This window comes from Crotalus tigris, unplaced genomic scaffold (assembly GCF_016545835.1).
Source record: "Crotalus tigris isolate CLP2741 ecotype Arizona unplaced genomic scaffold, ASM1654583v1 scf7180000024349.2157984, whole genome shotgun sequence".
NCBI classification, from domain to species: Eukaryota; Metazoa; Chordata; class Lepidosauria; order Squamata; family Viperidae; genus Crotalus; species Crotalus tigris.
The window spans coordinates 1-213013 of record NW_024100518.1 but is presented as its reverse complement, the minus strand read 5'-3'; the positions used below and the strand labels follow the sequence as shown (position 1 = coordinate 213013).

The window sequence follows — 213013 nt, the reverse complement described above, 5'->3', positions numbered from 1 at the left end:
CTTGGTTCCTGTATCCCAAATAATAGCTGTAGTTAACAGGGCCTTAGTAACTAAAAAATCATAATACTTTAGAAATGATCATTTCTATGATCCAGCTATTGTCATACCTTGATAATCTCCAATCTATATATTTATTACTGTGGACTCTATTTAAGTCTGCCTTTGTTGAAGATTTCAGCTAGGAAAGCAGTACTCTATTAGCTCTCAATATCCAAAAAGCTTCACGCTCCAAAACACTATTTTTAGTATTCTAAAGACCTACTTGAGGAGACATTGTTTGAGATCTTGGTTTCATCCGTCCCTACTTGGTTAAGGCAAGAAGCAAAGTCTTCCTGCCAACAACTTCCATATTAGATATATTCCCCCCGGCCTTAAGTCTGGCAATGTTTTCAGAAGAATTATTATATCCCAGACTCTGGGCGGTTAAGAGCTGACTGCTTAGTTGCTATTCATTGGTATGTTGTTTTATTTATTCTTGACAAGTTCACATTCTGCTTTTCTATGTTCCTTTTGCTCCACTTTCTACACATTTCTTGACCTTGTTTGACTTTCCTGAGATTGTATACATTTTGGAAAACAGTATCTTCAGAGATTGTTGGGAAAAGGTAACTCTGCCCCTCTGAAATTAAACCAAGAAGAGAATATTTCATCAATAAACGGTGTATGCTTTGTAAGACGTGAAAAGAACTGATGCATAGCTCATGTCTATAATTCCAAGTCAGTTATGAATTCAGACAATTATTCATTTTAAGAATCAGCTACTGAAAATGGACTCTCAGTGTCTACAGTTCAGAGAGAAAATAATAAATGTGCTGTATCTGCTTTCTGGTTAAGCATCACAATCAACATTTATTAAACATTGGTTGTGCCAATGATTTGGCAGATAATGACAAGGTAAATTGTAAAGATGTGAGCATCACTTTATTATGGCACTCCCATTGGTATTGGCAAGCAAACTGTACTTTCTAACAAATGCTAAGCCCTTTAAATATCCAGTGATTTTATCTTATTGACACAGGAAGTTATTTAATTAGACAGTCTTCTTGTGAAATCACATTGGTGAAGTTAGTGCTTTCTCACATGCCTATTTTCTCAACAAAATAGTAGTTTGTTCTGACATATTTTTACTCCAGAAATTGGTTAAAAATGGCATTTGTCCACTTAAGTCAAGACTTGGTGGAAATTAGGATGGGTAACAAAAAAGCAAACATTTAATGCCACTATACATTTATATCTTTTAAACATATTTTGACAGCATATTTCACACCTCATATACCACAAAAGGTAAGAGCCTTTATAAGTCAGCAAACTGTAAACTTTACATTTTAATGGCAAAAGGCTTGACATATTCTATCGATATGCTTGCAGACGATGTCTTTTCCTGCTTCTTTTCCACTCTTGTCCTACTGCTTCCAGTGTTTCTTTCTGGTAAAATAAAGCTGAGCTGTTTTAGGACAATACTGAATTGTGTGTCTGTCTTGTAGTGGAGCTTTTCATGACCGACCCAGTAGAAGCATTTTGCCCAAGGCAAAGGATACTTTCCAACCTTACATGACTTTATTGTATCACTCACTATGAAAAAGAACATTGCCACAGACAGAACGCAATGGACTCAGCAAAAGCACACATTAATGCATAGTATTTAGATAAGCATTTCCAATCATGATGGGTAAATAAATTATAAAATACAAGCAAGTCTATAAAGCAAGAACATCCTGAGTTTACAAATAAATTATGTCCTTCATAATGTCAAATAGATGATGGATGTCAGCAGTTTCAGCAGGGGAAATTGGGGATTAATTAAAATGTAGAAAAAGTAGTATCTATATATGCGCAAAATCTCATGTGTTTTATTCATATATCCATTCACACATATATTATACAATATATAAGGTAACTAAGTCCATATAGAGAGTATATGTAATTTAGATATTGCTGAAACTGCTTTTAAGCACCATTTTTATTACCATCATTTTATAATAAATGCTCTATGAGTAGGACCACTCAAAGTTTTATAGAATACATTTATCTTCCCTTAAGAGAACTTGAAGGGTTAATTTAAATGAGTATCAGAGTTTCATCTGAAAATATTGTATTTTTTTTTTAAACCCATCAGGACTAAGGAATTATTACTTCGTATAGTGAGTCCTTCAATTCTGGAATTTAGTGCTGGTGATACTAACTTGGATGGTTGGATAAACTCTTGGAGGACAAACTTATCAATGATTAGTTTTCACGCATCTACGTTATCATCCCTGTTAATGAATATTTCCTTCATGTCCTTGTGGTGCTATTATAACAGTAGAACAGAGCTTTACTCTGATCTATCATTGCTTTTAGAGTCTAACTCAACAAATTTTTTTGTACTATATCTAACTTTGATCAAACTGGAAACCAAATTTTAATATAATTTCCAACAGATGATGTATAAAATATGCAAATGAATTACCATTTCCCAGTAATATTGTTTCTGGACAGCAACATCCTTTGAGACACCTACAACAAATGTTTACTTCATTTGAGACAACTGATTTGTGATGGAAAAAAATCTCCTGAAAATAATTTAGAATGATCACTCAAACCATTGAGAGTATGATTATCTGATAAAAAGAAAAGACACACAGAATAGAAATTACATAAATGTTAAGCATATGTTGAACATGGAATTGGGTTACTCGCTATGATGGACCAATTAATATTCAGAAATCCTTATATGAGCCAAATACCAGACCGAATGTTTTTGAATTATAGAATGCCATGTGAAGTAAACAGATAAGTTGGGACTTTTTGTGTAGTAATGAATTGCTATCTTGTCTATTTGTCTAATGGTTTACATTTTGGCTAGGACAATAATAAAGGCAACACATACCATTTTAGATGCCAGTTATATTTCCATGTTCCATCAGAAATGATACACACAATGCAGGCATTGTGTTTTCACATATTAATGGCAAGGTATCTGTAATGTTACAGTCTTATCTTCACATAGGCTAATAGTGGGGCAGGAGATAAAAAGATGGATTATAAAACCCCTGGATTCATATTCATACATGACCATCCATTAAAATTGGAGGCCTAGAATGAATGAGATGTTAACTTAGTGATACTCAAATTATTTTCTTATCAATTTATTGATGCTACCTTTTCTAAAAGATGATGTAAAATAAATACACTAGCTTGACTTTGTAATCTGAAGCATAAACATGTTTTTAAGTATGGTTTCTATAAAATGCAGGATAAATAGCCAGCTTATTCAGATAAAAGGTTTTATTGCTGGGCTTTGTGATGAGCTTTGCTAGTTAAGTTCTAATGCTTGTGAATAACTGTGCCAACTCAAATTCATGAATACACTTTGTTATTTTTGACTGTCCAGTTATTTTTAAACATACACACAGGTTATTTATTAGGTACAGCATCCTATCTGTTTTCCCATGATATAGCTTGGAAATACAATTCAGGAAAATAGAAAAGTTGGCTAGAATACACAGCAAGTAAGAAAAACTGTGCTAATGTATACTTTTGTTTCTGAGCCTCATGTAGATCAGTATTTTCACTCTTCCTCATCAAACTGCCACTTAGGAGTATTTTGCCTCCAGGAGAAAATAGGTCATAGGGGGAACAATTCAGATTTGGAAGAATTAAATTCTGCCTCTCCCAGCATCACAGCCTGAAAATAGATTGAAGAGATGAAGAGTTATAGCTTTTTTAAAAAGCACCCGAACTGTACATCTCTTATGTTTAGTTTAACTGTAAGATTCATATTGTAGCGTACTTGTGGATATATGGTCAAGTCACTTTTGTAGGTCCTAATTCATTAAATCACATTCACAGAGGCAACACGAATTGTATTATAGATTAACCTCCACGCTAAATGACAACCAAACTTAACTATTGTGAATGTGGAGTAGCCTTGCAACTGTTTTGTTTCATTTTGTACTAACAATCCATCTGCTTTTTATTTATTTTTCTGGAAATTTAAGGAAACGTGAAAAGAATGCAAAAGTAAAGGCAAGCTTTCAAAGAAAAATAATTCAATTATCTGAAAACATGGACACAGACACTATATATGCTTTTTCCAGCATTTCCCCGAATTATTAATTGATAGCCAATGAAGGAGCTATTCAAACCCTAAACCTGGATTGAATATAAATTTAACCAGATGCTTATCACACTCTTTTACCATTAAGTCAGGAACTAACTTGTTCTTCTACATCAGGAGAATATGGATAACTGAAATCTTGTATGAGTAGAAAAGTGGACAATAGAAGTAGTAGTCAAGTAGAAATACAATGCGGACAGTGAAGTCCAGAGCAAATTATAAAAACCAGCAGTTTCTTGGGGGGGGGGGGGAATAGTCTCTAGAAGACATTCTGTGCAGCTATTTGCTATTCCCAGTAGGTTCAGGGAGAGGATTTTAACATTTTATAAAAAGATTTTGTGATCAAGTAGGACAATAGTATTTCAGATTAATTGGTGCATGTGATCCTCAAAGAATTAAAACTCTACTTTTGGAGATTTCTTCATTGGGCACAGTGGTAGGAGGAGGTATGTATGCAAACAATGCTGTGAAAACAACATTGCACACAGCCATTATTAATTACCTAGCTGCTCTTCTTTTGACTCCTCCCCCTTTTTTCTTTTTTGGATTAATTTATTAAAGAAGTTTTAATTTTGCAAAAATAATACATATTTGAAAGAAAAAAATAAAGAAAAAATGATAGGAAAATAGGAAAGTAATGAAAAAGTACAAAACAAGCAAGAGAGAGAAAAAGAAAACGATATACAGGCAGTCCTTGACTTACAACAGTTGGTTTAGTGACCGTTTGAAGTTACAACACCACTGGAAAAAAGTGACTTCTGACCATTCTTTTCATATTCTACCATTTCCAATGATCACACCCATAAATCAAAAGTTCATTTTTTTTTTAGTTTTCAGCAAAAGGTCCATACGGGGATTCCAGTCATTAAGAAAAGTGTGTGTGTTCCCTTATCAAACAAGTCATCATCTCCTCAAATTCTGCCCTCTTTGCCAACTCTTCCTTCACCAAAGGCTTTCCAAAGTATTTCCATCTTTCTGCATCCAACTTCTCTGAGAACCATTCTGCTCCTTAGAGAGATGGCCATGCAGAACATTAGGAATAAAGCCAAAGGCATGTGCAAATTAAAGCATGAGCCCTCTTAAACAGCAATTTTCTTTTTCCTGTAAAATTTTTACAGATACTTAATTAAATTTGGTAAGCTTATTAAAGACCAGTAAAATTTCTTTACAATACATCATTTGGATATTCATAATATCACTCAAAACCAAATTATTCAACAGTGGCTACAACTGTCTATCCAAGTTTACTTGAAAGCCCAATTGAATACATTGGACTTTAATTTGGAGTGAAATTGGTTAGGATTCCCTGTTCAGTTTTATCCTGCAAGGTTCTAGTTTATTTAGAGTATAGGATTGGTCTTCACAAATCTAACCATTTTTCCTTTTAATTTAGGCAACTGCATACATACCGTACACAGTTTTATGTATGAGCAGATCAATCTGTCCATAGGCAATATGGAATTAACTTTTAATAAAGCAGAAAACAGCAAATTGTGATCTCATCATTTAATACTTCCAGAACTTTCATTTTATTCCTAACATTAATTTATTTAAAAAAGAAGAAAGAAAATCTGAGTTCTCGTTATATTGAAGTAATAGCAAGGGTGATGAGGTGTCTATATTTGAATTTTAGCCTATGAAAAGTATAGTGAAATGTATTACTTTTGCATGGATATGCAGTCAACTGCTGCTACTTAACCATGAGGTGAAATGCTCTGATCCAGATAGGACTTCACATGGTCAGAAGCAATCTTTTCTAGCCATATTCCTAAATAAATGGAGAATCCAACATGCCAGGAGTTGGGTAAACAATTCCCCAAACACTGGTTTCCTTTATTTTAAGAAGTAGAATCTCCCAGATTTAGAAAAAGAGAGAAAGAGATCAGGCTAAGGAGTGTTTTCATTACAATCCCCTTTTGCTGCCTAGAAAAATTCATATTTTCTTTCTAAGGACTATGGATTGAAGCCATGGTGGGTGCCAATTTTATGCTTCTAAACATAAGAAGAACCCTATCAGATGAGATCAAAGCTCTACTTCTCTAGCCTGCTATTTCTCCTGCTGCCCAATCAGAGGTCTCCAGCAAGCCTACAAGCAGGATAGCAAGGCAAGAACACTCTCTATTGTACTGTGGCAATTTATATAACCTACATTAATGTTGACCAAGTACTTTTGTTCTTGACTTTTAATTCATTTGTCATTAACCTTTTTGTACATATTTTACTCTATTTGTGAATGTAGCACATATGAAGATGCATAACATGAAGTGTTTTCTAACTATATGTAGGTTTGGGCTATCAGTCAAATGGTCTTTAACCTTAATAAAAACAATACAAAAAAGAAAAAAAATACTAAATCGAATTAGTTGACTTAGAGGTAACAATGAAACAAACTAAAATGAGAGTTGTAATTTAACTAGATAACTGTAACTTTATCCAGCTGCATTCTGTATTTTACTTTTCATAATACAGTTCTGAATATCTTTTTGTATTCTGACTCAGCTGGATAAATAACTTTAACCAATTCATCATTTCTGTTGTATGGGTAAGCAAAGATCAGCACACAGATAGGTAGAGTTATGGGGACTGGTAGCACAGAATCAATCATTTTAATTCTAATGCAAATAGTTTTAGCCTTTCTATGGAAAGGTTATGAATGCTTGCAGTTTATCAATATTTTTATCTGATTAGACAAAAACTAGAATTATAAAGATTCCTTTGAGTAACAACTTTACAAAGTTTTTTTCCCCCTTTTCTTTCTTATTCAGCAAAAGTGTTCTGTTATTGGGACCATCACTGACTGAGAACAAATTAGCTTTCTGTAAAGTTGGGGAAAAACATTAGGAGATGATGATAATACTTGTAAGCATGCAAAGGTTTCTGAGCTGGCTAAAGAGGTTTACCAATTAAATTCTTGTGCTCATAAAGATGAGTGGAGTCACAAGTTATCTCAACTTGTACTGAGGAAATACTTTGAATAGATTATCTTCCTTAGGTCCTCCCAATCCAACTCTGATGACTCTATGATTGTAATGCTAGCAAAGGTTAGTACTGTATATTCAGTTAAACAGTAATAAAATAGGAGTGTTGACTGAATACGCATAACAATGTATTTATTTCAGTACCCCAAAGGAGAACATATTACAAAACCATGTGATACCCCATTTTTTTAGTGCCAACTGAAATCTTATCATGTAAGAAAATCTACATTTTTGTTTTTACTAAGAGCTGGGAAACCTACTTTCCTTTATTACATCATACATCTGTGGGATTAATCTAGAAGTTTCAACTTCTTTTTTTTTCTTTGAGTGGTCTTACTCTGCTCTTGAACAACAAAAGACAGTTAACATTTATTTATATGCTGTATCAGATAAGAAATATCTCTACAAACACAACTTACGTAGAAACAGCAAGTCAGAAATAGAATAAAACACCAAGTGAAAATAACAAGCTGTAAATACATTTCGAAAAATGTGATTAGATTTTTTTGTCTTTTTCTTTTTGTCAACTAGCACCATCTGTACAAGTATGAACATAAATGTTTGGATAATAAAGATTTGCAAGGCACTTCAGACAGTTTTCCCATGTATTTTTACTATAGTGGGGCTCTCAACAGCTCCCTACACCTGCTTCTTCCTCCCTCTTCAGTTATTGATGGGCTGGGGGTGGGGGTAAATCACTTCTGCAGCGGTTCCTATGTACAAACATGTCTTTAAGATTTCTCAAAGTGCTCTTTCAGGCTTGAAGAATCCACATCCTTATTTTCAATGTCTTCGATTTCCAACATATATTCGGCATAATTAAAAAAAATCCATCTTCTCACACATAGCCAAAACATGACACCAACCTTCATCCTCATTCTGGGTCTTTGGGATATAAGTTCAAAAAGAAGGAAAGGGGTGTCTGGCAGTAGTCCAAAAGAGTATTGAGGTTAATTCTTCATCGACGTCTGGAAGAGATGTCAAAGCAGGTGATCATCATGAGGTGGGCCTTGCAATAATTGACACGATTCTCTAACCGCTCAGTCACACATTCAAGAGCCTCCAAGTACTCCAGGGAATCCGAATCAAAAACATGTTCCAGATCAACTGTAAGAAAGGAAGAAACAAGACTAACCCAATTACTGTCAGAGAGGAAAATGCAAGCGCTATCTTGCAATCTGAATGATTTATATTCATATATGGATCTACAATAGTCAACATTCAATGAATGTACTCAACATTCATGAGTATAAGAATCTATTCAGTGCTACTATTAAAAAGGTATACAAAAATAGCAAAATTAATGTTACTATTTTTATAAGGCAACTTTGAAAACCACTGAATTACCATTTGTTTTTCTAATTTTCACTGGCTGGGTTGAAAACAACTATACCTAGTAAAGTAAAATCATTGCATAAAAAAAGAAAAAAATATGGCCCTTTCAGGCTGTTTACTTAGAATCAGCGTTCATGCATTAGCATTACCATCACCAGATGTTTTCAGTCACTCATCTCTAACCTGGTTTCCTCTAAATGGCACTTGAAATTGAATACATTTGGAAGAAAACAGGCTGAAGAAGGCTATCAAAACTGTTATCCTCAGTTTGTGGAGTAAAAAAGTTGTGGAAGTTAAAAAATAAAAAGTGACATTTGTAGTCAAGGGCACAATGTGTATAAGATTCAAAGAAGCAATACATTCAAAACAATAGTTATTATATTCATGCTTTCTTTTCATCTGCACTGTATATATTAAATCTGTATTTTACATTTTATCCGGAAGCATAAGGCAGCAGATACAGCACTGCTTTTTATTGTTCACAAAATAGCTAGATTGATGAATGATTCCTTATTAAATGAGAGTGAAGAATTAAGTGAGGTGCCACAAAGTTTAGTTCTGAGCTCCCTAATTGTCAACAATTGTATTAATGGATTAAGAGGCAAATGGAAAGCTATCAAATTTTGTGAATGACATAAAACTGGATGGATTTGCTAATAATTTTAGAAGAGAGAAATAAAATTTAAAAAATGACCTTGAGGGGCTAATGACCTGAGCTGAGGGTAATCAAATGCAATTTAATTGTGTCAAATGCAAAGTTCTTCACTTAGGAAACAAAAGATCTAATAGTTAAGCAACCAGACTAGAAACCAGAAGGCTGTGATTTTTAACTCCTCTTTAGGCATGAAAGTTAGCTTGGTGACTTTGGACCAGTCACTATCCATCAGTCTTCCGGGGTTGTTAGTGTGGACAAAATACAGGAGGGAATATTAGGTATGTTTGCTGCCTTGGGTTACTTATAATATAATAATACAGGTTGGATAAAAACAAATATATAAAAAATAAGTAAGTATGGGTTGGATGACTGCAGACAGTTATTCACGCCCTAGTCATCTCACAGCTCAACCATTGTAATGTGCTGCACATGGAGCTACACTTGACAATCACTTTAAAGTTTCCAATGGTCCAAAGTGCAGGGACTGAGCTACACTGTTTGCCAGTATAATTCCAGGTATGATTCACAGTTCTGGTTATTTCCTATAAAGTCCTATGTGGTTAGGGACAGGTTATTTGAGGGATTGCCTACTTCCTATTGCTTTTGCCTAGTCAATGTGGGCCAACAGTGTTGGCATGCTCCAAGATCCCTTTTATTAAACAGTGTTATATTTTGGGACCCAGGAAACATGCCTTCTCCTTCTGGAACATGTCCTCTGGAAAGAGGTCTCCGCAAGATCAGGGTAGCTCCCATCCTCTTGGCATTCTGGAAAGTGACTGGAATGCCTTGTGGATGGATTTTGAATATGGTTTTCTTATGAGTGGCTAGACTTCCATCTTGTGCATTCATTTATATTTTGCTATTTTATTTTTATACTGCTTTGCTATATTATTATATTTGCTATGTTGTTTTGCTTTATTTCCTATATTGTGAAGTGTTCAGAGCCTGGGAGTTGGGTGATGCCAAAATCATCATTATCATCATCATACTACCCATCCCCTTTGTAATATTTGTGAAAAATATCTTGGAATAATAGCTGATTATGAACTGAATGTTAGTTAATGGTGAGTTCTGGATGCAAAAAATCCAAATGTAATTTTAGGATTGATTAGATAACGTCATTGACACAATGAACATTAATTTGGGAGATGGTGGAGGATGGGGGAGGCTGGCATTCTATGGTCCATGAGGTCATGAAGAGTCACACGATTTAGTGACTGAACAACAATTTTAAAATTTATCAATGTATGTACAGTTTTCAAACTTTAGGAAAATTTTATTTTATTTTTTGTTAAGTTTAAAACGTAATAGTTCTCCTTTATTTTGCTTCAATTCACCCCACTTGAAGTACTATGCCTAATTCTAGTTATTACACTTCAGAAGAGATTTGGGAAAACTGGAAAAACTTCTAAAAAGACTGTGAGGATGATAAGAGGACTAGAAACTAAGTTTTATGAAGATTGAAAATGCTCAGTATAATGGCACACTTATTCCAGAATGTAGAACAGTAATGGTGAACCTTTTAGAGACCGAGTGCCCAAACTGCAATCCAAAACCCACTTATGTATTGTCGGGTGTCAGGTGGGCATGGCTCATTGGGTGGGTGTGGCCCATTGGGTGGGCGTGGCCACAGTGGTTAACGACAGACTGGGTGGGACTAAAATGTTCAATCAATCAATTCCAACTTTGCAAGATATTTTTTTTCCCGCGAGAAGTTGAAAATGATTGATTGATTGAACCTTTTTTTTTTTGCACATGGCGGTGGAGGCCTAAAGGGAAAAGATTTTATAAAACCCAGCTGAAGACCTAGGACTGGGGCGACGGCGCGCTTGCCCACAGAGAGGGCTCTGCGTGCCACCTGTGGCACATGTGCCATAGGATTCGCCACCACGGATGTAGAACATAAATAAATGGATTTAAATTACTGGAAGGCAAATTCCAACTCAATGTTTTTTTTAAAATATAACAAATAAAAGTAGTTTAGAGTGGAACCCATTACTTGGAAAAGTTCCAGGCTTCCCTTTCATAGTTACATTCACTCAGAGATAAGATACTTCTCTGTCAAGAATGCTAACATTCAGTTTTCTATGCTAAATAAGGGATTGGACTCAATAGCTGAAGTGGCCATTTACAACTCTATGGTCTCTATTCTTTTCTGACTATATATAAAGAATCAGATTATTTTTTGATTAATAAGACATTTTGAGCAATGGTCAAATTTGCCTTATAGTATTATTTAACAGCGGGAGAGCAGACGTATTATATAACTTGCATGTCTGAGTGAACTGAGGGCCGAAGAAAAGAAATCTCATTTTCAGAAGCTGTGGAGTGAGACACCTATGCGTTAATCTGGTGATGGCAATATTTCTCACTCCTCTGATTCAGCATTTGAACAAATACGCCCACTTGCTTCCAATGTCACAGTTTAATGGAAATTATGTGGGAACCATAACAAAATCACAGACAATCCAAACCTGCTTGAGGTCAAATGTAATTTCAAGACTGAAATTTTACTTGCTTTAAAAGAGTGGCGGCTAAGCTGAAATTCCAGTAAAATTTCTTGGCAATGAACTTAACAGAGGAAGCATAAAACCTTACATTCACTGAGCCATTTATTGGGATCCAACATCAGATACTGTTTGGTCACTTCCAGCTCTCTCATTAACCACTCATATTTGGCCTTGACCTCTGCAATTCGCTGCTGTCGATGCTCCAGGATTTTTAGCTTAGCATTGTAGCAAATCACCTCCTACCCAGTAAGACATATGAGAAGAAAGAAAAAAAAAGAAAAGGATAAAAATGAGACAAAAACATTTCTCCAGTACAATTATTCTCTTTTGGTAGGAATCAGAAACACAATTAAGTTAAATAATGGAGAAACAGTTACACAAATAAACCCTGGACATTTAAGTGATGGTGAGTAATAATGTTATTGTAAACTGATACCATATTAAATCTAAATTTCCTCCCAAACGGAAACAATTTTTAAAAATTTTTTTTATTTTATTTTATTCACATTTTTATTTCACATCCTAAAACAATTACATTTCTGCAAAGAAGAAGGCTCATTATCAAGGTTACAATTCTAAGAGTGAAAGCAGAAGTTAAGATGAAATGTATTATTCTCACTCCCATGGTTCCTGGGAGGGGGCATTTGTAAGAGAAAATTACTGGGGAAAAGACTCAATTTAGACCTGAATGGATCTGAAACTAGGAGTGAGTCACTAGAGCAAAGAACAGTCTTTCCGGACTATTCACCGTAAATAATTGCCCTCCATTCATTATCTTTGACAAGTGATCAGGACTATGGATTTATCACCATACCATGAGCTATAGATTTTGAAATTTTATAGGTGTATTGCAATCTTTGGTTTTAAGAATTAGAAAACAAAACCTTTATCCTTCAATTTACATTACACAGGGATATATCTAGTCTAAAAGAGATGGTATACTGAAAGCTTTTGAACCAGGGTTTCCTCCAATGCAGACACAAAGCTCTCTTCCCTAGCAAGACTTTCACTGAAGATAGCAACTCCATGTATCCATCATTCTTATTCTGATGAATATAAATTTGATTCTGTGGACGTTGTTTCTTTGTGTGTATAGAAGTGAAAATGGACTTGTGGATCAAATGGGGGGTGTGTGAGTACAGGTAGTCCTTGACTTATGAGCATTCATTTAACAACTGTTCAAAGTTATGATGGCCCTGAAAAAAATAACTTATGATTGGTCCTCACTGCAACATCCCCATGGTCACATGATCAAAATTTGGGCTCTTGGCAACCGGCATGTATTTAAAATGGTTGTAGTGTCTGGGGTCTTGTGATTGCCATTAGTGACCTTTGCAATGGGCTTCCGACAAGCAAAATCAATAGAGGAAGCTGGATTCACTTAACTACTGCAACAAAAAAGTCATAAATACAACAATCACATCATTTAGAGATAGAAGTTCCAGTTCCAATCATGATCATAAGTTGACAGCTACCTGTATAGTTGCTGAGGCAAAGTCAAGTCATTATTTCTTGCAACATACTACCTTTATTTTTTTTTTAAAATGTTTCTTACAAGAGGGATCTTTGGTATTTTCTGAGTGGATTTGACTGCAAAGGTTACATAAATACAAATAAGTATCAACACTGCTTCCAGAAAGCTTCATGTACAGCAGTGTTTCCCAAACTTGACAATTTTAAGGCACGTGGACTTCAACTCCCAGAATTCCACAGCCAGCAATGCTGGCTGTGGAATTCTGGGAGTTGAAGTCCACATGCCTTAAAATTGTCAAGTTTGGGAAACACTGATGTACAGCAAAACATCATCGTTCTTAGCAGAATCCCCACATCTCTTTTAGGAATTGTTTTTATTGAGTCTTGTGGGTTCTATTTGAATTTAGGCAGGGATCATGTCTACTTTACTGGATGTATTTTAAAGAGTGATTTGCAAATGTAGCTAAAAGCATCTACAAATAAAAGTACAGCAATTTAAAACCAGTATCTGTGCTTATTAAAAAAAATATATATTAGGATGGCCTCACATTGTTATCCCCCATCCGCCGTCGCTGGAGCCGTTCCACATCATCAATTTCATAGACTTTGATTTCAAAGGGCTCCCCCATCCCTCTCTGGGCACTTCGCAGGGGTCCATCTACCCATCGTATGGCTGGGTTGGTAGGCTTCCTTATAGGAGATGTAGTGTCAAGTGACAAAGCTGGAATGAGTCTCCGTCTCTGAGAACCTAAACAATGTTAAGTTGTAAAGTGTTATAAATGGACAAACCTCTAATACTGTTGTATTATACCCATTCCAACCAATAATTCAATATAACACGACAAATCTACAAGCGCTTGCATATAATCATTGTAACATGACATTTCTCTCTTACAAAATGCAGGTAGTACGACAACAAAGGAGTGCAAAACCTCATATGAAACCTTTATTTAAAGGATAATTGAGAGCAAGGAACCATTGCAGATAACTTTTGTTTGCAAGGTGATTGTTCATTTCATAACACTATAGATGAGATTAAAATTCCATTTCATTCAATCTCTGAATTTTTTTGAAATATCCAGGAAATCAAGAAATGGGTAGCTTTTTATCTCCTGTTTATTCTATGCAAAAGAAAAAAAAATCAAAGTTACAAATCATGTAGTTCTTATTTATTAAACCAAGCTCATTTTACATATATGTTCACATAATGTTATAAGATAAAATCATTAACATTTAAGTGAACTTACTTAAAAATGGGGAAGGGAAATACACATATAGCTCAATTTTCTAAGTAGTTCTCCAGATGGACTCTTAGTAGTAAAATACTTGCCGCTCAGATTTAGAAAAGTGACTTCTTCTGACTATTGTATAATTAATAGACATTGAGCTTCCTTCCAATGTTGCAGTATGCAAGTTTTTGCAACTCTAAAAATATGTGATGTGTATTTCTATTCTACTCCTCCTAGTTTTTCAACCATTCATATATAATTTAAATGCTAAGCAATGAAAAAAGAATATTTCAGAATCAAGTTAATATAAAAATTAACTTCTAGACAGCAGCTGACCAGCTTTGTCTGATCTTGGAAAAAAGTCACCTAGTGACTTTCATGGCAGACTACCAAGAAGTACCAAGAATATAGATTAAACTTGCAACATGAAAAAATATCCCCAAAAAAGTAGTGGAAACCACTTTTTTTTCTCTCATGCCCCCCATGGATCTGCCCATGAAACTGCTAAGAAAAAAAAGCTTGCATTAAAAAAGACTACTTTTTAGTAAGAGAATCTGGACATTATGTTGAACCAATGATGCATTTTGAGCAGCACATCTCCAACAATGAGTACAGAGCATCAACTGTTTCTTTAAAAGTTCCACAGGTTTCCAATACATATGAAATAACTGTTGAAAATCTATTATAATCCAACCCTATGGGAAACTGCAAAAATATCTGTGCTATTGTGGTTAACATTGCAGTCTACAAGCATTCCTCAACCTGGTATCCTTCAAATGTTAATTATAATTACTAGAATTCTTACAGGAAATATTTCCCATCACACACAGAAGAGTTCCAAATACACAAGATTTAAGCATGTGCAGCACAGATGTCAAACTCGTCGCGTCACGTGAGGTGTTGCGACGTATCGTGACTTTTTTTGCATTGCTGGGTGGGTGTGGCCTCCATATGATGCAACCAGCCCACAGGCCGGCAATTTGACACCCCCGATGTACAGTGTGAATCTTCTCCCATGTAACAGGTTTAAATGATTTATCTCGTAGTCCTCACTAAAACTTTTGGTGCCCAATATACTTAAAAAACGGGAAAGGTGAATGTAACAATCTCAATAAAATAATACATACTCCAATGTTAGTATTTATTCTTGACAATAAAGCCAATAAATGGAAAAAAATAAAAATTGGGGGAAATTAGTAATACCCTACATTTGGCCAATTCAAAACGCAGGCATAGACCAAATAAAAATCTAACAATCAGCAAGTTAAGACGGTTTGATCCAGCCATGATGATAGATGAGTTAGTGCCCCTAACACAACTGGAATCTTTAAAGATTACTGTGTATGGCAATTATTCCCCATATCTGAAACTGATTTTTTTTTTCTACTTTTGGAAGGCTTTCATGCTTCAAAGAGAAATCAGGCTTTCTCAGATAAGGAACCCAATGAGTTTGAGTTTGTTTGGAGCATGACAAAATAAAATTCAAGAGCAGGTATCATGCTACACCAGAATAGTTTTTGAAAAAGAGTGAAGTTACGATTATAATTTTAGACCTCCAATTTGTAGATCACACCAGCAGATCATCAAAGAAGAAAAAAGGTTTGTTTCAAAAGTACACTGCTGTTTTGACAAGGGCACTGTGACACAAGAAGTTTCAGGTACGGCATGAATTGAGAAGAGTCTAATCTTTAATACTGTAGGTGACAGAGAAAAGAAAAAGAAGGGAAGCAGTTTGTCTCCTTGTCTTAGGGCAAGTGGCCTGAGAACTATATTTGCTTCTCTAGCTTAACATAGGGAGAAAAAAAATTATAGATGCCTTTAATCTCTAGCTGAAGGCTATTGCACTCACAGTCTGAAGAGAGATTAAGATAATTTTACCAGGGGAGTCTTTAAATTATATCTATTAGTTGTTAAAAGTTACTCTTATACCAGTGAAAAAGAGAACACTGTAAGCACACATATTATTTTTAATTCAAAATAATTTAAGAGCGTTTCAGAATATGCTCACTTAATTTAAGCATAAATTTCTACCAAGCATTGCCAATTTACCATGCAATTCTGAAAAAAAAAACTATTTGTAATCAGTTGACTAAATCAGTTCTTTATCCCTGCATGTATGTAAACAGGCTCATACTGTATATGCATGCAATGCCAAGTAATCATGTTATAGAGTAAATTTAGAAGGATACTTGGGAAAACAGCATATAATAGATAAGAATAGAGATTTTGGAGAAAAACACCTTGTTCTTGTTAAGGTCTTTCGCTTTTTGTGGAGAGGAGTTTATGTACATTTTCTGCTACAAATTGAAGAACAGCTCAAACTGAAATGAAATAAATGTTTTCTCCAGAAGAGAACAATAGATAGAAGGGTAGTTAAGTAGAGGAAGATTATTCTGCTTCATCATTCATCCATTTCAGAATTTTAACAGCTGTAATAAAACTCTGTTCTATTTTCTTCAAAGCCAGTCAACTACCTTTGTGAACTCTGCTGAGCAGAATCCTGTGTATATATATTTGGGTTCCACCTTTTGAACCACATTTGCAAATATTTATTCCTGTGGCTGAAGGCAAAGAGTAACAATTGTGGGAAGCTAAGAAACCATTCCCAACTTCTTATAGTGATAGTGATCTGAAACTCAATCCAATTTAAGTAAGTTGGTTAACAAGCTGATTAGTTAGACACTATGTATACAGTGAGATTTAAGGAAAATCTGCTGCTTCAGAATTTCTCTGCTTAGAAAGGATTAAAAGGAACAAAGCCCTTTAAAATTCAGTAGTGCTTACTCCTAAGTAGACAAAACTCTCATGGCTTATCTGTTTTGCTTAAGATGGATCATTAATATTATTACTCCATGGAAATTCAGAATCAGAATCCACAGAAATTCACAATAATACAAAAAGAGATTTTCTGCATAATTCAAAAAGTGTCCAGTTGAACACATACTGTACATATAAAGAGGCTGAATTGGGATAAAACTACACTACCTTTACTACACCAAACAAGTCTGAAGAATACATAAAGTGATATAGGAAGGTTTGCAAAGACTGTAATGCATTGATAGATAGAACACCAGGAGATGTGAGAAGGTTCTCATCCATCAGTGTGTCTATTCATAAAATAATATGAGCCATACCAGAAATAATATGAGCCATACCAGACAGTTCTCCTACTGCAACTCTAAAAATATAAAAAGGGGCCTGTTTGTTTTCAGTTTCCAAAGTTATATAGCTCCAGTGGGCAAATTGCCCATGAGGAAATTTCATTTAGTGGCCTAACCTGATTGACTGTAATTTCTACCACCTGTTTCTGAGAGGATCAAGTAATTCCTTTAGGTGATCTCTTTTGGTCAAGGTCTAGCCAGGCAAGAAATGTAACAATAAATAATGTGATCATTGCAATGCAGCTATAGGACCATAACTAGAAGCCTGTTACATGGATTAAATATCACGTAGTAAAAGGAGAAGAGGAACATAGTTAAATCTGCATTGGCACGTAAGTTTACAATTCGTGTCTTTCCATACTATGCAAAAATACTGCATAGCAAATCTGATATAGCATGTGTGTATTGTCATGTTAGAAAATTAAAGAATTCAGAAATACATATTTTTCTCTTGGGACAAAATGACATATATTGAAAAACAGAAGGTTCAAGTTACTTCGAACTCTTGTATCTTTTACCTGCCCTGTATGTAATCCGTCTACAAAGAGTGAAGCACTTTGAAATGTTTATAGTTGTATTAATGAACTGTTGAATATTTGTTTCAAAGTGTCGATATATTTTTACTTCAAATAGGGATTTTAAATTCCTATGTGTTCAGCAGAAAATGATACATAGCTGCATTTGTCTTATCTTGGAAAGCTTAAGCAGGGGGCAACTGTCAGTACTTGAATTGGAGACCACTAGGAAATCCCGAGCTCGTTGGAAAGACAGCCCCCCCTGCCTCCCCCAAGAACTCTTCAAATATATCTCAGAAGAAGAGAGGGGCACACTGTTGTCACACTGTTGTCAGGCAAATTCTTATGTTTCATGCCATCTGCATGAATGAAATATGGCATAATATCAGCATTGGTAGAAGGACAGAGCTGCTGCCTTCCAACAGTGTTAGAACTTTATTCCATTTTTCTCCTGTGACTTCACAAGTTACTGAGGAACCAGTAGGAAAAGGATGCTGACCATTGTCTTGAACCTGATATGTTATTGATGACATATATTATTGCTATGGCTATGGCTCAGCCAGGGTAGCAACTTATTATTATACAATAATAAAGAAATAATAGAAAATAAACCTGGTTTTGAATAAGGATGGCTGTTTTTTGATGAATCAACGATAATATTGATATATATAATTCCTTTATTATGGAAGTACTTAGCATGGCAAAAATATATGGTTTGAGTCTGAGTAATAGCATTAGTCCTTTCACTGGGGTGAATTCTGAGTAAAACCCAGAAAATCATCAACGCAGTAATCAACATTTTCATTTCAATCGATTTGCCAAGGGCAAATTTTTTATTTGTGCCAGTTAGTCCATCCAGCCAGGCACATCTCTCTTGCAACTGCTCTGCCTGCCTTCATTAATTTTAAGGCCTGTAAATGAGCCCTACTGTCAGGAAGGAGCCCCTTGCTAAACATGGCAGACTGACAAGTAATTTGGGAGAAGTCCCAGAGAAGGCGGTGGTAACAGCAGGCAGTGCCCAGTACTCCAGCCTCCCAATGGTGGTTCTTTTCCCCAAACATTTCTCTTCAGTGAGGCTGGATTTCAACTCATGATTGCTCTGCCAGCTGTCTGATGTTTATGTATGCAGAAATTAGTTTGAGCTGATGATTGGCCTAAGCACGCTAAATGTTTTCCTTTAGTGAATTAATAATATTCTTCTTTTCTTGTCCTCCGAAAGATAAAGCAATTCTGACATGCTAGTCATAATTATATTCCTTTAAGTAAATCCAAGCAAGCTAAGCCATTAAAATTTGCTTTTAAATGGTCAAGCACTGCCCAACTCAACCAAGTTATATCCCATGTAACTTTCCACATTACTCCATTGTTACTTCCTCTATTAAAACATGACTGTATTCATGAGGTTAAAAAACGTGGTAGTTAAGTGTGTAAAAAGGATTCATCTTTTCAAAACTCTCTATCTTTCCCTCTCTCCCTCTGTGTGTGTGTGTGTGTGTGTGTGTGTGTGTGTGTCTGTCTGTCTGTGAGATAGAGAGAGAACAATACCCCAAGCACAAAGACATGTTTGGATCTCATTTTACCATTTCTGCATCCTGTTCAGCTTTCAAGTTTAAAAAGGTCCCTAAGCACACCGATGCAATATGGTCTTCTACAATATGAATTTCACTAGAAATGTAAACCTATCCCCCTGTATTATGAATTACCACCTCAACTGTCATTGTCATTAGTTGTGATGAAGGAACAGCTTGATGCTGTTTGGTTCAAGAGGATCTTGGTTTTAAAACCAAATACCACATGTTGTCCAGTGCAAAGCCAGTCATCATTCTTTTACTTTCTGATTCATCTTAAACAGGAGTGAAATTCAATTTTTTTTAGAGCTGAGAAGAAATTACATACTTGATTAGTTCAGCATTTGTATTTTTGCATCATCTGTCAAGACTTGGGAACTTAATACTCTGCATAACATATTTCTTCACTCACTATCCTATAGATCTTTTGGATTGCAACTTATTAATTCTAGGTTAGAAATTTTATAGATTCAATTATAAAAATCTCAGAAGAGAAAATATTTCCTATACTGTGGATATCTGAGTTTTTGAACATATTGTATTATTGCTTTTCTGATATCCAAAAATCACAAACCTGTGAAATAAATCATCAAAAAAAGAACAAAGGGGAAAACTCATACAGTCTGGTTTTTAAAATAAATAAATAAATAAAGTATTTCCTCTTAAATAACTAACAAACCTGATTTTCAGAGAGCAATCGAAGAACTTTTTACGCCATTACAAGTGGAGCTGGCGAGTAAATCAGTTCCTTGTAATTTCCTCTGGATAAGAACTTGAGACTGCCCACAAGTGCTCCAGTTATTTGCTCCTTGTGAGGAAATTGCACACAGCAGTCTCTGGTGGGTTTAAAACTTTTGGAGATGAGAAAATCCCATCTTCCTTCAAACCATAATTGGCAACTTCCCAGTCTGGTCATCAGCCTTGGATCCTCCCAACCGAAGACTAACCAGGTACAACCCTGCTTAGATTTTTGAGGTAAGTTCGGATGGCTAAATGTGTTTAGTTCAATAGATTGTTTCCATTGTCTCCTGCACAGTATATTATATAGACTAAGTGCGTTTAGTAGTATAGGCAGGAAATTTAAAAGTTTTGCTTGAAGAGAAAATGTGGCTGGAACCCAGAAGGGCACATAGCAATGGTGGGATTCAGCCGGTTCGCACCACTTCGGCAGAACCGGTAGCTAATTTTTTGTTGCCCAGCCCAGAATGGACTTCTGGAAGCAGCATCCACAAGAGAACTGGTTGTTCACATATCTGAATCCCACCACTGGCACATAGTATAACTTAATTGCGTTCGTGCACCCTCTCCTGCATTTCAGAACCCATTTCAGCTTGAATCAGTTTATGAACACAGTTTTTGTTAAGATTTGTTTAAAAAAAAAAAAGTCATGTTTAACCATACTACTCCAACTGGAAAACTCAGAACTGGAGTCTTTCTGAAAGCAGATATTCCATATAAACGTTCGTATGCTTCTATAGCAATGATCTTGAGCTAATTTTGAGTTTCTCAATTTCACTGGCTAATCACCCCAATGAATCAACCAATCAACCAACCAGCAGGCAGGTCTGAATAACTCTATGGCGTTTTCTCTTTCTGTAATAAGCTGTTTTCTAGACTGGACATAAAAATCCAGGTCTTGAAATATCAAGCACTCCTCTTTTCTGTACTGCCTTGCCCTAAATTAGTTTTATCGTCAATAATGAATTATTATTGAGGCAAACCAAGTCCTTTGATCGGCCTGTAAAAATTGGACATGAGTGCCTAATTTATAAAAAGAAAATAATATCTATGAGAGGGAGGAGATAATGACATTTCTGCATAGTTTTTGAAAGCTGTTTCAAATTATATTTATTGGATGCTCAGGTGCTTGCAAAGAGTTGAAAATATCTTGAGGGACAGGAATTGGAATCCAATAAGTAACATATTGGAAAAATCCAAAGCATATGTGATGGTTGTTAAGAGCTTGAGTGATACCTTGATACATGTGAAAAACTTAATTGTAGGTCTGCTTCAGTTACAGTTTTATCACTTTTTTCTTCCAAAGTTTATGTTTAACAATGACATAACTGAAAACAGAATATGCATAATAAGCAAGTGTACTTTTTGTAAAAAGGCTTATGTTTATATCAGTTTAGATTGAAGGGTACTTCGGCAGATATGTGTTGAAATGTAATAATATGACATCAAAATACTGACACACACACACTCACCATGCTACGCCAGTTACTTTGCAGCTACCCACTGCTTCTTACCACCATATTACTTTCTTGTGGTAAACTGGCTGCTTTGCTTTCTTCTCCAACCTTTGCTGCAATTTACCTCTAGGATCAGAAAGCAGATTCCCTCCCCTCCCCACTTATAATTCTTTGATCAGCAGACACATTTTGTGTAGAAGCAAAGAAGCCTGTAGATGGTTTAATACAATCACTTCCCAAAATTTCTAAAAAAAAAAAAGTAACAAAAAGCATTACATGACATTTTAGTTTTGCACTACAGCAATAATACTATAGTTCAGTGGTGGCAAACCTATGGCACGGGTGCCAGAGGCGGCACTCAGAACCCTCTCTGTGGGCATACGCGCCGTCGCCCCAGTCCTAGGCCTTCAGCTGGGTTTTATAAAACCTTTTCACTTTACGCCTCCACCGCCATGTGCAAAAAAAAAAAGAGGTTCAATCAGTCAATTTCAACTTCTCGTGGAAAAAAAAAGGTCTTGCAAAGTTGGAATTGATTGATTGAACTTTGTAGTCCCACCCAGTCTGTTGTTACCACTGCAGCCACACCCACTCAATGGGCCATGCCCACCCAATGGGCCACGCCCACCCAGCACTCGATGATGCATAAGTGGGTTTTGGGTTGCAGTTTGGGCACTCAATCTCTAAAAGGTTCACCATCACTGCTATAGTTTGACCACATTTCCTCCAGTATTATAAAGGAGCAATGAAGTCACACTCCTGTCTTCCATGATCATCTTCCCCCCCCCCCCAAATGCTCACAATTCATTTAGATATTTTGATTTTCCAAAGTCAGAGTGAGTATATAGCTCCTCTCAATATTATAAAGATCTCCCAAATACCGTATTTTCTGGCATATAAGACGACTTTCTAAAGCGCAGAAATTGGCGCCGAAATCAGGGGTCATCTTATATGCCAGAAATTACGGTAGTTTCCGGCGGATAAGACAACTTTCTAGGCATGGAAATCAGCGCCGAAGTCGGGGGTCGTCTCATACACTGGGTCACCTTATATGCCGGAAAATACGGTAGGTAATCATCCTTTAGCCCCTAGATCACTTTTCCATCTCAAAGGATCTCAGATATTGAATAATGCACTAACCAAAAGAAGAAAAAAAGTTTGAGGAGGAGGCAGTGAAACAAGAATAATTGTTTTCACGAACTGATGGAGCTTCAAAAAGTAATGGTGAAATTTAACAATGTTAGTGATTTGCTTAAAAGTCTTTGTGGCCATTTAGTGGGAACTGATGCCGATTCATATTGATCACGCCTGACAGCTAGCATTTCTGTTAATAATATTCATAAACCAGACAAGGTCACCTGACCTGAAATGAACGTATGTACCACACCATATTCATTATGGCAATGAGTATCCATGACAGCAAATCAGGTATGTTCCAGTGCTTCCTGATTTAAAAAAAACTCATTTTGCCAATCTTTTTATGAATTGATACAAATCAAGGGAAGGAGATCACTCTTGAAGAGGGAAAAAACTGAAGTACTGTACTACACTTCTCATCCAAATTCAGTGTAAACAGGCTCCTTTCCTTTGCAGCTCAGCTTAATCTTAGTCAATTCTGCAGTCATTTTTTGTTTTTATGATCTCATAAATCTGTTGACACAAAAAAGAATGTGCTTTCACCATCTATGCTATTTACTGTAGGGGGAAAAATACAAAGAAAATAGGCTGGGAAGAGATAGATTTTATCACTTCACAAACCAGTTTCAGGGAGGAGGGAAGAGCCTTTACCCTGATTTTTTTTTAAAAAAATATTTAATGCATTAACAATTAAATACAACTTGTTATCTGTAAATTGGAAACCAGTACAGAGAATTCAAAAGACTGGACCAAACAGCTACATTCTAAGGTTCAGGTTTAATCTTGCTTGCCCATTGCACATCATTTTCTTTGCACAATGCAATAGAGATGAACTTTACACATTATGCTGAAGATCAATAGATGCAAACTCTATCAGGGTAACAGGGCAAGTAATTCCCAGGGAGTCTGCTGCAAGGGACCTCAAAGGTCAAGCCATCCAAATTCCTGCATTATGCCTAGATTTGCTAGACCTAAACTGTCCTTGACAGATGCTTATTATGCTCTTCTAAACGTTATTGCCAGGATCTTACTCCATAAGAACAAAAATGTAATTGATCTATGTCAAGCAACAGAAATACATCCAATGTCAGAATAGCTGACACCGAATGCCTTCTTTTTGGTTGAGAATTGAGAACAAGGAGAACAGGGGATTGTGACATCAACATATGATGACCAGCCTTTTTTGTTTTACGAGTAGAATTATTGTAGAAATATGGCACTGTATTTTCTGTCCACCCAACTTTTTGTTCAGGAAAAAAAATATTCATTTACCTTCTAGACCAGACATGTGAAACACAAGCCCGGGGGCCAGATGCAGCACGTGAAGTGGTTTCATGTGGCCTGCGAAGCCATCCTGGAAACAGTAAGGGAACAGCCCCCGTCTGCCTTGGCCCTGGCTGGCCGGGAGCCAATGTACAATTTTATGGTGGCCATCTATGCTGAAATACATTCAGTCTTAGTTCCACAAAGCTGTCTGGAACAGTGAGGAACCAGAAGAACCTTGAGCAGCAGCCTTGAGGAAGTGGGGCTGGGCTTGATGCCATAGGTGCTCAAAGGCCAGGCTGGGCATTTGACCTCTCCTGCCCAGGGCTCCGGGCAGCCCACACCACCATCCAGCCCCCCCACATGGCCTGAGAGGAACAGTGAGGCTCCTCCAGTGGACCAAGCCTTGGCACTTGCCCCGGTCCCACCCTTCTGCCAGAGTCCCTCAGATCTGTCCCACTCCTGCCCAGGCCCACAGGTACCCTTGACGCGAACGATGTAGAGCTGGCCACACCCACCCAGTAGGCCACGCCCACCCTGGCCACACCCACCTGGCCCCAAGGGCAACCGCAATGCTGATGTGGCCCTCAGTGAAATTGAGTTTGACACCCCTGTTCTAGACTGTTATCTTCTAGGATCACGGGAAAGTAGCAAGCTACCCTAGGGATGACATTAATCTTGCCCTCCCCAATGAACTCCCTCCACAAGGGCACAATTACTCTGCATTTTAACATTCATCTTTGTTTGCTAATGTAGTAAACTCTCCTTGTTGAATGGCAGTTTCTTACAGATGATAATGCAACTGCAGCATGAGAGACTACTCAGGCTGATGCAGAGCCCCACCTCACTTCTTCCTACTAAGAAGCAATTACAAGTGGTGCCAATGGAGGATGTGCATTTGATGAGCCTCTCATCAAAGGCGGCTTGAAAACCATTTTCTGGAGGAAGGTGGTACAATGACGACTTAATACAGGAAAGGACTTTCCTCCAACAGAAGAGGAAAGGGCCACATTTCTCACTCCGTTCCATACTCTAAATCAGAGGTCCCCAACCTTTTGGGCACCAGGGACTGGTTCCGTGGAGAGAGGTTTGTCCGCGGACTAGAGGGTGTGTGGTTTTGTGTGCTGCCTGCATCTCGCGGATGGAGCTTTGCTTGTTTGTGCAGACGGTTGCTAGCATGCCACAGACCGGTACTGGTCCACAGACTGGGGGTTGGGGACCCCTGCTCTAAATGACACTGCTCTTTTTGAAAGGGAATTGATTGAAGAGTCTATACTGTACGTATTTAAGAATTTCTGGATTTCAACCAGTATGCTGAACTATGAATGAAATAAAGGTTTGATTTGATGTGAATTTACGCTGCTGGCAGAATACAGGAGCAAGCACGAAGTTTCTTCTTTGACAGAAGCCTCTGCATGTTAATCTACAGGGAGTCTTGTTTTGTGCTTAGGACTATTTGCCTGCAGGAAGCTAATAGCAGAAATGGGTTTTTTAACGTATTGCACAATGCTAATTCTCCATTTAAAAAGCCCACACTTTTGCCCATGTGCTTGGTCAATTATGTGCAGAATTATATTTTACATGCCAAATGTGGGAAAAGGCCCGTCCCTCCATTTGGTTTGAATTTGAACCACAATGGAATAACTAATTTCTCCCTCCCCAGGGCAACATCCTGATATGGAGTGGCGTCTCTATATATGCAGTTTATTTTTAAATCAGGTTCATTGTTGATCGCTGTATTGCTAAGTTTGTCCTCAGAAATAGGATCAGGTAGATCAAGATTTACCTAGTTTCATCCATTCATTCAAGCAGAAATCAAGTCGTCTGGTAGAAATTGACCAATGGATCATTGATGGATGTGATTTGATTGCTCTGGGAATAATTCAATGGTCTCTGAGTCAGTTTGGTGTAGTGGGTTAAGGCATTAGGCTAAAAACTAGGAAACTATGTCTTTGGTCACAAAGCCAGCTGGGTGACCTTGGGCCAGTCACTTTCTGTCAGCCCTAGGAAGAAGATAATGGCAAACCACTTCTGAAATACCTTGCCAAGAAGAAAATTAAAGATATCTAGAGAGGAAAGAATTGGGCACATTTCTTCACTCGACTGTCTTACTAGGAAATGTTTATTTCTTCTTTGCCCTTCTTTTATTAAGAAAGAAAGATCAGTTCTGAGTCACCATCATAATAATGTATGGGCATAATAATGTATGGGAAAACTTAGGCTGCTCTCAGAAATTAGACAATGAATAAAAAGAACATTTGGGGTTTATGTGATGGAATGTCTTTGGAAAATAGAGGAGATATTAAGACAGTTAAGGGAAAAAGCAAAGGCCAGTGCAGGAGATTTTTGACTCCAGGGAAGCAGCAGCAGAAGAAAATTAGAGTAACTTCCCTTAACCACACTAGGATAGGCTTTTTGATAGGCATTTAACATACAGTTGCATTTCTCTACTAGCAATAAAGATCTTTCCAGAAATCCAAGTGGTTCTTATTTCTTGAAAGCTTGACGGTTTATTAACATGTTTGACATCTCAGTCATATATAAACCCTAGCTCTAACCCTAACCCCATCTCTCAAATAAAACCACCCTATTTCCTTTGGTTACTATGAAAGACATTTAATGTGAATTTCATTTACTGAATGTCAACCATATTTTTGAAAGATTCTTGAACTTGTGCTCTTGGGATATGTTATGACAACAGCCCCATAGTAATTCCTAGTCAGCCCTATGATCAGAAATGATCAGAGCTGTTGTCTCAGCATACCTGAAAGGCACAAGGTTGGCAACAGTTGTTTTAGTAGACAATGTTTTGGTCTTCCTCAATGTATCACACAGAGTCTTCCAAGTAGGAAATTCCTTTTTCCCCCTCAGAAGAGACCCTTGCCTTGTTGAACTGCATCCACCCAAAGATGTGGGTGGTCCTGATCTGGGTGGTTCAAAATCTGGGTGGCCTATTAGCATTTTTTAAGTTCTGAAGACTTGCCTGTTTCCTAAGCATTAAGGCCAGCTAGGCAAGCACTGTTATGGATGGGATTTTCGGACTGGAATGTATTATTTACCTCAGGGCATCATGGGCTATTCTTTTTCATTACTGGGGTTTTTAAACCTTCGTATGCTACCCAGAGTCACTTCTGTGAGACAAGCGGCCATATAGATTGTCTTGATTAATTAATGGATTAATTTCTGGAAAAGACATTGTGTCAGAATGCAGCATCAGAGTTCTGTATTTATAATATAGGATCTATATACTCATATTTTGACTTTGTGCACTGCCACCATTAAGCATAATTCATTACTATTTTCTGTCATTGTTGAATGCTTACCTTGCCATGTGGTGCCAGTCTAACTTACTTGTAAGCTCAACTTTTTTTTGAGACACCCATCGAGGACATACCTGTATTTGAACGTTTTTTGGGGGTTTTAAGACTTCGGCACCTGCCGCTGATGGAGCTGCTGTTCTCACTCATAGAGTCTTGTGCAGAAGAAGTGCTTCCTGTGGCTTCACTGTCTCTGATCATGCTTTCATATCCACTGCTTCCTCCACTATGGTAGAACAGAGCTGTTTTCCCCATGGCTGGAGGAAGCTCCCCACTCAGGACACTGCTGTTGTCACTTCCGTGACCACTGCTGCAGCGATGAGGCTTCCTAGGAGGTGTGATCTTGCTGTATGGTGAAGGAAGCAGATGAACAGAGGGCTTCTTGTCTCCATGAATGCTGCTGCGTTCATCTGTGTCTGAGTTCCTGCACAGCTGCATTCCTCGGGTGCCAGCATTTCCTTGCAGCAGTTCTGAAATCCTCCCATTAACAGCTCTGAGCGGTAATTTGGAAGAAAGACCAGAGCCTCGGTTCCGGCTAAGAGACTGAGTTGACCAGGACATGTTCTTTCCATTTGGAGGCAAACTTGAACTCTGTCCCACAGACTGAGGAAGGGACTTGGTTGAAAAGCTAAGGGTTTTGGTGGTGGAAGCAGCCAGGCTTCGAGCCTTTGGACTTGCCAAAAGGAGTTTGCTCACAGCAGAGATCTTTGATTGACTGGCTTTTGGTGAAGCTCCTGCAGACTGGGAAAAGCCGGAGTTTGTTGGAGAGGATATTGCATTGCGGTTGAGGCTTCTGCTGGCTCTGGGCATGGTGGTGTCTTTTCCAATGTTCATCTTGGAGCTGACAGAAGATAGACTTTCTGCCCTTTCCAAAGACAGGCACTCGTAATGACTCCCATTAGACCTTCCAAGAGAATTGGTTCTGCTAGCCAACTGTTCTAGTTTTGCACTAAATAATTTACTGCTGCTATTGCTTCCACTCTCCATACTGGAACCTTTTTGTTTCCCACTTGGTTCGTCAGGAAAGCTAGCCAAAAAAGAGGGTGGTTGGTTGGAAGAGCTGCTGGTGCTACTGCTACAAGCATTGTGCTGGGGACTGGCTCTATTCTTCTGTTCAAGGCTAGATTTCCTCACAGGAGGTAATGGTGGTGTTCCTTTGGGGCGGGTTAGAACACCATGCTTGGGAGAAGCTATCTTTCTTTCCAAGCTAGCTTTCGATGTTTGGGATGACACAGAAGAGCTCATGCCACCACTCTCCTCTACGTAATGATAGGAAATGACATCCAGTTCCTCCAACTTGTTGTTCTTCCGGAATCCTCTGCTAAGGCTGCCATTTTTCAAACTTTCAGTAGAATGAAGGGGGCTGTGGGTTGCAGAGCCTGGCAGTCCCGTTTCACATTCATCTATCACCCTTCTTGGGTTTTCAGTTCCTGGTGAACTTGAAATCTCTCCACTGCTGCTACTGAACCTGTCGGCAGAATTTTGTTTCTTATTTTGGTCAGGTACTGTTTCAGCCTTGAGACCATGTTCATTTTTTGCACAATCTTCCCTCTTTAGCCAAGGATCATCAAATTTTAGGTCTTTTCTTGCATTGGATTCTTTTCCTTCGTGAAGATAGGGAGTTCTGGCTGATGATGATACTGATGCTATGGCTTCATGACCTTCTTGGGCCTTAAAAGAATTGACAGAAATACGTGGGAATACTGTAATGTTAGTCTTCATTGGAAGGAACCCTTCGCAACTGCTTACACTTGTAGTGTTTGATATTGTGACGGTAGTCTTTTCCAGGGCTGATATTTTACAGCTTCTGATGGGAGATAATTTATTAGTATTTCTGTCAACCCCTTCAGGTGACACAAACATATCCTCAGTACAACGGTTTTGCTTGTCATTTATGCAAACTGCTTTTGCAAGTTCAGAAGGAGGAGCTTCTGCCATTGCTTCTCCATGACCATAGCTTGCCTGTGCTATGAAACTGTGGCATGACTGTTCACCATCACTTCCAGTGCTCATTTCACTCAGCCATGAGCTAATAGAGGAACGTCTACTTTCAGCTTCTTCAGCTTTGTCCACCAGCCCCATTTTTGGAAGGGGTAGGAACTGGGTAATGCTTAGTTCAGAAATAGGAGCTGTGCTAGAGTAGCACTCAAGATCTTCACTAATACTGCTGATAATGCTAACCGGTCTAGACCCAGAAGCCAACGCTTGTACAGAACAATCACTGTTAAAACTGATGATACTTGTTGGCCGCCCATTTTCCAAAACTCCACTAATGGTCAGCTCTTCCACTAGGGTAAATACCAGCTCATCCTCCCCATTAAGTTCTAAGGGCTGCTGCACGGTGACCATAGTTGTGCTCAAAATCTCCTGCTTTGACTCTGGAGATAGGGATTCTTGTTGCTGCTCTGCTTTTTCAACCACCTCTGTGTAATCGATGTTGCCAGAAGAAAGTGACTTTTTCAAGATTTGAGGACTCATGCCAATGGGAGGGGTGCGGATCTCAGATTGCATTAGAGATTCACTGGATACCATACCCGAATCTTTGCTTAATGATGATGGTGGAGGGGCTGGGTTTGGCAATACCCCTTTCTGAGTATAAACTTTGCACCTCTGAGAAGGAGAAGCTGGTGGTTTGTAATCGGAGGCCTTTGAAAGGCTTGCAATACCAAGGCGCGGTGATCCCATTGGCCGTGGCTTATTTTCCAGGAAGCCACTGCTATTAAGGCTTTCTCGGCTGCTTTGCAGGTCTGTGCAGTGAGGTTGCTGAGAACTGTTAATCTGACTACTAGGACTACCTGTAACATTCCAATGGGCCTGAGGAGTGGAAATCTCATTAAGCATCCTACTGTGAACAGGGGAGTGACCTCCCTGAATTTGGCTGGCGGTAGCATTTAAGTTTTCCTTGGCATCTTTATCAGGTTCCTGGCAGACCACCAAGTCATCTTCCCTGCTTGGATCTGATGCACTACAGTGCTCTGTCTCTTGGCCTGATAAAGAACATTTAGTCACTGGGTCTGAGTTAAACTGAACTGGCAGTTCTTCAAAAAGAAATCCGTCTGTCTCTTCACTGCCATCAATGCAGTCTAATCTCTCTTGGAGTTCTGCAAATGTATTGCACTTCAAGCAATCTCTTTCAGGGGCTGTCTCATTCATGTCTTCCAACTTGCCTTCATTTTTAGCTTTCTGAAGAGCAGGAACTATAGGGACAAAATCAGGAGGGCCTTCATTATCAGTCAGCTCCTTGTCAGAAAGAGCTGTTCCATTAGGACCGACATAAATGACAGTGTCACATGACTGTTCACTGCTGGAAGAATAATCTGGATCACTTGACAAATGAAGAATTGGGAAGTCTGGATCAACAACATTCCGTGAATGGAAAGGTCTAAGTTGGGTTGGTCTCCTCATTCTCCCTTCTTCACAAGAGCTTTCTCCTCCAGAAGAGCTTGATGTATACTAGAAATCAGAAGAGGGATAAAGAGTTAGAAGTCCAGAAAATGCTTTCCAGAACCAATGCACTCAAGTAAGATGTGATATGTCTTCTAGTACTTGGGATGCCATTGCGTAATGGGGCCTCATTCAGGATAAGCCTTTCCCAATCTGATGCTCTCCAAATGTGTTGGAATAATAATTCTCAAAATACTCAGTTATAATGCTCAATGGGAATTTTGACGGTTCTGGACCCAACACATACGGGGAGGGTACTAGAATGGGAAAGAGTCCAGTAATTTATCACAGTTATTAGGAACTATCTCCACAACAGTCATGCTGTCTGATGTCATGGAGAAAATGGTCAAATCTTTACAACACATAACTGCACAGATTGCTTGTGCATTTTAAGCAGGGGTATACACACACACACACACACACACACACACACACACAAAGTGACCATACTGCTATTTCAGATAGCATCATCATGAGTAAAAAAATAATTTTGAGGTGAAAAGAATACTAACTGATTTCAAGCATTTTAATTTAGTGAATTCTACACATTTCTTATAAAATTTGCAAACATTACAAAATTTGCAAACATTCAGATGCACAGAGAAGCAATGTGATCCTCAGAAATCCATCTAAAGTTATCTTTTCAGCCACTCACTATCCCTCAATACAATGATATTACAGAGTTAAATATTGTGCCGCCTAATTAAAAAAAATAACCCAAATTACACTTACTAGATGGCTTAATGAGTCATATTTTTGATACTGTTGCTTAAGTTTTGATAATGCTGGAAGATGATAGCAGCTGATCTTGCTGTTCTCTGATGCTTTTGAATCTCCCATACTATCTGCTTCTCCAATAGAGAGTTTTCACTGGATCTCAAAATACTGATTGATTTGTTAGGCCTATAATTAGCCAGGTGAAGATGCTTCCACAGGAGAAAAAAAAATGACCTTTCTTCCCTTAAGTTATGGATTTTGTTTTGTTCACTTTCAACAACCACAGAATCCCCAAGAACTACCAGGACATTTGAAAATGAAGTTAATTCACTCTTACAAAAAAACTCTTAAGTGCTTCCAGCTAGCATTTCTAACAGAAACACTAATAGGAACTGTTGGAACTTTTGAAATTAAGGCAAGATCTGAAAGACAAGAAAGATCTCTGCTAGAACTGTCCCCAAACTGGTCAGATCTGAAAAACAGTCTGCAATGGAAATGACCTTTTGAAAAGTTTGAAATACTGGGTCTGCATTTATACACAGATTCACAATATAGCATTTCTTAAACAGCAATAAGTTGCATGGGAGAGTTTCCAGAAGGAAATCTTTAACCATAATTATGAAAGTAATCATTTATTTGTTTACTTGACGTAGCTGCCACCCACCACATTCAATTCTGGGCTAAAGAATTTAAAAGGAAACCTTGATAAACCTGAAAAGTTTTGAAACAAAATGGTCGGATCAATAAAACAAAAACTGAAGTATTTGGGTATGATAACAGAAGACCCATTTGAAGAAAGAGCAGAGCATTTGAAGGAAATAACACATTACTAATTATATGGGGATGGCTCTGTTATGGTTTATGGTTGTGTGGAAGCCAATGATACAGTAAATATTGCGGGTGAAAGGAAGAATGGATTCAATTAAATATCAACACACTCTAGATGTCCCTCAGTCACTGAAGAAATTGAATCTGAAAATAAGCTGGATGTTTCAACAGGACAATGATCTGACTCCACTCTTGAAAATCAGCCATTGCAGGAAAGAAAGATAACCATTTTGGAATGGCCTTCAAAGTCCCCAGAGTTGAACAAGATTAAAAATTTGTAAAAAGACATCAAACCCAGAGTGTGTGCAGAGATAACTAAGAGTGCCTCTGAGCTAAAAGAATTCTATGAGGAGGAAACAAACAAACAAAAAATCTAAAATAAAGAATAGAAAGCCTGTTTGCTGGCTCAGGAAATATTTGTAAGTTGTTATTTTCACTAAAGATGCTAGAAAATATTAACTGAAATAATATCCAAAGTTCTTCACCTGCCATGTAAATTCCTTTCTTATTGTGAAACTGTAAACAACTGCATATAAACAAAAAGTATGTGTTTCCCAATTTTCAATGGGGAACAACAATGTAAAAAGTATTTTATTTATTCATTTATTTATCAGTCAAATAGCTGCCCATCTCAAGGAAGTGACTCTGGGTGACAGACAACAAATGTTAATACATCTGTTTAAATATTTTAAAAATACCAAGCCCAGAGCCCCCATTGAAAACAGCACTGAAAATTCATGCTGTGATCTCTTTCTTGTTTGTCTTTGTGTTACTTCAGCGCCGCTCTAATTTGTTAAAACAACTTTTTAAAAGGTAGCATTGAGAAGTAATATTGAGCTCAATAAACACTACAGCCACAACTTCTCAGTAAATACCTTCATCTTGCAAATGTTTTATTTCTTCAGAAAATTATACAGAGTTCAGACCAGAAATTGAGCTTAATTTCACACGCTAACTGATAACATTGGCTTAAAATGCCCTGACACGCTTGTACTTGGAAAAAGTGATGGAGAAAATTACAGGGAAATGAACACTGATGTCACACTCAACAACCTATTGTTTTGCAGAGGTTTCTTTCCGTGAACAAACTGTTAGGGAGCAATAATTGTGGAATCTGTTCACTGATCTCAAAAAATTGGTTTATAATCCACAGGCTATTAATATGAATTATGATAAAGAAAGCTGAATTTCAAGCAGCTCTCTGTACTAATAATATTCTAAGAAAAGAACACAAGTTCTCTGCCATGTATGTGGCTGTTAAAAGCACTGCATAATTCACTAAGTACAAAACATATGACCCCCCCCTCCTTTCCACACATACTCTTAAATATACTGCCACGCACTCAAAACCATGACTATTGATTTCCGTGGAGGTGGCCTTCCATTTATTTACGACCTTGGGCTGCTTTGCTTTTTCCAATGAATGACAACCAAAGACTGCCCTTACCTTAGTTTTCTTTTTCTTCATTCTTAAAACCCTGGATGCAATCTGGATAGTAGAAAGGGTTTCAGCATAGTTTCCTGCAGCTGCTGAAATGTGAGCTATCATGGTGGTACGGCAGTTCATGTTCCCAAGGGACTCTCGGAGCAACATGGTCAGCTTGCTGTCTCTGCCAAATAAAAAGAATTAAGACTGCATTAGTGAGCGATGTTTCACTAGCACTGTCAGGATCAGACCTGGGGTTTTAGCAGGATTTCATCCTTTTAATGGAATGCTAATTAGTACGGGTTCTTAACGATTCTAGTGTACTATACGTGCAGTTGAACAAGTTAGTAAATGATGGTGAAAAGAGCTTCTCTTTTTGTATATTTTCCTGCTACTGCCTTCAACAGAGGAAAAGTGACTTGTGGAAAACCAGAATTTCAAGGGAAAATTCTACTGCATCAAAACAATAAAACACAAAAGAAGAAGAAGAAGACCTCCAAAAACAGCACTGGCTTCATCTCTGCTGATTTCTTTTTGATGAATGAAGATGAGATTGGTTTCTGCCGTTTATGTTTCTGTCACATTCCGAGTAAACTAAATGGGCTCAGTTTTAAAATTCTAATGTCCTGCCACCTTTTTTCTTGCACACTCTCTGATGGTAATCAGACCTGGAAATGGTGCTGCATAACAATTGCTTTGGCAATGAAGAACCTGGGTAAATGAGAATGCTATCAGTTTATTCCTATGTGCAAATGTGAGCTGTAAAAATTAAGCAAAAGTGAGAAAAGAATGAATGAAACAAAGAAAGAAAGACCTTGCTGTTGTCAGCAGTACCTAAGACAATTCAGAAGTAAAATAGTCCCTATGTGTATTTGCTGGTGATGAGAAGCATTAATTCAGTGCTACTAACATGAGCATCCACTGGGAGCTGCTTCTGTGAAAGCTCTGCTAAAATGGATAGGAATTGAGCAGGAGAAATCTGTGATTCACTTAAAAACTATACCCCGTTATTTCTTAATGAGATTCCTCTCCTCCTGAAATGCCAAACAGCAGCTCTTCAAATGGTAATGACATGTACCTCTGACAGATTAGTCACACTGCCTTGGTTGTCTGCAAAGGAATAGATTATAATATGTATATGTATATATGTATGTCTATATGTGTGTTTGTGTCTGTGTGGAGAGAGATAGAGATATGGTATGTGTGTCTATATATGTATGTCTATGTGTACATGTAGGGGTATGTGTCTGTGTATACATATCATGTATGTTTGTGGATGTGGGTATATACAGAGATTCATTTGTAAGGATTCAGAAGCACTGTTTTTTTCCTCTAAATTTCCTCTAATTCTCCCCTGCCCCAACACACACGTTCTTGAATATGTACACCAGGAATGAAAATAATTTTGTGGGCATAGTGTTTCACTTAGTGACTGTTTTGCTTAATCATTGAGTTAGTGAGTGCTTGGCCAGTCCCTATTGTGGTCGCTAAATAAGGACTACCTATACTGTTAAAAGTAGATTTGGGGAGAAGAAATGGATATGGAAGACAAAGGAAATTTCAGAAAGAAAATAGAGTGAAAGAATGACAACAGGAAGAAAAAAGTACATGTAAATGTAAAACAGTATGAAGTGAATAAAAGGAAATAGGTTGTAGAATTTGTATGAAACAAAGAGAAAGGAACTATGTAAGAGTGTGAAGTTACATTAATAGGAAGTATAAAAAAAAGTTTGATGAAATCTTGAAGTAAAAGTATAAAAAATTTCAGCAGCAATTCATAATTCTATTATTTTGAAGTTACCCTACTGCCGCATGATTTACATGGGGACTGAACAAAATGCAGTGGCCTAACTTTTGATAAAAAGTAGGTTCAACGTGCTACACTTATACTGGGGCTACCGGACTAGTTAACAATAGACTTCCAGGTCAAACTCAAAGTGCTGGTTCATGGCTTAGCATCTGTGTATTTGGAATCAATATACCCTGCGAGTTCCTCCTAAATGGGATTTCTTAAACTCACCACTAAAAGTGAGATTAAAGAGGTGGAAGGCCAGAGGTGAGTCTTCACAGTGGTGGCCCCTATATCATGCAGTCCCCAATGAAAACTGCCATCAAAAGTATGGCAATATAAAAATTTATATATAAAATGTAAATCTTTAAAATGAGGATAAAAATGTAAGATTAAAAACATTCATAAAGTCTACTCTATTATTCTACTGTTATAGAACCAGCAATTCTTTAAAATTATTTATGATATTTGGATGCAATTATATTCATGTAGAAAGTGTTAGTTGGAATAGTCTTATCTCAATAAATTAATAACTTCCTAGAAAAAATGTTATGAAAGCTTCCCAGTATTTCTCCTTTTTATAGGTAACAAACATTCTTCTTATTTCTAAAAAGTCTTTTTAGCACATTAAACTTTTATTTCAAGGATGTGTTTCTACGCTTTTGCACTGAAAAGCTTTTAAGATATTTGTAGCCTTGATTCTAAATATATCATAAGAAATCTATTAAATGCCTGGGAAGTTGTGGAAATATATTACAGCAAGGCTGCAGACATTGCTCTGAATTGCTCTTTATCCTTTAGATACCATTTAAGTTGTTGGCTTTAATCTCTCAAGTACTTGGCTGGCCAGTTTGCACATAATGATAATCTCTCAAGTGCATTTAATGAGGTAGTAAACAATGATCAGTGGTGCCAGTTCTTCTGTCCATGACAGTGACTAAATAATCAGGAAAGTCTGTGGTTTATTTAGCATTATAAGCAATCCATGTTCCCTGATTTATTGTGACACAACTCCAATGCATGAATGAGGTTTCTAACTTTGTTTTGTTTAGCTGCTCCCCCTGGCAGAAAAAAAACATGTAGGAGCAATTAAATTGCATATATTAAAACACTTGCTAAATAATTGTATTTATTAAAACTATATCTAATGGAATATACTCTTTCATAAACATGATTTTTACAATTCCACTAGTTCATTTGTTGTTTCTAAAAAGCATTTCCAGAAACATAGCAGTTTTGCTGTTACTGGTAGAGACTAGGGAAGGGAAGAACACGATGCGGGCAAGAAAGAACCAGTTTATTAATGCAGATGCTTAGAAGCTGATACCTGACTTGAGCACTGATGTATTTACTTAGACAGCATGACGCATCCACATTAAGAAGGGATTAGGAATGCCCTGTTACAAACATAACAATTAAGACTGCTCTTGGTTGCTTATTTGCCTTAGAAGGTAAGTCTGCTGCTTTTTAAGAATGTTTGTTTTTCTAATGGAAAAATGGAATAATATAAGTCCGTTGAAAAAAGAAGATGAATGAGAAATCGTAACACTGCAGGAACTTATGCAGATGAGGAAAGACCATCTGACATGAAACCTAGTTCTGGAGAAAGTTTAATGAAGGACTGTGCTCCCAATATAAGAAAATTGCAGCCAAGCTCCATCCATCCATCCATCCATCCATCCATCCATCCATCCATCCATCCAATTTGTAAAGCCAGTCATCTCAACAGTGACTCTAGATGGCAAATAAAAAGTGAAAACAATTACAATAATACAAAATTTAAAATATATAGCAGCTTAACCGTAAGGAGGGAGGAGTTTTTATGTGCTCTCAGGCTGGGACCAAGTTTTACTTTCCAAGCAGGAGCAACAGTTTACTTAAATACAGTAAAAGCATTGGTCATAAATCAAGTCACATCCACTATAAAAGAAACAGAGGAGGGATCTGATACTGTTTGTTTATCCTTCATAGAAAACTAGCATAAAAAAGAAGGGGGAGAGAGATTATAAGCACACGGAAAATTTCCATAAAATACCTAGCTTCCCTTTGTCAAGTCGACATAAACCAATTTTGAAAATTTTATTTCAGATGTGTGCATTTGTGGGTATATGTACAGTGAATGTAAAATAACCTTCAGTTCATAGGCCATCTGAGGGGGAAAAAACCCTACCTCCTTATTGGATAAATTCAATAACTAAACAAGTTATAGAATTAAAAACAACTGGCTAAAACACGTCTTTCTTTCAGGTAAATACAGTATAGAATTTATATCAGGTACTATATTATTATATGTGAATATAATGAAAAGTTACAAAATTACTTCTTAATTATTTGTTTCTAAAAAGACTGAAGATATTGATGCAACAAACCAAATTGTTAGTTCCAATGGATAAGTTGATAGTCACTTTCTCATCATATTTAAACTAAGTATACAGACTATTACAAAGTTTGGAAGTTTTGCAGATGTGTCCAGTACTCTGTACATGATATTCTGGGACGTAAACAAAAGTCTGTTAAGTCCACAATAAAACAACTGTACTCATTTTGCTGCTGACCCGACTTAGATTTGAACTGAGATACGCAAAAAGTTTGTCATACAGACTTATATATTCTCTGTTCATCAAGAAATATTGTAATATCAAATTCTGTATAATAGTAACCACCATTCCAAGCATAACATGTGTGGAAATTATTAACTTCAGTGCAGAAATCAATATCTAGCCTTTTATTTGCTCACATTTCCCTCAAAGTAAAACATCAAATGTCAGAGCAAAAGGGCAACAACAGATTACATTTAGGTCTCCAGGGAATATGGGGCCATCATCAGAAAAGTAATGTAGTCTCTCTACAGACTACACATGATGGATGTACTTCGTTCATAAACCCTCTTTACATTACACGGAAATCCATCCTGGGTGTTGAAATGTAACAAATTAATCAAATTGCCCTCATAAAGAACAGATGGTTTTATTTTTAGCTATACCATCTCTATTCAAACCAACTCATTTTTCTCTAACTTTATCTTGGTGATTCTTTCTACTTTGCTATAGGCTACAGTCAGCTGACTCCCTCTTATCCTATCTAAATCTGGCTTCCAAGAAGAAGCAAGCAAAGGAAAATGTTGCTAATCACACAATTTGAGTACGCTTTGTTCTTTATATTCAGACCCATTTTCCTACCAATTCTGTACTTTTCTATGAGTTATACTAATGATGGAGGGCTTTGCTATTTTTTTAAATCTCTGAATAAATGGTACCAGTCTCATATAACTGCTTTTATTTTTTTGTAAATCAATGAGCAAAACCACTAGTCACATACTGTATAACTGCTTTTGTGATTTTTCAGGTTGCAATTAATTAATTTAGTTCATTGGATTTTTAATTTCACACTTTACAATCTAAATATAACAGCAGTGTTCCTTCAGAATAAAGCAAGCTGCATTTTTATTATATTAAGGAAAATAATTTAAGTTATGAAGACATTAACTTAATTCGTATAGGGAAGATGATTTGCTGAAAATGTAGTCTAAAAAAGATACAGGTAAGTAATATACTACAAACATTTGGAAGAGGCTGGTTGAATATCCCATCATAGTTCTCTTTTCTTACAATCATCTTACATAGTACTATTTCTGAAAATGCCATTAGAAGTCTCTGACTTTGACGTTTACTTTGTCAGTGACTGACCAGTGACTTTGTGGATGAACTAAGCAATCAATACTCTCAATCAATTGCTCCAGACATCTTTTATTACCAATGAATTGTTCACCAACTCAGATCTTCCAAGCTGATAGAATATTTGGATTGTATACTGTCAGTTACATCTGCTTGTGCCAAATCTAAACAACTGTGGAGTAGAACTGTATCATAATGATGCCTTGTATATTTTGTATATGGATATGCATGTATATGGACATACAATATCGGCAAAATCACAGAACAATTTTTGATGGTGGACAGCTGAGTGAGCTTCTTATGGGTAGAGAGATGAGGAACTGTTGGCTTCCTTTATAGAAAATTTTGACAATTCTTAAAATACCGTAAGCCAATTTTAATCTGCTCAGGATGTCTAGTGTGGATTTTCAAGTATAGATTGGTATGGCTCATTCTGCTTGGTTAAAGGAATCAGCAGCCCTGAAATTGGAAATGAAGTTACTATGTTTTAGGATTATCTTCAAACCAGCTCTAGTCCACACCAATCAAGATTGGTTAAGACCAAATTTCAGTCTGACATTTCTAGTTGGTTCATATTTGGAGTAGATTTAATTTCTGTCTTTTATTTGGAATAAACATTATTTAAAAAAGGACTTAATTTGTAATCTCTGAAAGAGATTACAATCACCATATTAAGTTTATTCCTATCATAGACACAGCTGTATTTTCACTGGAGTTGGAAAATACGTGAGAGATCAGATTGAATTAGAACTACAGCCTTTAGATTAATTGGTTGGTTGAAAGGAACAGGCAGAATCTCCTTAATAAATTAAGAGATAGTACATAATCAAATATCCCCAGCCCTGTGATCATCTGGTCCTTCTTCCCATATACCAGTGGTGGCGAACCTTTTAGAGACCGAGTGCCCAAACTGCAACCCAAAACCCACTTATGTATCTTCGGGTGCCAGGTGGGCGTGGTCATTGGGTGGGCATGTGGGCTGTGGTGGTAACAGCAGACTGGGTGGGACTAAAAAGTTCAATCAATCAATTCCAACTTTGTGAGATCTTTTTTTTTCCCGCGAGAAGTTGAAATTGATTGAGTGAACTTTTTTTTTTTGCACACGGTGGTGGAGGCCTAAAGCGAAAAGGTTTTATAAAACCCAACTGAAGCCTAGGACTGGGGTGAGGGTGCGTGTGCCCACAGAGAGGGCTCTGTGTGCCACCTGTGGCATGCGTGCCATAGGTTCGCCACCATGGCCATATACCATAGTAACTTGGTCTTGATTATTCAACCAATTACTCTTGTAACTTGAACTGACTGTTCTTACTGCACATCATTTTTGCATTTCCAAGAACTGAGCTATTGTCAGTCTGCTGGTTTCAGGACCCTAGACAAATTTAATTCCAGGAAAGAAATCTCTCAGAACCCTGATTAGTAAGATTTGTGGGGGGGGGGAGATTAAAGTAGTAACCCAAGAACTTCAACAAATACTGTACTTTCAAATGAGAAACCTAACTACTGTATAGGCAAATCAGAGTTTTATTTTTCCTCACTCTTTTTTCCATGCGAAGGGTTGAGGAAGCTTGTCTTTTTCATGAAGAGGAATAGACTGCACTACTGTCTATCATTCCTAAAATTTATCTGCTTGATATAATACAGTGATTTCAAATGAAATAAGTACCTTATACTACTTTCTCCTTCTTTATTCCCACTAAACTGTCTGTCCACTAATTGGTTTTAATTATTCTGATGCTATTGGTTTTAATTATCCTGATCCAATTCTTATTGAAGTAATAAATTTGTATCTAGACTAGAAGCATTTCAGACTGCCGATGGACAGGACTTATATTTATTATTGCATTTTCTTATTGCTTTTATTCTGTTTTATTGCCCAGAGTTTTCATGGATTCTCTCCCTTCTAAATGGCTAAGATATATACATAGCTTCCTTCTTGACATTGTTTAAGGCTTAGAAATGCTGTGTGCACACACAAAAGAGGATTCCTTTTCTTTTTCCACCAGGAAACTTTTTTTCTTGAGGTTTGACTGTAATGTTACAGTCTGGTTTGGAAGCATCACTCCTTCAGACAGAAAGGCAGTACAGAGAGTAGTGAGGATGGCAGAAAAGATCATTGGCTGTTCTCTCCTTCCAATCCAGGACATAACATGTAAGCGTTGCTTGAATAGGGGTTGTCTGGGACACTACACATCCTCTTCATGACCTGTTTTCCTTGTCACCTTCTGGGAAGAGGCCTAGCAGTATCCAAAGCAGAGCATCCAGATTCAGTCGCAGTTTTGTTCCATACAGTATTAACTTTGTAAACTCTGAAGCTTCCTCTTTCCACTATGTATTCAAGATGGACAGTGATTAATATTTATATGTTATTTATATGTAAGGATGTAGGTTTATACATACATTGTATATAACATGTTCAAATGTGTGTTATGTATATGTACACTTTTGACAGCAAGCAAAAAAAATCATTTTTAATGTGTGCCAATGTGCTCACAGTAAAAAAATGACAATAAAGGTTGTATTTCATACATGACAGCCCCCTATTTGAAGACTTCTTAAGTCCAGTTCAAGATAACCTTCCAAGAAATCAGGCCTTTGAAATTGGTGTTCAACAGCACCTAACATAGATCAAACAGCTATCTCTAATGCCTGCCATTTATTAAGATTTCTTTCTTGTGATGATGTATATATTCTGTTATAATTATTTCTACTCAGAGATAGTAATCGTTATGGTGCATCTATGCTTCTAACATTAGTATCCGCAAATTTTATGCAAACTCATTTCCTCTTCTGGACTTCTCTCGTGCCCATGCATACAGCCATCTTAATCAAGCACAAATTTATCACCTTGGTGAAAAGTCTTCTCAGTTCTTTTCCTACAGTTAGATGTATTTCTTTGATTGTAATATTAGTGTATGAAATATCAAATATTCAGAACCCATTTAAAAAAAGCAAACTTGGCAAAAGGGAGGTATAAAAGAAATCCAATGTAAAAAATAAAGATTTTCCCCTGCTCATGGAATATTATTTAGTCTATCTTTTATATTTTATTCCAATTGCAAACATATTAAATTTTCACTAAGTTTTTTCTGCTTTCCTTTTTCATCTTTTCCATTACTTTACAGATTCTACCCTCCATTCTCCAAAAGAGAAAGGGATGAAAACTAAAATTAAACCATATGCATTACAAAATGCATGTTGTTATCTCCTGGTGAGAAACAATCCAATGGCTTTTTAAAAAAAATTATATAGGAAATGGAGAAGGAAATGGCAACCCACTCCAGTAACTTTGCCATGAAAACCCCATGGATAGTACCAAAAGGCAAAAAGATATGATGCTGGAAGATGAGCCCCTCAGGTCGGAAGGTGTCCAATATGCTACTGGGGAAGAGCAGAGGGCTAGTACTAGTAGCACCAGAAAGAGTGAAGCTACTGGGCCAAAGCCGAAAGGATGCTCAGCTGTGGATATATCTGGTGGTGAAAGGAAAGTCCGATGCTGTAAAGATCTTTTCTCCATAGGAACCTGGAATGTAAGATCCATGAATCAAGGCAAGCTAGACGTAGTCAAACAAGAGATGACAAGACTGAACATCAATATCTTAGGAATCAGCGAACTAAAATGGACAGGAATGGGTGAATTTAATTCAGATGACCATAAGGTATACTACTGCAGGGAAGAATCCCTCAGAAGAAATGGAGTAGCCTTCATAGTCAATAAAAGAGTAGGAAAAGCAATACTGGAAAACAATCCCCCAAATGACAGAATGATCTCACTTCGAATTCAAGGCAAACCAATATCACAGTAGTCCAAGTCTATGCCCCAACCACTGGTGCTGAAGAGGATGAAATTGACCGGTTCTATGAAGCTCTACAGCACCTTATAGAATCAACACCAAAAAATGATGTCCTTATCATCATGGGGGATTGGAATGCTAAAGTAGGAAGCCAAAAGATAACCGGAATAACAGGCAAATTTGGCCTTCGAGTACAAAATGAAGCAGGGCACAGGCTGATATAATTTTGTCAAGATAATACAATGGTTATAGCAAACACTCTTTTCCAACAACCCAAGAGACGGCTCTACACATGGACATCACCAGACGGTCAACACAGAAATCAGATTGATCATGTGCTCTGCAGCCAAAGATAGAGAAGCTCTATACAGTCAATAAAAATAAGAGCAGGAGCTGACTGTGGCTCAGATCATGAGCTTCTCGTTGCAAAATTTAGACTTAAATTGAAGAAAGTAGGGGAAAACACTAGGCCACTCAGGTATGAACTAAATCATATTCCTAATGAATATACAGTAGAGGTGACAAATAGATTTAAGGAATTAGATCTGATACACAGAGTGCCTGAAGAACTATGGATGGAGGTTCGCAACATTGTACAAGAGGTAACAACTAAAACCATTCCAAAGAAAAAGAAATGCAAGAAAGTAAAATGGCTGTCTGAGGAAGCTTTGCAAATAACTGAGGAAAGAAGGGAAGCGAAAGGCAAGGGAGAAAGAGAAAGATACACCCAATAGAATGCAGAATTCCAGAGAATAGCTAGAAGAGATAAGAATGCCCTCTTAAATGAACAATGCAAAGAAATAGAAGAAAACAATAGAATAGGGAGAACCAGAGATCTCTTGAAGAAAATTGGAGATATGAAGGGAACGTTTCATGCAAAGATGGGCATGATAAGGAACCAAAATGGCAGGGACCTAACAGAGGCAGAAGAGACTAAGAAGAGGTGGCAAAATTACACAGAAGAACTATACAAGAACGAGTTAGCATCCCTGATAACCACAACGGGGTGGTCACTGACCTCAAGCCAGACATCCTAGAATGTGAAGTGAAATGGGCCTTAGGAAAGCTGAGCAACAACAAAGCTAGTGGAGGTGACATTATTCCAGCTGAGCTATTCAAAATCTTAAAAGACAAAGCAGTAAAAGTGCTACACTCAATTTGCCAGCAAATTTGGAAAACTCAACAGTGGTCACAGGATTGGAAAAGGTCAGTTTACATTCCAATTCCAAAGAAAGGCAATGCCAAAGAATGTTCAAACTATCACATCATTGCACTCATTTCACATGCAAGTAAAGTTATGCTTAAAATCCTACAAACTAGACTCCATCAGTATGTGGCTGGAGAACTTCCAGAAGTATAGGCAGGGTTTTGAAGAGGCAGAGGAATTAGAGATCTTATTTGTCTCTTGAGAGACGTATATGCGGGTCAAGAAGCAACAGTAGAACTGGACATGGAACTACTGATTGGTTCAAAATTGGGAAAGGAGTCTGGCAAGGCTGTATTCTTTCGCCCTGCCTATTTAACTTATATGCAGAGCACATCATGAGAAAGGCAGGGCTAGATGAATCAAAAGTTGGAATTAAGATTGCCAGGAGAAATATCAACAACTTTAAGATATGCAGATGATACCACTTTAATGGCAGAAAGTGAAGAGGAACTAAAGAGCCTCTTGATGTGGGTGAAGGAGAGTGCAAAAGTTGGCTTGAAACTCAACATTAAGAAAACCAAGATCATGGCATCCGACCCTCTCAGTTTCTGGCAAATAGATGGGGAAGAAATGGAGGTAGTGACAGATTTTATCTTCCTGGGCTCCAAGATCACTGCAGATGGGGACTACAGAAATTAAAAGACGCTTGCTCCTGGGGAGGAAAGCAATGGCAAATCTAGACAGCATACTAAAAAGCAGAGACATCATCCTGCCAACAAAAGTATGTATAGTCAAGGCCATGGTTTCCCCAGTTGCAATGTATGGCTGTGAAAGTTGGACCATAAGAAATGCTGAACGCCAAAGAATTGAGGCCTTTGAAATGTGGTGCTGGAGAAGACTCCTGTGAGTCTCCTGGGCTGCAAGGCGATCAAACCGGTCAGTCCTAGAGGAGATCAACCATGATTGCTCTTTAGAAGGCCAGATCCTGAAGTTGAAACTCAAGTACTTTGGCCACCTAATGAGAAGTAAGGACTCACTGGAGAAGAGCCTAATGATGGGAAAGATTGAGAGCAACAGAAGAAGGGGACAACAGAGAATGGGGTGGCTGGATGGAGTCACTGAAGGCGTGGACTTAAATGGACTCCAGAAGATGGTAGAGGACAGGAAGGCCTGGAGGAACACTGTCCATGGGGTCGCAATGGGTTGGACATGACTTTGCAACTAACAACAACAAGATTTGTGATTATTCCATGACAATGTAATATTTGCCCTTGAGGCTGGTATAATAAATGACCGGCATAGGGTAACTCAGGATAATTATGTCATGTAGTAAATAAATATAAACTTTGTGTCTGAATGTGTATCTTTCTGTGTAAATAAATAACATCTATATACTAATGAAATTTATACAAAATAAAATATTCACAGAAGCAGAATTGGAAAAACTACGAAGGTCTATTTAGGGCAAAGAAACTGAAACTTTGCCATAAGTAACTAAGACTGTAGAGGCAAACCGATGTGAATGTGCAAAGGATGAGCAAGAATTGATCAGCAATGGGTGAAGATCTGACATCTGACTGGTCTTTACCCACTCACTACCAAGCAGTTTAAAAACATACTGCAAGGAGGTGAACCTGAAGGTTGGTTAACATCTGGCAAAACCTACCTGATAATACGGTAAAAGATCCAACAAAAGGGTCTGCACCAGGCAACTAAAGGTCAATTTCCTACTTAGTTATCTTTCTTCCAAAGAGAATTTTGGCAGTCTGGATCCTGCATCCAGCAGCCTTTGGGGCTGAAATGCTCCTGCAATCTGCACGGAGCAAGAAAATGCAGGTGCTAGCTTGCCTTGCCGCATTAGAAGTTCCTATGTAACTGAAATTTCAAGGATCTTCAGACCCGTTGAGTTAGCAAACTTGTGGCCATTCCAGTGTTGCCATGGTTCAACTGAAGTCACACGATCATGATTTCTGATGCCAGCTTCCCATAAGCATGTCAATGGAGAAGTCGGAAGTTGCTCTCTCCCCCACACCTTTTTTGCCCACCCATGGTCATTCTGTTCTCTATTTAGGTAAAGAAATCTGTCTGAAAGGATGAGCCAGTGGGCTGTCCAGTAAAATAATAAAATCAAGTGCGACATATTGGCAGCACAATAGTTTCTATACATGCTTTGCAGATCCTGTAGGGCAGGGACCAGTTCAACAGAGAGAGTTTTTTCCACAGACAGAGGGGGCGTGGTTTCATGTCTGCCTGCATCCCACGGATGGGGGCTTCGCTTGTTTGCATGGACCGGTTTCTGGCATGGATCGGTGCTGGTCCACGGACTGGGGGTTGGGTACCCCTACTGTAGGGAGATTCAGTTTAGTTTACATTTGTTATGTGCCATTTATGTAGTTTAAGTGTCAAATGCCCTTCTGTCTAATCCTTGGCACACAATTCTAAGTATTTCACAATAAGCAAAGATAGATTAGATTCCTGACCATCCCAAACTAGCATCACCTGATTGTGCACGATAGTGTTTTTACCACTTAAAACTAAAACTACTAAGTCATAGCAGATGATGGGAATTGTAACCCAATGTAAAATTTAAACAGATATTTACATTAACTTTAAGTTTTTCATTTTATTTTTGCAATATTATGCTTAGTTTTGAACAATTAATTGTTCAAAATTGGGTACTGTATGCAGGACAAATACAGGACAATTTTAATTAAAAGATAAACATAATGAAGCAAGAAGAATGAAGTAACAACAAGATGAAAGAACAACAAATAAGACAATGAAGGAATAACAAATAAAACTTTTTGGCTAAAATTATTTGAACGGGTTTGCAAGTCATTATTTCATAATTATTTGCAGGAATTAAGCACTATTATAGACGGAAGATTAATTGGGAATGCCATAAAAAGCCATGTTAAGTTATTAAGACAAGATAGATTTTATAAATGTTACATCAATAGGATGCTTAGTGCTTTACAGGTATATCTATACATTTTGAATTCAAGGCACTGTAAATGCAAAATGCCCTATTTCTAGATTAAAACAACTACTTTGCATTAATTCTTTTCAGTCTTTGCAATGCATTTCACATTTCCCAAACAAGTTTTTTGATCTTGAAACAGAGATATTACGAACTTGAAACCTATCCAAAGTAAACTAAAAAGTTTGTTTTGAATGTGAAACAGCATGTTCCAAATCAAAATAATCTGAGTTTGGGAAATTAAGCATAAGTACTAGAGCTCTGCTACTAAACAAGAGTCATTTTGCTAAATGTGAGAGAAATCAACATTGCAGAGGATCTTTTCACAAGATATTATTTGGATATCATATACAGGTAATCCTTGATTTACAGCCATAATGGAACCTATTTAATATGGCTCTATGTCGGAATGGTCATAAAGCTGACTCAATTTTATGAACTTTTTATAGCAGTCATTAAGTGAACCCAGCAGTTATAAAATGGCTGTGTTGGTTATTAAACAAACAAATGGCTCGCTATAGGCACAGTTTTGCTGAAAATCAAAAGTAAGTGCTGATTTTGGCAAACATTGTAAAACATGATCAACAATCCATTTTAAGGATGCTTGAAATGGCTGTAAATATGTGGCTGTGTTGCCACACACCCAAATTTTGTTATGGGATTGTGGAGGTGGCCCAACATTTGGAACTTCGTAGTAGTTGTCCCTATTTCGAGTTGGTCATAAATTTAGTCATTAAGTAACTTGTCGTAAGTTGAGGACTACCTATAGTTAAAATCTAAAAATTCTTCTTAATAGATGAATGCTTAGGTGTGGCAGGAGAAACATTAGCTTAGGTTAGAGAAAAATATTAATGAATTTTATCTATAGTATCTACAGAGAAAAAGCTCTTTAGGTCAACTCTAACTCAAAATGACAATCTGGAGGAAAAAAATGTCACTGGTCGTCTCTATCGTTCTTTGCTGGGCATTTCACAATACCAGATCATTAGAACAGGACAAGGCAATAAAAATGGAAGATGTGAACACCATAAAATCACAGGTTTTTAGTTAATCCGATCCAGATATGTCAAACTTGCGACGTCATGTGACGTCGCTCAATGTATCGGGATGGTTTTGCCATTGCCGGCAATGGGGTTGGTGCGGCTTCCAGATGATGCATCCGGCCTGCGGGCTGGGAGTTTGACACCCCTGATCTCATCCCTGTAAACACATTGCATTTATTTTCCAAGGGCTGGGTGTATAATTGTCCTTATGAAATGTTATCATAAAAAAATTATAAAGATGCTTAACATGAAATATATTTACGATTTAGAAGCAGAAATTGTGTTACCTAAACATATCTGTTAACAAATTTCTCTCAAACATGAGGGATTAATTACAAAGCAAAGAAGCCAATGAGGAAACTATAAATGCAGAACGTGGGAATATATTATGTCAGCTCTCCTCTTAACCATCTATTATGTCTTTCATGTAGAATTGGTATACAATTCCCATAGGCCCCCTGATATAGAACTGTGTCCGTGATATACCTATGTGATGTCATATTAAACCAACTATATATCTTTTGTTAGTCACAAATCTCATAATCAATTTTTGTTTTAGTCAAATGAAAGAAACAAATGTTTAAGAGAAAATATGGTGCATATAGTATGTCCTCAGGGAACTTGGAAGGTATATTTTTTAAAAAATTCTAGTGGTGTCCTGTAACTGTTAAACTAATGGTTTAACTGAAACAAAAACATTAAAGAGAATTTTGAACAGAAGTAATCACTCTTGTATCAGTGATTGTAACTTAAGAAACAGACTGGCCTGTCATAACACAGTAAACTAGTTGAAGGACAACATCCTAGATATATACAGTAGATACTCAACACACTATTCCCTAAGCAACATAATGCAGAGCACAGAAAGGGCCTAAGAAATATAAGCCAAAGAAATTAAAGGCAGGACATAAGAGAAGAGGAGAACTTACTAAATCTAGTTTGCACCAACTCTATTAATTACACTTTTCAGCAGTTTTTTAATGCTTTCAAACCATCCTCACTTTACTGCTTTGTACATTGCCTTTTGGTCTTTATACTTCCAAATCTGTCCTCAAAACCACAGAACCCCAATTTTATTAATCTTCCTTTCTTCTCAGTCCTTTTTCTTTTCTTTCTTATATTAATTCCTGCACTCTTACTATTCCTCCATTTTTACATTCTTTTCATCATTTTTTCTTGGACCCTGATATCTGGAAGATTTTTATATCTGTTTCATTTTTACCATCTGACTGACACATCATTCCTATATAGATCTCTAAAATTCAAATCTGTAGTTCAAATAATTAAAACACTTTCAATTTTAATTCTATTCACTCTGATGGACTCTCCTTGTTTAACTATTTTACCCACATTCAAAACAGTTTTTATTTCCACCAAATTGTTTTGTTTCTTTAATTGTAACCATTCCTTACTATTTCTTCTCTTAAACACAGTATCTTTCTCTTACCCTCATTTTGGTAGGAAACATTATCTTGCATAGATTTTTGCTCATCTGTAGCCTCTTTGTCATTTCTCCAAGCATGCTTTTTCATTCTTCCTATTAGTATTAGCTCCACATACTTCTATGGCATTTTGTAATTATTTTCATTCCCTTTCTCAACAATCTCCACATTCTGATTCTATTCATTCTATTGACAGATTATTTTCTAATACTTTTTTCATACAGGACCTGTACATTCTCTTCCGGCAGATATGCGCTAGACAATCATCATTCTCATTCATTCTTAAATCTCTGAATGGCACAATCATTTTTTCTTGTATACACTCATTTCCATCCATTCATTTATTACACTTAACAGAATTCTTTTTTCCCCCTTTCCAGATTGGCTTTATTCAGAAAGAGGCACATTTTCCCCCTAAAGCTCATCTGGTTCTTCTATTATCACTTTTTTCATGCAACTGTCACCAACCCATGAATTCCTAATGTCATATTTATAACAACTTAGATGATACCATTTAATGCTTTTGATTATACATTATACAAGTCTTTCATTTCAGACTATCACTCATTTCCTGGTCATCTCATGACTGGACAACTGCAAGGTGCTCTAAATGGGGCTACCCTTGAAGGCTATCTAGAAGCCACAGCTGGTTCAAAAGGCTACAGTGCGAGCAGTAATGGGCACTTCCTAATGTGACCATGTGTCACAACTGCTACATGAGCTGCATTGGCTACCAGTTGGCTTCTGTGTCCAATTCAAGGTGCTGGTTGTTACTTTTAATGGCATAGGTCCCAGTTATCAGAAGAACCAACTCTCTCCTGTTATTTATGTCTGCCTGGTACATTCAGGCAGAGTGAATATGTTCCAGATTCCCTCTATTGAACATTGCCTTCTTGGTCAAAGTCCCTATCTCTGAATAGCATCTCCCCCCCCCCCCGAGATAAGAGTTATGCCTGCTCCACTGGGGTTCTGAAAATCCCATAAAACTTGGCTTTGTTCTCAGGTCTGGGGTTAATGTAGAGGAGGGAAGCTGCCATGTCATGTTTTACTCTGGCTGTTTTTAGTCCAGGCTATCTTGTTTTGTCTGTATTTTTAATTGTTTTAACTATGTATTTTGTTCAGAGGCTGTTGGAATAGCTGCCATAAAAATTTAATGAAATAAATAAAATCTACAGCTTCATTTCCTTCATGTGAAGGAAATTCTGCAAATTCTGTTCATAAAAGTACATCACTTCCATCCAAAGCTATTGCACTTTCCTACTTTCTCTGTAGAGAGTAAGGAAATACCCGTGATGGAGACAGAGAAGTTCTGTTACCAAGGCAACAAGGAGATAAACATTGCAAGTCTTCTCTCTTTCCATCAAGGTCATCTTCTTTACTCTCCACATTCTTTTAAGATGCAGAAAAACACATCTATTTTTCCCTTTTATTTGGGGTGTTTTATCATTTACTATTCTAACATTCGAAGAAGCAACCTTCCATATCCTGTGATCACAACCAGAGGAATCAATAAATATTGACCTCCATCACCCATCCTGGCTTTGGTTAGTCAAGGTCCATACATAATGATTTTCAATAAGATAGAGAAGAAGCAAGTTTTCTCAAGCCTTATTTTATCCACGCCAGGTGTAACATTCCTTGAAAATGGTACAGACAGTTATTAGTTATTAGAGTTGGCATATTTGGAAGAGTATGCCACAAGCATGACCCCAAACCTCGTTTATCATAGGCATAATTATGGCATCCTGTGTAGTCCAGGACCTCTAATCAAGAGTTTACCTTGCCAGTAGTGTGCACCGACACATAACCAGGACATATAAGACACAATACTTTATTACATTCTTATTTATCTCTTATTTTCTTGAAAATTCTTTTTGAAGACATCAAGTTGCTTTGATAAATGTTAACATCTATCTAGAAAAATAAGGACAGGCCTTTTTTATATCCCTTAAAACTGATTACAATTAAAGGTAAAGGTTTCCTAAGAGCTGTGAAGGTGCAGTGGTTGGAATGCAGTACTGCAAGCTAATTCTGCTGACTGCCGATTGCAGTTCAGAAGTTTGATTCTCACTCGATCAAGGCTGACTCAGCCTTCCATTCTTCTGAGATCAGTAAAACGAGGTCCCAGATTGTTGGGGGAGATATGCTGACTCTGTAAACCACTTAGAGAGGGCTATGAAGCAATGTGAAGTGGTATATAAGTCTAAGTGCTATTGCTATTTCCCCTGTCCAGTCATATTTAATTCTAGGGGGCCATGCTCATCTGTGTTTCTTAGCTGAGGGAGCCAGCATTGTCAGAAGACATTTCTGTGATCATGTGGTCAGCATGATTGTACGCTAAGTTGTACAGAACACTGTTATCGTCTCACCAAAGTGGTACCTATTCATCTACTTGCATTTGCATGCTTTTGAACGGCTAGGTGGGAACTCATCCCGTTGTGCAGCCCTCAGGTCTCAAATTGTTAGCTTTCCAGTTGGCAGGCTCAGCATCTTTAACCGGTGAACCATCGTGCCCTTATACAATTATATTCCTGCAATTCTATGGGATCATTTTTGAGTCTTAATGGTTGTTTGATATTTCTTATTGGATTCCTAAAATGTGAATTGCAAGTAATGTAAAGGGATTATTATGTGCTAGCATTTCAATAGACCCTTCTAGTTTAAATGTATTTTGTAATTTATAGAATGTAACTGTTACTTTAGCACAGTGATCCTACAACCTTTAGTTGAGCCCACAGAAAAAGTTCTAAATCTCTTTCTTTGTATCTCTATTTTGAAAACAACCTTTCCTTTGAACAAATCACTTGAGCAGCAGACAAGCTTAGCTGAATTTACTTTTGGTGTGCAAATACGTTATATTATAATATGACATATATATTACATAATTCTGTATCAGAAAAAATACAGAGATCTCTTCATAACAATAGGAAAGGTATTAATGTAGAATTTCTTAGCACTTTCCTCTTTAATATAAGTAATAAAGTCTTCTGCAAAAACAGTAATTTGTTCTGTAATAACCTTCTTTACCACAAACCGTGGAGTAAATATCAAAAACCTTCAAAATCAGGCTTTCTAGGATTGGAACTAGGCCAAGACTGTAGTATTTGAATCAGTGGTGGGATTCAAACCTGTGCACAACTGGTTTTCTGTGTGGATGCTGCTTCCGGAAGTTCATTCTGGGCCTGGGCAACAAAAAATTAGCAACCGGTTCTGCCGAAGTGGTGCAAACTGGCTGAATACCACCACTGATTTGAATGCTTCTACAGTTAAGAAAAGCTGACTGAGGCTGCATGTTGGTATGAAAACTTTGCAATTCTATAATCAAAAGGATGTCCTTAGCCAAATAAAGAATCTGACACTGAAATGGGCACAGTGTCTGAGGTTTTGAAGTGCATACCCAAACAAACACTGATGCCTTCCTTTGGCAGCCAGAAACACCGAGGTGCCTAAGCAGTTCAAGTATAAAAAAAAAATTGGATTCCTCAACTCTGCCGTTAGCAAGGACGAATGACTTCTTTTTTCAAGTGGAATCTGTGTATGCTACTATACCAGTGGTGGCAAACCTATGGCACGGGTGCCAGAGGCGGCACTCGGAGCCCTCTCTGTGGGTACACTCACTGTCTCCCCAGCTCCGCCTCCTCCCACGGCCCCCTCCTCTCCAGCAGCCCCCCTGAAGGAGATTCGCCCTCGGGCGTGGCCCACCAGAAAGCGCAGCCAAGGACATAGCAGCCAGGCAGCATAGACAAGACTTTGCCCTCACACCCCATCATGCAGTTGATGCTGCAGGGCACGGGCAGAGGGTGTGTCTGCCATAGCGCTGCTGGGCTGCCTGGGTGATCTGCGGTGGGCCTGGAGGTGGTGAGTGGTCCTGCGGGCAGGCGGGGCAGGGGATGGGTGGCAGAGTGGGGGCGGGCAGGGGGGGTGGAGCAGGGGCGGGGCCAGTTTTTGGGCACTCAGTCTCTAAAAGGTTCGCCATCACTGTACTATACATTAAAGTACAGTAATGAGATCACAGAAAAAAAATTAGGTGTACAGAGCTTACAGTTGCACATAGTTCTACAGCGTTTAGGACTGAAAAAGGATACTTTTTCAAAAATTGCAAAATCAATTTAGGAAAATATTTTCCCTACTTCTGACGAAACAAAACCACTTTTTGTGAGATTGAAGATTGAGATAAATTCATGAAATGGCATGAAGCCAAAAGTCGTTTTCTTTCTTTCTTTTATTTTTGCAAACTTGGCAAATTTATGTATGCTAACTCTCAAAATAAAGGGAGGGGGCAGTCATGAATGGGTTTTCCTTTCTTGTGGGCATTTATTAGCAACATTGGTTATGCTTCTTTTGCATTAAAAATGCATAGCCATATTATTAGTAAAGAACTTCAACTCTGTTTTAATTCTATTTGTTATTTTGATTATCAAAATGAAGACCCCTTTGAATAACCATTGATTTCTGGTGCTGAGTGCTGAGTGATCTGTTTCACACGTAAGGTTAATCTATGAAGCAGAATTCACACCTCACGGTATAATAGACAAACCATATTAGCTTAGCAGGATATGAAAATCTATTTTAATTAATGGTCAATTAATAATGGTCAAAATAAAATGGTTTATTGTTTTTATTTCTACACAGATTGCAGAATTACTCATATTTATGAATTGTAAAACTCATTTTTTTATTTTAATACTTACAACTGATATAAGCTGTTTAATTAATTATCTCTAGTTTTACTTTTGCCTATTTAAAAGCCATAAACTTTCAGGAATGAATTTTTCCTTTTTCATTTTGTCTGTTTGTTTGTAGAAAGCTTTCAATCTAGGTTCAGTTCATGTTAATTTCAAACATATATGTTCATAAATCTTTATATTCCATTTCAACATTAAGCTATATTTATTTAAAAATGAATGGCCATTCACTTTAAAATAGTTACACATATATTCTAGACTTTTTTTAAAAAATCTGATTTTTAAACACTTCATATTAAAATATACATCATATATTTTGCCCTACAATATTAAATGCACATAATTATTATTCCTAACATCCAGGTAATAGGGGGAAAAAGCTAGCAAACCATTCTACTCATTATTCAGACAGCCAGTTTATATTTCTTTTGTCCAACACTTAGCAAAAAATAAGAAACAAGAACATTTCAGGATAAAATGCAAAGGAGCTTATTTTAAATAAATAGTTTCTAAAGATTCTTATCTGAGGTTATTAGTCTTTCCTGATAGCTTTCCACGATGGCACACAAATCCGCTACTGGGCAACAGAGAGGACCCCAATCATTGGGGCAAGAGAATATGAATTCATATCTTATAAATAAAATTCTTATGGGTAGGAGAATGAGTTTAGCTTTCCTTTCTATGTATGATATTTAACAGCAGTAATAACCAGATTTTTGTTCAAAATTCTCCTTATTCTCAAAGGAATAAGGCATTTCACATTTTCCTCACATATCTATATAAGTGGAAACAGAATATCACCTGAATATGAGCAGCTAGGATTGTGATGGAACTGCCTAACAGACTTTGGGAATATGGAAGAGGCAGCAAGACAATTAGGGAGCAACCAGGGGGAGAGTGTAAGAAAAACACTCAGAGTATCTCTAATGTAACTTATACTTACATTAAATATAAGTTACATTAGAAATACTCTGAGTGTCTATACTTACATTAAGTATAAGTTCTCCATGAGCAATACTTCGGTAGGTTTTCAAGATTCTGTTGTATTACCCTATTAGCAATACAGATCTTTCCACAAATCCAAGCAGTCCTTGTGTCCTGAACATGCCAACCTCACATGGCTTAAAGGAGGAGCTATTCTCTTTTAGAATTTCTTAATTGAAGATTACAGAGAGGTATCTTTGAATAATACATCTGTTAAACAATGTACCCTTCCAATGGTTAAGAAAAAGTATTTCTGCATTAAATTGATATATAATAATAATTTCCCACCCCTTTAAAAAATTAGGTAACGTTACGATTTTTGGAAACACTCTAACAGGAGAAAACATATAATTATAAACAACTGAAACAAATTTTATCTGATTCCAAGTTCATGTCAAGTACTCACACTGTGCTTCAGATAATAATGAAATAGAGAATATTCAAATGAGGTAGAAATAGATATACAGCCTTACTGTAATTGTCCATTCTTCACTAATATTTCTTGTAATATTGTCAAAATCCAAAAAGGGAATTCATTCATCTCTTTGATAACTAGTTTTCTCCAAGGATGACATTGGAAATGCAAACAGGAAATGTTTGACTGCTGATACCTTCTCTTCCAAAACTTACTCAGGAAAGTTATTCTTAGCCTCCTGACCAATTTTACATAAATGAAAAAGAGTGAAGAGAATGTAAAAAAGAAATGTAACAGAGTTAATAGAAGCCAGTTAATGGCAAAAACATTCCTCTTTCCTATCTAACTACACTGGCATATGCCTTAGTCAATGTTGCAATTACTATTTTATGAATAATAGGTTTTAGACATATCATGCTGATAGAAAAGTAGTACATGTGCCTAGCATCTATATTTTCTATTTCTTGACATTTTTTTTTATTATACTGTGCTAAAAAATTTATAGCATGATGTATCATCTTTTACTGAGCTTGCCCAATATGGGACTAACAAAACATTCCTGATGGCCTCAAATTTACATGATTGCTTCCTGTAGCTGATAACAATATTTAATCATCTCAACGAATCTACTCTACAAAAACACATACAAGAGTATGTGTGTATGGATGGATGGATATATACATTCAAGTTGAAATGAACTGCATCAGGGGAGCATCAGGCAGAATTTATTAAACTCTCCTGAAGAATGACACTAGAAGAAGTGGTAGGACTGCACTGTCTTCTCCAATACTTATTTCACGGTGGCTATACAATCCTGTTGGATTTTTAGTGAAATCCAGGATTGTATAGCAACCATAAAATAAGTATTAGAGAAGACAATTCAGTCCCATCATTTCTTCTAGTGTCATTCTTCAGGAAAATTTAATAAATTCCGCCTGATGCTCCCCTGATGCAGTTCATTACAACCTGAATGTTAGAGTTATTTCCTCAAGCAAAATTAACATTAATATTCATGATTATCTCATGCATATTCAAGCACTTTCAAAAAGATTTCATAATAATATGACTGGATAGGTCATGAAAATAGGTGAGATTCCCTTAACCTGAAGAAGCAGCTCTTCCTTGCTTGTATTATCCCCTATTAAGATGCAACAGGCTTTTAGAGATTATACCCATACCCCTCCTATATCTTGTGTCCGACACTTGTTTTAATGCTAATTGCAATTTATAATAATAATAATAATAATAATAATAATAATAATAATAATAATAATAATAATCTTGGAGGTAATAGAGTAGTAAAGTTGGAAGGGACCTTGGAGGTCATCTAGTCCAACCCCCTGCTCAGGCAGGAAACCCTGTTCCATTTCAGACAAATGGATGTCCAGTCTCTTCTTAAAAACTTCCAGCATTGGAGCATTCACCGCTTCTGGAGGCAGGTTGTTCCACTGGTTAATTGTTCTAACTGTCAGGTCATCTAGTCCAACCCCCTGCTCAGGCAGGAAATCCTATTCCAGGGGTGTCAAACTCAATTTCATTGAGGGCTGCATCAGCATTGCGGTTGCCCTTGGGGGGTGGCCAGGGTGGGTGCAGCCTACTGGGTGGGTGTGGATGGAATAGGTGTGGCCTACTGAGTGGGCATGGCCAGCTCTACATCATTCATGTCAAGGGTACCTGTGGGGGCCTGGGCAGGAGTGGGACAGATCTGAGGGTCTCTGGCAGAAGGGGGTGGGACCAGGATAAATGCTAAGGTGTGGTCCACTGGAGGAGCCTCACTGTTCCTCTCAGGCCATGTGGGGGGGGGATGGATGGTGGTGCAGGCTACCTGGAGCCCTGGGCAGCAGAGGTAAAATACCCAGCCTGGCCCTCAAGCACCCACGGCACCAAGCCCAGCCCCACTTCCCCAAGGGGGCGCCCAGCTGCACTTACCTCCTCCTCAAGGCTTCTGCTGCTGTGCTCTCCTTACCCAGGTTGCTCATGATGGGTACGAGGGCAAAGTCAGAGGGAGGCCCATTCCATCTCCATGGGAGGAGACCCGGCTTTGTATCCAAAGCTTCCTTAGCAATAGGATGGGAGACCCCCAGGATAGGCCAGGAGGAGGGGGCAAGGGGATGGTGAAAGGGCAGCAGGGCAGGACTAAGGCAGGAGTTCCCTCAGACTCTCCCTCTTCTTCTTTCCTTCCTTCCTTCCTAAGTACAGAGTGGTAGGAAAATATTTGAGATGAGGGAGGGAGAAAAACAGGCAAGAAACGCAGCTGGGGAGATGTCATCCTTCGTGAGGAATGAAGAAATGCACCATCGCCTGGCCACATGAGGAATGAAGAAATGCACCATCGCCTGAGCACATGGCCCTCACCTACTTCACATATCTGGCTTGGTGGGTTCTGGGAGAGGGGATGCCATGAGTAGCATGAGAGTCAACATTACCTGCACAATGCCGCCCAGCCCCAGCCTGCCTGGCCTTGGCAAGCAGTGGGGCGCTCTCCTCACAGCGCCAAGAGGCTGAGCTGGGCGGTGCAAAGCTCATCAGCTTTGCACCTTGCTCCCTGCTGAAACTGGGCAGGCTGGGGACTAGGCAGCATTGCACTTCTTATCAGATTCGTGCCAGCCGGCTCAGCTTTTGGCGCTGTGAGGAGAGCACCCCGCTGCCTGCCGAAACTGGACAGGCTGGGAGCTCGGCAGCCTCATACTTCTTTTTGGATTTGCACCGCCCAGTTCAGCCTCTTCGCACTGTGTGGAGAGCACCCCGCTGCCTGTCAAAACCCCTCCCCTGGAGCCCATCAAGCCGGATAGATGAAGTACCTGAGGGCCATTTGCAGGCCACTTCCAGGCAATGGTGCATTTCTTCATTCCTCACAAAGGGTGATACCTCCCCAGCATGCACCCAGGGAGCGGGGCCGACGCGGCAGGGGCTGGTTCCTTGCTGTTTCCAGGCGGCCTTGTGGAGCTAAGACTGAATGCGTTTCAGCATAGATGGCCACCACAAAATTGTACATTGGCTCCTGGCTGGCCTGGGCCAGGGCCAAGGCAGAGGGGGCCATTCCCTCACTGTTTCCAGTATGGCTTCATGGGCCACATGAAACCACTTCACGGACTGCATCCGGTCCCTGGGCCTTGTGTTTGACATGTCTGCCCTATACCATTTCAGACAAAAGGCTGTCCAGTCTCGTCTTAAAAACTTCCAGTGTTGAAGCATTCACCACTTCTGGAGGCAGGTTGTTCCACTGGTTAATTGTTCTAACCGTCAGGAAGTTTCTCCTTAGTTCTAGGTAGCCTCTCTCCTTGATTAGTTTCCATCCATTGCTTCTTGTCCTGCCTTCAGGCGCCTTGGAAAATAGCTTGACTCTCTCTTCTTTGTGGCAGCCCCTGAGATATTGGAACACTGCTATCATGTCCCTCCTCATCCTTCTCTTCATTAAACTAGACATACCCAATTCCAGCAGCCTTTCTTTATATTTCAAATGGTATGGTATCTTAAAACAAATTAACTACTGTTCTACATTGGTACTACAATGAGGATAAACAGATCCTGCAATGAGGACAAACTCTCCAGGAACCTGAAGGGTTACTCAGTAAATTATTTGGTATCTGGAGGAAAACATCTTTGTGTGATAGCTGTTACTTTTTAAGTATGTAAGCAATCAAGAAAAGCTAAATTATTTTTACTCAAAATTACTCATCTTCTTCCCTGTACATATGCTTAAGTTCCTTATGGCTATTGAAAAAATGAAAGGAAGAGATCTTTGTTTTCAGGTTAATCAGTGAGGAACACAGTGGCTGGTGCCTCATCAAAGAATAACATAACTCAGTTACAGACTCATTTTTATGGATAGCAGATTAATGACTAAGCCAATTAAGCAACTCTAACGTCTAGTGAAGAATTTTCTGTACATCAATAGATTCAAAAAGTTCTCTCTTAATTCTGGGATTTTCCTCTGGCCAATCCAAATCTAGCTTTTCTTTTCCTACTCTTCCCCATTCACAGAAGTTGTAACATTACTGAAAGGTGTGCAAAGAGGTCAGGACCAGACTGAAGATAATGGTTCCAATAAAGGAGAATATTTGTAGCTCAGGTTTGAAATGAGCGGTTCTTGGTGCTCTCTGAGCTCATTTTTTTGCAGACTTTCGTTACCCAAACTAGGTAACATCATCAGTTCTAGTAAGGGGTGGGGTTTGTTCTCAGTTTATATTCTAGTGGCTTACCCTGTCAGTGTTGGTATGGTCTCAGAGGACCTTTGGTTGGGCTGTTTACTATTGGCTTGTTTGGCAGTTCCTTGGAGTATTGTTTACTTGATTGTTGGTCTGATGTTAATCTATACTCATCGTGGTGCTGATTGCTGGTGGGGAGGTGCTTTTATCTTTTTGTTCCCTTTTTGGCTTGTTGATTGTCTCTTCTGCATAGTATATAGATATTGTTTATGTCTATGTGTCTATTGATGGCTAATTATCAGAGTGCCAGCCTTCTAGAAATTGCCTAGTGTTTTTGGACTTGGCTTGGTCTGGGATGGTTCCAGTTTCCAGAATGGAATGGAATGGAATAGAATAGAATAGAACAGAACAGAACAGAATAGAATAATAATAACTTTATTGTCACTTTGAATGTACACTAATTGGCATACATTAAAATGAAATTTCGTTGCATTCAGCTCTCAAAGGGTCACCACCTCCGATATACACTACATAAATATGACATAAATAAATAAATAAATACAAAATTATGCATATACCCACATATACTATATGACACAGAGAAACAACATTCTAGTTCGGGTTATGTATACATGTGCATGGTGAGAAAAATGAATCTTGTGAGTTTACCAGATGGATGGCATTGAGAACAAAGCTATTACAGAATTGGGTAGTCCTGCTAGAAATACTTCAAAACCTCCTCCCAGACGGGAGCAACAGAAACAGATCGTAAACTGAAATTGTGGTCAAGTCTATCCATATATTGTGAAATGAAAGAGTTTTCATTATGTCTTCTGACTGCTACTTGGTATTCGTGGATGTGTTCTGCCAGTCTTCTGCCTGTTTGTCCTACAAAATAGTTGCAGTCATTACACTGTATATTGTAGATGACTCCTATTTTTTCTCCTTCTGCGGCTGCTAAGTCTTTGCCTTTACTTAGGATGTTTTGAAGGGTTTTAGTTGGCTTGTGTGCTACACTGATTCCATATGGTTGTAGTAGTCAGAGAATGGTTCCACATGATCCACATGATACTAGCAAAACACTTGGACCCACATGAACACGTTGTTTCAGGCTGCCACTATAATGCATAGCCTAGGTTGTCTGCACGCAGTATCTTGAATCAGTATAGAATGGAACACACCACATCCACAGCATAGTACTTTAAACTGTCCTTGGGCTGTCTCAGCTGCAAAAGTTTGCTGAGATACAGATGAAGTGAACATGGACAATTGTTAACGGCCTATCTTTGTGTCAGGATAAAGAGACCGTGTGTACAGATGACATTCCAAAGAAGATAAGGAAAAATACAGTTGTTTCAGAACAACTGTCACAAATGCAGGGAGTGTTAAGCAGTAACCTTAGATCAGTCAATCCACAATTAGAAACTATACTAGTCATATCCTACCTGGTGCAGGAATACAAGTTATAAATCACAGCCATAATATTTATTGAAGAATAATTCTAGAATAATGATAGAAGTCATGTGAAAGATGTCAAAGGAACTCATATAAGTACAAGATCAAAAGCCATGATATCCCAAGAATATGATTACAGGAGACTCAAGGAAAGATGTTCCCAACAAAGCAGAAGTTTGTTAATCAATTGTTTAAAGTAGATCCCACCATAATTCTAGTAAATTCTGGAAATTGGCTAGCAATTTTTCCCAAAAGCACACAAAAATATTTCATTCATTCTTCTTGTACCCTTGTCTTCATACTTGGCACTTTGCCAGGGTCTTTTGGCATCTCATCATTATCAGTGTGATTAGCCACCTGTGCTGGATTCTGCTCATTAGCAGAAGAATCTGTCTATATTGGCTGGAAGCCAGACTGTTGTCCTACGAAAGGCAGACAGTTTCACATCGTTCTCTAACTCCAAGAAGATCATGGTAGCGCAAAGTGATGATACATCTTTTGTTGGAGACAGATTACAATGTGAAAGTCTGTACTGTTAAAATCCATAGATGCTAATCAATCTCTCCAGTGGGACTATCAAACATGAAGCTCATTATTCAGTCATAAAAACATCTAAAACCAACCATATTTCTCCATCTTACTTTTGTATGCAACTTCTGAAGATGAAAAGCTCTTGGCCATTGAACAGAAGGGGACAGATTTAATTGTCCTTTTGTGCAGTATATCCCTTCCAGCTCTGGTCCCAGAAGAAGGGAAGGATAAAAATTGTTCAAGTGCAAGAAGGTCAAGATTTCAAAGGCGTAACTGTTCAGGATTATGGCCAACAACCACATATTTATTGTAAGAGATTCCCATGTCCCAAAATATTATATAAAAGAGGAACCAAATGGAAAGTCAACAATGGAACATGGAAGTTTAGAACCACCATGTGAATCATCAAATATGCATTAATGTGATGGATGAGGTAACAAGTCAGTGATCACTTCTATAACTATCAGATGGATTTCCTCCTACAGGGAATCAAAGTTGGCTGGGAGAGTTGACTACAACCAAAGATAATACAGAGAATATGATTCTGCCTGCAGATTTTATACATATATTATGTGACATCCTTTTTGTCTTGCGTGCATATACCATCAGTCTTAGCATTGACAAGACTGTCAATTAAAAATTGTAATTCTTATATATGGTTATATACTTTCTAGCACAGTCCTGTGATTCATAACTGTCTGCCATCAAAGTCTAACTTCTTCAATAAACAAACTAAAACCTATAAACAGAGAGAATACTCAGGCCTCTTTTCTCTTCCAGTGTGGAAAAAAAATTCCTCTAGCTGATATTGTTTCAGATACACTCAGTTAATTCCAATAGAGAACAGAAGAGCAACAATTAAGAACCATGCCTCATTGCATCGAATTTTTGTCCCTCCTTATTTTTCAGAGATCCAGCATATCCTATAGGTAAGCAATTAGTAAGAGGTTGGGTGAAACAATACCGATATTGAATGAATACCAATCAAGCTTATCTAAACTTCCCATGCATCCCACAATAGCCAACACAGAAGCAGATTTCTGCCAATGATTTCATGCAGTATCTCTGGAAGTGCACGTATAGTATCCAGAATACAGAATAAAAGAGTTGGAAGAGACCTTAGAGGTCTTCTAGCCCAACCCACTGCTCAGGTAGGAAACCCTATACCATTTCAGACAAATGGTTGTCCAATCTCTTCTTAACAACTTTGAGTGTTGGAGCATTCAGTTCTGGAGGCAGATTGTTCCACTGTTTAATTGTTCTAACTGTCAGGAAATTTCTCTTTAGTTCTAGGTTGCTTCTCTCCTTGATTAGTTTCCACCCATTGCTTCTTGTCTTGCCTTCAGGTGCCTTGGAGAATAGCTTGACTCCCTCTTCTTTGTGGCAACCTCTGAGATATTGGAACACTGCTATCATGTCACCCCTAGTCTGCTCTTCATTAAACTAGACATACCTAATTCCAGCAACTATTCTTTATATGTTTTAGCTTCCAGTCCCCTAATCATTTTGCTGCTCTTCTCTGTACTGTTTCTAGAGTCTCAACATCTTTTTTACATCGTGGTGACCAAAACTGGAAGCAGTATTCCAAGTGTGGCCTTACCAAGGTGTTATAAAGTGGTATTAACACTTCACGTGATCTTGATTCTATCCCTCTGTTAATGAAGCCTAGAACTGTGTTGGCTTTTTCGGCAACTGTAGCACACTGCTGGCTCATATCTAAGTGATTGTCCACTAGGACTCCAAGATCCCTCTCACAGTTATTACTATATTATATAGGTATAGTCTATATTACACCTGTGCATTTGGTTTTTCTTGCCTAAATGTAGAACCTTACTTTTTTCACCATTGAACTTCATTTTGTTAAATAGTGCCTAATGTTCAAGTTTGTCAAGATCCTTCTATATCTTAAGCCTATCTTCATGAGTGTTGGCTATTCCTGCCAGCTTGGTGTCATCTGACGAGTTCCCCTTCTATCCCCTCATCAGAAAGAACAATCTAGAAAACAACTTTGGCAACTAGTGATGGTATTTTTGAGAGGTCTTGCCATGTGTAACAATTGCCCCACATATGAATCTTAAAGACTAATACAATTCTCAGCATCATAACCAGATTGACTGGCTGACTAAGAAAGTTCCTCCAAATTCAACTGATGTTTGGAATCAAAAGATGTTGCTTCAAATGGTGAAGTATCAGAAGCTAAAATGTGTATGGACTGCAATAGAGTTGCTGAATTAATGGAACTCAGTTCTCTGTTAAACTACAGACAAAAATGGTCAGCCCATTGGCTGCAGCACATATCATTGTTTTTACATATCTTGAAATGGTGATAAGGTTTTTTTTTTCAGATCATTGCAGAAGAAACTGCACAAGAAATGAAAGGAGCATACGTATGGGGATACATAGGGCAATGATAGGATGAATGGTACTACAGCCTTTATCCAGTCTATATGTTTCCAATTCAGTTGGAAAGCCATCATGAGGAGCAGAAAAGGTATATTAGTATTAACTACCATTGTATTGCGGATAAGAATATATGAGAAATTGGAGTCTGAGATGTCTCTGAGAGTTGGTGACGTTCTGTCTTGTCTATGATTGTCAGGTGAATAGTTATAGTATATGATGGGGTAGGCAACCTTGGCTCTTTTATGACTCGTGGACTTCAAGTCCCAGAATTCCTGAGCCAGCCATGAGTCATAAAGAGCCAAGGTTGCCTCCCCTCGTATATGAATTTCAGAACCAAGAATATCATGTCTCCAAATATTGTAACAGGAGGACATCCCTTACTGCATGGTATAAGTCTAAACCAAAAGGTATGGACTAAGACACTATGTACTCAGCCTTGTGATATGTAAAAAGAGTAGTGGGATGGTGTTGGCATTCCACTACTCTTTTTACATATCACAAGGCTTAGTAAAAAAGGAAGCTGGTGATGGCAATGAAAATGTTAAACATTTCTTCCCCTAACAATGTTTACAATGTCAGTTTCCTTTCTTGTATGGTGAAATGGTAATGCAGCATCCAAGTACAGGCAGGAAAGCCCTCTCTTGGTGACTGCTAAGGAGTCTGATAAGGTGGTATTGAAAATTTGAAGCAATTATTCTGAAAGCAAGGAACCCAATGGGGATTCAGGCACTCTCCTAGCTAACAGTGACATCTTCCAAAACAGCCATGAGATATGAAAACTGACAGTGTCGTGATTTCTTAATGATTTTTCATAATGAATCCATAATTTTATGTGCCTCCCTAAAAGCAAAGAGCAATAATCTACATTTAAAGAATTTACAAAAATAAGTCTTGGATGTCATAGAAATGATATGAGACTGGAACCCATATCTACAACATTCTTACCAACTGTTTTCTCAGTAGAATTTTACACAAGATAATGAGGAAAAGAAATGTTAGAAAAACATTTAGAAAAACAAACCAAAGGAAGAACATAAAAACTATCCTTAGTTCTAAATAGTAACATAACATTCTCTTAAATGTAGCTCTTGCAGCAATTAAAAAACATCTGAAGGGGAAGAGACTTATCTGCAAACATGCACAGTAGGAACAAACATTCCACCCTTATTTGGCATCAAAGGATCTTGAGATAGGTCAGGTCAAGAAACAAACACTGCAGAATCCTAAGAATGTTACATTATTGTTATAGGGTACAAACAGGGTAGGGTTTGAAAACTTTCACTGTCCCTGTTTAAGAATATGATGCTTAAGCCACTCAGTCTTTTTCTCATGCTTCCTATTTCCTATGAGTGAGCAACTGTTTCTTACTTCCTCCTTAAGGCCAGAGCTGTGATGCATAGGGCCCGTACTAAAGAATTACGCTTCACAATTATTATTATTTTTGTATTGGAATCATTGAGGAAAAAAAAATCTACCTTTTCTTGCTGCACTTTTTGTATTTCTTAGCATAATACCAACCAAGCTCAGAGGCAATTTTGTGGACTGGATATTCTGAAATTTATCAGTAAAATACAGTAATTACAAATCTTAATTATTATGCTAATCCTATTATTTAAATCATGTTAAACTCTCTGAATTTTTTTTTTAAATATATACAGACGTACAGTGCATTGGGTGTGCCAGTCCTTGACAACCAGAGAGTGACTTTAGGGAAATCATTTCACAAATATTTACTTAGAGGTAAGTAACAGAGGACTCATTACTTCCACGTAATTACATCTCACCACTGACAAGTCTTAACAAGTGAATTATTCTGAACACAGATTTTTAAGGACTGTTGTAGAGTTCAATTATGTACTTATAGTCTAGAAATGCACTCTGTCTTTGTATCCAATTAATTCTGAAAGATAGAAAGCTTTTCAGTGCACACAAAATAAATATAATCAATAACTAAATGATTGATTGAAGAGTGTGAGAAAGTATGTCTTTGCTAACGTTTTCTAATAGTTCGATTTACTTATTTTTGCCACGTGATATATATCTGTTATGTTACAGCTGCAGCAGTAAAGACTTAATCGTTTTACAGAGGGTTTATGATCATAAACATAGGAAAAAAATTCACCTTGTAGAAAAAATGATTGCGTAAATGTGTCTTTATATCCTACCTAGGTTACATGAATGGAAAATGTTTCTAAGGATTGCTGTCCTAGGACAGCCAGTGACACCACTGCCAGTCTCTATGATGATAATGCTGTATTTATTTGCCTTCTGTTTTTCCTTCAAATCAAGATTATGTTACCAATCATTTAAGCTTGCTCTTCTTCAGTCTCCAAATAAACACATATAACATATATACAGAGCATAAGACAAACAAGAAAACTTGGATTTCTACTTAAGAAAGGGGAATACCTGTATGCTATCTGAAGATGAATTAAAACCACCTGCGTTTCCACATATATTGTACTTTTGAACAATAAGACAAATAGGTTAACAAGAAACCTTTCATTACTATAGACAATATGCAGGTAAGTCATACCTTCCCCTCTTGCTTCCTAGTGCATAACAACACAATTAGTCATGGATCAATACTAACAAAAGCCTCATTCAAAACTGTATTGAACCATGAAGCTCATTGGGTAACCTTGAATTGGTCTCTAGATCGCAGCTATTCTACATCACTAACTATGAGACTAAAATGAGGGGAACTATATAAGCTACCCCAAGTTCCTCGGGAAAAAAGCTGGGATAAAAATGTAATTAATTCTTAATTAAAAACTTACATGGCTATGAAGTAATCATCTTTTCACCTCCCAAGGATGAAATCCTATTATGTCTTTAGCTACAGTGAAGACAAAGGGAAAGCTAAAAAGATGAACCTCATTATTACCAACACCCTTTTCAAAAGTAATTCCATATTCCAAAAAGAGAATTTGTTTTCCCAAGATCCCAGAATTTCTGAATATTTTTTTTTGTGGGTAACAATATCATCCTGCACTAATCTTGAGAAATGTGATAAATAAAAGATAGAGGTAACAGTATTAGAGTAGGTTATCATGTCTCTAGGACATAGGATTACATCAAATGTCACAGGAAAGGACATCAAGGTAGAAGACATTGACATCCACAACTGAAAGATTAAGAAACACTAGGAAGAATCAACCATCTTCATCCCAGTGCTGCCACAGGTCTACCAAGTGTCAGTAAGGCTGTCTTAAGACTGAATCCTAGTCTGAAATTTAACTGAAATGGGTCTAGAGTTCTCCAGACTGTAACTGTAGTATGACCACCTTCTTAACAAACTTTCCCCAAAAGGGAAGATTGGAGACATGATAATAGTTGTCCAAATTCACTGGGCGCAAGGCTGGTCTCTTGTAAAAGGAGCACTTCACTGCCTCCTTCAAGGTTAAAGGCACAAATCCCTCTCTCAACAAGGTTAGCAAAACAGCAATAGATTCAACCACGGATTGCCACCTGGCTAGTTTAACAAATGATTAAAGGGGTGACTAAATTAATAGAACAGAGAATTCTCTCCATTTCTTCAGGCATTATTCCAGATTACCCATCCTACATCACAACACAAGACTGAGCTTCAAAAACCTCAGTTTGGCCTTCCCGGAGTTTATCTTGAGCAGATCTGAGTGGCATTATCTAAATATCTAAATCTATTATCTAAATAATCTGAATATCCTTCACAATGGCCTGTTCTGGTCACTGCTTCTTGGAAATGGATCACCCTAAAAAGAGCCACTGGGTGGCTATCAACAGATGCAGTAACGGCAAGTGACATTTTCCTATTCTTACTGCCATGACGTAATCCCGATATGGGCTCCCATCGTGTCCATTCAGTCACTTTAGGTTAGTGATGGTGAACCTTTTAGAGACCGAGTGCCCAAACTGCAACCCAAAACCCAGTTATGTATCATCGGGTGCTGGGTGGGTGTGGCCCATTGGCTGGGGGTGGCCAATTGGGTGGGCCTGGCCCATTGGGTGGGCGTGGCTGCGGTGGTAATGGCAGACTGGGTGGGACTAAAAAGTTCAATCAATCAATTCCAACTTTGCAAGATCTTTTTTTTTCCCACGAGAAGTTGAAATAGACTGATTGAACCTTTTTTTTTTGCACACAGCGGTGGAGGCCTAAAGCGAAAAGATTTTATAAAACCCAGCTGAAGGCCTAGAACTGGGGTGACGGCGCGCGTGCCCACAGAGAGGGCTCTGAGTGCCGTTTCTGGCACCCGTGCCATAGGTTCGCCACCACTGCTTTAGGTCTTCCTCTAAGATGCTCCAGGAAGATATCTTCTATAGCTTCATCTTTTGGAGCTCCTTAGTAAACTAAAGTATAGTCCTGGATTGGTACACAGGGAGAGAAAGGACACACAGAAGTGATGTGATCCAAGGCCCAAACTACCTCCGAATTTCAGGCAGCAACTTGCCAAACCATCAGATCCTCAGGAAAATTCCTAAGCCTCTCAATCAATTGGAAATAGGCCTTATGTCCCTGCAGTGAGGAATGACTTCAGTGAGCCCAATTCAATCATTATTACATAGATGTCATATGTAGTATAACCATGTAAAATTACAGAGATTTTAATATGCAGAAAATGTTTTTAAGGGATAGCAACTATGGCAATAATCTCTCCTGTGTCTTATTCTGAGAAGTTAAAAGATTTAGAGTATTAGCAGTTTGAGATTGAATTAAAGAACATATTGTTTGCTTCACTGAAGTGTCACTTAATGAATGAAATGTCTGGGAATGAACATTTCTGATTTTTGTTCTGAAAGCTGAGGTGTAAATTAATACTGCAACAATGTATAAATTACTTTAGGTAATAATTAATGAAAATAATCTGTGAATAACAAGTTTAACAGGAGGGAAAGAAAATCTAAGGAAGACTAGCATAAAATTAATGCAATCATCACAAATACAATACAAAAAGCAGATGGTTGTATTTATAGCTCTACTCTTCATATTTTTGGGATTCAGATTTGCCCCTTTAAGAGCTGTGTTTATGCTGGAAATAAACAGAAGCAACAAAATACTATTACTTAACCTTCACTAGTTAAGAAAACAAATATATCCTTGCTCACCCCCCCATAACCATTTTCCTGGAAAGTTTTTTTTTTCTGGATCTACTTCTAAATTAGAAAGCAACGCTGCCCTCCAGTTTACCTTTTCAACATCCCCTTTACTTTCTTTTTCATGATTTGTCTTGGGTTGGCTTCATTAAGGCTGAAGAGGTCCCCTCCTTAGTCTTCATCTCTGCTGGCTAACATGAGATTTTGGGAGATCTGGCAAAGTACATATCATGAAATTCATGATATGTGAGGTTCAGAAGAGAGAACCTTTCAGCCACTGATTCTGTTCTCTGCTGCTGGTATAACCAAGATCCAAAAGAAAGGGAGTAACAGAGCAGAAACAAAAAGAGTAGTACCAGAGGAGGGGATACTCACAGAAATATATTTATAACAATCCAAGCTGAATAAATGTGCATGTCAAAGAAATCTCAAATCCATGTAAAATTCAGCTGTACTGCATAAACAATCTTTAAATAATTTTCAAAGCACGAACAGCTCCACTATACTATACCTGCACACATTAACAGTAACCTTAACTCTATCATTAACAAACAGCCAATATGTTAAAGTATCAGGCTAAAAATTAGGAGATGTGAGTTCTAGTCCTGCCTTAGCCTTCCCTGGGCCAGTCACTGTCTGTCAGCCCAACTCATCTCACAGGTTTACTGTGGGGAAAACAGGAGGTGGAAGTAGTTTTAGGTATGTTCACTAGCTTGAGTTATTTATAAACAATAATAAAGGTGGGATTATGTGTAATCTTCCATTCCCAGGAACTCATTTTGTACTCTGTATTTAGGGGCAAGGATTTCAACAAAACAAGAGTTCTCTGAAAAAAAATAGGTAGCAAGTACAGCATAATACTAATCACACATCAATAGCTAATGTGATGTTAATATTTAGGGTGCAAAGTTAATTTATGTGTATATATAGCCTTCCGTACATAAATGCCTCAACAAGAACTTTTGAATGTGTCTGCCTGGGCTCAATGTGTGTTCGGAATAAAAAGTTCTTGCTAACCACTATTGAGAAACAGAAAACCAGGAAACCAAGTGGAATTGAAATGCCAGAGAAGATAAGAAACAACGGTCAATAAGGAGTATAATTTATCATAAAATGCATTCTTCACAGGATAGAGTCTACATTTTAGTACAGATTCTTCAATTTTGAAGAACTGACTTTTAAAGTAAAAAAATATCCAGTAGACAAAAGTCTTCGTTGGAAATGAAAACATCAGAAAAATCTTGTCTTTCAGTTCTATCAGCATTCACACCTAGTCCTCTAAAGAGTTAGGTTAGCATTCACACAAATTACTCCAAGGGGGAAGGATAAATGTATGGATTGATTTAAATAGTAACATAAGAGACTCATATAAAGGCATTATAAAAGACAGCTTTGCCAAGTTTCAAATTAAGATTCTTTGTTATAGCACTGTTAATCACCATATAAACATCCCAAGTGGTATAAATCTCTCAGTAGGGGTAAATTAAAGGAATGGAAATGTTTCCATTTGAATAGGTTTGATTTGCTTAGTACATGACAAAATGCTCTAACAAATGGATTATAAAAATTATATGAGGAACACACCCAAACTAATCCAGACTATTTATTAAACATAAAAATAGGCATTTCCTTCAAATATATTAGTTTTTTCCAGGAGAATAGAAAATAGAAACAGAAGAGCAGTTCAGGGTTGGCAGGATTTAAAAACTGGCACCTGTTTGGGTTGTTTCATCCAAGGTGATAATCAGGGGATTCACTGCTACAGTTTCCTGAAATCATAATAGGCTCTGACTATATTTGTAACAACCTAATTGAACTATACTAGCATAAATTCTTTTCAGGTTCATGTCAGTTTCTAGATATTCATTATTATATGCGGATAATATACCCATGTTGAATTAACCAGAACCCATTAGCAGTCAAATACATATATTTGATGTTGTTGTATAGACAGTGTAGCTTTCTTATTCCCTTATCCTGGAGCAGGAGCATATTTCAGCTTTCTTCAAAAAATAATAATATTCAGATCTTTCATGTACATGACTGCTAAAGCAAAATTAATTATTGTACTCTATTGTGATTTCATTCATAGTTAAAGATTCCCAAAACAAGAATGCAGAGAATTTTGTTGTTAATTGCGAAGTCGTGTCGGACCCATCGCGACCCCATGGACAATGTTCCTCCAGGTCTTCCTGTTCTCTACCATCTTCTGGAGTCCATTTAAGTTCACACCTACTGCTTCAGTGACTCCATCCAGCCATCTCATTCTCTGTCGTCCCCTTCTTCTATTGCCCTCAATCTTTCCCAGCATTAGGCCCTTCTCCAGTGAGTCCTTCCTTCTCATTAGGTGGCCAAAGTATTTGAGTTTCAACTTCAGGATCTGGCCTTCTAAAGAGCAGTCGGGGTTGATCTCTTCTAGGACTGACCGGTTTGAACGCCTTGCAGTCCAAGGGACTCGCAGGAGTCTTCTCCAGCACCATAGTTCAAAGGCCTCAATTCTTTGGCGCTCAGCCTTTCTTATGGTCCAACTTTCACAGCCATACATTGCAACTGGGAAAACCATGGCCTGGACTATACGCACTTTTGTTGGCAGGGTGATGTCTCTGCTTTTTAGTATGCTGTCTAGATTTGCCATAGCTTTCCTCCCCAGGAGCAAGCGTCTTTTAATTTCTTGGCTGCAGTCCCCACCTGAGGTGATCTTGGAGCCCAGAAAAATAAAATCTGTCACTACCTCCATTTCTTCCCCATCTATTTGCCAGGAATTGAGAGGGCCGGATGCCATGATTTTGGTTTTCTTAATGTTGAGTTTCAAGCCAACTTTTGCACTCTCCTTCTTCACCCGCATCAAGAGGCTCTTTAGTTCCTCTTCACTTTCTGCCATTAGAGTGGTATCATCTGCATATCTTAGGTTGTTGATATTTCTCCCGGCAATCTTAATTCCAACTTTTGATTCATCTAGCCCTGCCTTTCTCATGATGTGCTCTGCATATAAGTTAAATAGGCAGGGCGACAGTATACAGCCTTGCCGGACTCCTTTTCCAATTTTGAACCAATCAGTGGTTCCGTGTCCGGTTCTCACTGTTGCTTCTTGACCCGCATATAGGTTTCTCAAGAGACAAATAAGATGGTCTGGTATTCCCATCTCTTTAAGAACTTGCCACAATTTGTTGTGATCCACACAATCAAAGGCTTTAGCATAGTCAATGAAGCAGAAGTAGATGTTTTTCTGGAACTCCCTAGCTTTCTCCATGATCCAGCGTATGTTGGCAATTTGATCTCTAGTTCCTCTGCCTCTTCGAAATCCTGCCTGTACTTCTGGTAGTTCTCGATCCACATACTGCTGGAGTCTAGCTTGTAGGATTTTAAGCATAACTTTACTAGCATGTGAAATGAGTGCAATGGTGCGATAGTTTGAACATTCTTTGGCATTGCCTTTCTTTGGGATTGGAATGTAAACTGACCTTTTCCAATCCTGTGGCCACTGTTGAGTTTTCCAAATTTGCTGGCAAATTGAGTGTAGCACTTTTACTGCATCGTCTTTTAAGCTTTTGAATAGCTCAGCTGGAATACTGTCACCTCCACTAGCTTTGTTGTAGCTCAGATTTTCTAAGGCCCATTTCACTTCACATTCTAGGATGTCTGGTTCGAGGTCAGTGACCGTCTCATTGTGATTATCTGGGACGTTAAGCTCATTCTTGTATAGTTCTTCTGTGTAGTTTTGCCATCTCTTCTTAATCTCTTCTGCCTCTGTTAGGTCCCTCCATTTTGGTCCTTTATCATGCCCATCTTTGCATGAAACGTTCCCTTCATATCTCCAATTTTCTTGAAGAGATCTCTGATCCTCCCTATTCTGTTGTTTTCTTCTATTTCTTTGCACTGTTCATTTAAGAAGGCATTCTTATCTCTTCTAGCTATTCTCTGGAATTCTGCATTCAATTGGATGTATCTTTCTCTTTCTCCTTTGCCTTTCGCTTCCCTTCTTTCCTCAGCTATTTGCAAAGCTTCCATTTTGCTTTCTTGCATTTCTTTTTCTTTGGGATGGTTTTAGTTGCTACCTCTTGTACAATATTGCGAACTTCCATCCATAGTTCTTCAGGCACTCTGTCTATCAGATCTAATTCCTTAAATCTATTTGTCACCTCTACTGTATATTCATCAGGAATATGAGTTAGTTCATACCTGAGTGGCCTAGTGCTTTTCCCTACTTTTTTCAATTTAAGCCTAAATTTTGCAACAAGAAGCTCATGATCTGAGCCACAGTCAGCTCCTGGTCTTGTTTTTACTGACTGTATAGAGCTTCTCCATCTTTGGCTGCAGAGCACATAGTCAATCTGATTTCTATGTTGACCGTCTGGTGATGTCCATGTGTAGAGCCTTCTCTTGGGTTGTTGGAAAAGAGTGTTTGTTATGACCATCGTATTCTCTTGACAAAATTCTATTAGCCTGTGCCCTGCTTCATTTTGTACTCCAAGCCCAAACTTGCCTGTTATTCCGGTTATCTTTTGGCTTCCTACCTTAGCATTCCAATCCCCCATGATGATAAGGACATCATTTTTGGGTGTTAATTCTATAAGGGCTGTAAGGCTTCATAGAACCGGTCAATTTCATTCTCTTCAGCACCAGTGGTTGGGGCATAGATTTGGACTATTGTGATATTGAATGGTTTGCCTTGGATTCGAATTGAGATCATTCTGTCATTTTGGGGATTGTATCCCAGTATTGCTTTTCCTATTCTTTTATTGACTATGAAGGCTACTCCATTTCTTCTGAAGGATTCTTGCCCACAGTAGTATACCTGATGGTCATCTGAGTTAAATTCACCCTTCCTGTCCATTTTAGTTCGCTGATTCCTAAGATGTCGATGTTCAGTCTTGTCATCTCTTTTTTGACTACGTCTAGCTTGCCTTGATTCATGGATCTTACATTCCAGGTTCCTATGGAGACAAAATCTTTACAGCATCGGACTTTCCTTTCACCACCAGATATATCCACAGCTGAGCGTCCTTTCGGCTTTGGCCCAGTCGCTTCATTCTTTCTGGCGCTACTAGTACTAGCCCTCTGCTCTTCCCCAGTAGCATATTGGACACCTTCCGACCTGAGGGGCTCATCTTCCAACGTCATATCTTTTTTCCTTTTAGTACTGTCCATGGGGTTTTCATGGCAAAGATACTGGAGTGGTTTGCCATTTCCTTCTCCAGTGGATCACATTTTGTCAGAACTCTCTGCTATGACCTGTCCATCTTGGGTGGCCCTGCACGGCATAGCTTATAGCTTCATTGAGTTACACAAGCCCCTTCGCCACGACAAGGCAGTAATCCATAAAGGGGAATATAAACAGAGAATATAAACAGGTAAATGCCACTTACATGCCTTTCTATTTACAGAAAAAAATATAGGGGAAAACAAAATTCAGAAAAGATATAAGTTTAGAGATCAGGCATAATAGACAGAGACTGTGAGCCCATTTGTAATGGCTACCATTCTTGAATTACAAAAAAGATTTAATTACTGTCTTATTGTGTCAAATCTTCAGCCAAATTATGCCTTCCAAGGGGAAACTAACATGCCCTTTGTGAAGGAGAAAACCTATTTTTGCTCAGTTATTGTCAGTGTTGCAATTACTGGAAAGAACAAAGATGTGTTATATTATTCTTTGCTAAAAATTACCAATGCTCATGAGAACGTTTCAATTCATTTATAAATTCAACTGGAATTAATTCCAATCAAGTCATATTTGAGGAAATAGGCAGATTAGTGACTCACATGTGCATTGTCAGCTATCTTTACCTCTTATAGCTGTGTAAAGTAGTTAGAAATTATATATAATTATATTTTAATAATTAATTAACTACATCTATATCGGATTCTGCCTTGCAGTCTCTCTTTATTCTTGTGTCACAGCATTTACTACATTGTGTGCCTGATTTGCTCTAAAACAACAAGTACCAATGGTCTTATTGAAATCAGCAAGGCTAAATCACACCAATAACAAGTAAGACCCTTCTGGTTCCCAACTAAATGGAAATAGTAAGGCAGAATGGATTTTTGTCTTATATTCATTTTATAACAGAGTTTGTTTTCACTGGACTGCACAGTTCAGTTAGTAAAAGGCTGGTATTTTATTCCCATATGGGCATAAGGTAGACCCATAACACTCATTTGCATCCAAATGTCAATAGGAGAAAAAAAGCAATTAAAGTTGTTATAAATATGCTTGGACAAGTACATGAATATGAATTAACAGACTGCAAATATGGTCATAGAGGATTTCATGCATGGGATAATATGTTTCTTATTTATCTTGTCTCACTATCATAGGAATACAAGTGGTTCTTTGTCCAATATTATAGAAACAGTATCACAACAACTATAAACATTAGAATACAGTAGAGTAGAGTAGAGTAGAGTAGAGTAGAGTAGAGTAGAGTAGAGCAGAGCAGAGCAGAGTAGAGTAGAGTAGAGTAGAGAAGAATAGAGGAGAACAGAGCAAAGCAGAGCAGAGCAGAGCAGAACAGAGCAGAACAGAATTCGGGACCCGGCACATTACATCCCAGAGTTCTGAAGGAGCTGGCAGATGTTATCTCCAAACCACTGCACCATATCTTTTAAAAATCCTGGAGCACCGGAAAAATACCTGAAGATTGGAAAAGGGCTGACCAATCAGTTTAACATCAATACCTGGGAAGATCCTAGAAAAAATAATCAAAAAACAGATCTGCGAACAACTAGAAGCAAACAAAATTATAACTAGTAGCCAGCATGGGTTTGTTAAAAGCAGATCATGCCAAACCAATCTTATTTTATTCTTTGATGAAGTGACTAAACTAGTAGATCAGCGAAATGCTGTGGAAGTAGTATACTTAGATTTCAGCATTTGATAAAGTGGACCACAACCTACTACTTGGTAAGCTAAAAAAAAAGGTGGAATAGACAACATCACCACCAGATGGATCTGTAGCTGGCTGCCAAACCATACTCAACAAGTAGCCCTAAATGGCACTACATCCACATGGAGAGAAGTAAGCAGTGGGGTACCACAAGGTTCTATCTTAGGCCCAGTACTCTTCAATATCTTCATAAATGACTTAGATGAGGGAATTGAAGGGGAACTCATCAAATTTGCAGATGACACTAAACTGGTAGGAGTATCCAACACTCAGAAGACCAACTAAGGATCCAAAAAGATCTTGACAAACTTGAACAATGGGCCCTATCCAACAAAATGAGTTTCACTGTGGAGAAAAGCACAGTTTTACCTTTAGGCAGGAAAAATCAAAGGTACAAGTACAGATTAGGCAAGACCTGGCTTAAAAACAGTAACTGTAAGAAGGACCTTGGAGTCCTAATGGACGATCACTTGACTATGAGCCAGTAGTGTGCAGCAGCAGCCAAAAAAGCTAATACAAACCTGGGTTGTGTAAACACAGGCATAGAATCAAGATCACACAAAGTATTAGTACTGCTTTATAAAACCCTAGTAAGACCACACCTGGAATACTGCAGCCAATTTTGGTCACCATATCACAAAAAAGATGTTGAGAGTTTGGAAAAAGTTCAGAGAAGAGCAACTAAGATGATCAAAGGCTTGGAGACTAAAACATACAAAGAACGGCTGCAGGACTTGGGTTTGGCTAGTCTAAAGAAAAGAAGACATAGGGAAAACATGATAGCAGTGTCCCAGTATTTGAGGGGCTACCACAAAGAAGAGGGGGTCAAATTATTCTCCAAAGCACTCAGAGGGCAGGGCAAGAAACAATGGTTGGAAACTGATCAAAGAGAGAAGCAACATAGAATAGAATAGAATAGAATAGAATAGAATAGAATAGAATAGAATAGAATAGAATAGAATAGAATAGAATAGAATAGAATAGAACAGAATCTGGATGGGACCTTGGAGTTCTTCTAGTCCAGCCCCCTGCCCAAGCAGGAGAACCTATACCATCTCAGACAAGTGACTATTCAGTTTCTTCTTAAAAACCTTCAGTGATGGAGCGCCCACAATTTCTGGAGGCAAGCTGTTCCACTGGTTAATTGTCCTCACTGTCAGGAAGTTTCTCCTTAATTTCAGGTTGCTTCTCTCTTTGATCAATTTCCAGCCATTGTTTCTTGTCCTGCCCTCTGGAGCTTTGGAGAATAATTTGACCCTCTCTTCTTTGTGGCAGCCTCTCAAACACTGGAATACTGCTATCATGTCACCCCTATTTCTTCTTTTCTTTAGACTAGCCAAACATTAAATGGCAAACATTAATATTGGGTGGAAAGAAAGGTTTGCTACTGCTGAGTAGGTACCAAGAGGAAAGCATCATCATGTTTTAGTGATTCCAGGATTCACCTGGGATAGAAGCCTATTCCTGGGCTGTATCAACAGAGGGATAACATCAAGATTATAAAAGGGTGATAATACCACTTTATACTGCACTAGTGAGGTCACGCTTAGAATACTGTATACAGTTCTGGTCAGTATAATACTCCCCCAAAATGTTGAGACCCTAGAAAGTGCACAGAGAAGAGCAACAAAGATGATAAAGGGCCTAGAGGTTAAATCGTATGATGAATGCTTGAGACAGAGCAGAATGTCTAGCCTATCAAAAAAGAAGGATTAAGGAAGAACATGATAACTATCTTCTAGTATTTGAGGGGCTGTCATAGAGAAGAATGGGTTAACTTATTCTCCAAAGCACCAGAGGACAGGATAAGAAGTAAAGGGTAGACATTTGTTAAAGAGAGATCTAACCTAGAAGTAAGGAGAAATTTTCTGACAGTGAGAACAATTAATCAATGGAATAGCTTGCTCCCAAAGTTGTAGGTACTCCATCATTGGAAGTTTTCAAAAATATACTGGACAACCATTTAACTGGGAATGAATAAGGTTTCTTGTCTTGAGCAGAGTGTTAGACTAGAAGACCTCTGAGTTCCTTCCAGCCCTATGATTCTTTGTTCTATGTTGTCTTATCGACAACAGCAGGAATTCCTTACAATGTTCCATCCAACCATGTAAGTAGTGCCTAAAATGTCTGTGTGGCTAACAACTTGGACAGATCATAGGGAATTCTAAAAGGCAGGTAGTTTTCCCAATTTTCTCAGAACGTGTCCTTCCCTGGGAGGAAGAAACAAAAAATAATAATTTTAATCAATTTATATCATTGTCTTTCTTGCAATGATGACTCTGGGTGACTAACAAATTTAAAACTCAATAATTCTGTCCAACCCTGTTCAGTTCTGTCTCACTTTCTCCAGAAGAGTAGACAGCAATCAAAGAGAGCTGGCCCCACAAATAATCAAGGCTTTTTAGGTGACAACCAGCACCCTGATTTTTACCCAGAAGCACACTGGAAGCCAATGAAGTTTGCATAGCCATACCCAGGTATACCGTTAATTACTCCTATCATTGCATTCTGAACCAGCTTAAACTTGTGGAAGCTTTCAATGGAGCCCCATAGACAGTTCATTGTAGTAATCTGTTTGGTAGTTGACCATGATCATGGGACGGTAGAGTACATATTAGTAAACAAAATGCTACAGTTTTATATGAGCACTGGAGCAAAAAACCTCACTGTATAGGAACAAAGAGCATTTAACTCATCATACTGCTAAATAAATTTTATTTAGGCCAATTGAATGCTAATTCTACTTATCTCTTTAGAAAAGTTATTTAGCTGCCCATGTAAAATACATAACTTTAGGAAGCAAATTGTATGTACAAAAACAATAAACCCATAAGCAATTTAAATAATATAATACGAAAAAAATAAATAAACAACCAAGGCACTATAAAACAATTCCATAAACAGAACACATATATTGTCTTTCAGACCCTGGGCCTAACACTTGGGGGAGAAGTCAAGTTTTAACACTCTTCTGGAAGGCCAAGAGAAAGGGGCCATCCAAATCTCAAGGAGGAAGCTGTTCCATATGGTAGACATTATGACAAAGAATGCATGCCTTCTTGGTTCTGCAAGGTTATGGGGATTTGAAACCAAACCTCGTGATCTAAGAATAGACAGAACTGGCACACAAGATGAATCTATGTAAAGGCCATCCTGGCCACAACTGTCACCTATTCTTTGATTTCAAAACCACGTGTTGTTTGTATGCCAGCTTCACTCTTAAGTAGTCACTGCAATGGCAGAAAATGATATACAATAATAAATAAGAAAAAAGCCTGCTTATATTTTACTAACATGGATTTTCTGCATTTTTATCATTCACAATGCAATAAATTCACAAGTCTATTTCTATGGTTTTCCTATGTGCTTGAAAAGTGGCAATCCTATGCTGATTTGAATACCATCAATACTTTAAAAGCAATGTCAACAGAAAGGGGAAAATCCCAGTAATTCTACTGTGTAATATACATATACAAGCTAAGATATTCCTAGATGTTCCAATGTAGAAGGCTATATAACGTTTTATAAAATGTATGTCCTAAAGTAAATTAAACTGATATTATTTAATAAGGAATTCATAAATACTGTATAAAATGATTACTTTTGCATTACTATGAATTATTAGCACTGCTGCCTAGCAACCAGCATCATTTTTTTTGAACTATGATCATTATAAAGGAGTATCTGGAATTTGTGCAAATGAGTTTTCATTGGTGGGCCAAAGAGACACATTCATCTTAGAAATCAGACATAGATAATTTAATGCTTTTAGAGAAATAAAGCAGTAGTAATAATTTCTGCAATCATTTTAATAAAACTTTCTCATTATTGCCTTAAGTAAGTCCTGTGAAACTTGATTATGTCAGGCCATAATTCTGTTACCTTCTCTAGAAGACTGTGTGATTTTTTACAGCAAATGGAAAAGAATGAGCTCCTTATTCAAGAAGAATTTTGGCAATATAAAAATGCATACTGAAATCTTCCTTTTACATTTTAATAAAGATAGCTAACATAGTGAAATAGCTGATGTCTGATCTCCCAGAGTGGTGGGTAGACTGGAATTGCCAGCATTCCTCAGATTATCAAGACTGTCACAAATTGGCAGCAGTACCTTGAGAATAATAAAATTGCGACTGAGACCTTTTTTTAACTTCCAGAAAAACTTTAGAAAGGAAAAATGAAGAAGGAAAATCTTAATTTCCACAAGGAATCCTCTGATCCCTGTTCTGAAGTCCATTTATATCCTTGGGAACATCCTGGAGTTCTGGTATTAATAGGCCAAGTAATAGAAATAACTTTATGTGGATGCTCATAAATTACTTCAGCTGAAGTGAGAAATTGATTGATCTTTTAACATAGTGACCAAGATGCAGAACCAATCCCTCTCAGCAATTTATAATTAGTTTGAAGTTTCCTTATTTTCTTCTTATTTGTATGCATAAATATATGGTAAATCTCCACTCAGAACTGATGCTAGGCTGATTCAACCTGTGTATGTTAATTTCAGAAGCACACATGTGCCTAATAGCTTTTAATTACTACAGAATAAGCACATTTAATTAAGAAAGTTAAATAAAATGGTTCTCATTATTAAAAAAAGGTAATGTTTACCATAAATGTAGCTTAAATATGTGTATGAGAAGAAGGGTTGAGATAATACCTTTTTCTTCCCTTTGAGTTCAGATTTTTGCTTTACTTGGTGTTCCATGCAACAAGCAGGACATTCATGTGAATGTCTGACTTCCCTATTGTGCTATCTGAACTTTGCTCATCTTTTTTTAATAGTAGTTTAATTAGCATTGCCCTAATTGGATATAATCTATTATGTTCAAGAATGCATTTATTACGTACAATCCAGTGGCCTCTTTGCTGTCCAGAAAGAAACCTACAAACAGTATTTACAATCTACTTACAGACTTTTTGTTTTGTCAAAACTGGGCACTACCACTTGAACTCTGTGTGTTCTTATATAAATTATATCCTTGGGACTGTTCTTATTTGATGGTTGGCAAATCATCTGAATAGGCTAAATGTTCCTTTTACAAATAGATTCTGTTTGCAGCTTACAAAGAGACAGTTCTGTGTCACTTCTCAAGAGATAGATGCAAACACGAATAAATGTTCTGGCATCTCCATGTGTGCAAGAACCCAAAAGAATTGTAGCTTAATTGCTGTAAACCGCTACAGCATGCGCTTGCCAATATAGTGTATGCAAAGCTTCTTTGGTTTTCTTTCTTTTTTTAAAATATACACTGCCAAGAAAAGCAGCTGCTGGAGTTAGCTAATACCAATGTTTTATGGGAGCTGATATTTTCAAAACCCTTGAAAAAAACATGAATCTACCTGTATTTTATGAAGTCCTACTGTGCTCATTAGTAAACCACATAAAACAACCAAGGTTGTCAGGCTTTAGAGCAGTGGTTCTCAACCTGTGGGTCGGGACCCCATTTGGGGTCGAACGACCATTTCATGGGGGTCGCCAAACAACGCAGTCTGCCATTTTTTCCCCTTTTCCTTAGCTGTGCTATTCCCTTTTATTCTATTGGCTCTTAAATAGAATCAAATTCTATTGGCTTTCAAAAGCCAATAGGAATTGTCCAGGCTGTCTCTGCCCTGCTGAGCCCGCCAAAAGTCCCATTCTGCAAACGGTGCTGGACCAGTTGAGTAGTCCTCGACTTACGACCGGTTGAGTAGTCCTCGACCTACGACCGGTTGGGGGGTCACGGCATTAAAAAGGTTGAGAACCACTGCTTTAGAGACAGACGTTTCTCAGTGGTGACCTCTAACTATGGAATCCCATCAAGGATGTCTCTAGGTGCTTCAAGTAGCTTCTAAATCTAATCTGGCCTTTATAGTCTCAATTAAAATGTTTCATAGTGCTTAGTGTTAGTGAATACTTATAATATTCATTTTACGGTAGGTGGGTTTATTTAGAATTGTTTACATATTATTAGTATGATTTTATTAATGTAAATATAAATGAAAAAGAAACTTAAATCTGATCTGGGAAACTTTCAGGCCAAACAGCAGGATATAATGGCTTTGAATCAATGAAAAAATAAAATATCTTCAAACAACTAACATGAAATACATCCAGTCAAAGAAAGAACAACAAAATAACCTGCTGCTCTACATATACCTGTTTGTCATTTAAATTTTTTCCTTCAAGTATGCCACTAACAATGATATTCATACCATACCTGTTGTGTCCTGAGCCTGCAAAGGCAGGCTCAGGATGTTGCAATAGTCCCGGGCTGTTGCAAGCTGCCCGGGACCAGACTGAGTGGCGCCAGACTGCGCACATGCGCAAGGCGTGAAAGTGTGCCATTCTTTGTTACCTTTTTGCCCGGGGATTCTATTTAGAGGCAGAGAGGCCTGCGAGCCTCTGAGTTGTGTCGGAGAGAGCTGAAGAGAATAAAAGCTGTTATAACCATCAGAATGTGTGCTCTTCTTTCGCCGTTGACTCAAGGACTCAACAATACCGAAAGCAAAGGCATGAACACTAAGAAAATTAGGCCTCTTCCAAATTATAAATGATTCCACTCTTCATCTTCTAAAAGTGATTCTTTCTTTCAAGCCATTTTATAATCCTGAATTATAATCCTGAATTGCCAATAATGCAAATACTCAGTTCAGCAATGAAACTTCTCTGCTGGTTAGGAGGACTGATATGTCATAAATTATTATCTGAGGCCTCAGGACCAAGTGCAGGCCTTGAAAACAATCAATGCACATCCCCAGCGACCTCCAAAAGCTGTTATCAATTATAACTTTTAATGTGATAGAAAGGGAAAACCTTTGTATAGATAACTGCAGACTAAACATATTAACTGTATTTAATTTTAATTAAATGTAAATCAAATCAAAACAAATTCTTATCCTATTCCAGGCCACTACTTTTTGAGGGTAGTTCTGTCCATATGACAGGGAGGCCAAATGCAGCCTTCAGACCAAGAAAAAGTTGCACAACTTTGTAAGGAGCCATCAATGATGCCCACGGAATTAACACACCTGTATTTGGTCCATGAGATTCTTTTATTTTCTCTGCAACTTTCATATGCAGCACTATTACAAGCTTGCAGTTCAATCCATTACCTTTGCACAGGTAAATAAGATAAAGATAACATGAAGAGAGACCAAGAAACTCACTTACTTGAATGGAATGTGTTTGCTGCCATTGACAAGGGCAAGAATGACATTGCCCAATGCAGACAATGAAAGGCAGAGTGCAGAACCCCCTTCGCGGTTTTTGCTGAGCGGTTTAACACAGCTTCCCAGATCAATGAGATGTAAGCGACTACGGCCTCCTGACACTATCATAAAAGAAATAAAAGAGACAAAATAAATGATACCATGTCATTGAAAGTATGATTTGGGCATAACTGATAACTTTATCCCCAACATTCTGTCAGACATCCTGCTGAATTCCATAGGTTTTTGAACATGGTGCTAAAAGTAACCAATTAATACTCTACCTCTTAGAGCAGACTGGGAAAAAGAATAAGCCACATACATGAATGACTATGCAAAATTAGGACTTTAGAAAAGGTGCTTTGGAATGTGCAAAAACGCACCCAAATCACCCCTTTTTGATTCATTAAAGCAGCTGGTTATGTTTTTAGATTCAAAAGGTTGATTTGGAAGTGTCTTCTTACTATTTCCACATGTTTCTGCATACACAACCATTTCATTTCCCTGGCAAAAACATGGTTACATCAAAGTCAGAATGCTGGAGAAAAGGGCAATTTCTGGTATTCAGACATACTTAGGTTCCTAAGGTATTTAGGAACAATATAGTCTGAAGTTTTTATAGAGCAAAATTATTTGCTTTTATTATTTGAGAGATTGCGCTCTCGCTCCCTCTACTTGAGCATATTAGCAAATTGCAGTATTTCCTTATAGCCTTCAGCATTGGTTCCACACAACAAGAACTGAAAACAGGCTGGCACAATCATTTCTAGAAGTGAAAGTAAATCACAAAATTAACTGTCTCCTGTTTCATTCTAAACCAGGGGTGTCAAACTGCCGGCCCGTGGGCCGGTTTCATCATACCGGAGCCGCGCCCACCCCATTGCCGGCAATGGCGAAAAAGCTCCGATACGTTGCGCGACATCACGTAACAGCGCAAGTTTGACATGTCTGTTCTAAACCATCCTTAACATCACAGCATCAATATGTATACAAGGCCAAAAATAACAATAGGCCTGATCAGCATATCACATAAACTCCCCTATTTAGAAATGTCCCATGATATAATATACTTGTTGTATATGTATGAGTCTCTTTAAAGATACAAAGACATCTGAATAATGGCTAATCATAGGAGTGGGTGGGAAAACAATGAGACTTACTTCCCCCTTTGCCACTCTTCTCCATTCGATACTGATAGATGTGCAAAGTGAAGAGCATATGTGAATTCTTCTGTTCTTCCTCCTGACAATCTTGCTGACTGCTTCGACGGGCAGCAATTGCAGCATCAAGAAAAAAAGCAGCTTTTTCTGCAGTGGGAGCTCGGAGTTCACTTTGGTTTTGAAGCTGCAAGGTGTCCAGAGACATACAAAGCTTACTGAGATTCGACACTGTTAAGTAATTTTCAGTTAACAAAGTCAAAATACAATTTTGCTCTGATTAAAGAACATTCTGTTTTACAGAATATCTACAGCTGAAAATGCTTCCAATGGGCATTTGGGCAGCTATATGAAAGTTTTAAATAAATAAATAAATTGAACTAATACTAATTTGATTAGTAATACTATCAATAGTTTCTAATATCCCTATGGAAATGTGTAACAGATGGCAAGTTAACTATTGTCTGAATTACTTTAAAATGTGTATAATAATGATGGATTAAGCAATTTATATGATCTAAAAATGAGACTGATTCACAAGATTTTTTTTTCCATATTTATTGGATTCCTCAGAGAATGTTCCAAGAAATTACAATTTCTGCTATGTTATAATACCATATAATATGGAGAAGGAACCCTTCAATATATTGAGTTGATCAATGGTTATATTTTGGTTTCAGATTCATAGAACTGTTAATATGATTTTATACTGACAACCATTGCTCACAGATGTGACTATGTTCTTAAATTTTATCTAAGAAATTGGAATGTATCATTGTGTAAAAATTATTGATTTATTGTGAAGTGAAGAATAGAAGACAAAATTCACTCTGAATTTACAATCCTGAAATATAGATACGTGTGATTATTTCTGAAATTGCAGTCTTTCAACACAATTGAAATAATCAAATTTTGTGTGGTCAAGGGTTATTTATTTAAAATTTAGGGCCAATGATATATTTTATAATTAATATTATCTGTCTGTATATATATTTTAGGCATTACTACTGCTGAAAATGATAGCTACAAATATATTATATGCATACTTCTGCCACACAGAATCATAGAGTTGGGTGAGGCTATTTAGCTCTTCATGTCCAACCTTGATTAATGCAGGAATCCAATTAAAGCATCTACAAAGGTAGGCTCCTAACATTCTTCTTGAAGTGAAGGCAGGCCCAACACTTCCCTGAATAATGGATTTCTTCTAAGCTTTTGTTTTCCTGATACTATTTTTATGGTATCTCACTGTTATTTTCTTGGCCACCTTTTCCTCTTTCTGTTTCCCCTATGTACCTTTTTAAGTCTTGCTATGTTGTTCTTTTTTGTTCCTCTATTTTTCTGATTAGAATGGTCTCTGTTGTGTTTTTACTATCTTTGTAAAGAACCATTACAAACCTTGAGCTTTTTTTACCCATTAGCTTTCTACTATGGAATCCTCTGAATTTATTAAAAAAAAAATTTTTTTTTGAAGTCAAAAGTACACATCCTTCTACACTCAACTTCAGTTTTCCTTAAAACCACGAATTCTAGCTTTTTTTTTGTAAAAGATTTTTTATTTTCAATTTTTCATTACATTCATAAAGAATACTTCAGATAAAGAATAAAGTAAATTTATACAGACAACTTTCGGTATTGCTCACCCATTTCCCCCCAAACCGCATCCACCCTCTAACCTCTTCTCTCACTTCCCTCTTTCCCTCTTCTTCCTCACTCTCCCCCTCTCCTCCTTCTCCTCAACCTTCCTACTTACTTCTCCCCTTCCTCCTATCTTCTCACTCTGGATGTGGTCCAGGGGAAACGCCCGAGCAATTCCTCTCTCCAAGTTAAAACATCAATATTATATACAAAAAGCACAACTATTTCTACTTATCTGACCTATTTAACCTCCAACCCTCTATTATACTTTATAGTCTAATAGTTTAAATTAATATGGGTAGAAAGTGATAAAAGCTAGAATTAGCATCAAAATCCACAAAAATACCCAAAATAAATAATTGGGGAGTAAACTTAATCTTCCTCTTAAAAACCTTTTGAATGTTCCACCAAATCATAATCCAAAAGGCTTTAATATTTTTACAAGTCCACCAAACATGAAAATAAGTTGCACAGGAAATGTATGGCTTTTTCTGGCAACAAGGCTTCTGCAATTTGACCAAGAATTAGTTTCCCTCCCCCACACCTACCAGTTGGGGTTCCTGTACAAAGAACATGTGAGTTATTCTTGGCTCCTTTCATAACTTGGCAGTAATTAATAAGTAGCTATTAGTATGTCTTACAACAATACTAATCCTATTATTCTAAATTGTGCCATTTCCACAAACTGTAACTCCATCCACAGGCATATATTATTGGTCTCCAGCTTTTGTGCAATATTGTAAATATTTTAATATGCTATAATATATTGTAGAAATTATTATAGGAGAAACGGACATTTAGTATAATCTGAATCCTTTAACATTTTACAGAAAAGAGAGGTTGCTGCTGCACATCAAGTTATACCAAAGGCATAAATGTTTAGGCTAGGAGAGCAGATAATCTGCAGCTGCAGGTCATAAAGTTCCTTGTAAGCCTAATGATTCAAAACCAACCTTATAAAACAGGGCACCATGAGTTAAATTGTGACACAAAAGAGTTTTATATTCACCTGCATGCCACAAATGGGGTCCTCACTAAGGTAGACACCTGGTGACTGACCATCTTGTAAGCTACCTGTTGCCACCTCTGACAGCAAATCTCTCAGATGTTCTTCTTTTCCCCACACTTCTACTGCAGAGATTCGGACTGAGAAACGTGCTCCTGTTTTCTCTTTTCTTTCATGAATCAGCTTGAAAAGCCAGGAGATGGCGCAAGGGATTATGCCAAGGTTTTGCATGGAATCGTCTTTTCCAATCATGGTATATGATTTTCCTGTTGGGAATACAAGAGAAAAGATTAAAATAACACCAAATACATTTTCATACATAAGAAAATGTAAAGAAAAATCAAAACTTCACAGTGATAATTAAATCTTTAATCAAGCTTATTTCTATAGTCCAGACCTCCACTGTATAACTATATGAAATAAAACACAACTAAAATTGTAAAATGTGATTCCTTTTCATGGATAACAGTTTATCAACAGCATCAAGTCAACTGTAAACATGACCTTGAATCAAGGAACAATTTCTCAAAATGTTTCTAAGCATTAGTGTCCAAACATGCTAGTAATTCAGGGAATGTAAGCATAACTACTTCTTTTATTCTAAACATGACATTACCCATTTCCTCTATATTCAGAATCCTTCCAAGCAGTATGACCAACCTTCTACTCTAAAGCTATACTAAAGGCAAATATACACACATGTATTTCCTATTTCAGGGCATTAGAAGGAAAACACATCAATAGGTAAGAAATCGATTAGTATATCATGAGAAATACATATGATACAGTGTAAGATTATCTGAATAAAAAAATATACTAACCGAGTTTGGCATGTCCAAAACAAAATACACACCCATCTGCACCATTCACCACAGACTGGATCACTTCAGCTACAGTTCCTGCACATACTTCAGCCTGTCAAAAAGGAGAAGTAATTTTTTATTTACTGAATGCAAATATTTCTCTTCATGGAGCAAGTGGAGAGCCACTGGATAAGATCACAATACCTTGTTCATGGAGGCTAATAAATCAATTGTGAGATAGTGGTTGCTTGAGTTGCTTTAATTCCTCAAGAATAAGGACACCTGTGATCTTAATAGTGGCATTCCACTATTCACTACTCCACTCATCCATCAGAGAAAGTATGGTGCAATGTCTAGAATACCGAACTAAAAGCACAGAAATATGGGATCAAATCTCCTCTCATTCATGATACTCTTTGTAACTGACCAGTCCCTACTACTTGGTCTAATTTAGCTAATAGGATTATGTAACATTAAAAGAGGAGAAGAGGCAAACTAGATGCCCACTTAAAGCTACTTGGAGAAGGAGTAAGAAATCATCGTAACAGTAGAACGCAATTATTTGCAGAAACCTAAAGATAAAATGCAGTTTGAGTATGGCAGGCAATAAAAGAAAGAGTTGCTGAAGGGCAGAAGGACTTTTATGAAATTTCTGCGGTGCTGATGATAATGGAATGAAATATTGGCACTTGTACATGAGAAGATTCAAGAAGAAATGAAAGAGAAGCGAATTTACAAGCTAATGCAAAAGTATTTGCTAACTACTGTCACCATTTGTCAATTCTATCCCATTTTCATCTTACACTGATATATATATTTATATATTTGCGTTTATTTTGGAATAAAACAGGTTACACATTTTGAACTGATTGCAGTTCACGTTTCAGTGTGTATTTCAGAACAAAATTGTATCATCATTGATTCACTACTTCTAAATAATCAACCCTGAAAATTTTGATGGAATGATGCTTCAGGCTTTGTTAGAGTTGCTGCGTACCTGGGAAGCATCTTGAGGGAAAACTGCATCAAATACAAACATCTTGGGTGGCACTTGGGTGCTCCTTTTTTGGAAAGCATTCTGGCTTCCAGAAGACAATGGGTCATATAAAGTAATTTGTTTCTTGCGGGGATCAACCTTTAAGAAGGAACTGGATTCTGAAGAGTCCCTGGCCAGCGTAGAACAAATGCGCAACATGACCTTCACCTGTTAGCAAAAACATAATAACAACAACATATTTCATTAAATGCTATAAAAATAATGACAAACTTGTGGATATTTAAAATGAATATTCTGGTAATTCCAATTCAATATCCTGCTTTCTATATAAATTTGGCATATCAGAATTAATGAACTGAACCATTTAAGCAAGTGAGATAAGGTTCCACTTTAAGACTATCACCTTCTTTGTCGTGTACGTGTGTGTAGGCACACTACTTTCCATTGGCCAAACTAAAAAAGAGTTAATGTCAGTGCTGCTATACTTCTAAATTAACATGAAATTAACAAAGCAAGAACAATAATAGCTAGAATTGGAACAGACGTTTTCAATAATGTGAGTATGTGTGTGTGTGTGTATACATACACATATGATTTACATTACTGCACAATTTATGTAAAAAGGCTATAACGCTAAAATAACAGATCATGTAAGACTTTATAGAAGAAATCTATCTTCAGAATGTGAGACAGTAATTGCCCTAATAATTTCACACTATTTAGTTTGGAAAATTAAACCATGTCATTTCCCACTTCTCTTTTTTTTTTTAGACTTTCCTTTTGCTCTCAAAATTATTTAGTATAAAACTGGATGGCATAGTTCATAGATGTCAATAATTATCATTTATAATAAGGGCCTCACACCTGAAAGTGCACTTGGACAAGGATGGGATCCAGCAGTTAACACCTTCATCTTCTCCCAGACAGCCACAAGACAAAATATGCTAATTTTACCTTAGCACTTTATTTTTTCATTTTCATCAAATCTAGAATGGTGTTTTAAAATAAAGGCGACTGGCTTTTTAAAAAAAGTTTCAAATTCTATATTGTTTGTTTAGCAACTGATTGGTATTTATTTGAAACCATAATTCTTAAATAACATGGCAGGAATATGATACAGGGGGGCTAAAGCCGTGTGTATTCCTCTTGCCAGTTACTGAGAAAAGGAAACAAGACAGAGAAAGGGAGGAAGGGAATACATAAACTTCATGCTGGTTTCTATTTCATCCTGTGAATATAACCTTAAATGCTGTTACTACTGCTCCATGTGAATACAGTCAGTATTTCTTAAACAATTCAGACACAAGAACAAAAAGATGTTAAACTGAAAGACTCTACTCTGAATTTAAAGTTAAAAGTATATTGTAAAAATCCTATGTTCAGGGTCTAATAGGTTTCGCGATAATTAATTCCCCAATATATTTTTATTAGTAGTAATTAGAAATACATTTGGATTAGCAATATTTTTTTCCTGGCCTATGAAAATAGGAGACTGAATAAGGAGGAATCATTGTAATCCCAAACCTTCAACTATATACTTTAGATCAAGGGTCCCCAATCCCCGGTCTGTGGACCAACACCAGGCCATGGCATGCCAGAAATGGGGCCACACAAACAGGCAAAGCCCCATATACGGGATGCAGGCAGTACATGAAACCACACCCCCTCCGGTCCGCAGAAAAACCTCTATCCACAGAACTGGTCCCTGATGCTCAAAAGATTGGGGACCTCTGCTTTAGATAACCATATTTAACATAACATAAAACTCAAGTAGAAATGACAGTGCTATTAATATACTTCAAAAAAGATCCCATACCCGTACCTTGTTTAGATCATTTTCAGACAAAAAAATTATTTTAACTGAAATAATATTAATCAACTGCTAGATTCTGTTGTTCTGTCAATATTTTAAACAAATTGGGAAAAAAACATTCTATTTAGAGTATTGGTCTGTGGCCTGTTAGGAACCGGGCCAGGCAAACAGCGGGCATGTGAGCAAAGTTTTACCTATGCATGCATGAGATCTAGGTTGCAGGCGAAACCATCTCCTCTCCCCCATCCAGTCAGTGAAAGACATTTTTTTCTTCTGAAATTGGTCCCTGGTTCCAGAAAGGTTGGGGACTGTTGACCGAGAGAACTTTTCAATCATTTCTTTTAAAAAAATACCTACCCATTTACCCAACAATACCTACTTATTTAGACATTTTAGATTGGATAGGGTCACTTTTGTGTCTCAGAAACAGTCTTTATTTTCTGTTACTCTCATTTAATTTTTTACTTTTGTTCAATCTTGTCTGATTCTTAAAAGACTGCCTGCATAAGTCCCTACAGCTTTTTTGGCAAGGTTTTTCAGAAGAGATTTACCATTTCCTCTTTCCTAGGGTTGAGAGAAAGTGACTGGTCCATGGTCATCTAGCTGGCTTTATTCCTACTAGAATAGACTAGAATTCACTGTCTCCTGGTTTCCAGCCTAATGCCTTAATCACCAAACCAAACTAGCTAAATCTGTGATCAAATTTAATGATTAGCAAAGAATGATGTTATTTCATTTATAATGTTATTCTTAATTGGCTGCAATTACCAAGTGCCACAAATAAAAAGAGTAAAAATCACACTGAACAGATGAATATTATTATAATCAAAGATGCAATTTTATACATATCTTCTTCCTAGCAAGTCTTAAGAAGCTAAGTAGACAAACTAAGTAGGCTGCATTATTAAAATAATCTCTGTCCTACTGCAATAGCTATAAATATTGGAGAATATATAATGTAGTTTTAATTTCCCATAACTGATATTTTGTTCGAAACCACTGTTTTCAACCTTTTTTTTTACTCCTGATATTTGTGACAAAGCAGAATATGCTTCTTCAATTTATTTCTAGAGTCTTTGACACTGAAGTTCTGTCAGAAGTTCCCTAATGGTTTTTCTTTTTTTTATCTTCTGGTTATTGTCTCAGTATAGAAACCAATTTATTATCATTATACTTATTGTCAAGCCCCCCCCCCTTTGCTTTTTTCCTTTTCCCCTATCAAATAGCTGCAAATACATATGAAACTATTTCAGAGGACCTTGGACTTTACATGATCCATGAAAACTCATGAAATAATAAATGTGTTGGCTGGTTGCCAAAGGCACTTTTAATGGTGGGCTTTTTTTCAGAAAAAAGATCTTAGGAAGGAGAAATGCATGTCTTTAATTAGAAAGAACTGTATGTATTAAGTTTGGTTTTTCTGCATGTCCCATTTTTACCATCTTTGTTTCACCCTGCTTGCACAAAAATGAAAAAAATCTATACAGAAATCCGTTCAGATTTTGTGCACTTTGTGTAAAATTTTCGTAATACAGATTTGTCTTTTTTTTTTTCAAATAACTGCAGTACAGGATTTAAAAATGCATGAATCCTGAAGAATAACTGTTTCAGGAGAAATATTTATCAAAGTTGGAATTGAAAGAAATTTTCTTTCACCACTAATTAATAATGAAGAGATGTGATGGGTTACTCAAAGACCTTTATCAGTAGTATAAGCAGCTCTATCTAACCCCAAACTGTAAGGTTTCATGTTTGAATTATTTAGCTCTTTGTGTAACACATAAAGCTGGAACTTTCTCTTTGGGCAGGGTATTTTTTATGAGTCACTAATCCCATCAGTCATTCTGGCACCTTTTATTGGACATGTTTTTTACAGCCATGGGTTTGGTTAGAGTGGCACTGTCCATGGAGACAGAGGCAGAGCAGAACTATCAAGTTATATTAGCACTCCATCAACATAATGGCAATTGCTGACTACAGGAACAGACTTATCTGAGGTTAATCAAGAGTAGGCTTTGTAATTCTTCATTGCCACTGCTTGAAATAATGGAAGGAATCATATCATTTCTTACTGTAAGCAGTCGCAGAACTGAACAGTATAATAAAATTTGTATTATCTTGTGACTTATGGCAATTTTCTCACAAGAGAAGTTTTTGTCTAGCAGCAGCAAATAAGAAACAAAAAAAAGGAATTGTATTTCTTTTATCATGACTCTGAAATTATTCAATCAAGTGAGTTCACAGTTAAGATTGGCAGTTATCCAGATTTAAACCAGCACATCTGGGATAGTGAGAAAAATGAACTGCGCAGTGTTTTAATTCTTGCCATTATCTAGGGTATTTTAGTGTTGCAAGAATTGAATCTGATATAAATCCTTTTTTTTAATTCAACATGTCTTCATTAGGTCAACTGAATGAAAATTTCATGAGTGGCTTCAAAGTGAGCAGCTTCTTGGCCCAGGGCAATGACTATTAAATAAATACAGACACAAGATGTGTTGACAGGCTGTTGTTTCAATTTTGCTTTTCTTTTATACAAAAGCAGAAACAATTGCTGCTGATTTTTTTTTTTTTTTTACATCTCCTTGAAAATATTCCAGGTACAATTGAAGGTTCTGGTTCTTATTATGCCCTTCATGACATGGGGCTGGGTTACATGAGGAATCATCTTTCTCCCATCAGATCTGGCAGGAGGGGCATGCTCCAGGCCCACTGATTAGAAAATGCCATCTTGTGGGACTAGAAAGTATGTCTTTTCTCTCACAATGCCTGCCCTCTGAAATACCATATGACCCATAGTTATGTTACTCCTGACTGTCTTGGCCTTTCAGAAAGCTGTTAAGACCTGTTCCCTCCCCCAGGCATATAAGTCAGATAGTTAAAGGAACCCAGTGATTAGTTGTTGATTTTCTCAGATGCCATAGTATGCTAGTTTATTTCTTATATGACTGGGAGTACAATAAAGTTTTTAAATTTGGTTAGCTGCCTAGAGTCACATTTGTGAGATATACAGCCATTTAAATTGATTGAAACTAAATGTAATGATATGTGGGAAAGACAGGCCAAAAAACACTGCCTAGAGCAGGGGTAGGCAACCTTGGCTCTTTTATGACTCGTGGACTTCAACTCCCAGAATTCCTGAGCTGGCTCAGGAATTCTGGGAGTTGAAGTCCACGAGTCATAAAAGAGCCAAGGTTGCCTATCCCCTGGCCTAGAGAATGATCAGATAAGAGACAGCATAACCTAAAGCTGGATATTGGAATGAAATTAGGTGGGTCAAGAGGCTCAGAAGGAACCTTCCCTAGTTTCTTAGACTGTAAAGGAGATGGCAGGAAAATTCTGCTTTCGTATTTGCAAGATTCTGTTAATGTAACTTTACAATAAAGTAGAATTAGCTCATTTGGCCATATTTCCTGCCTGATCTACAGTACCTAGAAGGTTAATGATCATATAATTAACTAGGAACACTGAATTCCAAAAGCCTACCAGCAAGTCTAAATCAAAAGGATTCAGGGAATCTTTTCTACTGACTGAACTGGGATGACACCTTTTTTAACTTTTTCCTTCCTTTTTTTATGGTCCCTTACAAACTCCCACCATTTTTTTTTTAGACTTTGACAGCTTTCCTGCTGCCATAAAACAGGTAGTGTTTTTGCTTGGAGAGGGAAGAAGAGCAGACAAAAACAATCTATTTCACTTTCCAAAAGTATGAGTGGAATAGAACAGTAGATCCAACACCCACTGATTTTTTTTGTTTACAGCAGTGCACCAGAAATAAGAAAGACAGCCATTAATCTTCCTTAGGTTTTCACAGTCAGTTATCTAACTCTCTGTACAGGAAACATGGATAGGTATCAAAATCACAAAAAAAAAAAGACACATAAGCTCCTTTTTTAAATTTAGTAAATATCAAGTTAATCCTACTAAGTCTCTCCTGTAACACAGAATATTGTTGTACAATATGCAACAAATGTACAATGTGTGTATTTAATATAGAGATTTTTCTAATTCATTTTATTTCAACAATTTATTAATGTATTTAATTCATTTGGTAAGGCTGCCCATCTTCCAAAAGTAACTCTAGGAGATATACAAGGGTTAAAAGCACAACCATAGTTTAATTAGCATCATGTTTGTGTAGCTATCTTCTGGCATGAACTCAAAAGATCAGAATAATCCAGTTCTACTCACATTTTAGACATAGTCACATATTTTTTTACAATGTTTTTTTTCCTTGAGAGCATTTACCTCATAAACATCATAGAGCTCTGTGGTATAAAAAAAAAGGTGCAAGAAAGGATTTTCATGATCACAGATCTCCCAAGAGTTGAAGACTAATCTTATAGGGTTTCATTAGCTTTGGTGTTCCAGCACCAAAATCATAAGCTACTCCCACAATGCCTAACTTTTATTGGTAAATCTGAATGGCATCACTTACAGTCCTCTGCTGTCCTTAAAGTAAAATAATAACCATCATCAATGAAGGGAAACAGTGAGCTAATATAGATTGTAAGAGATGCCCTATATTAAAACTAGTAAATTATCTATCCTAGGTTACATACAGTTGTGATTTTGCAGAGACTGGATGGAGATCTTTTTATAAACTGCTATTTAAAAATCTATTTGCTGGAGCACTCCAAACTCAAAACTGGAACCTGTTGCAATAAATCATGAAAGTTTAAATATAGGATATCATCACCAGCAGCAACCCATCATTTTTTAACTTAAAAGCATTATATAAATTAACCGGTCTCTTCTTTGAACTTTGGGCTTCCTAGATCTTGTTTAAGTAGAACCCCATTACCATTTATCATACACCCATAGTAGAAACTGTTTTCAATACAGGTGAGATTACCACTGTTTCCCCAAAATATCTGTTTTTCCTGAACTTTCTTAATTAAAACAGCTTAATTAAAAATAATAAAAATAACCTTTAAATTGTTGATTTTCCTTTACAGACTTAGCTAGAGCCCCTTGTAAAGAGATCATTAGACATCTATCATTTATTGCCACTATAGTGAAATGCTCAGTGTTGTCTTTTAAAAATTGTTAGCTCCAGAGACGTGTACTGAATAGAATATAATTAAGGGAAACTATTAGAAAATTACTCTGGAAGTCCATGGAATGAGAGAACTGTGTAATCTAATTCAGCTCCATAGACTTCAGGTGCCACTATGATTTGCCAGAGAGCTCCAAGAAGCTTTAACAACACTGCCAAACTTTATGGAACTAAATGGTTCCACAGCTACTCAAGCTCTATAGCACCGTTGTGAGTTGAGGGCATAAAATTAAATATTCTTTCTGCCTAGAAAGCCTTTCTTGAAAAGATGATTCTGCTGGTCTCACGTTTGGTCCCACAGCTTTTGAATCTGCTCTAATCTTCCTTTGCCACAATCTGCTTTCCTTTCGGATGCTTTGTGTCTAAAATGATGCCAGTGATGGTGCAAAATGCCACTCTTAGCTGGCATCTTGTGTGAACTGGGATAAATTCTCATCTATGTTCTTCTGTAGCATTTAAGAGGCCTTAGGATCTGCAACCTGCAAAACAAAACATTACTATCTAGTGATTTTTGGTTTACACTACAAGCTTCTAATTTTATCAGGCACTCATTTGTGTCTCCCAAGGAGCAACAGCACAATTTAAAACTTTATAGAACCTTTGATTTTATCTGTAAATACAATAATATTACAACATTTTCAATAACAATCATTTTATAAATGCTGCAATTAGTAAACACAATAGCTAGGTTTTATTCTAAAAAAACATTTAACAGAATAACTATTAGGCCAACAGGATCTTCTCTTTACAGGTTTCAATTTCATCCTTTTAATTTCAGGAATGTAGGATTATCAGATTAAAGAGAAGAAAATTTAAGTACAGCAAGGTAATTCTGTTGTATGATTCCAACAATATTCTTAAATGAGGCTATAGTGAAATACAAATATTCTATAAAATATTTGTATACAAAAGCTAATAAAATCCTGGGTTGTATAAACAGAGGCATGGAATCAAGATCATGCAAACTACTAGTACCGCTTTACAAAACCCTAGTAAGACCACACCTGGAATACTGCAGCCAATTTTGGTCACCATATCACAAAAAAGATGTTAAGAGTTTGGAAAAAAATCAGAAAAGAGCAGCTAAGATGATCAAAGGTCTAGAGCGGGCATGTCAAACTCGCGACGTCACATGACGTCGTACAATGTATCGGGCCGGTTTTGCCATTGCCGGCAATGGGGTGGGCGTGGCTTCCACATGATGCGTCCAGCCCATGGGCCGGCAGTTTGACACCCCTGGCCTAGAGGCTAAAACATAAGGAGAACGGCTGCAGAACTTGGGTTTGGCTAGTCTAAAGAAAAGACGAAATAGGGGAGACATGATTAGCAGTGTTCCAGTATCTGAGGGGCTGCCACAAGGCAGAGGGGGTCAGGTTGTTCACCAGAGCATCAGAGGGAAGGATGAGAAAGAATGGTTGGAAATTGATTAAGGAGAGAAGCAACCTGGAATTAAGGAGAAACTTCCTGATAGTGAGGACAATCAACCAGTGGAACAGCTTACCCCCCAAAATTGTGGGCACTCATCACTGGAAATTTTTAAGAAGAGACAATCACCTGTTTCAGATGGTGTAGGTTGTCCTGCTTGAGCAGGGGGTTGGACTAGAAAACCTCCAACGTCCCTTCATAGCCTATCTTATCTTATCCTATCCTATCCTATCCTATCCTATCCTATCCTATTGATTTTTAATACTAATACTGAAGCAGTCCAGTGCTCTGATGAAACTAAACAATATATTCAATCTCTCAAGATACCTCCAGTATTGTTTACTACCATTCTGATAATATAAAAAGATAAAATCTTATTTGAATTAAGCTCAACCCCTGGACACTTCATAGGCGCATTCATGTAGCTGTCTGGCAAACGAGACAAAAGAAATTATTATGTTACATTTTTATTATGAATGAAATGGGCAATTTCAGTATTTAGAGCATAGCCATAGCCTATTGGCATTTATTGCATACATTATTTCTAACTCCAGCAAATTTATTGGGTTTTTTTTTTTTTAAAAAAATTGATAGGAACTGACAACAAATACTGTTTTGAAAATATTTTGATAAATATTTGATAAGATCTGGTAACACAGCTTCAAGTTTTTGTTATGCAACTTTAATGCTGAATGAATGAAAACCTTCTAAATTCAGTCTACAGAATGTATCTCAGGGTCTGTATGGTTTTTTTTCCTAGCATGTAGCAACCTTTAATGAATAGTACCTGATCAATAATGCAGACCCTGACATATGAGAATAAATACAAAGGCCTTCCATATTAATTCTGGCTGTGGAAAATGTCAGAAGCATTTATCATGAATCCAGATTGATGCCCTGCAGCTGCTATTCACAAAGTCTTTAAATCTAACTTTGTGGAATCCTGCAAATGAGTTCTCGTGTCTTTCATAATTAGCTTTTCTTCAGGACTGAAATACAAAATAAGATTGGATGGAGCGTGCACGTGATGGCAATTAGCAAAGCTTTGTTAAAAAGAAGTTAGCCATCATGGCACTTTGTTTTTCAACTGCTTTTTTTAAAAAAACTTGGGCAGTTTATTTTGATTTCCAGGTGTGCTTTAAAATAATTGCCTTTTGTAACTCTATGTAGCCTAGCAGCATGAACTGAATCAGTTTGCAAACTTCATTTATACTGGTAATTCAAATTCACAGCTTAACAAGTCAATTGAGCAAACAATTGTAAGCCAAAGAAATAGCAAACTTTCTTTTTGTTTTAATGCCCAGGCATACAACTAAAAGGTCCTCCTGTACCTTGGAAACCTACATTAAACGCTTTTTAAGAGCAAGCAAGAGGACAGAAGCCAATTCTTTTTTTGAACCACAAACTGGCTGTTAAGTCTCAACAGAAACTAAAGAAAAAAAAAAAGTTTAAGACAGCATGGAACATTTTAATCCCCAACATATAAATGTGCTGGGGTGGTGAGGGTGGTGGGGAATTTGTTTGTAGTTCTGTTGTAGAAAGAGATTGTGAAGTATGCTGTGAAAAGGCTCTAGACCACATTTGGGTTTAACGATTTTGAACCAGATGGCTGAATTTTCTGTTCACAAATTATTTCTCCATTTTGACCTTCTTTATTCATAGTGGTTGAGCGCCGCTTTTCCCATTCCATATGCATCCATTTTTAAAGTATGTATGCAATCCTATTTCTAACAAATGGTATGAAACAAGAGTCTTGTAACGTTCTGAAATTTCAGTATCCTGCATACTTAGCTTTTCAGTAATTCTGTTTTCAATTGAGTCTTCCTTTAATCTACTTAGAGAATCCTTTGGTTGGAAAGGATTATATCGCCCATACAGTCTAGATCCCTGCTCGGTGCAATAATCAAAATAAAAGCATCCCCAATAAATGGATATCTATCCTCTGCCTGAGAAGAGTTAGTGAAAGGGAATCCACAATTTTCTGTTCTTCTTGCTAATTTTCAAACAGAATCTGGCCAGTGGTACATTGGCACCTGGCTAGTGGTACGCGACCATCCTAGAAAAGTGGTAGCAGGGGAGGGGAATGAGCTGAACTGGTGGCAGCACTGGACAAGCTTGAGCGAGAGATGGCTGGAGTTGCAGGGCTGTCAGGGTTCAGCAGAAGCACCAGGATCAGTGCCAGACTCCAGCTGGAGCTCGGCGCTGATCCTGGCGCTTCTCCTGAGCCGAGAAGGAGCGCCAATCAGCTGGAATGTTGCAGCATCTCCAGGGTCTTGTGATTTACATTCAGATGCTTGGCAACTGATTCATATTTATGACGGTCCCAGGGTCATGTGAAGTGACCAAAACCTGCTGCAACCACCCAGCAGACGGAGGGAATAAAAGCCAACCCCCCCCCCACCCCACCCCTGCTGCCAATCCTCAACAGAAATGCTCACAACAATGAAAACCCTGGACATGAGGAAGAGCGCCACCGGGTGGGAAGGCAGGTGTCTTGCTTGGCTGTGCCTTGGGGGGCACTTTTTTCAGTGCCATTGTAACTTCGAACAGTCACTAAGCGAACTATTGTAAGTCGAGGACTACCTGTACTTTTATCACTCTTTTCCTTTTGGGGGGGGGTCATCAAGTTTTTGACACTTTGCTAGACGATTGGTGGTACTCAGATATTGCCATATCCTAAAAGTGGGTACAACAGGTGAAAAGGTTGAAAAGCCTGGTTCTAGTCTGTTTCCTTCTTAGCTTTTTTATTGTATATATAAGTGATTTATCTTATAGGTCTATTGATGGATGATTTATCTGAATTGCCATGCTTTTGGATTTTACTTGGTCTAGTATGCTTACCATTTCTTAATTGCAACTACAGCTGAGTATGTCCACGTGTGGTCAATTTGCATCACATCTTCTGACTGCTAGTTGGTGATCATGGATGTGCTCTGCTAGTCTTCTGCCTGCCGTCCTACATAGTGGCTGTTACATTTCTTAGATTGTGGGTGGCAGATAACTCCTGATTTTTCTTCTTGAGATTTGATCTTTTGGTTTACTTAGAATGTTTTGGGGTGCTTTATTTGGTTTGTATGCTAAGGTAATGCCATATAGTTGTAATAGGTTATAAAAATCAAGCAGAAAACAATACCCTAATCAAGGAATTACCAAGGAGAAAACCACATCCCCATCAACACTGGCAGAGAAAGCTATTGTACATATACAAGGAGCAAACCCCACAAACATTGATAAAGTTACCTAGTTGGGTAATGAAATGTCTGCAAGCAAACAACCAAGTTCAGAGTTGGACCCCAAAATTAGACCATTATATGGTTACTTTGCCCAATGTTTCTGCTATCCTTTCTTGTCCATCTAATTATTTCTTATTGGCTAATATCACATCAAGATTAGCCGATTGTCTTTTACTCAAGGGGAAAAAACCCCTCAGGCTTACGGCTGGAAAGTATGAAACCAAAGTAAAAAATATGATGGATATGATGAAAAAATAAGTCAGATTTAAAAATATGATGAATATGATGAAAAAAATCAGGTTTAATTCTAAATAGTTCTGCAGATAATATTTGAATTAAATTTAGCTAGCGGACCACTCCCCTGGGGGAAAAAAAGGGCAAAATAGGTAGGATGGAAATAGCAACTGCAGCATGACAAAAAGCAACACAGTTTCTCGCTCTCTCCCATTCTCTCTCTCTCTCTCTCTCTCTCTCTCTCTCTCTCTCTCTCTCTCTCTCTCTCCCATTCTCTCTCTCTCTCTCTCTCTCTGATTAAGCATAGCTGATCTGCTCTGTACTAGGCATGGCATGATAAAAGATGTTTATAAGTTACGTCTCCATTCAGTAGCCACATTGTTAATACATAAGTACAAGGAGGGTAGGAGAAACTCCTAAGATAAAGAAAATAGCCATCTGATAACAATTTTAAAAATGCTTATCTCTTTCATAATATAGTAATACTAAACTATAAATCATTTCCTATATAAGCTACTGTAATATTCCAGAAATGTTCTGGTGTATAATTCCAATTTTACAAAAGTTTTTAGCATCATTCATTGGCATGTACGGTAAGGCAAATGTACTTAATAATCCTCTTAAATAATGCATATCCACAGGCAAACCATCTTCTGAGATTTATGGGTAATTGCAACTGATCAGACAAACCTAGCCAAGGGGAAAAAGTGTGATTTATGTAAAAGCAATTTCCCATTATATATATAAAAAAACTTGGAATCTTTCCTAGTAGTTCATCTGGGATTTAGATTTCTTTTTTAATTTATATCTGATACATGAAACCTCAGAGCAGCTGATCTAAATTTCAATTTCAGGATTTTTTTCAATGGTTACTACAACCTCAACATAAAATATTTCATGGGTTGCATGATCAACATGGTCTTTTCCCACTAGCCCATGCAATTAGAAGTGATCCTATTGTACAAAGTGTACTTAAACAACAGGATTTCTCAGTCAGATACATCATTCCATTGTTTAATATAAGCCAGCTTTCTGAGCAAAGACAGCAAGCTGCTCCTTTCAGATTGTTGAAGTAAAACATCCATAAGGTCTGGCTAGCAACACCAATCACCTGCACCTCTGACATTTGCAACCCTTAATATTGGCAGGACATACAGTATACCTGTTGAGTGAATAGTAATATTATGCAGCAACAAGATATGGTTCAGACTCAAATTCAGAATACAGATCAATTCATCGCTGATGGTTTTGAGATTCTGACTTAATCTGGAGTCCAAATCTGCATCTCAATTCCAAAAGCAAATCTTCCAATGACTATCAGTGAAACCAACAAATAATGGAATGAGGATGAACACTAATAGCAAAATTTCAAACATACGTCCATGGGTCCTCCCTGTCCCTGGCAATTTTCATTATTTTTTTGGAAAAAACACTGCTGATAACTCTTGCATGCCGAGGTAGAGATAGGAAAATCAACCATGTCACATTTCAATTTAAATTAAAAAATTCAGATGATACTGTGCTAGAGAAGCATTTGCATTTTGAAAAATTATGTCAAAAAAAGGGCAGAGGTTCTATATGTTGGGGGGGGGGGAGAGAGACTGGCAATGGAATGGCACACAATATAAACTTGGCCCCAGATAAGAAACCTAGTTGGAGAGGGAAAATCTGACAGTGTGATCATTCTCTTCTATATCACAGGGAGAAAAATTACGTATGCTGTACTTAAATTGTAGAGCCCAAGAATTTTATCAAAACGATGAAACAACATTGCAAAGGCATAACACAAGCTTTGCCCCTTTCATATATGTGTGGAATATCATGATACATGTACAAAAGGAGCAGAATTTGCATCGTGAAAGCATGTCATTCATAATTTTAGAATTACATTCTATATCCTATATTCATGGTCCCCTCTGAATGTTCATCATTAATATATCTCTGAGCTAAAAAATAAGGATTATTTAAATGATTTAAACAGAATGAAAAAAAGTTTACACTTTTTGTGTTTTATATTCAATTGGTGGCAGAAAGGAAACAGGGTAATGATTAATAATATATATTGATAATGTTGATAATGAAAATAATCAGACTCAGAAGTAGCTCAGATTCCAGCATTAACTGAACATACAACAACTTTACATCTTCCTAGAACCTATAGCTTTCCATATAACTCACCAAGAATAACTCATCTTCATTTCATTTCTAAGGTATATCCTTTTTCAAAAGCATCATGATTGGAAAGCTTTTCTGATATAATTTTCTGTAGGTAGGAATTACATGTGATAAATTATAAGGCCATGCTATCATTCCAATATTTCAGGGGCTGCCACAAAGACGAGGGAGTCAAGCTATTCACCAAAGCGCCTGAAGGCAGGACAAGAAGCAACGGATGGAAACTAATCAAGGAGAGAAGCAACCTAGAACTAAGGAGAAACTTCCTGACAGTTAGAACAATTAATCAGTGGAACAACCTGCCTACTACTACTACTACTACTACTACTTATTATTATTATTATTATTATTATTATTATTATTATTATTATTATTATTATTATAGGTGGCAGAGCTTTACTGTACTTCCCAACTCTTCTAGTATCTAATTTTCTGTCTCGTTTTTTTTTTATGATGCATGTTCTCTTGCCTCTATCTAGGACAATAGCAAAAAATGCATTACAAATTATTGTATAATTTACAATGGTCAGTTACCTCAGCATTTTTGGAGGGCAAATTATACAAGTAACAACCAAGCTAATCTATTCAGTAGAGAACCATGATGCATTTTTCCTTATAACTGTTAGACAATTTAATACATTCAGTTTACAAGAGGGTCTTTTTTTGTCCTCATAATATTTGATATTTGACATTTGGAATAATATGATTTGATTTTCTAGCATTCATAAAGCGCCATAATTCTAGCTTATTCAGAGCAAAAAGAAATGCAACAAACTGTTAAAGGTTTGGGTAGTTGGTACTGTGGTCCTACCCCTATCACCAGCTTGAATTCAAACAGTGTATGTGCTCGGTATGTATGTTTGTATGTGTATTCAGCTTGAAATATAAGCCCTTTAGAGCAACACTCTGGCATTTGTTAACTATGAAATAGTAAAAACACTGTCAATGTGAATCAAGTCTTCAAGGACAACAAAGAAAGAGTAATCATTTCCATCTGAAAGCACAGACCTTTTAATATGATTTTTTTAAAAGAGAGAAATATAAAGACAAACTGTTTACTGAATGTTTCTAGCATAACATGAGTTTTGCCCCAAGCTGACAAGTAAATGTATCCAGTTAATTACACTGCTGTAAGTTTTTTTTAAAAAAATACAAAACTCTATTTCATTTTATTTGTGTACTTTTCTATTTTATTAATGGAACTTTATGAAATCTGCTGCTAATTTAAACTGCTAATCTAATCATACTGACTGTTATGGATTAGATTAACCGTAGTGTATTTTAATGATGTAGGATAGGAATGTATGTGTCTGAGAGCACAAGAGAGCACACATCAGCACACATTAAAGGAGAGGGTTCCATGCCAAAAAAATGGACTGCACAGTCAAATTCTTTCTTTCAACAAAGTACAAAGAATTTGCCTGTTAAATTTTCACTGAAATATCCACTCAATAATATATAGAGACTTAAGTCACATTAAATTCCACCTAAGAGGTGCCTGGAAAACATAGGGTTTCGCAGGCATACTGGCTATAAGGAAAGTCAGTATTATCTGCCCTTATGCAGACAGTAATATGCAGCTTGTATATTGAGAGATTCAAAAGGAAAAAGAATATGTTCCATAATAATGACCATGAGGCTGCATATATTATATATAGTAATTGCTGTACAGTGTAAATGACCTTAAGACAACCTATTAATCCAGGATACCCTTAACAACAGTTCTTGTTCCTTCCAATTTCTCAACTATGACAGAATATGCTGGTAACACCACCTAAGATCTATGAGACTTTAATATATTCATCCTCCTAAGACCTAAGGGATACAAAATTAGGGTTTGTGATGAATGCAATCCTTAGTTAACTTGGGAGATGAACTATTCATTAATAGTACTTGGACTTCTGTTTTATTTTAACTGAGCTTCAATTTACTGGTATTCACATGTAGCATTATGTACAATTCTGAATTTATTTCTTGTGAATGTTTAACAGGAGGAAGAATCACAGCCTTGTAGGCCTTCCAGATATAATTTTCAAGGATCAAATATGAATTCCCTATTTCCATCTTCTGGAATTGACCATTAATCAACTCAGTCTTTCTAGAAGTATGCAATAAATGAAGGATAATGAAAAACAGGAACTCTGTTCACAGAAGGCCAACAGAAAGAAGTAATCCTTTTCCCCAGCCTACTGAGTTCAAATATAGTTGCTAATAGCACATGATCCAAAAAGACTGGGTCAATCAGTTGGACATATTTTTTTTCTCTTTCTTTCCAAAGAACTACAAAAAAAATATGATAGCATGATTGTGAAACTATGAAATTAAAGAAACTATGAGGATATATCTCAACTTGTTTCTGCTTCTTTTTCACTCTCTATGTAGCTGTAAGCAATAAAATCTAAAATAGGGAGATTTCTGTAGGATTTCACTTTTAATCACTGACATAAAAATGTATAGTTAACTTTTAGATACATAGTTACCGTGACATAAGGATTGTTCATCAGAAGTTAAGTGAACCTTAAGGTAACTTAAATTAAACTTTGAATTTAAATGGATTTTAAAATTTCATCCAAAAATGTCGTAGGGGTGCCTAGTAATCACTCACTTAAATATCTTACCACAGCATAATTCCTTAATTCAATTTGTGTTCAGTTCAGTATTATGAAACGTGATTCTTCAAATCCTAAAATGCCGACATTAAACTTATATTGCTACTACTCTTTTTCTACTTAGCATAGTATTGGACAAAGGAAGGGTTATATCTTTTATTACCAATCATTGGATTAATAAAGACAATATTGATTTTTTCAAGTAGATATATTTTACCTCTTCTACTCTGAATGAATACCTTGTTGAACATTATGTTGATACAAGGCTGGGAAGTGTAATATATCATAAGGGACCAGTTTATAAGCAGCAGCATATACAATATTGCTTTTATTATTATTTCAAAGACAATCTATCATTCAACATAAGAATTTGTTTAAGAAATAGATGGATCATCCATTTATCTTATAATTACAAATAAAATATGTTAGAATTACAAACAAAATGAATGAAATTCATTTTAGTTAACAGATATGGAAACTTTGTTGGGAAATGTATTCCAAATATTGTTTAACATATAAGGTAAAAAGAAAAACATTGGTGAAAGAAAACCCAGTAGACATGCTGAAAAGAAACCAAGAGAAGGTAAAGTGAAAAAAAGATACGAGTCTGCTGCACATGAAAAAAAAAAAACATATACTATTAAAGGAAAGTCCTGAATAAGATGTGAAAAGTGCTGTTGTTTGTAAATCTGGGAAAAATCTGACAAAAGAGTAATTCAGCAAAATTATTTCTGAAATTCCTGCAACATGGTACATGTATGTAATTGAAAATTACCTACATTACTTATGAAAGTACATTCTTTATGTACTTTTGCTGATATGTGCAAATTACTATTGGGAATTTTGCACCAATCATTTTGTGTGGGGAAATTAAGAGAATAACATCAAGGGCTGCCACACCTTTCTCTCATGGCACAGCGGAGGGGTAAGATGGCACGGTGTGACATCAATGTTAACACAGCTATCAGAAATGTACAAGGTATCAACATTCTGTTCTACTATGGTAAGTACAGCTAGATTTCAATGTATTTATTATCAGCCAAAAGAATGAAATAACTGGTTGAAAAGTTAAAGAAGCTGCTGTTAACTTTAATTAAATTTTCTACCACTTAACTTTTAATTTTGTAAATACCATTATAATAGTTATTTAGTATAAATAATTAGAAACTTTCTCTCCAGCATTTTATTTATTTATTTGGTAAATTTATATACAGGTAGTTCGCGACTTACAACCATTTGTTTAGTGACTGTTCAAAGTTACAACAGTGCTGAAAAAGTGACTTATGATCATTTTTCACACTTGTGGCATATTTGTACAGTTAGAGATGCCAACAGGGGAGCCAATTTGCTGCTGAAGAAAAACAAGCACAAGCAAGCTGGGACCCAGATCCCAAGGAAAATGGAAACCATTTGCAGTTATGTTTACAGAATCTTTCTGAACAGATACATGATACTTGATTGACAACTGTATATATTTATAAGATGGAGTGTGATGGCTCGGCACTTAAAGACGCTGATCTTGTCAGCTGGAAAGCTGACAGCCTGGATTCGAGACCAGAGTGCCACATGAGGGAGTGAGCTTCTGTTACTTGCCTCAGCTCCTGCACACCTAGCATTTCGAAAGCATGCGAATGTGAATAGATAAATAGATACCACTTTGGTGGGAGAGTAACAGTGTAACAGCCTCGGTGCATAGTCATGGTGGCCATATGACCATGGAAATGTCTTCAGACAACGCTGGTTCCCTCAGTTAGGAAATGGAGATAAGCATCACTCCCTAGAGTTGGACATGAGTGAAAAGGGGAAACCTTTTCCTTTCCCTTAGAAGAAATTGTTTTAATGGGAATTATTAACAAAAAGTACATTTAGACTTATGGATACTTCAGAGTAAAATAATTTGTATGGCATCTCTTTGATTCTGTGAGCATCTTTTTCAACATTCCAAACTCAGGACAGGACAAAGGGGAAAATCAAGTATGCCTATCATTCTAAAAAAACTGTCTTTTATACTAGAGGTACAAATTTTGAGAAAAACTTAAGTTTCTCATTTGAATTTGCATTTTCCATATATAATCTAAGACATACAAAAATGCACTACCAACAGCAGCATCCATCAAATGTTTTCCCTGAATTTCAGATAACATAATTAAGCAGTTAGTATCTATAATATCACTCTGATCAAAAACTAAACTTGAAAGAAGATAAAGAAATGAACAACAAGAAAAAAGCACTACAAAATAACAATCTATTTTAGGACTACAATTCTTTTAGATAGCACATCATATTATTTCTTATTTTTTAAAAATAATTTTCCTGATTTAATGCTAGTATTTATTTATTGTTTTTAAGGAGTGCTTGTTTTGTTTTAACTGATTTATTCAAGGTTGTTTATATCCTGACCTCCTCTTATTCTTATTTAACCCCCATTGGTTAATTAGCTCCTCTGCCTAAGTCAGAAACTGTATCAGTTAACGAATGCTAAAACTGTAACAAAAACTGTAAAAACAAATATATATACGCAAAGGAATACAACCCATTGAGGACTTGATGAACATACATAGTTTTATATTGAACAGAATTTCTGGTTTTATACACTGAAATGTGGAAATATCTTAATCATAATTCACTGGTCAAGGTCCAGATTTAAGCCATAAACCACGGTTAGCAGACCACATATCATAGCTCAGTGCAAAGTGTGAATGTAGCCAATTATTCCTTCTAAGAAAACACCACACACACACACACACACACACACACACGGAGATATTGCTATGACTGCAATTCATTCCTTTAAACTTGAATTGTATCACGACTTGTGATTTTAACACAATTCTGAATGATGCACCTGTATATCTTCTCAAAGGCAAAGGAAAACTTTGTGGTAATTTAAAATTTCCACAACATGTTAATTACCATAGTCTTATAGTCATGTTAAACTGTTCCATTGACAATTACCATATTTTCCAGCATATAAGACAACTTTCTAAAGCATGCAAATCGGCTCCGAAGTCGGGGGTCGTCTTATACGCCAAGTTGTCTTATATGCTGGAAATTACAGTAGTTTCTGGCATATAAGACGACTTTCTAAGCATGCAAATCAGCTCTGAAGTCGGGGATCGTCTTATATGCCAAGTCGTCTAATACGCCGGAAAATACGGTATATGAATTTGAGGAGAAAATTTCTAAGAATCTCTACTAATTCAATAGTAGATTCATTCAAATTAAATTAATTTCTTTCCATTTTTAATAGCACTCTATTGCTACAAGAACAAAGACTTATTTGAAGCAATATTCTCTCATTCATTTCTAATTCATTAAAAAAAATCAAAGATCTCTAGGCAGATTACAAAGTTACTAAAACATTAAAAGGATGCAGTGAACTGTCCTCTTGTCAGCAACTTAATGCTAAGTGACAAGGATTTGGCTGATTTTAAATTTGCAACTACAGTGACAAAAAAAAAAGGAGGAAAAAAATTTGATTATTCCTCCCTTGGTACATATTGTTCTTTTAAACCAGCTCCAATTGTAAAAATGCAATCTATTTCCATCAATTTGATTTTGATTATGTGCTATCAAGTCAATGTTGACAGAATAGAATGGAGCAGAGCAGAGCAGAATAGAATATAAAGAATTTGTCTCCTGAGCAAAAGCTCTGTGTACACAAGAAGCATTATCATTATCATCATCATCATCATCATCATCATCTCAATAAAAGGGAGGAATAAAGAAGATAATAATAAGGATAAATAATACTATAGATATACTACATGGGTAAGTATACACAGATATTAGACAGCACTGCGAGAACAAGGTGATGGCATGAAGAAAAAAACTGTCTCTGTGTCTACTTGTTTTGGCATGCAATGCCCTATAGCACCATCCTGAGGGACAGAGTCGAAACAGTTTATGTCCAGGATATATGGGGTTTGTAGGTATTTTCTCAGCCCTCCTTCTAACTTGTGTAATATACAGGTCTTCTACGGAAGGCAGGTTGGTTGCAATTGTTCTTTCTGCAGTCTTGTCTGGAATCTGTACCTCTTCTGTTTGGTTGCTTACCAAACTAGACAGTTATAGAAGTACAAATGACAGACTCAATAATTCCTCTGTAAAACTGTATCAATAGCTCCTGGGGCAGTCTGAACTTCCTGAATTGATGCAGGAAGAACATTCTTTGTTGTGTCTTTTAATGATGGTTTTAATGTTAGGTGTCCATTTCAAGTCCTGGGAGATTATAGAACCCAAAAACTTAAAGGATTACTACTGCTGATATTGTACTGTTGGGCATAGTGAGAGGTGGTAGAGTAGGAGGGCTCCTCCTAAAATCCACTTTCATCTCCACAGTTTTAAGCATGTTCAGTTCCAGATTCTTCACTACAGAACCAGCTGTTCTCCCTCTCATCTATACGCAAACCCATCACTGTCTCAAATGAGGCCAATGATTGTATCATCTGCAAACTTCAGCACTTTAACAGAGGAATCCTTGGAGATGCAGTCATTGGTATAGAGAGAGAAGAGCACACAGCCCTTAGGGGGTGCCTGGATACTAGATGTAATTTTCCCTAACTTCACCTGTTGCTTTCTATCTGCCAAAAAGCTAATGATCCTCCTACAAGTATGGACAGGCACAGTGAGCTGAATCAGTTTAGAGTTTAATTTCTGGAATGATGGTATTGAATGCTGAACTGAAGTCTACAAAAAGGACCTGTGCATAGGTCCCCAAGGATTCAAGATGTTGCAAGGTGTAACGCAGTGCCATATTGACAGCATCATCTGCCAATCTATTTGCTCAGTAGGCAAACTGCAAGGAGTCAAACAGTGGATCCATAATGACTTTCAGGTGGACAGCACTAACCTCTCAAAGATCTTCATAATTACAGATGTCAGCGCAACCAAACAGTAGTCATTCAGCTCCTTGACAGAGGATTTCTTAGGAACCAGGATGATGGTAGGGTGTTTGAAGCAAGAAGAGATACAACACATCTCCAATGATTTATTAAAGATTTGGGTGAAGATGGGGGGGGCAGTTATTCAGGACAGGCTTTCAAACAAGGAGTTACTCAGTCTGGTGCTTTTTTGATCTTTTGTCTATAAAATAGACCTCATACATCTTTTTCTAAAATCGCCAGAGGTGGATGGCCCTGGAGGGATAGAGATAGGTGTAGGAAATCTGGCTACTTTTGGTGTATCGAGACGGGGAAAGTAGAGGTAAATGACAGTGATCTTGTCTCAAACCTAAGTAGAACACATTCAGGCCATCTGACAGTTGACAATTCTCTTCAGTAAGGGAGGAGGTCTGCTATAATCAATGATGTGCTTCAGGCTTCTCCACACAGTTGTTGGTTCATTAACTGAGAACTGATTTCTCAGCTTTTCAGAGTAGCTTCTCTTTGCTACCCTGATCTTAGAGACCACATAAATAGATTTTTTTCACAATGATCTGTTCCTAACCTGATCCTTCAGATCTTCCAATAGTGTACCCATCATCACTGTAATAAAGTCTCTTCCCATTGCCACTATATAAAACTAATTGTGTCTTGTCTACTTAAAAGATGGACAGATATATTGCTAGTATATATAGGTACCACTGCAGGAATACACGGCAGTTTACAAATAGGGGTCAAATCTTTGCCTTAGATAATTAGACAAAAGAGGATGGGAGGCAGTGGTAAAGAAAATGCTATCCTACCAGCTATATCTAGGACTGATCCAAAACATTTTGCTGCTTCTAAATAGATAAATCTAGAGGTCCCCCTCCTAAATTACTAAAACTATTGGATTCACATATATTTAAAACATGCAATTTATCTAATAAGACAACAACAATTGTTCATGAATTTTCCACATGGAATCTCATGTCCCAATCTGTGATGTGAGTCAAAATGTGCCTGCTTTTAGCTTACATGGAAGATTAAGTATTCAGATTTCCCAACTGCAGAATTCAATGCTTAGTGCAAATGGAGTGGAAGGATGGAATCCATGAAAGATAATGGACAGATCCACTGTTCTTTCAACAAATGCAACTCCCTTCATACAGATAACACAAAATGATTACATATATATATATTAACATATTTTATGTCTTTATATATGCACACATGTAGCTTTCCTTTGTTGGATAACAGGCAGGATTGATTAAATACAATAAAAATAAGACATTATTGTTGATTTTCAAAACTGATCTTAGGAAGATCCTAGAAAGTCTTGTTATGGGATAAAATATTGGCAAAAACATTTACTTCCCCTTACAATCCATTAATGATGAAGCATTATTCCACACAATATATAAACTACTGAACCTAATAAAGGCAACTTTAGTATCTTTTTATCCTTCAGCAAAATGAATCCTTCACTGGTTGGGGGTTGGAAATGTTGACACCATACTTAAAGTAAATTACAAAGAAAATGGTAAAACTAATTGTCTATGCAAAATTTGTAAGTATATTTGCCCAATATAATATAAGCCTAATCCCACATCTATAACAATCTACTAGGTAGATACCATGTTGTTTATTAAATACCAAATAATTAACAAGGAAATCCTGAATTTCTCCCTATATTAACTGTCCTATCTGATTGAATTAAAGCTATCTCCAAAGTCTCAAACCTGTTGTTCATCTTCTCTATCTAGTTATTTTTAATTTGTACTTCTATTATTACTACTGCATTATTAATATGCTATGATAACCTAGAAAAGATTTCAGTGAAGTTCAATTTCTGTACCGCCTCATGCCACAGAATTGGCCTCATGACAAATCTTTCTAGCAATCTGAAAAGATTCATGATTCCCACTGTACAAGTCTCTGAGGGAGTTCCCTTTCCTCGTTTATGCTGCTGTTCAACTTTCCCAAATAGGAGCCTGGGCCTCTTTATGTTTATCACATCTGCACATGCTGTTATCAATCAGTGTGCATGCCTCCACCTTCTGTGTGGCCAGACAGCACACACATCCCTCGTGCCGCTGTCAGATCTTGTGCCAGGACATAGCTCAGCATGCTCCAGAGTAATTTAGAGGCAAAATCCAATGTTTAAATTATGTGCATGCATGGCAACGGGTTTGGAGAAGGACAAAAAATTCAGAATGTAAATTTAAAGTATCTTATGAATATGTGCCCAAATCACTCAGGTATACAGCTGGAAAACAAAGCTTCTTACACAGGTGAATTACATCTCACTATATTTTAATTGGTATCTTTCATTTACCCTGGCAGAGAAATAAGGATAGAACAACTATCTGTTCTCCTCCCACATATTTGAGATGTTTGTGATAAAACAAAAATAAATGTCTGTCTGTCTGTCTGTCTGGAAGGAAGGAAGGAAGGATTTCTGATGTTCCCTGCCAGATTCCCACAAGGAAACTCAATGGGAAAGATGGCAAGGAAATCAGAAGTAACCTCTGATCGCACACCTTTTTTTTTCCACCTTTGGCCATTCTGTTTCTCTGCCAAGAAAGGAAATATCTCTGAAATGATGACCCAGTGGGGCATGGCCTGCCTAATACCAGCTAATTTCTAAATGCAGCATTAATGAGATAATACAGTTAGCCTTGTATGAGGTGGGATATATATGTGCGATGGTTAGATATGTTTGCAGTTTACCTCCTGTTCCATTCCTACTTTTAAAATTCCCTTCTGGGCACATTACTATGTCACCAGGTTGCCTCCTTGCACCATTCCAAGAGATCAGGAGGAAAAGTCACAGTCTCAAAACTTCTCAGAAATTTTCATTTTTCTACAAGGTAGAGGATACTTGGGCAGATTGCCATTAAATAAAAGAATGGCATCTCATGCTTATTTGACAATTCTCTAACACAGAGAACACAGGCGGGCTGAAATAAATCTCCTTTTTTGCCCATCAGGCCCAAATGATTTTTTGAAAGGATTATTTTGATTAAAAATTAAAATGGAAACTGTATCTGTAAAGCAAAACAATAATCTCTAGCATCATCTTTATCCGCAACCTTGTTTTGGGTCTCATGCAGGTCCACTGGCATGTCAGAGAACCTTTTTCAGAACTGGTTTGGTTTCTGATAAATCAGCTTTTGTCATGGTTATATGCTCTGTGGCAGCAATTTTGTACACAAGCAAGTTTCTCATAACTTTCATTTTGTTAAAATGCAAATCTAAAACTAAAATTTATAAATTACTATACATTTCAAACACATACTTCAAAACAATTTGCTGCCAAAGAATTTTCAAGGCTTTAACCAACATTTTGAACTAAGGCTAGAAATAAAAAGCAATTTAAGTAGGATCAGAGTCATACACTCTAATTATCAAAATAGACATTGATTCTATCCAGATCTATCATTCTAGAATCTAGACTAATGCCTATTCCCAAGCAAAGTTTTGAGATAACTAAAACTGGTCTGAATTTCCAGTCTGGGAATAACTAATACCTGTGTGACTGAATCTGTATTTATTTTTTCTAAGGAAGGCACAGATGACTTTTCTAACAAAGTTAATATAAGAAAGCATTGAAATCAGATCTTGATCTTTGCAAAAAGACCTAAACTTCATAACTGGAGGATAAATGGCCAAAGTATTGAAAAAATTAAATCCTTTGTGAGGATTTTGTGAAATCCTTGTGCATGGCTTTCTATAGCTCCACCAAAAGCAGTGTACACCAAAATTATGTTATACAAAATGATCGAACACCATTGGCCTCAATTCAATCTTTTCATTTCCCCAGAGAAGCACAGCATAGCCTAGGAACACTGAAGCTATATTCAGCTAAGGCTGAATATACAACCACTTTTCAGTGCCAGCTAGAACTTTACTTTTCTATTACTCCTCGTGACAGCATCCAATCTAAATTTCTAATGCCTATATTTCAGGTAGTTTGTTGTGTTCCAAATGTAGTATTAAAGAGGGAGGCAAGATTATCTAGAGTTGAAACGAGACCATTGACTTGTATCATAGCAGGTTATGATCAATATGGTTCAGGACAATCTTACAAAAATTTCAACATCTTGGCCTTTCCAGGAAGGCGAGATTCCTAATAATGGGTTATGAACCTGTACTCAGTATATTTAATAAGGTGACCAACTGTCCTCCTTTAGGGAGAACAGTCCTCCTTTTTCAAGTTTTGCCTCCCTCGAAAAGTGTCCTCCTACATGTCCTCCTTTTCGATATTTGAAGACTAATCTGCAGGGCTTTTTTTCTCATAGAACGCTCAGAACGGCGTTCCGGCACCTTTTTTTTATGGTTTTTTTCCAACTTTTGCATGAGCTGTGCTACTCCTGCTATTGGCTTTCGAAAGCCAATAGGAATTGCTGCTGAGCGCGCCAAAACACCCGGCCAGCAAACTTTGCACATGCAAGTTGTCTGTATTATTGTTGCAATGGATAAAATGTTTCTTTTATTTACAATATTTTTTCTTCAATTTATTTGTGTCCTCCTTTTCATTGTAAAAACGTTGGTCACCTTATATTTAAGCAATATATCTTGGAAGCCAAACAGTCCATTCTATCCAATAATGTTTTTCTTATTAAGTCCCTTTGTATAAACCAGTGAGATACTTACACCACATGTTCCAAATTTTGAACAACACTAAGGTTAGCATACTTCAACAGTGTCCTCATGTTGAAGTTTTTGAGGGCTGATACAAAAAAGTCTCCTATGAGCTGAGACTGCACCTCTTGTGGGCAAGGGCTGTTGAAACTATAGATCATGGCCTGCTATACTATACTTTCTGTAAGGATCAAGGACCCTATACCTCCTTACCTGGTAAAACACCCAGGAAATTCTGATATTTTCATATACAGTTGTTATCAGATCAATTTGATTCAGTCTCCTTGAATATAGCCAAATTTTGTTATACTGTCTATAAAATTAGGCAGATTTTTATTATCTAATGACAAGTCCACTATTAATTGTAATATTTTATCTTGGTTTGTTTTTACTTTATTTTTATTTTTAATGTGTCTGCTTGTAATTCTGCTCAGTTACCATAATAAATTATATATATATATATATATATATATATATATATATATATATATATATATATATATATATATATGTCAATAAAATATACTTGAAGTCATTGCCATTTCTGAACAGGAAGCAACAATCTGCTCTTTAAATAACCAGAATTAACACAAGGTTCACTATAGGCTGGTATTGCTGAAAACCGGAAGTACATGCTGATTTCAGCAAAAGTGTCATAAATGTGGTCACATGACACTGCAAATGGCCCAGTTGCTGAAGTGCGATAATGTGACTACAGGAAGAGCTTGATAACTGCAACTTTGAATCTGGGTCTTAGGTATCCCCCGGGTATTCCATCGTAATTTTGAATGGTCACTAAGCAATTGGTCATAAGGCAAGGACTACCTGAATTTCAACAGAGGGGTTAAAACAAGTAAGCAGTTATGCTTTGAGAAGAAGTCAATTTGAGCAAACGTCTTTGAGAAGTTTCCCACACGGTCCTTTTATTTCAACAAAATATCATGCTCTTTGAAAAGTCTATATTCAAAGGTCAATACAGAAAAATATATATAAAGAAAAATCCCAGTGAAATTGATTTAGAATACTGACATATCATCAATTTTAAGCCCTTAAAGGATCTGATGAAATGCAGAGTTTACTACAGCTATAGGGAAATTTCAGAAAACACTTGCACATTAATTATTATAATGTTTAGCCATTTATTCCTATGCTAACACAACCAGCCACCAGCTAACTAGCTTGCACAAATTTTTCTTATAGTTACAGTTATTTGTGAGAGTACTTATAGCATTTGTGAATATATATCACAAAAACAGATTACAAATCTCACTTAAGAATAACTTCTAGGCATTTTAATGTATCTTCCACCTAGAGAAACAAAGGAGAAAGCTGTGCATTCTTCTGCATCTATCTTTTGTTATTTATATCCACTGTGAGTACTAAACGGCAAATGTAAATACCAAGAGCAAATGGAATTCACAAATGTAATATTATGAGGAGGACACAGCCAGCACAAAAGAGGCAACTGGAGAAAAGGAAGACTATTTGCTACAAAGTACATGTACTAAGGATGAGATGAAACGTGAAACCCATTTGACATTTTGAAAAGTAAACTGCTTTATTCTATGACTATTTCCATCATAACATGCTTTGCTTCAGATATGAAGCAAATTATGTTACTACCTGTGATCAATACTGGAAAAGAACTTTTTCTTTCTTTTTTGTGGAATTGAATGGACTTGACCAACATCCTGGTATCTTCTAATAAACTTTGGTACCTTCCAGACACAAAGGGGGCAGAGAGTTCCTTGCTCAAGATATATTAAGAATCTGAAATTATTTTTCTTAAAGGAAGCATTAACAACTTTTTATTAGTTTATAGAACTGGATAAAACTTACGAGCATGTTTACTCTTTCAAAGGGGACAGAATCTGTCCTATCTTAGCTAAGGGAAGTCTTTAAACTTTCAGAAATTAAGAGATTTACCCCACAAGAGCTTTTTTTTTGAGCATTTGTATAGAATACCATACATCACGGAGAGACCTCTAGCTATGCCAGTGGTAATTAATCAAACAAAATGAATTACTTCGAATCAAAATTCCAATTACCTTCATGTTTAGGGAAGAGAGAAGAAGATAATTATAGGAAGGTTGGAATTTGTTCCCTAACTGAGTCCATGATTTCTGTCTCAAAGTTTCCTCTGGCAACACTGTTCCTCAATTGTTGCTACTCATATGAGATATTTTTACCCATAGAGGTTAAAAAAATAAGCAGTGGAAAAAATGAGAAATACTTTTAACTTCAATTTTACTACTATGTAAAAATGTATTATGCATTACATGGTCTGCTTATAAGTTGTATTTAGAATATGAAGTGGAAAAGTATCATTTCATCTGACAGCAATTATAAATGTAGTGATTGAGTAACAATGATTTTCATTGTTGCTACAGATGGAGTTATGCAAGTTGTTAAATTCCAATGAATATCATTTCTCTTCATTTTTGCATGTTCAGAAGAAGTAGACAGATGAAAAATTGATGTTCAAAATGTGAATATTATCATAATAGCAATAAAAATATGTGTTCTGCATAGTGTGCCTGGCGGAATCATACCGTTCAGAAAACACTAATTTTCAAACAAAAAAGGGGAACAAAACTTAAAACATATATATTTTGCCACATATAAGAATGTCTAATGAATCTTTTTTTAGAATTTCAATTATCATCAGTTTCTATTTCTAAAATTTTATCTTAATAAATGTCATTACCATCTTGATTGTGCTGATTTTTCTTCCATTTCATATTAAATTTATTTTTTCATGGATGAAACATACATACTTGGAAACAAAAATGCATCAACGTATTTAAAATCTTAACCATTTTATATATCATTTAAAATGAAACTACAAGATATATCTGAGGAACTTTTTTAAAAATTTAAACTAACAAGACTAAAAAAACATCCCCCCCCTACTCTATAAGATAAATATAACCTCAGATTTTCTTTAATGTATCACCAATTACTAAGTTGGTGCAATTCAAAAACAGAGAAGCTGCGTAATCTTGTAGCTGAATCAATAAACTAGATTAGATCATCAGTCTCTGTTATTATAGCACTATTATAGCAAAACCTCTAACATCTTTTTCATCCTGTCCATTGAGCAAGAGAGTTCATAGGCACACATAAAACAACAAAACATTTAAAGTTGTGAAATCAGATGGGCTTCAGAATGAAATATATGAGAGGCTTTATTGAAACACATAGGACCAATTTACCCATCACAATAAATCAGATTTTGTTGACTTTGGGCCTGTTTTAATCTAGCAATATACTGGTAGACACTACCATGTGGATGTTCTTCCTACCAGAAGCATTTAAACAAACCAGGGAATCACTGTTCATTTTCCCTGCTATTCTTCAATGGTGTGTCTTATCTTGTTTTTCCCCCAAACAAAAATCAAAAGATAAAATTTATTCTTATAAGGTTCTGGCTCATAAGAATACCAATCAATGGATTTCTCTATGAACATAAGTTTTAACAGATTGTTACGACAGATTCCATGGATCATTTTAAGGGACACTGAGTAGTATACACCAGACATTTACTTCATCCCAGTGGTAATTAAATGATAATGGATCACAGTGTTTTACTTCTATCACAAATCTATAGCATAAATTCCAAGATATCAAGCGGTTCACTTTACTCAGCATCATGCTAGAATCACAAATAGGCACCCTTATTATTTTCACACTTGGAGAGAACTTTCTCCATTGCAATTACATACCATTGCTCAAAACACCCTTTAAAAATTTGCTTTTTTGTGTTTCTGTGAAAATGATAATACCTCAAACCTTCATGAAAAATCATGATACACCAAGGTCTCTTGCCATATTGTCTCACATGAATAATGCATGAGAGGATCTCATATCTATTCCTTTTGCCACATGGTGGCTCAGTGGTTAGAATGCAGCATTACAGGCAAATTCTAGCCACAGCCTGGAGTTCAATCCTGACGGGGCTCATGGTTGACTCAGCCTTCCTCCTTCCAAGTCGGTAAAATTAGGACCCCAATTGTTGGGGGCAAGATGAAAATAATGCTTACATTGCAAACCATCCAGACAGCAATGTAAAGCGCTATGGGGCAGTATATAAGTTTAAATGCTACTGCTATAGAAGCACATTCACTAGTCTAATTGCAAGTAAATGAAAACAACCATCTAGCTTAAATGTCAGATACTCACTGGCACAATCATCCCATCTTTCCTTCAGAAAGAGAAAATAAATATTCATCAAAAGCATGATTATGGAAAGCTGGGCCAAGGGTTCTAGATAGTCCATGGTTTTTTTCCCCCAGTTTTGACTTTCTGATAGGAGCCTCCCTTCCTTCTTTCTTCCTCAATACAAGATGCTAAACTTTTTTCCCCTCAAAATGTACTATTAGTCCGTCCAGCAAAGATTTCAGTCAATCCATCAAACCTGTTTCCTGAAGAATATCCTTGTAATGGGCCACTCCAACTTGAGGGCTAAAGGCCACCTGGCTTTCATTTCATGTGGAACTATTTAATTTATAGAACAATCTGTTTGACTACAATGATGAACGCACATGTCTTCTTAAAATGCCTCCTGGGGTATTCCTTCTTGTTCCCATTTCTGTAACCATAGTAACTTGGAGGAGAAACAGTTTTTGTTCTTCCTCTCAGAAATTGTTTCCAAGGGATAATGGTTTTAACTCTCATTTGTCCTACAGCAATTAACTTTTGACTTACTCTGGGTCCCAGTGCAGAACTTTCAACAGACAGGATAACTTTTTCTCTTGCTTCATTGTTAATATTCTCTTGATGAATATTGGCAGCACATATTTCAGAAGCTGGCTGGACTTTTCAAAAAATTTAGAATACTAAAAAATGGCCAAGAAAGTCCACCTCTGAATGCAGTGAAAAGAATCTATGAAAGTTCCATCTGCTTTAACCTATTTTTCCTCATTTATTTTTGAACATGGACAGGATATTGTTTTATTTCTATTTCTCCAAATTTCTAAACAAATATACTTGCTATAAATAATCTAAAATGACAAGGAAGGAAACAGTCCTTTCTCCTAAGGACTAATCATATAATGATTTAAATGAACTATAGCTAATACACTAGTGATCCATTATGAATAGCATATATTACAGTTGTCAAAAAGAAATTTCAGTCAATTAATTACCAGAACCTTAGTTAATTACATTTGCATGCATATCTCCACAACCCTCATATTTCATATGACAACTAACTGTCTTCTTTTGGCTTTATTGTTATATATGATGTACTTTAATGTTTGTTAATATTAATGTTTGGTCTAGTGGTTATAGCATCAGGCTAGAAACCAGGAGACTATGAGTTCTTCTCCTGCCTTAGGCACAAAAGCTGGCTAGGTGACCTTAGGCCAGTCATTTTCTCTCAGTGCAACTCTCTTCACAGGGTTGTTGTTGTGGAAAAAATAGGAGGAGGAGGAGGAGGAAATATTAGGTATGTTCGCTGCCTTGAGTTACTTATAACAACAATAAAGGTAGGATAAAAATAATAACTTTTTAAAGCTATTTTTAAATCCTGAATAGGGATTTACAAAGAAGTATATTTCCTCTGAATACGAAAGTTAATACTTTTCATCTGGATCTGAGGGAGAATGGGAGAAAGAGGCAAAGCAAAGTCCAGTGATGATCACAAGACTGGTCTCATGATGAAAAATTGTATTGTTAAATCTGAACCAGTAGGAAATAGACCACCTCACTCATTTTGCTTTTGTGCTAAAAAGCAGTTGAGTTCAAAATACTCTGATCTGAGCTCAGAACACTTTCAACATGTTAGAAACAGAATGCTTTTCATTAAAAAAAGCTCTTTTATACTTAAAATATCAAATCTGAAATGTTTTTCACACTCTTAGACGTTTCTGTATATTCTTCCAATTTTTTTTGGAAAGAAAGGACTCACTTAGTTCCCCTATTATGCCCTCAACTATCAATATATGGAATAAAAATAATTACTTATGGTGGCAACATTCCACATTCAGGTATAGAATTTCAGGCATTTTTAACAAATATACAATAATAAAGTATGTTAGTATTTGGGTTCTACATCTTAAGACCTTGTCCATTGAACCCTTTACTCTTCTGATCGTCTAGGATTCAGTTGGAGATAATCTGAAGAACAGTTAGATTCACATTTGTTTAAAGTTGAGCATATCTCTTTGCCTGATTTGGGATTTTGATAAAGCCGATTACTAGACTATGCAGAAAGCTCATTCATGCAAATACAAAATAAGCTCCAATAAAGATATAGCATATGATTCCTCAACCCTCATACTCCATTCAGGCCAGAATTTAAGAATTACTTCAGAAAGCATTTCAGATCTTGCCCCCACTCCCTTTGATCTTGAATTAAATTTGCATAATTGTAGTCTGCTTTGGTAAGAAAGCCAGAAGAAAGAAGCTTATAGGCCAAAATGTGACTGTTTGTAATTAATGAAGGCTCTAAAATGCCAGTCTGCAATCAGGATCAATAAAACATGGTTAAACTTGGACAGAGGTGAAGAGCAGGTTCATTTAATGCAAATGTGGGAACCGCTTATTATTTTATCTCATATTCTCATAATTGTTTCCTGGCAATGTGAGTGAATAGCTATAGTGATATCAAAATAACGTCTAGTGGTACCAGAACTGTTTGCTACATAAACATAATCCAAGCATGGGTTAGCTAATGTATTAATTATTGTATTGTATTGATTATTATTGTATTAATCTCTGAAATAATGGCTTTGTTTATCAATACTAGTTCAAAATCCTTTTTACATTTGAGAAGCAAATGTCGGAATTCCTCAAACGTAGTCATAAGACCACTAAAATGTCCTATGAAAATCATTCCCATGAACTTGATATATATGTCCAAAGAGATATCAGATTATATGAGTCTTCTAATTCTCTTGCTACATGTAATTATCTGCAATATGCACTTCTTTAATTGATGGGAATTAATCTAGAAGAAAGAGAAGGGTCAGAAATTACATGACATGTTATTTTCTTCTTTCACTGCACTATCCTTAAGAATTTTAGTTCCAGTTCATTTGAGACTGACATTAACGCCATTAAAAAGCAATGTAACTATTATTTTAGAACAGTGTACATGAAATTAAAGTAGAAGAATAGTGAAATACATTTGCCAAGGTGGATTGACATTCTGCCATTTTTACTATTTGTCAAGAATATACAAGAAGCTATTTATTTCTAGTTCCAGTTGGTTTTGGTACTTGATCTGTATTTATAGAGAGGGATGCGAGATAGAAAAAGATAATAAATAATTACTTTTCTCAAATGTTAATGTTATACCATTGATAACTGCCGAAAATCTACACCTATTTTCCTGGGAATAAGCCTGATCAAATCAGAGCAAACGTGCATAGAATTACACTGTAAATAGCCAAATCCTTTTTTTTATATTGCAAACATGTATCAAGTTAATAGGGATACTGTTACAGGAGAATATTTATCTACTGATTACTCTGGAATAGTCTATTTAATACATCTAATACTTAATCTATTATGGTGGAGTATATGATTTAGTGAGCTCTCATTTGAGGTCATTTTTTGAGATTAATTTATTTATACTAATTAAAAATGGCTTCAAAGAAATAGGTACTAAGGAGTCAGCTTTGTCAATACTGCCTTAGTAAGGGTGGAAGAATAAATGCATAGTTGTAGGGGGAAATCTCATATGCAGGCATAATGTTTCCTTGTTTTGAAGCTACTTTTGGGATTAAAGAAACAAGCTATTGCATTTTGCCTCTTTGTTAACCTAACCAGTTATGATAAAACTTTCAGCCAGTGCCAACTGACAGACCCAACTTTAAGAGATGGCATTTTGGGGCTTACAGCTTTTGTTTTGCTGTAACAGCTTAGTAGAAGTATAAAGGTTTAATCTGTACCTTGCCCACTCCTGGAGTATCTTTCACCTTGCTGACTGCCCTTAATAAACAAGGTGGAGCTGGTGGAGGTGAGGTCTGTAAGATCATGCTGAATTTCGTGGCAAATAGATGAGATTCAGAAACGGAGGATGCTGAGGGTCTGTGCTTCTTCTTTTTGGATGACAGATTCAACTTCTGAGCAGCTCTGTAAGAGGAAAAAGAAAGTGAAATGAAGATGCTATAAAATAATTAATGAAATCTCCACCTTGTTGCTAAGTGATGTCAGCTACAAAACTGCCTATAAAAGTGACTGTTTTGTGTTTATTGCATGAATCAATCTTAATTAAAACAGGCAAAAATTTAGAAATGGTTAAATTTGTACATGGTACTTTTTTATTATATAGCTCTTCAGGTAAGAATACAGGCCTTGTTCTAGCCAATCAAAAAAATAAATACAGCATTTAAATAGGAATTAATATTAGAAAATTCTGTTTCAGAATGGATATTTGGTTCACAACATATTTTTGTTGTGGGTGTCATGTAAATACATGTGAAATATTTGGATATAAAGAACAATTATGATTATATTATGTTAATTTCTATTACAGTGCCCAAGGGAAATCAACAACATATAAAGAACTTGCACCAAGATATTTTGAACTCAAAACAACATGTAGTCTGTTTCCTGTTATGCAGGGGGAGAGAAAAAAAGGGAGATGTAGAGATGTATGCATGCAGCTGAGAATCAAACATACAAGCAACAACTCAGAAAGTTAAACAAACTGCACTTTGATTTAAGTACTGAGAACTCAAATTTCTTATACTTCAATATACTGTATATACAGACATTTCCTGTATTCAAATTTAGGACATCACTACAATCCAACTTCCAAATATACGGCTACAATTTTCAATTTGCTGTATCTAGCACATGAGAATGGCTTTAATACGGAAAAAATATTTTAGAAAGTTTTTCTCCTGCAATGTTGTCATTGTAATTACACTATATGCACACAAAGAGCAGATAAAGTTATAAGTTCCTTAGATGTCTCCATGGTTGGACAGACTGGAACTCTGAATTCTCTTTTTTAAAGAGTCTGGTGTACTTTTATTTTATATATATTTTAAAATTCCACAAATTTGACTTGCCATTATACAACTAATGTGTGCGAACAAGTATAGACCAATTACCACATGAATGTCTCCAAAGTGTTCTCTTTAGCAGCTGAAAAAAATGTTTTGAGATGATCTCTCTGGATTACCATTAACTCCTCCTTCTCCTCCTCTATGTTCTCCAGTCCAATTGGAAGATCACAGTGAATCTTAGATCTTGATTGGTTCAAACTTAATATGCATTTAATGGAGCTCCTTGTAATTAGATAGATTCATTTAATATACATTGAACTAATTCCATGGGGAAGCCAATGAGGCCAAGAAAGGACAGCTTGCCAAGGGTAAAGGATCAAAGACTCGCAAAGATAAGAGTGAAGAAAGATAGTGAGAGAAATGCTACTTAGTGATTTAAAAAGAACAATGACGTCAATGGATTTCATCTCACTTCAACAAAGAAACTGTGATCTTAGAGAATTAGAACAAGGCACTGAAGGCATGGTGGTCAAAGATGCTAGGTGTACAGCAGAAGGATGACAAGCTGCTCACATATGTCTTGCTCTGAAAAACCACTTGCTACCAAAATAGAATTTGGGAGGAATGGGTTTGTAAGACTGGGAACTGAATTTAGTATGCATTTAAATGTTATCTCCTGTCGCTTTTGCTGTAGTAGAGTCAGCTGTTGGTATTTTCTCAAGTAACCATTCCTGCCTTACTCTGAGGAATAATCTTCTCACAGACAGATGCATTGGGCCTGGCTAGCCCATGTAATACAAGCTGGACACCAGAAATCATCAAGTGCTGTCCGGTACAAGGAGTGACTTTACAACCAGAGTATTTACGAAGTATGGGTTTGAAAACGAATCAGCTAAGAACTTGAATATTTCTTGGCAAATGCCCATGCTTTCTTTAAACAGCTTTCCTTATCCTGGGCCTACGGAATTTGGTGAAGGCCACAAGAGTATCTTGTTGATGTTCCCTGGGCTATAAAGTATCTTTAGTCCTTGTCTATCTTGCTCCATTGTTTATACACTTTTACTCTCCAAATTGTTATTCAATTGTCCATTTTTCAATTCTGTGGTTTTAATTAATGTTTACCAAAAATAAATGTTCTATATAAAAGATAAACATATAGCTCTTCTGAGTACACTCTGAAAGCCTTTGCTGCATATTTTTAAGCTTTTGTGTCAATTAATTTTTAAGAATGGCAACATCTTAATTTATGTCAACATAAATTAAGGCAGATTCTTTAGCATATCTACAGTTTATACCCAAATTATTTCTGTTATTAAATTTGGTTAGATGCTTTTACAGTGCTTTCTATCCTGTTTATTTTCCCAAATATTCTGACACTTTGTTGTTTTGCTACTTTAATTAATATTTAATTTTTTAAAAAAATACTTATTGAACCAAAATATCCATTGCTGACATTTTTTTCTTAAAGAATTAGAAACATTGTTGGAAAATAAATGGTCTTTTCAAAACCTTAGAATGATATGTCATTTTGACAGTACTAACCTTTCAAACTAGTAATCTGAAATAAAATGCTATTAGAAATAAAATGTTAACATTGACATAAAACTGCTAGGGAAGGTTGTCTGTCAGTTTGGGGCAGATATCGTCAATATGCTAACTATACTCAAATTAATATTATCATGCCAAATTGGGGGTGTAATGAAAGTTCTGACCTGGAATCTGGAGAGCTTATATGGATGAAATTAATGAATTAAATCTGTGCTAGATGGCGCTGCTGTTTGTCAGTAAATGATCTGCCTCAATTCTGGTTCCAATACTAACTTTCCACATAATCATACACCTTCTAAAAGGACACATTCGTATTTTGGGATCCTGGTGGAATCTCAGCTTATGCTAGTGAAGCAAGGGGAAGCTGTGGTCTTTGTCCAGCTTCACCTGATAAAGGAGAATATTTGAGGCTCGGGGTTGAAATGAGAGGTCCTTGGTGCTCTCTGAGCTTGGTTGTTTTCTTGCACATGTTTCATTACCGAATGAAATGTTTTCATCTGCAAGAAAACAACCAAGTTCAGAGGACCCCCTCATTTCAGCTGATGGACCTGACAACAGTAGCCCATGCTCTCTTCCCTTTGCAACTATACTATTGCAACACATTCTTCCTAAAGCTGCCTTTAGATTACCCAGAAACTATGACTAGTCCAAAATCTGGACTAGTAACCCTTCAGCTAACTGGAGTTAGATTTAGACAGGGATTCATCCAATGCTATGGACACTACACTAGTTACTATTTTCATAATGGTACAATTCAAAATGCTTCTGATTATCTTTAAAGCCTACATAGTTTAGTTTCTGGATACTCATAGAATCATCTTTGCCAACAAGATTTGTTCCAGACCATCCATTATTTGAACAGGGACTCCTGAGGGGTCCCATTCTACAGGACGTGACAGGGCAGGAACTCAACAGCATGCCTTTTTAGTGACTTCTCCCATTCTGGGGAACACATTGATTCCTGAAATCCTGGCTTTTAGGAAAGCTCTTAAGGGCTCATTATTCCTTAAGGGTGTTTGAAATTTGATTACCTAGAAAAACCACTAAAACATTCAGTTCTGGATATTCAGTTCTTCTATATTAGAAATCTACTTACTCATGAACTACTTACTTCTCAGATTTCTTTAAAAACCAAAATGGAAATTTCCATTATCTTTAAAAGTAGAATTGTAGAGTTAAATTATGTAGGAAAATTGTGCACATGCACTGAATATTGGTCTGACCAGGTTTAACAGTAAATTCATTATAATACAGAGCTAGATGTGTCATGCATGTATTGTTACCAAAAGAGAACAATGCTATGATTCTTGATATTGAGGAACAATTAAAAAAAATTAATCAAAGTAACAATTTACTCAACTCTGAGTTGACACTTCTGACAAAAATACACATTTGGGGTACATTTTGGTTTTGTGGGGAGGCTGACTCAAATATACCATGTGAGCAGGTTATACAGTTAGTTAAAGCCGCTCTTTTCCAAGATTGCTAGTTAATTCAATGTAATACTATGCATGACTACTCAGAGTTAAGTGCTGCTATGAATTCAGTAGAATTTACTTCCTATAAAATATATTTAGACTGCAATCTTAGCCCAGGCAATCAAAGGAAAGAAAATTAAGAGTTTATGCATAGTGAAGATCCCACTGAGTGAGATTAATCACACCTGAATTCCTCAATTTAATTTGAGAATGTAACTTTCTTCAAACGGCAAAGGATTTGCAGCGCAGTGATCCAAGACACAACTGAATATAATTTTAGTTTCTGCTTGCATCTGTGTTTTTGTCTGTATGTTTATATGCCTCCACATACAGTATCTCCATGAAAACCTATGAGCTTGCCTCTTCAAAGCCAAATAAATCCTTAGTGCTTGCTGTTCTACTTTTAATCATAAACTCAATTTCATTAAAATAATACAGCTATTCAAGTTATACCTTTGGAACTATTTCAGTATATTCCTTGGGTGATTTCAGCCACTCTTTTATAGTACTGTACCTGTTAACTAAACTCAACTGGAAGTAATATAGTCATAAAGCAAATCATTGTAATACCTTTATATACAATTATTACTCACAGTCAGGACCAATTCATAATTTAATACAAAATTTGCCCCAGCATTGCAAATTTTGAAAACCCTTTGTTAAATAACTAATTAAATCAGTGGGGATTTTTCCCTAATTGGAAACACTGATTTATCTTGCAGTCCAATCAGCTTAGTTTCAGTGTAGCTTTCTCCCCACCCTCCCAGCTCTAGTTCATTTTTAAAAAAGCAAGGAATTTTTTTGCATTTTCCCTTTTACATATAACAAGTTGCTATTATGCGCTTTGGAGTTGGAAGAAGAATTCTTGAAAAATATTACTAAAGATACCCCATAAAGTTTCAAAGGATAAAATATAAAGTGAAAAAACTGAACCTTCTATATAAGTTGAAAAGGATAATAAGTATTCATGAAGCACAAGTAAAATGTTCAACAGTTTGATATATGCCTAACTTTTTCCCTTTATTATTAATTTTTTTCAGTCTTTCACCAGGACAATAAATTGAAGAAATTTCTGAAATATAGGAATTGAGTTGCAGCAATTTGGACTAGTTTTATAACAGCAAGCTTAATGCTATGATCTGCATAGCAGTGGGGGCTGATGGCAGAAGTCTTGTTTAGAATTTTTATATGTTGTATACAGAGAACATACTAGCATGCTGTGATCCACAGCTGAATAAGAAGGAAAAATTTGTTTGTGTGTGTTGTGTGTGTGTGTGATTGTGTGTGTGTCAGAGAGAGAGAAGGGGGGAGGGAGGGAGGGAGAGAGGGAGGGAGGAAGAGAGAGAGAGAGAGAAATATTTCATGAATCAGTTTTTAACTGGGAATGTAAAAAAAATCTATTAACTAAATTTTGAGATTATAATGGCTCATCTTCCATACATTAGAAGATAGCTGATAGTTGATAAAAATTTCCACAGATCGCATTAACCATTTAGCAGCAGGTGTAAAAGCACAAAAAATGAATCATATATGGAATGCTATCCAACAGTGTGGTATAATGGTTAAGGCAATTCTCCTGAAATTGCTATAGACTACTTCTTTCCTTTTCACAATTGTGCAGTGGACTATTACAACTTATTTTTAAAAGCCATGAAAGCCTATTGTTATTACATTGGTTTTATGGAGTTTTCAGGATTTGCATTCTTCAACTATCTCCAGGGAGAAAATCTGGCCTACATACAGTAGATACTTTAATCATTTAAATAGTTCTTTGTCTCTCAGAAAATCAACTTATGGTGACAGAAAACATATATGTAATTGTACTGAGGCACAGCAGCTACAAATCTTGTCATTTTGTGGGAGTTGAAACACTTTAGAAGCAGGCAGCTTCTTCATTAATTTGCATATATTATCATTCAAGACCACCACAGCAAGTGGCCTTCTGTATTTAATTACAATTTAAAACTTAATCCAACATTTTATGAGCAGCTTAATATAATTATCGAAGTTATGGACCTACCACATTCTAGTTATTAATGTTCCTTAACTATAATGTGTAGCAATTACTGCAGTATTTACAAACTAGCCTGTTTTGATTTTAACACATTCTCCTGATACCAAATATTCAAATGCATTTTATTTAATCTTAAAAAATGTAATGATAGTGGTTTGAAAATATGTTTTGAAAAATAAATATTTGGAACTCTGGTAGAACCTTGTGTTTTAAAACTGTCTGTATTCTCCTTGGATAACTGAGAGCTTTTCTCCCCCCAAATCAGCTACAGTTCCACTCAATTTGTAAAACTTCTGCTTTACGGTTTGCAGAGCTGGGATTCCATGGGGATGTTTCCCCATTCAAAGAATTTTGAAATGATTCCATCCCTTGAAGGCAGAGCTCTGTAGAAAGGTTCATAGGTGATCTTATCTTTTTTACAGTCCCTGTAAAAAACTGTTCAACTTGATTTTCCCCATTTATGCAACCTCTTTCCCCAACCAAGCTTCTGGATTTAAATGAACTATTATTCTGTCTGCAAAATAAATGTTATGGCTTATAGAAAGTGTCCAGCTATAAAAATGTGTCATGCTATCATCACAGGTTTCACTGGAAATTTATATGCAGGGGGAAAAAAATTAGATGATTTAGTAGATTTCATTCATACATGACATGCAAAGCAGTGTGACAGGACTAGAAATAACATGCTTGCTTCAGCTTTACTGGTTATTGGCTCTGGTGAGGTATAGGACTTAGATCCAGGTATCATGGATTCCCTGATCACTAGGAGCTCTAGGGATAGCTGATCACAAGCTCACTTCAATGGGATTCTGTCTCATGCATATACTGTATTAGTACCGTTGGAAGATTGATTATTAAGCTGAGATAGGTCATGAGGTCTCCCCCCCCAAAAAAAACATATTTGATTTCTTGCTTGGAACCCTGATTCTAGTATAGAAGGTTCTCACTATCTATCTGCCTTCCATGGAATGTCCCCAAAATAAAAACTAAGGCATAAACCCGCAACTAAAGTTCTTGAGAAACAAGTAGTATGCGTTAACATCTGTTTTATAGCAATGGGAGGCTACTTGTTTCAACTGTCTAAGCTCTGTGATTCAAGTCTACTTGGCATATCTGTCCCTTCTAGATGATTTCCTGAATTTGCTTGCCAGAGATAAATGAGAAAAATGAAAGTCATGTGGCTTGAATCAGGACACTTCCTTATTTCTTTCCCCTTTGCTTGTTACTGGCCTTAGCAGGCAATTATAACCCTTCAACAGATTATGCCTGAGGTTCTCTTCCTTGTCCCCTTTTAACTCTTCTTTTTAAATTTAACAATCAAAATATCCCCACCATTTATTACCTGCACCCAATTAATATTAATATGCTAATTACTTATTAATAACATTTGTATCTACATTGTCATTTTCAAACATTTTTTATTGTTTAATAGCCTTTTTTTAGCCAAAATTTTCTTAATTCCATAGTTCTTTACATAGGTACAATGATTTTTGTTCTTTTCATTTAGACAAATTTTCCATTTTCTGATGCAGCCTCTTTCATATCCATTAAACAACGTTGCTGATCACATAAATACAGGTAATCCTCGATTTATGACCATAATTGCACCCATATTTCAGTTGTAAGTCGTGCTGGTCATTAAGTGGATCACCAGGTCACCCAATTTTTCTTTTTTGCAATGCTTGTTAAACAAACACAACAGTCACTAAGCAAACATGTTGGTTGTGAGGAAAGCAGTTGGGTATTTTAGCCAGAAATTGGAAATAACCATGTTTTCGGCTAAAAAAGTTGCAAATTGTGTTCATGCCACCCTGTGATGCTGCATATGGTCGAAAATGCAGGCGGGTTGCCAAACACTCAAAATGCAACTACGTCAGTGCAGATGGGGGGGTGTGGAGCCATCAGAACTTCGAAACTGGGTTGGGAGTCGCTCTGAGGAGGTCCATCATAATTTTGAATGGTTGCTAAGCAACGAATTGTAACTTTGGGGCTACCTGTATCCTCTTGGAATTGATGTATACATGCCAAATGTACTTTTATTTTTAGAGGTTAAATAATGTAGGGATAGTCCACTGTTTCAGGCAGTGAACATTTTTGGAATGTGACACCATGGACTGGTATTCTTAACATTAAGGTGACCAATTGTCCTCCTTTAGGGAGGACAGTCCTCGTTTTGTAGGTTCTGTCCTCCCTCAAAAAGTGTCCTCCTACATGTCCTCCTTTTCGATATTTGAAGACTAATCTGCAGAGCTTTTTTTTCCTCATAGAACGCTCAGAACGGCATTCCAGCACCTTTTTTTAATGGGTTTTTTCCAACTTTTGCATGAGTTGTGCTACTCCTGCTATTGGCTTTCGAAAGCCAATAGGAATTGCTGCTGAGCGCGCCAAAACACCCAGCTGGCAAACTTTGCACATGCAAGTTGTCTGTATTATTGTTGCAATGAATAAAATGGTATTTACAATTTTTTTTCTTCAATTTATTTGTGTCCTCCTTTTCATTGTAAAAAAGTTGGTCACCTTATTATCATATAATGTCATGGAGGAGTTGACAATTAAATAAATGGCTGCCACAGTAAATACAGCCATTCACAAAATACGCATTTACCAGCAGAAAATTTAGAGAAGCAATGCCTTCTCTGGCTTGCTTTAATCTTTTTCTGGGCAACTAGGACAGCTTCCAAAGAAATCCTGAGCTGCAGCTATCCACTAATTTTATTCTCTAAAAATAAATATGAGAACTACATAGGGCTCAGGGGAGTTTTTTTAAAGTGAAGAAAAGGCTTGAGAATAATGCTTTGCTTTGCAATTTATCAGGTTTCCCTTAATTATTATTATTATTTAATTAAGATAATATAAAAATAACAGGCAGGACAGAAAGTCTGAAGTGTGCTAAGGGAAATGTCTACAGCTTGTTGCAGAGATCAGACCTCTTGACATTTCCTTTCCAATTTCTCCTGCACAGCTCCCTTCATTTTCGAGACATTTTCTCATCAGAAGTCTAATGGGTCTCTGTTGAATATATTCATACAGCTCTGCTCATGATTTGTTTCTATGAGGAGGAAGGGCAGAGAGCCAGAGCATAGAGCGTGCAATGGCACTTAAGTGTACCATCTCCCCCAGAACACACGTGCACACGTTTCTTTTACTTAGTGCTACATTCTATGACAGGAAAACAGCTCAGCAGCTTTGCAAAAGAGTAGATAGTTGTGGCAATATAGGCAATCCTTGCTGAATACGCACACTTTCAGTGACCAAAGTTACAACGTGCTGAACAAGGAGTACTTACAACAGCTCCTCACAGTTGGAACCACTGCAGCATCCCTGTGCTCACATGATCGTGATTCAAGTATGCCCGGGCTGGCTTGCAATTATAACATTGCAGTATCCTGTAGTCATGTCGTCATCATTTGCAAACTTCACTGTCCGCTTCCAACAAGCAAAATCAATGGGGAAGCCAGCAGGAGGTTGCAAATAGCAATCACGTGTTCAGGTGATGTTTCAACCATGCAATCATGCCTAACGATGGCAACTAGGACTGCTGGAACTGCTGTCATATGTCAGTGGGGTCATGTGATGTGCCTTATGATGCATCATTTAGAGCAGTGTTTCCCAAACTTGACAATTTTAAGGCATGAGGACTTCAACTCCCAGAATTCCACAGCCAGCGTGGAATTCATGTGAGGAATTCCATTGCTGGCTGTGGAATTCTGGGAGTTGAAGTCCACATGCCTTAAAATTGTCAAGTTTGGGAAACACTGATTTAGAGACAGAGTTCTTTGTACTCTATTTTGGGTAATTTCTCAAGGAATTGGTACCTATTTTAAATGAAGGTCAAACATTTGCCATCTCCCTTGGGCACTCTTTTGAGGGAAATATAAGCTTAAAATTTAATAAGATACTTTCCTTGACTTCTTTTAACAAGGTAAATGTCACTTGTCTAACCTACAGTCCATTTCTATGTTTCTCTCTAGATAGCATCTAAGAGACTTATGTATCGTTACAATACAAGTTAAATTCTGCTGGTATTCTGTAATGTTCTATTTTGTATGGAATAGAACCAATTGTTGATAAAAAAAAAGATGGCAGGTGAGCAATAACCCAATTTTGCTCAGCAAATTAAATCACTCTTCCTATTTATCTTTAAAAAAAAAAAAATCCAACCAGAAATCTTAGATTCTAACTGCAAGATATTGATCAGTCCCAGAATCAACTTTTTGGCTGGTTTTATCAGTTTAGAGCTTCTGGGACATAAAAGAAAGATATGTAAAATTCTCTCAGAGGCAACCAGATTTTTTCCCCTCTTCTTTTCCTTTTCTTTCACCTTGACACCATTTCAATATTCAGCACATTTGCTGATTTCAATCAGTGCTTTTTCAAAAGGATCTCTGCAAATAGCAACGTATCTAACTTTTGTTCATGAAGAAAAATGGCTCTGAAAACTACTTCAAAAACAGGGCCTCATAGCAGGCCAATCATTTTACCTATAATAACAAATGTAATAGCTTTGTGAAGGTTGAATTTAAAAAACTACTAGCTATTCATAAATGGCAAAGGACAGATCTGAAGAGATAGCTACTTGCTATTCGGTTTACTTTAATGCGGTCAGTCTGCCTTATTTCATATTGCCATTATAATGCAAAAGTACTAAGCAATCTGATTAATGTGTTAACTTTAAAATGAAATCAGAAAGAATAAAAAATGGCAAGATTTGAGGAATTTAAGATACATCCTAATGCCTCAAATAAGCAGTGTTTTCACCTTCTGTCTAGATCCATGTTTTTCAGCCTCAGCAGCTTTGATATATGTGAATTTCAGCTCCCAGAATTCCCCAGCCAGCATGTGGAAGTCCTCACATCTTAAAATTGCTGAGGTGGAGAAACACTAATCTAGACAGATTAGCTGAGTTCAGCTATTGCCTGTCCATCAGATACCCTGCTAAAAAGGGAAATGTTCGGTTGTAGGGCTGAAGGTGTTATTCAACATCATTCAAATAAGCATCCATTTGCATGTCAATATTTCTCCATTGTCTGTTTCCCAATGGACCTTTCTTGGCTCAATCTTCTGTAAAATGGCTGAGACACACGCATTAACCCAAGTAGCTCAAAACTTTTTATGTTCACTTTTAACAACTCCCCAAGTTTAGACACAGATCTTGCTTTACAGGAAACTTGTATATAGATAGAAAGCAATTGATTCATATCAGGTAGGTCTGCCATATGACCTAGACAGCTAAATGAGGCTCAGATTTGCCCACATTCATTTAGCAAGCTTTTGTCTGGTTTCCAGTATAGTGCATTGCATGAGAAAGCACAGAAGTGAGAAAAGAACAAAAGAAAGAGCAACAGTGATTCGTCAAGAAGTAGGTAAATGCTTGATATATTCTGATATTTTCAGAAAAGATGGGGAAGAAGAGATGAGCATGGTAGAAGTGAATAAATGAGCAGAATTCAAAGGGCATTGGCAGCTTGGATAAATGCACCGAAAACATGTGATATATGGTCAAGGGGAGACAGAAGGAGTAGTTTTAGTAGGCAAGCAAAAGACATCTGAAGATGTATTTGTTTCCTAAAAACAAGGCAAGGAGAGGCAGCAGTATTTGCAAGCAAATGGTTGGAGATGTCCATTAACCCAAAAAATAATCTGGGGTTCAAAGAAGAAGAACATGCAACAGGTGACAAAAGGCACTGGAGTAACAGAGAAATAATTCAAGGTGGTGAACATACAGAACTCACCTTCCTCCTCCTATTTCCCCATAACAACAACCTGTGAGTTGGAATAGGTTGAGAGAGTGACTGTCCCAGGGTCACCCATTTGGCTTTCATAGTTAAAGTGGGACTAGAATTCACAGTTCCCTGGTTTCTAGCCTGTTGCCTTAATCACTACACCAAATTGGCTCTCATATTGGTATATAAGCCGTGGTGGTGCAGTGGTTAGAATGTAGTATTGCTGGCTAACTCACTGCTCACTGCCAGGAGTTCAATTCTGGCTGGCTCAAGGTTGATATAGTCTTCCATCCTTCTGAGGCCGGTAACATGAGGACCCAGATTATTGGAGGCAATATACTGACTCTGTAAACCACTTAGAGAGGGCTGTAAAGCATGATGAAGCTATTGCTATTGCTATAAACAGTTACAAATGTAAGATGCTAACTACTAAACAGGAAAAAAAATCACACATCTAAGATGGATGACTGCTTAACAATATTTCCTAGAGAAATATTGCAGAAAAAAAAAGAGAGAATATTATGTTGCTTCAAAACAACAATGGCATGCTAGGTAGCATCATACCTGTCAAAGAAACAAAGCACTTCTCCTCTTAATAGTGGCAACTTCTCAATAATACCTATTTTTCAATAGTACAGTTTAGAAAGGAAGAAAAAATTTAGAAAGGAACAGTCTAGATTTAGACTTGTCACTCATATGCATTCATGTGCATTATTTCAGCACATGGCCAATATCAACTGAAAAGGAAACCCATCATCTTTTTATCTTTTAACAGTGAAAAGCAGAGAGACAGACATTGTTAACAAACAGGGATAATAGGGAACTGATGATTTTACTCATCAAGTAAACAAAGTTATATCCCTTATGCAACTCCCAAGTCCGTCATTGGCATTTTTATTATACATCTGTTTCTTTAAGACAGTTTACAGGAAGATCTGCTCTGATGCTCCTTCCAGATTCATGACTACATTGCCACAAAGTAAATAATAAAAGGAGGAGGGAAAAAAAACATTCCACCGTTTCCAATTTCTAAGGAGAAATATGGGGACCTTGAGGGCTAGTATCCCTCAGGCAGTTTTTACACTCAAATTGGTGCCTTTGGTTTTTAACCAATCGTTACTTCTCATTCTGTAGTGTACTTGGTCCATCAATGGATTTCACCCAGTATAAACAGATCCTGTCATTATAATTACAATGTGATCTTGCAGCAATTGAGAAGAAATAGTAATCAGTTGTTGTCTCCCTGTGTTCTGGGGGGGGGGGTGAGAGAAGAAATATGGATGCATGAATGCATGTAAAGGAGTCTGTTTGTATATCTGGGTGTATCATGTATGAGAGAGGGATGGAGAGAGAGAAAGAGAGAGAGATGCAAATATCTTTCTGGAATTTCCATTAGCGTACTGTAGCTCAGTAATTTGCTTAAAGAAGTAAAACTAAACAACAACTTCTTCTTGGGAATCTGCTTTATACTGAATCAGACTACTGGTCAGTTTGCAATGTAATATAATCAGTAGTGGTTCTCCAGACTTTTGGTCAGTTATCACATTTGCCTCTTACATACAATCTATAAGCCAAGGGCAGAACTGCTGGATCAAGCCATAGCCCACCTTAGTCCAGCTTTTTTATAATTTCTTGTCCAATGGAATTCGGAATTGGAAATAAAGCTTATAAAAAGGCCCTGGACAATTTTTCTGCCTTATCATCTGTATGTCAGAAGAATACTTTTCGTTAAAAAAAATAAACACAATGGAACCAAACTTGATATGGCACCCCACGAAAGAGTCAATTGCTACTGACCACACCATTCAAAGCTTCCCTCTCTCCCCCTACAGCAATGTCAAATTCGCAATGTCACATGACATGTCTGACGTATCGCAACTTTTCCCTCATTGCCGGAGCAGGGTGGGTGCGGTTTCGGCATGATGCATCCGGCCCACGGGCCGGCAGTTTGACACCCCTGACCTACAGGGAGCTTTACATACTGCCACATTGCATAAGGACTTAGAGTTGCACAATAATAAACCAAAAGATTCCTAACAGAAAACAGAACACAGAAATAATTACCACATAATAATATACAAGGGGAAAGTAGAAACACTCTTGCAAACATGTTACTTTGTAACACAAAGGAAAAGCAGATGCCACCTACAGCCACTGGTAAAGGATGCAGTGGGGAGAAATTAGGATTCTCCCGTTTTAGCTCAACGTCTTCCACCACTTGCTTTGAAACACCTATATGCCGGATCTTTTTTCAGATGTTGGCATGAGTCTTTTTCAGAGCTTTCTCCTTTCTTGACCCTAATGTTCACCCATAACCCAGTTTCAGGATTGATTCTACTTCCTTATATTGCATATGAAAGCTCTCTATGGCTGTGAAATGAGTCTAAAATTGAGTGTAAAATTGATCAGTCTAGTGCCGTGGTGGCGAACCTATGGCACGTGTGCCACAGGTGGCACTCAGAGCCCTCTCTGTGGGCACGCATGCCATTGCCCCAGTCTTAGACCTTCAGCTGGGTATAAAACCTTTTTGTTTTAGGTCTCCACCACCCTGTGCAAAAAAAAAAAAAAAAAGGTTCAATCAATCGATCAATTTTAACTTCTCCCGGGAAAAAAAAAGATCTTGCAAAGTTGGAATTGATTGATTGAACATTTTAGTCCCACCCAGTCTGCCGTTACCACTGCAGCCACGCCCACCATATGGGCCATGCCCAACCAGCACCAGACGATACATAAGTGGGTTTTCGGTTGCAGTTTGGGCACTCGGTCTCTAAAAGGTTTGCCATCACTGGCCTAGTGTAATGTTGTTTTATTTTTGCAAGTATATCCAGCAATGCCATGTGATAAACCTACACAGAAGTGGAGGTAAAGGGAGAGAAAGAAAGCTGACAACCAGTCAACACTGCTGGGAGGCACATGGCAGACTGCCATTATTTATTATCTATAAATATTATAGATAATAAATTACTATTCCATTTATTAATAATGGGAGAATAATCCATCTTGAAATGTGGAGAGAGAAAGAGAGAGAAAAAGGGAAGGGAGAGAGAAAGAGAGAGAGAATGCCAAAGATGAAAGAAGCTCAACAGAGTTAAAATCCAAATAGGCACTGTTGCTCCAATAGGTTCATGTGCTACATACAACTCCCTCCTGGTTCCTTCCCCCATCTGCCTTTAATTCTTGTTTTGTTTTTTTAATTTTGAAAACTGGAAGCAGACACATGGCTAAACAAGTCCCAGCCTCAAGCACCCTCTTTATTTAAAATAATGTTCCACAGGCTCCATAGATATTTGAATATATAATGTTGGGTAGCTCTACAGCCTTGTACTTCTTTTGACAGTGTGCCCAGCAGCTGCCTAGATAAAAAACAAAGATAAGCTGGGGCAGTAAGGAGCATTCATGGGGTTGGAGCATCTCTTAACTAGCTTTCTTTTTACACATAAAAGAGTTTTTAATGAAGGGCCAGGCTCTCACAACAGTCCCTTTATTAACAGACACACCTCTGTGACACTCATTTTGTGACAAAACTTACTTTCAGAATAATAACATCATCTGCCTTCCTGATAAGCCATACCTCTGATCTATTACTTGATGATGACTGGCAGCACTATCCAGTTGATGGTAGCATGTTCAAATAATGGCAACACTCCAATAATTGACAACACGTACATACATTTCTCATCTATGAATATCCAGTGATTGGCAATGCAGTAATTCTGCTTAAGTCATCACACCCAAATTGTTTTGCTTCTTACTGAAGTTATCAGTAGAGTGTGGCAGAAAACAATTATAGTGACCCGAGGCTTGTCTAAGCCTAGTACCTCACAGCTTTTTGCAAACACTTATAAAGAAAGAGACACAGAAGTTGTAATATACTTGGCAGATACAACAAAAAAGAGATATCGCAAATAATAAGCTTTTACCAAGCTCGACATATTTCACAGAATGGCTGCCATGGAGGTATATCTAATTACAAAGTACAACTCATAAAATGCTACACTCCTAACCCAAAACAGAAAAATCCTGATTTAGAATATAGCAGCCATTCTGAAAAGGCAATGAAGTTGTAAATGATCATCACCTTGCTACTAAACAGAGACAGAGTAAACCTGATTTGAGGCTAAACTGGTTGAAATACAGTGACAGAATGTATGTAGCCCATTGAATAGAAAACAATTATTTCACTGAAGATCGGCACTGCTCAGGAGAGTTCAGGTAATTTAAGTTTGCATTGTCTGAAGGAGGAATCGGAAATTCTCTAGACATGGAAAAATAGAACACTGTGACACAGGATAGATTCTGCAGTAGTAATTAAAGCATTCACCTGATAACTGACTGACCTTCTGTTAGATCTAAATAAATCTAGCCAATTACATATTGAAAATTTGCACATTCTTTCCACGGTAATTGTTTACTGATAGCAGGGATAAAATAGACCATGGGACAACTTTATAGCTTTGATGCAACTGAATACTCATAAGCACCTATTACTCAAGAAATACAGAGATTATTATACAATATAAAAGTGGTTCTAGATTGTGGTGCTCTGAAATGGTTTTCAAAAATGAGATAGAAAAGTGATACGTGTAATATCTGATTTAGAGAAAGTAAGCTGGAAGGGAAAAGGAAAAGTTATGATATCACAGTGCATGTGTATGTATTTTACTTATTTTAAAATACTATTACTACAGTACTACTAAAAGAATTGCTTTTCTCTTATCCCTTCTTAATTTCTTTCTGGTTCAGTTTAATATTTTATTCATATTTATTTCTTATAGTTGTATTACCTTGTCCATAACAACTAATAAAGAATATTATCATATCCAGATATAAACATAATGTGTATGTTATAATAATTTCATATAAAAATCAAACACAAACAGAATTTATATTTTAATTCTATATTTTAAATACTGAGTTGGATTAAGGCCCCACACATAACTAATATCATTTTTTGCACCAGGAAAAATCCAGCTGTAACTGGGAAGTAAGTTGCACTTAATGTGCCCATTTTAAAAGGAATGCCAAAATATTTATTTACAGCATGACTATTACTGGGCCTGGATAGCTTCCCTCCTTCTTGGCTCAATACAAAATATTTCTCTCCTAGAGGACTTTTGCCTCTAAAATAATAGTAAGTTGCAAGGGTCAAGGCAGTGAAGCATTGCCTAAGGAAAATCCTAGTGCTTCGTCAGGTCCAAATTTAATCAACTCAAGAGAGCTTTTTTGTACAGTGAGAGACCCTGAAGGGATAAACGGCACCACAAATAAGGCGGTAGTGGCTGATCAAAAAGAAAGCAAACAAGCCGACATTTTAACATCTTACGATCTTATAAATATAAAAAAATCAATTCGGAACACTTGTTGAAAATTATTAAAATGGTTCAAAATGTCCTAAATCACCAAAATTATCAAGCTGATCAGCCTGAGTCTTATTAGCCCAACTCAGACAAACAAGCCAAGAACACTCAAGAGAGCAGTGAGGGAAGTGTACCACCGAAGATGGTTGCTGTTCATCTCACCCATTATTAGCCTGTGTAAACACACCCTGCCGTGCATATAAACTGTATATGCATAGACTTGTCTAAGTTATCAAAGATCTCTCTGCCTGCCCTGTTCCACATTATGCACACTGAACCCACAAGCATACAGTTTGCATGTATGCCAGCAGTGTTTACATGCTATTGAACACCCATTAAGGCAGGGCTTGCAATCACAATGGCTCATTCTCTGCAGCCCCTCTACCTCTTTTCTTTCCCTAAATGAGGCTGCCACTGCTGTTAGTTCCTGCATAACAGCATAAAAGCGATTCTGAGTGGAACGGCTGGCTGAGCAGTAGGGTAAAGCAGTGAGACAAATGGTCATTTTATGAGAGTCCACAGAATCCTGAAGCTGGTCCTTAATTGCATTCTCTATCCTCCTTGCAGAAAAAAACATAGTAGTGTCAGGAAAAAGATACCGGTATGGAATAGAAAATGCCCGTATCTACTGTAAATACATTATACTCTCATTGCATATCACTCCATAATAGGCTTTGGTACAGAAATCACTTTCTTCCAGCAACTGATAAAACCAGCATTTATTATCTTTTTTCCTCAATTTTTCATTTTGCCTAATAAGCTAGTCCTTGGTTAACAACATTAATTGGGACTGGAATTTTCATTTCTAAGCAATGCAGTTGTAAAGTGCAAGGTCAAAGGACTATCTCACTTAGCAACAGCAATTCCCATTGCTATAGTTAAAACAAGGATTGAGGGTCATTAAACAAGTCCCAGATGGCTTCCAAACAGGCCGGCGGGCAGGTAAAGTGCAGTGCAAACAAGGCAGGGGTGACTGTTCCTAGGTAGGGTGTGCTCTCATGGCATAGCATGAGTGTAATGAGGAGCTGGCTATGTCAGATGAGGAAGGATGCCTGAGGCACAGTGTGAGCATAGCAAGCCCAGAGGTGGCTACTGTCAGGTAGAGGAAGGTGCAAATGACATATTGAACAATCTGAAATCTTCCCTACTGGCTTCCCATTGACATTAGTATGTGGAAAGCCAGAAAAGGAAGGTTATAAATGGCGATCACATGACTGCGGAACACTGAAACTGTTATAAGCGTGAGCCACTTCCTAAGCACGCAGATCATGACCATGGGACTGTGGAGATGCAGGAACAGGTGGAACTTGTTCAGCCCCATCATAACTTTGAATGGTCGTTAAACGAGTGATTGATAAAAGAAGGCTATCTATATCATAAACATAAGCATTGGGTTTTGTTTTTTTGGTTTTTTTTTGGGGGGGGAGAAAGGACACATATAGCATAACTGTGCAAAATGGATTTCTTAAAAGTGCTGACAGGCAATACATAGAACCAACAAATGTTGAATGGCTGCAAAAATCCAAACGAGGTATTTTTTGTCACTTTTCAAACATACAATGTTCTACATTGATTTGAAAAAAAGGCCTCTCTTGTTGGAACTTTGCTGAAAATAACTGATTGTATTTTAGGGATGAGCAAACCAAATATTGAGACTTAAATTGGCAGATGCATTATGATTCTAGGGACGTACAAGCTGTCTCGCACTATTCTTAAATTGTAATTTGAAAATGATCATGGTTTCAATAAATAGAATAAAAACTCCTGAGCCAAGAAGTCTGTTAGCTGGAAACCCCAAGAAAAAAGTGTTTATTCTTCAATATGAGATATATGTTTTGCTCTTTGCTATTTATTATGAGATGCATTGTTTTGCCAACAAAATGTGACGCATTTATCAACATTCAGAATTACTTTTCTGCTGGCAGTTTTGGAAAAAAGGGAAACATGCAAAGTCATCAGCTAGAGAAATTACCACAGTAAACAGAAGAGCAATCAAAATACAGAAATGACATTCAATTGTCCTACACACAGAACTCAACACAAATACATGGTAAACAAGTGATTAATGCTCCAAATTTATGACCTGTTTTCTTATCTTGTTTCAGTAAACTTAGAGTCAGTGTAATTGTTAAAAAGTTCATCAGTTTTAATTCTGCTAATTACAACATACCCAACTACACATATTGAAAATAGAGTAAAAAAACATAATCAATTGTCAGTTAGGGCCTTTAAACAGACCATGGACAGATTTCTTAATGAAAGTAAGATTTGTCTGCCATTCTATATTTCTCCCGTTTTACTCTGCTCTGGAGTTTAAAACGTTCTGTAATTATTGTAAGAATGCAACTAGGGCCAATTGTGAGCTGATTACAGTCTGGAAAATGATGGACTATTTTTTGTAATATTTGTCACTGAGGAAGTCCCTTTTTCAATTTAAAAGAATAACCAGAAAATGCTATAAATATAAGCACCATCATAATGCTAGAATCTTTTGCTTCTTTTTTTTAATATAAGGGAGAGATTAAGGGTAAGAGTTGTCTGTTTTATCCCATCAAGCACTGGAAACCAGAACCAGAGAAAAAACTAAAAAAATGGAAAGTTTGAAGCAGGGAGAGATAATGTTCTTGGACTGTGTTATCTGCAGCCAGCTCTGGGCTAGCCTGGAGTGAACAATTATTGCCTCAAGATGTTGTCCATGATCTCTAGACTTGCAAACATTTATATTTAACAACATGTTGAATTTATTTCCAATCTGCAGATACTGAGGACAAAATGCAGAAATGTGGGTTGGATTTAAAATATATTGGGAATTGTTTGCAGATGCAATTGATAGTCGTGTGGTAACTTTGGTGCCCAAAAGTGGGAAGTCTATTACTGGACAGTTTTAAAATCCAAGCATTTCACAACTAACCTTTCAAAATACATTTTAGAGAGCAACATTTCAGCCAACCTAATATAAATAGGAAAAATTGATTTTAGAGTATGCCTTCTCTTAATTTGTATAGTGTGATATGACAAGCTCCAGTATAAGACATGAACTTGACTCCTCATTCTAAAAGAGGCCCATGAGAGAATGGATTGATTCAATCATCCTTATTACTAAATGATATAATTTTTATGGACTGAATACGTGAAAGGAGTAACGTGAATAGGTATTTGAGTTTTTATGTATTTGTAACATATTTGTTAAACCTGTTTCAATTAATTATGATCAAATAAGTGGAAATTATATTTTGTGTCGAGTGTCCTATCAGCCGTATATTGGATTGCATGCTCAATTTCCAAAGTTGATTTATATTCTGATAATCTTTTATCTCTCTCATCCATGTTGCTCATTTCGTTCCCCAAATATTTTTCTAAACCATGACTCACTAATAAATTCAGATACACATGACTGTTTTCAGTAGAAAACCGTTTAACTCTTCATGATTATCCTGACATATTTTTTACCTTGAAAACCCTTGCTATTTAGAATTACTTTATATAAGGCAATGATGATCAACTAAGCAACTTTCTAGATCTCTCTAAATAATTTAAAATATTAAATTAAGCCAATTAAAATAGTACTTCCCAAACCTGAGTAAATTACCCAAAATTGGGTAAAAGAGATTTTTCTTTGGGTAATGACACAAACCCAATAATGGTTTTGCAGAACAAATGACTGAGTTTAGGTCAAGCAAACAGTACAAAATTTTATTGGAAGGATCATTTGGAATCTTTTTGGGTAAGAATTCACAATGAATATGGTAGCTGGGAAAGGTCACATTGCAATTACTGCCATTTCCATGCACCTATGAAGCGGAAATTTCCAATCTTGCCTTCATAAACAGCACAAAATGGAACTGTTTGCTGAACCTTGAATCAGTTTTGGGCAATGAAGGAAAAGGTTGGGCAGGACTGAGTTAAAGACTACATTAGTAGAGGTAGTCTAAAGTTCTATATCCTATAGATTGCAAGGATTCCATGCAGTATATGTATCCAGGGCTTTTTTTCTCATAGAATGTCCAGAACGGAGTTCCGGCACCTTTTTTGGATGGAACCTTGTAGGGTAGGCAAGGCGGGTTGTATGACATGTGTGAGTTCCGGCACCCTTTTTTTTTTTTTTTTTTTAGAAAAAAAGCACTGTATGTATCTGTCCAAAATACATGTAGGTAGAACTATTTTGCATTAGACTGCTGCCTAAAATAAGGAAAAGCCCTTATTTATATCTAATCTATGATGGAGATATATTTGATTACCAAAGAGAGAAAGATTTCTGAATTGCTATATTAATATTTTTGAACATATTTCCATGAGGACCAGAAGTATCCATAATATTGCATACAGATAGAATAAAGAGTATCTTCCTCCCTTAACAACCCTAGCAACGTAGTAGCCACTTATTATAGGTTTCTATATCTGGAAATGATCCTTAGAAATGCTGTACTGGTACTAATTGTGAAAATTACAATATAAAGATGTAGACAATCACTTGACTACGAACCAGCAGTGTGCAGCAGCAGCCAAAAAAGCTAATACAATCCTGGGTTGTATGAACAGAGGCATAGACTCAAGATCACGCAAAGTATTAGTACTGCTTTATAAGACCCTAGTAAGACCACACCTGGAATACTGCAACCAATTTTGGTCACCAAAAAGATGTTGAGACTTTGGAAAAAGTTCAGAGAAGAGCAACTAAAATAATCAAAGGCCTGGAGACTAAAACATATGAAGAACAGCTGCAGGACTTGGGTTTGGCTAGTCTAAAGAAAAGAAGAAACAGGGGTGACATGATAGCAGTATTCCAGTATTTCAGGGCTGCCACAAAGAAGAGGGGATCAAACTATCCTCCAAAGCACCAGAGGGCAGAACAAGAAACAATGGTTGGAAACTGATCAAAGAGAGAAGCAACCTGGAATTAAGGAGAAAGTTCCTAACAGTGAGGACAGTTAATCAGTGAAACAGTTTGCCTTCAGAAATTGTGGGCGCTCCATCACTGGAGGTTTTTAAGAAGAGACTAGACCAGTGATTCTCAACCTGTGGGTCGGGACCCCATTTGGGGTTGAACAACCATTTCACAGGGGTTGCCAAACAACGCAGTCCGCCATTTCCCCCCCTCCTTTTCCTTAGCTGTGCTACTCCCTTTTATTCTATTGGCTTTTGAAAGCCAATCAAATAGACTCTCTTGAATAGAGTCTAATTCTATTGGCTTTCAAAAGCCAATAGGAATTGTCCAGGCTGTCTCTGCCCTGATGAGCCCACCAAAAGTCCCATTCTGCAAATGGTGCTGCACCAGTTGAGTAGTCCTCGAATTACGACCGGTTGGGGGTCGCGGTATTAAAAAGGTTGAGAACCACTGGACTAGACAGTCTGAAATGGTATAGGTTATCCTGCTCTATCCTATCCTATCCTATCCTAATCATTATTTCACTGATTTATGTCCATTCACAATGAACCAATGCAATTTTATATCAGAATCCTTTTTAGCTTGCCTTCTATTCATATCTTTTTTCACTTCTTACTCATTTTAATTCCACTAATCCTTTGCCTGCCATATATCAGTTATGTTACATAAGCTTACTTGTTAATTATGGGCTCAACCTTTTTAAACTGTAATTGTAAATTGTACATTTTCACTGTATTTTATTTAATAAACTTTTAAACATTTAATATACTTGCCTGGTATTTTGTTAATTTACAGTTGTAAAGTAGTGTTTTATTCATACAGAAGAAAAGTGCCATCAGAAATTTGGGGGAAGGCAAAACAGAGAACAATGGATTGTTTGAGCCTGTAACAGGAGACCTTTGAACATCTAGGTGCAGTGGAATTAGACAAATGAACATCACAGAAACACACACACACACACACACACACACACACACACACACAACTGAGCATCTAAAAAATGAGTGGGAACAAAGCTTTGAAAATAAGAATAAGGACTTTGTGCAGAATCTATCAGGAATTTTACTAGGGTTATTAATTACTATTAGTTGTAATGACTATAGTAAACTTTCCAGATGAGAGACTCCTGAATACAAATTGCCAATGTCTTCAAAACCTGCATGGGGACATTGAAAAACTATTTGGCTACTATGAGAACTGGATTAGGTTGATCTTTCATATGATTCATCCAGACCTTATTTAATTCAACAGTGTCTGATTGTGTCTGCATTTCATGGTGTGAATAACTTCCTTGTTTGGAATCAATTCCTCCTTTTAAAAAGCTTTTATGTGTAATTTAGTTAATCTCAGAACTCACAGTGCTAGATCTCAACAATAAATCAATAATTCAAATCTTTTCTGTTTATTTTTATATTTTAATGCTCCAGTAGTAATCTGGTACTACCACATTACTATAAACAGTAAAAAAAAAGTTCCTGAGGGATCATAAAAGATTAAAACGTAAAAAAAGAAACTAACCATCAATTTATCAGATAAAGAAAAATAGCAAAAAAATTCTGAGCTCCAAAGAGAAATCCCACATATGTGATTAGGGATTGTAGAGAGAGGTGACGTGATAAAGAGATAACATCCTAACTTGGTCATAGTCCATGTTAAAGCAAAATGAATTACATTAATTCTTATTAACAAGCCTTTATGTGACATGCTTATAATCTAAATTAAAAGGATGTGATAGAGGAACTTCATTCTTCACACATCACAAAAATACAAGTCTTCCTTTAGGCCAAACCATGAACTCAGTGGCTTAGATTTCTACAAGATTCCCTCCTACTACAGTTCCATCCTCAGAATAGTTATACCTAATCTAAAATTGGGCCTGAATGTAGGATGATGGCGAGTGCAAACAACTAGACCCACACATATAAGATTCAAGCTGATTACTTTATTATTCTCGGCTATTACACAGGAAACTTCCCAAATGGGCAGTTTTCATATGGGAACTACTATTGCGCTCAGCAATTCAAGGAGGTCTAACTCTCTTGACTTTAGGCTAATTCCATGCTTGAACTGCCTTCCCAACCAGGATGATTGCTTTCCAACAGATGGAGAAAAATTCTGCATTTGTAGCTCTAATTTCATTTTATATATTATATATGGGAGAACAGTTGGATTTTATCTAGTGCATTTTTCTGTCTATATATAACAATTGTAAATAGCAAAACAATAGATGGTCAAAACAGAGTCCAAAAAATAGTTTACGAACCGAATAAAATCTAATGAAAAATTTCAGTCTTGTGTCATTCATGTCATTTAAAGCCCTACAAAAACTGCAATAAGTCTTATATCAGAATCCTATCAAATCAGTGATCATAGAACTGCATATATATCTAACGGGTATAAAATGGAATGCATCATACACTGCCCTATTAAAAAAAACTATGTTTAATTAAACTGCCAAGAAAAAAATAACATATGTTTTACCCAAGCCTCACATGCAGGACACAGTGATAGCAAAAACGTCTTTTTCAAAGACACCTCTCAGTCTCTTATGGCAGGGGTATCAAACTGCCAGCCCCTGGGCCACTTTCATCATACCAAAGCCATGCCTACCCCACTGCTGGCAATGCAAAAAGACTTGTGATATGGCACGACATGTCACGTGATGAGTTTGCCCCCCCCTGCTTTATGACATCACTAATGAAAAGGTAGAATCTCAAAGGTAACTTTTATAATGAACTCAATAAGAAAAGAATTCCTACTTGTGTATATAATTTCAAGTAATACATTTAACCTACTGAAGTTACTTACATCTACACAAAGAGTTTCAACTGACTATAGTAAAATCAGACTCAGAAGAAGGAAAGGAAGGAACAGGAACATGATGATTACACGAGTTTATTAATAGGTGAATAGAGGTTCTTCCCCAACTAGCTGCCCTCCAGATGCACCTGGGAATTATCCTGCTAATTCCCAAACAGAATAGTATCCTGGTTTTGTTAATCCAAAATTATCCTTAAAATGGACAGCAGCCAAATTTCTTACAGCTCAATTCTCAGGACAGTTAAAAAACAACTAAACATTGTACTGAAACCAATTTTAAAATTAATGGAACAAACTTGATATAAATCCTAGTAACCAGGTATTGGATAAAGCCACCCATAATGGGGTTAGGAAAACAGAAGACGTAATGGAGTCCTGGTTTTTTTCAGAGAGAAACATGAACATTTCTGTCAAATTATTGGCAAAAAGAATCATGAAAATCATTGTCAACATATTCAAAGACAAGACATCCCATATGCCAACAGACACTAGACTAGGTGCCATTTACGCTGGCCAACTTAAACTTAATTCTCATTCTGTTAGATAAACTACATTTAGGTAGGAAATTAATTAACAATGTAGTAAGGTTTACACCTGACACAGTACATGGAGTTGTGCAGCTAATAGGAAAAAATAATTCATTGAAAGTAATGGGTATTATTCTGACTTCAATAAATTTGAGACAAACAGAAAAAATAGAATGTCAGGATTAGAGGATTTTATTTAAAAGTAAAAAAGCCACTTCTCATTGTTAGTAAGGGGGGAAAAAAGCAAGGGGCATAAAGACCTTCATGAAAGTCTGCCCTAAAATTTGGTATTGTTTCATTTATGTGAAACTAAGTAGAATACCATGAAAATTAAAGAATGCAGATTGCAGTATTAATTTTAAAAAGTCTGACTGGAGTATTTTTAAAGGTGGCTTTAATGCCAGCAAATTCATGCTTTCATCTGACCTTTCTTTCTAAAAGGAGGAATATACAGTATTTTACCGATTGACCAACCTAAACTGAATAATATTTATTGTTGGCAGAACAAAATACTAAGATGTAATTTTGGGCATTAAAGGATTTTATAAGTTTTTGGTATTTAAGTGGAACGACTTGCCTCCAGAACTTGTGGGTGGCTCCAACACTGGAGGTTTTTAAGAAGAGATTTGGTAACTATTCTGAAATGGTATAGATTTTCCTGCTTGACCACTAGATGATCTTCAAGGTCCCTTCCAACTCTGTTATTCTGTTAATGATGAAGTTAGAGCAGTGTTTCTCAACCTTGACAATTTTAAGGCATGTGGATTTCAACTCCCAGAATTCCACAGCCAGCATTGCTGGCTGTGGAATTCCAGGAGTTGAAGTCCACATGCCTTAAAATTGTCAAGGTTGAGAAACACTGAGTTAGAGTATCCATCACTTGGACCCATTTCAATATGTTATCTGTTACAAAGGTTCTGCACTAAATCAAGATCTGGGGATGCAAATGTGTCATTATTAAAAGTACCACAACACATGCTTCTGTTTGTACAAAATGATGGAAGTTTTTGCTAGAGTTGAGAGGCCTTTTTCTTGTGTGCATCATCCTCATGTTTTTCCTGCAAGTGCAGGTTCCGCTTTTTTTTTCTTACGTCCAATATACAGCTATAATTACATTACTTTTGCCCCATACAATTTGTTCAAGACATTTTAAAACAAGGAAAATTTTTCACATGCTCAATATTTCTACCACAACTGTTCCTAAAGATGTAGAAAATGTTCAGATGTACTCTTATTCAATTTGATGTCCTTTGGATATGCTGCGTGGTACTGTCTGATAAGAGATCATGAGTCCTGTAATTCAACATATTTGACAGGAAATGAATTAGGAAAAGCATGTTTTATAAATCAGTGTTATTTAGTTTTAGCAGTGGGCACCATAATTCTATTGTGAATACACAAGTAGTTCTTGATTTATAACCAGTTGTGTGTTGAGATTCCAAAGGATCCCCAAAGGTACTTATCACCCAATTTTGAAGTTATCACAGTTGCACTCCCAACAATGGTCACATGGTCGCATTTTGAGTGCTTGGCAACTGCTCTCCTTTTGTAGCAGCATGCAACATCCCAAGATCACATGGCTGTGAATTTTGACATTTTTGCTGGTTTCCAGCATTTACCTCCAGTTTCCACTGTAAAACACTCATTGGATATAATGGAATTGCTTAACAACTGCTGCAAAAAATATTTTAAAGTCAGGTCTGGTCATGTAGTGACCCATATAACTGCAGTAACTTATGACCATAATTCCAGACTCAATTATAGCTGTAAGCTGAGGTCTACTGTAAAGGAGAAGCTCTGCTGTGTAGGGAATATTTTCCTTCTTTTAGATTAAATTCTAGGTTGACCTCTCTGATATTAATTTGAATATCACAATGGCTCCTTTCTCACTTCTAAATGCATCCCTATGAAAAATGACAGCTTTTAAGGCATATAATTAAAGATATTGCATCAGCGAAGGTTTAATAACACAGAAAATACTGTTTTCTCTCAGACTTTCAATACATTATAAATCTTTCAATGCATTATAAATCTATACACAAAAATATATAGTCAATGACTAGGTGTCCCTTGCTTATCTGTGGAAATGTAGCAATATTAGGTCATTGTGAATTATCTTTCTCTAGCAATAAATTGAAAAAACCACAACATGAAAAGGACAGCATGTTGGCTTAGATAGGAACCAGAAGACTCTTCTCTTTCAACTTAAGTCTATGTCTCAGGATTCCTATTGTGGGGATAACACTGGAAAAGGGGGCATTATGTACAGCACCTTCACCTCACTTGGAATATTGCATCCAGTTTTGGTTGCCATGGTATAAAAAGATGTTCAGACTCTAAAAAGATGTTCAGAGTGCAGGGAAGAGCAACAAAGATGATTAGGGAATTGAAGGCTAAAACATAGAAAGAACGGTTGCAGGAATTGGGTATGTCTAGTTAATGAAAAGAAGGATTGTAGTAACATGATAGCAGCATTCCAACATCTAAGGGGCTGCCACAAAGAAGTGGGGGGACAACCTATTCTCCAAAGCACTTGAAGGCAGGACAAGAATGGATGGAAGCTAATCAAAGAGAAAACAAACCTAGAACTAAGGAGAATCTTTCTGACAGAACAATTAATCAATGGAACACTTGCCTGCATAAGTTGTGGGTGCTCCATCACTAGAGGTTTGTAAGAAGAAATTGGACAGCCATTTTTCTGAAATGGTATAGGGTTTCCTACTTGATCAGGGGGGTGGACTAGAAGACCTCCAAGGTCCCTTTCCAACTCTCCTATTCTGTTAAATAATTATACACGGAGTAAATAAATGAATATATTACAAACCAGCAGATGGCAGCACAAAAGTTCTTGTTACTCCTTTTGGTTTTTGCAGCTCCAAGCCAACAGGAATGGCTACATAAAATTGACAATCTGCTGTATCTAAAAAGCATCCATTCTAAAGATGTTTTCAGCCAGGAAGTATTAGGCACATCTCTTGTTGTTTCAATTAAAATGACATGAATCTCCATATCAAGCTTAGAAGTCCTCTACTGTAGGTCAAGCATTAATTACGACAACAGTTAAACTTGGTTGGAACCTGCAGCAACCAATCAGCCTTTGACTTTACTTTTCATAGAGAGGAAGAATGGTTCTTAATATTAACTCCCTTTCCTCGCCAAATACTATATGTTTCACCAGTTCTCTGAATGCTTCTGCACCCAGAGTGGCTTAGTATCCAGACTTTCATTTACTGTAGGTGGCTAGTGAGCAGGCACAGGTATCCAAATGCTCGTTTATTCTTTAAGATGTCTAGAAATTCCACCAAATTGTGAATATTATGTCCAGGGGGATAAATTTGGGTTGTTTTTCCAAGTGCCACTCTACCACTTTACAAAGCAAGATTGCAAAGTACAAATATGTATACGGTATTCAGTTCACAGAGATGAAATAAATATTCTAGTTTAATTTCTAAATGATGGAAGAGCACTTACTTTACCATTCCTGACAAATCTAAACATGTCAGGCTATGTAAACACCTGGACTGTGTAAACGGTTTAGAAAAAATAAAAAATAAAGATTCTTTGCTTTTCATATTTTCATTTTTTTTTGGTAACAAAACAATCTACTCTTTAAAAAAGAAAATCTTTCAAAATCTGGTCAGTTCCAGCTCTTTTGCAAGAGGCCAGCAGATGATGTCAAATCCCTGTCACTTTTCCTAACTCTTCAGGATACTCACTTAACTCCCAGTTTCTATTTTTCTTTTTTCTTTTAAATAGAATATTAAATGCATTTATTTACCTGTTTTGTTTTCTAAGAACACCTACAGATTTTGTAGGCAATATAGAGTTATTTCTGGAAGTAAAGATGCAGATGTTGCTCTTTATGAACTTCCTTTCATTTTGGGATACCTCCTGCCTGCCTGCCACACATTTAATTTTTACGAGATACATGACAGACCAACAGAGTTTCACTCTCTTCTAAGCTTTACTTGATCTGGAGAAGGGGAGGGGGTGAAAGAACCTAATCCCTTCCACTCTATAAACATCAGAGAGATATGTTTCAAGTTCACAGTGTTAAAGCTCAAAATCTTAAACAAGAATAGCAAAATCAGTCACAAAGCAAAGGAGGGCTAATTATTTTCGCTAGTAAAAGACACTGGCCAAGGCAGCATACACCTTACACCTTGATGTAGTAATACCTTTTATACAGACACTAGTGGTTTATAGCTAATTATTCCATTATGCATTATAGAGTTCTGCTTGAGAAATGCCACTCACACAGTTTTTTCCTCTTTTCTCTTTCCAGTGGTTGCCTCAGATAAACAGACTTTAGTTATGGTTCACATAACCCTATTTTCTATATGGGTTTTGTGATCAGTTTCAATTCCAAAGGCAGCTTTGACACTCTACTGGAGGAAATGATAATCTTCACAGTTTCTAATTAAGCATATGGAACTGACAGTGATAACCTTCCTATCTGGCTCTCGTCTCATTTTGGAAAGCTCTTGAGGTTTCCAACTCAATTTCCGGGTCCTCTGATCCTGTAAAAGTAATGAGGACTAAAAATGCAAGTATTGCAATATGGGAAACTTCCTCGGTCTTGTAGAGGTTTTGATCATCAAAACAGGGCGGCAGTTGCCTGGAGGGCAAAGAATGAGGATATGACGAAGTCACCTTCTACCAATAATGACAGGAAAAACTGTACTGCTCAGCAATTTGGGTATGCACAGAAGTGATTGATCATGTATTTAGGGTGGAAGCTATTTGATGGGGAAGAAGGATAACAAAGAATTCACTCCTGCCACATGTTTTCCAGAGCAGTGTTTCTTAAAGTGTGGTCCAAAAGCTCTTTTGTTTGTATGGGTTATACTTATAGATATTTACCATATGGGGTCCTGCATAATTTTTAAAAGTGGGAACAGGATCCTGAGACGGGGAAAAAAAAACCTTAAGGAATACTGCTCTAGAGAAACCATATCTGGGCTATAAAAATATGGGAAATGACTAAAGGGCAGCAAGAGGAAAGAGAGAAAAAAGAAAACAAGCTGACTGCAGCTAATTTTTCACAAATCAGATCAAACAGATTTGTGAAAAAATTGTCAGTTAGAATTGAAGATTGGTACATGATTATAATTTATATGCATAATACACGCAATATCTGTTCATGTAATAATTTTCCTATGCAATGGTCAAATAATCTTTAGGAGTAGCCATGAAGAAATGGAATACAGAAATTTTTTTTAGACATAGTTTACTGATTGCCAGCAAAGTTCAGAAAACTGAATAGTGTAATCTCCTGGTGGTAGGAATATTTTTGGAAATCTTGACTGGCAAGGTTCTGCAGCTAACCAGGAAGACAAATATCTTGGAATATTTTTTGGGGGGGGCGGGGGAATGATTATTTGAAATCTACTTCCAAGAGTTGTAGAAAAGTATAGAGAATTCAATTAAGTTCATTTCACTGTCACGTAGGAGATAAAGAATTGATTTCTTTACCCTGACATTTTTTTGGTTAATCCTTGAATAATAGAGTAAAGAAATTCTATGAATTATTTGAAAAGTGCTGTCAACTATTTTAAAGTTAAGGATGGAAAAAAATTATAATTGCAACAGAATGGTAGCCCATCAAACAAAAGTTAGTTTAACTATGGCAGGGGAATGGAAAAGAAATAAATTAACCAAGCATTTTACATTTTGTTTGCAAAACTATTTTGCTTCCAAGAAAATGAGATACTAGTAGCTGAGGCTTTTAATTTAATTTTGGATCCATTGATTGATGAGAATAAAATATCCAAAACCAACATTCCAAATAAGCAGGCATTTAATCTGGTGGACATATGAAGACAATTGTATTTAATTAAACAGAAATACTGTATAATGTTAACAATCCGATATTCTTAAGTGAAAATTACTCTTCAATGCCTCAATCTATAGATAATTTAGTTGAAAAGTGTAATACAGGCTCAACTAAAGTATCTAGTCATGCTACAGTTATATTATAATTTATTGTTGGTAAAAAAATTCAAATTAGAGGTATGGTATATGGTATTTCAGTATGTTTCTAGATCAGTTTCAGTTTTTGATCAATAACAAAGCATAATATTGATATATTCAGTAAACAATTAGCAAACTGAAGACTGTTTGGGATATGTTCAAAAAATTCATATAAGTTAGACATAGCTTACAACACTTGCAGGGCAAAAAATGAAAGCTTTGAATGTTTACACTAGAACTCATTCTTTGGAATTGAACATATGCCTTTAGATCTATGAAACTGGAGCTGGATTATACTCTGAAAATAGAATAATGAAAAAATATTAAGCAGCTATACTGGGAATGGGGTGGGGGGGAAACTTGATAAATTGCTGGCTTTTGTTTGAAATAATACCTATACCAAGAGTATCCACTGGGAAATTTATAGGGACCATAATAAAATTAATTTGCAATTTACAGACTTTTATTCACATCTATATTTGGCAAATGTAGAGATACTGATGCAGCATAAATTAAAAAATGAAAATAAATTATCCAGTTATTTCATATGCCCATTGAGGGGACTTAGCTTTAACTTTGCAAGAAACATTTGGTACAATCAGTGTAATATAAAAGTAAGAAGACTCCAGGGACATAAAAGGTCTTAACTGAATGTTAACAAAAAGATATATTAAAAAATTGATTCTACTTAATTAGAGATAAAAAATGTGTCTTTTAAAAATGGGGGCCAATCTGCATCAAATGAGCTATATGCAATAGTTATATAAAATTGGATCCCTTTCCCCCCCCAACTATGAGAGTTATGTTCCATTATGTTTGTTAAACATGAATGTTAAGATTTTGACTGCTACTTTGACATGAAGACTTCAGAATATATTGCCATTGATAATTCTTTCAGGCCAAAGAATTGTGCTGGATTTATTAAAAGGTGTCTGATAATATTAGATGTCTGAAAGATACTTCAATATTCTCTTCTGATAAGAATAAAAGAGCAAGGTGACTTTATTAGAAGGTGGATAAAGCCTTTGAAATGGTACAGATTCAGATGTTTGTACATGTTATAATATGGATTGCTTCAAATTTTGTATCTTTAGAATAAAAGAAAATCTAGCCCTTCTGCTTAGATAATTACAAATGGGATTATTTTTCCCTTATCTCCTTCAATTTTTAATTTTGTTTTGAAAAGTTTGGCATGTACAACAAAGCAATCTAGTTAAATTAACGGTATTTAGGAGGCAAGAACTGAACATAAGCATTATATGGTGATGGTATTTTAGGACTATATATATATTCCACACATACAATAAAATAGAACGCAATCAATATTTTATTAACTGATAATAATGTAGTAATAGCAGTATGTGAATACTTGGGTTTCATTTTATGTCCAGTTTCTATTAAATATTTAAGGATCAGTATTTCCAGGAAAACACCTGTTTGCCAAAGAAGAATTTTTCAAGTTCTTGAAAAACAAACTGGGACATTAAGAAAGGGATGAAATATGTATAAATCTCTGCGGAAGAATGAACACAGTGAAAATTTATATGGTCTCAAGACTGATATATAATATTTTGAGCCACTGGTTGAGATGGGCATTATTGAAATTAAACAAACAGTTCTAACCCTGTAGTTCCTTACCCAAGGTGACTCAATAAAGCCTACTTGCTTAGATCCAAATCCTACAATGCAATTGTATAATATCGTCTTTCTAACTGAATGAAAAAGTTTGAACAGTAATAGTTAATATTTTCAGAAAGGAAAAACTAAAAAGTATTAATTCATTTTGAAAATGTTCAATAAGTATTCCAGGAATCACTGGGCCAGATATACAAAGAGAAAGTACAAAACCTAGAAGATACAAAATTGCTTTCAATGTGCAAGGCCGAGTATTCAAGGTTACAATGTTTGTTTCCATAGTTTTATCAAACATAACAGTGATTTATGCATCTCTGTATGAATAAATATTATGAAAAATGAGGAATTTGCATAAACTTCCATAAATCATTGTCGATAAACAGGAAATAAGGCAAAATGTTTCTCATGAGCACACTCCCTCTTTGGAGATATCTGGGAGAATATCTAATATATATATTAGAAGCAACTGCAAATAGTTCTGTATTGTAGCCAAGGAAATTATACAGATGTTTGTGCAGATGCCAGGGGCTGAACTGAATTTGAAGAATCTTCACTACTTTGGGGTGAATGGGGGAAGATGGTCATCTTACATCACTTGCAATTATTTTAAATAACTACATAAATTATTCCAGTCCACTGTAAGCTAGGGCAGTGATGGCAAACCTTTTACAAACCAAATGCCCAAATTGCAACCGAAAACCCACTTATGCATCATCGAGTGCCAGGTGGGTGTGGCCCATTGGCTGGGTGTGGCCAATTGGATAGACGTGGCTGCAGTGGTAACAGCAGACTGGGTAAGACTAAAAAGTTCAATCAATCAATTCCAACTTTGCAAGACCTTTTTTTTCCCGCAAGAAGTTGAAATTGACTGATTGAACCTTTTTTTTTTTTTGCACACGGCGGCGGAGGCCTAAAGCAAAAAGGTTTTATAAAAAACCCAGCTGAAGGCCTAGGACTGGGGCAACGGCACACATGCCCACAGAGAGGGCTCTGAGTGCCGCCTCTGGCACCTGTGCCATAGGTTCGCCACCACTGAACTAGGGCATTGTTATTCAGCATTTATACCGTTTTTAAAAAAAAATTAAATAAATGTTAAGATGGTTTTATTTCTTTTAAATTAAACATACAGAAACCAACACATAACACAGTGTGTGCATGTGTTTGCATGCATATTTTATATATAAATAAATTTCCTTCTTACCCATGGATAGTATGTCCCCAATTTTGGGTCCTCCACCAGAGGCCTGGGAGTTTGAGGATTTTGTGCAGAATCTTAGCTGTTTCTATAGCACTGCAGTCTTCTAAATAGAGAGCTCTGATGCTGTTCTTAGGCTTGGTTGGATCCACTCTCCCAGGTTAGGAGTCACAGCCCCAATGCTCCTACCACCACTGGGATCACTTTGGCCTTTATTTTCCACACCTCTCTAGTTCCTCCTTCACACCCTGATCCTTCTCCAGCTTCTCATACTCTTTCTTCCTGACGTTGCTCTCACTTGGCACCACTACATGTATCATCGGTGCTGTGTTCTGGACCTTGACAACTACCAAAATGTCTGGCTGATTGTTCAGAACTTGCATATCCATCTGGATCTGGAAGTCCCACAGGATCCTAGTCCTGATATTCTTTCTGTGGAATCTCCCATCTGGACTTGGGGGAGTCTAGCCCATACACTATGCAAATGTTCCTATATACTAAGGTGACCAACGTTTTTACAATGAAAAGGAGGACACAAATAAATTGAAGAAAAAAATATTGTAAATAAAAGAAACATTTTATTCATTGCAACAATAATACAGACAACTTGCATGTGCAAAGTTTTCCGGCCGGGTGTTTTGGCGCGCTCAGCAGTAATTCCTATTGGCTTTCGAAATCCAATAGGGGGAGTAGCACAGCTCATGCAAAATTTGAAAAAAAAAACCTCATCAAAAAAAAGTGCCGGAACACCGTTCTGAGCGTTCTATGAGGAAAAAAAAGCTCTGCAGATTAGTCTTCAAATATCGAAAAGGAGGACAGGTAGGAAGACACTTTTCGAGGGAGGACAAAACTTGAAAAAGGAGGATTGTCCTCCCTAAAGGAGGACAGTTGGTCACCTTATATATACAATACCAGCTACTTGGTTGTGTTGTTCGGTGTATACTGTTCCAGCCTGCACGTTACTGCCAACTATGTGTTGGACTGTTTCTGAGATCTCTCTGCACTCTGTACACCTCAGGTTCTGTCTAGTTTGCTCCTCTGTTTCTATGAATCTGGCACTTATAGTGCCTGTTCTTAGGCTGCTATAATTAGTGCCTCAGTGCTAGGTCCTGTCCTTTTCAGTCAGTGGTAGGATTTTCCAATGTCAGCCACCTCATTTTCTGCTGATGGTACATTCCATGCAGGTTCTTGTCTTCTCCTAGTACTTCTTTTGCTATTCTTCCCATACTGAACCAAGCTATTCCCCAAACTGGGGAAATGGATTATAACTCCCAGAAATCAAACAAATATGGTTATCCTACAGGGAATTCTGTAGTCTAACAACAGCATTATATAGGGTAAAACAGGTTATGGGAGACTGAATTATCTGGGGTGTCAGAGGAAATATATTGACAGTCCTGTTTGCTATTGAGTATTTTTAAAAAATAAAAAATAAAACTTTTACTCACACATCACACATATTATATGCTGTACATCAAGTATCAGCATCAAATGTGATCATAGAAGGTGTAACGTTAATTGCTGTGTAAGCTATAAAGCAGTAGCTATTGTGGTGATTTCAAAGTCATAATTCTGCAACTGCAGTATAAATCTGTCAATGTTGACATGTCTGATGGCAGAAAACAAGAATGCCTCATTCTCTCTGCTAGGTTGTTTAGCAAAATGTAACAGACCTTGTCATATAATTGTAGCATAATAAAGACAGACTGAACTATATAATCCATTCAATTTGGGGGGGGGGGAATCTTAGAATGATAAAAAAATCAATCTTTAAAGTTCTGAAAAGCTACTTCTAACATCCCACAAATGTGTTCAGATGTGCACATCTTACATAATCAAATAATATTTAGCCCAGTAGTCACTTCTATATTTTGCTATATGACATAATAAAAATCGTGTAAAGCCTCTTAATTAATATAACTCTCTCTAAATAAAGATCCAACTTAGAAATAAGGGAAATTTTCTAAAAGTGACAACAATTAATCAATGGAATAGCTTGCTTCCCACAGTTGTGGGTGTTCCATCCCCGAATGTATTGAAGAACAGACTGGACTTCCATTTGACTATGATGGCATAAGGTCTCCTGCCTTGAGCAAGAGGTTGGACTAGCAGGCCTCTGAGATTCCTTCCAGCCCTATGATCTATGTTCTATGTTCTCTGCAGGTTTCATTTGAAATACTGCTGTTCTAAGACTGCAAAGTCTACTTGTCTGCCTGAGCAACAGCTCCATAAAACTGTGAACCTACCATGACTTGCTTGCTAATACAGGCCATACTCATTTCCCAGCAAAGTTATACACTGGGAGTTAAATACATATAGTAAATATTTTATGAGTGAGCTTGCATTAATATTTATTGTCTTGCTAGGTCAAACTACAGCAACCTTCTAAAACAAAGTGTCTTTGAAATGTGTTGAGCTGTAATTTCTATAATCCCCACTTAACAAAAGCAGCAGTATATGTATTCTCAAATACCCAGCTAGATAGCTCCAGGTAGTTGATTTTGGCTGATCTCAAAAACCTATGGTAAGACTTGTCTCATTTAGCACTTCAGTGGGAAACTAACAGCAAATTCCCAGCTGTAGGCTGAACTAGTGGGAAAAAACATCCTGGAAAAAAACAGTATTAAGCCACTTTTATTCTATTGCAAAGACAATGGTACAACTATACATGGACATGTCATCAGAAATCAAGACTCAAAGAACCATCTAGACATTATAGGAAGCTTATATTAGACATGAAGACAATAATTTTATGTTATTTCATTTTGGTATGATACCAAGGAATAAGAATTGGTAGCCAAGAACTGCAAAGTGGAGACCATAGAATTAGGGCAGCAACTTTGAGTGCAGCTAGATACTATGGATGGGAGACTGACTGAAGGAACAACAGGAGAAATTACTGCTTGTATACTCTTAATCTCTATTGGAGTCATTGTTGGAGGACTAGACTAAATGGTCTAACCCATCATGGATTTTCTTAAAGTGCTATATTCTTAATACTGGCACTATACATAAAGATTTGACATATGTTTTATGAGTCAGTCTCTGCTTTCAGGGGGGAAAAGTCCCAAATGTTAAATATTTAAATTGCAGATTTCTCTTTGTTCATATAGAGACAGAATCAAGCAACAAAATGTTAAACAATTATTATTTTTTCTGCCCTAGGAACCACAGTTCCAGGTTTCCCACATTTTATGGTATATAATCAGAGCTACTAATTCATGTTGCTGCAGGCTTATCCAAATGTCTACATGAAAGAAAAACATTTAGGTCTCGACCACATTCCCAGAAACATTTTCATTTACAGACCTGGAATTCATCTGAGGTTAACTCCCTATAAGAGCTTCACGACTTGGCAAAAAATCTATTTCTTACATTATTTTTTTCAAATCATGCATGCCATTTCAACTTCTCACTTTGGAGAAATAAATAGATACGTTCTTTATTTTAATAAAGGCAAGTCAGAACTATTACAATAATTAGAATCTTGCAGCTCACTTTGATACAATGCAGTGATTTCCAACTTGGCATGTTCCAGGTATATTGGACCAAACATCTGAATAATTGTGCTTACTGGCTGTGATTACTAGGATTTATTTTGTTTTGTTTTGTTTATGCTATTCAGATGCCACAATCTAACCTACCAACATACAGTATTAAAAAAAATGACAAAGCCAAATCAATATAATATCACATAACTGATATATAAGCACATGTAAGATTTTGCAGTTTCTGTCAAAGTGATAAAGCTCTACCACTTTTGTATAAGCATGACATCATGACACACATACAAAACAGGTGGAATTTGCACTGAGTTGGCATAACATAACACTGCTGTCATCATTCTGCCCACAGGTGCCAACACAGGTGCCAACACCTGTGGAGGTTCAATTCATATGTTAAGTCATACACTCATTTATACCTTAGAAACAGGCCATATGCTATGTTAGCTTAAATATTAAAAAGCATGAAGCTCAGGCTGTGACCCTGGACTGGCGACAGATAACAGAAACCAGACAGCTGTCCTTCCATCAGAGTGTGAATGGAATGGTGTGAAAGGATGCGAATGTAATAAACACTACTGTTTATTGAACATGTTGATAGTATCTAATAGAACTGGAATCCTAGTAGAGTAAAAAGCCACAGGGAGGTCAATTCTAATGATTTATCTACAGCATTCTACTGTTAAGGGTCACATTGTAAATCACGGAGAGATTTACAATGTTTTATTTATCTTTCTATATTGTAACAAAACAAACGTGTATAAATTGTACCTTTATTTTGCTGAGGAGGGGAATTCCTGACACTTCCTTGGCAGTGCAGTGGTACAGTTGTTTCTCAACCTTACCAACTTTTAGCTGTGTGGGCAACTCACAGAATTCTGAGAAACACTGCTCTAGTGCATTCCAATATAGCAGTGGTGGCGAACCTATGGCATGGGTGCCAGAAGCGGCACTCAGAGCCCTCTCTGTGGGCATGTGCGCCATTGCCCCAGTCCTAGGCCTTCAGCTGGGTTTTTATAAAACCTTTTCGCTTTAGGCCTCCGCCGCCGTGTGCAAAAAAAAAAAAAAAAGTTTCAATCAGTCAATTTCAACTTCTTGCAGGAAAAAAAAGATCTTGCAAAGTTGAAATTGATTGAACTTTTCAGTCCCACCCAGTCTGCCATTATCACCACAGCCACGCCCATCCAACTGGCCACAACTATCCAATTGGCCACACTCAGCCAATAGGCCACTCGACGATGCATAAGTGGGTTTTGGGTTGCAGTTTGGGCACTCAGTCTCTAAAAGGTTCGCCATCACTGCAATATAGTATACTTTGCTGCATTTATCCCCAATTGCTTTTTTAAAAAATATTTAAGTGAGATTTTCTCACCACACAGCACTGAGTTAATGTATCACAAACTAGGAGCAGATTAGTCTTCAGTGTCTGGTAAATCTCTCTCAAAGAGCTATGTTTTGCCATCCTAGGAAGAAAGTGGTCCGTGTTCAGAGGCAGACTGTTCCACAATTTGTGGAGTGGGGCATCACTGAGAAGGCTTAACAACAGGATCCCTACAGCTGACATTGCCTTGAAGGTGAGAGCCTCAGCCAGCCAGCCAGCCCCCTTCCCTGATCTCACAGGATGGGCAGATTTAATTTGGAGTGGGCAGACTCAAAATCACCCAGGTTCTGACTTTAAAATTGACAACCAATATTCTGAATTGCACACAGAAGTTAACTGGTACCCACTAGATCTTTTAGAATCGAAGTGATACAGGGGTTAACTGCAGTGGACCCATAATTACTTGGGTTGCTGTACAGTGAACCAGCTAAATAGCGAATTACAGTAGTGCAATGGTGAGGTGAGAAAGGCACATATAATGCCTCCTGATCCAAAAAGGGATAAAACTGGCATAAGTATGAGGATTGGGAAAAGCTCAGAAACTGTTTATGAACTTTTATACCAATGCATTAATCTAATGATCTCTTAATATAACTGATTCCCATTCATTTCGTTTACCAATGCAAATATTTCAGCCTTTTGGCCTAATTAACCAAACTGAATGAAAACAAAACAAGTTGTTAAAGGTAATGAACATGTTTACTTAAAATAGAAAACTGTTCTCAAAGTACAAATTCTCCAAGCACTTCCTCTATCTACTGTCAGAGGCAAGTGCATTCCTTCCTATGTGTGGGGGAGTTAATTTTGCTATAGCTAACAGGAGCACAGCACCAGAATGAAAAATTGGGAAAGAAATTGTTCCATATGCAGTTCTTGCAGTTCAGTTCTCCTGCAATTACTCTGGGTGTAAGAGATTAAATAAATGAATAAAATAATCTTCCTATACGCATTTCAAAAATGCCTACCTTTCCAGGATATTGTATACTATTAGCAACCTCCTGCTCACATCTACAAGCATGCTCAGATAAGATAGCAGAGAACGGACTGAGAGAGGACAGGGACTTGTTAATTTTTCAACTTAAACCATGTTAATTAACCATGTTGATTATTCAGGAACAATTTGATTGTTCAGGAATAATCAAACCTCTACTGCTCCATCCATAAATCAGTTATCTATAGGAGTCAGTGCTTCCATCAATATGACAAAAGGAGCACAGCACCACTATGATACAGGCTCTACTGTTTTTTGTACAAGTGTAATGTAATGTAATGATGGGGCAGGGCTTCTGTTATAAATGCTATTCTCATCAACCATCACCCCTGTATCCATGCCATTACCACTATTCCGTATAAAATAAAATGGTATAGCAATACCAATTGGTATTTATTAGATTGGTGGCGGTATCCATTATTCCCCAAAGGATGTTAAATCCAAATTTATATTAATGCCAAAAATTTATGTAATGTGCTATACTTTAAGAAAAAAAAGATTTTAAAAGGTAAGAAAAAGAAAAAATTAAAGAAAGAAAAAGTATTAAAGTCAAATTAGATATAGCACTGAGAGATGCATGAATATGGGAGACTCCAGATCAACCTGCTAGTGTGAAGAGGGAATCAAGCTATTCTCCAAATCACCTGAAGGCAGGACAAGAAGCAACGGATGGAAACTAATCAAGGAGAGAAGCAACCCAGAAGTAAGGAGAAATTTCCTAACAATTATAACTAATCAGTGAAACAACTTGCCTCCATAAGTTATGGAAGTCCATAAGGGAAGTCCAGTTGCTATGATTCAACTTCCAGACTTCTGGTGTATAATATCTTACCTCAAGCACAAGATCAAAACTAGCCTTAAACAAATGCACCTTGGACACTAAATGTTACCAACATTAGGTTAAATAAATAACCTCCTTTTATATTCCACATCAGCATAGATGAATGTTAGCTGATACATAGTCTTTAACTGTACTATTTAAACTCACAGCACAGCAAAAAATGTGTTTGTGGACAAAGCATTCTATCATGAGTGAAGCTTCAAGTCATACGACCATATGCCAAATGACCAAGGGAACAATGAAATACGTTTGTGCTCTCAACAATTTGGGATACAGAACTCTGTCTAGCAGAGAATTCTTTATTCCGCTGAAACTAGAACACAATTCTGAATGTTGCCAATGATAATTGGAAGTACTGTGTTTACTGGAAATCTTTGTATTTTGAATGCATCATCTGACAGTAAGGTGGTTTACAAAAAAAAAAAAAAACAACTCTCCTATAATATCAAAATGCAAGAATAAAAGAACAGAAGCAATATAAAATTGGCACACATCCAGCCCTTTTAAATCACAAAGAAAAGTTCACAAAGAAACAAGGCTTGTGAATCATTATAAAAAGCAGACATCATGAAGCAGACAATATCTCCTCTCCATATGGTAATCTCTCCACTGGCCACTATCAGCAAAAATTCTGCTTAATAACTATCATTAGGTTTCTTTCTTGTTAAGTCAATTGAAATTTAATTAAAACTATTTCAGGAAGAAGTAGGGTTTGGCTAATCCTGTCCTACATCATTGATTCAGGGCAACCTGAATGCAAGCAGCTATCAATGGCTCATACCATTTTTCAAAATCTGTAACAAAAAATTATATCAGTGATTTTTTTAATAGGAATATGAAACTAATGAGCAGCTTCCGAAGCAATTATCTTAACTGCTAAGTCTTGCATTCTGTTAATTATCAGACATTTATGGAGGAAAGTGATAGAAACCCAGTCAAAGGTTTATACAAACATACACTATTTGAATGAGGAAGAAGAAAGACCGATTTTTCTTTGCCAATATCCTAATTACATTATAGACTAGTAAGAATGTCAGTGTTAATGAAGTTAGTCTACTTTTTTCTTTTCAGCATGTCAATCTTTTTTTAATTATATTTCAAGGAACATTGTCTACAATAACTTGTTTGATACTATTGTCTACAATAACTTTTTTTGAAGGGTCTTCAAAATCATGTTTGTTGAGAATTAGATTGGGACATTTTTAAAGTATATTTTATATGCAGATATATTTTCTTATGTCAACTTTACTATAAAATGCTTCATTATTATTAAGACAGACAAAACAACTAAGTTCAAACAAAAGCAGTGAGTGCATAATGAATGATTTTTCCTTAGATGGAAAGTCCAGATAAATTAAACCTCATGTTTAAAAGCCATGGCAAATAGCCACTAAACTTTTGGCGCTGGGAGGGCATGTGAGAATAGTATTGTGGTAACTACAGCATAATCAAGACCACTCCCACCAACAATGACAGGACAAGCCATTAGTATATAAAAGGAAAACTAACCCCATTCTTTTCTGATACTGATGATGTTACCTAGTTTGATAATGAAATATCTGCAAAAATAAAACCAAGCTCAGAGAGCACCAAGGACCCCAAAGTATTATGGCAACAGTGTTAAACTTGAATTAGAGATTTAAAAAAAGGTAACGCTTTCTCCCGTGAAGTTGTGTCCAACTCTGGGGGGGGGGTGTTCTCATTTCCACTTCCTAGCTGAGGGAGCTAGCATTGTCCGTGGTCGCTTGGTCAACATAACTACACGCTGAGGCATACAGAACATTGTTACCTTCCCACCGAAGTGATACCTAATTATCTACTTGCATAGGTTAGCGAGAGCTGTGGCAAGAGAGGGAGCTCACCTCATCATGCAGTGCTCAGGTCTCAAACTGCCAACGTCTTATCAAATCCCCACTCAGCCACAGAACTCACTGTTGGCTGTGAGTTATGGGCTAATGGGCTAAAACATATTTTGTCATTGCATTCCATGTGATAGGTACATGTGGGTAAAAAGTTAACCCACTATAGGGTAGAAAGATAGTGAGTGAATAAAGAATCAGGACTACCAGGATAGAGAAGACCCATTCCTGATGACTTCCACTGCAGAACAGTTTAGAAGGTTTCTTAGGCCTTTTCTGTCTCTTTGCTTCATACCAAAAGCAATGTTTCTCAACGCCCCAATTGTTAAGCAACTTAGGACCTATCGGCCAGGGTTTGGAGTAGTGCAATGGAGATACTGGCAATGGAGAGAGGCATCAAATGTAATATTAATTCCAAAAGAAAGATTTGCCAATATTTTTATGATTTAGAAGGTTTCTTGTCCTATGAGAATCATGGAAAAGCCACAGTTACAGATTTCTTTAACTGAAAGAACTGTTCATATATCAGGAACTGGTCAAGGTATTAAGCACAAAAACCTTTAAAAGCTCTGGGGAGAAGATTTAGAACCTGCGCTCAATGAATCTCATCAGAAATCTCTGGGCTGTAGCATTTCCTTTGAATTTATTTCAGCAAGTCATCAAGAACTGATGAAGATAATCCATTGGTGGTACTACACTGTATATTCTTTCTACACCATGGTTTTAAGCAAACCATTACTATTATCAGATTTGGTAGCAATACTCAATCATTTCTTATGGTCCAATTGATAATGTACATGCTACCAGCACTCATGGTTCTTCACAAAGTCAGCCAGATGTTTAGACAGGATTTGGCATTTTTATTCACCTATCAAAACCTTCCCAAAACACTTGTGATAGGCAGATGTTGTTTGATGGCATTAAAAAGTATTGTCGAAAGATATAAGCTATTCCAAGTAATCTTGGTGATTTTGTCAATGCCAATGATGTTCAAGTCATTATTACTGATATTAATAATAATAGGTACAAATTCCCTTGATTTATACATCTGTACCTTAAAAGGGCAAGCAGAGCAGGAGATACATGCCATTGGCTACTAATCAGAAAATCAGCATTGCATTTTTTCCCCATCACAATTTAGGGCAATATAAGTTATTACCTAGCCAGCAAAGCAATGAGAATGAAGGCTATCATTATTACTATCTTTGCTAGATGTTATGTTGCTACTGCCGTGTTATACTAAGGATCTCTGCTGAGGAAAGTCCAAGAGTAATGCTGTATAAAATTAATATAATGCCAAAAAATGCTATTCTTTGTAGAATGTTTATCAGTGTTTCAAAAGGAAGGGCCCTAAGGACTCACTGATAGAGACTCTATTCTGCATCCAGAACACCAGATTTAATTTGGCTTTACAGATAAGAATGGAAGGGCCTCTAATTAGAATTCCTGAAGAAATGGGCCTACAAGTATGCAGATAATACTGAATTAGATATACCTAGATGTATAAAAGCATATGCAAATTGCAATCACCTTCTAGTTTTCAATTTTGCTTTTCTGCCATAATAAAATTTCTACAAAAGTACCCATATTTTTTCCCCAAAAACGCTTTTCCCAAAAGGCCACTAGATTTTCTTGATTTTTTCTTTTGAAAATGTTTCACTTCTCATCCAAGAAACTTCTTCAGTCATCCAAGAAGCTTCTTCAGTTCTAGAAATGAAGAAGCTTCTTGGATAGAAGTAACATTTTCAAAGAAAGAAAACCAGAAAAGTCCATTTGCCTTTTGGAAAAAGCAGCTTTGCTGGATGACTGAGAATCTCCATAGGTATTTATCCATATTCCTCTTATCAAGCCATTTAATCCAGACTTCATCAATGTGATGACCTCCAAATATACTGTTTATTAACCCCAATAACATCCCAGCCATGCATAATCTCTCATTGCCCGATAATACTGGAAAATTATATAGATTGCACATTGGGAAACAAGACTTAATCTGAGAAGGAGACTTCAAAAGCAGCTGACATTTGGCTCTCAGAGAAGGGAATCATGGTTCTTATTTATTGCTTTTCAAAACATTTGTCCCACTCAGCTACAAGATCTATTTCTGCACTATCTGGATCAAATGGCAAAAAATTATTCATGTATGATACAACAAAGGATTTGTTCTTCAGCGGGCTTGCCACAGAGTTTGAAACTGGTTTGGGCTAAGAGATAATGATGGTCCAAGGTCACTCTACTGCAGTGGTTCTCAACCTGTGGGCCGGGACCCCATTTGGGGTCGAATGACCATTTCACGGGGGTCGCCAAACCATGCTGTCCACCATTTTTTTCCCTTTTCCCTAGCTGTCCTACTCCCTCTTATTGGTGGCCACACCCACATGGGGGTCACCACAACATGGGGAACTGTATTATGGGGTCACGGCATTAGAAAGGTTGAGAATCACTGCTCTACTGCCTTCTGTGCCTAATTGAAAATTAGAAGTTACACTTCCTTACCCTTAAATCAGTGCCTTAACCACTACAGCAATCTGGCTCTGGAATCCATAGTTCAACAAAGAGTGAAAAAGGAAACAAATACTGAAAGACTACTGCTTAATTGCCCAAGCAACCTGGAAGCATGCATAATTGGATATATATCATTATGAAAAATACAGATCCACTGCAATGTTTGTCCCATATTAAGATAGTCCTTACTATATGGAAGAGGATGTGATAATTCTCCAGAACAACAACAACAACAAAAAATTAAGATAATAAAATGTGTCAGGTATAAAAAATATACAAATTAAAGAAGCCTATCATTAAGACACGGTTTAGACGCAATTTTCTTTGTTTCTCTAGATGTTATTTTTATCCTCCTGGCTCTCTGATCTCTGCAGAAAATTAGATTGTTGGATATTCATTCTGCTGCAACTTAAAAGATAATCAATGTCACTTAACAATACTAATTTGATTCTGCTGCTTTCAGAAAAGTAAGATTTTTAAGTAGTCCTGCTATTTCCAAGATGGCAAGAGGGTATACCGTATATTGGCAATTTCACTAAAATGAAGTCGAATTCAATCTTCTGGCACTCAAAATGGAAAATAGACTAGGCTTAAATAGCAACAGGAGTTAAAGTAACAGGAGTTGTTTCCTTGAGACTAGATCTAATGGCTCCATTTAACTTCAGAACAGAGATTTAAAGGAACCTTGAGAATTGCCCATTTCCAGCTTGAATGGAGCTCCTTAACATCTGTACACCATCACAGAAGGCTGCAAGAAACTGTCACCTCTTGAATTTATCACTGACATGCAGCTGATTAAAGGTAATTTAGACTCCTCTGGATAATTATCTGACAGCACTTTTGAGGCAAAGAAACAAAGTTGGAGGAGCTTCTAACAGTTGAGTATTAATCAATCTAAACAAAGCTATCCACTTGGTGTAACACTTAAGACTACAATGCCTGAACTGAGGACTTATTTTTTTAACCAAATAAATCCTTGGTAATTGGTTTATAAGATCCCAGGCATTACTTGAATTGACATTCACTTTTCCTGAAAACACCAGGCAGGATGTGGGTGAAGCTGAGTAGATCCAGTTGACAAAACAAAATCTAGTAAGTGTACTGGAAACTTTTTAAATCTGACCCAGTGCCAAAAAGAAAAAAATAACAGAAAAGAAATCCACATAATTTGGCAATATGCACTGATATGCACACTCCAGTATTACCTTTGTATTTCTCCAGCAGTGCAATGTGCACATAATTGCCTGTTTGCAAATGGAGGCACAAAGAGGAAACTCACTATATAAAGCCACAATTAGCATTTGCTGTTAAGGTTTGTGAAAACACAGCATTGCTTTTGTACTAAACAGCTTGATCCTTGACCTTCGGAGGTATAGTGGAGGATAAGGAAATAGATCAAATTATCTAAGTCAAGTGGAAACTTGGCAAAATAGAGGACTAATATGTTTGGTTAATAAATATCAGTGAAGCATTTGCCATTAAAACAAATATTAATAAAATAAGTTCTAAACCAGTAAAATATATGTGCCAAACTAAACTTCCTTAATCCCCATATCATCATTATTGGAATTAAATTAATTCTATGATGTACAAAGCAACTAAAGGTAGAGATGAAAAAAAAAACCTTCCACAAGTTTTTTGAGATCAAGATGGCAAAATAAAATTGGTGACAGCATCTATAAGTGAACTTGCATGACTTCTCTTAGCACTCATTATCCTCTACAAAGTATCATATAGAATTTATTTTATTTTATTTAGAGAGAATCTGATTCCAGAACAACTCTGGGAAGGAAGGAAGGAAGGAAGGAAGGAAGGAAGGAAGGAAGGAAGGAAGGAAGGAAGGAAGGAAGGAAGGAAGGAAGGACGGACAAACACACTCCTTATAACAATTAACAAGTATTCTACAAATATTGTAAAGACTTAAATTTAAAGACTACCAGATCAACAGGGTGAGAATAAAATGGATCTCTGAGTGTTTAGGTGCACATACCCAATACACCTATATTACAATTACAATTTTATTATTACAGCCAAAGGCCACACATAAATCAAACATCCAAATAAAACAAAACTAGACAAGAGCTATCATAAGAGGACATAGCAATACATCACAATCAATGATGTAATCAATGGGCGACCAAGGTCTGCCTAGTTTTACAGGCAGTATATCAAAAACAAACTATCTTCAGAAAACTGATCATACTGACCTGACACTAAAAATACAATGAGTATAGTCTAAAACTGGATAAAACAGGTAATAAAATCAATTTTAAAAGATTATTCAAAAGATCTAAAATGATTATTTATGTTTCTGCGAATCACCAATGCTGCTGCACAGAATCTGGCCACCTGTGCCGTGATCTCTGCCTGCTCATCCTTAAGCAGCCACTGAAGATAGATACTTTCTGAACGACCAGGATATTTATCAATTATGGGGAGGATATGGTTTTTCCGAATGGCTCTGTAGAAAGAACATCGAAGGAGAATGTGTCCAATGGTCTCCACCTCTCCTGAGCCACAGGAGCAAAGTCTTTCAGACAGTGGTGTCTTTTTGTACTTGCCGTACAGAACGGCCGATGGAAACACATGGCACTGTGCAAGTGAGAATGCTTTCCGGTGGTTTACTGACTCTAACTGACTAAGATACCTGGCAGGTGTAAACATGTATCTAATAGAGTCTGGAGCCAGAAACAGCGGAGCTATACCTAAGTCTGCTTGCCTCTCGATGTCCTCTACTCTTTGAATTGCACCCATATATGATTGTCTGTAAAAGGCAGTTATATCCAAAAGCCTATATAGTGATACCTCCATACTTGTTAATTGGTTCTTGGAGGTGTGACAAGTACTAAAAGCAATGAATAGCAAACAAACCAAGTGATCTTTTGTTTTGGCAGGGAAGAACTTCCCGTCCCTTTTCCTATATCAGCGAGTTCCTGGCATGGCCAACTTTTTGTCAGCCCTCTGCAGCTGGTCCCAGCTTCCTTTTGCAGCAATGTTCCCAGCATGGCTGACTTCCTGTCCAGCCTCTGCAGCCAGCCCCCTCTTCATATCACGGTGTGTCAAATACCAAACAAATATGAGTACCAGGACAACATTAAGTGACTTGCCATGGTTATTAAGCAAACACTGCGGTCGTTAAGCAAATTCATTGTCCGCAATGGATCGGGGTCTTTTGTGGGAAACTGGAATGTCAGTTTTTGGCAAAAAAAATGCCATGAATTTGTCTCAGGTGATCATAGAACATTACAAACAGCCAAAAATACAATCCAGTTGCTGAGCACCCAAAATGTGATCAAATGCCATCGAAACTTTGAAGCCGCCTAGAGGGTATGTCATAACTTTGAATAGTTGCTAAGCAACTGGTCCTAACTTGAGGGCTACCTGCATTATAATTATCTTAGCCTGCTTTGCTTGTGTGTGTGATCATTGTATTTAAGGAGGGAACAATTCCTGTTAGAATTTGGTTAGATTTCTGCTACGAATATATGCAATCAATTTTTTCTTTGCTGCATGTTCTTTTAATTTTCTTCTTAGTCTCCCAATCCTGCATTGATGGCAATGTTTCTCTTTATGCCAGACTGATTCTTGCTGCTGTCACCATATATCTTAATAAATTATACATACTTTTCATGTATATTCTCTGCAATGATACCTAATACTTTTACCACAATAGCATTTAGATGCAAGCCAGCATTTCTGACACAATGGGGGACATAGATTGCCAATCTTAAAAATTTAGATTGGTTTTGCTTCAGTGGATCAAAGTCAGCATAGGGACCAGTTGTGCACTACCAAAAACTGTGCTTTAATATTTATGCAATGCTGAAAGATTAATATTACATTGATTTTTTTGCATTATTCTTTTTATCACTATTATTCTTTGCTCTGCTTATTTCATGAAACAGGAAAAGATGGCCTATTGAATTTATCAGGATTTACTTCCAATCAGAAATAGGCCAAAAGATTGATTGTTTAATTGACTTTGTTAGGTTGCCTAATTGTCAAACTATTGAAGTTGCTGTTATCAGGTTAGTACCTTGCCATTTCTTTCAATCACTTGACACTTTAACTAATCTTTCTTTAAAAAAAAAGTTTTTCAACAGCTTTTTTGTAATCTTTAGGGTTAAATAATATGCCAGGAAATTACATTTTATAAAATAATTATATACTATCTCCATATACTATCTATTAAATTACCCTAGTGTTTTTAAGCTTTTTTAAGATTACTGGTAATTGCTGATATTTGAATATCTTCAAAAATTGCTTTTACAAGCATTAAATTGGTCAGCATACAGAAAGACTGAAAAAAATACTTTTGACTATTAAGGTGAATTGTATTAAATCATAATGAAAAAAGGGAGTGGAATAATTATCAAAGCATATGGTCTAATTGTTGCATGAAAGAAATCACTTACGTGTGTGTTAGTTATAATTGTCTGTTATTGCTTATGGTTTTATTACTCTCTTTATTATATTACATTTGTGTTTGATTTCATATACTGGCCAAAGCTTCTGAAGTGAGACTGTTTATAAACCTAAATAAATCATAGTCAGATCTGCATCTATCCTAGTAACATCTCTTTGGACTGAAAGCAATTCTCAGGTATTCCCAGCTCTCAGCTGCTTGAAGGAAGAGACAGGATTCAAAAGCTTGTGCAGGCAAAAATGTTAGAAGTATAATTAATGGAAGATTTCTGAGTAAAAAAAAAAAAGAAGCAAATTATTATTCAACTTGCCCATCCAATTCACAATGCCATGCCAGAAAGGATAGCAATCCTAGGTACAAAGCTGCTACATGATTTTTTCCCCCCTTCACTTTGACCATGTAGTCAAGTCAAACAAGGGTCAAGCCGAATCCTTTTTCTACTCTATTTCCCAAAAACAAATCTGCCTATCCCTGTTGCAAAATATCCCTCAGATATGAGGCATTTGTCTGTACCAAAACCATGGACCTAGCCAAGGAAAAGCTTCCATTCGTCAAACATTGCCTAGTTCAGCTGGTTGGTTCCTATCCAGATATTTGCATGGCAAGTACTGATGGGAGCTCCATCTATTCCACAAAAAGCAGGACAGATGCCCTATCTGATTTGTGTTCCCCTTTACTCTTCTCATCTATCCTGCCTTCTTATCTTCTAGCTTTTTTTTTTTTTTTTTGCTATTATACAAAATCCAGAGACCCTTAGGAAGCATTATAATTTTATTCACATTGCTAAATGCTTCTTTGGACATCGTATACAATATCGGAACAGCACTTTAAGTTCTTGATATTTTTACACATGTTACAACAAATACAAAGTGAGTAAAAATAAAGTTAAATTCTGTTGTAAATTAAAGATTTTTTTTTCATGAACATCTGGGATGAATGTAAGCAGCCTCTTCACTGCTTAAACAAAGAGCTGGCAAAGGAGAAAGGAAGGGATCTGCTTTCATTTAGAACATTATTTCTTCCTTGGAGTTGAAGTATTAAATATTGTGCCTTTGTTGACGAGGAACAGTGGGATAGGTCAGTTTTATTTTTAAAAGATCAGAAAGGATTGCTCTTGTCCAAAAATACAAAATGTTCTTCTAAATTTAGAAGCAGTCTAGAACAAGGTTAGAAATAAACAGAATGGAAGGACATGGGGTCCCAGCCTCAATTCAAATGCTGTTATCCTGTTTGCTCATTTTCTTCCTCATTCATATAATATTGTGAGTTCTAGAGGGACCTTCAAAAACATTATCTGAACTGTTGAGAGTACATTGGAAGCTGAAGATTAGGAAAATAGAGGAAATCCAGTTATATGATAAAACTTGCACTCCCGTGATCTCTAGCTTCATGGCAGAATAACATTATTTTCTATTTCCACATATAATATCTAAACAAAATTGTGCTAAGTAAATCAGTGACACTGGTGAAGAAGTTTTTTTTTAAATTTGCAAATCTCTTCATTGCTATAAAATTTGCAGACTACCTAAAACTCTTCTGCTGTTCTTTTTATAAAATTAGACCATGACCCTGATTTCCATTTTGATCCAATTGTCACACCACTAATAATTATAATTAAGACAGAGGACATATGAAATTAACATTTTTGCTTCCTCCTTTTTTTTTATTCCATCAGGCAATCTTGAAAAAACAAAATGCTGTGCTATGCTACTTATATATACCATGTTTTCCTGAAAATAACCCATAATTTGATTTATGGAGTGGGCCTAATATAAGCCCTAACCCAAAAATAAACCCTAGTTTTGGGGTGAAGCAAACACCTAAAAATCAAGCTAGATGGGGATGGGGGTGGACTTGCCCCATGCGCCCTGCACCTACTTACCTTGCAGCCAGGCCTCTCCTCACCGGTCCACTTTTTCTGTAGCGTCCTCAGGCCTGCATTTCATAGTCAGAGGCCTTTCCGGAAGCCGAGGTGGCGCAACAGTTAGAGTGCAGTACTGCAGGCCACTTTAGCTGACTGTGTTCAGCAGGTCAGCAGTTCAAATCTCACTGGCTCAAGGTTGACTCAGCCTTCCATCCTTCCGAGGTAGGTAAAATGAGGACCCAGATTGTTGGGGGCAATGTAAATATATATATACATTGCCTACTGGTGTACACGCTTAGAGAGTGCTTGCACCTAAAGCGGTATATAAGTCTCATAAAATAAAATAAAATACATAAGGCCACTACAGCCAAGAACTGAGCTACATAGCTATGTAGCTCAGTTCTCAGCTGCAGTGCCTTCTGGAAAAGCCTTTAACTGTGAAATACAAGCCGGAGCTCCATTCTCAGCTGCAGAATGAAGCTGCTCTTTCAGCCCCAGAAGGAGCCATCTGGGCAGGGCTGTCGGTGCCAGAGGTGAGTGGAAAACACACACACACACCCCTGAAAATAAGACCTGGTGCCTATTTTGGAGGCAAAAAATAAATAAAATAAGACCGGGTCTTATTTTCAGGGAAACACGCTAGGGACATAAAGAAAACACTTGGGTCATGTAGGAGATACATAGATGCAAGTCTGCAGCCCAACAAGAAAAACAAAATGAAAAAATAGCTATAAAGAGACTTTTCCATGTAACAGTTATACACAGAAACAATTTCCAAATTCTACATCAAAGCAATGGCTTTATTAAGGCCAAGGAGGGATAGAATTGTGAAGCAATTTTCAAGACTTTCCAGATGTTTTCATCAGGGAAAATGAACAGACGGGCACATATAAGCCTTAACTGAATGTGGATGGATTAAAAAAAGAGACATAAGCTAAGGTGCTATTCAGTATCATGTGTGGCTGTTTAAATGTGAAATGGGTAATTCCATTCATTTGGAATACAGAACATCTCTTTCAACTTTAGGAAGAAATAAAAAATAAAGGAAAATCAACAACTGATAGATATATAAGGTACAAAATATGAATATTATCTAATGGTTGAGGAGAAAATGACCTTTAAAAGAAAAGTTCCACCTTCACATTCATTCATTTTCTTTTGTTCTAATTTTCTAAAATTTTGATTTTCCGTTATAAACGTCATTTTTTTTCTTATGGCTCTCATGGTTTACATAATGTTGTGAATAATGTTCATGAATTTCTGGGGTAGGAGGGTTCAAAACGACTGTGACTGCTTTAGGAATAGATCCCATTTTCATATACTAATACAATCTAATGCAAGCACCTAATGTTAAGTTCTGTATGCATGACACTCTTATGTGAAGCCAGATCAATTCTATGAAATATAACCAATAAATTCAAGCATGAAACATATTAAAAGGCTTCAGAATAACTATTTATTAAAAAAAACCTTGAAAACAAGAAGGAAGGTGAAAGGGAAAAAAAGGGTTTATTATATGAGCTTTGAAAGCCAGAGAAATCTCAATAGTGCTGATCTTTCTAGGCAGAGTAGTCCAAGCAAAAGATACTTTTTTTCACTGTAGAAGTTTATTACTTAGACAAGAGTTAAATTAAAAAACAAACAAACAGAAGAACTACAATACAGAAAATAAAATGAGCACAAAGAAATCTGTGGAAATCATGGGATAAATGGCATAAAATTAATAAGAAAATAAGAGAGCCAAAACATCCAATTCAGGTGTATATAATTATACTATTAAATTTACAAGCCAGAAACTAAGATAAGCACAGCAAATATAAAACAGCAAATATAAAGCAGAATAAAACAGGAATACAATTGGAATAATCCAGAAGAAAGTAAGTATAAAGTATAAACTAAAACAAAGTTGGACAACTCCCTCCAGATATTATTGACTCTAGTTTCCATCAGCTGCAGTGAGCAGGCCAGTAGTGAGAGATCAGAGAAAATGCAACAGCATCTGAAAGACCACACAATTGTTTATTTCAGAACTAAAGAAAGGAAAGGAAGTTTTCAGCTCTTATCCTCAATGAGGTGATTGGCCTAATGTGTAATTACCAAGATCTGAATCCCAGAGGAAGAGGTTCTTCTCTCAGAGATAGAGATATGACTCTCTGCAGTGGTCAATATTTCTTAGTGTGAGGAAGTGATACAATCTGCCCTGAAAGATTTAGCATTTTACTCCTTTCTAAAAAAACAAACCCCAACAGTTCTGGACAACCTTCTCTTTCTTGGGAAAGTTATTAAGAAGATGATTGGCTTATAACTTTAAAGAGCCCTGGATGAAATGGATACTCTAAATCCATTCTGACTGAGTTTTAAACTAGGACATAGCATGTAGACATCATTGGCTATGTTTGTGAAGAGTCTAGATGGGGGTGGCCAGATTTTCCTAGTTCTTGATCTCTCTGCAGTTTTCATGATGGGGGGAAGTGAGGTTTTATGGGTTTTACATTATAATGGCTTTTAATGTTGTAAGCTGACAAGAGTTTATGTGTGTGAATTGGATGGCCTTATAAACAAACAAACTAACTAACTAACTAACTAACTAAATAAATAAATAAATAACTTTCTGGGCTAACCATGGGATTAGGAGTGGGAAACATGATGTTACATGATATTCCTTTTCTCTCAAATTGGTTCCAGTCAGTGGTTGGGGTGGAGGGAGTTGAGCCTTTGATCAATTAATTATGGAGGGCTTTGGAGCTCAACATTCGCATCCCTCTCATTTAATATCTGCATAAAAGCAGTCATCTGCTGGTATGGGGCCCAAAACTATCAGTAGGCTGATGATACTAGATTGTACATCTCAACCCTGAGCTGGCCAAGCAATGCGATCAAGATTGAGATGGAGTGATTGGCTCTTCCAGTATCAGGGACCCGTTATCTTTATTTCTGGATGCGTTGCACTTCCCCAAATGGAAGAGGTGTAAACTTTGGGGGTCCCTCCTAGAGCATGTAGCAGATGTAGCTAGGAGATCCTGTGCCTTGATTTATCTGGTGCATCACTTTTCTGGGCCAGGAAATTCTTCTTGCAATTGCCCATTCCCCAAAATGGAGATACTACAAAGTGGAATAACATGAAGAAAAATAGATATTTTTTAGTTTATTTAAATTAAGTTCAGAACAAAAGTACTAAACTATGGAATAATATACTTCAAGATGAACTGTAGGTGTAAACAAATCGCTAATTCCAGAATTCAATTTTTATTTCGGGGCAGGGGAGATAACTATCTGTTCTACCCAAGTCATTTCAAGGTTTTAGAATCAGGGAAGTATTTAATTCTATTGACTCAGGTGGATATTTCCTATCAGTGAGTGCTCTCTTCACACAGATGATCAAAGCAAATCTTTCTGAAGGCCTTTGTACCCTGATCCCCATCCTTTATGTTGACTGAGCTAGTCAAACTTACACATAGGTGTGAAGACCTACATAATAGATATGTAGACATATGCGCTTTTCTTGTAGCTATAAGATTTCTTAGGAATTAACAACAATTTGGAGCTTTATACATGCTAATTTAAATGTATATGTTTTATCTACTGCTGAATTTCTTTTTTAAAAAATGTGAATACACACACACACACACACACAGGAATTTTGCATCATTTATTGATGGTGCTTTACATAAGTGTGCCTTTGGGCATTCTGCTGCAAGATAAATGTCCAACTGCTTCTATTATATTGTTTATTTATCCCATGCACATGATACATAGGATTAGTTTATTTTATCTGCAAAACAACTCTGTGGCAAAAGTTAAATGAGAATCAGTAAGCACAACTAAGTACACCATAGATTTTGTGGTTGAGATGCAATTTCTTTCTTTTCACTGTGCTCTGCTAGTTGATAATTATTGGAGTTATAATTGAACACATGTGGAAGGCACTAGATTCTTTTGTTCAGATATTTGTGTCTATAGGTGGAAAGCAAAACTGTCAACATTCTAATACAGGTAGTCCTCGATTTACAATGACAATTGACTCCAAAATTTTTGTTGCTAAGTGAAACATTTAAGTGAATTTTTCCCCATTTTATGACCTTTCTTGCCATAGTTGTTAGTTTTCAGTGGTTAAGTTAGTAATATGGTTGTTAAGTGAATCTAGGTTTCCCTTTGACTTTGCTTGTCATAAAAAAGTTGCAAAAGATGATCTCATGACCCTGGGAGACTACAACCGTCATAAATGTGGGTTGGTTGCCAAGTGTCTAAATTTTGATCATATGATCATGGGAATGCTGCAATGGCTGTAGGTGTGAAAAACGGTCATAAGTCACATGTTTCAGTGCCCTTGTAACTTTGAATGATCACTAAACGAACTGTTGTAAGTTGATGGCTACTTGTAATGGCTCTGCTTCCTCCATAGTTACATCCTCCACATATTGGTTGAAATGAGTCAATGATACTCCTTTTTATATAGTATATCCAAGACTATCCCACAAATAGAACTTTACTTATATCTTTCATGGGGAAAGGGACAAATATATACATATATGCACAAAGCACAGTAGAATTTACAAATATTTCTTTGTCTTCTTTCACTTTTCTATTTCTAATTGGCCATTTCATTTACACTGATTTTGAAGATTAACAGCCCACAAGATCAATTTCTTGTATAACATCATAAATGAGTTTTTATTTTTCAGGAATGTAATACCCTTGGGTGAAAATGTGGCCACATTTAGAAGCACACATGTTCCTTTATAAAATAACCATTTCATGTCAATACATAAACAGATTTATGGTTATGCTAAATTGAGGAATGTATATAAACCAGCTATATATTTAAACAACACAGCTATTTTATAATTTTCCTCCAACATACTGTGATCTTGTTGTAAAGTAAAACCATACATAAACATACAACCTTGAGCCAAACTGAAAGCTAGACATATGTTAACTTTTCCTGAAGTTGCACAGAGGTTTCTTTACGTTTTAAAGTAGCCTTCGGTTGTGCCCACTAATTGCATGGAGAAAGTTGGCTAAATGAATTGCCACCTTAACAAAACACTATATCTTTTACCAACCTTGTCAACGGTACTCAGAAGACATGGTAATTGTGCTGCTGGAGTGTTAAAAATGTTACAGCTGTGCTTTAGCAACTGTATTAGCCTGTTAGTTATAGCAGGAAGAGAGTTGGTAAAGCAAATGATTATCATTAAGATTTTACAGGTTTTCTTATAATTCTTTTGTAGGAATTGCAGGAGCAACTGTTTTACACATCAGTGCCTTGAATCTGGCATTTTCTACTCTAAGAATAATGTTAATGTCCCCTTTTCATTAATTTTTATTTTGCATCCTGAAAGTCAAAGTATACCACTTACATTTGTAATGAGCAGGTAACAAGAATTATTCATTTTCTTCAATGAATTTTCTTTTTGCATCTACAGATACAATTTATTCTTTTCTCATCTACAGATACAATAACATTTCTAGAAACTTGAGCAAGAATTCTGGATCTAAGCTTAAACCTAACTCAATTTTATCTGAGGAAGGATAATGTTATGTCCCGAGCCTTTGCAAACGGCTCGGGCGTTTGCAGGCAGTCCCGGGCAGGTGCAAAGCTGCCCGGGACCAGACAGGCTGTCGCCAGCGCCGTGCGCATGCGCGGGTGCTGGCGCGGGAAAAGTAACCCATTTACCAGGGAGTTGCCTATATAAGAGGCTGCGAGGCGTTTGGGCGAGGCTGAAGCCATCTTCCTGTAAGCTGAACGCTGAATAAATGAAACTGAGAACTCCAGCTGCTTCTCGTGTCTGTTTTCCCGCCACGGACTCAACACTGGCGACGAAGGTGGGATGCCTTGCACTACCTGGAAAGGAAGAAGTGTAAGCTTACCCGAGGAGTCCTGAGCGGCGGAAGAGGAACGGCGTCGACTCGGCAGCTACCCGCCAATCCGGTGCGCATTCGGGGGTCGGCTGGCTGATAGACCCGTCTCCTGAAGATCCGAAGATGGCGAAAATCGGAAGGCTTTCGGAATTCGACGTCTCACATCCAGAGCTGTGGGAGTCCTACGTATCCAGAATGGAGAACTACTTCAAGGCAAATCAAGTGAGGGAAGATAGCTTGAAGGCGGCCACCCTGCTTTGCGTTTGCGGCCAAGACGCCTTCGAAATCGCAGAAAATCTTGTAGCACCTGTTCCAGTAGAGTCTGTAGGCTACGCAGACCTGAAGAAGCTGCTGAAAGAGCACTTCCACCCCAAGGTGTCCGTTATCTCATGGCGCCACACCTTCGAGCAGAGGGATCAACGGTCCGGTGAAACAGCCAAGGAATACATCGCCGCGCTACGGAAGGCCGCCAAGCCCTGCGAGTTCAAGGACCTCGAGGAACGACTGAGGGACCGATTCGTGTGCGGGTTAAGGCATCGCGAGCTACAACAGAGACTTTGCGCAAAGGAAGAATTATCCTTCCAAGACGCCTTAAGGGAAGTCACCGCAGAAGAAGCAGCAGGCGGCGCCATCAAAAACATGCGGCCGATCAGAACAGTGCAGAGGGTGCGTCCGTGCACCAGGAAGACGTCCGACGAAACTCCGAGGAGGATCCGGACGAGGAAGTCGACCGTCTACACCCCGCGAAGGAAGAGAACCAGAAGGGAAGCTCTTCGGCTCTGCTCAAGTGCATCGGCTGTGGAGGTCGCCACAGGAGAACCGACTGCAAGTTCCGCTCCGCTACCTGCCGGGCATGCGGCAAACAAGGGCATATTGCAGCTGTGTGTCTGAGCCGACGAAAGGCACAACCCCAAGAAGAACGCCTGAAAGGTACCAGATTCCCCAGCCAGAATAGGGTAGGGTTTTGCGCTTCGCGAAGAAGCATCTGTAGAACAGGCACACACAAGCCCATGAAGAAAAAGCTGTCACTCAACGTGAAGCTACAAGGGGTTCCATTATCTATGGAACTAGACACAGGGTCTGCCCTGTCCATCATTTCATTGCATACATTTAGGAAGAGTTGTTCCAGTAGTGGGTCTAAGGCCAAGTTAAGGCCTTCTGATATTGTATTAACAGATTTTCAGAACTCAAGAGTGTGTGTTAAGGGGAGGCCACCCTTAACGTGCAATACAAGAGTTTTGAAGGTCCACTAGACTTATTAGTAGTAGGGGGTGAACGAACGAGTCTCATAGGACTCGATTGGTTTGAGGCCCTGGGGATACAAGTCACAGGACTCAACAGCTTACAAACACTCGACCTACAGGAAGTCTGCAAAGAATTTGCAGATGTTTTCAGCCCCCAGCTGGGCACATTCAAAGGACCACCTGTGTCCTTAAAGCTAGACCCCACTGTCACTCCCATTAGGATTAAAGCAAGAAGGGTCCCTTTTGCTTTAAAAAGTAAGATTGACACTGAACTAGACAAACTAATCCAACAGGGAATCCTAGAACCTGTTGATTCCAGCCCGTGGGAGACCCCCATTGTCACGCCTCTAAAGGCAAATGGGGACATTCGCATTTGTGCTGATTACAAATGCACACTCAATAAGGCATTGCAGCAACATGCCTATCCTGTTCCTGTGGTCAGTCACATCCTGGCCTCTCTCAAGGGGGGGCGTGTTTTTGCAAAGCTTGACCTAGCTCAAGCATATCAACAGCTGCCTGTTGATGATGATGCTGCCATAGCTCAGACCATTGTGACCCACAGGGGAGCCTTTAAAGTAAAAAGGCTACAGTTTGGAGTAAATGTCGCTCCTGGGATTTTCCAAAGCGTAATGGAAAACACACTACGAGGTATACCAGGGGTCTGCCCCTACTTTGACGATGTCTTGATTGCAGGAGACTCCACACACATTCTAGCTGAAAGACTTAGGGCTGTCCTGTTAAGATTCAGGGAATCAGGCCTCAAGCTCAGAAAAGACAAATGCAAGATCGGGGTGCCTTCTACTGAATTTCTGGGATTCAAAATTGATGCTGCTGGGATTCATCCTGCTGAATCCAAACTAACTGCTATTTTAGAAGCACCCAGGCCAAAGTCTAAGGCCGAACTTCAGGCCTTCTTAGGCCTCCTGAATTTCTACAATTCTTTTCTTCCACATAAAGCTAGTGTAGCTGAGACTCTTCACAGGCTACTAGACAAACAAGCTGTGTGGCTGTGGTCACAAGCACATGAGGCTTGCTTTAAAGAAGTCAAGGCCTTGCTCACTTCTAACAGTGTTCTTGCACATTTCAACGAGTCTCTTCCTGTGTGCATCGCTTGTGATGCGTCCCCCTACGGGGTTGGAGCTGTCCTGAGTCACCTCAGGTCTGATGGAACTCATGTTCCTATTGCATACTACTCCAGAACACTGTCTTCTGCCGAGCGCAACTACGCTCAGATAGACAGGGAGGCTCTGGCTGTTGTTGCTGGAATTAAAAAATTCCACGATTTTCTATATGGCAGGCATTTCACGGTCTTCACTGACCATAAGCCTCTGCTGGGACTGTTTACCACACGTAAGCAGACTCCCCACATCATTTTCCCTAGAATGCTTAGGTGGTCTATTTTCTTGTCTGCATATGATTTTTCATTACTCCACAAGCCTGGGAAAGAAATGGGCCATGCTGATGGCCTCAGTAGGTTGCCTCTGCCAGTAGTAGAAGCTGACCCCGCGCCAGCTGTCAACATTCTATCAATCCAAGCCTTGCCCGAGCTCCCTCTTAGTGCCAGGGATGTTACCGCTGAAACAGGTACAGATCACACACTTTCACGTGTCCGCTCCTGGGTCCTGTCCGGGTGGCCTGAGCACTGCCCTAGTCCTGAGTTTCAGAGTTTCTGGTCCAAAAGGAACGAACTGTCCCTTTCTCAGGGTTGTCTGCTTTGGGGAAACAGAGTTGTCATTCCCACCTCAATGAGGACTAGGGTCTTAGAATCCCTCCACGAGGGTCATCCTGGCATTGTTCGTATGAAGGCTCTTGCACGAAGCCACTTGTGGTGGCCTGGTTTAGATAAAGATATTGAAGCTAAGGTACCCGCATGCCACCTGTGCCAACGATCTCGCCCAGAGATGCCCCAAGCTCCTGTGCATAGATGGGAGGAAACACAGTCCCCATGGTCTAGGTGCACATTGACTACGCTGGGCCCTTTCAGGGCCAGTTCTTCTTGGTCCTTGTTGACAGCCATTCAAAATGGCTTGAGGTTGTGCCTGTCTCATCCACCACCACTGCCACAAAGACTATTCAGGTACTGAGGGGGATTTTTGCTGCACACGGGCTGCCAGATGTCATTGTGTCCGACAACGGCCCTCAATTCACCTCCTCCGAATTCCAAGCTTTCTTACAGGCAAACCTGATTCGTCATGCCAACGTCTGCGCCTTTTCACCCGTCCACCAACGGTATGGCTGAACGCATGGTGCGCATCGCAAAGGACGCCTTGAAGAGACTCACCTACGGGGACTGGCATCACAGGTTGGCTGACTTTCTCCATTTCTTATCGCACCACACAGTCCACTTCTACAGGGAGAAGTCCAGCTGAACTTCGTTGGGGCGCCAACTTACTACTAGACTTGACCGGTTGCATCCGGACAGACTGCCTTCATCTACCTCACATCCTAGGGCACCTAGACAACTACTTGTGGGTGCCCCGGTTTGGGCTCGCAATTACGGGCCTGGTCATACATGGGTCACCGCTTCTGTGTCCAGGATCACAGGTCCTCTCTCCTACGAGGGTGCCCTGGACAACGGTCGTGTCCTGCGTCGGCACATCGACCAACTTCGCTCTAGGCGAGACTTTTCTGCTGAGACTCCTGGGTCTTTTCCAGGGGGGGAGGGGGACCCTTTGGAGCAAAGGGAAGGGCAAGAGTTACTGCCCATCTCCACTGAGGGAGCCACAAACGGCCCGTCCCCAGATTCCGCAATTGCTCCGAAAAGGAAGTCATGGAGCTTACCCACACAACAGGCACTCCACGCCTACTCCAGCCAGGGAGTCACCCCGGGGGCATACTCACGTTCCACACACGTCACACAGCACTCCAGTCACGGAGGATACCCGGGGGCATCCCAACAAATCAGTCCCCGCGAGAGAGCTGGCACACAATCCCCAAAGTTGGCCTGACCTTACCCCAAATCCTACAGGGGGTCAAACATACACAGAGCTAGTCGAGGAACCAAGTCCCGACTACAACACCCCTAGCACAAATCAGGGAACACCTGAGTTTTGGGAAAGTACAGAAAACCACACGAGCCCGAGCACAGAATGGGGTTCAGGGAATGGACAGATCAGGACAGGTCTTGACTGACCTAGGGAGGTTCTACAGAGACGCCAGCAGTGGCTATCACTTCAAGGGGCCCCGAGGGTCTACAGCTAGGCAGGTCCACCAGGCACAAAGGCACAGAAGCCCTGGCCTGAAGAGGCCCGGTGGGCAAGAAGCAGGCAAGGCCATCGGGCACAGTCCTTGGAAAAGACACCAGGGGCACAATAGAGCGAAAGCTCACGCCCCCTCCCGTCAGGGGACTTATGCCCAGAACCCACAGCTAGAAGGTCACAGAGGAGCAAAGAAAATCTCCTACGTACCTAGAAGACTAAATAACATTGTGGCAAGGCAAAGGCCAGAAACAGGGGAGCACTGGGAGCAAAAGTCAGTATAAAATAAATGTTGTATGTTGGTATTAGTTTAGCCGGGGGAAAGGGGTGTTATGTCCCGAGCCTTTGCAAAACGGCTCGGGCGTTTGCAGGCAGTCCCGGGCCGGTGCAAAGATGCCCGGGACAGACAGGCTGTCGCCAGCGCCGTGCGCATGCGCGGGTGCTGGCGCTGGAAAAGTAACCCATTTACCCGGGAGTTGCCTATATAAGAGGCTGCGAGGCGTTTGGGCGAGGCTGAAGCCATCTTCCTGTAAGCTGAACGCTGAATAAAAGAAACTGAGAACTCCAGCTGCTTCTCGTGTCTGTTTTCCCGCCAAGGACGCAACAAACACAATCTTTATTTTCTCAGAAGCATCTCCTATGAAAGCAGAATTATGTGGGACATAGAGAGATTCCCACTCCCTGGAAGATTTTGCAAGAGACTAGGTCAGTGGTTCTCAACCTGTGGGTCGGGACCCCATTTGGGGTCAAACGACCATTTCACGGGGGTCGCTAAACAACGCAGTCCGCCATTTTTTCCCCCTTTTCCTTAGCTGTGCTACTCCCTTTTATTCTGTTGGCTTTTGAAAGCCAATAGAATAGACTCTCTTGAATAGAGTCTAATTCTATTGGCTTTCAAAAGCCAATAGGAATTATCCAGGCTGTTTCTGCCCTGCTGAGCCCGCCAAAAGTCCCATTCTGCAAACGGTGCTGCACCAGTTGAGTAGTCCTTGACTTACGACCGGTTGAGTAGTCCTCGACTTACGACCGGTTGGGGGTCGCGGCATTAAAAAGGTTGAGAACCACTGGACTAGGTCATAGCTGCAAACAGAACTAGTCCAGAATTGAACTATTTTCTTTTTTTTTTCTTTTGCATGATTTACATTTATTTGTATGATTTATATTTTATCATTTAACAATCTTTTTTCTATTAATTTTTTTTCCCATCAACATATGTTAATTTTTCCAATCAAACAAGTTGTCTGGTGTTTGCTAAGCTAATACATATAGGATTGAACTATTTTCATACATAATAAAACAAAGACATTCAAGATATGAGGGGTCAAGATAACCCAGCACTGCAACAGGACCCAGCCTTACCCACAAAATAGTCTGAAAAGCTAAAATTGAATCCATCAAAATCTTTACTGAGGCAAATCATTGTTTAATCTGTTTAACTGTTTATTTTTTAAAAAATAAATTATTGGGTGGGGGATCTAGCAGAAACCTTGGTTTCTTAGACAGATCGATAATAATAGAAAACGATATCTGTGGCATTTGAACAAACCAAACTTTACATAATGATGTTACATATATTGGATTCCCATATTTTTTAATGGGGGGCAAAGATATATGCTGTCAACGTATATTGTATACTTATATAGTATATAAGTCCCTTATAGTTTCTTGGGATTTAAAGTTCTTACGTTTGGCCAGTTTATGTCCAATCAGTTACAGTGCTATGAGCTTTCAGATAACCCAGTTTAAAACAATGAAAGAGCTATTGCAACAAGATATGGGTTCTCCTAAATCAGGGGTAGGCAACCCAAAACACTCAAAGAGCCACTTGGACCCGTTTCCCACCAAAAACAAAACACCGGGAGCTGCAAAACCCTTTTGATATCTAAAATGAAGATAACACTGCATATATCCTTTTTACCTTTATATAGGTGTGTGTGTGTGTGTGTGTTGTGTGTGTTGTATGTGTTTGGTGTGTGTATGGTGTGTGTATACACACACACACACATTAAAATAAAGTAAAAATATGACTCTTGGGAATATCCATACTATTAAAACAATGATCACCAAGAGAATGCTTTAAGAGAATAAAATTACATACACACACAGGTAAAAAAAGGATATATGCAGTGTTATCTTCATTTTAGATGTCAAAAAGGTCTCTCTCTTTCTGTCTCTCTCCCTCCCTCTCTATCTGCCCTTGGTCTGCCACTCCTCTTCCCCCACTCTCTTTCTTTCTTTCTTTCTCTCTCTCTCTCTCTCTTTCTCTCTCCCCTCCTTCTCTCTCTTTCTTTCTCTCTCTCTCTTTCTCCCCCCCCATCTCTCCTGCTCTTCCTGCTTCCTGCAGAGATGCAGCAAAGGGAGGAGCTCCGCCCAGGAAGCTTTTCAGCTCCTCGGAGAACACTGTGAGTGCACTCTCTTTTACACACACAAACGCACACACAAAAACAAACAGAGAGAGAGAGAGAGAGAGAAGCAGGGAAGCGCAACTGCCTCTCTGTCTCTGTCTCTCTCTGCAAAGGCAGAGGAGGCTGGGAGCCACAGGGGAAGGCTCAAAGAGCCGCATGCGGCTCTGGAGCTGCAGGTTGCCGACCTGTGTCCTAAATTAATCGTGGGGTACCATAAATACTTATAGAGTAAAAACATATTGTAAGGCTGAATGAACGTTGTTACAGAGCAGCCTAGGGTCCCCCTGACATATTGGTCAACAGCTTCCAAGATTTCATGGGAACCAGATGTCCAGGAAAATGATTATAACAATATGATAATTATGATCTATTTGTAAGAACACCTCAGTATAAAATGCAGTATTTTGTTGTTGTTAAACTTAATAGAGTCTGATTCAATGGCTGTTTATCAAGCGAGAATAAAGAGTTGGGTATGATTTATAATTTTCAACTCCTTCAAGTTTTGTTTCAACTTTTTGCACAGAGGGGAGGAAATTATGCAGTGGCTCTTTTTTACCATTTAATACATATATTTGAACATGACAAACACCTAACAAGTGAAGTATTGGTCCTCTGTGATCTTAACCAGAGAAAATGGGAAAATCAAGCTTAGTTTTCACATGTCTGAAAACCTGAATTCCTGAATAGCAAAAGATGCCAACAGCCCATATTGTTTATCTGATGGGAATCTCACAAGACATTATGCTATGCATGAGAATGAGAGGAGAACAGAAGCTAATTTCTGTGTATACACCTATGAAATATTCAAATGTATTTGATGTATATAGGAACACAATTGTACTTTGCAGGTGTGCACGTAGGCATTGAAGAGGCAGGAGTAACAAACAGGTACTTCTTTATTTGCAGCTAAACAGAACTCAGAATAAAATGGCTCCGCTCCTTTTTATACATTCGGCTTAGGTCGTTGTCAGCCAATCAATGCGATGTATTCTCCCACTCAAATGTAATACTAATGATCAGTCAGACAGTAAGTCTGGCTAGCAGGCTACATGATCTGCTAACAGTTTCCTTGCACCTGTTCCTAGTTTAAGCTCAATACATAATACCCCTCCCCTCCTGGTTCTTGAGCACATACGTACTATTTTATAATGCTGCAATTGTTCCCACAATGCACATTATAACAGTCAATAATACACAACATTATAGGTCTTTCCATTTCACAGGAACATACATAAGTATCTCAATTGCAATTAAATATATAAGCATTTACACTTGCAATGACAGAAACCTTATGTAGTCCTTAAAAACTTCGGTGGGCCTTTGGCCTGCTCCAATCATCTTGGAGCTGCTGCAAGCGGCCAATTTGCAAGCCCGCCTGCCAGGCTCGGCAGACAGGGACTTTGGGACCATTCGATATGGTTGAATCCAGATCGTGAAGGCTGGCCTGTTCCAGTAGACCCGAGCCTTTGTCCATTTGACTTTGGCTGACCTGTTCCAGTAGGCCCAAACCAGAGTTCCACAGTGAGGTGGAATTCCCCTGATTGGCGTAAGAAGCCAGTTGGGAGCACTGTCCCGTTGGCGCAAAGCCTGAAGAAGGATCGGTGACATAAGCTGGTTGAGTGCAATGTTCCATGGATGCAGTGCCAGAGTCAGGAGCCACCTCAGCAAAAACCCCATTTGGTGAAGGCAGTGTTCCGCTTTCGCTGAGCGACTGAGATTGACGATCGGGATCGTGGTCCTCCTCCCCCCCTGAGAGCAGAGTAAGGAGCAGAAAGGTGGTTAGACAACCTCTATTGCAGCTGGTCAACGTGCCTGTGCAGCATACGACCGTCCTCCAATGCCACCTTGTATGAAAGTGGCCCAGTAACCTTGCAAACCACAGCTACCACCCAGAGTTGTCCCGGCCCATAGTTGCGTGCCCAGACCGGATCACCCACTTGCAATTGCCTTGGTTCCCTCGGCTGTTGCACCTGTGATGCCACCCTATCTGGGTGTAATCTATCCAACTTGGTGATAAGACGGCGATCCCAGTGGAGCTCAACTGGGCTCTTGCCCATTGACGTGCATGGTGTTGTATGGTAGCAGAGGAGAAAATCTGCCAACCTGTGGTGCCAGTTTCCCTTGGTTATTCTTTTCAAGGCTTCTTTTGTGGTGTGAATCATGTGTTCTGCTTGACCATTTGAGGCCGGGTGAAATGGTGCCGAAGTAGCATGCCTAATCATATTTGCCCTTAAAAAGGACTGGAACTCCAATGAAGTAAACTGAGGCCCATTTTCAGAGACGACGTCCGGCAATACATGGGAGGTGAAAATTTCTCTTAGAACCAGGATGGTTCTGGCGGTCGTCGTAGTGGACACTGGAACAACTTCCAGCCACTTAGAGTGACTGTCCACAACAATGAGGAAGAGCTGCCCCTGAAAGGGGCCGGCGTAGTCAATATGAACCCTTGACCAAGGAGCATGTGTGGTTTCCCATCTATAGACGGGAGCCTGTGGCATTTCTGGCGGGGACTGCTGGCATCTTTATCGAGCCCAGGCCACCAAAGGTAGCTGCACACAAGCACCTTCATCTGGACTATTCCCAGATGTCCCTCATGGAGAGAAACAAGGACTCTAGTCCTCAATGAGGTCAGGCGCACTACCCTGCTTCCCCATAGTATACAACCCTTAAAGGTGGATAACTCATGCTTCCTTTTCCAGAAACTCTGGAAGTCAGTGCCAGGACACATGTCAGGCCATCCTGTGAGCACCCAACTCAATACACGTGTTAGCGTGTTGTTGGTAGCTGTTTCTGCAGCTACATCCCCTGCAGGAGGGGAGACTCCGGCAAATCCTGGATAGACAGGATGTGGTTGGCCAGTTCAGGATCTGGCTCTACCTGCTTAAGAGGCAACCTACTAAGGCCGTCTGCATGGCCCATTTCTCAACCTGGTTTGTGAACCAGGCAGTAATTATATGCAGAAAGAAATATTCACCATCTCAACATTCTAGGAGAGATGATTTGGGGTGTCTGTTTGTTCATCGTGAACAACCCCAGGAGCAACGTGGTCAGTGAAGACCGTGAATGGCCATACAAAAAATCGTGAAACTTCTTGATGCCAGCCACAATGGCCAATGCCTCTCTATCTATTTGCGCATAATTGTGCTCAGCAGCAGAAAGAGTCCTGGAATAATAGGCTACAGGGACTTGTGTCTCATCAGCCCTGAGGTGACTTAAGACAGCCCCAATCCCATAAGGCAGGGGTGTGAAACTGCCGGCCCATGGGCCGGATTCATCATACCGGAGCTGCGCCCACCCCATTGCCGGCAATGACAAAAAAGCTCCAATATGTTGTGCGACATCACGTGACATCACGAGTTTGACATATCTGCCGTAAGGGGCTGCAACGCAAGCTATGCTAACTGGCAACTGTTCATTGAAATGAGCCAACACGGCATTAGAGGACAACAAAGCCTTGACCGCAGCAAAACTCCTCTCATGGACATGTGTTCACTTCCATGGGCCTGTTTGTCTAAGATCCAGTGTAACGGCTCTGCCACTGCAGCCTTGTGTGGGAGGAAAGCATGACAGAAATTAAGGAGCCCCAAGAAGGCTTGAAGCTCAGCCTTCATTTTGGGACTGGGTGCCTGCTGAATTGCTTTGAGCTTGGATTCATCAGGGTGTGTGCCTGCACATCAAACCAATCAAGTCCAATCAGACTCGTGCGGTCACCGTCAACCACCATGACATCCAAAGGGCCCTCAAAATCCCAAAACTGCACCCCGAGTGTGGCTTCCCCCTTGACATGCACTCGGGAATTCTGGAAGTCAGTCAAAACGAGATTCGACGGCCTGAGCTTAACTCATTGGCCACTTCTGAAGCAAATCTGTTTAAGGATTCTTTGGGAAATTATGGACAGAGCTGAACCCGTGTCCAGCTCCATGTCTGAGGGGACCCCCTGCAGTTTAACTTTAAGATGAAGTTTTTTTTTTCAGTGAGCAGTGGGCATTTGTTCTACATACGCTCCTTCTCATCATGCAAAAAACCACCCTGTTCTGACTAGGGACCCCAGTATCTTTCTGAGGCAACTATTCCAATGGATGGTCTTTCTTGTGACCCAAACAGACGGCAGTGATGTGGCCTTGCCAGCCACACGCCTGGCAAGTGGTGGAATGAAAACGACAGTCGGTACGTTTGTGGTGGCCTCCACACCTGAAACACCAAGAGAAGGGAACTGCCTTGTCAAAACTTTTGTCTGCTTGCCTTTAAGATCTTCGTTCTGGAGGCTGTTGCAAGCGATTGACCTCGTTGTCTGACTCGGAGTCTTCAACCCACTCGGCTTCCTCTTGATGGACCATGTCCGAGCGAGGGGGGTTCTTGGAGAGCTGCAAGGCCTTAACAGCTCCACCTGCTGCTTCTTCAGCAGTTATCTCCCTCAGCATATCTTGGAAGGAGACGGTTTCTTTAGCAAAAATCTTTTGCTGAAGTTCTCGGCTCCTTAGATCACAAAATAGCCAGTCTCGTAGGTCCTTAAATTCACAAGGCCTTGCAGCTTGTCGCAGAGCAGCGATGAAATCAGCAGCAGACTCCCCAGGATGCTGATCCCGCTGGTCAAAAGCATGTCGCCAAGCTATGATTGACAGCTTCAGCTAAAAATGTTCTTTGAGCATTCTTTTCAGCTCCGCATAAGCAATGGACTCCAAAGGTGCCAGAGCAATCAGGTTTTCCGCAATATCAAAAATTTCTTGACCGCAAATGCACAGCAGCATTGCGGCCTCCAGTCTATCCTCCCAAACCTGGTTGACTCTCAGGTAATTCTCCACTCTAGCAATGTAGGAGCTCCATCGTTCTGGATGCTTGACATCGAATTCAGAAAGACACCCAATCTTTGCCATGGTGGATCTTTGGCGGCCTTTTCAACGACTCGTGCTGTGCAGGCTTTTGAAGGGGTTCCAGAATGATTCCTTGCAGTACTCTCCTCCAGCATTTCCGTACTGGCAGGCAGAGTGAAGGAGGTTGGAACACCGTACTTCTCAGCGCTTTTTAGGCTTCCCGTGGTGAGTCAGCCCTTGAATTTGTGGCAGCACGATCCCACCTTCGTCGCCAATGTTCTGTTTCTTGCGTTGGTAGGTATTGAAGAGGCAGGAGTAACAAACAGGTACTTCTTTATTTGCAGCTAAACAGAGCTCAGAACAAAATGGCTCCACCCCTTTTTATACATTCGGCTTAGGGTGCTGTCAGCCAATCAATGCAACATATTCTCCCACTCAAATGCATACTAATGATCAACCAGACAGTAAGTCTGGCTAGCAGGCCATGTGGTCTGCTAACGGTTTCCTTGCACCTATTCCTAGTTTACCATACTTTCCGGCGTATAAGACGACTTTTGCAAGCATTAAAATTGGCGGCAAAGTTGGGGGTCGTCTTATACGCCGAGTCGTCTTATACGCCAAAAATAATGGTAGTTTCCAGTGTATAAGACGACTTTCTAGGCATGTGACTCGGCGCCAAAGATGGGGGTCGTCTTATACACCAGGTCGCCTTATACGCCGGAATATATGGGTAAGCTCAATACATAACAGTCCCCTCATGTGTGCCCTGCCAAGCCTTGAAACAGAGAATTGCAGGTGATTATTGCGAATATTTCAGACTCCACACTTCTTCTATGCTTTAGAAGTCAAAATGCTGGATTCTAAGTTCAGCCCCAAATGATTAGATGCTGAATTTGTAGCTATGGGAGGAGATAACCAAAATGGCTGAAAAAGAACAGAGTAGCAATAAAGAGCAAAGACAAAAACTGAATAACTTTTCCCATTAAGCTTTTGGATTTGAAGAAAACAAAAGAAGCAAAAGATCACATCTACATCGTACATACAAAATAGTTATTGTCATCATTATCAACATCATCAATGTAAATTCCCTATTATTATGTTTTTGTTATAGGTATTTTTTTTTTGTTAGCTGTGGCTTCCTTTTTATATTAGCAGCTATGCAGCCTGCAACTTTCATATGGTTTATTTGAAAAGTGCTTTAACTGTAGATATTTGGAATATAAGCAAAGATTTATAGAATATATCTCTGACATCAGTATATCGATTCTCAACAAGGCATTCTTGGTAGTTCTCTACCACATACACAAGTGGGAAGAGAGAAAATGTCAGTGTTGTTAATGGTTGGTTGTGATTCAAAAAAGAAACTTCCTCAAATAACTCATAATAAGGAGACATCAGATTATGTACTATTGTCACCCTAACCTAGAGTAAATGGTTATTAGGAAATTAAAGTGGTTAGGTAAATATAACCTTTCTAGGGAAAGAGTAAATGTCATAAATAAACTTAATATGAAGTGCTGAATAATGATGTGTAAATTCCTAAGAGAATTCAAAGTTTGCCCCATCTTCTTCCTATGCAGTATTCGAAATTGCACTCTGAATGGTGAGTGAAATGTTTTATAAGGAAGGAATGGCTGCTGGAATTGAGTATGTCTAGTCTAATGAAGAGAAGGACGAGGGGGGACATGATAGCAGTGTTTCAGTATCTCAGGGGTTGCCACAAAGAAGAGGGAGTCAAGCTATTCTCCAAAGTGCCTGAAAGCAGGACAAGAAGCAACAGATGGAAACTAATCAAGGAGATAAGCAACCTAGAACTAAGGAGAAATTTCCTGACAATTAGAACAATTAACCAGTGGAACAACCTGCCTCCAGAAGAGGTGAATGCTCCCAATACTGGAAGTTTTTAAGAAGAGACTGGACAGCCATCTGTCCGAAATGGTGTAGGGTTTCCTGCCTGAGCAGGGGGTTGGACTCGATGACCTCCAAGGTCCCTTCCAACTTTATTATTATTATTGTTGTTGTTGTTGTTGTTGTTTTTACAAATTTTATTTATAATACAGTTAAAAACAAACAAACATTGGATTTGATGTGACATTCCAGTATATACATTCTTATCAGATTCTTCCACTTTTTACAATCAATTCTTCATCTCTACATATACATCTAAGTTTTATATACAATACTTGTTCTAAAATAATATATATTTCTATCTTAACATTCATCTTTAATCCCGACTGTCCTCTTCAAATTCCTCCAGCGGTAAAATTTATCCCAGGTTTCATAATAAACTGATCCACATTTATCTTTTAATATCATTGTGAGCCTGTCCATTTCCGCACATGCTAATATTTTATGTATTAACTCTTCCTCTGTGGGAATTTCCTTGCTCTTCCATTTTTGCGCTAAAGCAAGCCTAGCTGCAGTCAGGATGTGGAGCAGCAGGTAGATTGTTCCCTTGTCATGTTTTTCTGTCGTTATTCCCAACAAGAAGAGTTCAGGTTTTAACTCCAAGTCCAGTGTTAATATATCCCTCAACCAGTTTCGTGTCCTGTTCCATTACTCACGGATCTTTGGGCATTCCCACCACATATGGTAGTATGAACCAATGCTGTTTTACATTTCCAGCATAGGGGTGAAAAGTTTGATCCCATTTTGGCTAACCTTACGGGTGGGAAATGCCATCTATAAAACATCTTGTAAAGATTTTCCTTATGTGAGGTAGCTAAAGTGAGTTTCCTATTCTTTTCTCACAGTTCTTGCCAAATATATAGGTCGATAGTAAAACCAAAATCCCTACTCCAAATTAACATGGTCTCCTTAACCTGTTCTTCATACATTGTCTGATCTAAAAGAAAATGATATATTTTTTTAATATTTTTTTATCCTCGGGACCTAATAAAATTTTATCTAGTTCTGTCGGTTCTATCTTTATACCCTACTCTTTTTTATCTTGCCTATATCTTGCTTGTAGTTGGAGGTATGCCCACCATTCTAATTCTATCCCTGTATCTTGGAGATTCTTCCTCGATTTTAATTCTCCTCTCTCGCCTAGTATGTTTTTATAGGTTATTACTTTCCCCAACTGAATAAACCTTGGGTGTATGTACATTTCTAGTGTTGAGATCCAATTAGGGACCTGCCTGTAGTTCTGTCATTGAATTTTGATCCATACATCTATTAGTGCCTGTCTGATGTAGTGCCTTCGGAAGTACTGGTGAACTTTATGCTTCTCATCCCATAACATGGCATGCCATCCTGTCTGCATGTCATGACCTTCCAGTTTTAATAATCTCCGATTTTCCAGTCAAATCCAATCCTGCACCCACAGTAGAACTGTAGATTAATAGTATTTTTCCAGATCAGGGAGGCCGAGACCCCCCCCCCCCTTTTCTTAGCATCCTGTAATAATTTTAATTTAATCCTTGGTTTTTTCCCTTGCCAAATAAATTTAAGTATGGTTTGGTTGAAATTTCGAAAGAATTCCTTTTCTAATTTAATTGGTATACATTGAAATAGAAATAATATTTTAGGTAATATGTTCATTTTAATTACGCAATTCTATCCATGAAAGAAAGCTGGAGATTTGTCCAGGTGTCCAAGTCTATTTTAATCTGATCCATTAATTTGTCATAATTGTCTCTTTTAATTGTTACACACCTAGCTGTTAGCTGTATCCCTAAGTATCTTATTTTCTTTGTGATTTGAATATCTAATTTATCAGCTAATTCGTTTTTCTGTGATCTAATCATATTCTTCACAAGTATTTTGGGTTTTTCCTTATTTATCTTTAGGCCTGCCATTTCACCATATTCACCCTGTACTTCCATTAGCCTTGTCCCTGATTGTAAAGGTTCTTCGAGTATGAAAACAAGATCGTCAGCAAAAGCTTGCAATTTAAAAATTTCTCTCTTAATCTCTAAACTTTTAATATACTCATCCTTCCAAATTATTCTATTTAGTACCTCCAGGGATAGTATAAACAGTAGGGGAGATAGCGGGTAACCTTGCCTTGTGCCTTTTTGGATTTGGAAGTTTTTAGTAGTTTCTCCATTAATTATCACTTTAGCTACCTGTTTGGAGTAAATCGCTTTGAACATGTTTATGAAATTCTCCCCAAAGTCCATGTATTCCAATTGATTAAACATAAAGTCCCATTTCACATTATCAAATGCCTTTTGTGCGTCAAGGAAGATTAGTCCCATTTGTTTTTCATTGTGGACTTCATAATATTCCAATACGTCCAATATAATCCTAACATTGTTTCTTATATATCTTTTAGATAGAAAGTTATTGTTGTTGTTGTTGTTCTTATTATTATTATAGCCTGACATTAGCAATGGGAGGAGGAGGGGAAAGATTGGAATGTAAGGAAGAAGGGGGGGATGGACGCCCAGCTGAGTCTGGTGAGAAGCTTCAGCCAGCCAAGGTCAACTATCCTTATGCAGAGCTGGGAAATGAGCACCTGTTTCCTAAACAATATTCAAGCACCTGATTGGACATTTACAGATAAGCAGGGGATGGCCAGGGGGGGGATGGGGTGGTAAGAGGAAAATTTCCATTGTGTTGTTTGCATGGGAAAACCTCAGATTCACCTTGTGCCACTTCTGTAACCATTTAAGCTTCAGTAAAGTATACTTGTGGCAAAAACAAGTGCTAGATGACTGAGTGGGATGGTTGACATTAAGCTGATCTCTCTTCTGAGGGACAGTCATCCAAAATAAGGTGAGATGCAAGAACTTCTGTTTTTTTCCTAGTTATCAGTTCCATACATTCTATCAGTTAAATTGTATATGTATATACTCTTAGCACTAGGGAGCATAGAGGTGAAGTTCTTAATCCTTAGACCATGAAATAATGGCAGAACAGGAGTATGTATCACATGGCATTCCTATTGTTTATCATCAGCTCCCATTATCCTTCACAAATGGCCAAGCTGGCTGGGTCTGGGAATTCAACACACCAAGAGGACTACATCTTTTCTTATGTGGTATCACACTAGAATGGAGGAATGTGATCTGTTGAGTGTCATATTATTATTCAGTGTGATCCTGATATATCACAATAATTTTGAATAGCTGGGAGATCCAAAGGTATCACATTTCTCTACCTCAGTGCAGCTATTATTTGGCAACAATTGATCCAGTCAAAACCATGTTATCTCTATACTGACAGCAAAAAAGAATGAAATACAGTTTATCACAGTTGGTGAGGAAGGGTAAGATCATTAAAAAGAAAAAGAAAAAGTAGGATGAAAAACTAAAATAGCCTTAATATAGAGGTGACCAGCACAGAGTTCCTTTGTGGTTCCTTGGATGGTATGTATTTTGATTTAGCTTTAATCCTCTGCTCATTTGTTTTGCTAAAGTTTGTGACACAAATCAGATTCATGAATGGCAATTAAATCTGCAGTCTAACTTGGAAGAAAATTAAGCTCAATATAAACAAGGTTTGATTCCAAGGTGTTCAGGTCAAAAAAGCAGAGGGCAGCGGATGGGAGAAAGCTGCACTGCCTTAAAAAAATGCAGTTGCTGGAGATGCTTGGATTAAAGTTTAATAATAAATAATACACATAAAAGTCAGAATCCTTTTTGACTAGAAGTGCACTTAGAGTAGCATAAAGAAGAGATCATGATGATACTGGTTCCAATTCCCCAAATTCATCGAGACAGAGAAATATAGAAGAGAAAGGTCGTTATGATATATACCTCTTAATAATGTGATTAAAAAAACTTTGAATCAGGCCAGTTAAAAAGGTCTAATGGTATTTCAGCACCTTAACACTACTTAAGTGAAAGACGGGCCTAAATCTATCCTTAGAAATCTCTACACAGGATTGTCTGGAAATCAGACTTGAATCTTTTTCTCCATGTCAAACATATGCTGTTTAATAAGTCCCTTAGCATTTCCAGGTTCTAACCCCATGACAAACACTGAGGGAAAGCCTTATGTTTGAAGCTTCTTGCATATGTCCTCTTTCAGGTAGATTTAGATTGATCAACCCTTCTGAAAGAGTTTGATCAAAAATGAGTTTCTAACAAAAAGAGGGTGAAGACCCAAATCTACACTTTCGTTGAAGGAAACCCCATCTCCAATCATATGGTCTTATTAGGGACATAGGTAAAAACTGAAAGAATACTCCACAGACTGTTAAAAAAACATGCCATAAAACAGGTGGGATAACTCTTTTTGACTTCAAAACTTTTTTAAAGCAGCAGTGACATGGTAGATACCTTGTACAGAAGAAACAAAACCAAAGCCAAAAATGGTTGTGTAATTTGTTAAAGGTCCACAGCTATATCCCAGCCAACCATAGAATTCTAGTCTGGCGAGTGTTATAAACTCTTGAATTTTTCAAAAGCCACTCCATAAATAAAAAAAAGATATTAGGATATTACTAGACTCTAGCAGACATTAGCCACATGTGTAAGAAGAAGTATGTTCAGATCTTAAAAGATTCAGAGATGTTATTTTATGGCAGTGTCAGGTTTCCTTTTAAGCTGTATTTCCAACCTGTGAGATGTTCTTGAGAACTTTATTAAAAGCAGAAATCCTATCGCTCTGCACTTCGGCATTTGAAAATAAGCAACATAAGAGGGAAATTGTGGCACCCTATTGCATCTGGTTCTACAGCAGGGTAGCATATACTGTTTCCCCATAGCTTCCATTTTCATAACAGGAAAGGCTGTGTCTATTTACCCTCCACATGTCAAGCACCTGGTAATAGTACAAGACCTGTATTGGGGGGGGGGTTTGAGCAAGTGCCAATCCTACAACTATCCCTAAAATAGCTTTTGGGTGTGTTTCAGGTTGTACTTTAAAAATATATGGGCAATGAGAAGGACTGGAGAAGGAAGTATGAAGGGCAGTCCCCTTCTTCCACATAATTTTCTCTAAAAGTGGAGTTTGTATAAACATCAGGGATTAGTAGGCAGGTAAGGAAGTATAAAATGGTTTGTCTTCAGTTAAGAACTTTTAAAGAATCCTTTTAAAAAATCTCTAATGGGAAGACCTAATTGATACTTTTCTTCCACAGCATCCATCATAAATATGAACCAGTTGCCAAACGTTCAGATTCTGATCACATGACCATGGGGATGCTGCTATGGTTGAAAGTGTGAAAACTTTTGTCAGCGCATTGTAACGTTTTCAACAATCACTAAACAAAATGTTGTAAATCAAGGACTACATGTACTGTGAGAGCTGCATTGGTTACTGGTTGGTTCCAGGAGCAATTCAGATATTGGTTGTCACTTTTCGACATCTTGGATATCTTTTTTTTTTAATACACATTTTATTGTTTTTTTTAATTTTTACATCAACGTGCTCAGGAAAACACCGTGGTGAAAGGGTAATCAATCATAGCAAAACAAGTCATATATATATAACTAAAATTAATACCTTAAAAATTCCCCCCTCTATTTCCCTCACATGATATAACAAATTTAGTTTAATCTATTTCTTCTTAAAATACAATCAATCCACAGAATCATCCCTACTATTACATCTATATAAATCACTTCTGCTTTTAAGCTCCACTAATTTCAATTAACATATTCCAATTAATCTTAAACAAACATATTAATCAAACTTTGGGTATCCCTTCTACAATGCACATAATATTCCAAGAATAACATTCTAATATTTTCACATATATTCCATTTCTTAATTTAATACATCATTAATTAATACCCTTTCTTCTCTTATCATAGATCTCTCTAATTCTTCTGCTATTACAAAATAGTTTTCTATATAAACAGAGTAAAAAAAGAAAAAGAATCATTTCGACCTGTTAAGTAAAATTTAAATCTCAACCAAATTAACTATTGTATCTAAGACAAATATATTATTACACCAATTATTATCTTACTGCTTTCATTTACTCAATTAGATTGTCAAATCAGTCCAAATCTCTAAAACCTTTTTGACTCAATAATTAAAATTTTAAATCCCATTTTTAAATTTAACTCTGGCTTTTTTTCTATACCAAGCTGGTTTCCATAATGTCACATCTATGTCATCAAATCTCAGTATTTGAGTACTAATGTTTATCAACAAATTGATCTGATCAAAATTCTCTTCCCCTTCTTCCAATATCATGTAAGCAATATAGTCCATTTTATTCCATATTATAATTTCAGCTTGATTATCCAAGTTGTCATAACTTTCAATCAGTCACATCTGGCTGTCAATTCCTGTTGATTTTAGCAATGGGAGTACTTCACTTATAATCATTTTTTGATCTTCAAAGTTCTTCACCGTTTGTACATAGACTTGTGAAGTATCCTCCTGTGTAGTAGTTAGTTGATTTATAAAGTAGTCATTTAAAGTCTCAATCTGGGATTTTGGGTCCAGAATTTTTCTAAAGTTCAATTGATCACTGAGTTCTTCCATCTCAAATTGTATACACTGTTGCATATAAGCTTCTTCTTGGCCTGTAGATTGGTCTTTTAAAATTTGGGGCTCAGCTTGTGATTCTACAAGATGGTCTTTAGTTTTTCTCCATGACTTCATTTCCTCTGTCATTTCCAATATTTTTTCCAATATCAGCTCATAATCCAGTCCAGAATTCAATTGATCAGTAAATTCTTCTTTCATTTCAGATTGTGTACACTGTTGCATATAGGCTTCTTCTTGGCCTATAGGTTGATCTTTTAAAATTTGAGGCTCAGCTTGTGGTTCTGCAAAATAATCTTTAGTTTTTCTCCATAACTTCATCTCCTCTATCATTTCCAATATTTTTTTCCAATATCAGCTCATAGTCAAGCTGTGGGTAAGTCTTCTATTTCTATAGTAAAAGAGTCTTTTAGTCTTTTAGTAAAAGAGTATTTTAGTGGAAACTATATTAATAATCCATATACATCCGCCTTCACAATTTTTAAATCACAAACACAACCCACAGCTGTTTCCAAGCCTTTATCTTTTCTTCTTGTTAATTTCTGAAGGTCAAAACCTTCTTCAAACACCAAAGCAAAGACATTACAATTGCAGTAAATATTTTCATCACAGGATGTCCTCAGTGAGCTATAGAAAGTTTTTTCTTTGCACGTTAAAAGCCTTTATCTCGTTAAGAATGACAAAGAAAGAGACAGAAAAAAAGCAAATATCTTCAGTATAGTAAGTAGAATAATGCTCTATATTACAAATCTTTCCAGGGATGCCCAATATCCAAAAAGTTCAAAATATTCTGTAGTTTTGTTTAAAGTATTTTTTCCCCAAACAGACAGACGCCGCTTTCTTAGAACAGGGAAGTCATCCAAAAAGCAAGGTCTTTGCAGGAAAAATAGTTGGGGATAGGTAGGGGAGGGAAAAGTCTCACCCAGATTTCTCCACGGTGGTTTCTTCATGCTTAGCCGTTCTTTTGACTTTGGCTGGTGCAGCTGAGTGGTCGGCCATTTTACTGGCCAATCTTTACTCCATCGGCCCTAAGGAGTCAGCTGGGGCCGTGGGAAAAGCTGCCGCTTTCCCGCAGTCATCAGCAAGCCCCCTCCTCGGTGGTCGCCCCTCCAGGGCGACTTTCAACCCCCTCTGGGGTCTACCGGTGAAGGAAACACAGCCGGTCGGGAGACAAGTCTCTTCCACACGACCGGAGTCGCCGCGAACCAGAACCGGAAGTCGACATCTTGGATATCTTGAAGGCCATCTTCCCAATTAATATTTGAAATGAATACAAGAAACAATTGCCTTAGCTCATGATGAGATTAAAAATAACACAAAGGAGATAAAAGAACAATTTTCTAATTTAAATGTACAAACCCAGAAAATAGCCACAGAGAATGAACTAGCCACCCAGATAGAAGAAAAATTAGAAAAAGCTGATGCAAATATGGAGGTTCCCCCCCCAAAAAAAACCCTAACAGTCAGACTCAGACAAATGAAGAATTAGAAGACATAATGATAATATTGGAAATGGAAAAGACATTTTATCAACCAAGATTTCAGAGCATACTGGAGGATAAGGAAGGAAAGCGAATGGAATGGAAGATGGAGCTGTTACCAGAACTGTGGGGAATTGGAGAAGGAGGGAGGCTGTTTAATGAATATCAATGGGCTAGCTCTTCCAAAAATACTTTAACTAAATTGTTTCTTTTGCTCCAAATAATATGCACAAAAATAGAGAAAGAATTATTTGATGATCCAAATGCACTGACTTGGAAAATTAGTTGGCAAAGGAAAAAAGTTAGAGTAAGACTGAAGAAAACAGAAGCTTTGACCAATTTAGAGGGGATATTATATTATCAATTAGATGTTTGAATATGTTTAAGAATAGATTGCTAGAAATAGAAATATTATTATAACTAGATAAATAAGATTGGTAATCAGAATATCATATTTTGGCATGAAAAGGGAAATAAGAAAATGCTAAGAAGTTTAAATAAGGGAAGCTTTTGGTTACCCAAATATAACTTGTTTTAAACTATAAATGATTGGGATATTTTGAATATGGATGGGAAATTAAAACTGAAAAAAAAGCAAAAATAGGATACTGACTGAATAAATGGATACTGAGTGCAAATGCAATTAAGATATGTTTTGATTAGAAAAGATATTTTAAATTGATATCATTGATATTATTATAAAGTTGTAATAAATGCTGTTTTTCAACTGTATACCTATTAATAACAATAAGAATTGTATTTGCTTAATGTGGAAAAATGTTTATTACCAGAAGAAGAGAGGAGGTATTGGATGGTGTAATATTGGATTTAGTTTGAAGAAGCTTATATGTATCACGGAATTAATAATGGATCCAGTCAACACGTTGTCTATTAAGCACTTGTTTGTAAAAATAGAAAATTAATAAAATATTTATTTTATCACTGCTTAGTAGCGGTCTAGCTGTGCAGGGCATTTTCAGAGACTAAACATGTAATTGCAGCAAAAATAATTCTATTTTCTTGCATCCATGCAACATCTACTATTGTAAAAAATAAATTTAATTCAGACTTGCTGCTTATCTAGCACCAAATAAATCCTGCCAAATGTCCAACTGTATAAGCAAGTGTATTTTAAAGGGGCTATATTTGATCTTGATTATAATTAAATAGACAGCTCCAAGTGATTAGGGCTTATAGCAACTAATGCCTTGGCATTCAAAGCAATGTACAATGTGTCTTGCAATATCAGCTTTTCATCTGGGCTAGATTAACCACAATGCAAAATAAACTCTTAACTGAAGGTGCAAATCAAATTCCAATTTTCTGATATGATACAATTATAGGAGAGTGACCCAATGGGGAAAAAGTATCCAGCCTGATCCACAAGCAATAGTTGCTTTTAAAAAATGCCACAGCTCAGAATATCAGATTTGGTTGTTCATCGTACAACATGGAAGATGCAGAACAGTAACTCCTTAATCTTTATAGGTTGGGGAGTGAAACTGCGAGGAAAAAGTTCATAACACAACTAACTATATGAAAGACTCCTGGCTATTATTATGCCTCATAAGTGAGGGATATTGCAACTGGATACCACATTCGATATATCAGTGATGTTAGGTTGCAATGTTCAATTGTCCTTGTTTAATTATTACCAATGAATTATTATTTTTTTTAACAAAATTTTATTAAGTTTATATAGATGAGGAAAAATAGGAACAATACAGGTATGGTAAAGGGAGGAGTGGAAGGGAAGGGGGAGGGGAAGGAGATAAGGAATTAGGGTAAAATAAGGATAGATACAATCACATATTTCAACAAACAAGCTACCGTCCGGATCGTAATAATGAGTGAATATCATATTCAACCATTTTTAGCAAAGCTTAGACTGTAACATATCAAAAAAATTAGTAAACAAAAACGTTGATCTATTAAGTAAACACTACTGATAAAATCTCCAAAAAATCCTAACAATCAAAAGTAACAAATAAAGTCAGTAAATCAGGAAAAGTAATCATATCATCAAAATGTTAGTTAGAACTCGATTAAAAATCAGTCATCTATTCTAAAATATTGAATTTTTTAAGTTCTAACATGTCTCTAGCCATTGATAAAAATTTTCCCAAGTTCTAAAATAAATTGAATCATCTTTTTCTTTCATTTCTAATGTTAGTCTATCCATTTCTGCACACTCTAAAATTTTGGTAATAATAGTCTGGTCAGATGGTAAATTCTCATTTTTCCAAAACTGGGCAAATACTATCCTTGCAGCAGTTAAAACATGCAATATCAAGTAATCATTCTCTTTACAATAATTAGGTCTTAATATTCCTAACAAAAACAATTCCGGTTTAAATTCTATCTGTAGTTTCATCATCTTTTCCAACCATCTATCGATCTTAGCCCAATATTTCTTAGCAATAGGGCACGTCCACCAGGCATGGTAATAAGTGCCTGGCTGTTGTTTACATTTCCAACAAATATCCGAAACATTTTTAAACATTTTCGCTAAGCAAACTGGTGTCATACTCTGGTTTCTCTTCAGATCGTATAAATCTTTTGCCTATTACCAATGAATTATTGATCAAAGCTCAGTTTCTCCAGGTGTAAAATTATATAATATTTATTCATTTCTCCATCAATTATTCTATGTTACTTCAATCACAGAGAGATTCTAGGTGGCTTATGTTAGAGTTAAAACATCAGGTAAACAGCAAAACAAAACAAAAATATTGAAAGAATATGAGACACACAACAGGTAGACAACATATTCCCCATCCAACTACTATCAGGATGCAGACAATACCTTCCTATCTTATCACTGTCCTACCTCAGGGCCTGACAAAAGAGCCAGATTTTGTACAATTGGATTTGTGTAAAAGCCCTCCTTGCCATAGCTGCCATTCCTCATTGGACAAGAGAATACTGGAGAACCTCCAAATTATGTGATTGTCATACATAGAACAGTGTCACCCGATCAAGAATGAACAATGGTAAATCACTGTCCAGCAGGTCCCTGAAACCAAAGCCACTTGCTGGGTTGAGCTTAAATTGATTCCTCCCATCCAGATCATTTGAATTCTAGACATCATGACAGAACTTCCATAAAACATTGTTCAGCTAAGAGTCAAGATATAAAGCTGGGTGTCATCTCCATGCTGGTGATACTTGACCCTCTGGTAGCAGATGATCCTGTCCAGTAACCCCATGTAGATGTTGTGAAAAGGAGAGTGCTGAGTCCTGTGGCACCCCACAAAGTATGGATCTTGAGCTGGATCTCTTCCCATCTACCAACACTGACTGGAACCAGTCCCCAAAGGAGGAATTGAAACATGGCAAAACAGTGCTTCCCCCTCCCAGTCCCTGAAATGGTCCAGAGCAGGGGTGTCAAACTGCCGGCCCATGGGCCGGATGCGTCATGCTGAAACCGCACCCACACTAGCTTCGACAATGGGGAAAAAGTCACAACACATTGCAACACATCACGTGATGTGACGAGTTTGACACCCCTGGTCCAGAGGATACCCTGAGCTCTAAGAGATCAAGCAGGATCAGGAGAATCTCACCACCATATCTTAGTCTCACCAAATTTCATCAACAAGTGTAACCAATGCCATCTCGGGTGTTATAGACCGATCGATGGCCTAACTGAAAAAGACTCACATAATTTCCTTCCTCCAGAGGACTTTGGAGCTGTCATGCCAACATCTTCTCCACGATCTTTCCCAAAAGGAAAGATTGAAAACTGGTTGAAAATGATCTAACATTGCAATGACTGCTTGAGGTGGTGATACACCACCATCTCCTTCAAGGCAGGCAGGATGACCCTCTCATGTAAAGATGAATTAAACACCTCTTGAACCCAGTGGCTGGTCTCATGATTACTCAATCCACCAGGAGGGCCATGCATCATACAGCATCACAGTCTGGTTTGGAAGCATCGCTGCTTCAGACAGGAAGGCTGTTCAGAGAATGGTGAGGATGGTTGAAGAGATCATTGGCAGTTCCCTCCCTTCCATCCAGGACAGAGCATATAAGCAATGCTTGAGCAGGGTCCGTAAGATTATCTGGGACATTATACATTCTCTTCACGACCTGTTTTCCTTGTTATCTTCTGGGAGGAGGCTCCGTGGTATCCGAAGCAGAATATTCAGATTCAGTCATAGTTTTGTTCCATACAGTATTAACCTTGTGAACTCTAAAGCTTCCTCCTTCCGTTATGTATTCAAGATGGACAGTGAATAATATTTACATGTTACTTATATGTAAGGGTGTAGGTCTATATGTAGGTCTATATGTGGTATATAGTATGTTTAAATGTGTGTTATGTATGTGTACATTTTGAGAGCAAGCAACTAAATTTCATGTATGCCCACAGTAAAAAATGACAACAAAGGTTATCTATCTATCTATCTATCTATCTATCTATCTATCTATCTATCTATCTATCTATCTATCTAATACATAGGTGGTCAGGACTCTTGTCCACTTCATCAAGATTCTTCATCAAATTCCCCCCAGGTAGTGGGGCAAGATCCACGATTTATCCCACCAGCAAATCTGAGCAACTTTATCCTTCGGGTTCCTAGTGTATTCCTCCCTATGCAAAAAAAGTACTGAGGTATTCTTTCTTTGTCACAGCCCTCAAGAGAAACTAATAATATTTCAAGTACAGAAAGGAGTACCCATGCAAAAAAAAACATGTTTAAATGAATGCTATCAAATGCTGAAACAGTTAGGATCTAACAGAGAAGTGGAAAGGGAGCAATGTATTAATTGCATAGAGAATTGTTATCCCCTTGTCATGTGCTGAGAAATAACAATGAGTATTGAGCAATATAATCTGCTCTAAAACAATTTGGGGATCACTTGAAAATAACATACACATTTATAAAATTTAAAAAATGCATATATGATAAAATGTACAGATAGAACTCGACTTTCAACTATCCATTTAGTGATGGATTCAGCAGCTTCAGAAAAAAAATATGACACATCCTCAAAGTTATGTCCATTGAACCATCCCATGGTCCCATGGTCACAATTTGGGCATTTGGCAACCAGCTCATGTTTATGACAATGCAACAGCAACAATAGCACTCATGTGTCAAGCAAAGTCAATTTGGAAAGTTGGATTCACTTAATCATGTGATTTGCTTAATAGTTGCAGTGGTTTGCTTAATGACCATGGTTAAAAAATGGTTATAAAATCAGGTCTGGTCATGTGATAGCTTGCTTAACAATTGCATCACTTAGGAACTGAAATTCCAGTGCCAATTGTGGTCGTAAGTCCAGCACTATCTGAACTGGAGATTGAAAATGAAAATATTTTGCATTCTATCCTGACAAGGGAAACTAGTCTGATAATCTGGCAGTGAGGGAGTATCAGCAAAAGCCTCCCTACAATGTTATTTTCATTTATTTATTTCACTTGCTAGATTAATATCCTGCCTTTCCTCCAGAAATTTTGAGTTTTCCTCCCAACAACCCTATTAAAGTGAGAGTTACAGAATTTTAAAGAATAAGAGAGTTGGAAGGGACCGTGTAGGTCATCTAATCCAACCATCTGCTCAAAGCAGGAGACCCCAAAGGTGCGTTTTTCAAGAGGCAACTGGACTTTCTTGTTTTTCTCTTGAAGATGTTTCGCTTCTCATCCAAGAAATTTCTTCATCTCTGATTGGATGGTGGGGAATGGAAGGATTTATATTCTTCCATTCTTCCAGTCAGATCTGAAGAAGCTTCTTGGATGAGAAGCAAAAACAAGAAAGTCCAATTGCCTCTTGAAAAAAGCACCTTTAGGACAACCATGACCTGGATGACTGAGAATCTCCATAGACATCAAGCAGGAGATCTTATACTATTTCTAACAAGTGGCTGTCCAGTCTCTTCTTGAAAGTCTCCAGTGATGAAGCAGCCACAACTTCTGAAGGCAAGCCATTCCACTGATCCATTGTTCTCACTGTCAGGAAATTTCTCCTTATTTCTAGGTTGAATCTCTCCTTGATCAGCTTCCATTCATTATTCCTTGTCTGGCCTCCAGGTGCTTTGAAAATAGGTTGTCCCCCTCTCTGTGACAGCCCCTCAAATATTGGAACACTGCTATCATACCACCTCTAGTCCTTCTTTTCACTTCCCTGTTCTTATAACTGTTCTTCATATGTTTTAGCCTCCAGACCCCTAATCACCTTTGTTGCTCTTCTCTGCACTCTTTCTAGAGTCTCACCATCTTTTTTATAATGTGGTGACCAAAACTGAATGCAGTATTCTAGGTGTGGTCTTACTAAGGTTTTATAGAGAGGTACTTGTACCTCATGTGATCTTGATTCAATCCCTCTGTTAATGCAATTTAGGATTGCATTGGATTTTTTGGCTGCTGCCGCACACTGCTGGCTCCTATTTAATTAATTGTCCACTAGGACTCCAAGATCACTCTCACAGTTCCTGCTATTAAGCCAGGTTTCACCCAATCTGCACATGTACTTTTGGTTTTTCTTGCCAAGTGTAAGACTTTACTTTTCTCTACCTTGAATTTCATTTTGTTAGATAGGGCCCACTGTTCAAGTCTGTCGAGATCCATCTGGGTCTTCAGTCTATCATCTAGGGCAGACATGTCAAACACAAGGCCCGTGGGCCAGATGCAGCCTGCAAAGTGGTTTCATGTGGCCTGCGAAGCCATCCTGGAAACAGTGAGGGAACGGCCCCGCTGCCTTGGCTCTGGCCCAGGCCGGCTGGGAGCCAATGTACAATTTTGTGGTGGCCATCTATGCTGAAACATATTCAGTCTTAGCTCCACAAGGCCATCTGGAAACAGCAAGGAACCAGTCCCTGCCGCATTAGCCCCATCCCCTGGGTACATGCTGGGGAGGTGTCACCCTTTGTGAAGAATGAAGAAATGCACTATCGCCTGGAAGTGGCCAGTAAATGGCCCTTGCCTACTTCACATATCTGGCTTGATGGGCTCCAGGGGAGAGGTTTCAGCAGGCAGCGGGGTGCTCTCCTCACACGCTGGGAGGCTGAGCCGGGTGGCATGAATCCAAAAAGAAGCGCGATGCCACCCAGGCCCCAGCCTGCCTGGTTTCAGCAGGCAGGGTGCTCTCCTTACAGCACCAAGAGCTAAGCCAGGTGGCGCAAATCTGATGAGAAGTGCAATGTTGCCTCTCGGCACTGTGAGGAAAGTGCCCCACTGCCTGCCGAAACCGGGCAGGCCAAGGGCCGGGTGGCATCGTGCTTCTTTTTGGATTTGCACTGCCTGGTTCAGCCTCTTGGCACTGTGAGGAGAGCGCCCTGCTGCCTGCCGAGACTGGGCAGACTGGGGGCTGGGCGGCATAGCACAGGTAATGTTGACTCTCACGCTGCTCATGGCATCCCTCCCCCAGAGTCCACCAAGCCAGATATGTGAAGTAGGTGAGGGCCATGTGCTGGCCACTTCCAGGTAATTTCTTCATTCCTCACAAAAGGTGACACCTCCCCAGCTGCATTTCTTTCCTGTTTTTCTCCCTCCCTCATCTCAAATATTTTCCCACCACTCTGTACTTAGGAAGTACAGAAAGGAAAGGAAAGGAAAGGAAAGGAAAGGAAAGGAAAGGAAAGGAAAGGAAAGGAAAGGAAAGGAAAGGAAAGGAAAGGAGAGGGAGGATCTGAGGGAAGTCCTGCTTTAGTCCTGCCCTGCGGCCCTTTCAACATCCCCTTGCTCCCTCCTCCTGGCCTATCCTGAGGGTCTCCCATCCTATTGTTAAGGAAGCTTTGGATACAAACCTGGGTCTCCTCCCATGGAGAGGGAATGGGCCTCCCTCTGACTTTGCCCTCGTACCCATCATGAGCAACCTGGCTAAGGAGAGCAAGCACAGCAGCAGCAGCCTTGAGGAGGAGGTAAGTGCAGCTGGGCGCCCCCTTGTGGAAGTGGGGCTGGGCTTGGTGCCGCGGATGCTCAAGGGCCAGGCTGGGCATTTGATCTCTGATGCCCTGGGCTCCGGGCAGCCCACACCACCATCCAGCCCCCCCCCTCATGGCCTGAGAGGAACAGTGAGGCTCCTCGAGTGGACCATGCCTTGGCACTTGCCCTGGTCCCACCCTCTTCTGCCAGAGACCCTCAGATCTGTCCCACTCCTGGCCAGGGCCTCACAGGCACCCTTGACGCAAACGATGTAGAGCTGGCCACGCCTACCCAGTAGGCCACACCCACTCCATCCATGCCCACCCAGTAGGCCATATCCATTCTGGCCACACACACCCGCCACCCTGAGGGAAACTGCAATGCTGATGCAGTCCTCAATGAAATTGAGCTTGACACCCCTGATCTAGGGCAGAGGTCTTCAAACTTGGCCCTTTTATGACTTGTGGACTTCAACTCCCAGAATTCTTCAGCCAGGCACACTGGCTGAGGAATTCTAGGAGTTGAAGTCCACAAGTCATAAAAGGGCCAAGTTTGAAGACCCCTGATCTAGGGTATTGGCTATTCTTGCCAGCTTAGTAGCATCTGCAAATTTAATAAGTTCCCCTTCTATTCTCTCATCTAAGTCATTTATTGAAGAGTGATTTCAATATCTTGAAAGAGTGACTTCCCCAAAAGCATCCAGTGAGAGACCATGACTGAACATGGATTTGAATCAGGATCTTCATACCTACTCTTCATCTTAACCACTCCACTACTCTTGTTTATGAACAAACAATACTTTTAATGGCAGATAAAATTCTCAGTCATGGTCTTACTTTTGTATAGTACTAATATCCTAAGGTTGTGTTTATTTGAAAAAAAACCCCAATCATTATCAAACAGCAAGACGTAAACTGATTTCTCCATGCAAAAGATGGACAAGAATCAACTAGTCCCTGCCTCTTTCAGCTTGAAAGAAAACAATCTCAAAGGCAGGGTTTAGTTCCAGAGTTAAGCTCTCTATCCTAAAGTGCTATCATCATAAAAGCTACTGGGTATATATAAAAAGATAATCTGGTCCTTAAGTAATATCAACTTCCTTGGGGGCTACATCCAACCCTTTGATTGTTCCTGTCCAGCCCATGGGGGTGGGGTGGCAGCAGGGGGTCAGAGTGGCAGCAGGGGGCAGCAGCCCCCCACAACAGTCCCGGTTTCTCTCATGGTCCTTTGGGAAAATTAATTGCCCACCTCTGTTCTAGGTGCTCTATTTCTTCCTTGGGATTATCCAGAAATATATATTACAAAGATAGTTGTGGATAGAAAGTGAAAAACTGTTAAATCCTTGACTGAAATTAGTTAGCCAGAATTTCTCTCACTTTCTTTCCAAATGTCTGTTTCCCTCATATAAAATTAGCTTGTTTTAATATTGGAGATAATAGACAGCATAATGTTTTACAGGATTTTTTTTTTTTTGTTAATGGCCTCACAATATGTTGGCATTGTACTCCCCATAAATTTCCAGTTAGCACAGCCACTTTCTATTTTATGTTACTTTTGGTTTGCATGAAGATATTTCTACACATATTTAAAAAGCATTCAAATCTAGTTGTAAAATGGGAATTGCATGGCCTCATGAAAATGTAGTGGATTCAAATTCTGTTACTGACAGCTACCACCTTATCCTTGCTTGTGCTTCACTACCATGCAGTGACAGTCTAACATGAACTCTGGAGAGTGTAGATGGGAGGGGGGATGCTTGGGGAAAAATGAAAGTAACTGCTGTATTTCCCCGAGATGCTGCTTCAAGGTCACCCGGCTGGGAGAAGAAGGCAGCTACATACCAACCTAAGCTTGAAATGACCGTTCTGAAAACATCTTACTTGAACTGATTGTTCATGGGGACATCTGCAGTGGGAGGTGGTTAAGAGAGGTAAAAGTTGAACTTAGGGATTTTAGAGTATGATTCTCAATTCTGGCTATGCTTGACTGCAATACACTTGACTTCTAATAACATTATTCCTTTCCCAACAATGAAGCCAAGGATTGTTTTTATTTAGAGGTTTAAGTAGTGACAGATCTGACATTTTCTTTGGGGGTGCAAAACACCTGGATTGAATCATGCATTGTGCACTCAATTCAGATATTACCTGATAAGTGATGGAGGGAGAAACACAACCCAGTTTAGATATCAACAGTCAAGATGTTGGCACTATTTTTGTATCCACTTTAGATAACTCCAGGGCTCCAAATGTATTACATGAACAACTTTACCATCATTATTTAAGAGAGTATTTAAAAGTGAGAAAAGGATTTGGAAATTATAATGTTCAGCCAAGGTGTGTGGGCAAGAATAATTACAGAGTATTTGTAAATGTTAATGTATCCTCCAGCTTTAAGAAAATGGGGGCGGGGAGCAGGAACAATGGCTGAATTTCTCTACTCCTACTAAAAGTTCCTCGGGCAAAATGAAATGACACCAAATGGACTACAATGAAATTGCATCCATACAAGCCAAACTAACATCAGAGCTTCTAAGTTGCTGGGAAGAACATTCTGCCCTCAATTTTTCCTCACCGGGTTTGCTGTAGCATAGGAGCAAGCCATTGAGGCCACAAACAGATGTCAAATTCTGGCACGCAAGCTTTGGGACACAACATCTGGTTGGCTCCTTCCCAGTTATGTGGTTTGGCTCTCCAGCTGGCCATTGAGGTGAGTACATCATGAGGTCTTCAACTGATCATCCAGATGCCAGGTTCTTGTGACTCTAAAAAATGGCTAAGCCCTCCCTTTCCTCTTTATAATTATGCATTGTCCAGAAGACAACATTTGTATCTTCTTTGGGATTAATGTGATTTGCCAGCAGAATGAAAATTGTATGTTTCTTCCAACTGTGAACAAACTGAATGGTTAAAGAAAGAGTCCCAATACCAGATGGTCAAGCAGACAAGTGTCTGTTTGGAAACTGGGAATGAAAGGTTTAGATGCGCCCTATCACTTGAACAAAGTGCTACTCTCATCAGACTTAAGCAAAAATCTGACAACAGCGGACAGTTCATAAACTCTAAAGCATAGCAAGAAAGCTAGAATATATCCCCAGACAATAAGTCTGAGGAAA

At 37.7% G+C, this 213013-nt stretch overlaps 1 protein-coding gene across 1 annotated transcript; it reads right to left on the bottom strand.

Moving 5' to 3' along the window:
• Positions 1-2095: 2095 nt before the first annotated feature.
• LOC120300699 (kinesin-like protein KIF26B) lies at positions 2096-123245 on the bottom strand (the record flags this gene model as incomplete). The annotated part of the gene is made up of 11 exons (XM_039327024.1): positions 2096-8184; positions 11666-11816; positions 13599-13798; positions 27510-30885; positions 33869-34031; positions 83448-83607; positions 84646-84829; positions 87290-87552; positions 88108-88201; positions 89087-89293; positions 123042-123245. Coding segments are annotated over 11 exons (5151 nt in total), but the record flags the coding sequence as incomplete, so codon positions are not given.
• Positions 123246-213013: the final 89768 nt, after the last annotated feature.